Here is a 288,358-nt window from a genome sequence, read left to right as displayed (position 1 = left end):
GCCTGAGCAGTTCTTGTCATTCTTTATAATACCTAGACATTTTATGTAATTGCTAACTTTTCCAATCTGGGCACCTACACATTTTATGTAATGGCTAACTTTTCCAATCTGGGCATTATATCAGGCTTTGCCTGAGCAGTTCTTGTGATTCTTTATAATACCTAGGCATTTTATGTAATGCCTAGGAAAAGTATAGAACAACGCAGATATTTTATACCTTGCCTAAAAACGACAGGGATTGTATACATTGTCTAGGTATTCTATAGAATGCCGGGTTTTTATACATTGCCTGTAACATATACACTCTCCTCTTCCTCCTAGATGCTTCCAATCACAGATCAAAGCTGATCTAATAGTCTAGAATTCTGCCAAGCCGTAATTGAAAGAGGGGTAAAAGCGTATGCCCCCAGAGATGACTCTGATGAAGCACTCAGTTGGACTGCAAGCAGAGATTTCACATGTTAAAGCAATAAATGTGAATATCTCTGGAATAGATTGATGCAGTGCAAAATGGAAAAAAAAACAAACAGCAGAATCAGTGGGGAGCAGGGATTTAACTAATCTTTTTTTTTTCATAGTGAGTAACTGATCCTCATTAAAGCACAGTGGTCAAAAGATAAGAATAAATAGCTATATTCTGTTGGCTCCAAGTGCCACCATGATGGGTATTTTCATGGCTAGAATAGCTTTGCATTATAAAAAGCACTGTTTGAATATGTCATGACTTGCCATGGTCTATAAGTCATTGCAAGCCACAAAAATATGTAAATCCGTGGCACAATCTGAGCTCAATAGTCTGTTACATTGATCCTTTGGTTCCAGGCATCAATGATCAACTGACACCTCAAAAATTGTTTTGTTGAGATTTGTATAGTTCAAATGAGAAATTTAAGTGGAAAAAATGTTTACATACTGCACAATATACTGTATATTTACCTATTTCCTTTTTTTTCTCTTCACAGATTCTGATTTTCTCTCACATGTCTCACCATCCTCAACGGATTCAGCTTCTTGGGATTGCATTCTCTCTGGCTCAGAAAAATGTGATTTCACCATGACTCCAAGGCCCACTCTGAGTGATATAGACCCAACACTTCGTGGATTTTCCCCACTTCTTTCTTCTCCACCCATCTTCATTACACTGCATGCTGACTGGAATACATCAGTGGCTGACTGGGGTATTGCTTGGGAAGCCCTAGTATATGGCTCTGTTGGGCTATATGGATCAGTTGCTCTACTTGCTTTACTCTCCATTTTCTGCCTTGTCTTTAGATGCCCATCAGGTGGCTTTTATTTCTCACTTTTACACCTTCTGTTAATAGCTTTAGGTAGCAGCCGAGCCTTTTCCTTGTTTTATGATGCCTATGGCCACCAGGATCGTCTCCCAGCTTTTACTGCTTTACTTCTGCATGACTTAGCATTTCCCTGTATGACATCAAGCTTCAGTATTGCTTTCCTCTTGCTGTGTTCAAGATGTCGCCTTCAGCACTCATCTCCAAGTTTTCCACGGCTCTGCCTCTTAGCTACTGCAGCATTACTTCACTTTATCTCTGCAGCAGGAGCCGTTGTGGTTGTTGACCTTTTACAGCAATTTCCCTTCCTTCTTCTTATTTCTAGAGGATTTTATGTTTTATTCACTGTAATTCTGTCTTTCTCCTTCTTCATCTTTTGTTGCATTGCAAGAACTCAAAGCACCCAAATCTATGACCTGAAAAGTTCTGCCCCCCCTACAGAATATATTGGTGGATGTCCATTTGCAAATCTTAAAGACTGGTGCAGAGCAATCCATGTTGTTCTTTTGTCTGCCTGCTTTGGCATTTTGAATGCTGGCTTACAATTATATGCTGTACTGTATGCCATGGGCTATGGTGGGCCCATTATTTTTGGCCCTTGGCCATGGTGGGCTTTCCAATTAAGCTCAACTCTCTGTGAAGTTGGAATCTGTTTACCTCTTGCGCTCATAGGAGCCTACCCAATTTTTTGTGCCAATGAGATTGGAAGAAACAATTGCTGGACACAGATATTTCACTTATCACCTGGTCATGTTACCATGAAGGCACCTATTTTACAAACCAATCATCAATGGGCTTCTTCTCAACATGAAAAGCTGCTTGTCTGTGACACCATTGCTAGGAGTGACTCGGAATTCTTCCCACTCTACACTCTAGTGGAAAAACGCCAAAGTCATGGAGAGGACCTGAGCTTAATTTACCACAGCAACAAAAGCTTGGAGGTTCAAGGTTTAAGCCTTCCTCATGGTTCCAACACACCATCCTATATTAGCGTCCAAATAGACAGTGACTCAACTGTTGATTTTCGGCCTCCATCTCCAATCAACTTGAGACGAAGCATTGATGAGGCACTTTTCAGCGACTCTTTGATACCCAAGAGTCTCTTTCATGGTACCACCTTGTCCAGTAGCTTGTCCCTTACTATAAAAAGTTCTACACAAATGGAAGACTGTGTCTTTAAAGAAAAGGCCGCTGATAGGGGACTATATCGAACTTCATCGTGCATTGAGGTAGAAGCTGGACTACCTATCATACAGCCTTTGCCAACTACTAGGCATGACACTCCAACTTCCTCCTCTCCAGGGGTATGGAAGGGAGAGCAGAGCACTACTAGCTCTTTGTGTAAAATGTCATTGGATGGATCATCCTTGGTGCTTTGTTCCAGTGGTGAACATGTGACTCCCTCAACTTGCAACCATGAAGGCAAGCAGGAGCCAAGTTGCAAATCAAAAGCGGTATACCATACATTGACTCCAGCATCACAGGAGTCGTTGGATGCTACAGCTCAGCAAGGATGCAGCCTAAGAGATGACTTGATAAATGTTTTTGGACCAATTGATGCTTTGAGCGTTTGCAGTGATACCATTGACTTGTAAATTAAATTAGGAAATGCAGTATTGAAAGAGAAAAACACATAAAAGTACCCTGTTAATGCTAGCTGGAAAAAAAGTGTCAAGAAGACATCTCACATATGATGCACATTTATGGGGCAGATGTGGTTGTCATAAGTGGCATCTCATACAGGAGTGCTTTATAATTCTAGAGTATCAAGAAAAAGTGTATTTAGATTTCACTCTATGTATTTTATATATTTAATCATTAAATTGCCATCTTTAAAAGACTATATTTTGAAACAGTAAGAATAATAAATTATGCTTACTTTTGGATATACTTGCATATCTGTATTTAAAACATGTAGTGCTAAAAGCCACAGAGGGGAACATTTCTAAAAAAAAATAAAAAAATAATGTATATAGGAAAAGCATAGTTGATGCCATATTGATATAGTGTTTGAGATTTTTGCATACAATAGTCTCCGTTCTCGGGTGAGAACCAGTTTATTAAAGTCATAGTTATATATGCCCTCCTAATGTATACCTCCAACAGACACTGCAAAGCTCCGCAACGTATTAATGATAAAAAAGTGTTATTTTTACCACGAGAATGGCAAAATTGTGCCCCAAAATGTTAGTTTTAATATGCTAAAGATAAAATATATATTATGGCCTCATTCACACAGGTGTATTTAAGAGTGTATTTTAGAACCTAAAAAAAAAAATGGATATTTGCTTGACGAAAACCCAAGTGTGAGGGTGTTTTATATTGACAAACGGAATGTTTGAGGTTGCAAATAATAGAAAAAGTCCATACAACCTTGTTAAATTTGCATTTTTGTAATGTAAAGCCTGAAATCAAGATAAATGATGTAAAACCTTTTTCCATATTTTAATGTGATATTGTAATATAACCGCAAAAAAGTAAAATATACAGATATTTTTTAGGATATTTCTTTTATAAGTGACCTTGAAAACAGTTTGGTTTGGTTTATGTTTTCTAAAAATGTGCATTTTATGTGTCAAAGTCCATGAGAAAGAAACTGAAAATACCAGAGTAGTTCATTGCCTCTTCCACGTGCAGCTTCAAGGCTTATGGTTGCCGTATTTATCAGCCAGATCCAGGTCCACTTTGAATTACCCTGACCCTATCTACACTTTCCGTATGTTGACCACTGCAGAAGCAATGCTTTAGCTTGGAGGTGAATTTGACTATGACACAGTCACATGGCCAAAAAATGAATGCCACTGCTACATCACAGCCAGAGGCGTAACTAGAATTTGATGGGCCTCGGTGAAAAGTTTTGACCTGGACCAGCCGTACATCGACACTCGGGGTACAGGATAATTACGTTGACAGTCAGGGTACAGGATAGTGTCGTTGACACTTGGCTCTTTCCCTCAGCACTCAGGTTTCCCATGATCTGAAATCCCTCTTTCTATCAGCACCCAGCTTTCCTATGTTCTGATACCCATCTTGTCCTTAGCATGCACCTTCCCCATGCTCTGCTATACATAGTTCCCTCAGCACGCAGCTTCCCTATGCTCTGATATACATTGTACCCCCAGCACCCATCTTTCCCATGATATTAGAGCATGGGAAAGCTGGGTGCTGGGGGAAAGATGTATAGCAGTGCATGGGGAAGCTGTTTGCTGAGGAAAATAACCTCTTTCCCTCAACACAAAACTTTCCCATCCCATGCTTGTATCTTTATCCCCCCTCCTATATAGCTCTCCAAATCATATAATAGCCCACACATAGCCTTCCATATAGTATAATGTGTCCCACATAACCCTTTATATATTAGAATGCAACTCTATAGTCCTCCATGTATTATAATTCACCCCATAGTCCACCATATATAATACTGTACCCCACAATCCTCCATATATTATACAGCACGCCTATAGTCCTCCATATATTATAATGCATCCCACAGTCCTCCATGTATTATAATGCACTCCCATAGTCCATGTATAAGGTGTCCTTCATGTTGTATTAGCAGCACACATACTGTTTAATGCACACTCATAGGCCTCCATATAGTATAATGCAGCCCCATAGTCCTGCATGTATTATAATACACCACCATAGTCCTCCATATATTATAATACAGCCCAATAGTCCCCCATGTATTATAATGCACCCCCATAGCCCTTCATGTTTATAATGCACCTCATTGTCTATGTATAAGATGTCCTTCATATTGTATTATGCAATCCTGATATCGTTTAATGCACCTCCATAGGCCTCTGGCCACCGTATAATCACTGATTTTAAAAAAAAAAATCCTCACCTCTCCTCATTCCCTCGCTGCTCCGGTCAGAGCATCCTCGCTTCCTGCTCTTTGCATGTCTCAGCACAGTTATTGAGCAGTAGTGACCTCACAGCACTCTGCTGCACTGAGACGTTGAGCGCAAGTACAGGGGGAGAAGAGATGATGAAGGATGGAGTGGAGCACTCTGCTCCATCCTTCACCATCACTTTGTGTTATGACTGGCGAGGGCTAGTGGGCAAGGGGGACTCGGTGCTGCCGCTAGCACCAGGCCCCTGTGACTCACGGGCCCCATAGTGGCCACTGAACAGCACAGCTCCTCTCTCACAGAGTGGAGCCGGCTGCTTCTCTGCAGGGCAGGTGCGGCCCCCTAACCCTGTCGGGCCCGGTTGTGATCTCTGCGACCATGGTGGTTACACCCCTGATCACAATGTACTGCAAGCAACTGCCCTCACATTGCAACCTGAATGTAAAGTGACTGTCAAGAAAGTTGCAAAAAGGCAGAATCATTTTTGAGACTTGTTGCAACCCCATTCACTTGCCGTGGTATAGGATGGCTTTTATACTTGCAGACAGCAGTTGTACAATGACCACATAAAAGAATCAGTAATGGATTGCTTCTGTGCACATAGTGTCATTGCTCATCAGCACAAATCCTATTTACACAGAAAGATGTGCTGCCAAGAATGGTAATATTTAAAGCAAGCATTTTGTTCATCGGGTGATTGGCAACCTGTTTATACTGGATGATTTTCAGTAAACAAGCGTTCCTAGTATAACCGACCAAAGTAAATGAATCCACACAGTGATCTATGACCAGGCGACCTATGTTATGGCCAGAATCGCTGAATAGCTCCAACCTTAAAAGGAGTCTTGTCACTAATCCCATTCATAATGCAAAATGAGACACTTAAACATTTATATAGTGGACCCTATAGAAATCATTTCATTAATATACATTTTAGTGTTATGGCTGCAAATAAATTCACTTTAAATCAATATGGAGATGAGGATGTGATGCACCCTTGGTGTGGCTAATTGTTACGCCCTCTAATTTGTAGAAGCAGCACTGGCCCTGATCTTGATTGACAGTACTGGCTTTCTCACAGCAAGTGCTTCCTAAACTCAAATCCTTGTTAGCCTGGAGTCACACTTGCGAGTCTCGCATCGACATCACCCGGCACAGCCTGCAGTACTCTGGACAGGAGCATCTCAGCTGCATAGAAATACATGCAGCCAACCCGCCCCTGTCAGGAAAGTGTGCGGCCGTGCCGGGTGATTCCGATGTGAGTCTAGCGCGAGTCACTTGCAAGTTGTGATTTCGGCCTTACTAAAAGTGTTCACTAACACTGTTCCTCCCTAAAGCAGCTCACTACACCAAACAGCAGCAATATTGTCAGGAGATGATGATCAGAGGAGATGATGATCAGAGTCTGCTCGCACTCACAGTGACGGCATGCCTGTCCTGACTCAGAGGGCAATCAAACTTGTCTTGACAGAGGGTATGCCTATCCTGACACTGAGCACATGCCTGTGCTGACACTGAGCGCACGCCTGTCCTGACACTGAGCGCACGCCTGTCCTGACACTGAGGGCACGCCTGTCCTGACACTGAGGGCACGCCTGTCCTGATAATGAGCACTCTCCTGTCCTGACACTGAGCGCACGCCTGTCCTTACACTGAGCGCACGCCTGTCCTGACACTGAGCGCACGCCTGTCCTGACACTGAGGGCATGCCTTTCCTGACACTGAGCACACGCCTGTCCTGACACTGAGCGCACGCCTGTCCTGACACTGAGGGCACGCCTGTCCTGATAATGAGCACTCTCCTGTCCTGACACTGAGGGCACGCCTGTCCTGACACTGAGCGCACGCCTGTCCTGATAATGAGCACTCTCCTGTCCTGACACTGAGGGCACGCCTGTCCTGACACTGAGCACACGCCTGTCCTGACACTGAGCGCAGGCCTGTCCTGACACTGAGGGCACGCCTGTCCTGATAATGAGCACTCTCCTGTCCTGACACTGAGGGCACGCCTGTCCTGACACTGAGCCCCCCACGCCTGTCCTGACACTGAGCGCACACTTGTCCTGACACGGAGTGCTGATAAGCTCCCCAGGGTCAGTGCACACGCGAAGGGACACAGGTTTCAATTTGGGGAGCACTTGTAGTGAGAAAGTCAGGGCTGCCAATCATACCCAGAGCTGGATATGTAAATCAGAGGCTAACAACTCGCTGAACCATTCGGTATATGAAGAACTCTGATTTACGTTTGGGTGAAAAGTGAATTTATCTGCAACACTAAAATGTATATGGCTGGTATGATAATTAATGTTTAAGCAGCTTAATCCACATTTTGCAGATAACGGCCTGCCTTTCATTGCAGGAATCCTCAATCATACTGGCTTGAAAAATGTTGTTAGAATCTTCACAGCAAGTCTTGTGTTCAGCCGAAAAAGCTATGACGCATCAAAAATGACCAGAAACCCTGGCAGAAAACATAATGTAAATGCTAACAGAGGTCGAGACTAACGTCTGTACAGCGTTCTCCATGGTTTTTTAATGCAGCTTGGCTAGAGAACAATAAATGGTGTAAGAACATTATCTGTCAGTAGATGTGACTACTGTAGTGCCATCACTGATAGTACAAGTAGTAGTGGAAGTAGTGATATAGTTAATCAGAAGTCTATGTACAAGGCTCGGACAAATCCTGGTCCCTAGGTTACCCTGGCAACTGAGAAATGTGTGCTGGCAACCGGAGCATCGAGTCCCTTTACTGTTCCCCGCACTTTGGATACCAGCTGTGAAGAAAAGGCCAGGTTCCAGCGCATCTGCATCCATGTTACTGTATTAGTCCCGTCTCCCCGAGCTCAGCCATATGTGATTGCAGCCAGAGCAGAACGCCTTTATTTGTTACAACAGTAATTGCATGACACATAGTGGCCCATAAAGCCGCACATGCTCCATAAATCTACGAGATGGTCTTTACAAGGTCGATTATACATGAAGGGATTGAAGCACAACTCTATGTTAAAGGGTATAGTCATTTTCCACCATTATTTTAGATTATATCATTCCCTTTGTTGGTGTATATGTAAAGCGTACACTGAACTGAGTATACAATGAAGGTATCAGACTAATATTCCTTACCTATAAACTGTGTATTAAAAGGGGTATCCACTACTCAGACAAGCCCCTCTCAATCGAAGTGATGTCCCCATTAAAATAAAAACACCCATACTCACATCCGATGCTGTTCCAGTCATGACCGTACTCCCGGGGCTCACGTGACGTAGTTGTCGCGGGCGGAGGGGACGCCGCCGCTGCCGCGCTCGCTAACGCTCGGGTCCGGCACTACTGCGACTGCTGCTCGGTGGCTCGAGCGGTGGGCCGGATCCGGGGACTCGAGCAGCGCTCCTCGCCCGTGAGTGAAAAGGGTGGATGTTTTTGGGGGATTTAGTCCGTGACGCCACCCACGGGTTGTGGTGAAGATGGGCACCACCGCTGCTGGTGTCGGGGATCCCGGGAGCGATGGTAGGGAGCAGCTGGGATGTTGTTCCCTCCGTGGGTAGGGGTTGATGATCCCGGGGCCTGGGGGTGTAACAGGGAGGCTCCAAGTGAGGTGCAGGGTTGCAGGGACAGCGCGGCACGGTGACGGATGGCACGGGTGTACTCACTCAGTAAAAGATGCACAAAGTCCTCGGTAAACCAAACGGCTGGATGGACGGGTCCCGCAGCAGTGTCTCTCCCCGGACAGGTGATGGCGGCTGTCTTTCCCTGCACCTTTGTGTACTTGTTTGACTACGGTGGATCCCCAACGGTAGTCCGCTTCCCGGTGTATGGATGCCGGATGAGCCCGTTTGCCCGAAGGCGCTCGCCCTTGGGTCTCTAGCCTTAGGTGGTAGCTGTATACCCTCACGGTATGGGCGGTTGCCTTCTGACGGGTCTTTGGCTGTTAGGAAACCTCTGGGGTTCCCGTCACACTCGGATTTGACTGTTGACGGCGACTCCAGCCTAGTCGGGGTCCGATGGCCCTGCCTGTGTGTGCTGGCTTCACTTCGCTCCCTGGTCGGTAGTGGCGGGCCAACGCCCGACCCCGGTCCTACGGTTCCGCGTCGATTCACCACTCCTGCAGACGGCTACCACCGTCTGCCAACCTTGTTGTCAGTGCCTGGGTCCCAAACTCACACACTCTTCACTTCAACCTCCTCCACTGAACTCCTGAACTCAACTCCTAACTTTTCCCGCCTCCAGGCCTGTGAACTCCTGGGTGGGTGGGGCCAACCGCTTGGCTCCGCCCCACCTGGTGTGGACATCAGACCCTGGAGGGAGGCAACAAGGGTTTTATGTTTGGCTAATGTTACTCTCTAATGGGGGTGGGGGTGTTTGTGTGTTACCTGTGACGACCTGGCTAGTCCAGGGCGCCACATTGTTACATCATGAGAGTCCTGCACTTAACTAGCGCTGGCTTCCCTCTCCTGCCATCAGATGAATTGAACATCATGAAGTCAGTGCTGTGACTGACTGCTCACTTCCTATTGATATCAGATACATCCAGAGGTGGGGAGAGAATTCAGCATTGACTGGTCGCAGGGCTCGTATGACATAACTGTCACGTGAGCGCCAGGAGAGCAAGTGAACGACAGAGGTGAGTATAAGTGTTCATATTCTAACAGGGGGGCCACTCAGATTGAGAAGGGGTTGTCCGAGTAGTGAACACCCCCTTTAAAGGTAAAGGGGAATACGTGCAGTATCGGGGACTGGAAGTGACTGGACATGACTGCCCGGAGACAGAGGGCAGAGTAGAGACAGTAACAGTATCGCCCAGAGTTAGTAGGCCAGAGTGGCAATAGTGGGCATAAGACATGATCATGGAGATCTTTATAATAGAAGTGGATGTTCGTGGATAAAAACTCCAGGTAAGGGTGAGGTAGGGGTTGGTAAAGCCCCCCCCCCCTGCATAATTAAATTAATAATTAAGCAAGGACAGATTTTTGTCCCCTGCTGCACACCACTTCCCTCAGGTCTTACCCCAAGGGCCTTGCTTCTATTATAAAGTACTCTATCACCACGTGGTCTTAAGCCTACTATTACCACTCCCGTGAACTTAGAAATGAATGTTTTTTCCCATCACCCATGACAGCACCACGTGAGAGAGGGATCCTCCCAGCGAGGACTGGAAACCATTCTGAATAAAAGGGGAGGTGCCTCTCCCCTTCGTCAGTTGGTTTCCTGTCCTTGATGGGGGACCCTTGTTATGAAAACCGGCGGTAAAGAAGAAGACAAGTCGCCTACTTACCCAGCCCCGTCCGGTGTCTGGAAGAACAGGGTGAGTCCTGTAGCACCGTTCTTCAGGGCTGGAAGCGCCATCCACCTGCCCTTGGGGGTCCTGGTGTCCGTGCAGGGGCGGGCGGCAGGAGCCGTTCCTGGGATCCCGATCTGCCGCTCCTTCCTCCCCGCCCTGTGCTCCATGCTGCCTCAGACTTCCGGGTGCGCGGCTGCGCGGCAGGCACCCTGGGATATGGAGGCGGGCCTGCATGATGTCACTGGCTAAAGATGGCGGCACCCATGCAACGTTGCGGGGCATGCGGCCTGACGATCAAGGATACTGTCACTCCTGTCCGTGCACCGTGGGGCAACGGGGAGGAGCCTCTCTGGGGACCGGAAGGCGGAGGACTGCATATAACCAGGCACTTCTGGCTATGTCTGGTGCTTGTACCTGTGCTCTGCCATGGATACTGATGAGCAGCAGCACTCTCCGGTGCGTCGTCAAAGCCAAAAAAATGATGATCGCTCTAGTGACACTGGCCGGACGGGCCATGGCAGCCATGACAGCAGATCCTCTCACGGCTCTACAGCTCCTGTGAGACCTGTGGATGTTCCGAAGCAGCCTTCAAAACCGCTACCCTTGATTCCTATGGTGGTGAGTGATCTTCATGAATGTCACCTTACTCATAGTTCCCTTGTGGTTTTTTCCCCGCTTGTCTTGCCCTTTTTAGGCCCCTAAAAAGTCGACATCCAAGAAGAAGCATAAAGAGTTCCCCCTATGCAGAGAACCCCTCTCGGATGAGTGGCAAAAGAAACTGTGTCAGGCATGTATACGTCGCACAATTGTTGAGGAATCTCCGGGAATCTCAGCAGACCCCCATTCGGTTATCCGCTCGGAGGTACAAGATTCCATGAAGGCTTTCTTAAAGCGAACAAAATCAAAACCAGTTAACTCTGCCTCTTCCTCCTCATCTTCCTCTGGTACAACCTCAGGCTCAGACTCCTCGTCCTCAGATAGTGATATGGGAGGCAGGCCGTGCTTCTCCATTGATGATATAGGGACACTGGTCAAGTCGATCAGGGCAACTATGGGGTTGACAGAGGAGAAATCCTCTAGATCCCTGGAGGATGTTATGTTTGGAGGATTGGAAGAAAGGAAGAAACGTACCTTTCTGGTCAACAACAAGATTGAGGCACTTATTCAGAAGGAGTGGAAGCGTCCAGACAAAGCAGGTTCTCTCCCTCCTCCAAGCGAAAATATCCCTTTGATTAGGACAAGACAGCCATATGGGATAAGGCACCTCTGATCGATGCTGTCGTCTCGAAGTCCTCTCGACGAGGAGGCATCCCCTTAGAAGACTCGGGAACATTGAAAGATCCCCTGGATAAAAAAGCGGATGTCGTTCTTAAGCACTTATGGGAAACATCGGCGGGGATCTTGAAGCCGGCTATAGCAAATACCTGCACAGCCCGTTCCCTAATGGTCTGGCTCCAACAAGTTGCAGATCAATTGCGGGATAACACCTCCCGTGAAAAGATCCTATCTCGATTTCCACTTCTGCAAGGAGCAGCGGCTTTTTTGGCAGATTTCTCAGCGGATGTTATCAGACTAGGGGCTCGCTCAGCTGGACTGTCCAATCAAGCCAGACGTGCGTTGTGGTTGAAGGGCTGTCCGGGAGATCTGCAGTCCAAACACAAATTGTGTACGGTGCCCTGTGACGGTCAACTGCTTTTTGGGAAGCAGCTGGAGGACGCATTGGACAAAGCATCGGATAGCAAAAAGTCCTTCCCGAGGTTCCACTCTGGCTCGTCTCGTTCCTTTCGGAGCCAGAGGTTCTCCAAGGGCAAACCCCCGGATAATCGGCGGTGGGAGCGCAGACCCAAACGGGACTCAGGCTTCATGTTCGGGGGTGCCACAGCCTCCTCAAAGAAATCTTCCCAGTGACGCCAGGCTACCGGTCGGAGGACGCCTTTCTCACTTTCTGGAGCAGTGGGAAACCGTTTCCTCCAACGCCTACGTTCGATCCATTATCAGAGATGGTCTCCAGTTACAATTTCACCTTCAGCCACCACAGCATTTCGTCATCACTCCTCTTCGGAGGTCACAGTCAGAACGCCAAGTTCTGGAATCGGAGGTCCTGCTGTTGATAAAGAAGGAAGTCCTGTGCGTTGTACCCATTGTAGAAAGGGGAAGGGGGTTCTATTCCCCTCTCTTTCTCGTAGGAAAACCGGACGGTTCCTTCCGAACGATAATAAACCTGAGACATCTCAACCGGTTTTTACAGTATTTCCCGTTCAAGATGGAGTCTGTTCAGTCTGCAATAAAACTGCTGTTCCGCAACTGTTATATGGCGGTAATAGACTTGAAAGATGCCTATTACCATGTCCCTATACATCCACATTTTCAACAGTTTCTGCGAGTGGCCATTTCCATCAACAACCAGGTCATTTTCAGTTCCGAGCCCTCCCCTTCGGGCTGTCTGTCGCCCCCAGGATTTTTACAAAAATAGTGGCAGAAATGTCGGCTCATTTACGAATACAAAATGTTCTGCTGGTTCCTTACCTGGACGACTTCCTGGTGATTGGGAACTCCAAACACCAATGTACAGCACATCTTCGGTACCTTCAATTGACTCTGCAAAGCCTGGGTTGGATGGTGAATTACGAAAAGTCCCGGTTGGACCCAGTCACGATTCAATCATTCCTTGGTCTCACGCTCATCCCGGAGTGTCAGCGGTGCCTTTTACCAGCGGAAAAGATTCAGAGGGTTTCAGACTTGGCCCGGCAGGCGATCCACCATCCCAGGATGTCTCTGAGGAAAGCTATGTCCTTGTTGGGTACTCTGACATCTTGCTTCCCGGCGGTTCTGTGGAGTCAGGTCCACTCCAGGGCTCTCCAATGGCAGGTTCTGTATGCCCAGAAAACATTAAACAATTATTTGGAAGGGGTCGCCACCCTATCCTTGGCGGTCAGAAGTTCTCTCCTCTGGTGGATGTCCGTGGACAACTTGTCTGTAGGTGTTCCCTGGCTCCCTCAGGACCGGAGGGTGGTCACTACCGTTGCCAGCCAGTCCAGCTGGGGAGCTCACCTTCATGAGCACATTTCTCAGGGATGGTGGTTACCACAGGAAGCGGCACAACCCTCGAATCTCCGAGAACTGTTGGCAGTGGAGCGTGCCCTAAAATCTTTTCTTACTCACCTCCAAGGACGGCATGTCCTGGTCATGTCGGACAACCAGTCCACAGTCTCCTATGTCAACCACCAAGGGGGCACGAGATCCCCATCCCTCATGCAGGTGTCTTACAGATTGTTTCTCTGGGCAGAGCAACATCTTCTCTCCCTCTCAGCTCTCCACATCAAGGGTCATCTCAATGTCACGGCAGATTATCTCAGTCGCCATCAACTGTGGCAAGGAGAATGGTCCTTGAATCCTCAGATCTTTCGACGGATAGTGACTCTATGGGGCATTCCACAGATAGACCTCTTTGCCACCAACCTGAACAGGCAGGTAGTGCAGTTCTGTTCGTTAAGCCCATCGGACCAGCCCTTCGCCGTAGTCGCACTGCAGGTTCCATGGACCTTCAAACTGGCTTATGCGTTTCCTCTGATTATCATGCTGCCAACCGTTCTGCAAAAAATCAGGGAGGACCGGGCGAGGGTACTTCTTATCGCCCCCCCTTCTGGCCAAAAAGACCATGGTTCTCTCTCCTGAGGGCAATGTCAGTCACGGATCCCTGGGTTCTGCTGAAGGTTCCGGACCTGTTAGTACAGGGACCAGTATTACACGCACAAGCGAAAGGGTTTCATTTTACAGCTTGGAATTTGAAAGGTCACTGTTGAGGAGCAAAGGGTTTTCCCCTGACCTAATTTCTACTTTGTTGAAAAGTCATAAACCAGTTACCACCAGAATATATGGAAGAGTGTGGAAAAAATTCCTGCAGTTCTCTAATAGTCCCCTGGGTCCGGAGGCCCCTGTTGAGTGCATTTTGGAATTCCTACAAAAGGGGTTTGATCTAGGGTTGGCTGTGAACACTCTCAAGGTTCAGGTCTCTGCCTTAGGCGCCCTGTACAATTGTAACCTGGCGGCCAACAAGTGGATTAAAAGGTTTATTATGGCTAGTGGTAGAGCTAAACCTGTGGTCATACCAAAAGTTCCTCCCTGGGACCTGAACTTGGTCTTGGATGCCCTCACGGGGCCCCCCTTTGAGCCCGACGGAGCTTTCCCTGAAGTTGCTTACCCTAAAAACCATATTGCTAGTCGCATTAACCTCGGCACGGAGGATCAGTGATTTGCAGGCCCTGTCAGTTGTGCAGCCTTACACTCAGGTCCTTGAGGGTAGCGTCATCTTGCGGCCAGACCCAGCGTATCTCCCTAAAGTAGCATCCTATTTTCATAGAACACAAGAGATAGTCCTGCCCTCCTTCTGCAGCCATCCCACTAGTGAAGGGGAACATAGATTTCACACCCTAGATGTGTGCAGGGCCCTCCTTCAATATATTTCGGAGACACGGGCAGTGAGGAAAACACAATCATTATTCATCTCCTTTCAGGGTAGTACAAAGTGTCTGGGGGTGTAAAAGAGTACCATTGCTAGGTGGAATAGGGAGGCCATTACTTTAGCCTACTCCTCTAGTGGAGCACCCGTTCCAGAGAACATTCGGGCCCATTCCACCAGAGCAATATCTACCTCCTGGGCTGAACGTGCACAGGTATCTATTGAACAAATTTGTAGGGCCACTACCTGGTCCTCACAGTCTACTTTTTTCCGGCACGATCGGTTGGACCTATCCTCCTCGGCTGCTCTTTCGTTTGGTAGACAGGTGCTTGAGGCGGTGGTCCCTCCTTAAATAAGTGGTTTCTCTGGAAATCTCTCACGTGCTGTCATGGGTGAGGGGAAAACACCATGGTTACTTACCGGTAGCCGGTTTTTCAAGAACCCATGACAGCACCCATATAATCCCTCCCTTTCTCATCCTTGGTGTGCACTTCTGGGTGTGCTTGTGTGTTTAGTGGTGATTGAGTAAGTTCTAACGATTGTTGGAGGTCCTCTCATTTTCGATAATCAATTGACGAAATGGAGAGGTACTGCCCCTTTTATTCAGAATGGTTTCCTGTCCTCGCTGGGCGGATCCCTCTCTCAAATGGTGCTGTCATGGGTTCTGGAAAAACCGGCTACCGGTAAGTAACCGTGGTGTATTCCACTGTGCCACAAAAGGAAATGCCGGGTCAAGCCCACTCTATCTCGACTCCCACCCAGTTACTCCAGGCACTCCGCCCACTGTCTCCACTATCTCCAGATGTTCACGCCCAGTCAACGATACTGCAAGTATGCCAGTAAAGGTTTTGGTTGATCAGACACATGAAAAATGAAACAAGCCAAGCAATTGGTGTAACCAATTGTGTGAAGACAATAATATAATAAAATTTTAATAATCCCTAATTAAAAATATTTTTAACACACTACATAAACAGTTGTAAAACCAACCAATATAATACAGTACGAGAGGCTGACGTTATGCAGAAAAAAGACCTGTTGTCCAATAGGGAGGAAAGGGGGGGGGGGGGGCAAAACAACAGCCTCACAATACCCCTCAGTGGCATCAATCTGACCTTAGACGCACCTAGACCCCCCGATGCGTTTTATAAATAGCTTACTCATCAGGGGATAATGGCCAGGAAAGCAGAAGCTTCAGAATAATACGGACCTCCAAAATAGTATGTCCGGGCATAGCATAGTGCATGTTATGGGGTATTGTAAGGCTGTTGTTTTGCGCCCCCCCACCCCCCATTGGACAACACGTCTTTTTTTATTAATTTCACCTCAGTGTGTAATTATGACCATGCGTATATTTTGGTGACATTTCTCAACACTGTACGGTGCTTTATATTGTGATAATTCGCATTTCTGGCGTACACACTATTATGGACATCTGTTGGATACAATTGATGTTGCATTTGTGTAATTAACATCTGTGTACACAGTGAGAGATTTGTTTTGGGACCAGTTTCTCTTACTGTAATTGTCCTCATTTGTGTATACAGTGGGAGCTCTGCATAACGTCAGCTCCTTGTGCTGATTTTACAACCGTTTATGAAGTGTGTGTAAAATATCTTAATTAGGAATTATTAAAAGTTATATTTTATCATTGTCTTCACACAATTGGTTACATCACTTACTCGGCTTGTTTCATACGACTTTGTTGAGCAACAATACACAATTCTAATTATTGTTCATATGTCCAATAGACAAGGAAACATTTTGTCACCTTTACCTAATGGTGCATCGCACGTTGCACTAGCACAGACATAATGCACGTAACCATCAGTACAATGAGAAATGGTGACGTTCTCTTGCTGTGGCAAGGGTAACCCCAAGAAAAAGGGTTACTGTACATGCAAAATTAATGGAGGTCAGCCCTGTCGGTTACAACCTCTCTTCTAATCACAGATGTTGCATTCTAGTAGCATGACTAAAATCTGATGACAATCGGGGCTTCCACTCAAGCACTGGCTTCACCGCCTTCTCAGGGCAGCAGAAATGGCTAACAGCCCCTGTACTAACTTCTGCAGATTAGAGGTCATCTCTAGGGGCACCTGGAAGAAACCGGTAAATTCTATACCAAAGAGGTAATACATTATGAGACAGTTCCATCATGCTTTGGAAATTGTTTTAGGATCCATGAGGCGATACCACGTTTGTTTTTATTTTATTTTTTTACATTATGTCCAGGACTAGCATATTCATTACTTATTCTACCATTACAGCAGATCATCAATATCAACTCAGTTACCAGCTCTATGGATTGTAAGTGGCTGTTCCCAACTGCTGTAGATCAGGTCCCATTCACTTCAGTAGGAGCTGCAATACACAACAATGGCAACTAAGCAGCACATAGAGCTGTTCTGACTCTGTACATTGTTTTCACCAGCGGCCAGCAGAGAAAAGATATATTGGTGGAAGTGCCGGTTGCTGAATGATGACGGGTGACCTATACTGTGGGTAGGTCATTAATATGATAAGTAATTAAGTATAAGCCAAGACTGGTAAATCCTGGTAAGCCCGGCTAAAACTTCCGTTCCATTCTTATACTATAGGTTCATGTACACTATTATGCCCTGTGCCCTCACCGCAGATTTGCTGCAGAAAATGTAACATTGCTGCAGTCATTCCCCAGCAAATCCTATGGGTTTTAAAAAAAAAAAAATGCTATGCGCACACTGCGGTTTTTTGTTTTTTTTACCCGCTGATTTACCCGCAGATTTTCCGCTGCGGAATTAATGAGCATGTCACTTCTTTTCCGCAGCTACCTACGGTTTTTGCCATAGATAAATGGTAAAAATCCGCAGGGACCAACCTGCGGAAAATCTGCAGCAAAACCGCATGCGGATTTCGGCGCGGGTGCAGGATTCTTTAAGAGGGTCCGGATTTTCCTTAAGAAAAAGGCACTTTCTAGTGCGCCTGTAGCCTTTCACAGATATTCTCTACATTAGGAACTGCCTTTTTTGGCACAGAAAAATGTATGAATCTATTGGAATACGACTACCAATAAAATGGGGCCATAATACAGCCATGTATACTAGCAATAACTGACACGTTAGTAGTGTGGAAGCCTTCAGAAATATTTGTGTGAATGATCGTGTAGAATAATGCCATGTTCACAAACTGCAGAATCTGTATGTGTTACCAGCGAATCTTACCCTACTCCATTTACTAAACTTTGAATATGGTAAAAAGAGCAAGAAATTCTGCATAAACATGAGCAGATATGAAATCCGGACTATGCTTTTTTTACATTTTCGTGCAGCATTTTTTTCCCCGCAGGGTATGACTGTGGTTTTGAAAAACCTATTTACTTATATTGTAAATTGCTGCACTGCAAATCTTTGACATGTGAACTTGGCCTTAATGTATCCGCTTGTATATGGACATATAAGGGTGCCATCTTTGGATATCTAAAAAAAAAGGGGCAAAAAGGAAAAGTGGAACAGTAGCCAATAATAGGAAAGTACAAAGAAAATAATTTTATTTGAGAAAAAAAATAATTTTAGTGCAACATGTGAAATAATACAGGAAAGCACAGCATCAAGAATCTTCTTTCTCCTGTAAACTGTAAAGAAAAAACAAAAATAGTTAGACCAGGCTTTTCCAGGAGACTTCATTATTTGCACACGTGTGGCTGTACTATTGGCAAATGGGACTAGTGACCATGGAATTGGTAAGGAATTACTCATTTCTAATATGCAGACTGCAGAGCTTGCCTTGTGCTGTGAACACGCACTATTCATGTCATAGAATCACAGAATGGTAGAGTTGGAAGGGACCTCAAGGGCCATCGGGTCCAACCCCCTGCTAGTGCAGGCTTTCCTAAAGGCTGCTTTACACGCTGTGACATCGCTAGCATTGTCGCTAGCGATCGCACCCGCCCCCGTCGTTTGTGCGTCACAGGCAAATCGTTGCCTGTGGCGAACAATATCGGTAGTGCGCGTCGTACAGACTTACCCTCCTAACAACGTCGCTGTGGCCGGCCAACAACCTCTTAAGTGTGAGGTTCGTGCAGCGTCACAGCGACGTTACACAACGGGCGTCCAATAGAAGCGGAGAGCAGCCGCATAAACATCACTCCCACCTCGTTGCCGTAGGATGCAGGAACGCTGCTGTTCGTCGTTCCTGGAGTGTCACACGTAGCGATGTGTGCTGCCTCAGGAATGATGAACAACCTGAGTCCAGAACGAACTACGATACTTACAAAATGAACGACGTGTCAACAATCAACAATTTGGTGAGTATTTGGGATAGTTAGCGGTTGCTCGTACGTGTCACACGCAACGACGTCGATAACTAGGCCGGTTGTGCGTCACAAATTCCGTGACCCCAGCGACATCTCGTTAGCGTCGTCGTGTGTAACGGGGCCTTAACTTCCAGAATCTTTGCTTCTTGATTCAGTAGAGCATATAACTGCACCTCTTACAGAACGCCATCTCTGCGATGAGGTAGAATCAGGAGGCACTCCAAGGTACAAATTTGTATCATTCTCAATTATAGTTTGTAGTCACATTTACTAATCAATAACAATATATCTTCTTTCAAACTTTGCACAAAATATATACATTTGTGGTTTCTTTCATGATGTCCCTTGACCAAAGGAGTCTTGTACTTTCCATACTCTGTCACTGTAAATTTATGGCCCCACGTTGGGCGCCATTTGTTAAGGGGGCCATAAATTTACAGTGATGAAATCTAATTATGCATCTACCTTAACCCAGTCTGCAGCCATATCATGAGTCATTTGTTAGTAGCATGCATACTATTCTTCCATACAGCCCAGAGGAAAGTACACGGATCTGCATAGAAAATATGACTAGTTTAATTACAGACGTCCACATAGATTTAAAAGAAATCAGTTGGCTAGGAGCCAATAATACGTAACACGTCTCCTATTGGGCAACCCGTGAAATAGCTTATTCTGTGATATACAGTATACTTTAATGTACAATGCATTTCCTCATTTATATTAAGCTATGTCAGCATGATTCACTTGTCACATGAAAGTCCTGTCTGTCTGATGAGTCTTATGATGTCTGAATGCAAATATAGGTGTGGTACACAGTTCAAGCACTATCTTAAATCCTGGTTTTTGGATATCTTCATATAACTCTTAATGCTCATAATAGTTCATAATCTTGTCCATAACACTTAGATGCCTTGTTCACATAAAGGAACCCCCACAAGCAGTCACATCCCAGCTTTCATCTCTTAAACAGCTCTAGTAAAATGAAAGCGGAGCTCTGAATGGCTGTTAGGCTGGACTCACACGAACGTATGAAAAAAACTGTCCCATTCTAGTTTGCGAGAGTAGTCCGATTTTTTTCTTACTTGTCATCCGTGTGCTGTTAGTATGCAATCCGTTTTTTCCTCAGCAGCCGTTACTCATTTACAGTCCTGTACAGGACCATTTACAGTGTTCTCTGCTACATGATAGGATTGTATTTAGAAAAACGGATGTCACTAGGATGGTCCGTGTGCCCTCCGTGTGACATCAGTTTTATTCCTTTCCTCGCACCCAGTGACTTGTAATGGCAAGTCTTGGACGTATTCTGGATCAAATCGCAGCATGCTGCTGCTTTTCTCTCATCCAGAATCTGGATGAGAAAACCTGACCAACTGCTCTCCCTCATTGACTAGTATTGGTTAGAAAGCAATGCGAGAATTTCTCTCATTGCACTCGTCCGATTTCAACGCTCGTGTGAGCGTACCCTTAGACACAAAGTTTTTCCTTTAGCTTATTTCATTAAAACCTGCCTTATATCTTCTTCACATAAAACAAGCTAAGAAATAGCATAGAACTAACACTGTACAAAGCAGACAGAGGTACGCACCGGCATTGCACACATGTGTAAAATACTGTTTGCCCTTCATCTGCTGAGCGCATCTGCCTTGTGTGGTAAACCATCTTCTCACACCCACAGCGGCTGCAGCGCCGATCGATCTGAAAAAGAGAAGACTCAAACAATAACTGATTCCATTGTGATTGTTAATGGCAACACGTAAGACCATTTACAAGGGGTTGGAAAAACAATCACAAAGCTGTGCAGACACCACAAAGCATAATGGTATGGTTGTCATATGAGAGATCTCCACGGCTATGGGCAGTCATAGGAAGCCACCATTTGTGATACTTGTGATCTGTCCCAGCGACCTAGAAGAGCTGCGGTTGTGAAGTAGAAGAGTGTAATGGAAACAGTAGCAGCTCTAGACTCACAACAGGGAAGACGATGAGTGGTTCTGAAAAAATTGGGGTATTTTCAGGTTATTAAATTGCTTAAAGGGAACTTAGCCATTCCCCTATGCCCTCCAATCCAGCAGCATTCCCATCTGTATGACAACATTCCCTGCCTAACCAGCCCTGTATAATGTAATTCACTAAAATCAATGTTTAAAAAAAAAAAAAGGATTTATACCCCACTTTTCCTATGGTAATTAGGCCTGTGACTAGTTGTTGGGGAATTGTTTCCCAATTAGCCAGCCTGTGGGCATGATAACATAATTTACACAAGGTGGCTTCACCTCCAGCTCCTTGTATACTCACACATACATGCGGAGTGATAACATGGAACAAGGGCAAACTAATGATCCATCAACTAGTCACAGGCCTAATTAACATAGGAACGACAGATTATAAATCCTTGTTTGAAACATTGATTTTAATGAATAACAGACAGGGCTAGGTAGGCAGGGAATTTTGTCATACAGATATGAATGCTGCATAGGTGACAGCACGTAAATAAGCAAGTTTGCAATTGACTTGCTTTTTCTATCTGCTTTCATTCGCCTGCAATGAGAGCTTTTATCTTACATAGCGTGCAACTAGTTTCATGGAGTTTCCACGGAGCTTGGCCACCAGTCTGGCGCACTGATTACATTCCAAAACAGGAGATAAACCCTTACATACCAGGCATCTCTCTACAGCCTTTTGATTTCTATATAGCAGTTAGCTCCTCATCTTCCTTTCGGCTTCTGACAAAGATGCTGTTATCAGTCCTGTAGAATCACAATCCCTGCCCTCATTCCCCGTATTGGCAGCTTTAAGGCCATGTGCACACGTTGCGTGTTATCATGCTTTTACCGCAGCATAAAAGTATGCGTCCTGCGTCCCCAGCACAATCCATCAAGATTGTGCAAATTCCATCCGCACAATGCGTTTTAGAACGCAGCGTTTCGGCTGCTGCCAAGTCGCTGCATTCTAAAAAGCATGTCACTACTTTTGTGCAATTTGGTTGCAATGTCAGTTTCTCTGTCAGTCTGTCGGTGTCTCTGTCGGTCGGTCTCTCTCTGTCGGTCTATCCCTCTCCCCCGCCTCTCTCATACTCACCGATCACCGGCGCTGCACGGCGTGCACACTGCGGCGGCTTCTCCAGCTTTTGAAAATGCCGGCCACTAATTATTCCATCTGGTATTCACTGCTCCCCCACCCACTGGCGCCTATGATTGGTTACATTCAGACACGCCCCCATCCTGAGTGACAGCTGTCTCACTGCAACCAATCACAGCCACCGATGTGCAGGTCTATGTAGTGCAGTAAAATAAATAAATTAAAAAAAAAAAAAAAAACAACAACAACAGCGTGCGGTCTCCCCCAATTTTGATACCAGCCAAGGTAAAGCCACACGGCTGAAGGCTGGTATTCTCAGGATGGGGAGCCCCACGTTATGGGGAGCCCCCAGCCTAACAATATCAGCCAGCAGCCGCATCGATTAGATGCGACTGTCCCGGAACTCTATCCGGCTTATCCAGAATTGCCCTGGTGCGGTGGCAATCTGGGTAATAAGTAGTTAATGGCAGCAGCCCATAGCTGCCACTAAGTCCTATGTTAATCATTGTAGACGTCTACAAGACACCCCCAATGATTAACCTGTAAGTGAAAGTAAATAAACATACACCCAAAAAAAATCCTTTTTTGAAATAAGACAAAAACAAACAAACAAAAAAACACCCTCTTTCACCACTTCATTAAAATCCCCAAACACCCCTCCAGGCCCAGCGTAATCCTCACGAGGTCCCACGACGCATCCAGCTCTGCTACATGAAGCTGACAGGAGTAGCAGTAGAACACCGCCGCTCCTGTCAGCTCCCCGCAGAAACTGAAGTGAGTCGCACTGTCAGCGGAGAGGTCACTCAGCTTATCCGCGGCCACAGGTCTCGGGTGGAGGACTCAAGTAACCTGAGTGACGGCACCGGTGATCGCTCGGCTCACTTCAGTCACTCAGGAGATTTGCGGTCACCGGCGAGTTGTTCACCTGTGATCACAAATCAAGCCAAGGCACACGCACAGAGCCACGCGATCACAATGAAGTCGAGTGAAGTTCATCCGAGTTCATTCTGATCGCGCGGCTCTGTCTCGCAGCCAGCCATGCTCTTTTTGACAGTGCGGTCCCACTCGGCTCTGCTGCAAGCGATCAGGCCCCTGCTGTGAGATCGCTAGTCGTTGCAGAATGGTCCAGGCCATTTTCTTCAAAGACGATGTCCTGCTGGGCAGGACACATCACTGTGTTTGACACTGTGTGACAGGGTCACAGTGACTGCTGAGATCGTTATACAGGTCGCTACTGCGACCTGTATCGTTCCTGCATCGCTGGTAAGGTCTGACTGTGTGACATCTCACCAGCGACCTCCCAGCGACTTACCTGCGATCCCTATCAGGTCGCATTGTTTTCGGGATCGCTGGTAAGTCGGTGTATGACTGGGCCTTTAGCACAGTTCTAACCACTCCTCGTTGTGCTTGTTCAACTGCCCTGTTATCGCCATAAGTAAAGATAGTGATAATGTAGACTGAGAACACGCACAGGCAGGCTTATATGAATAGGTAAGCAGCAGTTACCACATATAATAAAAAGTAGTCTTTATTAGAATCTGTTAAATATACAGGCAGCGTGGGAGTTTGCATGCTGCCTGTATGTATTTGCAGATTCTAACAAAGACTCCTACTTTTTATCATACAAGGTGAATGCCGCTTTACCTTTCATATGAATTTACACTGCTAGTCTTTTTCCGTTCATTGGATATTGAGCACAGCACCACCATATAATTTTGGCTGTGTCAGAAGTGGTATTTAAAAGCAGCAGTATTAGGGTATGTGCGCACGTTGCTTTTTACCTGCTTTTTTGCTGCTTTTTCTTCTGCGCTGTTTAATGCCAAAATGGATGTGTTCTTCTATTGAAGCAAAGTCTATGGGAATTTGGGTTTCTTGTTCACACTATGTTGTTCAAAATGCTGCCTTTTTGTGGCAGAACTTTGGTCAAAAACTCAGCTTTGCAGTGCAAAACCCAAATGGCAAAAACAATTGACATGTTGCTTCTTTGAAAAGCTGAGTTTTTGACCAAAGTTCGGCCTCAAAAAGGCAGCATTTTGAACAACATAGTGTGAACAAGAAACCCAAATTCCCATAGACTTTGCTTGAATAGAAGAACACATCCATTTTGGCATTAAACAGCGCAGAAGAAAAAGCAGCAAAAAAGCAGGTAAAAAGCAGGTAAAAAGCAACGTGCGCACATACCCTCAGAAGTCTTGCACCATTTGGATTTTATTTCCCTGCACAGACCACTAATGTGGTCTGTGGTCATAAATCAGCTTAGAGGAGCGCAGAGATAAAAAAGAGACACTCCCATCGGACTACGAGAAGAGCTCACTGATGGAATCTCAACTCTCTCATTCTGCAGCTAGACACTGCAACACATAGGCTACTTAAGGCAAGAAGTGGTACATGTAAAATGAAACTCATATACAACTCATTTTAAGGCAAAAATATGAGGGGAAAAAGTATATATACCGTATTTTTCGCTTTTTAAGACGCACTTTTGTTCCCCCAAATTTTGGGGGAAAGTAGGGGGTGCGTCTTATAAACCGAATATATGGATTATATACTGCAGGGTCCAGGGGAGGTGGGGGCCGCTCTGGAGCGGTGCTGGGGGTTGCTGGGGGGGCTGGTGAAGCTGCGGGAGGGAGCCTTGATCTTCTGCTCTCGCTCATATAATATGCACAGCCGCTGGCCATCACTGTGGTGCTGAAACCGCACCGCGGCGATGGGCTGGGGAGCTGCGCATATTATATCTGCCTGTGCTCCCTTTGATCGCACATGCACCCCTATGTTAGCTATGGCCCCCATGCTGCTGCCCATAGTAAAATAAAAAAAAAAACTCTTTACTTACCCCCTCCAGCGTGTGTCTCCCCGGTCTCCCTCCTGGTGCTGTGATCATGCACGCAGAGATTTCACTCTGCTGTGCCGATCACATGACCGGGACAGTGAACCAGGAAATGCAGGCAGGAGCCCGGAGCTCAACCCCAAGGAGGGGGACACGAGGGAGCACAGTGCTGGAGAAGGTAAGGAAAGAGTTTTACTAAAAGCAGCAGCATGGGGGCGATATCTAACACAGGGTGATGTGTGCCAGCCACAGGGGGCCGTGTGTGCCAGCACAAGGGGGCTATATTCAATCTAAGGTGGCCATATCCAGATTAAGGGGACTAATTTTAGGATGGGGGGCTATGAGGGACATATACTCTATATGATTTGTTAGACGGACACTGGCATTATAAGACAGACCCCATTTATTAAAAAACAATTCTCTATTTCTTCACCAAATTTGGGGGTGCGTCTTATAATCCTGTGCATCTTATAAAGCGAAAAATACGGTATATATATCCATTTGGAGTACAACTTCTTAAACTTGCATTAACTCTTTATGGTAAGAAATATAAACGAGGCATTAATTCTACCACTTAAAATTTTACACTGCTTGCTGGGATGTTGATCAACACGAATATGGAAATACCACATTTATATCATTTTATATTCTATTATTTTTTACAATACAAACTTTAAAACAAGTTGTTTTTTTTTTTTTATATAAAGTGTTGCAATACAGGTCACAATTTTCCTTCAGCAAAGCTTTAGGAAAGCATATTTTTTGCTTGAAAAACTAGTTTTTCTGGTGCTAGCCACTCTTAGATCACTTATTACTCTGAGAGGCAAAATGAACAAAACAAAAAAACAAAAACACAACAGTCCCTTAATTCTGAATTTACGGCATCTTATTTTGAAACACTGTTCACCATTAGGTACGAGGGGCTGCTGTTAAGACTTTGGCTTTGTGATTTTTTTTGTTTCTATGGTAACGAATGTTACATCACATGAAATCCTTGTGTGTCTAATAAAAGGTTTTAAAATGTTTGTTGCTTATGGCAACAGTGTTCTACGCACGCGGGAAAACAAAATGGAAGAGTCTAATGCGATATTCACAGCAACAGAGGAGTGATAAAATTCTTGTTTCTGAAAGGAAAGTCCACAAAGAATATTCATGGTAATATGTTGCAGATATTGGGGGATCAATGCCCTTCATATTCCACAGTTAAGAACTGGGTTGCCAAATTTAAAAAGTGCCATTTCAGCGCCAATGATGAGAAACATCCTGGACGACCGAGAGTGGTTGTTGTTCCGAGATGATCGATGCTGTGCACAACCTCATACTGGAGAATCCACGAATTTCAGCTAAAGCAATAGCGGACATCATGGGGATTTCCCGTGAACGTATTTGTGTCATTATCTGTGAACATTTGGACATGAGGAAGCTATCTGCAAAGTGGGTCTTCAAATGTGTGATAACAGATCAGAGAAGCATGCGAGTGAAAACTTCCCGGTCCATTTGTCAGCGTTTCTGGACTGATAAGAACTTCCTGATCGACTGGTCACTATGGAGACCTGGATTTATTTGTATGACCCTGAAAACAAGGAGCAGTCAAAAGAGGGGAGGCACAGTGGTTCTCCTCATCCAAAGAAGTTCAAGGTGCAAAAATCAGCCAAGGTGATGGCATCTGTGTTCTGGGATAAGGAGGGCATGCTGCTAGTGCACTACCTCCAAAAGGGTTCCACCATCAATGCAAGGTATTACACTGAACTTTTGGACCAATTGAAGGCTCTGAAGGACAAAAGGCACAGCAAGCTGTCCAAAGGAATCTTATTCGTGCAAGACAATGCACAAGCGACCACGGCAAAACTGGCAGAGCTGGGTTTCCAGCTGGTCGACCACCCACCTTATTCACCAGATGTAGCTCCCTCCGACTATCATCTGTTTCCAATAAATGTAAAGTTTCATTATTCTATCCCACTTCTTTCTGGGTAAAGCTAAAGACTCAGCAGCCACTCGTATAATTGTCTCTCTTTATTTCGATGTGCAATATGATCACAGTACCAAATTTATATAGTGTATTTGCTATTTTAGCACAAGGGCTATAAAAAAAACCTTTAATTTCCATTTTTATGTTATGTGAGGGCTTGTTTTTTTTTTTTTTTTTTTTTTTTTTTTTAACATGCAACACGCTGTAGTTTTTACTTTTACCATTTTTTGGGGTACATATGACTTTGACCACTTCTTATTTATTTTATTTTCTGGTTAGGAGACATGACCTACAGCAATAAATCTTATTTTATTTTTATAGCAAACACCTTGCAGTATAAGTGACACGTTAACTTTATTCTGCGGGCTGACATGATGATATGACGGCAATAGCCAAGTTATAGTATAATCGTTTTGTACCCATAGAAAACGCATGCATCCAGGCGCACATCACATTTATAGGAGGCGAGAAACGCTGACAAAGCCGATCCCATCACTTGATAAACTAACATTTGCTACAGGATTTTTGTTCAATTCAGTGTGCACCCCGCAATCATGCCAGCGCGATTTAGTTTCCTTGCAAAATCACTTAATCTTGCAGGGAAACAATGATTGTAATGGCTGCATGTCTTTTCAGGTGACGGCTGTTTCCCTGTAAGGTAAAGTGATTTTTCAAGGATCAGTTAAAAGTCCAGAGTAGTACAGAACATTTATAGTTAGAAACAGCAGCATCACCAAAACAGGCATATTAAGAAGAATACGTCAGGAAATCTTTGCTACATAATCTGAGAGCACCATACTGTAGAATCTGAAACCCTGATTACAGTGATGTGTCACTTACTGAGTTGTGTTTTTCTGTTTCAATACAATCAGTGTTTTATCAGCAGAAGAATATCACTGAAAAACAACTAGGGTTATACCTACTAGAAAAACCACACCCCCAGCACTGATTAGCAGCTCTCTGTCACTATACAATGTACACAGAAAGCTGTGGTGTGGGCCAGGTGATACATAGCTCAACGACTGAGCTCTGCTAGCTCTACAGAAGAGGAAACTGTTACCTTCATAACTGCTCCATCAGGTAAACTAAGTGATATGGAATCAAGGTCTAGATCCCTACACCATGGTGCAGTCAGATTCCATAGCAAAAACCTGCTGAGATTCTTTAAATGTCTGCTATGATAAAAAAAAAAAAAATTGTGACTTTTGGCCACTTTTGCCAAGCTCTGACAAAATGGCTGGAGCTGGGGGAAGGACGCCACAGATCATCAACTTCCTTCAGGGCTCAGCTCATCATTTGCATGCAAGGTTTAATTGCGAGCTACGCCTGGTTCACTTTGTGCCCTCATATTATAGCGCCCCATACATTGCACCCAGCTTGTGCTTCTGGAGATACGTACATCATGTAAAATGTTAAGTGTCCTCTCCCCACTACAGTAATGCCACACACGTGGCCCCTTATGGCGGGTTAAACACAGACGTGCTCAGATGGAGGGAGGGGCATTTGGATTTGGGAGGGCAGACATCACTGGATTTTATCTGGAGGCTGGGAGCCGTCACTTTTCCATAGTCTTTGTTCTACCAGTAACTTAGGACCCCCCTATATTTCCAGTGACAGATGACGGACCTGAGTGGGGGCTGGGTTTGGGTAGGATCAGTCAGGGGTTTTATTGGTAACAGTTTGGGGTATAGAACATCACTTTCGGTAAAATGCTGAGACCATATTATTATAGTGCCATTTATTCCATGGCGCATTATATATGAAAAGGGCATACATAGACAAGTACAATAATTGTGAACAATACAAGGCACAGACTGATACAGGAGGAGAGAGGATCCTGCCCGCGAGGGCTCACAGGCTACATTCTTGTGTTCTGCGCTGAGCACTGTAAGTCAGGGTTTCTGTGTAAATCCCCCCAAAAACGTGGATTTAGACGAAATCCCGGATGGAAGTGCTCACTCTAAAGAGGCAGATGGAGACACTTTGGCATCTGTTCTGGTGGAATCCATCTTTTTTAGGCATGCACAGAGCTGTGCTCGTCCACATTTGTGCTCAAAAATGACTTCTAAAATGATGGGACATTGCCGGAACAGAGACCAGACAGAGTCCAAAATTACTCCATCTGCCTCATTGTAGTGAGTGGTTCTGTCAGGGGTATTGCCTGAATTGCAGTTTTGGGGATTTACACAGAAATCTGGAAGTAAGCGCTCAGTTGAGAGCGCAGGATAAATGTGAACCGAGCCTTATTCCAATTTTTGGGAGGTAAAATGATCAAATATACAGCAGTACAGGAAAAGTGTGTTTTTATTTTTGCACGGTTCACCATGCGGTATTAGAGAGATAGGAGGGATTTATTCTGCGGGTCGGTGCGATTACAGCCATACCAGATTTAGATAATTTTAATGAACGAAACAACAACATACATACATACATACATACATACATACATACATACAGTACAGACCAAAAGTTTGGACACACCTTCTCATCTCTAAAACAACTATTAACAGGACAATGACTCCAAACACACCTCCAGGCTATGTAAGGGCTATTTGACTAAGAAGGAGAGTGATTGGGTGCTATGCCAGATGACCTGGTCTCCACAGTCACCAGACCTGAACCCAATCGAGATGGTTTGGGGGTGAGCTGGACCGCAGAGTGAAGGCAAAAGGGCCAACAAGTGCTAAGCATCTCTGGGAACTCCTTCAAGACTGTTGGAAAACCATTTCCGGTGACTACCTCTTGAAGCTTATCAAGAGAATGCCAAGAGTGTGCAAAGCAGTAATCAAAGCAAAAAGTGGCTACTTTGAAGAACCTAGAATATAAGACATATTTTCAGCTGTTTCACACTTTAAGTATTTCATTCCACATGAATTAATTCATAGTTTTGATGCCTTCAATGTGAATCTACAATTTTTAGAGTCATGAAAATAAAGATAACTTTGAATGAGAAGGGATGTCCAAACTTTTGGTCTATATACACACACACACACACTAGTTTTTCTGTGGCAATGTCCTGATAGCTGTAACTCTTATTTTTTGGTGAGCAGGGCCGTATGAGGGGTTATTTTTGTGCGTAACGAGTTGCAGATATTTTGGGAACCTTACATTTTTGGATCGCTTTTTATTCAGATTTTTCAGACACGGAATAAATAACCAGCAATTCAGTTTTTTCGTTGTTCACTGTGCAGTAAAGGTGATAAGACCGATTCATTCTTCGAGTCAGTACAGTTACAGCGATATCAGATTTATCTTTATCGCCTTTTTCTGCTTGCTACTTTTACACACTAAAAACAATATTTTACAAAAAATTATTTTTGTATCACCATATTCGGAAAGCTGTTACTTATTTTTTCAACAAACGAGCCATGTTAGGGCTTGTTTTTTGAAGCATGGTTTACTGTTTTCGATTCTAACTTTTTTTTTAATTTTTTCCCACATACGACTTTTTGATAGCTTGTTATTGAATTTTTTGTTTGTCAGTTTGATGAAAAAGCGACATTTTTTAGAATGGTTTTTTATTCTATTCTTTTTATGGTGCTTGTTGTATAGACAATGTGTATGTGACAATATTAATGTTTAAAGAGAGCATCTTTCCAGACGCAGTGATATTAATTGTGTACTTTTTTTGTTTATTCTTATAACAAAGGACGAAACAGGTTTTCATGCTTTGTGTAGGTTTGTTTGTCCCCCCACTTAGGGATATGAATCGTTTTTCCTTTCAGCGCTGTGTCACGCATTGCTGTACTGGTCTACAGTAGCACATGAGCCCTGTCAGTGACTGACTGAGCCTGTTAGACCCCGCTTACCCTGGGGTCATCGGATAATCTCAGGGTACCATAGCATTGAGCATTACGATTGTTCAGGGCCTATCCTACCCAAAGGAGTCTTTTAATCCACCTTTTAGACTTAAGCTGGCTTTACAGGCAACAACATCACTAACGAGAGGTCGTTGGGGGGAGGTGTGACACACATCCGGCCTCGTTAGCGACGTCGTTGCGTGTGAAACGCACGAACGGCCGTTATCGATCAAAATACTCACCTTATCATTAATTGTTGACACGTCGTTCTAATCCAAATTAGCGTTGCAGTTGCAGGACGCAGATTGTTCGTCCTTCCTGCGGCAGCACACATCGCTATGTGTGACACCGCAGGAATGAGGAACATCACCGTTGACAGTGATATTTAAGGGGTTAATCGGCACTGGAATCGTTCCAAAACCGATTGTGGCAGATGCCTTTGATTTTGGTCATCAGGAGGGACGCTACAGACTTATTCCCAATGCAGTTTTAACACTGCAATGAGGGAAAAGGACCCCTTAAGAACAGCTGTATTATGTGTATCGGTGATCAAACGCATGAAATACAAGATCTGTACATGTCCATTTCTGCCAAACCCTGCACCTGAGAACTGGGCTCCATCAGACTCTGAACAGGAGCAGTGCCAGGTGTACATCCCTAGGACCAGGCGCCAACTTACCAGGGGTCCTTTCAAAGCCCCATCGTCATCGGCCTCATTTGACAGCGCTACAGTGCCCAGATTGTTAAATATTATGGTTCTGTGCACGTATTTCCCCAGGAATTCTGGAAGAGAAGGAAGGAAAGAAGAGAGGTGACGCAGGGCAGCGGACACAGAGAAGGGGGGGGGGGGAGCGGACACAGGAGGGGGGGGGGGGGGAGAGCGGACACAGGAGGGGGGGGGGGGGGAGAGCGGACACAGGAGGGGGGGGGGGGAGAGCGGACACAGGAGGGGGGGGGGGAGAGCGGACACAGGAGGGGGGGGGAGAGCGGACACAGGAGGGGGGGGGGAGAGCGGACACAGGAGGGGGGGGGGGGGAGAGCGGACACAGGAGGGGGGGGGAGAGCGGACACAGGAGGGGGGGAGAGCGGACACAGGAGGGGGGGGAGAGCGGACACAGGAGGGGGGGGGGAGAGCGGACAGGAGGGGGGGGGAGAGCGGACACAGGAGGGGGGGGGAGAGCGGACACAGGAGGGGGGGGGGGAGAGCGGACACAGGAGGGGGGGGGGGAGAGCGGACACAGGAGGGGGGGGGGGAGAGCGGACACAGGAGGGGGGGGGGGAGAGAGCGGACACAGGAGGGGGGGGGGGGGAGAGCGGACACAGGAGGGGGGGGGGGAGAGCGGACACAGGAGGGGGGGGGGGAGAGCGGACACAGGAGGGGGGGGGGGAGAGCGGACACAGGAGGGGGGGGGAGAGCGGACACAGGAGGGGGGGGAGAGCGGACACAGGAGGGGGGGGGGGAGAGCGGACACAGGAGGGGGGGGGGAGAGCGGACACAGGAGGGGGGGGGGGAGAGCGGACACAGGAGGGGGGGGGAGAGCGGACACAGGAGGGGGGGGAGAGCGGACACAGGAGGGGGGGGGGAGAGCGGACACAGGAGGGGGGGGGGGAGAGCGGACACAGGAGGGGGGGGGGGAGAGCGGACACAGGAGGGGGGGGGGGGAGAGCGGACACAGGAGGGGGGGGGGGAGAGCGGACACAGGAGGGGGGGGGGAGAGCGGACACAGGAGGGGGGGGGGGGAGAGCGGACACAGGAGGGGGGGGGGGAGAGCGGACACAGGAGGGGGGGGGGGGAGGCGGACACAGGAGGGGGGGGGGAGAGCGGACACAGGAGGGGGGGGGGGGAGAGCGGACACAGGAGGGGGGGGGGGGAGAGCGGACACAGGAGGGGGGGGGGGAGAGCGGACACAGGAGGGGGGGGGGGGAGAGCGGACACAGGAGGGGGGGGGGAGAGCGGACACAGGAGGGGGGGGGGAGAGCGGACACAGGAGGGGGGGGGGAGAGCGGACACAGGAGGGGGGGGGGGAGAGCGGACACAGGAGGGGGGGGGGAGAGCGGACACAGGAGGGGGGGGGGGAGAGCGGACACAGGAGGGGGGGGGGAGAGCGGACACAGGAGGGGGGGGGGAGAGCGGACCAGGAGGGGGGGGGAGAGCGGACACAGGAGGGGGGGGGAGGGCGGACACAGGAGGGGGGGGGGAGAGCGGACACAGGAGGGGGGGGGGGAGAGCGGACACAGGAGGGGGGGGGGAGAGCGGACACAGGAGGGGGGGGGGAGAGCGGACACAGGAGGGGGGGGGGGAGAGCGGACACAGGAGGGGGGGGGGAGAGCGGACACAGGAGGGGGGGGGGAGAGCGGACACAGGAGGGGGGGGGGGAGAGCGGACACAGGAGGGGGGGGGAGAGCGGACACAGGAGGGGGGGGGGAGAGGCGGACACAGGAGGGGGGGGGAGAGCGGACACAGGAGGGGGGGGGAGAGCGGACACAGGAGGGGGGGGGGAGAGCGGACACAGGAGGGGGGGGGGAGAGCGGACACAGGAGGGGGGGGAGAGCGGACACAGGAGGGGGGGGAGAGCGGACACAGGAGGGGGGGGGAGAGCGGACACAGGAGGGGGGGGGAGAGCGGACACAGGAGGGGGGGGGGAGAGCGGACACAGGAGGGGGGGGGGAGAGCGGACACAGGAGGGGGGGGGAGAGCGGACACAGGAGGGGGGGGGAGAGCGGACACAGGAGGGGGGGGGAGAGCGGACACAGGAGGGGGGGGGAGAGCGGACACAGGAGGGGGGGGGGAGAGCGGACACAGGAGGGGGGGGGAGAGCGGACACAGGAGGGGGGGGGAGAGCGGACACAGGAGGGGGGGGGAGAGCGGACACAGGAGGGGGGGGAGAGCGGACACAGGAGGGGGGGGAGAGCGGACACAGGAGGGGGGGGGAGAGCGGACACAGGAGGGGGGGGGAGAGCGACACAGAGGGGGGGGAGAGCGGACACAGGAGGGGGGGGGAGAGCGGACACAGGAGGGGGGGGGAGAGCGGACACAGGAGGGGGGGGGAGAGCGGACACAGGAGGGGGGGGGAGAGCGGACACAGGAGGGGGGGAGAGCGGACACAGGAGGGGGGGGGAGAGCGGACACAGGAGGGGGGGGGAGAGCGGACACAGGAGGGGGGGGGAGAGCGGACACAGGAGGGGGGGGGAGAGCGGACACAGGAGGGGGGGGGAGAGCGGACACAGGAGGGGGGGGGAGAGCGGACACAGGAGGGGGGGGGAGAGCGGACACAGGAGGGGGGGGGAGAGCGGACACAGGAGGGGGGGGGAGAGCGGACACAGGAGGGGGGGGGAGAGCGGACACAGGAGGGGGGGGGAGAGCGGACACAGGAGGGGGGGGGAGAGCGGACACAGGAGGGGGGGGGAGAGCGGACACAGGAGGGGGGGGGAGAGCGGACACAGGAGGGGGGGGGAGAGCGGACACAGGAGGGGGGGGGAGAGCGGACACAGGAGGGGGGGGAGAGCGGACACAGGAGGGGGGGGGAGAGCGGACACAGGAGGGGGGGGGGAGAGCGGACACAGGAGGGGGGGGGGAGAGCGGACACAGGAGGGGGGGGGAGAGCGGACACAGGAGGGGGGGGGGAGAGCGGACACAGGAGGGGGGGGGAGAGCGGACACAGGAGGGGGGGGGAGAGCGGACACAGGAGGGGGGGGAGAGCGGGACACAGGAGGGGGGGGGAGAGCGGACACAGGAGGGGGGGGGTGAGCGGACACAGGAGGGGGGGGGTGAGCGGACACAGGAGGGGGGGGTGAGCGGACACAGGAGGGGGGGGGTGAGCGGACACAGGAGGGGGGGGGGGGGTGAGCGGACACAGGAGGGGGGGGGGGTGAGCGGACACAGGAGGGGGGGGGGAGCGGACACAGGAGGGGGGGGGAGCGGACACAGGAGGGGGGGGGGAGCGGACACAGGAGGGGGGGGGGGAGCGGACACAGGAGGGGGGGGGGAGCGGACACAGGAGGGGGGGGGGAGCGGACACAGGAGGGGGGGGGGGGAGCGGACACAGGAGGGGGGGGGGGGAGCGGACACAGGAGGGGGGGGGGGGAGCGGACACAGGAGGGGGGGGGGAGCGGACACAGGAGGGGGGGGGAGCGGACACAGGAGGGGGGGGGGAGCGGACACAGGAGGGGGGGGGGGAGCGGACACAGGAGGGGGGGGGGGGCGGACACAGGAGGGGGGGGGGGGTTAGCGGACACAGGAGGGGGTGGGGGTGAGCGGACACAGGAGGGGGGGGGGGAGAGCGGACACAGGAGGGGGGGGGAGAGCGGACACAGGAGGGGGGGGGAGAGCGGACACAGGAGGGGGGGGAGAGCGGACACAGGAGGGGGGGGGGGAGAGCGGACACAGGAGGGGGGGGGGGAGAGCGGACACAGGAGGGGGGGGGGGGGGAGAGCGGACACAGGAGGGGGGGGGGGGAGAGCGGACACAGGAGGGGGGGGGGGGAGAGCGGACACAGGAGGGGGGGGGGGGAGAGCGGACACAGGAGGGGGGGGGGGGGAGAGCGGACACAGGAGGGGGGGGGGGGGGAGAGCGGACACAGGAGGGGGGGGGGGAGAGCGGACACAGGAGGGGGGGGGGGAGAGCGGACACAGGAGGGGGGGGGGGGAGAGCGGACACAGGAGGGGGGGGGGGGAGAGCGGACACAGGAGGGGGGGGGGGAGAGCGGACACAGGAGGGGGGGGGGGAGAGCGGACACAGGAGGGGGGGGGGGGAGAGCGGACACAGGAGGGGGGGGGGGGAGAGCGGACACAGGAGGGGGGGGGGGAGAGCGGACACAGGAGGGGGGGGGGGGGGAGAGCGGACACAGGAGGGGGGGGGGGAGAGCGGACACAGGAGGGGGGGGGGGAGAGCGGACACAGGAGGGGGGGGGGGGGGAGCGGACACAGGAGGGGGGGGGGGAGAGCGGACACAGGAGGGGGGGGGAGAGCGGACACAGGAGGGGGGGGGGAGAGCGGACACAGGAGGGGGGGGGGGAGAGCGGACACAGGAGGGGGGGGGGAGAGCGGACACAGGAGGGGGGGGAGAGCGGACACAGGAGGGGGGGGGGGGGGGAGAGCGGACACAGGAGGGGGGGGGGGGAGAGCGGACACAGGAGGGGGGGGGAGAGCAGACACAGGAGGGGGGGGGGAGAGCAGACACAGGAGGGGGCAGACACAGGAGGGGGGGGGGGGAGAGCAGACACAGGAGGGGGGGAGAGCAGACACAGAAGGGGGGGGGGGGGAGAGCGGACACAGAAGGGGGGGGGGGCGAGCGGACACAGAAGGGGGGGGGGGGGGCGAGCGGGACACAGGAGGGAGGGGGGGGGCGAGCGGACACAGGAGGGAGGGGGGGGGCGAGCGGACACAGGAGGGAGGGGGGGGGGCGAGCGGACACAGGAGGAGGGGGGGCGAGCGGACACAGGAGGGAGGGGGGGGCGAGCGGACACAGGAGGGAGGGGGGGGCGAGCGGACACAGGAGGGAGGGGGGGGCGAGCGGACACAGGAGGGAGGGGGGGGCGAGCGGACACAGGAGGGAGGGGGGGGCGAGCGGACACAGGAGGGAGGGGGGGGCGAGCGGACACAGGAGGGAGGGGGGGGCGAGCGGACACAGGAGGGAGGGGGGGGCGCGAGCGGACACAGGAGGGAGGGGGGGGCGAGCGGACACAGGAGGGAGGGGGGGGGCGAGCGGGACACAGGAGGGAGGGGGGGGCGAGCGGACACAGGAGGGAGGGGGGGGCGAGCGGACACAGGAGGGAGGGGGGGCGAGCGGACACAGGAGGGAGGGGGGGGGCGAGCGGACACAGGAGGGAGGGGGGGGAGAGAGCGGACACAGAGAAGGGGGGGGGAGAGAGCGGACACAGAGAAGGGGGGGGAGAGAGCGGACACAGAGAAGGGGGGGGGGAGAGCGGACACAGAGAAGGGGGGGGGGGGGGGGAGAGCGGACACAGAGAAGGGGGGGGGGGGAGCGGACAGAGAAGGGGGGGGGGGGAGAGCGGACAGAGAAGGGGGGGGAGAGAGCGGACACAGAGAAGTGGGGGGGGGGGAGAGCGGACACAGAGAAGGGGGGGGAGAGCAGACACAGAGAAGGGGGGGGGAGAGCAGACACAGAGAAGGGGGGGGGGGGGGGAGAGCGGACACAGAGAAGGGGGGGGGGAGAGCGGACACAGAGAAGGGGGGGGGGGGGGGGAGAGAGCGGACACAGAGAAGGGGGGGGGGCAGCGGACGCAGACACAGAGGATGCCGAAGTGGGCGGCACTGAAGCCAAATACTCCACCTGTCACCAGTGTGCTATGGCCGCAGCACAGGCAGCTGACAGTATCCTTCACGTCAGGAGGGGGCAGCACCGAGCCGCAGTCTGAGCAGTAATCAGACTCCGAACAGAAGCACGAGGGAGCAGCGTCCATCCTGCTGTGGAGACATTACACAGATATACGCATAGTTAGCAGCTCGCCGTGCACGTGTATAACACACCGATCACTGCCCGCTAACGCCAGGCTCCTCCGTACATGTACGATCTATATACAGCCGATCGCCGCCACAACTGGTCACGTCCCGCACTCACCCGGTGCCGCCGTCCTGCAGTATCAGTCACGTGCTGCTTCTGCCGCTAATCATAGAGTTGTAGAACGGCACAGACCTAGCGCCCCCTGCTGGACATGGGGAAGCCGCCACCTGCTGTGTCCGTATGAGCTCACGTATGCCGCTGCCATCGCACTAGTGGCTATATAGGAAGGCTCATGGCTATTATATAGGAAGGCTCATGGTTGTTATATAGGAAGGCTCATGGTTGTTATATAGGAAGGCTCATGGCTGCTGTATAGGAAGGCTCATGGCTATTATATAGGAAGGCTCATGGTTGTTATATAGGAAGGCTCATGGCTGCTGTATAGGAAGGCTCATGCTATTATATAGGAAGGCTCATGCTATTATATAGGAAGGCTCATGGCTATTATATAGGAAGGCTCATGGCTGTTATATAGGAAGCTCATGGCTGTTATATAGGAAGGCTCATGGTTGTTATATAGGAAGGCTCATGGCTGTTATATAGGAAGCTCATGGCTATTATATAGGAAGGCTCATGGTTGTTATATAGAAGGCTCATGGCTATTATATAGGAAGGCTCATGGTTGTTATATAGGAAGGCTCATGGTTGTTATATAGGAAGGCTCATGGTTGTTATATAGGAAGGCTCATGGTTGTTATATAGGAAGGCTCATGGCTATTATATAGGAAGGCTCATGGTTGTTATATAGGAAGGCTCATGGTTGTTATATAGGAAGGCTCATGGTTGTTATATAGGAAGGCTCATGGTTGTTATATAGGAAGGCTCATGGCTATTATATAGGAAGGCTCATGGCTATTATATAGGAAGGCTCATGGCTATTATATAGGAAGGCTCATGGCTATTATATAGGAAGGCTCATGGTTGTTATATAGGAAGGCTCATGGCTATTATATAGGAAGGCTCATGGCTATTATATAGGAAGGCTCATGGCTATTATATAGGAAGGCTCATGGCTATTATATAGGAAGGCTCATGGCTATTATATAGGAAGGCTCATGGCTATTATATAGGAAGGGCCACGCCCCCTAACCACACCCATTTCACAGTCACGCCCCATATCCACTCCCCATCCACACCCATTCAGCATGGACACGCAGGCAGCCGGCGGGCCTCCAGCATGGACACGCAGGCACCCGGCGGGCCTCCCAGCATGGACACGCAGGCAGCCGGCGGGCCTCCAGCATGGACACGCAGGCAGCCGGCGGGCCTCCAGCATGGACACGCAGGCAGCCGGCGGGCCTCCAGCATGGACACGCAGGCAGCCGGCGGGCCTCCAGCATGGACACGCAGGCAGCCGGCGGGCCTCCAGCATGGAAACACAGGGAGCCACAGTGAGGCGGCCGGTCGCCCACACAGTGAGGTGGCCGGTCGCCTTCACAGACAGGCGGCAGGGGGGCGCCCGCACAGACAGGCGGCAGGGGGGCGCCCGCACAGACAGGCGGCCAGGGGGCGCCCGCACAGACAGGCGGCCGGGGGGCGCCCGCACAGACAGGCGGCCGGGGGGCGCCCGCACAGACAGGCGGCCGGCCGACCCGCACAGACAGGCGGCCGGCCGACCGCACAGACAGGCGGCCGGTCCGACCGCACAGAGAGGCTCCGGCCGGGGGTGAGGGGGGGGGGAGGGAGGGAAATCAGCGCTGGGGAGATTTTACTGTACCAGCAGCAGCACAGGCAGCGCTCCTCTCTGTTATGCCACGTCTACTGGGATGGTAGGAGGGAAAAGCAGGGAGGCGGAGAGAGAGTGGGTGGGGGCGGAGCCCGGGAGCCGGCCGTCCCGATCATGGCAACGGGACAAACAACGTAAAGCGTGAAAGTCCCGCTGTATCCGGGACGGTTGGGAGGTATGGGGTAAGGGATAATGACACTGACACTCGGGGTACAGGATAATGACGCTGACACTTGGCTCTCACCCACAGCACCCTGAAATCCCTCTATCAGCACCCAGCTTTCCTATGTTCTGATATTTATCTTGTCCTCAGCACCCAGCTTTCCCATATCAGAGCATGAGAAAGCTGGGTGCTGAGAGATGTATATCAGAACATGGGAAAGCTGGGTGCTGAGAGATGTATATCAGAACATGGGAAAGCTGGGTGCTGAGAGATGTATAGCAGAGCATGGGAAAGTTGGCTGCTGAGGGAAAGAGCCTTTTTCCCTCAGCACAAAACATTTCCATCCCATACTTGTATCTTTGTCCCCCCTGTATAAAGTTCTCAAAATATTATAACAGCCCCCACATAGCCTTCCAAATAATTGTATAAAGGGTCTCACATAACCCTTCATATATTAGAATGCAGATACATAGCCCTCCATATATTATAATGCACCCCCATAATCCTCCATGTATAAAGTAGCCCTTCAATTATAATGCATTTCCCATAGTTCTCCATGTATTAAAATTCACCCCATAGTTCTCCATATATTATACTGCACCACACAGTCCTCCATGTTTTATAATGCACTTCCATAGTCCATGTATAAGGTAGCCTCCATAGTCCTCCATATATTATAATGCAGCCCCCATAGTCCTATATGTATTATAACACAACCCCATAAAACTTCAGATGGTATTATGCAGCCCCATACTCCTCCATGCATAATTCACCCCTATATTCCATGTATAAGGTGTCCCTTCATTTTGTATTATACAGCCCCCCCCGACCTCCATTTTAATGCAGCCCTATAGACCTCCAGTATAATGCAGCCTCATAGACCTCTATGTATATTACACCTCTATATTCAATGTATAAGGTGTCCTTCATGTTTATTATGCAGCCTCACCAGGCCTCCATATATAATAATGCAGCCAACCTCTCCAGGCCTCCATGTATAATATAGCAGCCAGCCTCCCAGGCCTCCATGTATAATATAGCAGCCAGCCTCCCCAGGCCTCCATGTATAATAATGCAGCCAGCCTCCCCAGGCCTCCATGTATAATAATGCAGCCAGCCTCCCCAGGCCTCCATGTATAATAATGCAGCCAGCCTCCCCAGGCCTCCATGTATAATAATGCAGCCAGCCTCCCCAGGCCTCCATGTATAATAATGCAGCCAGCCTCCCCAGACCTCCATGTATAATAATGCAGCCAGCCTCCCCAGGCCTCATGTATAATAATGCTGCCAGCCTCCCCAGGCCTCCATCTATAATAATGCTGCCAGCCTCCCCAGGCCTCCATGTACAGTATAATGCAGTCTCCCCAGGCCTCCATGTACAGTATCCTGCAGCCTCCCCACCCCAGGCCTCCATGTACAGTATCATGCAGCCTCCCCACCCCAGGCCTCCATGTACAGTATCATGCAGCCTCCCCACCCCAGGCCTCCATGTACAGTATCATGCAGCCTCCCCACCCCAGGCCTCCATGTACAGTATCATACAGCCTCCCCACCCCAGGCCTCCATGTACAGTATCATGCAGCCTCCCCACCCCAGGCCTCCATGTACAGTATCATGCAGCCTCCCCACCCCAGGCCTCCATGTACAGTATCATGCAGCCTCCCCACCCCAGGCCTCTGACCACCGTGTACTCACTTTATATATATAAAAAAAAAAAAAAACAAGTACTCACCGATCTTCTCCTTCCACTGCTGCTCTGTCCTGACGTCTCCTTGTTCCACTGCTGCTGTACTCCCTGCTCTCCTCCTTCCACTGCTGCTCGTCCTCCTCTCTCTCCCGGTGCTCCGGTCGGCGTCCTCCCTCCCTGCGCTCTGTGCACTCGGCACAGCAGTCGCACAGGAGTGACGTCACCGCGCAGGCACAGGGGGAGTATGATGATGCAGAGCGGCGCTGGCCGCTCTATGCTTCATTATTACTGTGCGCGGTGACGAGGGAGGGGGGCCCCGGTGCCGCCGCTGACATCGGGCAGGAGGGCCCGGTGTCGGGGGCGGCAGCGGGTCATATAGTGGGCGCGTGCACTGTGACAGATCAGCGCAGCTTCTCTCTCACTGAGAGGAGCTGGCTGCTGATCTGTCGGGTCCCCGCGGGCCCCAAACTGCCCGGGCCCGGTCGCGATGGCGACCGCTGCGACCGCGGTCGTTACGCCCCTGATAGGAAGGCTCATGGCTATTATATAGGAAGGCTCATGGTTGTTATATAGGAAGGCTCATGGCTATTATATAGGAAGGCTCATGGCTATTATATAGGAAGGCTCATGGCTATTATATAGGAAGGCTCATGGTTGTTATATAGGAAGGCTCATGCTATTATATAGGAAGGCTCATGGCTATTATATAGGAAGGCTCATGGCTATTATATAGGAAGGCTCATGGCTATTATATAGGAAGGCTCATGGTTATTATATAGGAAGGCTCATGGCTATTATATAGGAAGGCTCATGGCTATTATATAGGAAGGCTCATGGCTATTATATAGGAAGGCTCATGGCTATTATATAGGAAGGCTCATGGCTATTATATAGGAAGGCTCATGGCTATTATATAGGAAGGCTCATGCTATTATATAGGAAGGCTCATGCTATTATATAGGAAGGCTCATGGCTATTATATAGGAAGGCTCATGGCTATTATATAGGAAGGCTCATGGCTATTATATAGGAAGGCTCATGGTTGTTATATAGGAAGGCTCATGCTATTATATAGGAAGGCTCATGGTTGTTATATAGGAAGGCTCATGGCTATTATATAGGAAGGCTCATGGTTGTTATATAGGAAGGCTCATGGCTATTATATAGGAAGGCTCATGGTTGTTATATAGGAAGGCTCATGGCTATTATATAGGAAGGCCCATGGCTATTATATAGGAAGGCTCATGGCTATTATATAGGAAGGCTCATGGTTGTTATATAGGAAGGCTCATGGCTATTATATAGGAAGGCTCATGGCTATTATATAGGAAGGCTCATGCTATTATATAGGAAGGCTCATGGCTATTATATAGGAAGGCTCATGGCTATTATATAGGAAGGCTCATGGTTGTTATATAGGAAGGCTCATGGCTATTATATAGGAAGGCTCATGGCTATTATATAGGAAGGCTCATGGCTATTGTATAGGAAGGCCCATGGCTATTATATAGGAAGGCTCATGGCTATTATATAGGAAGGCTCATGGTTGTTATATAGGAAGGCTCATGGCTATTATATAGGAAGGCTCATGGTTGTTATATAGGAAGGCTCATGGCTATTATATAGGAAGGCTCATGGCTATTATATAGGAAGGCTCATGGCTATTATATAGGAAGGCTCATGGCTATTATATAGGAAGGCTCATGGCTATTATATAGGAAGGCTCATGGTTGTTATATAGGAAGGCTCATGGCTATTATATAGGAAGGCTCATGGCTATTATATAGGAAGGCTCATGGCTATTATATAGGAAGGCTCATGGTTGTTATATAGGAAGGCTCATGGCTATTATATAGGAAGGCTCATGGCTATTATATAGGAAGGCTCATGGCTATTATATAGGAAGGCTCATGGCTATTATATAGGAAGGCTCATGGCTATTATATAGGAAGGCTCATGGCTATTATATAGGAAGGCTCATGGTTGTTATATAGGATTGCGTGACATCACTATTTTTGTGATGATGTGAGATCAGTGTCCTAAAGTCATTTGTTCCCTGAAAAACACTAGTTACTTATTCAAATCTGTGAAAATTGGCTATTTTCCCACTTTGCTGCAATTTGTGATGCCCAGAACCCACTTGTGCCAACTGGAGTCACGTGAATTTTATGCGGGTCATCCCTATGTATGTAATAGTGGTGTGAGATCAGTGGCCCAAAGTCATTTAACCCTTTCAATAACACGCTTAGTGTCCACTTTGATGTCCATTATTGTGCCAGTTTTATATTTTTCTGTAGATGCTGTTAAGTATATTCACATAAGAAAACTTCGCTGCATTGTATTTTATCATTGTGATTTTTTATTTTTGTTGTTAAACCTGTAAATAAAACAGAAAAAAAAGCCAAATAAGAAACTGAATTAACAAGAAACAAACTTTATCATAGGCTCATGGCTACTATATATAGGAAGGCTTATGGCTACTTTATAGCAAGGCACATGGCTACTATACTGTGTAAGGCCTCTTTCACACGTCCGTGAAAACCACGCATGTTTTGCACGGATGTGTAAAAGGTGCGTATTGCCCTCCGTGTGCTGTGATTTTGACATGTGTGTTCTCGCACGTGTGCGCAAACCCATTGATGTCAATGGGTCTACGTGTGCCCGTGTCTCCGGTACGTGTGAAAACGGACGCCACACGTACTGGAGACACTGATCTGTGAAGGAGGCCTAAGGTGGTGAGTCTGGGACCTATTCACATACCTCCACCCAGTGGTGTGTCCAGCGTCAGACTGGCTACCGGAGGGATCTCCAGTAATACCAGGCCTGGCTGCGGTTACCTGTACTGAACTCCAGAGCTCTCACCTGAGCTCCGGAGTGCAGCCTGGACTGTCCTGCAGCAGGACTGAACCGCGAGCGCCGAGTGATTGATTCCCTAGCGATTGCGGTTCAGTTCATGACAGCTGCAGACAGGCCAAGCTGCTATCCGGAGCTCAGGTGACAGCTCCGGAGTGCAGCCCGGCCTGTCTGCAGCTGTCATGAACGGAACCAGAATCGCTGGGGAATCAATCACTCGGCACTTGCGATTCAGTCTAGGCTGCACTCCGGAGCTCAGGTGAGCGCTCCGGAGTTCAGTGCAGGTAACCGCGGTCAGGCCCGGTATTACTGGAGATTCCTCCGGTAGCCAGTCCGACGCTGGCTGTGTCCTATTTAGTTAAAATGGTGCTGTTTTGTTTGGCACATGGTCAGTGTGCAGAGGCTGGTATGCATGAGGATTCACTTGTCTTGACCAAGAATGGACGCCATACCACATTTGTGTTGCTTTGAAGCAGCCAAAAGGCTTATGTTATGTGACTGGAGTGTCAGTTTATGTGTATGCAATAAACTTGCTGGACTCTTAAAGTGAAGATATACCTTCAAGAACCGATCTCTGGTAAGTGACCCCCACAATTGACAGGGCCAAAAGTGTTGGCATCCTTGAAATTGTTTAAAAAAATTAAGTATTTTTCCCAAAAAATTATTGTAATTACACTTGTTTTGTGAGACACATGTTTATTTAATTTGTGCGTATTGGGATAATAAGAAATATAAGAAATATAATATATTAATAATAATATATAAGAAAAAATTTAAATAATTTTCACACAAACCCCCCAAAATATGCAGGACAAAATTGTTGGCATGTTTTAAAATTGCGGGTAAACTATTTTGTTGAAGCATATGGTGTTCATTGAAGCTCACCTGTGGCAAGTAACAATTGTGGGCAATATGAATATCACACCTTAAACCAGATAATGGGGAGAAGTTGACTCAATCTTTGCATTATGTGTCTGTATGTGCCCTTGTAAACATGGAGAACAGCAGGAGAAGAAGGGAACTGTCTGATGAATTGAGAACCAAAATTGTTGAAAAATATAAACAATCTCAAGGTTACAAGTCCATTTCCAGAGATCTTGATGTTCCTTTGTCCACAGTGCGCAATATTAAGAAGTTTATAACCCATGGCAGTGTAGCTAATCTCCCTGGACTTGGACAGCAGAGAAAAATTGATGAAAGGTTGCAAAGCAGGATAGTCTGGATGGTGGATTAGCAGCCCCAAATTCCAAAGATATTAAAGCTGTCCTGCAGTCACAGGGTGCATCAGTGTCAGCAGAAACTATCTGTTGACATTTGAATGACATGAAATGCTATGCTATGAAAGAAGACCCAGGAGGACCCCACTGCTGACACAGACATAAAAAATCAGAACTGCAGTTTGCCAAAATGAACGTGAGTAACTCAAAATCTTTCTGGGAAAGTGTCTAATGGACAGATAATACCAACATAGAGCTTTTTGGTAAAGCAATCATTCTACTATTTACTGAAAATGCAATAAGGCCTACAAAAAAAACAACACAGTTCCTACAGAAAAATATAGTGGAGGTTCAAAGATGTTTTGGAGTTGCTTTTTTGCCTCTGGCCCTGGGTGCCTTGACTGTGTACAAAGCATCATGAAATCTGAAGATTTCCAAAGGATTTTGGGTCATAACATAGTGCCCAGTGTCTGAAAGCCATGCGTCTTCCAGCAGGACAATGACCCTAAATTTACTTCAAAATCACCCAAAAATGAATGTGAAAAAAGCGCTGGAGAGTTCTGAAGCGGTCAACAATGAGTCCGGATCTAAATCCCATCAAACATTTGAGGTGAGATTTTAAAATTGTTGTTAGAAGAAGGAGCCCTTCAAATATGGGAGACCTGGTTTAGTTTGCGAAAGAAGAGTGGACCAAAATTCCAATTAAAAGATGTAAGAAGCTTGTTGATGGCTATAGGAAGCGATTGATTGCAGTTATTTATGCCAAAAAGGTGTACAACCAAATATTAAGTTGAGGGTGCCAACAATTTTGTACAACCCATTTTTCTGGTTGTCGGCTATGACTGTATAAGGGAAGCCTCATGGATACTATATATTGAAGGTTCATGGCTATTATATGTGGGAAGGCTCATGGTTACTACATAGGAAGGCTCATGGTTACTACAGTATATAGAAAGGTTCATGGCTACTACATAGGAAGGCTCATGGTTACTACAGTATATAGGAAGGCTCATGGCTGCCATATAGGAAGGCTCATGGTTACTACAGTATATAGGAAGGCTCATGGCTGCTACATAGGAAGGCTCATGGTTACTACAGTATATAGGAAGGCTCATGGCTGCTATATAGGAAGGCTCATGGTTACTATATAGGAAGGCTCATGGCTACTATATATAGGAAAGCTCATGGCTACTATATATAGAAAGGCTCATGGCTGCTTTATAGGAAGGCTCATGGGTATTATATATAGGGAGGCTCATAGCTACTATACTGTATATAGGAAGGCTCATGGCTAGGGTTTGCCTCATTGTTATGTCTTCCCCTCTCTGTGCGCTGCACCTTTGAGTAGAATAAAATCTTTAGGGTAATGGTAAATTAAATTCTATGTAGTATTTCTTTGACAAAATCACAATCTACATCCCATAAGGCTGAAGGTTACAACCACATTCAGTAATACTACTGTAATACTCAGCAATTTTTTTTAATATTCAAAACCTGTAATAAAATGCCGTCCTGTGCAGCTTAGCACCGCCATGCTATAGACACTGATAAGTCCAGCCGCTACAGTTTTCAAGGGGCCTTGTAAAAGACCTTTTTCCATAATTCAAATTGTCGGATATTTGTTCTTAACAATGGCTTAAATAAATAGCATTTCTATCACAGCCTAAGCAGAATCCATTGTGTCCCTATGACATCTGTGTTGAGGTCACTCCGATAGATGGTGGCAAGTAAAATAAAACATTAAAACATACATATTTTTTTTTTCAACAAAAAATGTTGAGTATCAAGCTTCAAATATGTTTTTCAGTGCTCCTGCAATGCGATCACATACAGAATGGGATGGATGGTGATAGAGTGATTAGGCCCTCCTGTCTCATTACTTAGATGCTGCTTTCACTCGTGACCACAGCATGTAAGAAGTTAAAGGGGCATTGACACTGCAATATATTTGTATATATTATTTTACAATCATCTTGCCATTTTCACATGGAGTTTTGCATAAACTTCGCCTACTGTCATGGCGGCGTTGGGAGCTGTTCAGATTGCAGATTCTGACACTCCGTTTGGTTTCTCTGGTGTCTGGAATTAACACAGGCAGACTTGGTCGTCGACCTGCTGTGTGCTGATTCGTAGGCAAGCCAGAAAGAGTTAATCTTTGCTGGTCTGCTTGCTTCTTTAGGTACATATTGTGGGGAGGCCTATCACATCTGCGCCCCTCCTATTTTTGCTAGTTGAAACCTTCCACCCATGCCAACTATAGTTTATTCTATGTTGGTCTGTGAGGTGTGATGTCCCAGACTTACTGGTGAAAGTTGTGCTCATTGCTTGGTGCAGTTGTGGCATTTACCCGTGTTTTGTACTTCCTTCCTGGGGTTGTTTTGCCTCCTGACCCTCCTATTGTCTTTACCTTTGTGTGTGCTTGCTGTGTGAGAGAGTTTTGGTTCTCCTGTCTGTCTTTTTCTGTGGGTTTCATCACACTCCTGTCCCATCTCTCCCTAGGGTAGAAGGGGGAATCAGATCAGGATTGGTCAGGAGCAGTGCCAGGAAGGAAACTTAGGCCTCTCCACCATCAGGAGTATCCCTGGAGTTAGGGATAGCATAAGGCCCCCTAGCTTGAGGGACAGCCTAGGAGCCCCGGTACCCAACTATCCCATAGTCATTGTAACAGCCATGTAAATAGGCTGCCAATCAACCAATGAGCAAGTGGTTTGCTTTTTTGAAATGATCTTTTGCTCAGCTTTAAAGATTACCTTTCTCAGCAGTGCATCACTTTGTGTAGACAATGGCTGCCTGAGCGCACTGATAGACTTAGTATAAATCAGACAGTGTGAATCGCTTTCTTTGGTCTGTCCGTGTAAACAGGCAGTCAAATGCCCTCCGATCTGGAAAAGTTTACAGATCAATGGTCAAATTTTGCCACCGGTCAGTCCGTGTGAACTACAGTAAAGTGAAAAGGCTGGACACTAAACAGTATATTATAAGTAAATATTGGTAAAGCATAACCGCTATAGGAATATTACAACAATGAAAAATACATTTGGCTAACTGGAAAAAATGGAAAACATGAAAAATGAAAATTGTATAACTGCTAAGGATATATGAAATAAAAGAGATATTTAGCAAATGTATTGATCAATGCAATTGTGCCTGAATACCGCGACAAGGTAATCTCTTATTATTCGGGAACCTAACCGTAAATGCCTCTCTATGTGCGACTAAAATTCTGCAGGTGTGGGCAGATAGGCTCCTAGCTATATAAAGTGGCTATGCTCTGTTCACCACTCTATATAGCCAGGAGTAACTGCAGATTTGGCTGAAGCCTATCTAAACTAATTTGGCGCCAAAAGCTAACAATGTGCGCACACTTCCCGCCAAGAATATCTGCGCGAGGGCCGAGCTTACAGTTCCATTGCTCTGGCTTAGGAATATCAGACCGAAGGGAGAATATAGGTAGATGCCAGTAGAGTATCTGTATCTTTGGTAGATTCAAATGGAGTATGTGTATCTTCAGTGGCCGACATCCATCTAGAAAAAGTCGCCACAGGAACGGGTTCAGCAAAAGGGTTTTGTGCCTCAACGCCGATGATGTCTTCGGAAATTCAGTTCCCAGTATGGCAGCAAATGCCCGCTTTCCCGATGTGGCATTAACATCTCTCACAGACAGTCTCTATCAGATGTAGCACTCTTGATAAATGGGGCGAGAGCAGTTCACCACACATCTGCACACTGCTGGCCTGGTACACACTGTCCCATATCAGACCACACAGAATATTTTGTCCAATCTGCGCAGAGGCCCCCTCCACCCCCCCCCCCCCAGTGGAGACGACACTGCAGGTGTTACCGCCACACTCTCACAGTCCGTGGATTTCGTCCGAATGTAATACGATTTTTTTCACAGATCCATAGACTTGTATTACTGATTTTGATCCAACACTTTGGTCGGTCTGCAAAAAATCATGCACATGTAAAAGGGCCCAAGGACTGCCACAGATATGAATACCATCCATGAAAACCACAGATATCACTCGTCAGCCCTGACTTTACTCAATATAGGTTCAGCAGAAGTTGACTTTATTTCTTTCCAGTAGTACTCATTATTTTGCCATACAAATAAAAGTAATGACCCACATAATCAAGGGTGCGCATACCAGCCATTTAAGATGAAATACAACACTGTCTACTACTGCTATGTCACATGACTGTCGTGTGACATCACAGCCTCATGACATTACCTGTTGACATCAGTTTTTCCAACCTTGCCCATTGTCACTTACATGCATCTATTGTGTTTTTCTAGGGGGGCATGTATGACATTTGCCTGTTCGGATTGTGTAGTGCACTGGTTCCCAGCAAACAATTCTATTTGCGTCTATCAGACATAAGTACAATTGAAGCCCTGATCAACAATACTTCCGGGTCAGGGTGACATCAGTAGTGTGATCAGGTCATCTGATAGTGCTGCTGACATCACTCGCCGATGCCACAGATCATTCGTTGGTGTGGTAAGTGTTTTAATGGAGCTGAAACACAAAGGAGTTATTGTAATAGAGACGGTGAATTTGAATAAACAGTATGGGGAGAAGACAGAGAGGAGAATTAGTGTGTACACATTATAGGGAGCAGGGGGGAAATGGATACAGACACAGTGTTGAGAGGGGGGATGTAAGAGGAAACAATTTGGGGAGCGATGGAGGGCATGGGTTCCAACATATTATGGGGGCAGGGGGGGAACAAGCGCATTAACAATATCAGGAGGGGGAACGTTAGAGGAGACCATAGTGAGCAAGGACGGGGGAATGAGTGCGAACACAGTGGGGGGGATGTATGAGGAAACAGTATGAGGAGCAAGTGGTGGGAACAGATGTGTTAACAGTATGGAGAGCAGGGGGGAATGAGTATGTTACAACCCCCTTTCCCCATACTGGTAAGTGGAGATAGTATGGGAGCGAGGGGGAAGGAATGTATAAGGAAAGAGTATGGGGAGCAGGGTGGAATGGACACAGCATGGGGCGGGAGGGGGGGAAGAGGTGCTGACACAATATGGGAAGTGAGGGTGGTGGGGAAGGATGGGTGCGGATACAGTATAGGGAGTGCGAGGGCATGTCTGAGGAAACAGTATGGAGAGTGAGGGGAGGAATGGCTGTGGACACAGTATGGAGGGGAGGTGAAGGAGTGTGGACATAAAATGGGGAGCATAGAGGAGATTTTATGAGGAAACAGTATGTATGGGGGAATGGGTGCAAACACAGTATGGAGAGTAATGGGGATGTATGATGTAACAGTATGGTGAACAAGAGGGGAAGAATGGGACATATTATGGGGACAAGGGGGAGGGAATATATGAGGAAACAGCATGGAAAGTAAACGGGAATGTGTGAGGAAACAGTATTTTGAGTGTGTGACATACACTGTGTGCAGACTTATTAGGCAAATGAGTATTTTGATCACATGATACTTTTTATACATATTGCCCTAGTCCAAGCTGTATAGGCTTAAGAGCCAACTACCAATTAAGTAAATCAGGTGATGTGCATCTCTGTAATGAGGAGTGGTGTGGTGTAATGACATCATTACCCTATATAAAGGGTGCATACTTATTAGGCAACTTCCTTTCCTTTGGCAAAATGGGTCAGAAGACAGATTTGATGGGCTCTGAAAAGTCCAAAATTGTGAGATGTCTTGCAGAGGGATGCAGCAGTCTTGAAATTGCCAAACTTTTGAAGCGTGATCACCGAACAATCAAGTGTTTCATAGCAAATAGCCAACAGGGTTGCAAGAAGCGTGTTGGGCAAAAAAGGCGCAAAATAACTGCCCATGAATTGAGGAAAATCAAGCGTGAAGCTGCCAAGATGGCATTTGCCACCAGTTTGGCCATATTTCAGAGCTGCAATGTTACTGGAGTATCAAAAAGCACAAGGTGTGCCATACTCAGGGACATGGCCAAGGTAAGGAAGGCTGAAAAACGACCACCTTTGAACAAGAAACATAAGATAAAATGTCAAGACTGGGCCAAGAAATATCTTAATACTAAATAGAATAACTGAAGTGAGCACTAATATATATTATGAGTGCAAGCCAAAAAAATACATAGTACATAAGGATAAGGCTGCACATCAAAGTTAGATAATAGTATAATGCTATAAGCATACCGAAAAACATTGACGCATACAATGAAAAATGCCACTTGCTAACTTGAAAGTGTGAATAATGAAATGCATACCTGCCATGAATATTAGGAAAAAGGAGATATTTAGCAATCGCATTGATCAATGTAACTGAGCCCCAAAACCTCGTCAAGGTATATCTCTATATTGGGGTCCCTAGCTCTGTGACCCCAACTGTGTGTCATCTCATTGCAATTAAAAACTGCTATGTTTGGAGAGGGGTGACTTGCACTCATAATATATATTAGTGCTCACTTCAGTTATCCTATTTAGTATTATGAAGTTTTTTTCTGAATGTGAACACAGCTCCGCCCCTTTCGGACATGTTTTTTCCATCTCCTATATAAGAAAGTCCTTGGTTACCCCTCTCCACACACAGCAGTTTTTAATTGCAATGAGATGACACACAGTTGGGGTCATAGAGCTAGGGACCCCAATATAGAAATATACCTTGATGAGGTTTTGGGGCTCAGTTACATTGATCAATGCGATTGCTAAATATCTCCTTTTTCCTAATATTCATGGCAGGTATGCATTTCATTATTCACAGTTTCAAGTTAGCAAGTGGCATTTTTCATTGTATGCTTCGATGTTTTTCGGTATGCTTATAGCATTATACTATTATCTAACTTTAATGACCCCAAACACACCTCCAGGCTGTGTAAGGGCTATTTGACTAAAAAGGAGAGTGATGGGGTGCAACGCCAGATGACCTGGCCTCCACAATCACCAGACCTGAACCCAATCGAGATGGTTTGCGGTGAGCTGGACCGCAGAGTGAAGGCAAAAGGGCCAACAAGTGCTAAGCAGCTCTGAGAACTCCTTCAAGACTGTTGAAAGACCATTTCCGGTGACTACCTCTTGAAGCTCATCAAGAGAATGCCAAGAGTGTGCAAAGCAGTAATTAAAGCAAAAGGTGGCTACTTTAAAGAACCTAGAATATAAGACCTATTTTCAGTTGTTTCACACTTTTTTTTAAGTATTTCATTCCACATGTGTTAATTCATAGTTTTGATGCCTTCAATGTGAATCTACAATTTTCAGAGTCATGAAAATAAAGAAAACTCTTTGATGGGAAGGTGTGTCCAAACTTTTGGTCTGTACTGTATATGCCCCAGCCCCTCCAGTGATATATGTGCCCCCAGTGTCTCCTGTGATGTATATACAGCAGTCCCAGTGTCTCCTATGTGATATATGTGCCTCCAGTGTCTCCTGTGATGTAGATGCAGCAGTCACAGTGTCTCCTATGTGATATATGTACCTCCAGCGTCTCCTGTGATGTATATACAGCATCTGTTATGTGATGTATATGATTTACCAATCTTATCACAAAGAGTTGACTGCGCTCCAGGCCCAGACAAAAATGAAAAAGCAGCTGTGAGAGGAAACATGATTAGTATCACCAAACATCACAGCCGCACCAAAGAGAAGCAGCTCCAGCCGCCACAGTAAGGGTGAGTTAATTAATTGTTTGACCAAATATAGCTGGGTCATTTTCACATTGATAATTTTGTGCGGCCCCTGAAGGTTGGTAGAAATTTCCAAATGGCCCCCGGCTGAAAAAAGGTTCCCCTCTCCTGCTTTAGGGGCATTCCCTGAGTGATACCCTACTCTTATTTCTTTGTATAGTCACATGCACCCTAACACTGGGATTTGTGGTGTGATTTTAACCTTTATAAATAAAAATTATTTTTATTGGGAATTATATGTCACACATGTTTAGCTCATTCCTATATGTATATAGAATTTTCCGGAAACAATAGGAAGAGCAAGTGGAAGTGGGTGATTATTATTATTATTATTATTTATTTATAGAGCACCATTGATTCCATAGTGCTGTACATGAGAAGGGGGTTACATACAGAACACATATACAAGTTACAATGGACAGACTAGTACAGAGGGAAGAGGGCCCTGCCCTTGCAGGCTTACATTCTAAAGGATTTTGGGGAGGAGACAGTAGGTGGGGTGGGGGGAGTCGGGCGGCAGCTCCGCACGGTGGTCGGGCGGCAGCTCCGCACGGTGGTCGGGCGGCAGCTCCGCACGGTGGTGAAGCAGTGAGGTCATTGAAGGTTATAGGCATTTCTGAACAGATGAGTCTTTAGGTTCCGTTTGAAGTTTGCAAGTGTAGTAGATAATCTGACATGTTGAGGCAGCGAGTTCCAGAAGACTGGGGATGTTCGGGAGAAGTCTTGGAGGCGTTTGCATGAGGAGCGAATGAGAGAGGAGGAGAGAAGGAGATCTTGGGAGGACCGGAGATTACGTATTGGAGTGTAGCGAGAGATTAGTTCAGAGATATATGGAGGAGACAATTTGTGGATGGCTTTGTAAGTCAGTATTAGTAGTTTGAATTGAATACGATGGAAGATTGGGAGCCAGTGAAGGGACATGCAGAGAGGAGAAGCAGGGTGGTAGTGTGGCGAGAGGTGGATCAGTCGGGCAGCAGAATTAAGGATGGACTGGAGAGGGGCGAGCGTGTTAGCAGGGAGACCACAGAGGAGGATGTTGCAGTAGTCGAGGCGGGAAATTATGAGGGCATGCACTAGCATTTTTGTAGATTGAGAATTGCGGAAGGGAATGATTCTGGAAATATTTTTGAGTTGAAGACGACAGGAGGTGGTGAGGGATTGAATGTGTGGTATGAAGGACAAGGCAGAGTCAAAGGTCACTCCAAGGCACCGAACTTTGGGTGCTGGGGAGAGCGTGATGTTATTTATTGTAATAGATAGATCAGGTAGAGAGTGTAGGTGAGATGGAGGAAAGATGATCAGTTCAGTTTTGGCCACATTGAGCTTTAGGAAGCGAGAGGAGAAGAAGGAAGATATAGCAGATAGGCACTCTGGGATTCTGGACAGCAGAGATGTGACATTTGGGCCAGAGAGGTAGATCTGAGTGTCATCGGCATATAGGTGGTACTGGAATCCATGGGACTTTATGAGTTGTCCCAGGCCAAATGTGTAGATAGAAAAAAGTAATGGTCCCAGGACAGAGCCTTGAGGGACACCAACAGAGAGAGGACGGGATGAAGAGGTTGTGTGGGAGACACTAAAAGTGCGGTTGGAGAGGTATGAAGAGATCCAAGAGAGGGCGAGGTCTCTGACACCAAGGGAAGAGAGGATCTGTAGTAGGAGGGAGTGGTCAACAGTGTCAAAAGCTGAGGACAGGTCTAGAAGTAGGAGTATAGAGAAGTGGTTGTTAGCTTTGGCAGTAAGTAAGTCATTTGTGATTTTAGTCAGGGCAGTTTCAGTGGAATGATGCGGACGGAAGCCGGACTGTAGGTTGTCAAAGTGAGAGTTAGAGGAGAGGTGGGAGGAAATTTCAGCATGGACGTGCTGTTCCAGGAGTTTTGAGGTGAATGGGAGTAGCGATATGGGGCGATAGCTGGCAGCAGAGGTTGGGTCGAGGGAAGGTTTCTTTAGGATGGGTGTGACTGTTGCATGTTTAAAGGCAGAAGGGAAGGTACTAGTTGTTAAAGATAGGTTGAAGAGATGGGTTAAGGCTGGAATAAGGATAGTGGTGAGGTTGGGGAGGAGGTGGGTTGGGATGGGATCAAGTGCGCAGGTGGTAAGGTGCGCTTTTGAGAGAAGATGTGCAAGCTCTTCTTCGGTGATAGTGGAGAGGAAGTTTATGGGGGAGGAGCAGTGGTCTGTTATATGAAGGGGTTGTGGTGGTTGAGCAGAAAAGACTTGTCTGGTTTGGTCGATCTTTTCTTTGAAATATGTGGCAAATTCTTCTGCGGAAATGAGGGAGGTTGGAGGGGGCAGTGGTGGGCGAAGGAGGGAGTTGAAAGTATTGAATAACTGTTTGGGGTTGTGTGTTAGAGAGGATATGAGGTTTCTGAAGTATTCCTGTTTAGCCAAGGTAAGGGCCAAGCGAAATGTGTGAATTGCATTTTTGAATGTGGTGAAGTCTTCCTGGGAGTGCGTTTTCTTCCAGCGCCGCTCTGCAGCCCTAGACACTTACCGCAGTTTTTTAGTGAGGCTGTTGTGCCAGGGTTGTCTATTGATTTGTCTCACTCTGCCATGCACAAGAGGAGCAACTGAATCAATAGCTGATGTGAGAGTGGCGTTTTTGAAAGTGGTGGCACTGTTTGTGTCGTGGACTGAAGATATGGAGGACAGTGGTAGGATACAGTCAGAAAGGGTGTGTATGTTGACGTGTGCGAGGTTTCTGCGAGGGTGTGATACGTGCTGGACAGGAGAGGCAGGTGAGGAGGACAGGGCTGAGAAGGTCAATAGATGGTGGTCAGATAAGGGGAGAGGGGAGGTAGTGAGGTTAGATAGAGAGCAGAGACGGGTGAAGATAAGGTCTAATGTGTGTCCATCTTTATGGGTGGCAGAGGTGGACCACTGAGATAGACCAAAAGACGAAGCAAGGGAGAGTAGTTTGGAGGCTGCTGACTGGCGGGTGTCAGTGGGGATGTTGAAGTCACCCATGATGATAGTGGGAATGTCAGCAGAGAGAAAGTGTAGAAGCCAGGCAGAGAACTGGTCAATAAAGGAAGTGGTAGGGCCTGGGGGTCTGTATATGATAGCCACTTGGAGGATGGAAGGAGAATAGATGCGGACAGAGTGCACTTCAAAGGAAGGGTGATGAGCAAGTGGGCGCGGATACAGTATGGGGAGTGAGGGGGGATGTGTGAGGAAACAGTATATAGAGCAGGGGGTTATGCGTGCATTAACAGTATGAGGAGGGGGAATGAATGAGGAGACAGTATGGAAAGTTAGGGGGGAATGTGTGAGGAAACAGTAAGATGAGCTAAGGAAGTGGGGAAGGTGTGAGGAGATAATATGGGCGAAGTGAGGAGGTGATGCATGAGGAAACAGTATGGAGAGTGAGGGGGGAAGAATGGGTGTGGACATATTCTGGGGGGGGCGAGAGGAAGTAATGGGTGAGCAAACAGCATTTGGAAGGGGAAGTAGGAGGAAAGAATATGGAAAGTGAGGGAGAATGTGTGAGGGAACAGTATGGTGAATAAGGGGTGGAAATGGGTGATGAAACAGCATGGTGAGTGGAGGAGAGGCTGAATGAGGAAAAGGTATGGAAAGCGAGGGGGGATGAGTATGGACACAGTATGGTGAGAGATGATAGGGAAATGTGTGAGGAAACAATATGTAGAGCGAGGGTGGGGGGAATGAGTGCAGAAACAGTATGGGGACCAGGAGGATGCTTGAGGAGACAGGATGAGGGTGGCCGAAATGTGTGAGGGGGATAATGTAAGGAGTCAGTATGGGGGGGAAGAAAAGTGTGAGGGGGCATGGAATAGAGACTGGGTAGTGCGGGAGGAAGGGGTATAGATGGTGAGTAGCATGGGTGACAGTTTGAGGGCACATGAAAGAGGGGACAGAATGCCAAGTAGCGGGAGTGTGATGACGGGCACAATATAGAGACTGGGCAGTATAGGGGGGGACACAGTTTGATAAGACAGTGTGAAGAGGGAACCCAGTATGAAAAGAAGAGGGCAGTGATGAAGCCATGTACTATAAGAGGGGCAGTGATGAAGCCATGTACTATAAGAGGGACAGTGAGTAGGTCATATTTTGTGCAGGAAACACAGTAAGGGGCAATTATTTATTCATAGGCACTGCACAAGGCAAATATTTTCATTCAGGAGGATTATAATGATACTCTGTTTTTAAGAGCATCGTATCAGGATATGGTGCAGAAGACTGGAGAAGATAGAAGTCTGCAAAGACGAGCTGTAGACGTGAAAATTCATCATGGCAGAAGAAAAGAAAGAGAACATCTCCAATCAGAGAAGAGGTCACCTATAAGGTACCTGGATGTAAATGTTCATTTATGATACTGACTAATTCTCATCACCACTGTGGTTCGTGTTTTGTCTGCAGTCTAATGATAACTGACAACTCCCATTATCTCCTTAGCATTGTTAAAGGGGTTTTCCCATGAGCAAAGTTAATTTTAAAGTTCATTTTAATCAATAGATCTTGGAATTATATTTTCCACAATTGGATGTGGCCAGGGGAGATCATTTTCTGGATTTGGTCCTGTCAAATAGACCAGATACAATTTCAGATGTACAGGTCCGGAAGCACTTGGGCAGCAGGGATTATAATATGGTACGTTTCAGTGTAATATTCAATAGAACATGAAAGGGGAAATGATAAAACCTGGAATTTTAGGAAAGCTGATTTCAACAAATTAAGGGAAGAGCTTAATCGTGTAGATTGGGACAATGTCATGGTACCTGGGAATACTGAATTTAAATGGGGCAAGTTTAAGAATATACTACTAGAGTCTTGTAAAAAAAAACTTATACCCTATGGTAATAAAATGTCCAGCAATAAGAAGAAGCCACTATGGATAAATAATCTATATGAAGTGAAAGCTGCACACCAAATTCAGAGAAATATGAACAAGCATAACTGCTTTAACATACATAAGGAATGAAAAATACAATTAGCTATATGAAAAATTGAAAAAATTGAAATGATGTGACATTGCATAACTGCTGAGGATTATTTGAAAAAAGAGATATTTAGCTAATGTATTGATCAATTTATTACTGCCCCATAAACACTTCACGGTAATCTCTTATTTATGGGGTCCCTAACCAAATTTTTTTTTATTAATATGGATAAATAAGACAGTACAAAGTATAATAAAACAAAAAAAAATAGGCATTCAAAATGTTGAAGTCTGAGAATGCAGAAATAGCATTTAAGGAGTATAAAATTCTCAATAGGAAATGTATGTAAAAAAAGAAATCAAGCTGGCAAAATTAGCTACTAAAAAAAATTGCTACAGATATTAAAATAAACTCCCAAATTTTTTATAGATACATCAATGCCAAAAGGAAAAAAAGGATGGTATGGGTCTCATATAAAAGATTATAACAAGAGAAGTATAGTGGATATAGAAAAAGCTGAGATATTAAACAGGCACTTTTCATCCATGTTCACCAAGGAACTGACTGTTCCAGGGATAATTAAATAAGTAAAAAATCAAATCCCCCCCCCCCCCCGCACAATATAACTAATTTAACACAAAAAGAAGTACACCTGCGTCTGAGTGAATTATACATTGACAAATCCTGCGGTCCAGATGGCATTCATCCACGGATATTGAGGGAATTGAGCTCAGTAATTGACAGACCGCTGTATTTAATCTTCTTAGACTCCCTTGTAACAGTGTTGGTACCTCAGGATTGGAGAATAGCTGATGTGGTATCGATAATTAAGAAAGATAAGAGGGTGGATCCAGGCAACTACCGTCCAGTAAGTCTGACATCAGTGGTTTGCAAGGTTTTTGAGGGCATTTTAAGAGATGACTTGCAACAATATATTAGAGAGAATTTTATAATAACTGATAACCAGCATGGATTCGTGAAAGATAAGTTGTGTCTAACCAACATGTTGGGTTTCTATGAGGAGGTAAGTGCAAATCTGGATATTGGTAATGCAGCTGATGTGATTTATTTGAACTTTGCAAAGGCATTTGATACTGTGTTACATAACAATCTTGTAAAAGATAGGAAATAAAGATTTGTCATAAATGGTACTTTCCAATTGGGCTTTAGTCAGCAGTGGGGTACTGCAGAGACCTGTGCTAAGACCTATTCTTTTTAATCTCTTAATTAATGACCTTGTGGATGGCATAATCCTATAGCTGCATATACATTAAATGGAAGTAAACTCAGGACTACAGAACAGAGAAGGACTTGGGGATTCTGGTTACAAGTAAGCTGAGCAGCAGCACTCAATGTCAGGCAGCAGCTGCAAAAGCAAACAACATTTTATTGTATATAAAAAGAGACATTAGATCCTGGGATCCCAACGTATTGTTACCCCTCTATAAATCACTTGTAAGGAAACATCTGGAATATGGGTCCAGCTTTGGCCTCCACATTTTAAAAAGGTAAAAAGGAAATTCAGAAGATAGTTCAAAGGTGAGCAACTAGATTATTGAAAGGAATGGAAGGCCTCCCATATGGTGAAAGGTTGAAAAAGTTGGATTTCTTTAGCTTACAAAAAAGACGTCTCAGAGGAGATCTCATTCACATGTATAAATACATGTGTGGTCAATATAAAGGACTGGCACAAGACTTATTCCTTCCAAAGACAAAACCGCGCAGCTGTTTAGCAGCATACAGAATGGGACACTTTACTGACACCGGGATCCCCAAGTGCTTCACGCCACTGGGGTCCGATACTTAGCGCATCAAAGGAGGAAGGGCCCATAGGCTGACACACACCGGAATTGACCTTTCACGGATCCGGGATTGGCTGGAGCCCATCGTGGCGGAGACCAATACTTTGGGGCAGCGCCTGAACTATCAGTGAGTAAAAGACCTGGAACCGCAGCCCCGGTCTCTGCCTCTCCTTTACTGGTGCCGTCGCCCAGCGCTGTGGCGTCATCAGGGACTACCGCCACCCTCGTCCGTCCTCTATCATCCTCCTCGGGGTAATCCCGCTCCGCCTGTGGGGAGCGACACCATCCCGACTGCGACCCTCACCATCAGGCCCGGAGAGCAGCACCCGCAGCGGCGGCCCATCCCTGGCCGCGTACAACAGGTGGCGTCATGATCATAAAAGACTTTCCTAACCGTCACTACCACCCCCATCCTCCATCCTGCCTCCCGTCCACCACCTTTCCTCTCCTCCTGTTCATCTCGTGGTCACAAAACCAGGCCAGCCCAGCCTGTGACGACGCAGAGGATCTGCACCCCCAGCCCGGTCAGGTGAAACCCCCCCGACCCTGGGGTGTTACATTATGCTAATAAGCGCAGGGACTAGTTGCAAGGGTGTTAGTTCCTGCGCTCTTTCCGCCCTCTTAGCATGTTAACGCACCCACAGGGAGGTGCTAACATGCTATTCAATGCAGCATCACCAGCGGTGATGCGTGTACCTGTGTCCGCTGTCACTGCTGATGAGAAGTCCCGGAACTTCCAGTCATGCGCACTAGACCTCTCTGAAGCGGAGATGCATACACCCAGCTTTATACTGCGCATGACTGGAAGTGCCCAGCATTCAGATCAGCGGTCACAGTGGACACAGGTACATGCGTCACCGCTGGTGATGCTGCATTGAATGCATGCTAACATGCTGAGAGGGTGGAATGAGCACAGGAACTAACACCCTTGTGACTAGTCCCCTCGCTCATAAGCATTTCATAAAAGATCTTTAGAAATACTTTTTTTCTAAAGATCTCTCTATCTATGCTACTAGATACAGGGATGGTTAGGCAGGAATTAGCAATATGCACCCAGAACTGCTCTGGGTGCATATTGCGCCTCACAGGTTCCCTTTAAACTTTTTGAGGTATGCAAAAACAATTATTTTTTCAAGCAGAAGCCGCTTCAAGAAATGCTTCATTTTTGTTTTTTTTCTTTACCTGAAGCGGTTTTGAAGAGTTTTTGCCCCTGAAGCATTTTTTTTTTTGCAACCTTTAGTTTGGGCAGTGCCTTGTGTCCTTCAGAATCCACTTTAGACATGTGACATGCACTTTCTTTTTCCCACAGTCGAGATTTTATTATATATATATATATATATATATATATTAGTAGTGAATGCGTGGAGAAGCCACCTGAAGAATGGTCAGATCAATGAATAAAATCAAGAAATAACGTCTGGAACACCATTCTGAGTCTGAACTGGGTGCAAAAACCTAAAAAATCAACACTATATGGAGAGACGGTATGCACACCAGTGACTATGCAAGGGGAATATATGAAAAGCAGAAACTGCTGTGTGAATACTGACATGAAAAACCCAATAGCTATATGTAAAAGTGAAAGTATGAAAAATGGAACCTGCATTACTGCCATGAACATATGAATAAAGAGAAATTTAGCAATTGAATTGATCAATGCAATAGAGCCCCAACACTATGCCAAAAACACTACTGCTTGTCATATATTCCCCTTACTTAAGCCCGCTACACACACTTCAATATATCTCACAATCCGTCGTTGGGGTCAAGTTGTAAGTGACGCACATCCGGCATCGTTTGTGAGGTATCTGCGTGTGACATCTACTTGCGATCATGATTGAACGCAAAACCGTTGATCGCAAACACATCGTATCATTCTCTAGAATTGAGCGTTTTGTTGCACGAACCTAGTCAATTGTAACGTGTGACATCCCTCATACGATTTTGGTGTCTGATGCTATGTGCGCAGGTGTGCGATCTGCACCGCAGCTTAAAAAAGGTCCGCTTCAGAGCGCAGCTGAAAAGCTGCGTTCTGAAGCGCCTCACAATGTCTGTCATGCACTAATCTCTGTCAGTCGGTCACTATCTCTGTCCCTCACTCTCTGTCCATGTCAGTCTATCCCCCTCTCTCATATACTCACCGATCCCCGATCCCCGGCGCTGCACGGCGTTCACACTGCTCCGGCGGCTTTTACTGTTTTGAAAAAGCCGGCCGCCCATTAAACAATCTCGTATTCCCTGCTTTCCCCGCCCACCGGCGCCTATGATTGGTTAGAGTGAGACACGCCCCCGCGCTGAGTGACAGGTGTCACACTGCACCCAATCACAGCAGCCGGTGGGCGTGTCTATACTGTGTAGTGAAATAAATAATTAAATAATTAAAAAAAACGGCGTGCGGTTCACCCCAATTTTAAAACCAGCCAGATAAAGCCATACGGCTGCAGGCTGGTATTCTCAGGATGGGGAGCTCCACGTTATGGGGAGCCCCCCAGCCTAACAATATCAGCCAACAGCCGCCCAGAATTGCCGCATACATTATATGCGACAGTTCTGGGACTGTACCCGGCTCTTCCCGATTTGCCCTGGTGCGTTGGCAAATCGGGGTAATAAGGAGTTATTGGCAGCCCATAGCTGCCAATAAGTCCTAGATTAATCATGTCAGGCGTCTATGAGACACCCTCCATGATTAATCTGTAAATTACAGTAAATAAACACGCACACCAGAAAAAATCCTTTATTAGAAATAAAAAACACAAACATATACCCTGGTTCACCACTTTAATCAGCCCCAAAAAGCCCTCCATGTCCGGCGTAATCCAGGATGCTCCAGCGTCGCTTCCAGCGCTGCTGCATGGAGGTGACCGGAGCTGCAGCAGACACCGCCGCTCCGGTCACCTCCACGCAGGTAATGAAGACAGCCGCGCGATCAGCTGCTGTCACTGAGGTTACCCGCTGTCACTGGATCCAGCGGTGGCCGCGGGTAACCTCAGTGACAGCTCAGCTGATCGCGCTACTCACCGCCGCTCCTATCACCTCCACGCAGCAACTGAGGTGAGTATCGCGATCAGCTGAGCTGTCACTGAGGTTACCCGTGGCCACCGCTGGATCCAGTGACAGCGGGTAACCTCAGTGACAGCAGCTGATCACACGGCTCTCTTCATTAGCTGCGTGGAGGTGACCGGAGCGGCGGTGTCTGCTGCAGCTCCGGTCACCTCCATGCAGCAGCGCTAGAAGCGACGCTGGAGCATCCTGGATTACGCCGGACATGGAGGGCTTTTTGGGACTGATTAAAGTGGTGAACCAGGGTATATGTTTGTGTTTTTTATTTCTAATAAAGGATTTTTTCGGGTGTGTGTGTTTATTTACTGTAATTTACAGATTAATCATGGAGGGTGTCTCATAGACGCCTGACATGATTAATCTAGGACTTATTGGCAGCTATGGGCTGCCAATAACTCCTTATTACCCCGATTTGCCAACGCACCAGGGCAAATCGGGAAGAGTCGGGTACAGTCCCAGAACTGTCGCATATAATGTATGCGGCAATTCTGGGCGGCTGTTGGCTGATATTGTTAGGCTGGGGGGCTCCCCATAACATGGAGCTCCCCATCCTGAGAATACCAGCCTGCAGCCGTATGGCTTTATCTGGCTGGTTTTAAAATTGGGGGGAACCGCACGCCGTTTTTTTTAATTATTTAATTATTTATTTCACTACACAGTATAGACACGCCCACCGGCTGCTGTGATTGGGTGCAGGGTGACACCTGTCACTCAGAGTGGGAGCGTGTCTCACTGTAACCAATCATAGGCGCCGGTGGGCGGGGAAAGCAGGGAATACGAAATTGTTTAATGGGCGGCCGGCTTTTTCAAAACAGTAAAAGCCGCCGGAGCAGTGTGAATGCCGTGCAGTGCCGGGGATCGGGGATTGGTGAGTATATGAGAGAGGGCTGCTAACTTCAGTCACTTAGGAGATTAGCGGTCACCGGTGAGTCCTTCACTGGTGACCGCTAATCAGGACGCGGCACAGACAGAGCCGCAGCATGACCGTGAAGTCGGGTGAAGTTCACCCGAGTTCATTCTGACAGTGCGGCTCTGTCTGTGTCTGCTGTCATCTGCCATTCAGCTCTGCTACATGGCTGTCTGTGTCTGCTGTTAGCGGCCATGTAGCAGAGCTGAATGGCAGATGACATAGTAAAAACGCATCCCTACACATTACACACGCTTGGCAAGTCAATAAATAAAAAAAAAAAAAGGTGCCCAATGCATACGTCACAGAACACATGATCTAAAGGATCGCACACAAAATTGACCAATTTAACATAGACTACTAATGCACGTGTGACGGCAAATGAACGACCTACGTGTGATCTCATAAGATCCCGCATGCAACCTGGGCGTGTCACATCGCAAATGCGATTGTACAACTAATTGCAACGTGTAAAGTGGGCTATAGTCACTGGTGTGCATACCTTCTCTCCATATAGTGTAGATTTTTTAGGTTTTTGCACCCAGTTCAGACTCACAATGGTGTTCCAGACGTTATTTCTTGATTGATTTGTAATCTTTTGTTTGTGAACCCGGCCCCACCACACCTATTGCCAGTCCACATTATACGCATATATAGCCTGGGTCTCAGCTTCCCATACACGGTAAGTTTTTTAACTGCATGAGAGGACACACACAAGCTAGGGACCCCAACGTAGAGAAATACTTTGGCGTAGTGTTGGGGCTCTGTTGCATTGATCAAATCAATAGCTAAATTTCTCTTTATTCATATGTTCATGGCAGTAATGCAGGTTCCATTTTTCCCATTTCATTCTTACATATAGCTATTGGATTTTTCATGTCAGTATTCACACAGCAGTTTCTGCTATTACCTGTATTCCCCTTGCATAGTCACTGGTGTGCATACCTTCTCTCCATATAGATCAACGATTAAAGACTGAACATACACAGAGCAAATCGCTTTGGCATATGAGTGCAAATGTTTGGGGGTTTTTTTTTTGCATTTTTAGGCATGTTTTGGAACAAGCCTGACATAAAAAAAATGGTTGTGTGCACATAACCTTAAAGGGAACCTGTCAGGTCCCTCATGCCAGCAGCATTTATACTGTATTTGCTTGTCCATTCCTAACCATCCCTGTATAACATCATTCTCTAAAAAAAAACTTTAAAAAAAGCATGTATTACCTCCCATTTTCTTTTTCAAATTTAGGCCTATGACTAATCGCAGAAGTGTTGCTTTCCCAGAATAGTGGGCCCTTTTTCTGTGTTATCACACCCCTGTAAGCATGCTAAAATGATTTCCAGGACTCGGTGTCATTGCCAGCTCCTGGAAATATTGTGCATGCGCGTGGCTCAATCCGGCAGCGTCAATGAGCTTCAGAAGCTGAGTGTTCTTAAGGCTTCAGAAGGTGCACTACATGCATACCTGTTACGGTTGCTGCGAGCACTGGAGACTAAGTCCAGAATTCTTACTACTGCACATGTGCGAGCGCTGGAGACTAAGTCCAAATTTCTTGCTACTGCACATGTGCGAGCGCTGGAGACTAAGTCCAGATTTCTTGCTACTGCACATGTGCGAGCGCCGGAGACTAAGTCCTATCTTGGAGCCATTGCACATGTGCGGGTGACATCATCGCTGACACGAGGTCACATGTCTCTGACACCTTCTATGCCGATTGGTCGCTGGTCATGTGCTTGTGATGCCTTGCTCGGTGATAGGCCAGCATGACGTCACTCCTGTCGTTCTGGCAGCGGATTGGCTCTGGTGTCCTCCATCTTGGATGAGGCACAGAGTCTATATAAGACCCTGACACACGCCGCATGGCGCTCAGTCCTCTTGGTTCATGCATAAGAGTAGACGCTCTGTGCGCATTCCTCTAGGCATTCCTCTGTCTATGCTAGGTGAGCGCTACCGGCAGGGTAGCGTTCTTATACCTTACAGCTTTGGCTGCTGTCCGTATCCTTACCTCTTAGGGGAGCGGACATAGGCAGGTGCCTGAGGCACATGGTCTGGCTGGGCCTTGTGGTTCGACTCGTAGGTGGACGTTGCCGCTAGGGTAACGTTCCTTATACTGCGTCTGGCAGTTGTTCGTATCCTCGCACACTAGGGGAGCGAACAGAGGTAGGAGCTTTGTGCGGCTTACGCTGCTGTTCGTCTCTTTTGCACCACTAGAAGAGCGGACCTAGGCAGGTGCCATATCTAGTGGTTCGTGTCCTCGCACACTAGTGGAGCGAACGCAGGTAGGAGCTTTGTGCGGCTTACGCTGCTGTTCGTCTCTTTTGCACCACTAGAAGAGCGGACCTAGGTAGGTGCCATTTCGCACACATTGCCTTTGTCTCTGTGATTATTAACAGAGATCATTCCACACACCCTCCAAGTAAGGGAGGAATTGCTTTACTTACTTATTATATCCTAATGTGAGTTAACAGAGGTATTGCACTCTGCCATAGTCTGCAGCAGAGTCTTTGCACGGTGGACCCTGACTGTTTGATACTCCTTTAGGTTATCAGACAGCCCCCCGTAACAATACCTCCCAACCATCCCGGATTCTGTGGGACTGCCCCGATTTTAGAGGTGTGTCTCGCAGTCCCGCGGCTCACAACTGATGTCCCGGCTCCTCCCCTCAGTGCAGTGAATAAATTAACTTAAATTATCACTGCTCTGATTTACCAGGATGGCCAGGACACAAACTCATTGTCCATAGGCAGCAGCTCTACCAATTGAGACACTGCCTGTAATGAAAAACATAGGAAGATTTGGTAATCTTGACCTCTGTATTGCAGTAGAGAAACCAGAAGCAGATTATTCAGCTACAAAGATGATAGATAGATAGAGGGATAGATAGATAGATAGAATGGATAGATAGATAGAATGGATAGATAGATAGATAGAGAGATAGAGTGATATATAGCTAGATAGTGATATATAGATAGAGGGATAGATAGATAGAGGGATAGAGTGATATATAGATAGAGGGATAGATAAATGGATAGATGGATGGATAGATAGATAGAGGCATATATAGATAGATAGAGGGATATATAGATGGCGGGATAGATAGATAGAGGGATATATATATATAGATATGTAGATAGATAGATAGATAGAGGTATGGATAGATTAATAGGGAATAGATAAATAGATAGAGGGATAGATAGATACATGATAGATTGAGGGATAGATAGATGCATAAATAAATAGATACATGATAGATAGATAGATGATACATGATAGATAGATATAAAATAGAGGGATAGATAGAAAGATGGATAGCTAGATAGATACATGATGGATATATAATAGACAAATAGACAGAGGGATAGATATATAATAGATAGATACTGTATCTCTTTGTATGTGAAGGAAAGAGTCAGAATCATTTGTACCCATAAAACTACTATAAAGAAATGAGAAAAAAAATACAAATATATTTATAAAAAATTGTTCTTTATTACACCACCTTGGATTCAATCCAGCAACTTTCAAAAGCTCCTAGCTTTTCTAGCTGCACTAGCTGTTGAGGCACTAGGATTGATGATGTCAGAGGGAGGATTTTATATAGATAAACCTACTGTACAAGCTCCATTGTGCAGAGCAGCATCTCTATGTCCTGTATTCTAGAGGGAGATGAAAAGAGGTTTTTTTTCTTCTACTAAAATTACTAAAAATAATAAAAAAAATAGAATGTAATTTTATTACACTTTTTTATAAAATAATAAACATCACAGATTAGCAAATAACATGGACATATTTGGTGTCCCTGAAATCGTAACGACCCAAACAACACAGCGATCAGATTATTTATGGGGATCGGTAAATGGCGTAAAAACATGTCACAATTTATAATTTTTCTTTGTTAAAACCCATAGAAAAATGTGATAAAAATGTATTTCTGAGGCCGTGCTCACACGTAGCGTAAATGCTGCGTTTTTTCTGCAACTGTTCGTACTACGAGCGCAATAATAATCTTCTCTGATTATTGCGTGTTTGCGGTATGTTTTTTTCAATGAACAGTCCTGGGCATCTGCTGAATGACCCTTACTGCCAAATGGGTGTGTCTAGGGGTGTGGCTAGAGGCGTGGTAAAAATGTGCAGCGGCACGCGCAGCGCACCGCATGCTTTGTCCCTCTTTCCTTTTTTCAAAAGTTGGGAGGTATGTAATCGGACCGAAAAAACAGTCTCAGCATGCTGCGGGTGCAATGCGAGTCTTTTTCTCTCGCACCCATTCTAGTCTATGGGGCGAGAGAAAAATCGCACTGCACTCGCAGTACACTGGTGTACTGCGAGTGCAGGGCGAGAATGGCAATAGTCGGCTACTGAGGAGAGAGGGAGATAAATCCCTCTCTCTCCTCCACAGCGCCGCCCCCCACAGCTGTGGTTCGATCGCATGATCGGACCTCAGTCGCAATGACACTCGCATGACACTCGGCTCCCGCTGTGCTGCCAGCACGAGCCGAGCGTCATGTGAGGATAGCAGTGGGCCCCAGCCTTACCTAGGTCCTTGGCCACTCTGAGACCGCAGGTAACCGGACTCCTATGTAACAAGCTGTATGATATAAAAATACTTATTTTTGAGAACTGAGAGAAGTTGTAATGGGTAAATTGCAAAGTTGCTTCTTTTCACAAACATTTTAGAACTGTACTCATTTAAAGGGAATCTGTCACCAGTTTTTTGCTACCTCATCTGAGAGTAGCATAATTTAAGAAAAGAGACTCTCATTCCTTCCATCTATCACTTAGTTTATTAGGCCGGTTTCACATTTGCGTTGTGAGGCATCCGTCACAGTGCGTTGTGTGACGCATGTGACGGATGCGTTGCAAATAGTGTGCTAATAAAGGTAACGGATACCTTTAGAAGAACGTTTTGCGTTTATTTTTTCTTTTTTTTTTTTAATGTTTGCCGGGAAAGGAGATTTGCAGTCGGGAGGAGTGAGAGAGAGGTGACCGCAAATCCCCTGAGTGACCACAGTGAGTCGCGCGATCAGCTGTGCCGTCACTGAGGTGACCCGCGGCCACAGCTCCAGGCCTCCACCCGAGAGCTGTGTTCGCGGGTCACCTGAATGAGGGCACAGCTGATCGTGCGGCTCACTTCAGTTGCTGCGTGGAGCTGATAGAGAGCGGTCGTGTTCTACTGCCGCTCCTGTCAGATTCATGTAGCAGAGCTGAAAGCGTCATGGGACATCTGTGGATTAAGCCGGACCTGGAGAGGTATTTGGGGATTAATAAAGTGGGGAAAGAGGGGTTTTTTTTGTCTTTTATTCCAAATAAAGGATTTTTTCGGGTGTTTGTGTTTATTTACTTTCACTTACAGGTTAATCATGGAAGGTATCTGGGGTAGACGCCTGCCATGATTAACCTAGGACTTAGTGGCAGCTATAAGCTGCCATTTAACTCCTTATTACCCCGATTGCCACTGCACCAGGGCAATTCGGGATGAGCCGGGTAGAGTCCCGGGACTGTCGCATTTAATGGACGCGGCAATTCTGGGCGGCTGCTGACTGATATTGTTAGGCTGGGGGGGCTCCCCATAATGTGGGGCTCCCCATCCTGAGAATACCAGCCTTCAGCCGTGGGGCTTTATCTTGGCTGGTATCAAAATTGGAGGGGACTGCACGCCGTTTTTTTTTAATTATTTATTTATTTTACTACACGATATAGACCCACCCACCGGCGGCTGTGATTGGTTGCAGTGAGACAGCTGTCACTCAGTGTGGGGGCGGGTCTGACTGCAACCAATCATTGGCGCCGGTGGGTGGGGAAAGCAGTGAATACGAGATGGATTAATGAGCGGTCGGCATTTTCAAAAGAGGAAAAGCCGCCGGAGCTTTGTGACAGCTGTGCAGCGCCGAGCCAGTGATCGGTGAGTATGAGAGAGGGGGGAGAGGGGGGAGAGAGACTAGGAGTGATTTTAAACGATTTAGATCGTTCTGCTGGACGTGCTGAGCATGCTCAGTAGAACGTGACGGGAACCGTCAGCGGATTCCTCCGCTTAGCGCATTGCGGCGGAATCCGCCGCCATAGATAATCATTACACACCTTGGCGGATACTAACGGAATCCGTCAAGGTGCGATATTTTAACGACACAAAAAACGCTACATGCAGCGTTCCTTCCACCCGACGCGTCAAAATGAAGACGCTGCATTGTGCAGCGGATGCAATGCAGACACTTGCGTTACAGTGCGTCATCCATACAAGTCTATGGAGAATAGCGCAGTGCGTTAACGGACTGTGCTATTCTCCATAGCGGCGGACTGCGCTGAATGCAGGTGTGAAACCGGCCTTAGGTGCAGTAGTTGTAACACAATTAGAGTTTTTAGAAATAGCAGAGCACAGAAAGCTAACCCCACCCACAGCAGGCTGTGCACATTGTCTATTGACAGTGAGCTGCTTATTAGATGTGGGGGAGTGGTTGAACCAGGGCTCACATGACCTGTAGTTTTGGCAGTGATAATCGCTGGTGATAATGCATTCATTGCATTGAAACAACAGCCCGCAGCCTAATAAATAACATCCCTGAAATCTGTCTCAGCTGTCAATGCTGTCCTCAGATTACATACCAAAAACCAGTTGACAGATTTCGCTTTAAAGGGACTCTATAAGCACAGGATGATTGTGCAAACGAAATACAGGTGCATGTGCATCATGGTGGGACTAATCATTTCAAAACATCTTATTACTTTTTGTTTTCCTTCAATCTTCACCCTACTCTGGCTCTATGAAGCCGGAGCTGTCAATCAAAATAGAGCGGAGGGTGGAGATAGAGGGGAAACAAGCAGGTAGAAAGGTGTATTTAATTCATTAGCCCCACCATGATCCACCGAGCGCCTGCACATGGTTTGCAGTCATCCTGTCCCGACAGAATCCTTTTAAGAATATGAGACCTTTTTAAAAAGTAGGTTTTGGCGGCATTTTTTAATGGTCTATCTGCTGACATCTAGTGGCCAAGGTTAAAACTGCAAGTACGTTTTTTCACTTTACTGTTCTCAATGTGAAAAACAATATCCACTTTAAGCAAAAACTGAAAAAAGGTAGAGATGTTTCAAGGAATCCTATTGTCAGTTTTGATATACCCTCTCCAAACTTGTAACTTTGCTAAATAGGTGTTCAAATATAATCATTTTTTCTACCATAATCCAAATTTATCTAAAATGAACCTATATACTCACATGTACCAAATGCAAAATTAATTACCAAGTGTTCGCTTGGGGGTCCTTTATGTGTGTATAGTACGCGAAGTTATCTGTGGTAAACCCTGTAACCCCCTCCTTTGCTCTACGCTGACTTCTAAGGACTATAGGTCGTAAGCAAGGGGACTTGAACTTCAATACTCATTTCAGTACTTTTTACACCTAATTGGCTCCCATATTGACCATGCATACCGGATGGTAAGGGGCATAGGAATTATGGAGTCAAGTAAGCCTCACCAAGAACTTGCACCACACACATTTATTCAATTCCTTACCACTGACCATACACAATCATTAGTATAAAACTGTACAACTACATCTCTACACACTGCAGTCTCATCTATTACTAGAGACCATCAGAATATTCTTCCATTAGTCAGCTTTTTGCCTAAAATGACGTTTACGAACCAGCTCCAATAAAGATCTTTGCAACTAAAGCATACAAGCCAACTTTCTACATCATCCAGAATAAAGAAAGAAGAAACGTCTGGACTCCTAGAATAGAAGGAATAGAAGAGAATCTGTACTTTTGGTGTAGGGTCTCATCTGAATAAATGGAAGGTCTGGCATATGGTCTGCATAAGGAGGGGGTCTTATCTGGGGTCTGTATAAGGCCTCATTCATACATCCCTGAGTCACGTTCATGTGTTGGGCTTTTCATGGAGAGATGTACCCACTGTAGTCTATGGAGCTGTTTTTTGTGTATTGCAAAAAAAAAAAAACACAGAAAAATGTCTGGTTTTGATCCAAATCACGGATGAAAATCACCCAAACAAGTCTATGGGTCCATGAAAATCTCTGACAGCCCATGGATGTGATCAGTGTACAATACATGTGCTGTCCACGATTAACTTTATAATGTAAAGGGGAAGCAGTGCGGTTTATTTTTCCCATATATGAAAATCACTGAATAAACATTGATGGTAAAAACGGGCCAAACACTGATGAAAATCGTATTCAAACCACTGATGAAGATCATATGTACCAAAGAAATCACAGACATCTCAATGAGCCTGAAAGAAAGATTGTGGTCTGGTGAACAAACGTTTGAGGGTATTTTTTAGAGTGTCTGGTTTGGGGTGCTTCTTAATTAAGGGTCTTGTATGAGGCCTATATATAAAGTGGAGTTTGCTTTAGGTTAAAGGGGTTGTTCAGGTTTGACAGGAACATCTGCATCATTGTATGTGACTGCAGACTTGTGAGTCCTCACATCGTACAGTCAGGATTCTCTGATGCAGAGTAGGGCGATCATGTGACTGCAAGTATGTGAGATGCTCACTTCTGGACCACACTCAAACTAGACCTGGCAGTCTCGCTCACTTCAATCGCATTGAGCAAAGCTGCTCATGTCTAATCAGAATGTGGCCAAAAACGTGCAGACACCTGAATCCTGACTGTACACTGTTAAGATATATCGTGTTTTTTGTGGACTGAGTGGCTTGCAAAAAAAAATCACAGAAACATGCATGTCGCATACTTGCAGTCACACGATCGCCTGCCCTCGGCATAAAAAAATCCTGACAGTAGGCTGTGAGAATTCAAACCTGAACAACCTCTTTAAGTGCATGGAAAAGTTTTTGTAGAGTATCTTTTTTTTTTAATTAAAAAAAGGGACTTCTGGAGCTCTTAATGAGGCATCTAATCAGAGCTTTATATTAAGGATTTGGCTATGGTCTGCATGAAAGGGAGATATACGGTATTTTATTTATGTATTTCACACTCTGCAACATTGAGATTACATCACCACGCTGAAGACCCTTGGGCACACAAATCATCAAGATCCACTGCTGACAAATCCCTTGAAATTGCCAACTTGTGACAACTTTGATGTGCTCAATGGGAGATGATTCGAAAAACGCTGTAGGCAATGGTAGTATGTTTAGGCCACAAAGGTTTCTTACAATAGCACATGTGGCCTGGCGTTGTGTTGAAAAATGGCTCTTGGGACTCTTTCATGTCCCTCGTGAAGGCCTCTTCATAACATTGTCTATGTGGTCTCCTTTATCAATATCTGGCTATCATTGTGTCTAAAATAAACGTTGGGGCTCATATCCAAAGAAAATAGACCTCCATTGCTGCCTTGTTTTGCGGAATTCAAAATAAATGTAAAGTCCAGCTCACCATAACATTCATTCCTTCTCGTAATGGAACTCAGGATCCATCCCATGCCAACACAATCCAGAAAAAGGAAGAATCTGGCCCTTTAACATTCGAGGTTCTGTTTATTTTCCAATATGGTGCACTCCTACAATATGCAGTGAGAACATGAGTGGCACGATTTCAATGCATTTGAAGTGCAATAGCATTCTTAATCATGAATTCACCTTGAATGTTAAAGAGCCGGATTGTTCCTTCTTCTGTCTTGCTTTGCACCATGATAAGCTTTGACAGCGTTGGCAAAAGCTCTATGGAACACCTGTATCTGGACTTATGCTTCATAGCCCAAAGTCATGTAAATGCCTACCGATGGCTTGTGTAGACACTACTTCACACGTTAGGCTTGGTATGTGATGTCCATTTTCACTTGCAGAACAAAATGGATCACTATGCACCATTCTTCGAATTGGACAAGGACAATACCATGAAGAGGACTTCACAAGATCTTAATATGTGTGAAGAACTGATGCAGAAAGTATATTGAAAAATTGTAGAGGTGAGAAAAAGTATTTGTGTGACTCCGCTCTATTGGTCACATTGGTAGTTCATGGCAGTCAATCCAGGGCACCGTGGACTGCCTACTACCTGCTGGCATTCTCGGAACATCTTCTGATTAGTAGACCCTTGGGATGTAGTCATAATGCCATACTAATCAGAAGTGCCCAGGTAGTAGCAATTTTCAAGGCTCCCACCGGGCTGCCTCGCTGTGTAGTGATGTGACCGATTATCCAAAGTCCTGAGAACTATTTGATCAACTCTAGAAAATCATAATATTTTATATTGTAAAGAATAATGTTCATTTGCTATAACAAGAATAAGACTTTTGGCTAAGTTCATAGTGCTAAGGAAAAAAAATCAAAATATTAATACTAAACTGTAATCAGGGTAGGCCTTATGACGCCTTATTAGTGTGACTGTAAAGGTACCGTCACACTAAGCAACATTGCTAGCAACATCGCTGCTGAGGCACAACTTGCTAGCGATGTTGCGGTGTGTGACATCCAGCAACAACCTGGCCCCTGCTGTGAGGTCGTTGGTTGTTGCTGAATGTCCTGGGCCATTTTTTAGTTGTTGCTCTCCCGCTGTGAAGCACACATCGCTGTGTGTGACAGCGACAGAGCAACAACTAAATGTGCAGGCAGCAGGAGCCGGCTTCTGCGGACGCTGGTAACCACGGTAAACAGCGGGTAACCAAGAAGCCCTTACCTTGGTTACCCGATATTTACCTTCGTTACCAGCATCCGCCACTCTCAGTGCCGGCTCCCTGCTCTCTGCACACGTAGCAGAGTACACATCGGGTAATTAACCCGATGTGTACTGTGGCTGTGTGCAGGGAACAGGGAGCTGGCACTGGCAGTGTGAGAGCAGCGGACGCTGGTAACGAAGGTAAATATCGGGTAACCAAGGGAAGGGCTTCTTGGTTACCCGATGTTTACCGTGGTTACCAGCGTCCGCAGAAGCCGGCTCCTGCTGCCTGCACACGTAGCAGAGTACACATTGGGTAATTAACCCGATGTGTACTGTGGCTAGGTGTGCAGGGAGCCAGCGCTAAGCGGTGTGCGCTGGTAACCAAGGTAAATATCGGGTTGGTTACCCGATATTTACCTTAGTTACAAAGCGCAGCATGCTTCCACGTGTAGTGACGCTCCAGCGATCCCTGCCAGGTCAGGTTGCTGGTGGGATCGCTGGAGCGTTGCTTAGTGTGACATCTCACCAGCGACCTCCTAGCAACTTACCAGCGATCCCTATCAGGTTGTATCGTTGTTGGGATCGCTGGTAAGTTGTTTAGTGTGACTGGGCATTTAAGCCTACCACTAGATTAATAGCAGCTGAGATGGGTGCATGCTGATCAACTGAACTATTGTTTGGCCGAAAGCCATTTAATTTATATGGTGGAGTTTAATCTATGTAATTGTGTCCATTGTTTGACCCTAGCATAGAGTTTACTCTGTGATAAAGCTGATACCACTAGAATGCTCTGACCTAGCTAAGTAGGTGACATAAGAGATCTGGAGCAGGAGTCTGAAGGCCCAGTCACACACAACGACTTACCAGCGAGCCTGACAAGAATACGACTTGATTGCTGGTAAGTCGCTGGGAGGTCGCTGGTGAGATGTCACACAGTCAGGCCTTACCAACGACGCAGTAACGATGAGCAACCTGTATAACGATCTCGGCGACGGTGGGACCCTGTGTTAGGTCGTTGGTAGGTCCTGCCCAGCAGGACATTGCTTTTGAAGAAAATGGTCCGGACCATTCGGCAACGACTAGCGATCTCACAGCAGGGGCCTAATCGCTGGTGTCACACAGAACGAGATCGCTGGCGAGATCGTTGCTACGTCACAGAAACTGTGACTCTCTCGTTGTGTGTGACGGGGCCTTAAAAGCCACATACACTGGAGATCAAAATTAGAGAACAATGTATGATCACTTGATTTTTTCAGAAATAAAGTAATCTTGTAATCTACTTTAATCAATATTTGAGGGGTTTTTTTTGTAAGGGGTACACCATGCTACTAGAACAGTGTTTTACAAAAGATCCAAAGTTTCTCAACATAAAACCTTTATTTTGCCTAAAACGTGATGATCATAATTAGAGGACAATGACTGTACCACAGAGTAAGATTATAAGTAAATTTTCTGAAGGTAACAACAGTCGCCAATCAGTAAGAAGTGTAGAGGTCTTTGCTTTGAATGACTTCAGCACATCTGCAGCCACAGGACATCACTAGCCTCTCACACTGCTCTGGTGTGATTTTGGTCCACTCTTCTTCCAGTCTCTTCCACAATTCTTTGACTGTTGTGGGTTTCTTGGCCATAACTTTGTCACCAAGGATTTTCCAGAGGTTTTCTATTGGGTTTAGATCAGGACTCTGGGCTGGCCATTTCATTCAGTGTTTTCTGTTTCAAGGAACTACTTTACCCATTTTGCTGTGTGACAGGGCACATTATCCTGTTGCTGGCTGATTGAGTGATGAATGCAAGTAAGAAACCATGTGTTGTTTTATAAGGTTCTGATACTCACTTGCATTCACTCTGGCATGTAGCTGTACGAGAGGCTCAACTCCTGCAGCAGAAAACATTCCCCAAACCATGACATTTCCTCCACCACCTTTCACTGACTTCTCAGCACACTTTGGGTTCAGTCTTTCCCCAGTTTGTTGACGAACATGTTTCCCATCAGACCCAAATAAATTAAACTTGCTTTCATTACTAAAATGAACTGTGAACCATTTCTCTTCTGTCCACACAACATGCTCCTCATCAAAGGTGGGTCTAGCCTTTTGATCCTTTCTGCTAATCAGAAGTTTGGTCACTGCAGAGTGGCCTTTCAGTCCAAATGCTCTTATACGTTGTGACACTATCACGAGATAGATCCTTACCCTGTTCAGTACTGAATTGGCGGGTAATTCCAGCTACAGTGTCGAACGATTACCCATGGAGATTCTCCATATTATCCTGTCCTCTCTTGCATTTGTCTTTCAAGGGCGACCAGGCTTCTTGGGGAACATGAGTTAGTGATGTTGTACAGATGCAATATTCTCGAAATCACAGACTTGGAACGAACAACTTCTCTTGCTATGGCTGATAGGGTCACCCCTTTGGCCTTCATCTGGACAACCTGCTGCCGGAGGGTTTCAGTCACTTTGGAACAGCACCTCATTTTTGCAAAGTCAGTGTAAACTGGAAAGTCAGGCTGCCAGTTAAATAGGGTTTGTCAGATAATTAAGGAAATTAGCACCAGGTGCCAGATGAACACCAATAACTTGCAGGTATCTGAAAGTCTCCTCTAATTTTGATCAGTGTTCTTTTACATTTATCTCATTTACATTTTTATTATGTGCTTTAGAATAAATTATATTTATGAAATAAGCTTAAAATACTGTTAGTTTACTCATGTTAGGATATAATCACATAGGACTACATAATGACCTTAACATTTAGGAAATTGACATTTTGATTTCCAGTGTAAAGAGACATGCCTAGCTTTCTTCGTACAGTACAGTAGGCTTGAGCTTCTTGATTTATAAACACATCAAAGTTCAGCTCAACTTTGACTTATTCTGTGGTCACAATGAGTTCACTGCCATTAACGAGCAGGGAAACAACGCGCCTGTAAACAATGCAACATTTTACTGAGACCCAATTTCAAAGATTATTTTTAGCCTACCGTAGAGTATTTAAAGGGATTATCCATTACTTGGACAACTCCTTTTTGAACGCTCGAGCTTCTTGAGTAAGGGGTGCTTCACATATAGCGAGATCGCTACCGAAATCGCTGCTACGTCACGGTTTTTGTGACGCAGCAGTGACCTCATTAGCGATCTCGCTGTGTGTGACACTGAGCAGCGATCTGGCCCCTGCTGTGAGATCGCTGCTCGTTACACACAGCCCTGGTTCTTTTTTTATTGTTGCTCTCCCGCGGTGACGCACAAATCGCTGTGTGTGACAGCGACAAAATGAAGCGAGCAGAGAGCAGAAGCTGGCATCTGGCAGCTGCGGTAAGCTGTAACCAGGGTAAACATCGGGTAACCAAGGTGGTTACCCGATATTTACCTTCGTTACCAGCCTCCGCCGCTCTCACGCTGCCAGTGCCGGCTCCTGCTCTCTGCACATGTAGCTGCAGTACACATCGGGTAATTAACCCGATGTGTACTGTAGCTAGGAGAGCAGGGAGCCAGCGCTAAGCAGTGTGCGCGGATCCCTGCTCTCTGCACATGTAGTGACGTTATGATCGCTGCTGCGTCTGCTGTGTTTGACAGCTAAGCAGCGATCATAACAGCGACATACAAGGTCGCTGCTACGTCACAGAAAATGGTGACGTAACAGCAACGTCGTTGTCGCTATGTGTGAACCCAGCCTAACATAAGAAAAGATTATACTCACCTGCCACACCTTATCTCCCAGCCATCACGTGAGCGCTGCAGCCAATCAGTAACAGCCGTCTTTATTATTTCCTTCAGAGCAGACATCATCTCTGATGGAGTAGTGAGGAGCAGCAGTCGATTAGCAAGCACTGATTGACTGCAGCAATAACCCGCCGGGAATAGGAGAGAAGTTAACAGTGCAACAGCGCCACTGCAGGGGGGGTGTATGGGACACCAAATGGATTAAGCAGGTGTTCAACAGTAGTGGACAACTTCTTTAAGTATAGCTGGGTTTACACACTGCAACATCTCAAACGACATCGCTGTAACGTCACCGGTTTTGTGACGCAATAGCGATGTTGTTTGCGATGTTGCAGTGTGTGAAACCTATCAGCGACCCGGCCCATGCTGTGAAGTTGTAATCGCTACAAATCGTTCAGGACCATTCCTAGGTCCTTTGTTTCCCGCTGTGCAGCATGCATCGCTGGAAAGTTTCAGCGTGTGAAAGACTTTGCAGCGACTTTGTTAGCAACTTCCCTTTCAAAAGGCTGCTTATCAACGTCCCCAACAACCAGCTAGGTCGCTCTGCAGGTCCGGATCGCTGTTGCGTTGTTGGCCAGGTTTGCCTGTTTGACAGCTCACCAGCGACTTAGCAGAGACTTAGGGAGGTCGCTGTTACGTCACAAAACCGGTGACGTTACAGCGATGTCCTTTGCGATGTTGAAGTGTGTAAACCCAGCTTAAAAAAAAAAAAGTCCCTTAAGGTATCTTTACGTTGAGCCTAAAATGAGCCAACATTTCAATAAATAAATCACCATGAATACTAAGCCTTTTCTTACAAAACCTTATATTAACGCGCTTCTGCTTTATCCTATGTGGCCTGCATCTTCCATGTTGCTTGTGTACATGGTTATGCTTTTATACTGGTGTAGTTTACCTGACCAAGAAGACAGTCCCTCCCTGAAACGCGTTGTATAAGAGTACCATTAAGAAAGACAAAAAATGCTATTTCCCAACGATTTTTTTTTTTTTCTACAGGAAATGCGCCGACCAACAGGAAACTCCGATTTCTATAGTTGCCTACTGAATTTATCACCGACCTCACGGACAGAGGACGTACAGACTTCAGGGGGTATCGTGCCTCTTGGTATAGAAGGCGTGCCAATGAAACGTTTGTTTGGTTCGGACACAAGTTCCTCTGTGAAGGGACTTTCTTAAGAAGATCTTGTCTACTCTCCTTATTATCGCATGCGGACTTCACAGGAGGGTCCAAGCCTCTTCTCTATTGTCTACTTCGCACGGGGGGCTTAGTCCATTACTGCCATAAATGATAAGCCATTCATTCTATTGCATAAGGCCCCCTTCACACATCCACGTCTCCAGTACGTGTGACATCCATTTTCACACGTACCGGAGCCACGGACACACGTAAACCCATTAAAATCAATGGGCTTGCACGTGTGCATATTTTTCCATGGACAGTGTTGAGCATACGTGTGTCCATGTGCTCCACATGGCGACATTTCAGTTTTTCTCTGGCAGCACGGGTGTCACATGAACCACACACTGATGTGACCTCAGTGTGACACATACCGGAGAAAAAACTGTGTCTGTGAAATAAAATCCTTTTCTATACTCACCTGTCTCCACCGCTGATGTCTCCAGCACTGCTGTCACTTGTTTCCGACCCCCGCTCATTATGCTCATTGCATATGCACTGCACTTCGGACAGAAAGCAGCAGCACCAGACACAGCAGCACCATGGACAGGTAAGTATAGAATTTCATGCTGTCCATGTGCTATGTAGATATCATAAGAATAGCACACTGACAGCACACGTCAAACACACATAGAGACGCGCGCACACATACGCATCTACACCACAGACCGTGCAAAACGCATGTGTTTTGCACGGACGTGTGAAAGGGGCCTAAGAAAATGGAGCTGAATTTGTAATTAACATACCATTAAGAGTCCATTCCAAGTAACGTACCATCTTATGTCTGATATTAAGAACGTATCTGTCAGGGTGGGCAGTGTACACATCTATAGAGTGGTTTTAGACGTGAAAATAAAAAAAACTTTGTAAGCTATTGGAATCTGCTTCTTTCTCAATTCACAGGTAAAGTCTGTCATCAGTTAATACAGATTGTTACATTACTGAGATGGGAAATGATAGTTGGTGCTCATAAGGCTCTATGGAGAATTGTAACTGTGGTTTCAGGAGACTGTGTCTGCCTCTAGCTCCTCCCCCCATAGAAGTTTAAAAGCACCAACCATAATCTATCTCAGTAAGGGGAAAATCTGTCATTACTGGATACAGATTTAATGAAATTGAGAGGGAAAGATCAGTTCAGGAGAAAGAAGCAGATTCCACTGATAAGATTTATCACAAAGATGACATAATTATAATATATTTATTCACTTATATAGCGCCATTAATTTCACTAGGCAGCATGGTGGCTCAGTGGGTAGCACTGCAGTCTTGCAGCACTGGGGTCCTGGGTTCAAATCCCACCAAGGACACCATCTGTAAGGAGTTTGTACGTTCTGCCCGTGTTTGCGTGGGTTTCCTCCGGGTACTCCGGTTTCCTTCCAAAGTCATTCAGATAGGGAATTTAGATTGTGAGTCGAAATGGGGACAGTGTTCCTGATGTATGTAAAGTGCTGCGGCATATGTTAGCGCTATATAAAAATAAAGATTGTTATTTTTTTGACACTTTACATACATCAGCAACACTGTCCCAATCTAAACTCCCTGTCCGTAGGTCTTCGGAGGTGGGATAAAACCCATAACGACGATCGATGACACTTTAAATTCATGTAATCAATGCAGATCACTGAGATGCACTCAGAATGGGATGGCTGGAGCAGTTGTCTATCACCTGCCTCCTTGGAAGGGTTCTCCCCCAACACGGTGACGCACAGAGGGGCACATGGAGAAGTGAACAGAGCACCTGGAGCACGGGAAAGAGCTCATGGAGGAACGCAGGAAACGCATGGAAAAGCGCACGGAAGAGAGCACGGAATAGAACACGGAATGCACGGAAGAGAACACGGAATGCACGGAAGAGAACACGGAATGCACGGAAGAGCGCACGGAAGAGCGCACGGAATGCACGGAAGAGCGCACGGAATGCACGGAAGAGAGCACGGAAGAGAGCACGGAAGAGAGCACGGAAGAGCGCACCGAATGCATAGAAGAGCGCATGGAATGCATGGAAGAGCGCACGGAAGAGAGCACGGAATGCACGGAAGAGAGCACGGAATGCATGGTAGAGCACACGGAAGAGAGCACGGAATGCATGGAAGAGCACACGGAAGAGAGCACGGAATGCATGGAAGAGCACACGGAAGAGAGCACGGAATGCATGGAAGAGCACACGGAAGAGAGCACGGAATGCATGGAAGAGCACACGGAAGAGAGCACGGAATGCATGGAAGAGCGCACGGAAGAGAGCACGGAATGCATGGAAGAGAGCACGGAATGCATGGAAGAGCGCACGGAAGAGAGCACGGAATGCATGGAAGAGCGCACGGCAGAGAGCACGGAATGCATGGAAGAGCGCATGGAAGAGAGCACGGAATGCATGGAAGAGCGCACGGAAGAGAGCACGGAATGCATGGAAGAGCGCACGGAAGAGAGCACGGAATGCATGGAAGAGCACAGAATACATGGAAGAGAGCACGGAATGCATGGAAGAGCGCACTGAAGAGCACGGAATGCATGGAAGAGCGCACGGAAGAGAGCACGGAATGCATGGAAGAGCGCACGGAAGAGAGCACGGAATGCATGGAAGAGCGCACGGAAGAGAGCACGGAATGCATGGAAGAGCACAGAATACATGGAAGAGAGCACGGAATGCATGGAAGAGCGCACTGAAGAGCACGGAATGCATGGAAGAGCACAGAATGCATGGAAGAGCACAGAATACATGGAAGAGAGCACGGAATGCATGGAAGAGCGCACTGAAGAGCACGGAATGCATGGAAGAGCGCACTGAAGAGCACGGAATGCATGGAAGAGCGCACTGAAGAGCACGGAATGCATGGAAGAGCGCGCGGAAGAGAGCACGGAATGCATGGAAGAGAGCACGGAATGCATGGTAGAGCACACGGAAGAGAGCACGGAATGCATGGAAGCGTGCACGGAAGAGAATACGGAATGCATGGAAGAGTGCACGGAAGAGAGCACGGAATGCATGGAAGAGAGCACGGAAGAGAGCACGGAATGTATGGAAGAGCGCACTGAAGAGAGCACGGAATGTATGGAAGAGCGCACTGAAGAGAGCACGGAATCCATGGAAGAGCGCTCGGAAGAGAGCACGGAATGCACACGGAAGAGCACAGAATACATGGAAGAGAGCACGGAAGAGAGCACGGAATGCATGGAAAAGAGCACGGTGCACACGGAAGAACACATGGAGCCCCGGCTGGTGCATAGACCGTCCGCTCAATACTGCGCCTATGGGGACCTCCACCATCCGCGCTGCGGATATGAGATGCGCAGAGAGATTAGGGCTCGGCTCTAACGTCTCCCCTGTACAATGGGTAACACTTGCTTCCGCTTTCTTAGTTCCGTACAACTGGGGGGCGTAGTTGAGCGGCGGACTAACAGGAAGTGGCTGCTGACGTACGTCCTGCCCGGGAAGCAGCCGCCTTCCTGAGGTGCTGGAGAGGTGGGGAGGCTGCGTGTGACGGGTGAGAACACCCCGCTGCCGCTGTATACGACCCTGTTTGGCTCCCGTTCATTGCAATCTCCGGGGAGAGCAGGCGGAACGTCGCCGCGCTGAGGACGAGTTGCCGGTCGGACACGTTGCTGGTGCACAATCACAGTTCCGGCCGAGGAAGAGGATGAGTCGTGGGGAGCGGCGGCTGTAAGACACTACGAGACCTAGCGTGCACGCTGAGCCATGGAGAAGCCGGCCCTGCAGACCGTTTACCAGGCCGTGCAGGCGCTCTACCACGACCCGGACCCCAGCGGAAAGGAGAGGGCATCGCTGTGGCTAGGAGAGCTGCAGAGATCGGTGAGAGGCCTCATGGACGATTCCTGGGGGACAGGGCATCACACGTACAGCATGGAGCAGCCGGATGGAGCAGTCTGCCCTGGCACAGAGGGCACTGGGGACAGCTGGCATGCAGGCACCAACCATATCAGACACCCCCCGGACTGGGCGCACGCCTGTCCCCCCGGACTGGGCGCACGCCTGTCCCCCCGGACTGGGCGCACGCCTGTCCCCCCGGACTGGGCGCACGCCTGTCCCCCCGGACTGGGCGCACGCCTGTCCCCCCGGACTGGGCGCACGCCTGTCCCCCCGGACTGGGCGCACGCCTGTCCCCCCGGACTGGGCGCACGCCTGTCCCCCCGGACTGGGCGCACGCCTGTCCCCCCGGACTGGGCGCACGCCTGTCCCCCCGGACTGGGCGCACGCCTGTCCCCCCGGACTGGGCGCACGCCTGTCCCCCCGGACTGGGCGCACGCCTGTCCCCCCGGACTGGGCGCACGCCTGTCCCCCCGGACTGGGCGCACGCCTGTCCCCCCGGACTGGGCGCACGCCTGTCCCCCCGGACTGGGCGCACGCCTGTCCCCCCGGACTGGGCGCACGCCTGTCCCCCCGGACTGGGCGCACGCCTGTCCCCCCGGACTGGGCGCACGCCTGTCCCCCCGGACTGGGCGCACGCCTGTCCCCCCCGGACTGGGCGCACGCCTGTCCCCCCGGACTGGGCGCACGCCTGTCCCCCCGGACTGGGCGCACGCCTGTCCCCCCGGACTGGGCGCACGCCTGTCCCCCCGGACTGGGCGCACGCCTGTCCCCCCGGACTGGGCGCACGCCTGTCCCCCCGGACTGGGCGCACGCCTGTCCCCCCGGACTGGGCGCACGCCTGTCCCCCCGGACTGGGCGCACGCCTGTCCCCCCGGACTGGGCGCACGCCTGTCCCCCCGGACTGGGCGCACGCCTGTCCCCCCGGACTGGGCGCACGCCTGTCCCCCCGGACTGGGCGCACGCCTGTCCCCCCGGACTGGGCGCACGCCTGTCCCCCACTCGCCCATCATACAGACATGTAAACTGTGATCCTACAGCAGCTATTGAGCCATCACCTTTCTCCTGTAGGTGTCTACAGTCTGCCCATTTGATCCTAGCAGTCTTCTTCCGTTGGCATGCATCACCCATAGGGTGCCACTCGTGTATTTTAATGCCTTCCTCCTCGATGTCTGATCTCTGTCGGCGCTCTATGGACCTGTTGATTCATCTTACACCTGGCTTATATGCCAAAACTGTGAATGATGGTTTTTCCGTCCACACAGACCTCCATGCCAAAGCGGTACAGGATTGGGACGAGGAGATGTAGTGGTGCAGCCTCAGGATATGGGCGGTGCACAGAATATATTATACACTATTTTGATGTTGCTCATGTGCCCTCTATAGTCTTATAGATTCTTCCAGTTTGGATTTATTCTGTTTTTCTTTATTTTCAGCCCAGTCTGCTGAATGGCTCTGGACGTCTACTGCTGATATGCAGGGAACGTTGCCTGATTTTCTTTGCTGTCTCGTTCATAGGTGTATGCTTGGGAGATCTCGGACCAGTTGCTGCAGATTCACCAGGATGTGGAGTCTTGCTACTTTGCAGCACAAACCATGAAAATGAAGATTCAGACCTCTTTTTATGAACTGCCCGCAGACTCCCACGCTTCCCTGCGGGACTCCTTGCTGTCTCATATACAGAACTTGAAGGACATGTCACCGGTCATTGTAACTCAGGTACAGTTGTATGCACTTTACTTCTGTTGACTTCCGGCCAATCTTTTCTACACTTTTTGCACAATATTTTGTCAAACATGATAAAATTCCTATAATCTGTATTGGATCAAACGCCTTCCTTTTTTTAGGTTGTGTTTCCTTTACATCCACTTTGAAAGAACCAAAAATGGCACAGGTATTTGGAAATACTGATTTTTATCTGCCTCCCAGGAATTTTTCTTTTTTACTTACATAGCTCATGGACTCACAGGTCTCCTAGCCCAAATTTACAGCCTCATAGATGGGTCAAAAGACCCACATTCAGTCCCTGCTTTACAGACCATGACCTGAGGCAGTCTGATTGGGGCCTTTTAAAGGGAACCTGTCAGCAGATTTGGGGCCTATAAGATGCGGCCACCACCAGTGGTCTCTTATATACAGCATTCTAACATGCTGTATATAAGAGCCCAGGCTGCTGTTTAGAACGTAAAAATCACTTTATAAGGGCTCTTTTCCATTTGCGTACCGCTTCAAATGTGGGAGCATTGGAGCGATATGCTATGACCCTCTGCTGCGGGTGTCAGCCGAGGGTCATGCGACTGATGCATCACAGGAGCGAAGAAGAGGGAGGAAGCGCTTTATCCCCATCTCCTCCGTTCTATGTCTCTGCGTTCACCACACTGAAGGTCGCATAACATGCGAGTGCTGTGCGATTTTACACACATGTGAACCGAGACTGCAAAACGCAGCATGCTGCGATTGTACTGAGAGCCCAATTCGTTTGTAGAGAAAAAACGGGACAGAGGAAAGTGCTTCATTGATTAACACTGGTGCGAGTGCAATCCAATTTTTTTTATCAGATTGCACTCACACATGAAAATCGCAGGTGGAAAAGAGCCCTACTACTCACCTAAGGGGCGGTGTGGTGCAAACCAGTCGGATGGGTGTCTGTTCTCCGGTCCGGCACCTCCTCTTTCGGACATCTTTGTCCTCCTTTTTCTGAAGCCTGGGTTCATGACGCGTCCTACGTCATGCACATGAGCCGACATTGAGGTCCTGCGCAGGCGCACTACAATACTTTGATCTGCCCTGCTCAGAGCAGATCAAAGTGCGCCTGTACAAGACCTCAATGCTGGCTAGTGTGGATGACGTAGGACGCGTCATGCACCCAGGCTTCATTAGAAGGAGGACAAACATGGCCGAAAGAGGAGGCGTTGATACCGGAGAACGGAGACACCCATCCGACCAGTCTGCACCACACCCACCGTTAGGTAAGTATTATAAAGTGATATGTGTTCTGTACAGCGTCCTGGACTCTTCTATACAGCATGTTAGAATGCTGTATATAAGAGCCCACTGGTGGTGCCGCAGCTTATAGGCCCCAAATCTGGTGACAGGTTCCCTTTAATGTTTATTTCTAATTTTGTATGAACACTTGTTGATTGATTCTGGAAGCTGTAACATCTCATATCAAGTTCTTGGAATCCAAGGCTGAAAGGGTTAATTCATTGTGTAATGAAGCATTCATCACCTTTCTAGGATACTTTGGGTTTCATATCCACCACATTTTAAAGATCTCCTCTTGCTTTAATGTGTCTTGTAAATATTGAGACCTAAAGCTTTTGTGCACATGGTCATACACGAGAACTTGTCATTGAGTGTCAGGTTTACATAGAGACTTGTAAATCTTGGGATTTCTGGATTGCGCCATGATATTGCAGAGATTTTCCTATACAGTACTTCATGAGGTATTATATGCTGCTTATGGGTCCATAAAAGTCTCTCCATGTGGTGGGGTATGATATAGGCATGTAGAAGAGTGCTTACAGTCTCACAGGCTAGGATCTTACGGGTTGGTCACCTTCCAACAGAAATGTGCAAAAATCCATGTAATCAAGTTACTTGGCTGCGGATAGAGGGACCAGACTTGTTCGTCATACACCTATGTAGTCACACTGTGCACAGCACTACTCATCTGCTGGTTACTAGTGCCGTGCACAGTGCGCTTGCCTGCCACTGATGTACATTTTCCTCCTTAGTGGCCATATTTTGGACCAGTGCCATCCTGTGTGGAAACAGCACAAGTGGTGAGCGAGCCCTACCATGTTCAATACTCATAAAGAGCAATTGGTGTTCGGATGGGCACAACTCCAGTGAAATGGAAGTCAATGGAGAATTTGAGTATTTTTCCAGATTTCCCAGAAGAATGCTCGAGTTCCCCATTGACTTCCATTATACTCAGGTAGTCAAGTTGCGCCCATCCGAGTTACGAGTACCAAGCACCCGAGCGTGGTAGTGTTCACTCATCACTAGGCAGCACTTGTGGTACGGGGCCGTTGGAGCTCCAGTGACAATTAGGAAATTCTAGTAACATGGATGTTTGCTACTCAGAAATGTTTTCTATCTCCCAGAGGATTGCTTCCGCCGGATACTGCACAGTATTACACGCAGTATTAGATGTAAGCTTTCATGCACTGTGCAATCAGGAGAGAATGGTGAAGAATGTCCTGATAATATATGGAAACATCTGAGGACGCGCCCTTCTAGATTATTTTTCATGACCAGTAGTGTGAGGACTCCCTTGTAATGGTAGGTTCTGCTGTTTCAGCCACACCCATGACCTTCCGTGTGGTAAAGGATGTAGGAGCTTTGTGCTGGCGCTGCCCCAGGTCACTGCCAGTGCTGCTGTGTGTAGGAATGTTCACAATGGGGCCATCATGGCTTTCATTATCAAATCCCATCCTGAAGCCTCATTACAGGAGCTGTCATCCATTGATTATAGTGCTAGAATCAACTGGAGTAAGAGGAAGACTTATCGGGGTGGTTTTATCAAAGCAATTACCTCACAATTCTGAGGTAAATTGCTTTGAACGGTCAGAAGAATGTGGTGTGACTGAATTGGGCAGCAATTTGGAATTTTCACTCAGTTTCTCTCAGCTCCACCAAACTAGGAAAAGTTAGGATGGGACAACACAGCTTGTCTAATACATACTGCAGAAATCTCACTCCAGTCAGGGACTAGGGTCAGATTTGTGGTGCGGCACACGCCACTCGTCAGACGCTCACGACTCATTAAGAACTGTCACCTAATGAATCAGGAGCATATCTCTTACATGTCTCTCATGAAGACCAGTGAGAAATTCACCCATCTTGATGAATTGGGGCCCGTGTGTATGTACAGGAGTCTTTTTTTGCCATGAAGTGTTATAACAATGGTGCAAAAGATGGCTCCTGTATTGTATTTGTAGTGGAAAAGTAAAGCCGTTCTCCTTGGCAGCCAATTAGTTTTCGTTTTTATGTTTAATGGCCTCTTAAATCGCACGAGCTGTGGGCAGATTTTCCATTTCTGCTTTTGATGCTCATGCAGACATCTGTGCCAATCGGTCATGGCATGGTCGTGGGTCTTGACTGGAGTGTGGCGGCTTCATTTATTTTCATAAAGCTGTCGCTCTCTGGTTGGGAGTGCCGCGGCCAGTCCATGCATTGTGGTCTGAGATCGGACTGAAATCTATGAGTGCCTACATGAGCTCTAAGAAGTTCTGTAAAATCCCTACCATTCGTGATGGAGCTGTGTGGCACATGCCAGGCGACCACATTTACCTGTAAGAGAAGGGAATATATTGGTCTGGGCCATTGCTGCTTTGTTAAGGATATGTTCTGTAACTCTGGTGAAGAAAAGTGCTCTTTACTGTAGCACAGCATCTCTTAAGGGCTGTATACCCAAACAGGCCATGGTTCAGGATTTTCTTGGTACTGGAGAGGTGTAACGATTAGTGTCCTCCATAGCATATCCTGAAATCAGGACCTGTTGGGGGTTCTGGAGATGGGAAATGCCGCTGTACCACAGTAAGTGTTTTTTGAGGCAGGACAATGCCCTATGTGCCAAGCAGGGCACCCAAAAATCTAGTCCTATGTTCTTGAATGAAGCTCATGCCATTGTGATATGAGAACGGAGGGTGATCTGCTCCGAGGAGTAGAGACTGTTCTGACCACCTTTCGGGAGCAATTCCATATTAATACAAATGGTTTTGGAATGAAAAGTACCCCCAGTACACAGACACCTACTGGTTCCCAACACTTTTGCCTGTCTTTATAATTTCTCGATAACGCTCCACATTGCATTTTTGATTGTTAATAAATGAAGCAATGTTTGCTTTTGTCGTTTAGCTGGCTTTAGCAATAGCAGATCTGGCCCTGCAGATGGCTTCTTGGAAAGGCTGTGTGCAGACACTTGTAGAAACGTAAGTACTTTCCTCCGGCTGCCCTTTGTGAACGTATCTGTCCTCCATAATGATGTCCTGTTCCTCACTGAGCCGATGTTTTCTCCAGGTATAGTAATGATGCCTCGTCATTACCCTTCCTCTTGGAGATCCTTACTGTGCTGCCTGAGGAGGTGCATAGCCGATCCCTGCGAATCGGTGCTAATCGTCGCTCTGAGATCATTGAGGACCTGGCATTTTACTCCAGCACTGTGGTTTCTCTTCTGGTATGGAAACTTAGTTCTTTACTATGTTGATGTAGGCGGTGCCCTGTGGGATGCTGATACTAGGTTGAAAAGCACTTCAGATAACCTTTTGCAATTTTCATTTTTTACTAATGTTAATCCCCAAAAACAAATTGTATAACAGACATATTAGGCCGGTTTCACACATCCGGCTTTTCGCCGGTTTGCCGGATTCGGCGCATGCCAGTACAGTGTATACATTATAATGGCAGCGCCGCAACTTCCGGGTCACATGCTCCAGTGACATGACAGCACGTGACTGGCGCTTGTCGTGCTGCCATTGTACTGTATACACTGTACTGGAGTGCGCCGAATCCGGCAAATCGGCGAAAAGCCGGATGTGTGAAACTAGCATTACTTGAAGCTGAATTTGGATCACTTTACTGTGACTGCTTCTATTGTGGGTGAAGCTTTTAAAATACAAGTCTGTCATACGGATTAATCCCATCCTACAAAGTTGTTGTATACCGCTAGCATATGCCTTCCCATAAATCAATGTGGCTCCAAGTAGTGTATCCCCCATACTGATCATAAAGTGATGGCAGCTTTTAGCAATGTGCTGTCAGTTTAGTAGATAGGAATACTCCATTTTTTTTTTCCATGCATTGGAGTGGTGCTTTAAGAATAAGTCCCCTGTCGTATACTCTCCTGCTGGTGGCTTCACCTTTTGCCAAAGCCACTCTAGTGCCATCTTGTTCCCCTTAACTTCTGACTGGCCTGAAGACAGAAGTTATATCACAAGCTCCCAATGCATCTCTGAGAGCCAAAACAAGGCTCTCATAGACTTCTGTTGCGTTGTGGTCTCTGGCGCTCTCCATGAAACACTGGATCTGCCTGCACAAATCGCTGAGCCCTACCAGAGCAGCGGCGATAGATGAAGCCTCCAGAAGATAAGTATATGACCAGGAACAGGGAGCTTAGATTGAAAGCACCACTCCAGCTGTGCTGTGTTTGGCCCTAACTTTCTTATGTGGGGGGGCCTAGACTGTAGTCGTCACTAATGGTTAGCTGCCCATTGCTTTCCTGCTGTTGGGAAACGCCTAGCATTCAGGGCAGAGGATCACAGCAGCTTATATGCAGCAAGACCAACTTGATTATGTAAGAATTCGTCCAGCTGGGATATACGCTTCTAAGCGGAGACTGTTCTTTGCGTGTAGAGTAGGATTGTTCCCCACTAAAATAATTAAGTACCCCTCTGTTTATATCAATGTTGTGTGAAACTTAATTTTATATTGGGTCATTCCGTGTCAAGTGGACCAGTGGTCCCCACTCGACGTTCTCCGATTTTGCTGAAAATTTATAAGGATGTACATGTATGTTTGAAAAGAGGTTCTGTAAATTTTTAGGGCCAGATCTCAAATATATTGGGCACTGTTGACCTTTCACTGGAGGCCCCCCCCAAGCCTGCGGCTTCAGCTAAGAGGATTTTGCAAACTTTGGCACATAGCCATTAGAGTTCTATACTGGCTATGATACTGAAATTTGGCATACTAGCTCAACTTTTGCTGCTAAACGCGATAAAATTATTACCGGCTATGACAAAACAATATTTCGGCCGCAATTTTGTGTCAAAGTAGCTTGCAAAACGCCTCGCATAAAATTTATGCCAAACTTTGCCCATATATAACTCAAGACCAAAAACCAATAGGAACTGGTGCTTTACCCTGTACAACAAACATCTTCATGACTTTGCATTGCTGCAATATCACGGTCAAAGCATATGTATTTGTGGAAATATTCACACCCACATATGATGAAAAACTTAAAAAAAACGAATTTTACCTATTTTTAGGTCAAATTTCCCAAAAAGGGTACCCCTAAAATATATTAATTCTGTTATTTGAAAGAGCACATTTTTCTCTATAAGGATCATTGGGGTTTTTTTTTGGAGTCTCTCCATTTAAGAAAAGAAAAATGCCACTGAACATGGTGTTATTTATTAATACGCAATGAATGCTAACTGCACTATTCAAACCCTTGCGTTGGTCCATGGTGGTTATACCACAACCAATTCACTAAGAATTGGTATTATAATCCTATTAAGAATTGTAATAATGCTGTCTTTCGAGAATTGGCAGCCCCATCGCCTAGGAGCCATGGCCGATAGCCGTGCAAGGCCAGCCGCGGGTGGTCTCTTTATCGCAGGTTCCAAAGCCTGAGGGTGGGTGTCTTTGCCTAGGATCCCAAGCCTAATATTGGGTATCTTTTGTTGGTTCCCAAGCCATAATGTTCAGTCTAAGTAAGTGGTCTGGAATTGTTGCTGAATTTGCAATGAAAGATGAAGGGTCATTTGACACCCTTGTTGCAGTCCACACTTTCTTAACAGTAATTGTGGAGTATCTCAAGACTCTCATCAATGGGATTCATCATATCCACTACTTCAGTGATGGATCTGCAGCCCAGTACAAAAATTTCAAAAATTTTCTCAACTGGTGCCATCACAATGCTGATTTCAATATCAGCGCTGAATGGAATTTTTTTGGTACCAGTCATGGAAAGTCGCCCTGTGATGGGATTGGAGGGACAGCAAAGAGGTTGGCAGCTCGTGCCAGTCTTCAACGCCCAACTGAAAACCAAATACTGACCCCGGTGGATTTATTCAACTTTTGCAACGAGCAACTGCATGGAATCAAGTTTTTTTTTTTGTTCCAAAAGAAAAAATTGACGAAATACGGGTAGTTCAAGAGGAAAGGTTCAAAGATGGACATACAATTGCTGGAACAAGAGAAAATCACCAGTTTGTGCCAATTGAAGACAAAAAGATTCGTATTTCAAGGGTGTTAAATGACCCATCATCTTTCATTGCCCATGTAGATGGATCTGTCAGATCAGAAATGCCTTTTGTGCCAATTGCAAACCTCCAGCCAGGGCAATACATTGCCTGCATTTACGATAGGAACTGGTGGATTGGAAATATTTCTGAAATTTCAGTCGACGACCATGATGCATTAATACATTTTATGCATCCTCATTGACCAGCTAGCTTCTTTCACTGGCCTGTGAGAAATGATACATGCTGGATTCCCGAGCAGTCAATCATTGCAATAATTCCAGCACCAGCAATGGGCCGACAATACAGCTTCTCTGAACCCATTATGTTGCAAATTCAGCAACAATTCCAGACCACTTACTTAGACTGAACATTATGGCTTGGGAACCAACACAAGATACCCAATATTAGGCTTGGGATCCTAGGCAAAGACACCCACCCTCAGGCTTCGGAACCTGCGATAAAGAGACCACCCGCGACTTGCCTTGCACGGCTATCGGCCATGGCTCCTAGGCGATGGGGCTGCCAATTCTCGAAAGACAGCATTATTACAATTCTTAATAGGATTATAATACCAATTCTTAGGGAATTGGTTGTGGTATAACCACCATGGACCAACGCAAGGGTTTGAATAGTGCAGTTACCATTCATTGCGTATTAATAAATAACACCATGTTCAGTGGCATTTTTCTTTTCTTAAATGGAGAGACTCCAAAAAAAACCCCAATGATCCTTGTAGAGAAAAATGTGCTCTTTCAAATGATAACAGAATTAATATATTTTAGGGGTACCCTTTTTGGGAAATTTGACCTAAAAATAGGTAAAATTCGGTGTTTTTAAGTTTTTCATCATATGTGGGTGTGAATATTTCCACAAATACATATGCTTTGACCGTGATATTGCAGCAATGCAAAGTCATGAAGATGTTTGTTGTACAGGGCAAAGCACCAGTTCCTATTGGTTTTTGGTCTTGAGTTATATATGGGCAAAGTTTGGCATAAATTTTATGCGAGGCGTTTTGCAAGCTACTTTGACACAAAATTGCGGCCGAAATATTGTTTTGTCATAGCCTGTAATAATTTTATCGCGTTTAGCAGCAAAAGTTGAGCTAGTATGCCAAATTTCAGCATCATAGCCAGTATAGAACTCTAATGGCTATGTGCCAAAGTTTGCAAAATCCTCTTAGCTGAAGCCGCAGGCTTGGGGGGGGGCCTCCAGTGAAAGGTCAACAGTGCCCAATGTATTTGAGATCTGGCCCTAAAATTTACAGAACCTCTTTTCAAACATACATGTACATCCTTATAAATTTTCAGCAAAATCGGAGAACGTCGAGTGGGGACGATTTTTAAAACTGGTCCACTTGACACGGAATGACCCTATTTCTTTCTTGTCTTTACCAGTAACTATTACTTGGGCTCAATACACACTATTGAGCACAGCTTATTAGATATTTGGTGCTGCTTCTATTGGGATCGGTGCATGATGACTGTTTCCTTTTCCTTTTTCTCCTCTTTAGATGAACTGCGTAGAAAAGTCTGCTGGCAATGAAAAAATGCTGATAAAAACCTTCAAATGTTTGGGCAGCTGGTTTAATTTGGGGGTCCTAGACAGCAATTTCATGGCAAACAATCGGCTCTTGCTGCTCCTCTTCCAGGTCCTGGTAAGCCATGGTGCAGGCCATTGATTGCATGGGGTTGTCGAGTTTTGTGTGAAGACCCTCCTCACTTTTGTTTTGAGCTTCCGCTTGATGTCTGCCAGGAAAGCTCCTGACATGCACTATCGATGGAAGGCTGGCCTATGTCTTTACAGTGAGTTACGGTGCCCTTAGGCTTCCATTGTAAGCAGTGCACAGTGCTGAATACATAATGTGCAACTCTCCTTTCCAGATTAGCGGCATGGAGTCTAATTAAGTTCTCAAAGCAAAATTGAAAAGCATTGTACCTGCAAATACCCATAGTAAAGCTGTTCCTCCTCTTCAGAATCAGTGGGGAGCAGAGGTGGTGGGGTGAGACCTCCCTGCTGTCTGCCCTCACTTTTTGTCTGGCAGTGCTGCTTGTTCGGGAGTGCGTGTTGGCTGCAGTCCAATCCTGAGATAGTATAACTAGACCTGAGGTGTCACAGCCCTAAGAGCTCAAAAAGAGGAGTGGGAACGCACAGCCAAACAAAGTAATAATAATGAAAACGTGAGGGTGCACTGTCTGCTGCAAAGCAAGGCACAAGAGAAAGGAAGCAGGCAACGGCACTCACAAATAATGCATAGCATGTAGAAAATACCAATATTTTATTGAAAAAACACTTATTAAAACCACTTAAAAAGTACATCACAAGACACCAATGTAATACCATTAGATATGGAAATAGCCCCAGCCTGAAAATCATCCAACAAGGCCTGTGGCCTTCAGGACATATTAGGCAATATCCATCACTTTCTAAACAATTAGAGGCTGGAAAGGAATGATAAAGGACAAGCCTACCATCAGACAATATCATTTACCATGGTATACACAAAACCGACAGGTGTCCGGTAGACCCCCCCCCCCCCCCCCCCAACAATGCTTTAAGGGTATGTATATATACCCTATCATTGTTGGATGATTTTCAGGCTGGGGCTATTTCCATATCTAATGGTATTACATTGGTGTCCTGTGATGTACTTTTTAAGTGGTTTTAATAAGTGTTTTTTCAATAAAATATTGGTATTTTCTACCTTATATGCTATGCATTATTTGTGAGTTGAGTGCCGTTGTCTGCTTCCTAAGAGCCACTGCTTGAGTACACTAGAGCGCGGCTGCACCAAGGATCAGAGACTGCGCCAAGGAGCACCACACGCTGCTCCGGCCGAGCACGAGCCTGTACTGAGACGCAGGGTATGCTGGGAGCGAGGCCTTGCTCTCATCAATCTCCGTATTCTGCCAGAACACAGCGGAATATAAAATCCACACACAACCGTGGTACAAATGGGGAACGGGGTAGAGGTGGTAGTTCAGAAAATAGTAAAACATATAAAATTGTTGAAGCTATTTGATGCAATAAAATCCTAAATTACTTTTTCACTGACCCCATTTGGCCTCTGTTGGACAAATGGAGTCTTAGGGATATGTGTGGTGTATACGTCGGGTGCTTTTCCCAGCATATGGAGGAAGTGTATGGCTAGGACATGATGAGAGCTTGCTATGTTACTATTTACTGGCTGCTGATTTTGTTTCACAGCATGTTATGTTGACCCTTGTGTCGTACTGACAAGTTGTGTACTTCACAGCTCTTATTGTGATGGCCGTGACCCGACAATATGAAGTTTCATGTTTTACTGTAGCTTGTACTCTTGACCACATTGAGGTGTCTTGTCTTTGCAGCAACAGGACCAGACCCCTTCCAATCTTCATGAAGCTGCTTCTGATTGTGTCTGTTCTGCTCTCTACGCTATTGAAAATGTTGAGATCCACCTGAACCTGGGAAGGCAGCTCTTCCAGGGAGTGCTCACACTTGAACCAGCATATCACATGGCGGTGGCCCGAGAGGACATGGACAAGTAAGATACAGAATACAGTAACAGGCTGGGTGTTGACTTGGTGAAGGAGTAATGTAAAGGTGACTTATATATAAAATAACAATCCGTGTACATTACAAATGTGATAACCCACCATTTTCTGAGCTCACTTCTAGCCTGGCATCTGTGCACGTCTGGCCGCTCCGCACAGGGACGTTTACTGCCCGTGTTGTGTCGCTCCTATGCCTTTCCATGAGAAGTTGCCATTTCTCCTTTTCAGAGAGATTATTGCTTCTCAGAGGAAAATGACAGTCGTGACATGATTGCTGGCATATCCAAGTCTAGCTGCTATGGACAACGCTTCCCAATATCACAGTTTGGACCAGTAGTGTGCTGTAATGAACACTAAAAGATGGAAAAGAATTTTATCATGGTTGTCACCTATGAGTTGGTACCTCAGAATCCAAAAGTAATTGTCACTTTGCCAGTGCTCAGTCACATTAGATGAATTTGCTACAGTCTAAATGTGAGACACAGAATCGCAGCCTTTCCTTATTGTAAGAATGCCCACATCAGTAAGGGTGTGTTCACACTGTCACCTGTGTGTCTTCAGTTACCTGCACACAGCAGGACACTGTGAAGGAGCCCTAATAAGAGTTTTTGCACTGAAAGGGAATCTGTTCGCAGGATTTCACCCCCAGAATATTCATGTGCACATGAAGCTCTATCAAAGACAAGTCCAGTAATACCTTTACATGACCAGTCCATTCCTCCATTACTGAGAAATCAGTGTTTGAATTGCTATGCAAATGGTTACGGTACATCAATGCAGCGTCAGTCACTCCAGCTCTATAGCCCTCCCAGTGCTGCCTCTTCCTCCTTGACAGATGGCTCCTTTGCCTAAATTCGCATAGTATATAGGCAATCTGGAGGCAATGCTGGGCGGGGAATAGAGCTGGACTGACAGATGCTTCAGGTCTACAGCCACATTTGCATATCCCGTCAAACGCTGAATCTCAGTAACAGGACTTAACATATAAGGGTATGTGCCCATGAGCATGGTTTGCAGCGTTTTGGATGTAGTGTGTTTTCGCTGCGTCCAGAACGCTGCATTGTACAGTACAAGCACAGTGGATGAGATATCTAGAAATTCCGTACCCACTGTGCTTGTTTTTTCGCCAGCAAACACTTACCTGCGGTGAGTCTTTCCAGACCGCAGCATGTCAATTGTTTGCTGTGGATTCGCATGCGTCCTCCGTAGGGAGAACAGAAGCAAGAGACCGCATTGCACGGAACCCTGATCATGGGTATGAGCAGCAGTGTTCTCCTGCGGAGGAGACTCACAGCCCTGCAGGTCAGGACCCTCTGCGTCCAGGATGCAGGGTTCAGGAGAATTTGTGGAGATAATCTATCCAGCTCACAAGTGTGGTATATCAGGATACTGATTAGACAGAATGATTATTGCTCAGCTGTGCCTTAGGCTGGCCACAATAAGAGGCCACTCTAAAATGTGCAGTTTTACAGTATTGGGAGGGCCTGGGGGTGGTCCGATAACCAGTCAGTATCTGATGTCCCCACCATTTGCCTCATGCAGTGCAACACATCCTTCACACACACAGAGTTGATAAGGGTGTTGATTGTGGCCTGTGGGAGGTTGGTCCACTCCTCTTCAATGGCTGCTATGTTTCTGTATATTGGCAGGAACTTGAACAAGCTGTCGTATACACCGATTCAGCACCTCCCATATATGCATAATGAGTGACATGTCCAGTGAGTATACGGCCCATGTAAAAATTGGGATGTTTTTAGCTTCCAGGAATTGTGCACAGATCCTTGCAACATGGACACATGCATTCACATGCTGCAACATGGTGATTGATGTGGATGAATGGCATAACAATGGGCATCAGGATTTTGTCACGGTATCTTCGCGCATTCAAAGCGGCATTAATAAAATGCACTTGCCCATACCATAACCCCACCACCACCACCATGGGCCACTTAATTCACAACGTTGCCATCAGAAAACCACTCACCCACACAACACCACACACACAGTCGGCCATCTGCCCTGTACACTGTACACCGAGATTCATCTGTGAAGAGAAAACCTCTCCAACGAGCCAGATGCCATGCAATGTGAGCATTTATCCACACAAGTCAGTTACGACAACGAACTGCAGTAAGGTGGAGACCCCGATGAGGACGGTGCGCATGCAGATGACCTTCCCTGAGTCGGTTTCTCACAGTTTGTGCAGAAATTATTTGGTTAACCAAACTGATTGTTGTACAGTAGCAGCTGTTTGGGTGGCTGGTCTCCTGACAATCTTGGAAGTGAAGATGCTGGATATTGACGTCCTGGGATGGTGTGGTTACACGTGGTCTGTTGTTGTGAGGCCGGTTGGATGTACTACTTAATTCTGTGAAATGCCTTTGGAGGCAGCTTATGATAAAGAAATTTACATTCAATTTATGGGTAGCAGTTCTGGTGGACAACTGCACGCTCCCTCAAAACGTTTGACATTTGTGGCATTGAGGGCCTTTTATTGTGGCCAGCCAAAGGCACACCTGTGCAATAATCGTGCTGTCTGATCAGCATCTTGATATGCCATACTTGGGAGGTGGGTGAATTATCTCAGCAAAGGAGAAGTGCTCACAGATTTCGACAAATTTGTGAACAAAATTTTAGAGAAAAAGGCCTTTCTTTGTCGCTCCATTGGGAGACCCAGACAATTGGGTGTATAGCTTCTGCCTCTGGAGGCCACACAAAGTATTACACTTTAAAAAGTGTAACCCCTCCCCTCTGCCTATACACCCTCCCGTGGACCACGGGCTCCTCAGTTTTATGCTTTGTGTGGAAGGAGGCACACATCCACTCATGAATTCTCAGACTTATTTATGTCGGTTGGAAGAAAAGAGGACCCCCACGGGGTCCCCGGCATGTTCCCTTCTCACCCCACTATGTCGGCGGTGTTGTTAAGGTTGAGGTACCCATTGCGGGTACAGAGGCTGGAGCCACATGCCGTCTCCTTCACCATCCCTTAGCGGCTCTGGGAGAAGTGGGATCCTGAGCGGTCTTCCATTTGCTGGGACCGTGCTCCATCCGCAGCCCCTGAGGGAACCTGCCGGACCGGAGCCTCTTCAACCCTAGGGACCGGGCCCTGCAACTTAAAGGTACTCTGTATCCCTGTCGGGGATCGTACAGAGAGCGCACCTTCTTCACGGGAGCCGCGGTAGTTTTAAAACTGAGGAGGCTGGTGGACTTCCGCGCCGACCGTGCCTGCTTGTCGGGCGCGGCCTCAAATTTAGTCCCCGGCTTCACCGCGGCCTAGTCGCAAAAATCCCGCCCCCGGGCCTGCCTGTCAGGGGTAAGGGCGGGTTCTCCGGCATGACGTCGGATGTGAGGGCTGGAGCATCCTGCATGTCTTCCTCCCCCCTCACTGACCACTGTGGGGACCCCAGATTCCCGCTCTTGGCTGGCGCCGCCCTCGGCTCCACTCCTCCCCTGAGAGCTCCGGCGGCCATTTTCTGGCATTCTGCCGGTGGATGCTTCTCAGTGAACAGCTCATCTTTTGCTGAGAAACTCTCTCAGTCCCTTTCTCAATCCATGGCACAATCTTTGGACAAATGGTCTTCTAGGCTCCTGGAGGCATTGCAATCCAGACCGGACCCTTCACAGGCCCCGGTTCCTGTTAGCTTGTCTCCTCCAGGCCCCTCTCGGTCCGCGCCGCAGCGCGCTCCCAGGTTGGCCCCTAGGTCTCAGGCGGAGGACTCCTGCCCGGACCGCAGTCCCAGACCGGCAAAGCGGTCTCGCTGGGACTCTTCCCCGTCTTCCTCACGCTGCTCGGAGGACTCTCAGGAAGACGAGGCGGATGTGGGATCTCAGGGCTCTGACCCTGACTTCGCCCTTAACCTTGATACACCTGAGGGGGATGCCTTAGTAAATGATCTTATCTCATCCATCAACCAGGTGTTGGATCTCTCTCCCCCGCCTCCTCATGTGGAGGAGTCGGCTTCTCAGCAGGAGAAACACCAGTTTCGGTTCCCCAAGCGTACGCGAAATACGTTTTTTGATCACTCTAACTTCAGGGATGCTGTCCAGAAGCCCAGGGCGGTCCCGGACAAGCGCTTTGCTATACGGCATGCTGACACACGTTATCCCTTTCCATCTGAAGTTGTTAAGGGCTGGTCTCACTCTCCCAAGGTGGATCCGCCAGTCTCCAAATTGGCTGCTAGATCCGTTGTGTCTGTCGCAGATGGCTCATCCCTGAAGGATGCCACTGACAGACAGACAGAGCTCTTGGTGAAGTCCATCTATGAGGCCACGGGCGCGTCTTTCGCCCCGGCCTTTGCCGCTGTGTGGGCTCTCCAAGCGATCTCTGCTTGTCTGGCTGAGATTAATGCTGTCACACGGAATTCTGCTCCGCATGTTTCGTCTTTGACTTCCCAGGCATCTGCCTTTTCGTCCTACGCCATGAACGCCGTCCTGGACTCCGCTAGCCGAACGGCTGTAGCATCCGCTAACTCCGTGGCAGTCCGCAGGGCCATGTGGCTGCGCGAATGGAAAGCAGACTCGGCTTCCAAAAGGTTCTTAACTGGTCTGCCTTTTTCTGGCGACCGTTTATTTGGCGAACGATTGGATGAGATTATTAAGGAATCCAAGGGAAAGGAATCCTCCTTACCCCAGTCCAGACCTAAGAAGCCTCCGCAACGAAAAATACAATCAAGGTTTCGGTCCTTTCGTCCCTCCGCCAAGCCACAATCCTCCTCGTCCAACAGGCCGGAGAAAGGCCAGAGGAACTCCTATGCGTGGCGGTCCAAGTCACGCCCCCAAAAGGCCGCAGGAGGCACTGCCTCCAAGACGGCCTCCTCATGACTCTCAGCCTCTCCTAGCCGCATCCTCGGTCGGTGGCAGGCTCTCCCGCTTTGGAGACGCCTGGTGGCCACATGTTCAAGACCGATGGGTGAGAGACATTCTGTCTCAGGGTTACAGGATAGAGTTCAGCTCACGTCCTGCGGCTCGTTTCTTCAGAACCTCCCCGCCCCCCGCTCAGGCCGATGCACTTTTTCAGGCAGTGGACGCTCTGAAGTCAGAAGGTGTTGTGATCCCCGTTCCCTTTCAGGAACGTGGTCGCGGCTTTTACTCCAACTTGTTTGTAGTGCCCAAAAAGGACGGGTCATTCCGTCCCGTTCTGGACCTCAAGCTACTCAACAGACATGTGAGAACCAGACGGTTTCGGATGGAATCTCTCCGCTCAGCCATCGCCTCGTTGTCACAAGGAGACTTCCTGGCATCGATCGACATCAAGGATGCTTATCTCCATGTGCCGATCGCACCCGAACATCAACGTTTCCTGCGTTTCGCCATCGGGGACGAACACCTCCAGTTCGTCGCATTGCCCTTCGGCCTGGCGACAGCCCCACGGGTTTTCACCAAAGTCATGGCATCTGTCGTGGCGGTCCTACACTCTCAGGGCCACTCGGTGATCCCCTACTTGGACGATCTCCTAGTCAGGGCCCCTTCTCGGGTGGCGTGTCAACAAAGCCTTACCGTCGCTCTGGCGACTCTCCAGCAGTTCGGGTGGATCATCAACTTCCCGAAATCCAAGTTGACACCAACCCAATCACTGACTTACCTTGGGATGGAGTTTCACACACAGCCAGCGTTAGTCAAGCTACCGCGGGACAAACAGCTTTCTCTGCAGGCGGGGGTGCAATCACTTCTTCGGAGTCAATCACACCCCTTAAGGCGCCTCATGCACTTCCTGGGGAAGATGGTGGCAGCTATGGAGGCAGTGCCGTTTGCACAATTTCATCTACGGCCACTCCAATGGGATATTCTCCACAAATGGGACAAGAGTGCGGCTTCCCTCGACAAGAACGTCTCTCTTTCCCTCGCGACCAAAACATCACTTCAGTGGTGGCTCCTACCCACATCTCTGTCGGGAGGAAGATCATTCCTACCCCCAACCTGGGCTGTGGTCACCACGGACGCGAGCCTGTCAGGTTGGGGAGCGGTTTTTCTCCACCACAGGGCTCAAGGAACCTGGACTCCGATAGAATCGTCCCTTCAGATCAATATTCTGGAGATAAGGGCAGTATATCTAGCCCTATTGGCTTTCCATCGGTGGCTGGAGGGCAGGCAGATCCGAATCCAGTCGGACAACGCCACTGCCGTCGCCTACATCAATCACCAAGGCGGCACTCGCAGTCGTCTGGCCTTCCAGGAAGTCCGGCGGATTCTGCAGTGGGTGGAAGACACAGGCTCCACCATCTCCGCAGTTCACATCCCGGGCGTAGAAAATTGGGAAGCAGATTTTCTCAGTCGTCAGGGCATGGACGCGGGGGAATGGTCTCTTCACCCAAACGTGTTTCGGGAGATCTGTCGCCGCTGGGGAACGCCGGACGTCGATCTCATGGCGTCACGGCACAACAACAAGGTCCCGGCCTTCATGGCATGGTCTCAGGATCACAGAGCTCTGGCGGCGGACACGTTAGTGCAGGATTGGTCGCAGTTCCGATTGCCGTATGTGTTTCCCCCTCTGGCAATGCTGCCCAGAGTACTACGCAAGATCAGGTCCGACTGCCGTCGCGCCATTCTCGTCGCTCCAGACTGGCCGAGGCGGTCGTGGTATCCGGATCTGTGGCATCTCACGGTGGGTCAACTGTGGGCACTTCCAGACCGCCCAGACTTGCTGTCACAAGGTCCGTTTTTCCATCTGAATTCTGTGGCCCTCAACCTGACTGTGTGGCCATTGAGTCCTGGCTCCTAGCGTCTTCAGGGTTATCTCAGGATGTCATTGCCACCATGAGACAGGCCAGGAAGCCAACGTCCGCCAAGATCTATTATAGGTCTTGGCAAATCTTCCTGTCCTGGTGCACTGCTAACGGTTTTTCTCCATGGCCGTTTGCCTTACCCACATTCCTTTCATTCCTTCAATCTGGAGTGGACAAGGGTTTGTCCCTCGGCTCTATCAAGGGCCAAGTGTCGGCGCTCTCCGTGTTTTTTCAAAAGCGTCTAGCCAGGCTTCCGCAGGTCCGCACGTTCCTGCAGGGGGTCTGCCACATAGTCCCACCTTACAAACATCCGTTGGAACCTTGGGACCTTAACAGGGTCCTGACGGCTCTTCAAAAGCCGCCTTTTGAGCCACTGCGGGATGTCTCTCTCTCCCGTCTTTCGCAGAAGGTGGCCTTCCTAGTGGCAGTCACGTCTCTTCGGAGAGTGTCTGAGCTTGCAGCGCTGTCATGCAAAGCTCCCTTCCTGGTTTTTCACCAGGATAAGGTGGTTCTCCGTCCGTTCCCGGAATTTCTCCCTAAGGTGGTGTCCCCTTTTCATCTCAATCAGGATATCTCCTTGCCTTCCTTTTGCCCTAATCCAATTCACCAGTGTGAAAAGGATTTGCACTCTTTGGATCTAGTGAGAGCACTCCGGTTCTACGTGTCTCGCACGGCGCCCCTGCGCCGTTCAGATGCGCTCTTTGTCCTTGTCGCTGGCCAGCGTAAGGGCTCTCAGGCCTCCAAGTCAACCTTGGCTCGGTGGATCAAGGAACCGATTCTCGAGGCCTACCGTTCTTCTGGGCTTCCACTTCCTTCAGGGTTGAAAGCCCATTCTACCAGAGCTGTAGGTGCGTCCTGGGCTTTTGCGGCACCGGGCGACGGCTCAGCAGGTGTGTCAGGCAGCTACGTGGTCTAGTCTGCACACTTTCACGAAGCACTATCAAGTGCATACCAATGCGTCGGCTGACGCCAGTCTAGGTAGGCGAGTCCTTCAGGCGGCGGTTGCCCACCTGTAAGAGGGGGCCGTTTTTCGGCTCTTTCGATTGAGGTATTCTTTTACCCACCCAGGGACTGCTCTTGGACGTCCCAATTGTCTGGGTCTCCCAATGGAGCGACAAAGAAAAAGGGAATTTTGTTTACTTACCGTAAATTCCTTTTCTTCTAGCTCCTATTGGGAGACCCAGCACCCACCCCTGTGCCCTTCGGGCTGGTTGTTCTTTTGTGTACACATGTTGTTCATGTTGAATTGTTCTTATGGTTCATGGTCTTCAGTTCTCCGAACATCCTTCGGATTGAATTTACCCTAGACCAATTTATAAGCTTTCTCCTTCCTGCTTTTGCACCAAAACTGAGGAGTCCGTGGTCCACGGGAGGGTGTATAGGCAGAGGGGAGGGGTTACACTTTTTAAAGTGTAATACTTTGTGTGGCCTCCAGAGGCAGAAGCTATACACCCAATTGTCTGGGTCTCTCAATAGGAGCTAGAAGAAAAGGAATTTACGGTAAGTAAACAAAATTCCCTTTTTCGTATACGTAGAAAAAGTCTAAGATCTTTTGAGGTCAGCTCATGAAAAATAGGAGCAAAAACAAAATTGTTGCATTTATATTTTTGTTCAGTGTGTATGTACAGTTCAAACCAGAAGTTTATATTTGCCAAACACCAGGATAAGGAGAGCGAGAGAATGTTTTAAGGCATTTTTATTACTTTCTGGAAAGTCAAAAGTTTACATACACTAAGAGTACTTTGCTTTTAAACAATATGGGACAGCCCATATGATGATGTCATGTCTTTGGAAGCTTCTGATAGGTTTATAGGCAACATCTGATTTAATTAGACACCTGTGGATGTATTTTAATGCACATCTGAAACACACTGCTTTTTTTGAGTTTCGCATGATGAGAAAGTCGCATGAAATCGGCCGAGATCTCAGGAAGAGAATTGTGGACTTGCATAAGTCTGGTTCATCCTTGGGTGCAATTTCGAGATACCTGAAGGTACCTCGTTCATCTGTACAAATAATTATGCGCAAGTACAAACAAGCTGGAAATGTCCAGCCATCATATTGCCCAGGAAGGAGACTGGTTTTGTGTACCAGAGATGAACATGCACCAGAGAAGAACGTGCTATGGTTAGGCATGTGCATATCAACCCAAGAACAAAAGCAAAAGACCTTGTGAAGATGCTGGTGGAAGCTGGTAAGATTGTGTCATTATCCACAGTGAAAGGAGTACTATATCAACATGAGCTGAGAGGCCACTCTGCCAGGAAGAAGCCATTACTACAAAAGAAACATAAAAAAGCCAGATTATTGTATGCGAGTTCTCACTGGAACAAAGAACTTAATTTTTGAAGACATGTCCTGTGGTCTGATGAAAGTAAAATACTTTTTGACCATAATGACCATTTACGTTTGGGGAAAAAAGGGGGAAGCTTTGAAGCCTAAGAACACCATCCCAACTATAAAACACGGGGGCGGCAGCATCCTGTTGTGGGGTTGTTTTGCTGCAGGAGGCTGTTTTGCACTTCACAAAATAGATGGCAACATGAGGAAAGAAGACTGTGGCTATATTAAAGAAACATCTCAAGACATCAGCCAGGAACTTAAAGCTTGGGTGTAAATGGGTCTTCCAAATGGACAATGACCCGAAGCATACTGCCAAACTGGTGACAAAGTGGCTTAAGGATAACAAACTCCGTGTTTTGGAGTGGCCATCGCAAAGCCCCGATCTCAATCCTATTGAACATTTAAGCTGAAAGGGCAGGTGCGAGCAAGGCAGCCTACAAACATGGCTCAGTTACACCAGTTCTGTCAGGAAGAATGGACCCAAATTTCGTCCAGCTATTGTGAGAAGCTTGTGGAAGGATATCCAAAATGTTTGACCCAAGTCGTACATTAAGGGTAATGATACCAAATACTAATGAAATGTATGTAAACTTTTGACTTTGCAGAAAGTAATAAAACTCCTTAAGGCTATGTGCGCACTGGGAAATGGAATTTTCTTGAGAAAATTCCGCATGCTCTCAAAGATTACCGCACCCGCGGTAAAAAACCGCGGCAAATCGCACCCGAAAACCACATGCGGTTTGCTGCGGTTTTACCGCGGTATTGTTCGCGGTATTGCCGCAGTTTTGCCGCGTGCGGGTTGGTACATGTGCTTATTGCATTCAATGCAATAAAGCACATTGAAAAAAAATAAAAAAAATAAATCATTTCCTTCTTAGATAGTAATAGATAGATAAAGAGACAGAAGAATAGATTGAGAGAGGGATAGATAGATAGAGGGATAGATAGATAGAGGACAGATCGCTGCATTTCCCACGGTCGGCAGTGAGTTCACATTACCGGCTGTGGGAAATGACCGGTAATTACCTCTGCTGTCTCGCTGAGAGGCTGCATTCAGCAGTGTCTGTGTCAGTCGCGGCTGGATACAAGCCTCGCAGGACGTCGGAGCTGTGGATTACGCCGGAGCTTTGTTTCGGGAGGGGTTAATAAAAGGGTGAACAAGGCTTGTTTGTGTTTTATTTAAAATAAAGGATTTTTCGGTGTGTGTTTTATTCACTTTACTTACGGGTTGATCATGTCAGCTGTCACATAGACGCTGCCATGATCAAGCCTGGAGTTAATGGCGGTGATCCACCACCATTAACCCCTTGTGTTACCTTGCCTGCCACTGCTACACGGCGGCAGGAAGAGCCGGGGACACGCCGGTTCTGCCGCATAATGCATGCGACAGTGCCGGGGCAGCTGCGGCTGATATTCTCGGCTGCCGGAGGGGGAGTGAGGCGGGGGACATTAACCCTGCCCATCTCCCTCCCCAGCCTGAGAATACCGGGCCGCCGCTGTGTGCTTACCTCGGCTGGACGGTAAATATACAGCGGAGCCCACATGTTTTGTTTTCTATATTTCCGTTTGCTTTCTATGTGTGTTCTATGTGTCTGTGTCTGTGTTCTATGTCTGTGATGTGTTCTGTGTCTGTGATCTGTGTGTGTTTACTCTCTGCACGGCTTCCTCTTCCTGTAATGACATCACTTCCCTGCAAAACCGCAAGCAAGTGATGTACATTACCGCAGGTAAACCGCGAAATACCGCAGGGAATAACGCAGCAAAACGCAGTGAATCGCACAGAATTTGCTGCCTGCGTTATTCCCTGCGGGATTTCACGATTATATTGGAGTCAATGGAGTGAAATCCCGCAGCGACGTGCGGAAAAGAATTGACATGCAATTGTTTTTGCTGCGGGAATCCTGCAGCAAAACATGCAGCTGTCAAAATCCGCCTAGTGCGCACAGGATTTTTTTTTCCCATAGGTTTTGCTTGTGATTCACTGCAGAGATGTTATGAACATTTTCTGCAGCAAAACATGCAGCAAAACCGCGAAAAATCCGCGGCAAATTCCGGTAAGTGCGCACATAGCCTTAAAACATTCTCATTATTCTGGCATTTGGCAAATATTAATAATTTTGGTTCCTATTTGACCTAAAATGGGAAACGTTTATTCTGATTTCATGTCACAGTGAGAAAACCTGCAGGTGTGTCTTTTTAGATAGTGGATGGAAACTATGTATATTTGTATGTGTGAGTGTATAATATATAATACACACACACACACTTGCTAGCGCAGCCTTTCCTGCAGACTGCACAGCCCTCCTGTTCATAAATTGGCTTGTGATACAGGAGCCTGTGAGCAGATCTGTCCATCACCAAAATGAAAAGAAAGTCAGCTCACTGTGGGAAAAAAAAGCCCTCACTCAGCCCCATCAACAAAAAAATTAAAAATTTTACAGGACTGTGAAAATTGTGACACAAACTTTTTTTTTTTTTTAAACAATTTTCTTAAAAAATAAGTCTGCATTAAGGCTATGTGCGCACTAAAAAAGTGATTTTTCTCAAGAAAATTTCTTGACAAACTTCTGGGAGTTGAAGATTACCGCACCTGCGGTAAAAAAACGCACCAAGACCGCGGGAAAAACGCATGCGTTTTTGCCACGGTTTTTCCGCAGGTTGGTCCCTGCGGTTTTTTATGCTGAACTGCAATAAATAATATAGATAATAGCTAGATAATCGATATATAGACAGATAATGGATAGAAGGAAAGATGGATAGATGAATAGATAGATGAGAAAGACATATATTATGTCCCACCTCCCTGCATATTCTAAGCTGGCACCCTTCAGTGACTTTCATGTGGCACTAAAGGGTGCCTAGCCTTGTATTTAGCCAAAAAATAAATAATTAAAAAAAAAAAAACGACGTGAGGTCCCCCCATCTTTTGTAGCCAGCTAGGGTAAAGCAGACGGCTGCAGCCTGCAAACCACAGCTGGCACCATGGCTTGTAATCCAAAATAGAGGACACCCCACGCTGTTATTTTACATTAAATAAATAATTTAAAACAAAAACGTGGGGTCCCCCCCAAATTGGATCACCAGCCAAGGTAAAGCGGACAGCTGGGGTCTGATATTCTCAGACTAGGGAGGTCCACTGTTATTGGACACTCCCCAGCCTAAAAATAGCAGGCCGCAGCTGCCCCAGAAGTGGCGCATCCATTAGACGTGCCAATCCTGGCGCTTCGGCCCAACTCATCCCGTTGCCCTGGTGCGGTGGCAAACTGGGTAATATATGGGGTTGATGCCAGATGTGTAATGTCACCTGGCATCAGGCCCTGGGGTTAGTGATGTCACGCGTCTATCAGATACCCAACATCACCAACCCAGTCAGTAGTAATAAATAAAAAATGGACAACAAAAAAAAGTTTTATTTGAAAAAACGCTCCCCACATTCCCTCTTTCACCAATTTTTTGACAAGAACAATCAAATCCGGGTCCGGCGTAATCCATACCATAGTCACTGTCCCAGTCAATGAAGAACAAAATCTTCCCCATTGGCTGGGAGAGTAATGCAGTGACCTGAGCTAACATCAATAGGTTAGCCCAGGTCACTGCAGGGGATGACGATCGCTGACTTCAGGAGGTTAGATGAGATCATTACCTGCAGTGACGATCTCCTGCACTACTGACGTCAGCGCTGTCACTGCCTTCTATGCCTGCCGCGTTCTCAGCAGTATCGGGAGAGCCCGTGACGTCACCGCTAGTAACAGTCTCGGGCCGCGGGCATAGACGGCAGTGACAGCGCTGACGTCAGGAGGCAGGAGATCGTTACCGCAGGTAATGATCTCATCTCACCTCCTGACAGCAGCGCTCGGCCTCCCTGCGGCTGCACGCGCTGCAGGGTGACAAGCTGCTGATACTGCGGGTAGACACTGACACTGCTGTGCAGGCAGCGGCGAGGATGCAGCAGAACACAGACTGCATGGGCACAACATGTCAGAAGAACGTTCTGGTGAAGGTCCAAAGTTTGAGGCTTGGCTCTTGGAAGCTTTATTTGGAAACCACATCCATCGTAGTCTGTTTTGATTATGTCTCTTGATAGGAAAGTCAAGTCTGCAAATTTTTCTTCTCATTTAGAGTTCACTCACCCTGGCGTATAACATGGCTGAGTGCTATCCGATGTGTTATCCAGTAGCCCTTGGCGCATTGTTATACTATACGCTTTTTTTTTTTCTTGTAAAGTTGCATGCTGCGAGTGGCAGAGTATCACGGATGGCGCGCACCCATTCAAGTCTATGCGGGCATGGCAAGTATCGGAGTGTAGTCTGATTTACGCCTACACAGACGAGGGAGAAGATGGAGAAATTAACTTCATCTTCTCCGCAGCTGTGCTCCGATTCTCGCATTTGAGACAATTGGAGCACAGTGAATGCACTTGGCTCATTCTGATCAGTTTGAGCTGGGTGTCATTTGCTTAATGCATCCGATTCTGTAGCTGGAGAGAATCATCACCAGTGTGAACGTGCCCTTAGAAATATGTATGTAGGTACAATATCTTCTTTTACTGGTTTTGCTTTTTGTTTTGTTTTTTCTCTGATCTCCGTCTTTAATCCAAAATAACCAAAGCAATGTCATTCTAAATACATTTCTATGTATTTTTTTTTTTTTAATTAGTAACTCACAATAGTTTTCTTTAGGGAGGTGATCACTATAGAATACAACTGCTGCCATCATGTTACACTGACAGAAAATTGTCCTAAAATGTTGAGACATGTCTTTAAGCATGTGCAGGAGGAAGATCCGGTGCAGTGACCTGGAGATAACAACATATTTTGTATTGATATTCAGAAAGACTGGGCAGACAGCAGTGTAAGCAGCCTCCTCTTGCCTAATCTAACCTAACCTATCTCCAGAATTAGTACATAAATACTAGGTGGACAACCGTGTGAGCAGCTTCTTCTTACCTCAGCATCCCTGGCATCTACAGTATGAAATTAGATAAGCAGGGTGCACAGCAGTGTGAGCAGCCTCTTATCTTAACATCCCTGGTAGTTACAATATGAGATTAGATGGGCAGGGTGCACAGCAGTATGAGCAGCCTCTTATCTTAACATCCCTGGTAGTTACAATATGAGAGATGGGTAGGGTGGACAGCAGTGTGAGCAGCCTCTTCTTACTTCAGCATCTCTGGCAGCTACAGTATGAGATTAGTCAGGGTGGACAGCAGTGTGAGCAGCCTCTTATCTTAACATCCCTGGTAGTTACAATATGAGAGATGGGTAGGGTGGACAGCAGTGTGATCAGCCTCTTATCTTAACATCCCTGGTAGTTACAATATGAGATTAGATGGGCAGGGTGCACAGCAGTATGAGCAGCCTCTTATCTTAACATCCCTGGTAGTTACAATATGAGAGATGGGTAGGGTGGACAGCAGTGTGATCAGCCTCTTATCTTAACATCCCTGGTAGTTACAATATGAGATTAGATGGGCAGGGTGCACAGCAGTATGAGCAGCCTCTTTTAACATCCCTGGTAGTTACAATATGAGAGATGGGTAGGGTGGACAGCAGTGTGAGCAGCCTCTTATCTTAACATCCCTGGTAGTTACAATATGAGAGATGGGTAGGGTGGACAGCAGTGTGATCAGCCTCTTATCTTAACATCCCTGGTAGTTACAATATGAGATTAGATGGGCAGGGTGCACAGCAGTATGAGCAGCCTCTTATCTTAACATCCCTGGTAGTTACAATATGAGAGATGGGTAGGGTGGACAGCAGTGTGATCAGCCTCTTATCTTAACATCCCTGGTAGTTACAATATGAGATTAGATGGGCAGGGTGCACAGCAGTATGAGCAGCCTCTTTTAACATCCCTGGTAGTTACAATATGAGAGATGGGTAGGGTGGACAGCAGTGTGAGCAGCCTCTTATCTTAACATCCCTGGTAGTTACAATATGAGATTAGATGGGCAGGGTGCACAGCAGTATGAGCAGCCTCTTATCTTAACATCCCTGGTAGTTACAATATGAGAGATGGGTAGGGTGGACAGCAGTGTGAGCAGCCTCTTCTTACTTCAGCATCTCTGGCAGCTACAGTATGAGATTAGTCAGGGTGGACAGCAGTGTGAGCAGCCTCTTATCTTATCTCCCCTGTTATTTTCAGTATTCATTCTAGGTCAGGGTTTCTGTCAGTATAAAATTGGAGAAGATTTTAATTATATAGTGATTACCTCCCTAGACAAATGTGATTTGCTAAATAAAGGTATTTATGAAGGTATTTATAATGATATTTCCTTTAGTTATTTAGTTTCTCCTAATCCCTGAGTGCCCCATTAGAAGTTGACAGAATTTTGTAAACCATATTAGTCATCAGTCTTATGTGTACTGTATTTTGACCCGTGAAGAAGGATCAATAAATACAAGCTAGTGTGCCCGGTCAAGGTCTTACAGGAGATAAGCTGCCGTTATGCTTGGTGTCTTATTCCCGGTTGAAATCACAAGTTGCTGTTTGAGGAAGTCTGGAGAAATATCTTGTGCCAGCCTTCAATCTTGTCAGTCATTGACTACAACCCTCCAATCTTTCTAGCAAGAGTAATCTAAAGGCCCAGTCACACACGACTTACCAGCGATTCCGAAAACGATGCAACCTGATAGGGATCGCTGGTAAGTCGCGGGGAGGTCGCAGGTGAGATGTCACACAGTCAGATCTTACCAGCGATGCAGGAACAATACAGGTCGCAGTAGCGACCTGTATAACGATCTCAGCAGTCACTGTGACCCTGTCACACAGTGTCAAACACAGCGATGTGTCCTGCCCAGCAGGGCATAGTCTTTGAAGAAAATGGCCTGGACCATTCTGCAACGACTAGCGATCTCACAGCAGGGGCCTGATCGCTGGTAGGTGTCACACATAACAAGATCGCTAACAGGATCACTACTACGGAAACCGTGACTCAGCTGCGATCTCGCTAGCGATCTCGTTATGTGTGACGGTACCTTAACATACATGTTTACTGACAGAGAAAAAAGCTAGTAGCATGCACCATATGGAGCCGATCTTTTGAGTCAATGGAGGACTGGACATTATAGTATCCGAAGTCCCCGAGACCCGCTCACCGGACAATTGCCCACATTGGATATCACTGGCCTTACACTGAGTGCATCTGATCATTGGAGTACAGTTTGAGCTTTTTTTTTTCCAGTCTGATGATGGTGGTGTAGTAACATAATCTAAAAGTGTTGCAGATATTTAGTCTTTTAGTTTCATTTAGTCCTTTATGTAAACTAATGCATCAAAATGATAACCCAAAATGTAGCCGATAGTCTGGTGGTTGTCTGCCAGCTGACTCAGGGTTTTCTTAAGCCCCATTCATTTGTCTAGTTCCATATTATCCTGGCTGTGACATTGGGCCTTAGTCATCCAATTTGAGAATGTGAATGAGAAAAGTCCTCTTCTAATCTTCTGTAGTAATCAGCAATTTCATGGAGTGAGAAAACAGGAACAAGGGGACGCCTTAGTCTGTGTAAAAGGGACGTAACTTTCATAATTCAGCAGGGGCGATCCTTGTGCAACTCTTTTTTTTTTTTTTTTTTTTTTTTTTTCTCCCTCTCTGTAATAAACCTAGTTTCATATGACATCCTGTATGGAAGACACCTCCATGGTATGTGCTGGCAGCATACATGACATTTACAGCATAATCTGAGCCGTGCAATGCTCACATGGTTGGTTTCACGTTTCTCTATTGAAAGCCAAATGCTGTAACCCAGTTACAGGCTTAAAGAGATGGTCCCCTTTCAGAAAAAAAACTACTTCCCTTACTCTCCTATGGTCCACTGCTGCAGCAGTGACATCAAGTCTCAAGCGCTGCAGCCAATTGGTGTGCTAAGCAGCTCGCGCCATCTACATGGACAAAGCAGTGTCGACATGGTCACCCCTGCAGCCAAAGAACAGAAAATGGGACAGTGGCGGAGGATAATTACATCACAGATTTGTTGGGTGTTTTTGGGGGGGTTTAACTGTACCTTACAGAAATTTTTTTTCTGGTAGGAAGCAACCCATTAAGACTAAGTTCACACAGGGCATCTTTTGCTGCGTTTTTGAGGTCATAAAGATGCACCTCATGCATGCCCTTCTCCCAGCAACGTCTAAGATTTCTGTTTTGCTGTCCACATTGGGCATCTTTTGTTGGCTGTGTCTTGGCTGCGTTTTTGAGGATGCAGCATGTCAATTATTTTTCAGTTTTTCCAGCGTTTTTGAGCCCTTCCAGTCAATAGATTTCACTTTTAAAACGCATTGGGAAAGACGCGGTAAAAACGCGTCAAAACACATTGCGTATTTTGGGACAAAAACGCGGCATCTTTCTGGTAAACAAAAGATGCCGCTTGTGAACATACCCTTGAAGGTTTAACTTTTGCTCGATTTATTAAGTGGATTTTACCATTTGGAATCGGGTCCTGTTACCCATCATATTGTCTCGTACATTGTTACTATTATACTTTAAGTTGTGGGGTTTATTATTCATATCATCTCACACCACAAACTTCAGATTACTGGGTAAAGTGTCCATGTACGCAAGTACAAAGTTTGCAAATCCAGCCAATTTCGGTTATACTTGCCAACTGTCTTCTGTGTAAGGCTTGAATCACACTTGCAAGAGACTCGCGCTGCATCACCCGGCACGTCCACACACTCTCCTGACAGGAACAGGATGGCTGCATGTATTTCTATGCAGCTGAGATGCTCCAGTCCTGAGAGCTGCAGGCCGTGCCAGGTGATGCGATGCGAGACTCACGAGGGACTCTCACAAGTGTGACTCCGGCCTAAGAGGGTGTGCTGTATCGGCAAGCTGAGACCGGTGTATAGTTGATTGCTTGCTCATATGAGAATATCCCTTTAAGTCTTATTGAGGAAAATAGCAGCAGAAAATCCAGCAAGCGAACCAACGAATCCTTAAAGGGGATCTGTCACCGGGATATTGCAATGTAAGCTGAGGACAGCATGCTGCGATGGTTAAAGTAAAAACATCTGTGTTTCTCTTTTCTGTGTGCAATCTATTGTTTATGCTGCTTTCACACCCCCGGTTTCTGCAATGCGGCACTTTGCAGGAAAAACGGAACCGTTTTTTTTGCTGCCAGTTGCGTTTTTCCTGCATAGACTTTAATTAGTGCCGCATGGGCTCGCGTTCCGTCCGGTTTTTGCCGCATGAGGCAGATTTAGCCGATGCGACGGCCGGATGGAACGTTCCCTGGCACGTTTTTTGCTCCAGCAAAAAAAAAAAAACGCATCGCGCCGCATCCAGCCAACGCGGCGCTTTTTCCAATGCATCCCTATGGATGCCGGATGCGGCGCGATGCGGCAAAAACCGCATCCGGCCGCTGCATGCGGTTATTGCCACTGCGCATGCTCAGTAGCATGCCGCAAGCGGCAAAAACCGGACCGGCCGCATGCAAAAAACTTATGCAAAGGATGCGGTGTTTTCACCGCATCCGTTGCATAGGCTTCACAGCCGGATTGAGCCGCACGGCTCAAACCGATGTGTGAAAGCAGCCTTACTCATGCTAAAGGGTTTATTCCTCTGTGATTAACCTTGGTGTGACTCCTCTGCAGAGCACACCAGCACACCCCCCTGCTATGATTGACACCTCAGTCAGTGCACAATCTCTAGCTCCCAACTCTGCTACACTAAATTCTGAGATAAAGTCAGAACAGCTGCACACAGTGATCTAAGATAAACCTGGTTACTTTCGGAATCTCCTTCCCTACATTATACTGCTTTCAGATGAATTAGCAAAAATCTGGTGACAGACTCCCTTTAAAAAGTAACTTGTATTCCATCTTTAAAATCGTGAGACAAAGTAACACTGAGTGGCAATATTGTAATGCAGTAATGGGCAGACTACGCGTTTCAGCTTTACAGCCTTCCTCATGGTCTTTGCAAATAAACTCACTCTCCACTGATATAGTAAGACAATGAAAACCTGACAGAAGGGAGTTCCTCTAATTGATCGCAGAAAAAGCCTATCTAGAGGAAACTCCAGTAATAGGACAACACAACTGCATAATAATGATTGCTATTGTAAATGGTTTCAAGTCATGACCAATATAATATTTAGAACAATAAACATATATGGAGGTAATAATTAAATAACAGGGGAATAAGTTAGATATATTAAAAATTCCCATTGGTTTACATTAATCAGCTATAAAGAGATGTTTCCTCTAAATTGACATCTAGAAAGATGCAGATTTCATTTAGCCCTGATTAAAAGCAGCTTCTTCTGACCATGCCCTTGCACAGTCTGTCGCTTGTCAAAGTGCAAGTTACCCACTTTCGCCACCACCTTCCTTGCCCTTTTGTGGCAAAACTTGCACTGTCTTGAGTGTCTGCTATTCAGAAGGAACCTTAGATGTGCCCAGCACAGGCGGCATCGGCCACATGATCCTTGCAGAGCGCATGCAGCACATCAATCATTCAGGAATGCGGCTTCTGTTCAGACTAGCTTATATTACTGGAACCAGCGTTGGAAGGACAACTTATGTTTGAGTTCACATCTGTATGATGTAATCGTGAGGCAGCATGGCTGCAGCTCAGATATGTGAAATCTCTGTGGTCATTGCTTTAGGAAGCTTTGCTTCTTCTTTTACGTGACACTTAACTTATGTTCATTTCCACAGGTTAATTCTCTTTCTTTTTTTTTTGTACATTTCAGGGTGTTAAACTATTGCAGGATGTTTACAGAACTGTGCGAAACCTTTCTAGAGAAGATCGTTTCTACTCCAGGTCACGAGCTGGGAGACCTCCGAACGCTGGACCTTCTCTTGATATGTGCTGGTCACCCACAATATGAGGTAGTGTGAGTGCATGGTTACTAGGTCTTTTGGTTTCAGATGTCCCTAGAAATGTATGTAAAAATAACTTGTAGAGTTCAAAATAAAACGCTAAGGCTGTGTTCACATGGTGTTGGTTGTCTGCATTCAGCACATAGGCTCCCAATGCATGCAGTGAACATATTCTGTCGTGGTGGACACTAGAATATTGTCCCACTGATATATGCCATGCAGCACCGTGTTGGCATAACTTTCTTTTGTTGTTGTATAGAATTGTGATATCCTACACAGCGTGCGGCTAATGGCTACTTAGGCCTACACAGTTATCTCGGTGATGTTGCAATTTGTTTATTTATAGCAATCCCAAAAACACAATTGTACTTTTCAATCACTTCTTCCTCAGACAATCGGATTTCCACAAAATCTGTTTATTGAGGTAGGTAGAGCTGATGAAAAGAGGGAGTATAAGACATTAACGCCAACGGCATACCTTGTTATCCTCAGCACTACCTAATTCTTCCATATATGAGTTTCTGTGATAATCTTATTGTGTGTCGAAGGTGCAGTTGGAACGCAACATTACAACAATTGTGTTTTTGGGATTGCTACATATATCAAATATACTAAAAGCAGAAGCATGACAAGTGTCAAGTTCTGTTTTATAATTGTCTGTATGGAGTAGGTGCCTACCTAGGCACATCCTTCATGGAAGTTTAGGCCTAGACGTGTTGAATACTTCAGCTGTAGGGAATAAAGCTCCGCTTGAACCTAGCTTAATGCTAAGCCTACTTTCACACATCAGTTTTTTTCCATCAGTCACAATCCGTTTTGTGACTGATGCGACGGATCCCTGTGGAACAAAATGGATCCGTCGTACCAGCTTTGGAGCCTTGCAATGTGATTGTGTACATACTGGGCATACTCAGTAGAACATGATGGAATCCAACACTGGATTTCCTTGTGTGACGGATTACGGCGGAATCTTGCACCATAGACAGCCATTATACTTCTTGACAGATTGTGACTGAATCCTGCGCAGTGCATAGTTTCGATGCTCCAAAAAAACGTTACATTGTGTGTAACTGCTGTATCTGCCGACTGTCAGTCATTCCATGACTGATCCGTTAACCGACGGATGCAACGCAAGACCATCAGTCGCAATCCGTCGTTAATACAAGTCTATGGGAAGAACGGAATCCTGCTAATTATTTTGCAGGATTCAGTTTTTTCTCAAAGCGACGGATTGCGACTGATGGAAAATGACGGAAATGTGAAAGTAGCCTTACAGTTATGTAGTTCTGTGACGGACTAAAATAAATTCACAAAATTCCTATAACTGTTACCAATGGGGAAGCAATATTTATTTTTAGAGCACCAATGATTCCATGGCGCTGTACATGTGAAAAGAGGTTTACATACAAAAGACAAGTATAAATTACAAAGAATAAACTAAAAATGACAGACTGGTACAGACAGAAAAGGCCCTGCCGTTGCAGACTTAGTCTGCAGTATAATAAGGAAAGAGACAGTAGGTTCAAGGTTGCAGTTCCTCTGGTGGTGGTGAGGTGATAGCGGGGTCATTGCAGGCTGTAAGCTGCAGAGATGGGTTTTCAGAATTCCAGAGCATGGGGGATACTCGGAAGAAGTCTTGGAGGTAATTGAGTGAGAAATGTACAAGTGTGGAGGAGAGAAGGAGGTGTTGAGAGGAACAGAGATTACGTGTGGAAAGATATCAGGAGATTAGTTTGGATATGTATGGAGGAGAGGTGGCTTAGCCATGCAGGAAAGATAAGGACTGACTGGAGAGGTGCAAGACTATTAGCAGGATGGCCAGAGGAGGATATTGCAGTAGTCGAGGCGGGAGATGTTGAGGGCATGCACTAGCATTTCAGTAGATTCATTTTTGAAAGGATAGATTCTGGAAATATTTATGAGTTTGAGGAATCAGAAGGTGGTAAGAGTTTGGATGGCGCAGTTTGAAGGACAAGGCAGAGTGAGGGTTACTCAAAGGCAGCGGACTTCTGAAACACAGGAGAACGTAATATCTTTTGTCATGTATAGATCAGCAAGGGGAGGTAAATGGGATGTAGGAAAGATGATGAGTTCAGTTTTGTCCACACTGAGCTTTAGAATGTGTGATGTGAAAGAGGATATGGCTGATACACACTCTGTGATTCTGGACAGCAGAAATTTGATGTCAGGACCAGATGGGTAGATCGGAGTGTCATCAGCATATAGATGGTACTAGAAGCCATGTGACTTTGAGGTGTTTCAGGCCAAAAATATAGGTGAGGAAGAGTAGCACCCCCAAGGCAGAGCCTTGTGGAACAACAACATATATACAAAGGGGATGAGGAGGTAGTATGTGACTAGGAGACTCTAAGACCAGTTTCAGACGTCCATGTTTAATCAGGTACCAGTCACCCATGTTTGCATACGTGTGACAGGTTTCATAGAAAATACGGGTCTTTGAAATTAAAAATTTTCCATAGTCACCTTCTGTCTCAGGCTCTGCTGCCTCCCGCTCCTGACCCCCGCTCATTATATTCATCGATTATTCACCGCACTCAGGAGCTGGAAGCCGGAGCAGCGCAGAGACAGCACTGCCGAGGACAGCACCGTGGGGACACACACACACACACACACACACACACACACACACACACACACACACACACACACACACACACACACACACTCTGCTGTATACTCACCCAGCGACGAGGTCCCTGGCACTGAAGTCCCCACCGCTGTCCCTGCTTCCAGCTCCACGGGGCACTGAATATTCAGTGTTTATAATGAGCGGGGGTCAAGAACGGGAGGCAGCAGAGCCGGAGACAGCATCGCTGCAGGTAAATATAGAAAATCTTTTTAATAAAAAGGTCTCTGTTTTCTCCGATACATGTCACACTGATGTCACACGGATCACATCAATGCGCGATCCGTGTGACACCCGCGCTACCGGAAAAAAACGGACATGCCTACGTGTGTGCGTGCAGAGTCATGAGAGCTCACACGGTCCGTGTGAAACCACGGACGTGTGAGTAACAGCAAATAATAACATGGGTATATGTGGCATCCGTGTTAAAAACAGAGGTCACACGTACCTGAATGTCTGAAACCAGCCTAAGTGTGTAGTTAAAAGAGTAGGTCCATTTAGAGGAGATCCATGAAAGGGCAAGTCTTTGACACCAAGGGAAGGGAGGATCTGTAATATGACGTAGGGGTTAACTGTGTTGAAAACAGAGGACAGGTCTATAAGTAGGAGTTTAAAATATTGTATTCGCTTTGTCGTTAAGTAAGTCATTAGTATTTTTGGTTAGGGCAGTTTCTGTGGTTGGAATGGAAGCCCGATTGTAGGTTGTTGCAGATGAGTTAGGAGAAGTGGTAAGAAAGTTCAGTGTGTCATGCTGTTTGAGAAGTTTGGAGGTGAACGGGAGCAGTGATATGGGACGATAGCTGAATTTTCAGGTTGGGTCAAAGAATGGATTCTCCAGGATGGGTGTGATTGTGGCATATTTGAAAACAGAAGGGAAGGTACCAGAAGTTGTTGAAGAGTTGGGCTAGGGCCAGGTTAAGCGTGATAGTGAGTTTGGGAAGGAGGGGAGATAGGATGTGGTCAAGTGCACAAGTGGTAATCTGTGATTTGGAAAGAAGATGAGTAAGATCTAATTCAGTGATGGTGGGAAGAAGGGAATTTTGTTTACTTACCGTAAATTCCTTTTCTTCTAGCTCCAATTGGGAGACCCAGACAATTGGGTGTATAGCTATTGCCTCTGGAGGCCACACAAAGTATTACACTTAAAAGTGTAAGGCCCCTCCCCTTCTGGCTATACACCCCCAGTGGGATCACTGGCTCACCAGTTTTAGTGCCAAAGCAAGAAGGAGGAAAGCCAATAACTGGTTTAAAGACCAATTCAATCCGAGGAAACATCGGAGAACTGAACCATACCACATGAACAACATGTGTACCCGAAAAAACAGAAAAACCCAGAGAAAACAGGGCGGGTGCTGGGTCTCCCAATTGGAGCTAGAAGAAAAGGAATTTACGGTAAGTAAACAAAATTCCCTTCTTCTTTGTCGCTCCATTGGGAGACCCAGACAATTGGGATGTCCAAAAGCAATCCCTGGGTGGGTAAAAGAATACCTCATGATAGGGCCGTCAAACGGCCCTCTCCTACAGGTGGCCAACCGCCGCCTGAATGACTTATCTACCTAGGCTGGCGTCTGCCGAAGCGTAGGTATGCATCTGATAATGCTTGGTAAAAGTAAGTAGACTCGACCAGGTGGGTGCCTGACACACCTGCTGAGCCGTAGCCTGGTGCCGTAATGCCCAGGATGCACCCACGGCTCTGGTAGAATGGGCCTTCGGCCTTGAGAGAACCAGAAGCCCAGTAGAACTGTAGGTTTCAAGAATTGGTTCCTCGATCCCCCGAGCAAGGGTGGATTTGGAAGCTTGCGACTGTTTACGCCGACCAGCGACAAGGACAAAGAGTGCATCCGGGTGGCGCAGGAGCGCCATGCGGGAAGTAGAACCTGAGTGCTCTCACCAGAACCAACAGATGCAAATCTTTCTGAAATTGATGGACTGGACGAGGACACAAAGAAGGTGAGGTGATATCCTGATTGATATGAAAATGGGATACCACCTTAGGGAGAAATTCCGGAACCGGACGCAGAACTACCCTGTCCTGGTGAAGGACCAGGAAGGGAGTTTGTATGAGAGCGTTGCTAGCTCGGAAACTCTCCTAAGAGACGAGACCGTTACTAGAAGGCCACTTCCCGTGAAAAACGGGAAGGGAGACATCCTTCAAAGGCTCGAAAGGCGGCATCTGGAGAGCAATTAGAACCTTGTTCAGATCTCAGGGCTCTAACGGCCGCTTGTACGGAGTGCTGAGAAGACAAACTCCCCGTAGGAACGTGCGTACCTGAGGAAGTCGTCGTTTCTGAAAAAATACAGATAGCGCTGAGACTTGTCCCTAAAGGGAACTGAGCGACAACCCATTTTCCTACCTAGATTGCAGGAAGGAAGGAAACATAGACGATGCAACCGGCCAGGGAGAAACACCCTGCGCCGAGCACCGAGATAAGAACATCTTCCACGTCCTGTGGTCAATCTTGGCGGACGTTGGTATGCTAGCCTGTCTCATGGTGGCAACCACGTCCTGAGGTAATCCTGACGACACTAGGTTCCAGGACTCAATGCCACACCATCCGGTTGAGGGCCGTAGAATTCAAATGGAAGAATGGCCCTTGAGACAGCCAGTCTGATTGGTCTGGTAGTGCCCCCGGTTAGCCTACCGTGAGGCACCACAGAACCGAGTACCACAACATCCTCGGCCAATTTGTAGCGACGAGGATGGCGCGGCCGCAGTCGGTCTTGATCTAGCGCAGTACTCTGGGCAACAATGCCAGAGGTGGCACCTAAGGTAGCTGGAACTGCGACCAATGCTGAACTAAGGCGTTTGCCGCCAGAGCTCGATGATTGTGAAACCGTGCCATGAAGCTGGCACATTGTTGTTGTGCCGTGACGCCATTAGATCGACGTCCGGCCTCTGTCAGCGGCGCCAGATCTCCTGAAACCCGTCCGGGTGAGGAGACCATACTCTTTCGGCCACACCTCAGCGACTTAGGAAGTCAGCTTCCTAGTTTCCACACTTGGGATGTGAATTGTGGATATGGTGGATGCCGTGTCTTCCACCCACATCAGAACCTGCCGGACTTCCTGGAAGGCTTGCCGGTTGCGCGTTCTTCCTTGGTGGTTGATGTATGCCACCGCTGTGGAGCTGTCCGACTGAAGTCGGATATGCTTGCTTTCCAGCCGCTGTTGGAAGGTTTGTAGGGCAAGATACACTGCTCTGTGTTCAAGAACATTGATCTGAAGGGTGGACTCTTGCTGAGTCCACGTACCCTGAGCGCTGTAGTGGAGAAAAACTGCTCCCCACCCTGATAGACTCGCGTCTGTCGTAACTATCGCCCAGGATGGGGATAGGAGGGACCTTCTTTTTGACCAAGAGGTGGGAAGAAGCCACCACCGTAGAGATTCCTTGGCCGCCTGAGAAAGAACGACGACTCTGTTGAGGGACGTCGACTCCTCGTCCCATTGGCGGAGAATGTCCCATTGTAGTGGACGCAGTAAAACTGCGCGAAAGGAACTGCCTCCATTGCTACCATCTTACGTAGGAAGTGCATGAGGCGTCTCAATGTGTGCGACTGGTTCTTAAAGAAGAGCTTGCAGCCCGTAGTGAATGCTGTTTGTCTAGCGGAAGCTTCACTATCGCTGAGAGAGTAAGAAACTCTATGCCTAGATATGTTATCGATAGGGTCGGGGTCGGATCTGACTTTAAAAAGTTGATGATCCACCCAAAACTCTAGAGAGTCTCCAGCGCAACGTTCGGGCAGTGTTGGCATGTTTCCTAAGAGAGTGCCTTGACAAGTAGATCGTCTAAATACGGGACCACAGAGTGACCCTGAGAGTGCAGGACTGTGACTACTGCTGCCCTGACCTTGGCGAAGACCAGTTGGACTGTCGCTAGCCGGAAGGTAGAGCTACGAACAGAAGGTGTTCGTCTCCTATAACGAAGCGTAGAAACGCTAGTGCTCTGGATCAATCGGCACGTGTGGCTAAGCATCCTTGATGCCTAATGATCCTTGGGACCTTGAGGCGATGACATGGCGGAGGGATTCCATCCGGAACCGCCTGGTGTCCACGAGCTTGCTGAGCATTTTTAGATCCAGAACGGGACGGAACGGCCCGTTGTTATAGGTACCGCAAAGAATTTGGGGTAAAAACCGTGACCTTGTTCCTGAAGAGGAACGGGGGTCATCACTCTTTCTGCCTATAGAGTGCACCCTGTTTGCAGAAGAGCAGCGGCCCGGCCGGGAGGTGGAGAAATTCTGAAGAATCGAGTTGGAGGACGAGAAGTGAGCTCTATCCTGTACCCGTGAGACAGAATGTCTCACACTCAATGGTCATTGACCTATGGCAGCTAAATATCGCCAAGGCGGGAGAGCCTGCTACCGACCGAGGCCGCAAGTCATGAGGAAGCCGCCTTGGAAGCGGGTTTTCAGACTGTCGCTTTTTTGGGCGAGACTGAGCCCGCTAAGAATCTTAGCTCCTCTGATCCTTTTGAGTCCACATTGGACGAGGAAAAATGGGACCTGCCCGAGCCTCGAAAAGGCCGAAAACCCCGACTGCCTCTTGCTCTGTTGGGGTTTGTTGTGTCCGGGCTGAGGAAAGGATGAATCCTTACCCCTGGACTGTTTAATGGATACATTCAACGCTCACCAAACAGTCGGTCAGCAGAAAAAGGCAACTGGTTAGGCAACCTTTTTTGGAAGCAGAATCTGCCTTCCATTCACTTAACGAGCAGACCAGGCTCTGCTTAAAAACACGGAGTAGCGGAGGCTACCGCCGCACGGTTCGCAGAGTCCAGGACAACCTGAACCGCGTAAGAAACAAATGTAGACATTTGAGAGGTTAAGGATGCCACCTGCGGCACAGATGTACGTGTAACCGTGTCAATCTGTGTAAGACAAGCTGAAATAGCTTGGAGTGCCCCAAGGGAGAGAATGCCGGAGCCAACGGTGCGCCGACAGCCTCATAGATGGCTTTCGACCAGAGATCCATCTGTCTGTCAGTGGCATCTTTGAGTTTGCAGTTCCATCTCCCACTGCAACTATGGATCTAGCTACAAGCCTGGAGATTGGAGGATGCCGCTCGGGACATTGGGTCCAGTCCTTGACCAAGTCAGGGGACAGGGATAACGTGTATCCTAAGCCGTTTGGAGAAGCGCATATCTGGATAAGCGTGGTGTTCCTGGACTGCCTCTCCGAAGGCAGAGTGGTCCAGAAAAATACGTGAAGCTGACTCCTCCACTGGAGGAGCTGTGAGAAATAACCCACATTCTATAGATGGACGCTATAAGATTATTTACTATGGCGTCACGATCAGGTGTATCCAGATTGAGAGCGGTCTCAGGATCAGAATCCTGAGCCGCTACTTCCGCCTCATTACACAGCGAGTCCTTCTGTTAGGACCCTGATGAAACCGAGGCCGCTCATAGTGAGCCCGCTTAGGCTGTCTGGGACTGACGTCCGTGCAGAGCCGTGACTCTGGGATGCGTGTGACATTCCCGGAGCTGTTAGTTATTCACACTGAGGGGGGCCATGGATCAATGATTCAACAGTGCCCATATTGTGAGAGACATGTCCGGACTGCTAGGCTTCTAGTATCATAGCCATAGTCTCAGAAAAACTGTCAGTAAATACTGCAGACACCGTCCTCATCCCCTGGCCATTAGTGCATACAATGGGAGTCTATGTAACCTGCCGGCCGTATAGCCGTACATGCTGTACCAGCTGTATAGAAAAACATGTGGTTCTGCACCTTTGTTTTACACAGAGAATATGCTGATAACTCCTCCGCATAATCCAGGAGGGTATATACAACGTGCGACCAAACAGTGCAATGTATATAGTACAAGCATATCTATAAGTGCACTTCTGCACTAGTGGGGTTAGCACCACAGGTGCTGCTTAACGCCTGTTGCAGCGATTGTGTGACTATCAGAATGCCAGGGTCTTCCACACTTGTCTCTGTATCGTACAGAAACTGACACTAATGGCTGCCGGCGTCCTTGTAGAGAAGGAAGCCGTGGGCGTGCCTGAGAAAGTGCGGGAATCCGGATTCACAGTGCACACAGTGAGAGGGGTGGAGTATGCAAAACATACTCCAGCTCTCAGCGCTGCTCTATGCAGCGTCACGCCCCTACCCTGACTGTCAGGGCTGTGGGCGGAGACGAAGGGAGACTAGGCCCAGAAGCCGGGGACTCGAGTTAACAGCGCGGCCGCCGTAAAAGCGCGGGCCGCGCTGAAGTCCCCGGCGCACCACAAGTGCCAGCCGCGCCGCAGTCCCAGCGGCCGGCGCGACCGATTCATAGAAGTGGCCAGCGTCCCGCCCCTCTCCTGACTGGCAGGTCTGGGGGCGGGAACGAACGGAAGCAGGCCGCAAAAGCCGGGGACTCTAGTTATCAGCGCGGCCGCCGTAAAAGCGCGGGCCGCGCTGAAGTCCCCGGCGCACCACAAGTGCCAGCCGCGCCGCTGCCAGCGGCCGGCGCGACCGATTCCTGGAAGCCAGCGTCCCGCCCCTCTCCTGACTGGCAGGTCTGGGGGCGGGAACGAACGGAAGCAGGCCGCAAAAGCCGGGGACTCTAGTTATCAGCGCGGCCGCCGTAAAAGCGCAGGCCGCGCTGAAGTCCCCGGCGCACTACAAGTGCCAGCCGCGCCGCAGTCCCAGCGGCCGGCGCGACCAATTCCCATAAGTGAGCCTGCTTCAGCGAAGCTGAATGAGGCCATGGCACAGGCGCCGCAGCGCTGATGTCCCCCGGCGCACTACAACACCCAGCATGCTGCGGTGTGAGCGCCAAATGCACGGGGACACAGAGTACCTTGAGGAAGCAGGGCCATGTCCCTGATGTACTCCGCTCCATCCAGCATCTTCTCCAGGGGCTGTAGATGGAGCACGGTCTCAGTGCCTGGAGACCGGTAAATCCCACTTCACCCAGAGCCCTGTAAAAAGGGATGGGGAAGGAATCAGCATGTGGGCTCCTGCCGCCGTACCCGCAATGGGTACCTCAACCTTACAAACACCTCCGACATACAGTGGGGTGAGAAGGGAGCATGCTGGGAGCCCTTAGTATGGGCCCTCTTTTCTTCCATCCGACATAGTCAGCAGCTGCTGCTGACTAAAAAGTGGAGCTATGCGTGGATGTGTTGCCTCCTTCGCACAAAGCACAAAACTGGTGAGCCAGTGATCCCACTGGGGGTGTATAGCCAGAAGGGGAGGGGCCTTACACTTTTAAGTGTAATACTTTGTGTGGCCTCCAGAGGCAATAGCTATACACCCAATTGTCTGGGTCTCCCAATGGAGCGACAAAGAAAGAAGGTTATAAGGGAAGGGCAATGGTCTATTATACATAGGGGGGTTGTAGTTGTTGATTAATGTAGACTTGCCTGATTTGGTCATTCTTGTTTTTGAATTGTTTCAGCAAAGTCTTCTGCAGAGATGAGGGTGGTTGGTTGGGCTAATAGTCGGTTGAGGAGGGAGTTTAAGTGCACCAATGACCAGTATTTTGTTATATAACCTAAGCCCAGTGCTGTACTGGTGCTATCATGCTGATTCTATACATACCTTTACTGGTCAGCTGGGATCTATAGGTTTTGAAACAGAAGCAAGTAAAGTTTGTAAAATCAACAGCTTGTTGAGTGACACCAGCTGCACCAGCTGATAACTGGCGTGGATATTCATGGTTATCCCTTATGCTAATTCTGTTATACAATCGTTTTACTATTTGACTAAAAGGACCTGTGCTGATGTCATACCCATGTGACTAGAAGGGGCAGGGCCTCAGCCAATATAGCTGATACCAGGAAGCAACATTTATCTGTTGGCTGAGGCACCCGCCCCTTCTGGTCACATGGGTATGACATCAGCACAAGTCCATAAAGGTATGTATAGAATCGGCCTGATAGTGCCAGTATAGCACTGCATTTAGGTTATATAGGAAAATCCTGGTGATTGGTGCACTTTACGTGTTGAATAACCGTTAGAGGTTGTGGGATAAAGAAGATATGAGGGTTGTGAAGTGGTCCTGTTTAGCTGAGAGGAGGACCGATTTGAATGTAAAAGTTGCTTTTTTTTTTGACTGGTGAATTTTTCCTGAAAGTTCCTTTTCCTTCTGCACCAGTCCACAACTTTGGACCCTTGCTGAAGCTGTTTAGTTAGGTTGGTGTGGCAGGGTTGTCTATTGATTCGTCGCACTCTGCCATGCATAAGCAGGGCGAACGGTTGTAGCTCTTACCTTCTGGTAAATTTCTGTTATATTTCTAACATGCACTTAAAGCACTCCAGTGTTTTGTTTTGTTTTTTTGTTTGTTTTTTTTCCCATTTTTTCACCATTCGAGTGGTGCTTTAAAACCAAGTCCCCTACCCCTGGTCTTATACTCATCTGCTGAGGTCTTCAACTACTTTCAGTGTCGCTTCGGTATCACGGCGCCAACTTGTGACTGCAATTTTTGACTGGCTGGAAATCAGATGTTACATCAAAAGCTTTCAATACAAGTCTGTGAGTGACAAAATGAGACTCTCATAGAAGTGTACTGACTTGTGACCTGTGGTGCACTCCAGGAAACACTGGTGCAGCCAGCAGGTCATAAAAACTGCAGAAGACCAACTGGTGCGGCACCGATAACAGATGAAGACTCCTTACGGTGAATATAAGACATGGGGCAGGGAATATTTGGGTTTTTTTCTCCCCTATCGCTGGAGTGGATCATTATTAGCTGCAATCGATTGAGCTGCATGCATAAACAGTCAGCATAGATCTAGCCTTCCAAAGTTACACACCTATAATAACTATTAATAGATTACATGCTTGTTATTATGAGTGTGTATACTATATTGTGCTATATTGAAATATATATACCGTAGCTTGTATATAGATGTGCATATATTTGTATGTGTATGAAAATACACTGGGCATCAAAATTAGAGAACACACAATTTCCTAAATGTTAAGGTCATTGTGTAGTCCTATGTGATTATATCCTAACATGAGTAAACTCGCAGTATTTTAAGCTTATTTCCTAAATGGAATTTATTCTAAAGCACATAATAAAAATGTAAATGAGATAAATGTAGAAGAACACTGATCAAAATTAGAGGACACTTTCAGGTACCTGCAAGTTATTGGTGTTAATCTGGAACCCCAAATATCAATAGAACAAACGTCAACATTCAGCACACCCTTGTGTGGACTTGAATCAGAATTCCATGCAGCTCGGACTTTCAGGTGTGGTCACCCAGATAACCATGAACAAAGAAAAACTTGTGTCCAGCGCAATGAAACAGGTCCAGCTCATAAAACTTCCAGGTTTATTTTGACACAAAGCGGCTTCGTTAAAATAGACAATTACATACATGTAAAGGTCAGGCAAAATCTCCGATGGAGGAAAAAATATAGACAACGGTGACGCATTTCAACTACGTAAATGTCAAGTCTTTGTCAAGCACAATGATAATAATCTTGGAACCTGGTGCTAATTTCCTTAAGTATCTGACAAACCCTGTTTAACTGACAGCCTAATTTTCCAGTTTGCACTGACTTTCCAAAAATGATGTGCCATTCCAAAGAGACTGAAACCCTCCAGCAGTAGGTTGTCCAGATGAAGGCTAAAGAGGTGATCCTCCTATCAGCCATAGGAAGAGAAGTTGGTCCTTCCAAGTCTGATTTTGAGAATATTGTATCTTTACAAAATCACAAACTTTTTCAAGTCCCCCGAGAAGGCTAGTCGCCCTCGAAAGACAAATGCAGGACAGGACAGGATATGGTAGAGACATTGTAGATATTGCAGCTGTAATTGCTCGGCAGTTCAGCACTGAAAAGGGTAAGGATCTGTCTCATCATACAATGTCACAACGTTTAAGCGCATTTGGACTGAATGCCCACTCTGCAGTGACCAAACCTCTCATTAGCAGAAAGAATCAAAAGACTTGACTTACCTTTGGTGAGGAGCATGTTGTGTGGATAGAGAAGTAGTCACAGTTGATTTTAGTGATGAATGAAAGTTTAATTTATTTGGTTTGATGGGAAACGTTATGTTTGTCGACAAACTGGTGAAAGACTGAGCCCAAAGTGTGTTAAAGGGAACCAATCACCAGGATTTTCTTATATAACCTAAAGCCAGTGCTATACTCGCACTATCAGGCTGATTCTATACATACTTGCAGTGGTCGGCTCGGATGTTTAGGTTTTAAAATCCAAGAAAATGAAGTTTGTAAAATGAGCAGCCTCTTGAGTGACAGTTGCACTGGAGCAGATCATATATTCATAGTTATCCCCTCCCTCTGTGAGAAGTAGCATTATACAAACGACTCATTTTGTCTAGCAGGACCTGTGATGAGGTCATACCCATGTGACCAGAAGGGGCGGGGCCTCAGCCACCAAAGCTGGATACCAGGTCACATGGGTATGACCTCACCACAGGTCCTGCAAGAGACAAAGGGAATCGTTTGTGTAATACTTATGCTAATTCTAACAGGGGGAGGGGATAACTATGAATACATTATCTGCTCCAGTGCAACTGTCACTCAAGAAGCTGCTCATTTTACAAACTTCACTTTCTTGGATTTCAAAACCTAAACATCTGAGCTGACCACTACAGGTATGTGTAGAATCAGCCTGATAGTGCCAGTATAGCACTGGCTTTAGGTTATATATGTAGATCCTTGTGATTGGTTCCCTTTAAGAAGTCAGTGAAAGGTGGTGGAGGAAGTGTCATGGTTTGGGGAATGTTTTCTGCAGCAGGAGTTGGACCTCTCATACAGCCACATGGCAGAGTGAATGCAAGTGTGTATCTGAACCTTCTTCAACAACACGTGGTTCCTTACTTATATTCATCACTTAATCAGCCAGCAATTTTCATGCAGGACAATGTCTCCTGTCACACAGCAAAATGGGTCAAGCAGTTCCTTGAAACCTAAAACATTGAAACCATAAAATGGATATGACAGAGTCGTAAAGTACAGCCAATAGAAAGCCTCGGGAAAATCCTTGGTGACAAATTTATGGCCAAGAAACTCACAATTATGGCTGAGCGGGCCCGGGCTGTAAAAGTCCGGATCCGCGCGGTTTCAGCACTATTCCCGGGCCCGATTCGGGCCCGGGATTCCGGCTGCACGATCCGGAATCTGCAATTAATAAAAATGTTAAAAATCAATAAATAAATAGCGTTTCATACTCACCAGACTCTGTCATGGCGGCACACTTGCTTCCGGGTCGCGCTTTCACTTCCTGTGCTGTGCACGCAGTCTCAGCTTTCCGTGTTTTCCCCGCCCACCGGCCATCCTCTCAACTGTGATTGGTTCTTGGCTGACGCGCCCCCCAGCCTGTGACAGTCTCTGCCGCGGTCATCGCTTATCGCGGCTCAGTAATAGCCTGCACTCAGAGCGGGCGGTCGTGCTCTATGGCTGCTCGTTCTGAGATGTAGCAGAGCCGGATGTGTTGCCGCGGGACTTCTCCTGTGGATTACGTCGGAGCTGCAGGATGTTTGGGGTTAATAAAGTGGTGAAGGAGGAGTGTTTTGTATTTTATTTCAAATAAAGGATTTTTCTGTGTGTCTGTGTTTATTTACTGTCACTTACAGGTTTGTGTGATGCAGGTATCTGATAGACGCCTGTGCCATCACACAAACCTAGGGTTTAGCAGCAGCTATGTGCCCCTGCTAACCCCTGCTATTACCCTGACTGGCACCGCATCACACCAGCGGGAAGAGCCGGTATCGCACACCGGTATGTCGCATCTAACAGATGCGACATACCGGACGGCTGCGGGCTGAGGATATACCAGCCCCCGGCCGGCGTTATCTTGGCTGGATGTGAAGATTAGGGGGACCGCACGTCGTGTTTTTTTTTTTTTTTTTTTTTACTTTCACTGGAATCACAAGTGCGAGGGGCTCTGGCAGCACCCGGCAGCCTCACACGTGTGACTCTGGGCACTGGATAAACAGCACAGATAATGCGCGACGGCTGGGGCTGCAGCCGAGCGCTATAACTGTGCTGCCGAGTGTGTTTACCACCAGTGCACTGCTTTCCCCGCCCACCGGCCGTCCTGGCGCCTGTGATTGGTTGCAGTTAGCTGACACGCTGACACTCAGGATGGGGGCGTGTCTAGCTGCAACCAACACACGCTGGTGGGCAGGGAAAAGCATGAATATTGAATTGTCAGCTCCAGAAGGTAACAGCATGACTTGGAAGGAGTGTGCCACCATGACAGCTCCTCGGTGAGTATGCCGCGCTCGCTACTAGCCCCCTAGCCCCTCCACAAACTTTTTAACCCTCCGGATTCCGGTCCCCATTGACTTATATGGGCACCGGATTCTGGAGCGGATCGGACTTATTTTTAAGTCTGTTAACGACCCGCCGGCCCCGGATTTTTGCCATCCCGCTCAACTCTACTCACAATAGTCAAAGAACTGTGGAAGAGACTAGGAGTGGACCAAAATCACACCAGAGCAGTGTGAGAGACTAGTGATGTCCTGTGGCCGCAGATGTGCTGAAGTCATTGGTGACTATTGTTACCTTCAGAAAATTTACCGTATTTTTCGGATTATAAGATGCTCCGGACCATAAGACGCACCCTGGTTTTAGAGGAGGAAAATAAAATTTTAAGCAAAAAATGTAGTCATGATGACACACTGTTATGGGGCGAGGATCTGCTGCTGACACTATTATGTCTTATAGTCCCAAACATACGGTAGTTATAATCTTTCTCTCTGCTACAGTCGTTGTTCTCTAATTATGATAATCACGTTTTGGGCAAAATAAAGGTTTAATGTTGATAAACTTTGGATCTTTTGTAAAACCCTGTTCTAGTAGTATATTGTACCTCATACAATAAACCTTCAAATGTTCATCAATGTAGATTACATTACATTATTTCTGAAAAAAGCAAGTGATCATACCTTGTTCTCTAATTTTGATCTTCAATGTGTGTGTGTGTGTGTGTGTGTGTGTGTGTGTGTATATATATATGTATGTATGTGTATATATATATATATATATATATATATATATATATATATATATATGTATGTGTATATATATGTATGTGTATGTATATATATATATATATATATATATATATATATATATATATATATATATATATATATATATATATATATATATATATATATATATATATATATATACACATATATATATATATACATATATATATATACATATATATATATATATATATATATACATATATATATATATATATATATATATATATATATATATATATATATATATATATACACACATACATATATATATATATACACACACACATATATATATATATATATATATATATATACACACATACATATATATATATATATATATATATATATATAATGTATATGTATGTGTGTATATATATATATATATATATATATATATATATATATATAATTTATTATTATTATTATTATTATTATTATTATTAATTTATTATTATAGCGCCATTTATTCCATGGCGCTTTACAAGTGAAAGGGTATACGTACAACAATCATTAACAGTACATAACAGACTGGTACAGGAGGAGAGAGGACCCTGCCCGCGAGGGCTTACAGTCTACAGGGAATGGGTGATGGTACAATAGGTGAGGACAGAGCTGGTTGCGCAGTGGTCTACTGGACTGAGGGCTGTTGTAGGTTGTAGGCTTGTTGGAAGAGGTGGGTCTTGAGGTTCCTCTTGAAGCTTTCCACGGTAGGGGAGAGTCTGATGTGCTGAGGTAGTGCGTTCCAGAGTATGGGGGATGCACGGGAGAAATCTTGTACGCGATTGTGGGAAGAGGAGATAAGGGAGGAGCAGAGAAGGAGATCTTGTGAGGATCTGAGGTTGCGTGCAGGTAGGTACCGGGAGACTAGGTCACAGATGTAGGGAGGAGACAGGTTGTGCATGGCTTTGTATGTCATGGTTAGTGTTTTGAACTGGAGTCGTTGGGTGATGGGAAGCCAGTGAAGGGATTGGCAGAGTGGCGAGGCTGGGGAGTAGCGAGGGGAGAGGTGGATTAAGCGGACCGCAGAGTTTAGGATAGATTGGAGGGGTGCAAGAGTGTTGGAAGGGAGGCCAGAGAGCAGGAGGTTGCAGTAGTCGAGGCGGGAGATGATGAGGGCATGCACTAATGTTTTTGCTGATTCTTGGTTAAGGAAAGCACGGATCCGGGAGATGTTTTTGAGTTGTAATCGGCATGAGGTGAAGAGGGCTTGGATGTGTGGCTTGAAGGATAGAGCAGAGTCGAGGGTCACTCCAAGGCAACGAGCTTGTGAGACTGGGGAGAGTGAGCAACCATCAAGTTTGATGGAAAGGCTTGTTGGAGGAGATGAGTGAGGAGGAGGAAAGACAATGAATTCTGTTTTGTCCATGTTAAGTTTTAGGAATCGCACAGAGAAGAAGGATGAAATAGCAGACAGACATTGTGGGATTCTGGTTAGTAGAGAGGTAATGTCAGGTCCAGAGAGGTAGATCTGTGTGTCATCGGCATAGAGATGATACTGGAAGCCGTAGGACTCAATGAGCTGTCCCAGGCCGAAGGTGTAGATGGAGAACAGCAGGGGTCCAAGAACTGAGCCTTGGGGAACACCGACAGATAGGGGGCAAGATGAGGAAGTTGTGTGAGAATGGGAGACGCTGAAAGTTCGGTCGGTTAGGTATGAGGATATCCAAGATAGGGCCAAGTCTGTGATGCCCAGAGATGAGAGAATCTGTAGTAGGAGGGAATGGTCTACTGTGTCGAATGCAGAGGACAGGTCCAGGAGGAGGAGGACAGAGTAGTGTCGCTTGGCTTTGGCGGTTAGTAGGTCGTTAGTGACTTTAGTTAGGGCAGTTTCAGTGGAATGATGCGGTCGGAAGCCAGATTGTAGCTGGTCAAAGAGGGAGCAGGAGGAGAGGTATGAGGACAGTTCAAGATGGACATGCTGTTCCAGTAGTTTTGAGGCATAGGGGAGAAGGGATATGGGGCGATAGTTTGACACAGTGGATGGGTCAAGGGAGGGCTTTTTGAGGATGGGTGTAATAGAGGCATGTTTAAAGCATGAAGGGAATACACCAGTTGTTAGTGATAGGTTGAAGAGATGGGTTAGGGCTGGGATGAGGACTGCGGTGATGTTGGGGATGAGATGTGATGGGAGCGGGTCAAGTGCACAGGTGGTTAGATGTGATCTTGAGAGTAGAGTGGAGAGATTGTTTTCTGTCATGGTGGAGAAGCTGGATTTGGAGGAAGAAGGCTGAGTAGCTATGATGAGGGGCTGTGGTGATTGTGGGCCAAAGCTTGCTCTGATGTTGTCAACCTTCTGCTTGAAGAAAGAGGCAAAGTCTTCAGCTGAGAGGAGAGGAGAGGGAGGTGGTGCTGGAGGACGGAGGAGAGAATTAAAAGTGTTGAATAGCTGTTTAGGGTTGTGAGAGAGAGAGAGGATATGAGGGATGAGAAGTAGGTTTGTTTTGCAGCAGTGAGTGTGGACTTGAAAGTGGTGAGGGACTCTTTATATGCAATGAAGTGCTCAGTGGAATGAGACCTCTTCCATCTGCGCTCAGCAATTCTGGAAGCCCGTCTCAGTTCTTTAGTCTGACTGGTGTGCCAGGGTTGCCTGTTGATTGTGCGGGTTTTGGTGTGTGTGAGGGGGGCGGCTGATTCGAGAGCTGCAGAGATTGTAGTGTTGTATAAAGTTGCAGCAGCATCTGCATCGTGTAGAAATGCAATGTCTGTGAGAGGGAGAAGGGACTGAGAAAGGGCTTGTAAATCAATGTGTTTTATATTTCTGCGAGGGTGTGAAAGTTTGTGGAGGGGGGGTTGCGTAGTTGGAGAAGAGAGGGAAGAGAATGTGAGTAGGTTGTGGTCAGACAGGGGGAGAGGTGAGTTAGAGAGGTTAGATAGGGAACAGAGGCGAGTGAAGATGAGGTCCAGCGTGTGGCCATCTTTGTGAGTGGCTGCAGAAGACCATTGGGTGAGGCCGAAGGAGGCAGCGAGTGTTAGAAGTTTGGAGACAGATGGGTGGGAAGTGTCAATGGGGATATTGAAATCACCCATGATGATGGTGGGGATGTCGTTGGAAAGGAAGTGTAGTAGCAAGGTGGTGAAATGATCAAAAAAGGCAGTGGCTGGCCCTGGAGGGCGGTAAATGACAGCCAGCTGAAGGTTGGAGGGGGCGTAGATGTGTATGGACTGCACCTCAAAAGATGGGAGCGTGACAGAGGGTGGTAGTGGAATTGGTGTAAGGAGCATTGGTCGGACAGGAGCAAACCAACTCCTCCACCATGCTTATTACTGGGGCGGGGTGTGTGAGAGAGTTGGAAACCGCCATAAGAAAGTGCAGCAGGAGAGGCAGTGTCAGAGGGGGTGAGCCAGGTTTCAGTGATGGCGAGGAAAGAGAGTTTATTAGTGATGAAAAGATCATGAATGTAGGATAGTTTGTTGCAGACAGAGCGAGCGTTCCATAGAGCTCCTGTTAGTGGGACTGGGGGAGCGGGGGTCAGGTGAATGTGTATGTGTATATATAATATATATTATATATATATATATATATATATATATATATATATATATATATATATATATATATATATATATATATATATATATATATATATATATATATATATATATATATATATATATATATATATATATATATATATATATATATATATATATATATAATATATATATATAGATATATATATAGATATATATATGACAGACTGTGACTGGTGAGGAGGGCCGAACCAATAGGCTCAAATGAGTTCTACTCAGTTTTAATTATAATTATTTTATAGTAATTGCACCACTTAATATATAAGCCCACAAACAGCCCCCCTATATACAGCATAAGTCTCACATACTCTCTATATACAGTATGAGCCCCCCACGCAGCCTCCTAAATACAGCATGAGCCCCCCTCCGCGCAGCCTCCTAAATACAGCATGAGCACCCCGCGCAGCCTCCTAAATACAGCACGAGCCCCCCCGCGCAGCCTCTTAAATGCAGCATTAGCCCCCACAAAGCCCCTATATACAGTTTGAGCCCTGATATTGCCTCCTATATGACCCCCACATACAGTATGAGTCTATATCCATATGAAACCCACCACCACATCATACTCGCCTCAGCGCTCTGCTGCACTGACCCTCCGTACAGCATATATGCTTATGTGATGCCATCATGTCAGCTGTCTCACACTGATTGGTGGAAGAAGGTATCAGTGGCCCCTCCTCCACCAGTGTATTCACCGCTGTCCACATCCTGAGGTTGCAGGTAGCGGTGACATTGGGCAGCAGTGGCAGACAAGCGACACTTTTTTTCCCAGCCCTAATATAGATCTATACATAAAATGTCTTATCCATGATAATTAAATACCTCAGATGAACAACAACAGATTACATTACACTGTCATTATTTCTTAAAAAAAAAACTAGGTCGCATAGCAGACAATGGGTGTGAAAATTAAGTACACCGTCACTGCTTCTATAGGAATGTAGGTAAGTAGCAGGCAGGTGCTGCTTAATGACTATTTGTTCATCAGCAATTATGGTCACCTCTATAAAATCATAAGTTGTGGCACATTCAGACGTGTTTACTGAATGCTAAGAAAGAGAAGAAAACATCAGTATGATCTTAGAGAAGCAATCGTTGCTGCCCATCAATCATAACTAAAAAGATAATGCACAGGTGAAAAACATTCACAGCCAGCTGACAATCTTCACACGAGTGGAAGTCCCTGCAAAGTGGCCCCCGGGAAAAAGCCAGTATCCACAGCTCAGCCTCTAAAGGCCTCCGCATGTTAAAGATCAAGTTCATCTAAGTACAATTAGAAAGACTGAACAAGTATGGCTTGCTTGGATGGCTTGCCAGAAGAGAGCCTTTTCTCTCTAACAATATCATGACAGTACAGCGAAGGGCTGTAAAGTTCTACCTGAAGAAACTAAAAGGTTCCTACTGTGGCTTTGATTTATTAGGGTATGTGCCCACGATCAGGATCAGCGGGCCACAGGTCTCCTCCACAGGAGACCCCGCAGCTGCCCGTGCCCATGATCGGGGTTCGGGGAGCTGCGGTCTCTCTCTTCTGTTTTCCCTATGGAGAATGCTTGCGATTCCGCAGCAAAGAATTAACATGCTTGTGGCTCGGAAAACCGCACCATAGGTCCATTTTAGTTTAGCCGTACGTACACTAGCATTAGATTTCTATAAATCCCATCTAAGGCTATGTGCGCACTGGGAAATGGAATTTTCTTGAGAAAATTCCGCATGCTTTCAAAGATTACCACACCCGCGGTAAAAAACCGCGGGAAACCGCACCCGAAAACCGCATGCGGTTTGCCGCGGTTTGCTGCGGTTTTACCGCGGTATTAGTCGCGGTATTGCCGCGGTTTTGCCGCGTGCGGGTTGGGATGTGCTTTATTGCATTCAATGCAATAAAGCACATTGAAAAAAAAAAACATTTAATTCTGAGATAGTAGATAGACAGAAGAATAGATAGAGGGATAGATAGACAGACAGAGGGATAGATAGATAGATGACAGATCGCTGCGTTTCCCACGGTCGGCAGTGAGTTCACATTACCGGCCGTGGGAAATGACCGGTAATTACCTCTGCTGTCTGCTGCTTTCATTCAGCGCTGTGTCTGTGACAGTCGCGGCTGGATGTAAGCAGCGCAGGACCTGTGGATTACGCCGGAGCGGTGGATTACGCCGGAGCTTTGGTGCGGGAGGGGTTAATAAAATGGTGAACGAGGCTTGTTTGTTTTATTTAAAATAAAGGATTTTTCGGTGTCTGTGTTTTATTCACTTTACTTACGGGTGGTTGATCATGTCAGCTGTCACATAGACGCTCCCATGATCAAGCCTGGAGTTAATGGCGGTGGTCCCCCACCATCATTAACCCCTTGTATTACCTTGCTGCCACTGCTACACGGCGGCAAGAAGAGCCGGGGACACGCCGGTATTGCCGCATAATGCATGCGACAGTGCCGGGGCAGCTGCGGCTGATATTCTCGGCTGCGGGAGGGGGAGTGAGGCGGGGGACATTAGCCCTGCCCCTCTCCCTCCCCAGCCTGAGAATACCTGGCCGCCGCTGTGTGCTTACCTCGGCTGGAAGGTAAAAATACAGCGGAGCCCACGTTCTTTTTTTTCTATATTTCCGTTTTCTTTCTATGTGTGTTCTATGTGTCTGTGTCTGTGATGTCTGTGTGTGTGTGATCTGTGTGTGTTTACTCTCTGCTCCGCTTCCTCTTCCTGTAATGACATCACTTCCCTGCAAAACCGCAGACAAGCGATGTACATTACCGGAGGTAAACCGCGAAATACCGCAGGGAATAACGCAGGAAAACGCAGTGAACCGCACAGAATTTGCTGTTTGCGTTATTCCCTGCGGGATTTCATGATTAACATTGGAGTCAATGGAGTGAAATCCCGCAGCGATGTGCGGAAAAGAAGTGACATGCACTTGTTTTTGCTGCGGGATTCCCGCAGCAAAACATGCAGCTGTCAAATTCCGCCCAGTGCGCACAGGATTTTTTTTCTCTATAGGATTTGCTGGTGATTCACTGCAGAGATCTTATGAACATTTTCTGCAGCGAAACATGCAGCAAATCCGCGGAAAATCCGCGGCAAAATCCGGTAAGTGCGCACATGGCCTAAGGCTATGTGCGCACACTGCAGATTTGTTTGTATAGAGAAAAATGCACCCTCTGGCAGAAAAACGCACCTCCCTGTGGAAAAAGCGCACCAAAAACGCATGTATTTTTACCGCATATTGGTGCGGTTTTGACTACATTTTTTTTCCCCTGCGTTTTTTTTTTTTTTTTTACGCAGGGAAAAACGCAGATAAGTGGTGACATGCTGCTTCTTTTTCCTGCAGAAAATCTGCAGCAAAACCTGTAAGGAAAAGAGAAGCAACGTGTGCACAGCATTTCGGATTTCTCATAGACTTTGCTGGGAAAGGACTGCATGAAGCTTATGAACAAAAACTGCACCAACTCTGCACCCAAAACAGCAACAAAGCCGTGGCAAAAAACGCAGGGCCTAAAACACGCTGTATCCAAGACGCTGTGGACACTCAGCCCTAAGACTGACGTTGCTTCATACTGGTGTGAATACGCCAAAAGTCGCAAAACGTTTGTGCAAACTCCAGGTTACGCAAAAAGAATTTGCATTTTTTTTTTAATGTGTTTTTACATCTGTTTTCAAGCGAAAAATCTTTGAATCACCTCCTGTGTCTTTTGGACAGAGAAGACTAAAATGGAGATCTGTGCTGCGCAATATTTGGCAATACCCAAATACACTATATTAGCACAAAGATCATCTGTATCGTGGATGCGGGGATGAATTGAGATCATTTTGTAGACAAAGAAGCTTGGTACCTGGCAGTCTGAGTCGACCATGAACTCCTCAGTGTACCAAAATATTCTAGATGTGAGGCCACCTATCCAAAAGCTAAACTTGGCCGAAACTGGATCAGGCAACAGGACAATGATCCCACACAACAGCAAATCTGTATTAGTATGGCTGAAAAAGAAAAGAATCGAGCTGTTGCAGAGGCCCAGTCTCAGTCCAGACCTCACTTCATATGCTATGCATAAATGAAGGCCCACAAATGAGTGTAAAGGAAGATTTCCCCGGTGGATTGGTATGTTGTTAAACAACAAGCTATAATCACCTCCAGGCACTTCCCAGGATCCAGTGCAGGCCGCGCCATTGTCTGTGCTAATACTGTCAGGAAGGAAGTCGTGACTATTCAAATCAGCAGCAGGGACCTGGACTGACTGCATTGTGCATCATCGGTGTCATCACTAATGACATGCTGTGAAAGTCACCTCACCTCCTTAGCCGATCACCGGTCCCGTTGACCACTTCCTGCCAGTGTAAACAGACCACATAGCGTCCAGGTAAATGCTGGGAAGTGCGTGACAAGAATAGTGGGCCAAAATTCCTCTAGAAAGATCTGATAGTCATACAGAAAATGATAACTTCAGTCATTGCTGCTAAAGGTGGTTCTTCCGGCTATTGATTCATGGGTTGTACTTAGTTTTTTGCACTTTGGCCTGGCACCTGTTGACAGATTACACCGTGTCATTATTTTAGTGTTGTTTTTAATCTGCGCTTGTATTTACCTGATTTTAACACTTTTTAAGGACCAGATGATGTTCTGCTATTTCCTGATACATAAAACTATAGAATTCAAAGAGGGTGTACTTAGTTTTTCTCATGACCATAAATATACATGGTAAGGCTAGTTTCACACTTGCGTTGAACGGTATCCGTTGCATTGTGTTGTGTGACGGATGCAACGGATGCGTTGCATATAATGGCACAACAGATGCAACGGATCGTACAAAACAACGGAATTTTTTTTTATTTGTTTTTTTTTTATTTTTTTCTTCTTTACATTTTCTTTATCGTTCCTATGGGAGACCCAGACATTGGGTGTATAGCTTCTGCCTCCGGAGGACACACAAAGTACTACACTAAAAAGTGTAGCTCCTCCCTCTGAGCATATACACCCCCTGGATAACCAAATATAGCCAGTTCAATGCTTTGTGTTCAGGAGGCACACATCCACACATGCATTCTCATCTGATTCTGATTTTTGGAAAGAGTTTGAAGAAAAGCGGGTCCAAGCCTGGACTCCCGGCATGTCCCTTCTCACCCCAATGTGTCGGCGGTGTTGTTAAGGTTGATTTCAGGGCTGGAGCCTTACATGCCGCGCTCCTTCACCATCCCTCGGGCTCTGGCTTGAAGTGGGAGCCAGCACGGTTCTCCCTGCCTTGCAGGAGACCGGTCTCCATCCGCAGCCCTTCAGGATCCTGCCGGACGGAGCACTCATCCCCAGGGACTTGAAACCCTGCGTCTCACAAGCTAAGTATCTGAGACGTTATTTTCGGGGGGTCCCTTGTACTTTATTGTTGGGGAGAGTGGGCTGTGTATCTATTCTGCCATTTCCGGCCGGTTCTCTGGTTTTCACCTGAGAACCGCGCCGATGGTGCCTGCGCGCCGGCCGCATAGTTAAATTTAGGCCCCGGCTTCGCCTGAGGCCTAGTTTCGATTTCACTGCCCTTGCATGTCAATCATGCAGAGGGACAGTGCGGCTCCGCCCAGCGGCCGTTCGGCACAGGGGAGGGACACTCCTCTCTGAGGAAATATTCCCTCCCCTGTAAATCTCCTTGGCCCTCCGGATCCCGCTCTTAGAGTAGGCCCCGCCCCCTCTCCTCGCTCCGGCGCCATTTTATCAGCGTTCTTATGCCATGTCTGCACAGCGATCGGCGCTGGCTGCAGCATATCTCTGGGGGTCCGGGCTGTGGGATCTGGAGGGCACAGAGACGTCCCAATGTCAAACGGTCTGGTAAGCCACAACCTCCGGTTGTGGACCTGCTTGTATACTCTTTGGGGGTCATTCTGGCTCAGAGCCCCCACTTCAGCAGCATGTCTCACACGAGGAGCAAGGCTGTACTCAATATGCACTGCATGTAGGCTCGTACTGCCTGTACCGAGCACATATCCACATTGTGATGCCTGCTCTCACATGGTGGTGCCTCAGCCTGGAGTCTCATCCCCAGTGGTCCCTCCGGCTGCGCCGGCTCCGGTGGCTGAACCCCCGGCTTGGGTAGAATCCTTCTCTAGGTCAATCTCCCAGTCTTTTGCCGACTCCATGGGACAGCTGTCCCGGACTCTGCTGAGCATGCATCAGCCCCCTTCTCAGGGTGCCTCTGCTGCTACGGCTCGCTCAGCAGAGCTCACAGAGGATTCTTCATCTGGTCTCAGACCCCGTCCTCCTAAAAGGAGACGCAGGGTCCCCTCTCCTTCCTCGTCCCGTGGCTCTGATTCACGAGCTGACTCGCAGGACGAGGAGGATGCCTTTACTGGGGGCTCGGACGCTACCTCCTGCCCCATTGATCTGTCCGAAAGTGACGCAGATGTTAGAGCTTTGATTGCGTCCATTAATTCTGTACTGGACCTCAATCCGCCTGTATCAGAGGAGCAACCCTCTCTGGCAGAAAAGCACCAGTTTACCTTGCCTAAGGGAACAAGCAGTGTGTTCTTTAACCACTCCAGTTTTCAGGCCACTGTGACCAAGCCTAGGGCCTGTCCTGACAGACGCTTCCCAAAGCGTGGTTCTGATGACCGTTTTCCGTTTTCACCAGAGGTGGTCAAGGAGTGGGCTCATTCACCAAAGGTAGACCCTCCGGTGTCTAGACTCTCAGCCCGGACAGTTGTATCTGTGGCTGATGGCACCTCACTTAAGGATTCCACTGACCGCCAGGTTGACCTTCTGGCCAAATCTGTATATGAGGCGGCAGGGGCCTCGTTCTCCCTCACCAGGGACTCTATGCCCGAAATGGTTGCCTTAACTTCCAGGCTTCAGCCTTTTCATCCTTGCCATGTCTGCCATGCTGGAGGCTTCTCACCGCACTGCGGTGGCTTCGGCTGATTCTCTCGCTTTCCGCAGGATCTTTTGGCTTCGAGAGTGGAAGGCAGATGCTTCTTCTTCAAAGAAGTACCTTGCTGGACTCCCATTTGCTGGGTCCAGGCTGTTCGGTGAACAACTGGATGAAATTATTAAGGAAGCTACTGGCGGGAAGAGTACTTCCATGCCACAAACTAAAACCAGGAAACCTGTCCAGGGCAGGAACCAGTCGAGGTTTCGTTCTTTTCGTTCCTCCAACTGGTCGTCCTCTAAGCCCTCGGCCTCGTCCACTAACTCAGCCAAGGACCAAAAACCCAACTGGCGCACGAAGCCGCGTCCTCAGAAGACCGCAGGAGCCGCTGCCACTAAGGCAGCCTCCTCTTGACTATCTGGCCGCGCCAGCAACGTCCTTGGTCGGTGGCAGGCTTCCCCACTTTGGCGACGTGTGGTTTCAACACGTCTCCGATCAGTGGGTGCGGGATATCATATCCCACGGCTACAGGATAGAATTCTCTTCCAGCCCGCCAAACAGATTTTTTCTGTCAACTCCCCCCTGCTCCAAGGCCGCTGCCTTCTCTCAGGCCGTGGCATCCTTGCAGGCCAACGGAGTAATTGTACCGGTTCCCGCCCGGGAACGGTTCAGAGGTTTCTACTCAAATCTCTTCCTAGTCCCCAAAAAGGACGGTTCCTTCCGGCCCATCCTGGATCTCAAGCTTCTTAACAAGCATGTTCAGGTGCGGCTTTTTCGCATGGAGTCTCTGCGATCAGTCATTGCCTCAATGACCCAAGGAGATTTCCTAGCATCCATCGACATCAGAGATGCCTATCTGCATGTGCCAATTGCAGTTTCACACCAGCGTTGGCTACGTTTTGCAATCGGAAAGGAACATTTCCAATTCGTGGCTCTCCTCTTCGGGTTAGCCACGGCCCCTCGAGTATTCACCAAGGTCATGGCAGCAGTGGTTGCGGTTCTGCACCTCCAGGGGTTTGCAGATCCCTTTGCCTGGACGACATTCTAGTTAAGGCTTCATCCAGTGCAGACTGTCAGCGGAGTGTCTAGCTCACTCTCTCCACTCTAGTCCAATTCGGGCGGCTTGTCATTCTGTTTAAGTCCATTCTGACTCCGACCCAGAAGCTCACGTCCCTAGGGATGCAATTCGAGACTCTGCCGGCACTTGTGAAGCTGCCCTTAGTCAAACAGCAGTCCCTCCGCTGGCGGTGCGCTCTTTGCTGAGGCCCCGCCGTCATTCCATCAGGCACCTAATGCAGGTGCTGGGTCAGTCAGATGGTGGCGTCAATGGAAGCGGTTCCCTTTGTCCAGTTCCATCTGCGTCCTCTGCAGCTGGACATTCTCCGCTGTTGGGACAAGCGGACTTCCTCCTTGCACAGGTTAGTGGCTCTGTCGCCACAGACCAAGGGCTCCCTTCAGTGGTGGCTTCGGCCCCTCTCTCTGTCTCAGGGACGCTCCTTCCTGGCCCCGTTTTGGGTGATCCTCACCACGGATGCCAGTCTATCCGGCTGGGGAGCAGTATATCTCCACCACAGAGCGCAGGGCACTTGGACTCCGTCCGAATCAGCCCTCTCGATCAATGTGCTGGAAATCGGAGCTGTGCTTCTAGCTCTCTTAGCCTTTCACCACCTGTTGGCGGGCAAGCACATTCGAGTCTAGTCAGACAACGCGACAGCGGTTGCCTACATCAACCACCAGGGCGGGACACGCAGCCGCCTGGCAATGTTGGAGGTTCAACGCATCCTTCAGTGCACGGAGGACTCAGTCCACCATATCCGCAGTCCACATCCCAGGCGTGGAAAACTGGGAGGCAGATTATCTCAGCCGTCAAACCGTGGACAGCGGCGAGTGGGCTCTGCATCGGGCAGTGTTTCGGTCAATCTGCCGCAAGTTGGGCACTCCGGAAGTGGAGCTTCGCTCCCACGATCCTCAGGCCTTTGAAGCGGACGCGCTGGTCCAAGATTGGTCCCAGTTTCGTCTGTCTTACGTGTTTCCCCCTCTAGCTCTCTTGCCCAGAATCCTGCTGCGCAAGATCAGAATGGAGGGCCGTCGGTTCATCCTCATTGCTCCAGACTGGCCCAGGCGAGCTTGGTACCCAGACCTGCTCCATCTGTCCGTAGAGGTGCAGATCCAGACCTTCTCTCACAAGGTCCATTTTTCCGCCAGAATTCTGCGGCTCTCAGATTGACGGCGTGGCTCTTGAGTCCTGGATCTTGACTACTTCTGGTATTCCTCCTGATATCATCTCCACTATGACTCGGGCTCGAAGTATTCCTTGGCCAAAATCTATCACAGGACCTGGAGAATTTTCCTGTCCTGGTGTCGCTCTTCCGGCCATGCTCCTTGGCCTTTTTCCTTGCCGACCTTCCTGTCCTTTCTACAGTCCGGTCTGCAGCTAGGACTATCCCTCAATTCCCTCAAGGGACAGGTCTCGGCTCTGTCAGTGTTGTTCCAGCGGTGTATCGGCCGGCTGGCTCAGGTACGCACCTTCATGCAGGGCGCATCTCACATCAGTCCGCCTTACCGGCGGCCTTTGGATCCCTGGGACCTTAATCTGGTCCTCACGGCTTCGCAGAAACTCCCCTTTGAGCCTCTTAGGGAGGTTTCTTGGTCTCGTCTTTCACAGAAAGTGGTCTTTCTAGTGGCCATAACTTCCCTCAGGAGAGTCTCTGATTTGGCTGCGCTCTCTTCGGAGTCACCTTTTTTTGGTTTTTCATCAAGACAAGGTGGTTCTCCGTCTGACTCCGGACTTTCTTCCTAAGGTGGTTTCTCCTTTCCACCTTAACCAGGACATTTCCCTGCCTTCCTTTTGTCCGGCTCCTGTTCATCGCTTTGAAAAAGCGTTGCATACTCTGGATCTGGTGCGGGCGCTCCGGATCTATGTGTCTCGCACCGCTGTTCTTAGGTGGTGCACCTCTCTTTTTGTGCTGACCACAGGTCGGCGTAAGGGCCTCTCGGCTTCTAAGCCGACCTTAGCTCGTTGGATTAGGTCGGTCATTTCCGATGCCTACCAGTGTACTCTAGTGCCTCCCCCGCCGGGGATCAAGGCACACTCAAGTGCATGCTCATGCTTCGGCAGATGCGAGCTTGGGCGGACGCATCCTTCAGGCGGCTGCCGCCCATTTGTGAAGTTAGGTTTCGCCTACTTCTCAGTTTTCTGTTTATTCCCACCCATGGACTGCTTTGAGACGTCCCAATGTCTGGGTCTCCCATAGGAACGATAAAGAAAAAGAGAATTTTGTTTACCGTAAATTCTTTTTCTTATAGTTCCGTATTGGGAGACCCAGCACCCTCCCTGTTGCCTATTGGCAGTTTCTCGTTCCGCGTGTTATCACCGGCTGTTGTTGTAGACAGAGGCTCCGGTTGTTCCGGTTCTTGCTCTATCTCTACTTGTGGGTGGCTATTCTCCTTCAGCTTTTGCACTAAACTGGCTATATTTGGTTATCCAGGGGGTGTATATGCTCAGAGGGAGGAGCTACACTTTTTAGTGTAGTACTTTGTGTGTCCTCCGGAGGCAGAAGCTATACACCCAATGTCTGGGTCTCCCAATACGGAACTATAAGAAAAAGAATTTACGGTAAGTAAACAAAATTCTCTTTTTTACCGGCAGCAGACTATTGTGAATGATAAGCTGATCACCCGGTGGCCGGGCGCTCAGCTGATCACTCTCAAAAGCCGCAAAAAAGAGCATGCGCAGTGAAATCCTACGGATTGCGCTGCTCAAAAAAAGTTACATGCTGCGTTCCTTCCGCCCAACGCAGCGTCAAAATAACAACGCTGCGTCGTCCAACGGATGCAACGCTGACACTTGCGTTACAGTGCGTCGTCCATACAAGTCTATGGAGAATAGCGCAGTGCGTTAACGGACTGCGCTATTCTCTATAGTGACGGACTGCGCTATTCTCTATAGTGACGGACTGCGCTATTCTCTATAGTGACGGACTGCGCTATTCTCTATAGTGACGGACTGCGCTATTCTCTATAGTGACGGACTGCGCTATTCTCCATAGTGACGGACTGCGCTATTCTCCATAGTGACGGACTGCGCTATTCTCCATAGTGACGGACTGCGCTATTCTCCATAGTGACGGACTGCGCTATTCTCCATAGTGACGGACTGCGCTATTCTCCATAGTGACGGACTGCGCTATTCTCCATAGTGACGGACTGCGCTATTCTCCATAGTGACGGACTGCGCTATTCTCCATAGTGACGGACTGCGCTATTCTCCATAGTGACGGACTGCGCTATTCTCCATAGTGACGGACTGCGCTATTCTCCATAGTGACGGACTGCGCTGAACGCAAGTGTGAAAGTACCCTAATCGAGGTTTTTGTTTTCTTTCAATCCATTTATTAGTAGCTTTGTTTTTTTACATTGCTGTTTTTTCTCCTGCAGGTAGTTGAAATCTCCTTTAACTTTTGGTATAGACTTGGAGAACATCTTTACAAAATAAATGACGCTGTGCTGCACAGTATCTTCAAGCCTTACATCCAGAGGCTCCTGCATGCTTTAGCCCGGCACTGTCAGCTTGATCCAGATCATGTAAGTACCCTTGCTAAGTAATGAAATTATCAGATGATGATTTTCTATTGTGAAAGGCATCAAATGCCTGTATCCCTATGGTCATCCTTGATTTCAGGAATTATGGCCCCTCTCTGCCCTATAGTTGGCTCAGTACACAGCTCTCCTCCCTGTCTATACGCCTTACCAGGTGGGCACTAAAGGAGAAATGTGCGGCACCTTGTGCTTACAAAGTATTTGTATTAAGGAAATTCTTGTTGTCACTGTTCTAAATCGAGATGAGCGAGCGTGCTCGCCACTGCTAGTTACTCGATCGAGCATTGGGGTTTTTGGCCGCAATTCGAGTACCAAGTATAATTGAAGTCAATGGGAAACTCAAGCATTTTTAAACTTCAATGCTTAAGACTTGATCAAGTAACGAGCTGTGGCGAGCACGCTCGCTCATCACTAGGCCTAAAGAATACTGTAAAAATATATTGTATTTGGTAACGAGTTGAGTTTTGTAGTCTCGGAGGCACATGTAATAGAGTGACTTCTAAGGCAATTGTTAGATTTCAGCCTGTTACTTTGTTTGACATGCCTTATTTCTTTTTTTTTTTTTTTGCATTTCCAGGAGGGAGTGCCGGAGGAAACAGATGATTTTGGAGAATTTCGTATGAGAGTGTCTGACCTAGTGAAGGATCTGATCTTTTTGGTGGGCTCTGTGGAGTGTTTTGCTCAGGTGTGTTTATATACACTTCACCCAATTATATCATTTACCGTATGTACCTGCATAAGCAAAATGTCTTCCTCTGTGTTAGTGTTGGCTACAGCTGAAGCCAAAATTGTTCAACCCCCAAATTATGTTTATTAGGAAAATTCAAAGTCAATCAAATAGAAATGCAAATAACACGGAAAAATATAATGGGGTTTGACCAAATTCTTCACAAGCTGCCACTTTTACTGACTCCCAGTCCATTTACAGACCTGTGTTCTCATGACCCGAAATTAAAGCTTCATCAATACCTATGAGGTTATAAGTTCAAGTTTGGAGACCTGAGGTCATTCAGTGCTTTGCAATCTAGAAGTGAACCATGAAATACAGCCATCTGATCCTGGCTGTAAAGAGGACCAACCACCAGGAATTTCATGTATAAATTAAAGCCAGTGCTATCTGATTCTCTACATACCTTTTAGTTGTGAGATTGGATGTATAGTTTCTGAAATATAGGCAAATAAGGTTTGTAAAATGCGCTGTTATTTGATGATAGGTGCAACAGAATATCTAATAGGTGGGTCGGGTTTTGCCAGTTATTCCCGCCCCTGTCTGCCTGCCTGTCCTTCCTTCCTCCTTTCTCCCTCTATAATAACAGAGACAGGGGGAGGAAGGACAGGCAGGCAGACAGGGGCGGGAATAACTGGCAAAACCCGAGCCACCTATTAGACATTCCGTTGCACCTATCATCAAATAACAGCGCATTTCACAAATGTCCAACCTGGTCTACTTGAGTAAAGAGCACTCGAGCATTTCAGTGCTCGCTCATCACTAGTGATGGGCGGACCCGCAGATACCTGGGATCAGCGGGTCCAACCAGGTTTAACAAAAAAAAAAAAAAAAATCCCGGTTCGTGCCCGGAATTGATCCTGTATATCTGACCATACGTCAGTCCCCATATATGTCCATGGGGACCTGAATTAGGTGCTTTAAAATGGTGGTAGAAGGAATAGGGGGATTGGAGCAAGCGCTTCGTTCTCAGAAATGGGGAGGGTCTATGAGACAGTAGCAGCAGGACCTGAATTGTTACCCAGAGTTCCCCGAGTGCCCTCTTTTGAACACCCGCAGATTCAGACTTTTACAGTACGGGTCCGCCCATCACTACCCATCACTAGTGATTTGTCGCCATAAATTACTATTTGTCCACACAGCAGGACTGATAGCCAATTGATTGACTTTTGGAGTGCGGGGGGGGGGGTGTTAGGGGTGTGTGTGTGGGGGGTGTGTGTGTGTGTGTGTGTGTGTGTGTGTGTGTGTGTGTGTGTGTGTTTTGGAAGTGACGTAGATCTCTGTGGAAGAGCCCATCAACCATTGGCACTTTGCCAGCTGCAGTTGTTCGGGGTCTGGTGAGTGCGATTATTTTTATATATATATATATATATATATATATATATATATATATATATATATTTATTTTTTTTTTTGAGGAGACTGTCTGCTTTCTTTTAGGGGTGTCTTTTCTCTTTTGACGGTCTCTGCTTTCCTTAATGAAGTATCCTGCTGTATTCTTTAACTTTCTAGCTGCTTGGACTCGTTGGACTCTTCTGTATTGAACCACGACTAGGGCTCATTTTTGTAGTAGGGCTTATATTTTAAGTATACACCAAAAATGCCTCCTAGGACTTATTTTCAGGGTAGGTCTTATTTTCGTGGAAACACGGTATTCCCGTTTTTTCTTGCTCCGTTAATTATCTTTTCTTTTTCGCTCCTAATTGGGAGACCCAGACAATTGGGTGTATAGCTACTGCCTCCGGAGGCCGCACAAAGTACTACACTTAAAAGTGTAAGGCCCCTCCCCTTCTGGCTATACACCCCCCCGTGGGAGCACGGGTCCCTCAGTTTTTTGCTTTGTGCGAAGGAGGTCAGACACGCACGCATAGCTCCACTGTTTAGTCAGCAGCAGCTGCTGACTATGTCGGATGGAAGAAAAGAGGACCCATACTAGGGTCCCCAGCATGCTCCCTTCTCACCCCACTTTCTGTCGGTGGTGCTTGTTAAGGTTGAGGTACCCATTGCGGGTACGGAGGCTGGAGCCCACATGCTGATTCCTTCCCCATCCCCATTAGGGCTCTGGGCGAAGTGGGATTTTACCTGTCTCCAGGCACTGAGACCGTGCTCCATCCGCAGCCCCTGGAGAAGCCGCTGGATATGGAGCTGAGTATCGTCAGGGACATGGCCCTGCTCCGTCAAGGTACTCTGTGTCCCCGTGCATACGCGCGCACACCGCAGCATTGCTGGGTGTGTTAGTGCGCCGGGGACAACAGCGCTGCTGCGCTTGTGCCATTTCCTCACTTCAGCTTAGCTGAGTGGGTAGACTCAGGGAGAACGGTCGCGCCGGCCGCTGGGACTGCGACGCGGCTGGGACTTGTGGTGCGCCGGGGACTTCCGCGCTGGCCGTGCATATATCACGGCCGCGCTTATTACTACAGTCCCCGGCTTTTGCGGCCTAGTTCGTTCGTTCCCGCCTCCGCACCTGCCAGTCAGGAGGAGGGCGGGACGCTGTACAGAGCATCAGCGCTGAGGGCTGGAGTCGTTTTTACATACTCCAGCCCTCACACCAGGCACAGTAGGACGCAGTTTCCCGCTCTTTGTTTGTGGCACGCCCACGGTCCGCTCCTCTTCACAGAACGCCGGCAGCCATTCCTGCCTGCACGCTGAGCTGCAGAGGGGAGACGGGGAGACCCAGACACGGGATTCTACGGCCTCATACCCGCTGTTCAGCGGGCGGTAAGCAGCCTCAAGGGCTCACCCCCACTTGTGCCGTTTGTATACTGAGTATTTTGTGTTTGCAAATACTTTGTACTGTACGGTCGCTGGTGATTCTCGGCTATACCCCCTCCTAGATTACAAGGAGGCAACAGCATGTCGTCCGCAAAACGCAAGGGTGCCAAGGCACAGACATTATATGCTGCCTGTACCGCATGTGGGGCTGCTCTACCGGCAGGTTCCACTGACCCCCATTGTGTGCAGTGCTCGGCTCCTGTGCAACTTGCACAGCCGGGGCCTCTGCTGGACGTGACCCAGGGTGTACCACCTGTGAATGCTGTCCAGGTGACAGGAACAGAGTTTGCAGCTTTTGCTGACAGATTGTCTATGACCATGTCAAAGATTCTTGAAACATTGCAGTCTAGACCAGTAACTCAGACCATGGACACTGTGGCACATGCACCCCAGGGTGACGATTCTGACTCGGACGACAGTCCCAGACAACCTAAGCGGGCTCGTTATGAGGGGCCCTCAACTTCGTCTCACTGGTCAGGATATGGGTGATGAGGCGGATGTAACTGATCAAGATTCTGATCCTGGGTCCGCTCTCAATCTGGATACACCGGATGGTGACGCCATAGTGAATGATCTTATAGCGTCCATCAATAGGATGTTAGATATTTCTCCGCCAGCTCCTACTGAGGAGGAGGCAGCTTCACAGCAGGAGAAATTCCATTTCAGATATCCCAAGCGTAAATTAAGCACTTTTCTGGACCACTCTGACTTTAGAGATGCAATCCAGAAACACCACGCTTATCCTGAGAAGCGGTTTTCTAAACGGCTTAAAGATACACGCTATCCTTTTCCCCCTGACGTGGTCAAGGGTTGGACCCAGTGTCCCAAGGTGGACCCTCCAATCTCCAGGCTTGCAGCTAGATCCTTAGTTGCAGTAGAAGATGGAGCGGCACTTAAAGATGCCACTGACAGGCAGATGGAGCTCTGGCTGAAATCCATCTATGAAGCTATTGGAGCGTCGTTGGCGCCAGCTTTCGCAGCCGTATGGGCACTCCAAGCTATTTCAGCTGGGCTTATACAAGTCGACTCTGTCACACGTACTTCTGCCCCGCAGGTGGCACCATTGACCTCTCAAATGTCTGCATTCGCGTCTTACGCGATTAATGCTGTCCTGGACTCTACGAGCCGTACGGCGGTGGCGTCAGCCAACTCCGTGGTTTTGCGCAGAGCCCTGTGGTTGAGAGAATGGAAAGCAGATTCTGCTTCCAAGAAGTGCTTAACCAGTTTGCCTTTTTCTCGTGACCGATTGTTTGGGGAGCGTTTGGATGAAATCATTAAACACTCCAAGGGTAAGGACTCATCCTTACCTCAACACAGACAAAACAAGCCCCAACAAAGGAGGGGTCAGTCTGGTTTTCGGTCCTTTCGAGGCTCAGGCAGGTCCCAATTCTCCTCGTCCAAAAGGACTCAAAAGGATCAGAGAGGCTCAGATTCTTGGCGGACTCAGTCACGCCCAAAAAAGACAGCAGGAAGAACCGTTACCAAGACGGCTTCCTCATGACTTTCAGCCTCCTCTCTCCGCATCCTCGGTCGGTGGCAGGCTCTCCCGCTTTGGCGGCATTTGGCTGTCACAGGTCAAAGACCGTTGGGTGAGGGACATTCTGTCTCACGGGTACAGGATAGAGTTCAGCTCTCGTCCTCCAACTCGTTTCTTCAGAACTTCCCCACCGCCCGACCGAGCCGATGCTCTGCTGCAGGCGGTGGCCGCTCTAAAGGCGGAAGGAGTGGTGACTTCCGTTCCTCTTCAGGAACAAGGTCACGGTTTTTACTCCAATCTGTTTGTGGTGCCAAAGGACGGGTCCTTTCGGCCCGTCCTGGATCTAAAGTTGCTCAACAAACACGTAAAAACCAGGAGGTTCCGGATGGAATCTCTACGCTCCGTCATAGCCTCAATGTCTCAAGGAGATTTCTTAGCATCAATAGACATCAAAGATGCTTATCTTCACGTGCCGATTGCGCCAGAGCATCAGCGTTTTCTACGCTTCGTTATAGAAAGCGAACACCTGCAGTTCGTAGCGTTACCTTTCGGGCTGGCAACAGCCCCTCGGGTCTTCACCAAGGTCATGGCAGCAGTAGTAGCTGTCCTGCACTCGCAGGGTCACTCCGTGATCCCGTATTTGGACGATCTACTTATAAAGGCACCCTCTCAAGAGGCATGCCAACACAGTCTGAACGTGGCACTGAAGACTCTCCAGAGTTTCGGGTGGATTATCAACTTTTCAAAGTCAAATCTAACCCCGACCCAATCACTAACATATCTTGGCATGGAGTTTCATACTCTCTCAGCGATAGTGAAGCTTCCACTGGACAAGCAGTGCTCTCTGCAGACAGGGGTGCAATCTCTCCTGCAGAACCAGTCCCACTCCTTGAGGCGCCTCATGCATTTCCTAGGGAAGATGGTGGCAGCAATGGAAGCAGTCCCTTTCGCGCAGTTTCATCTGCGCCCTCTACAATGGGACATTCTCCGCCAATGGGACGGGAAGTCGACGTCCCTCGACAGGGATGTCTCCCTCTCTCAGGCAACCAAGGACTCTCTCCGATGGTGGCTTCTTCCCACCTCATTGTCAAAAGGAAAGTCGTTCCTACCCCCATCCTGGGCGGTGGTCACGACAGATGCGAGCCTATCAGGGTGGGGAGCAGTGTTTCTTCACCACAGGGCTCAGGGTACGTGGACTCAGAGAGAGTCCACCCTTCAGATCAATGTTCTGGAAATCAGAGCAGTCTATCTTGCTCTGCGAGCCTTCCAACAGTGGCTGGAGGGCAAGCAGATCCGGATTCAGTCGGACAATTCCACAGCGGTGGCGTACATCAACCACCAAGGGGGAACACGCAGTCGACAAGCCTTTCAAGAAGTCCGGCGGATTCTGACGTGGGTGGAAAACACAGCATCCACCATATCCGCAGTTCACATCCCAGGCGTGGAAAACTGGGAAGCAGACTTTCTCAGTCGCCAGGGCATGGACGCAGGGGAATGGTCCCTTCACCCGGACGTGTTTCAGGAGATCTGTCGCCGCTGGGGGATGCCGGACGTCGACCTGATGGCGTCACGGCACAACAACAAGGTCCCGGTTTTCGTGGCACGGTCTCACGATCACCGAGCTCTGGCGGCAGACGCCTTAGTTCAGGATTGGTCGCAGTTCCGACTACCTTATGTGTTCCCACCTCTGGCATTGTTGCCCAGAGTGCTCCGCAAAATCAGGTCCGACTGCCGTTGCGCCATTCTCGTCGCTCCAGACTGGCCAAGGAGGTCGTGGTACCCGGATCTGTGGCATCTCACGGTAGGACAACCGTGGGCGCTACCAGGCCGTCCAGACTTGCTGTCTCAAGGGCCGTTTTTCCATCTGAATTCTGCGGCCCTGAACCGGACTGTGTGGCCATTGAGTCCTGGATCCTAGGGACCTCAGGTTTATCTCATGATGTTGTTGCCACCATGAGACAGGCTAGGAAACCATCCTCCGCCAAGATCTACCACAGAACGTGGAAGATATTCTTATCTTGGTGCTCTGCTCAGGGAGTTTCTCCCTGGCCATTTGCATTGCCTATTTTTCTTTCCTTCCTGCAGTCTGGGTTGGAAAAAGGTTTGTCGCTTAGCTCCCTTAAAGGACAAGTCTCTGCGCTATCCGTATTCTTTCAGAAGCGCCTGGCGCGACTTCCTAAGGTACGCACGTTCCTGCAAGGGGTTTGTCATATCGTTCCCCCTTACAAGCGGCCATTGGAACCCTGGGATCTGAACAAGGTTCTAATTGCTCTCCAGAAGCCACCTTTCGAGCCTACGAAGGAGATTTCCTTTTCTCGGCTTTCACAGAAAGTGGCTTTTCTGGTGGCGGTCACGTCTCTTCGGAGAGTGTCAGAGCTGGCGGCGTTATCTTGCAAATCTCCCTTCCTGGTGTTTCACCAAGACAAGGTAGTACTGCGTCCAATTCCAGAGTTTCTTCCCAAGGTGGTATCTTCCTTTCATCTCAATCAGGATATCACTTTACCATCTTTGCGTCCGCATCCAGTTCACCAATTTGAAAAGGGTTTGCATCTGTTGGACCTGGTGAGAGCACTCAGGATCTACATTTCCCGCACGGCGCCTCTGCGCCGTTCGGATGCACTCTTTATCCTGGTCGCTGGTCAGCATAAAGGGTCGCAAGCTTCCAAATCCACCCTTGCGCGGTGGATCAAGGAACCAATTCTTCACGCCTACCGTTCTGCTGGGCTTCCGACTCCTTCTGGACTGAAGGCCCATTCTACCAGAGCCGTGGGTGCGTCCTGGGCATTACGGCATCAGGCTACGGCTCAGCAGGTGTGCCAGGCGGCTACCTGGTCGAGTCTGCACACTTTCACCAAGCATTATCAGGTGCATACCTACGCTTCGGCGGATGCCAGCCTAGGTAGACAAGTCCTGCAGGCGGCGGTGGCCCACCTGTAAGAAAGGGCTGCCTGACAGCCCGATCGCGAGGTATTCTTTTACCCACCCAGGGACTGCTTTTGGACGTCCCAATTGTCTGGGTCTCCCAATTAGGAGCGAAAAAGAAGAAGGGAATTTTGTTTACTTACCGTAAATTCCTTTTCTTCTAGCTCCAATTGGGAGACCCAGCACCCGCCCTGTTTTTTCTGAGGGTATTTGTTTTTCGGGTGCACATGTTGTTCATGTTGATAAGTTACGTTCTCCGATATTGTTTATCGGATTGAATTGTTTTTGAAACAGTTATTGGCTTTCCTCCTTCTTGCTTTTGCACTAAAACTGAGGGACCCGTGCTCCCACGGGGGGGTGTATAGCCAGAAGGGGAGGGGCCTTACACTTTTAAGTGTAGTACTTTGTGCGGCCTCCGGAGGCAGTAGCTATACACCCAATTGTCTGGGTCTCCCAATTGGAGCTAGAAGAAAAGGAATTTACGGTAAGTAAACAAAATTCCCTTCTTTACTTTGAGAGGACGGTTAAGTGCCTCAGGAATAAGTTACCAAGGTGTTTTGTCCTCCCTACATGGACCCTGGGGTGTGTATAGATTAACAGACAGATAAACCTTTATCCACTAAGCCCAATGAAGAGACTGTTGCTTGAAGGAAGTCTGCAGATGTTTTGGATCGTTGAAACTAAAACCACAAGATGCGTACAATCAGCATGTATATAATATAATAGGATACATTCATACAGAAATGTGATAATATACATACAAAATGTACAAACAGCTTAATTCTAGCTTGATGCAGCTAATTAAACATAGTGAAAGTCCTGAGCTTCAGATGACAACAAACGTAGATCTCCTTACCAGCGATGCTTTCACAAGGGAGATAAAAATGGAGATTGCCTTCAGCTTGTGAACCAACAGGAAATGAGGCTTCCTACCCAGAAAGCACCACAAGGAGGAGGAAAAGGGAAACCTCAAATACAAGGCTGGTGCTACTAAAGTTTTGGTCACAAGAGGGAGCCAAGCTACAACCCTGTCAGCCGAGGTACAACCCTGTCAGCCGAGCTACAACCCTGTCAGCCGAGGTACAACCCTGTCAGCCGAGGTACAACCCTGGCAGCCAAGGTACAACCCTAAAAGGAAACACATTAGATGCCGAAGGCAGAACACAAGGCATTTGTTACCTGTGAGGAACTAGGGATATATTCTGAGCTATTAAGCCATATTCCTATAGCCGCCATTTTGTCAAGGTACATAAGGCCTAAGTAGGCTTCAATCAGTATGCTAATTAACTTGAGGAAATTGTCTGTTAGCAGTGGTGTGACACAAGGCAAACTCCTATGATCTGGAAATTAGATGAGCTGGTTAGTCCTTGAGAACAGTAAAGGCCACGTCTCACTAAGCGACATCTCTGCTGAGTCACGGTTTTCGTGACGCAGCAGCGATCTTGTTAGCGATGTCGCTGTGTGTGACATCCAGCAACAACCTAGCCCCTGCTGTGAGGTCGCCGGTCGTTGCTGAATGTCCTGGATCATTTTCTTCAAAGGCGATGTCCTGCTGGGAGAGACGCATCGCTATGTTTGACACTGTGTGACAGGGTCCCAATGTCAGCAGAGATCGTTATACAGGTCGCTACTGTGACCTGATCGTTACTGAGTCGTTGGTAAGGTCTGACTGTATGACATCTCACCAGCGACTTACCAGCGATCCTTATCAGGGCGCATCGTTTTCGGGATCGCTTGTAAGTCGTTAAATGTGACGGGGGCTTAAAGGGAAGGAAGACCCCCCCCTCTGTGACGCTGCAGAAGAAGTGACAAACTAATTAGAGGCATCCTGTACACCTGAGACAGACAGGCACCAGGAATAAATGTTTAATTTCTTCGGCGCTCCATTGGGAGACCCAGACGATTGGGTGTATAGCTACTGCCTCCGGAGGCCACACAAAGCATTACACTAAAAAGTGTAAGGCCCCTCCCCTTCTGGCTATACACCCCCCGTGGGATCACGGGCTGCTCAGTTTTCAAGCTTTGTGCGAAGGAGGTCAGACATCCACGCATAGCTCCACTGTTTAGTCAGCAGTAGCTGCTGACTATATCGGATGGAAGAAAAGAGGGCCCATGCTAAAGGGCCCCCAGCATGCTCCCTTCTCACCCCACTCTTGTTGGCGGTGTTTAAGGTTGAGGTACCCATTGCGGGTACGGAGGCTGGAGCCCACATGCTGCTTTCCTTCCCCATCCCCCTGAGGGCTCTGGTGAAGTGGGATCTTACCGGCCTCCAGGCTCTGAGGCCGGGCTCCATCCACAGACCCGGAGATCCTGCTGGATACGGAGCTGGGTACCGTCAGGGACAAGGAGCATCTTCAGGATTATCTCAAGGGGTCGTGGCCACCATGAGACAGGCTAGGAAGCCCACGTCTGCTAAGATCTACCACAGAACGTGGAAGATTTTCTTATCCTGGTGCTCGGCACAGGGAGTGTCCCCCTGGCCATTTGCATTGCCTACTTTTCTTTCCTTCCTGCAATCTGGTTTGGAAAAAGGCTTATCGCTCGGCTCCCTTAAAGGGCAAGTCTCAGCGCTATCGGTATTTTTTCAAAAGCGTCTAGCACGACTTCCTCAGGTACGCACGTTCCTGCAGGGGGTTTGTCACATCGTCCCTCCGTACAAACGGCCGTTAGATCCATGGGATCTGAACAGGGTACTAGTTGCTCTCCAGAAGCCGCCCTTCGAGCCTCTGAAGGATGTTTCACTTTCTAGACTCTCACAGAAAGTGGCCTTTCTGGTAGCAGTCACGTCTCTTCGGAGGGTATCCGAGCTGGCAGCGCTGTCATCCAAAGCTCCCTTCCTGGTTTTTCACCAGGACAAGGTAGTGCTGCGCCCGATTCAGGAGTTTCTCCCTAAGGTGGTATCCTCTTTTCATCTCAATCAGGATATCTCCTTACCTTCCTTTTGTCCTCATCCAGTTCATCGGTATGAAAAGGATTTGCATTTGTTGGATCTGGTGAGAGCACTCAGAATCTACATTTCCCGCACGGCGCCCCTGCGCCGCTCGGATGCACTCTTTGTCCTTGTCGCTGGTAAGCGCAAAGGATCGCAGGCTTCCAAATCCACCCTGGCTCGATGGATCAAGGAACCAATTCTTGAAGCCTACCGTTCTGCTGGGCTTCCGGTTCCATCAGGGCTGAAGGCCCATTCTACCAGAGCCGTGGGTGCGTCCTGGGCATTACGACACCAGGCTACGGCTCAACAGGTGTGCCAGGCAGCTACCTGGTCGAGTCTGCACACTTTCACCAAACATTATCAGGTGCATACCTACGCTTCGGCGGACGCCAGCCTAGGTAGAAGAGTCCTGCAGGCGGCGGTTTCCTCCTCGTAGGGGAGGGCTGTTTTGCAGCTCTAACTTGAGGTATTAATTTACCCACCCAGGGACTGCTTTTGGACGTCCCAATCGTCTGGGTCTCCCAATGGAGCGCCGAAGAAGAAGGGAATTTTGTTACTTACCGTAAATTCCTTTTCTTCTAGCTCCAATTGGGAGACCCAGCACCCGCCCTGTTTCCTTCGGGATTTTTGTTTTTTTCGGGTACACATGTTGTTCATGTTGAACGGTTTCAGTTCTCCGATGTTACTTCGGATTGAATTTGTTTAAACCAGTTATTGGCTTTCCTCCTTCTTGCTTTAGCACTAAAACTGAGCAGCCCGTGATCCCACGGGGGGTGTATAGCCAGAAGGGGAGGGGCCTTACACTTTTTAGTGTAATGCTTTGTGTGGCCTCCGGAGGCAGTAGCTATACACCCAATCGTCTGGGTCTCCCAATTGGAGCTAGAAGAAAAGGAATTTACGGTAAGTAACAAAATTCCCTTCATCTCATGAGCCGTGCTTCCTATAAACATTTCAAGCAGAAATATCGCATCCAGACATCCTGACGATTCTAGCACATATTTTTTATAGGTGTGGGACCTCTGTAGGTATCCCAAACTTGATATTGGCCAGTGGAGTACCAGCAGACTAATCATGTGTCCTATCATCGTGAAGATAAAATCATAACTGTAAATATGAAAGCATTGTCGTCCGCCTACGACATTCCCAGGGAAAGTTATGGCCAATAATCACTTTGGGATATTGTTTCAGACCCAGTACCGGGGTGGGGCAGTACTCCCCTGTGAGGTCACTAGGTAGGAGGGGACATGGATTGTATCCAGTTTGATAAACACAGTACGGACACTTTTGGGTGTTCTTCTTCTGGTGGTCTCGTGTGTGGCACGTGGGGGAAGATCCAGAATATATATATATATATTATATTCTGTAAATTCCATATTGTAGTTTCTAGTGTGCCTTAGGCCAATTTAAAATATATAATTTAATCTTGGGCTGTTCTGTTATCTCGATCCTGAATTCCATGTCTGTGTGCTCGGCGTAATAGTTATCGTAAACGATTGGTGGTAGCGAGTTTATGCCAAGGATCATTGTGGGGCAACCAGTGAGATCTGGGGGAGGTTTAGATATATATTCCCCCGACCTCTGTGGACGGCATATACCTTACTCTCACCGGGCAACCCTTCAATCATCGGCATAGTAGAATAGCGGCCTCCTTGCTTATTCTCGGGCAATTCCATAATTGGCCTGACTATAAGAGGGGCGCTAGAGAGCACGTCACGTGCTCGGTCTGTCGGGTGGTGGAAAGGGGGGCTGTAACTTCCACTTCCTACCCCCCGGCTGTTCGTGACATTACCCATATGGCACCTCTTCATGAACATGAGTTGTAGGAGACCGGTGAGATTGTGCTTTCTGGGTGAGCACACTGGTAATATAGTGATTGAAATAGTTTTCCTTCTCTTTCTTTAGCTGTATTCTACCTTGAAAGACAGTAATCCGCCATGGGAAGTCACAGAGGCCGTGTTGTTCATCATGGCTTCCATTGCCAAAAGTATAGACCCGTAAGTATTCCAAGACATTTGCCCAAAAATAGAAAGAGAAACAAGCTGGCTAATGTCCAATATTACCGTGTGGTGCAGGATGAAAATCACAAGCACCCATAGCGGGGGTCATGGATGTATCATCTTGCCATGCTGGCTATTTAAAAAAAAAAAAATAAAATAAAAAAATCTAGCATTTGCATTTTTCCCGTGAGATCTCCTATGTGTCGGCTTACTTTATGCCTCACCATTTAATTTCATTATTGTTATTTTAGGGAGAAAAATCCCACTTTAATGGAGGTGTTAGAAGGAGTGGTCCGGCTCCCTGAGTCTGTGCATGTTGCTGTGCGGTATACAAGCATTGAGCTGGTAGGGGAAATGAGCGAAGTAGTGGACAGAAACCCTCAGTTTCTTGGTGAGCATTTCGACCCCTTTTACTTTGTTTTTCAATTGTTTTAGCAGTGTTTGTATAATAGCATATGATCTGTATACGAGTCGATGCATATACATTGGAACAGTTTTGGGGGATTTGATATGCACCTGCACACCCTATATTACATATCCATGTCTATTACTTGACTTCTTCTACAGGTTTTATTGTTGCATCATTTTTCAACAAGCTAATTGTTCCCATGTCTGAAACCTTTTCCTTCATAGATCCTGTGTTAACTTACCTAATGAAAGGCTTATGTCAGCCTACCTTGGCTTCCCCCTCTGCCAAAGCCATCCAGAATATTTGCTCTGTGTGTAGAGACCACATGGCACAGCACTTTAGTGGACTTCTAGGGATTGCAAAATCATTGGACTCCTTTACTCTACCACCTGAGGCATCTGTGGGACTCCTAAAAGGTGAGCTGACAAATGTGCACGAGCGTATTAATAATCACCCATGTTTCATCAATATTGCCATGTGTATTTCAGTCATATGTTATTTTATATATCAATAATTCAAAATATAATATAATTATTGTACGGATAAGTTATCAATATGTGATCTGTATGATTTCCCTTCTAGTAAGCCCCCTAAAAAGCTGATCGATTTCTTAATGGAACATTGCATAATGTATAGCAGGACATAATAGTATTTCCATTATCACACCCATGTCTATCTCACTACCCCTTTGTAGGCACAGCATTGGTCCTGACACGTCTGCCTCTGGATAAGATCTCGGAGTGCCTGAGTGAGCTGTGTTCTGTCCAGGTTGAATCTCTTAAAAAGGTGAGAAAGTAATTCTATGTTCTCTATTTTTTATAATTGGCTTTCATCCTCATGTGTATATTCAGATGAAATGATTGACAGGTTCATATTTAACTAGCAAAGCTGTCAAAATATTGGTAGTTATATGTGCAGGTCAAAAGTGATATCAAGGGAATGAAAGTAATTTTCATAGTCATTGAGATTGCGTGTAATTCAGATGTTTTTGTGCGTGCGTGCAGCCATCTGTGTGTGTGCACTTGAGCGAGCGTGCGCCTGTGTGCTTGCGTTCGTGCGCATGTGTTTTAGCCTGTGTGTGTGCGTGTTTGAGCGTCTGTGTGCATGCTTGAGCCTGTGTGCGCCCGTGCATGCTTGAGCCTGTGCATGCTTTACCTGTGTGCGCCCGTGCATGCTTGAGCCTGTGCATGCTTGAGCCTGTGTGTGCACGTGCATGCTTGAGCCTGTGTGCGCACGTGCATGCTTGAGCCTGTGTGCGCACGTGCATGCGTGAACCTGTGTGCGCACGTGCATGCTTGAACCTGTGTGCGCACGTGCATGCTTGAACCTGTGCGTGCATGCGTGTGTGTGTATGCTTGAGCGTGCATGCTTAAACCTGTGTGTGCGTGCATGCTTGAACCTGTGTGCGCGTGCATGCTTGAGCCTGTGTGCGTGCGTGTGTGCTTGAGCCTGTGTGCGTGCGTGCTTGCTTGAACCCGTGTGCGTGCGTGCTTGAGCCTGTGTGCGTGCTTGAGCCCGTGTGCGTGCTTGAGCCCGTGTGCGTGCTTGAGCCCGTGTGCGTGCTTGAGCCTGGGTGCGTGCTTGAGCCTGGGTGCGTGCTTGAGCCTGGGTGCGTGCTTGAGCCTGGGTGCGTGCTTGAGCCTGGGTGCGTGCTTGAGCCTGGGTGCGTGGATGCTTGAGCCTGGGTGCGTGCGTGGATGCTTGAGCCTGGGTGCGTGCGTGGATGCTTGAGCCTGGGTGCGTGCGTGGATGCTTGAGCCTGTGTGTGCGTGGATGCTTGAGCCTGTGTGTGCGTGGATGCTTGAGCCTGTGTGTGCGTGGATGCTTGAGCCTGTGTGTGCGTGGATGCTTGAGCCTGTGTGTGCGTGGATGCTTGAGCCTGTGTGTGTGGATGCTTGAGCCTGGGTTCGTGTGTGCGTAGATACTTGAGCCTGTGTGTGTGTGTGTGTGCGCGCATGCTGGAGCCTGTGTGTGTGTGTGCGCGCATGCTTGAGCCTGTGTGTGTGTGTGCGTGCGCGCATGCTTGAACCTGTGCGTGCATGCTTGAACCTGTGCGTGCATGCTTGAACCTGTGCGTGCATGCTTGAACCTGTGCGTGCATGCTTGAACCTGTGTGTGTGTGTGTGTGTGTGCGTGCGTGCATGCTTAAATCTGTGTGTGTGCGCGTGCATGCTTGAGCGTGCGTGCTTGCTTGCTTGAGCCTGTGTGCGTGCGTGCTTGAGGGTGCGTGCGTGCTTGAGCGTGTGCGAGCCTGTGTGTGTGCGTGGATGCTTGAGCCTGTGTATGCGTGGATGCTTGAGCCTGTGTGTGCGTGGATGCTTGAGCCTGGGTGCGTGGATGCGTAGATGCTTGAGCCTGGGTGCATGCATGCTTGAGCCTGTGTGTGTGTGCGCGTGCATGCTTGAACCTGTGCGTGCAAGCTTGAACCTGTGCGTGCATGCTTGAACCTGTGTGTGTGTGCGTGCATGCTTGAATCTGTGTGTGCGCGCGTGCATGCTTGAGCCTGTGTGCGTGCATGCTTGAGCCTGTGTGCGTGCATGCTTGAGCCTGCGTGCGTGCGTGCGTGCTTAAGCCTGCGTGCGTGCGTGCGTGCTTGAGGGTGCGTGCGTGTGCGCGCGCGCGCACTTGAGCCTGTGTGTGCACGCGTGGATGCTTGAGCCTGTGTGCGTGGGTGTGTGGATGCTTGAGCCTGGGTGCGTGCATGCTTGAACCTGTGTGTGCGTACATGCTTGAGCCTGTGTGTGTGTGTGCGTGCGTGCATGCTTGAACCTGTGTGTGCGTGCATGCTTGAACCTGTGTGTGTGCGTGCATGCTTGAACCTGTGTGTGTGTGTGCGTGCATGCTTGAACCTGTGTGTGTGCGTGCATGCTTGAACCTGTGCGTGCATGCATGCTTGAACGTGTGTGTGTGCGTGCTTGAGCCTGTGTGCGTGTTTGCGTGGATGCTTGAGCCTGTGTGCGTGCATGCTTGAACCTGTGTGCGTGCATGCTTGAACCTGTGTGCGTGCATGCTTGAACCTGTGCGTGCATGCTTGAGCCTGTGTATGCGTGCATGCTTGAGCCTGTGTGTGTGCGTGCATGCTTGATCCTGTGTGCGTGCATGCATGCTTGAACCTGTGTGTGTGTGTGTGTGTGTGTGTGTGTGTGTGCGCATGCATGCTTGAGCCTGTGTGTGTGCTTGAGCCTGTGTGCGTGTTTGCGTGCATGCTTGAGCCTGTGCGTGCATGCTTGAGCCTGTGCGTGCATGCTTGAGCCTGTGCGTGCGTTGGTGCTTGAGCCTGGGTGCGTGCATGCTTGAGCCTGGGTGCGTGCATGCTTGAGCCTGGGTGCGTGGGTAAGTGGATGCTTGAGCCTGTGTGCGTGGGTACGTGGATGCTTGAGCCTGTGTGCGTGTTTGCATGCTTGAGCCTGTGTGCTTGTGTGCGTGGATGCTTGAGCCTGTGTGCGTGCATGCTTGAGCCTGGGTGCGTGGGTAAGTGGATGCTTGAGCCTGTGTGCTTGTGTGCGTGGATGCTTGAGCTTGTGTGCGTGCATGCTTGAGCCTGGGTGCGTGTGTGCGTGGATGCTTGAGCCTGTGTGCGTGGATGCTTGAGCCTGTGTGCGTGGATGCTTGTGCCTGTGTGCGTGCATGCTTGAGCCTGTGTGTTTGTGTGTGGATGCTTGAGCCTGTGTGCCTGTGTGCGTGGATGCTTGAGCCTGTGTGTGTGGGTACGTGGATGCTTGAGCCTGTGTGCATGCTTGAAGCTGTGTGCGTGCTTGCATACTTGAGCCTGTGTGCTTGTGTGCGTGGATGCTTGAGCCTGTGTGTTTGTGTGTGGATGCTTTAGCCTGTGTGCGTGGATGCTTGAGCCTGTGTGCCTGGGTGCGTGGATGCTTGAGCCTGGGTGCGTGGATGCTTGAGCCTGGGTGCGTGGATGCTTGAGCCTGGGTACGTGGATGCTTGAGCCTGTGTGCGTGGATGCTTGAGCCTGTGTGCGTGGATGCTTGAGCCTGTGTGCGTGGATGCTTGAGCCTGTGTGCGTGGATGCTTGAGCCTGTGTGCGTGGATGCTTGAGCCTGGGTGCGTGTGTGCGTGCATGCTTGAGCCTGAATGTGAGTGCGTGTGTATAGTGTGCATTTTCTGATTTTCTGCTCATTTTACTCAGCTTATCTCACAGGATCCTAACAATGGTATATCCTCTGACCCGACCCTGTTTCTGGATAGACTGGCCGTCATCTTTAGGTAGGTTTCTCATAAACATTTACTTCTCATTCATTTAATTGGTTGTTTAATTTCACAAGCTCATATTTTGATGTGTAACATAGAGGTTAAAAATAAAGAAGAAAAAGTTTTTTATATTGAAATTAATGCTAAAACATTAACTTTTTTTTTTTTTTTTTAAAGGCATACTGCTCCCACAGTGGAAAATGGGCAGACACATCCATGTCAAAAAGTGATCCAGGAAGTAAGTACCAAAAGGAGACCTGGTATTTTCTGCATAGACCTGTTGTCAACTCATCCAGGCTAGTCTTCTGGTGCCGCAGAGTATTTACATCCTAAGTAGGACACAGTGATGTGTAAAAAGGCACAAGCCATATTATACAAAAAATATATACTAAGATACCATAAATATATCATCAAGATACCATAAAATACACTTGAATCCATAGCCAGAAACCTATAAATGGCATATACACCAAGCTATAGAGCACACATAATTATCCATAGATCACAGAAAGATGCAGAATAAAGTAATACGCAATATAAAGATGACCAAACGAGTGAGATGTATACAATAGCAATAAAGATCATGGAACCCATCTATGGTGTTACCCAGAAAAATGAGCCGAGGATTGGCACGAGAGGGAGAGGAGCGTAATCCATGCGTATTACACCAATTAATAAAGAGATCATCTAATTTTTTTGTACATTTTGCCTACTTGACATGTCATAATGGGGCTGGCACCATTTTTACACATTGCATTTTGGGTGTGCGGCATTGCACCTATATTCGAGTCGGGCCTACCCTATGTATTAGGTGCCTTCTGTGTTTACTACATAGTTATTTTATTTCCAGATATGGCCGGTGATGTCAGAAACGTTGAACAAGCATCGGGCGGACAATCGCATTGTGGAGCGGTGTTGCCGATGTCTACGTTTTGCTGTTCGATGTGTCGGGAAAGGATCGGCTGCTCTCTTGCAGCCTCTTGTAACTCAGGTATTGTTCAATATACAGCAGCCATATTAGAATACTGGAGTATATCCACTGAGCTATATGCTAGAGTAGACCCCCACCGGTGTGAACGATGACAGGCCTCTGGTACTTTTGTTTTGTGCTTTTTTTTATGTAGCTCACAGATCACTAGGTAAACACTGGGACTGGGCAATTAAAGTCCTTTTTATTCCTATACCTATTTTGCCAGCAATGTATGAGATCTCTGAGCTACAAGCTGACAGCGTTCACAAGAGGATACGGGGGTTTCTTGCCTTTAGAGAATACTGGGGGGTCTAAACTAATGATCCTCTACTGATTCTGTCCTTATGACATAAAAAATAATTTTTTAACCAGAAAGATAACAGCGCTGATCACCAGTGCACACGTTTGCTATTACTTATTGTATTTTTCTTACAAATAATGAATTATGGTGTTGAACCTATGTTTGTACATTTTGTTATCTATATATATATAATTGCCTTATTCTGTCTGTCTGTCTGTCATGCTTCAAAATTGTGTCCTTCCGGTGACATTGTGTCCTTACGGTGACACAAAGCTGATTGGCTGCTGGACTCGCCATGGCCCCGCCCCCCCACACCGATTGGCCGCTCGCCCAGGCTGCGCCCCCACACGGATTGGCCAGCCGCTCGCCCAGGCTCTGCCCCCCCCCACAGATTGGCCTCTCGCCCCGGCACCCTGCAGGCATTGGCAACTCGGCCACGCCCCGCCCCCCTCACACAATGGACGTTAGCTCTGTCCACCCCCCCCCCCCCCACCCGCATTCCCCGAACTGACACGGTCACGGCCGCCAACACTTACCCTCGCATTGCTGGCCTTGCTGGTGTGGGCTCCCGTGCGAGTGGGGGACGGGATGTGCTGGTAACCATGGTAGCATAGTTACCAGCACATCAAGGTCCTGCAGCAGCAGAAGATCCACACGCACACACATAACAGCACCCACACACACATACACACACATCAGATCACACTCACTCTCACACACACATCGCATCCACACACTCACAGCATCCGGCGATATCGCTTGCTTCTCGGCCTCGATACTGTGCTGCTGTGACCTTCCAGGACCTGACGGAGGATCACATGGCCAGAAGCATGTGGTATCTCCGGATGTTGTGAGTATCAGCGCGTATGTGCGATTTCGTCAGTGTCTGTGTGTGTGAGTGTATGCGATCGGGTGTGTGTGAGTGTATGCGATCGGGTGTGTGTGAGTGTATGCGATCGGTTGTGTGTGTGAGTGTATGCGATCGGTTGTGTGTGTGAGTGTATGCGATCGGGTGTGTGTGAGTGTTGGCAGAGGAGCACGGCGTGCTGGAGGAGGCTGGGAGCAGAGAGGCTGATCTTGGGGAAGGCTGGGAGTGGGAGGCTGATGCTGGGGGAGACTGGGAGGGGGAGACTGGGAGGGGAAGGCTGATGCTGAGGGAGGCTGGAAGGAGAGAGGCTGATGCTGGGGGAGGCTGGAAGGAGAGAGGCTGAGGCTGGGAGGAGAGAGACTGATGCTGGGGAAGGCTGATGCTGAGGGAGGCTGGGAGAGGAAAGCTGATGCTGGGGAAGGCTGGGAGGACGGAGGCTGGGAGGAGAGAGGCTGATCCTGGGGAAGGCTGGGAGAGGGAGGCTGATGCTGGGGGAGGCTGGAAGGAGAGAGGGTGATGCTGGGGGAGGCTGGGAGGACGGAGGCTGGGAGGAGAGAGGCTGATCCTGGGGAAGGCTGGGAGAGGGAGGCTGATGCTGGGGGAGGCTGGAAGGAGAGAGGCTGATGCTGGGGGAGGCTGGAAGGAGAGAGGCTGATGCTGGGGGAGGCTGGGAGGAGAGAGGCTGATGCTGGGGACAGAGAGGAGAGGCTGATGCTGGGATGAGAGAGGCTGATCCTGGGGAAGGCTGGGAGGGGGAGGCTGAGAGAAGAGAGGCTGATGCTGAGGGAGGCTGAGGCTGGGGTAGGCTGGGAGGAGAGAGGCTGATGCTAGGGACAGAAAAGGCTGATGCTGGGAGGAGAGAGGCTGATGCTGGGAGGAGAGAGGCTGATGCTGCGGGCAGAGAGGCTGATGCTGCGGGCAGAGAGGCTGATGCTGCGGGCAGAGAGGCTGATGCTGCGGGCAGAGAGGCTGATGCTGCGGGCAGAGAGGCTGATGCTGCGGGCAGAGAGGCTGATGCTGCGGGCAGAGAGGCTGATGCTGCGGGCAGAGAGGCTGATGCTGCGGGCAGAGAGGCTGATGCTGCGGGCAGAGAGGCTGATGCTGCGGGCAGAGAGGCTGATGCTGCGGGCAGAGAGGCTGATGCTGCGGGCAGAGAGGCTGATGCTGCGGGCAGAGAGGCTGATGCTGCGGGCAGAGAGGCTGATGCTGCGGGCAGAGAGGCTGATGCTGCGGGCAGAGAGGCTGATGCTGCGGGCAGAGAGGCTGATGCTGCGGGCAGAGAGGCTGATGCTGCGGGCAGAGAGGCTGATGCTGCGGGCAGAGAGGCTGATGCTGCGGGCAGAGAGGCTGATGCTGCGGGCAGAGAGGCTGATGCTGCGGGCAGAGAGGCTGATGCTGCGGGCAGAGAGGCTGATGCTGCGGGCAGAGAGGCTGATGCTGCGGGCAGAGAGGCTGATGCTGCGGGCAGAGAGGCTGATGCTGGTGCAGCATGGGGGATGGAGCACGATGGGGAGTGCGCAGCATGGCGGGTGGAGCACGTTTGGGAGTGCGCAGCATGGCGGATGGAGCACGATGGGGGGTGCGCAGCATGGCGGATGGAGCACGATGGGGGGTGCGCAGCATGGCGGATGGAGCACGATGGGGGGTGCGCAGCATGGAGGATGGCGCACGATTGGGAGTGCGCAGCATGGCGGATGGACCACGTTTGTGAGTGCGCAGCATGGCGGATGGAGCACGATGGGGAGTGCGCAGCATGGCGGATGGAGCACGTTTGGGAGTGCGCAGCATGGCGGATGGAGCACGTTTGGGAGTGCGCAGCATGGCGGATGGAGCACGTTTGGGAGTGCGCAGCATGGCGGATGGAGCACGTTTGGGAGTGCGCAGCATGGCGGATGGAGCACGTTTGGGAGTGCGCAGCATGGGGGATGCAGCACGATGGGGAGTGCGCAGCATGGGGGATGCAGCACGATGGGGGGTGCGCTGCATGGGGGATGGAGCACGATGGGGGGTGCGCAGCATGGGGGATGGAGCACGATGGGAGGTGCACACCTCCCCCCAACACACACACACACACACGCGCACTGCACAACACACACACACACACACACTGGGAACCACAAACAACGCCCTACACAGACACCCACACACACAGACAGCGCTGCACACACAAATATACGCACATACCGCACAACACACACATTGCTCAAAACATACCTCCCCCCAAAACACACCACACACACACAAACCGCACAACACACACACACACAACGCTACAGACACACAGCGCTCCATAAACAACGCAACACACGCAACACACATATAACACCGCTCTCACCCCCGCCACACCCAGAACATGTACAGCGCCCTACACATACACTTGGTAACTACACACAACAACATCTATATATATATATATATATATATATATATCAAAAATCATACATGAACTGCACAATACGTAAATTCTAGAATACCCGATGCGTAGAATCGGGCCACCTTCTAGTTGTCTATAATTGCCTTCATCCCTTCATATAAAACATTTGTATGCATCTTAAAGCTGCACTACATTACCTCTGTGCTTCCTCACTAGATGGTAGATGTGTACCAGATGCACCAACACTCATGCTTCCTGTACCTGGGCAGCATTCTGGTGGATGAGTATGGCATGGAGGAAGGCTGTCAGCAAGGCCTTCTCGATATGCTGCAGGTAAGTCTCTTCTCAGAGAATATAAAGAGCTGCTCTTCTGCACAACCTACTTCCATGTAACAATTTTCCTTATTTTTAATACCAGGCCCTATGTGTTCCCACCTTTCAACTACTTGAGCATCCAAATGGGCTCCGTAATCACCCAGATACAGTAGATGACATGTTCCGCCTCTTAACAAGGTAATGTATGTAGGACTAGTTGAGGGCATATTTCTTTGCCACATACGGTTCAATAATTTTTGACATTTTACCACATTCCATCCTATTTTGCCAAAGTTACCATTTGCTTCCTATCTGATTGCAAATGAATGTATTATGTGCATCACTCCGGGGATTGGGCTTTCTTAATTTTTGTGTGTGCAGTATCCACTTTCCAGTTGTTTGCATTCATCATGTCATCTTGTGTTTGCGCTCCCTTAGGTTCATCCAGCGGTGTCCTGTTGTCCTGCTGCGTAGTCAGGTGCTGGTGCATGTTTTGCAGTGGGCCATCGCCGCCACAACACTAGACCATCGAGATGCCAATTGTAGTGTCATGAAGTTTCTCCGTGATCTTATCCACACTGGGGTGTCCAATGATGTAAGTCTACTACTATGTGCTGGATGCTTTCTGTAAGCAGAGATGCCTGAGAGTTGATTAGTGTTAAAGACCTAGTGCTTAGCACTAAAATGGCTAGGTGGTGGCATATTTAGTTTTAACTGCTTTAACCCCTTCAGCCCCCGGGTACTTTCCGTTTTTGCGTTTTTGTTTTTTGCTCCCCTTCTTCCGAGAGCCGTAACTTTTTTATTTTTCCATCAATCTTGCCATATGAGGGCTTGTTTTTTGCGGGACAAGTTGTACTTTTAAATGAAACCATACGTTTTACCATATGGTGTACTGGAAAACAGCAAAAAAATTCCAAATGTGGTAAAATTGCAAAAAAGTGTGATGGCACAATAGTTTTTGGGATGTTTTATTCACGGTGTTCACTATATGGTAAAACTGATGTGTGGGTATGATGCCTGAGGTCAGTGCGAGTTTGTAGACACCAAACATGTATAGGTTTACTTTGTATCTAAGGGGTTAAAAAAAATTCACAAGTTTGTCCAATAAAAGTGGCGCACGTTTTGTGCCATTTTCCGAAACACGTAGCATTCTTATTTTCTTTGTCGCTCTATTGGGAGACCCAGACAATTGGGTGTATAGGCTATGCCTCCGGAGGCCGCACAAAGTATTACACTTAAAAGTGTTAAGCCCCTCCCCTTCTGCCTATACACCCCCCGTGCTCCCACGGGCTCCTCAGTTTTTTGCTTTGTGCGAAGGAGGTCAGACATGCACGCACAGCTCCACAGATTGGTCAGCAGCAGCTGCTGACTATGTCGGATGGAAGAAAAGTGGGCCCATATAGGGCCCACAGCATGCTCCCTTGTCACCCCACTCTTGTCGGCGGTGTTGTAAGGTTGAGGTATCCATTGCGGGTACGGAGGCTGGAGCCCACATGCTGTTTTCCTTCCCCATCCCCCTCAGGGCTCTGGTGGAAGTGGGATCCTATCGGTCTCCAGGCACTGAGACCGGGCTTCATCCACAACTCCTGGGAGCCTGATGGATAGGAGCCGGGTATCGTTCAGGGACATGGCCCTGCTACTTGGAGGTACTCTGTGTCCCCGTGGGGACCGAGCACAGCAACACTCCAGCATTGCTGGGTGTGCTAGTGCACCGGGGACCGCGGCGCTGACCGGGTTAATGTGCCATTACACACTCAGCATCGCTGAGTGTGTTTATGTAGGGAGACTACCGCGCTGACCGCCGCCGCCATGTTTAACACTGAGGCGCGGCTGGGACTTGTAGTGCGCCAGGGACTTCCACGCGGCCGCGCTTTTACGGCGGCCGCATTTATTACTCGAGTCCCCGGCTTTTTGCGGCCTAGTCTTTCTTCCTCCCGCCCACAGCCCTGACAAGCAGGGGAAGGGCGGGACGCTGCACAGGACGAGCAGCACTGAGGGCTGGAGCATGCTTTGCATACTCCACTCCCCTCACTGTGCACAGTGCAGGCACCAGCTCCCGCACTTCCTGGGTCACGCCCACGGCTCCCTCCTCTCCTCAGGACATTCCTGTCAGCTCCTTGAACGCTGCAGAGGGGGACAAATTCTGACAGACCCAGGCAGGGACCCTGGTGGCCTCACAACCGCTTTAAGCGGGGGGCATGCAGCATCTGTGGTGCTAGCCACATTTCTGCAGGAGTGTAATTTTAAATTATATGTTTATAAGATATACTTTACACTTTATGGTGCACAGTTGATTCTGGATATATATATTGTGTTGCTCAGGGAAGACAACAGCATGGCGCCCATAAAAGGCAGGAGTGCCAAACACAGGCTTACTATGCTGCCTGCGCCGCATGTACGACCCCGCTACCGGCAGGATCCACTGAGCAATCCAGACCGGTATCTCAGCACAGGGGCACTGTTGAATCATTGCTCCCTGGCCCCCCTCAGTTGGACCAGCAAGGTCCCCCCGGGGTGTCTCATAGATCCCAGAGTGAGGTCTCTGATACAGACCCCAGCCCCTGACCGACTAAGCGAGCTCGCTGGGAAATCCCCTCGACATCTTCATATTGGTCAGGGTCTCAGCGGTGGAACCTCTGGTTGATGAAGCGGAGACAGTTGATCAGGATTCTGATCCTGAGGCCGCTCTCAATCTTGATACGCCTGACGGGGACGCCATATTGAACGATCTTATTGCGTCCATCAATCAAATGCTGGATATTTCTCCCTCAGTTCCTCCAGTGGAGGAGTCAGCTTCTCAGCAGGAGAAATTCCGTTTCAGGTTTCCCAAGCGTACACAGAGCATGTTTCTGGACCACTCTGATTTCAGAGAGGCAGTCCAGAATCACCGTGCCTGTCCTGATAAGCGTTTTTTTTTTCCTAAGCGCCTTAAGGATACACGTTATCCTGTTCCCCTGACGTGGTCAAAGGTTGGACTCAGTGTCCCAAGGTGGATCCTAGCCTGGCGGCTAGATCCATACTTGCAGTGGAAGATGGGGCTTCACTCAAAGATGCCACTCACAGGCAGATGGAGCTCTGGTTGAAATCCAGCTATGAAGCTATCGGCGCTTCTTTTGCCCCAGCATTTGCAGCCGTATGGGTGCTACAAGCTATCAGCAGGTCAAGCGCAAATTGACGCAGCCACACAGACGTCGGCATTTGCGTCTTACGCTATTAATGCTGTCCTGGTCTCTGCGAGCCGTACGGCGGTTGCATCCGCCAATTCGGTGGTACTCCACAGGGCCTTGTGGCTACGGAAATGGAAGGCAGATTCTGCTTCCAAAAAAGCGCTTAACCAGTTTGCCAATTTCTGGCGACCGATTGTTTGGCGAACGTTTGGATGAAATCGTCAAACAATCCAAGGGAAAGGATACATCCTTACCCCAGCCCAAACCGAACATACCCCAACAGAGGAAGGGGCAGTCGAGGTTTCGGTCCTTTCGGGGCGCGGGCAGGTCCCAATTCTCGTCCAAAAGGCCTCAGAAAGATCAAGGGCACTCCGATTCATGGCGGTCTAAGTCACGTCCTGAAAGACCACCGGAGGTGCCGCTACCAAAGCGGCTTCTTCATGGCTTTCGGTCTCCTCAATCCGCATCCTCGGTCGGTGGCAGGCTCTCCCGCTTTTGCGACACCTGGCTGCCAAGGGTAAAAGACCGTTGGGCGAGAGACATTCTGTCTCACGGTTACAAGTTAGAGCTCGCCTCTCGTCCCCCGACTCGATTCTTCAGGTCATCCCCGCCTCCCGAGCGAGCCAAGGCTCTTCTGCAGGCGCTGGGCACTCTGAGGGCAGAAGGAGTGGTGGTCCCTGTTCCTCTTCAGCAACAGGGTCAAGGTTTTTTCCACCAACCTGTTTGTGGTTACAAAGAAGGACGGGTCTTTCCGTCCTGTCCTGGACCCGTAACTGCTCAACAAACACGTAAAGACCAGGTGGTTCCGGATGGAATCCCTCCGCTCCGTCATCGCCTCAATGTCCCCAGGAGATTTCCTTGCATCGATTGATATCGAAGATGCTTATCTCCACGTACCGGTTGCTCCAGAGCACCAACGCTTCTTGCGCTTCACCATAGGAGACGAACACCTGCAGTCCGTGGCACTGCAGTTCGGCCTGGCTACAGCCCCACGGGTTTTCACCAAGGTTAGGGCTCCCGTAGTAGCGGTCCTCCACTCTCAGGGTCACTCGGTGATCCCTTACTTGGACGATCTGCTGATCAAGGCACCCTCTCAAGAGGCATGCCAACACAGCCCCGACGCTTCTCTGGAGGCTCTCCAGAGTTTCGGGTGGATCATCAATTTTCCAAAGTCAAATCTGACACCAGCCCAATCGCTGACATATCTTGGCATGGAGTTTCATACCCTATCAGCGATAGTGAAGCTTCCGCTGATCAAGCAGCGTTCACTACAGAAAGGGGTGCAATCTCTCCTTCAAGGTCAGGCACACACCTTGAGGGGCCTCATGCACTTCCTGGGGAAGATGGTGGCAGCAATGGATGCAGTCCCTTTCGCGCAGTTTCACCTGCGTCCTCTTCATTGGGACATCCTAACCAAAGCTTCCATTCGGGGGTGGCTTTCTTCTCACTTCTTTATCGCATGGGAAATCCTTCCTACCCCCATCCTGGGAGGTGGTCACGACGGACGCGAGTCTGTCAGGGTGGGGAGCAGTCTTTCTCCGCCACAGGGCTCAGGGTACGTGGACTCAGCAAGAGTCCTCGCTTCAGATCAATGTTCTGGAGATCAGGGCAGTGTATCTTGCCCTAAACGTGTTCCAGCAGTGGCTGGAAGGCAAGCAGATCCGAATTCAGTCGGACAACTCCACAGTGGTGGCTTACATCAACCACCAAGGCGGAACACGCAGTCGGCAAGCCTTCCAGGAAGTCCGGCGGATTTTGATGTGGGTGGAAGCCACGGCCTCCACCATCTCCGCAGTTCACATCCCGGGCGTCGAAAACTGGGAAGCAGACTTTCTCAGTCGCCAGGGCATGGACGCAGGGGAATGGTCCCTTCACCCGGACGTGTTTCAGGAGATCTGTTGCCGCTGGGGGAGGCCGGAAGTCGACCTAATGGCGTCCCGGCACAACAACAAGGTCACGGCATTCATGGCACGATCTCACGATCACAGAGCTCTGGCGGCAGACGCCTTAGTTCGGGATTGGTCGCAGTTTCAACTATCTTATGTGTTTCCTCCGCTGGCACTGTTGCCCAGAGTGTTACGCACGATCAGGGCCGACTGCCGCCGCGCCATCCTCGTCACTCCAGACTGGCCGAGGAGGTCGTGGTACCCGGATCTGTGGCATCTCACGGTCGGCCAAACGTGGGCACTACCAGACCGACCAGACTTGCTGTCTCAAGGGCCGTTTTTCCATTTGAATTCTGCGGCCCTCAACCTGACACTGTGGCCATTGAGTCCTGGATCTTAGCGTCTTCAGGATTATCTCAAGAGGTCATTGCCACTATGAGACAGGTTAGGAAACCAACGTCTGCCAAGATCTACCACAGGACGTGGAAAATTTTCCTGTCATGATGCTCTGCTGGGGGTTTTTCTCCCTGGCCTTTGGCCTTGCCCACTTTTCTGTCCTTCCTTCAATCTGGACTGGAAAAGGGTTTGTCGCTCGGCTCCCTTAAGGGACAAGTCTCAGCGCTCTCTGTGTTGTTTCCAGAAGCGCCTAGCCAGACTTCCACAGGTACGCACGTTCCTGCAGGGGGTTCGTCACATCGTTCCTCCTTACAAGCGGCCGTTAGAACCCTGGGATCTGAACAGGGTGCTGATGGTTCTTCAGAAACCACCATTCGAGCCAATGAGGGATATTTCTCTCTCACGCCTTTCGCAGAAAGTGGTTTTTCTAGTAGCAGTCACTTCACTTCGCAGAGTGTCTGAGCTAGCTGCACTGTCATGCAAAGCTCCCTTCCTGGTGTTTCACCAGGACAAGGTGGTTCTGCGTCCGGTTCCGGAATTTCTCCCTAAGGTGGTATCCCCCTTTCATCTCAATCAGGATATCTCCTTACCTTCTTTTTGTCCTCATCCAGTTCACCAATGTGAAAAGGATTTGCACTTGTTAGATCTGGTGAGAGCACTCAGACTCTACATTTCTCGTACGGCGCCCCTGCGCCGCTCGGATGCACTCTTTGTCCTTGTCGCTGGCCAGCGTAAAGGGTCACAGGCTTCCAAATCAACCCTGGCTCGGTGGATCAAGGAGCCAATTATCGAAGCTTACCGTTCGGCTGGGCTTCCGGTTCCCTCAGGGCTGAAGGCCCATTCTACCAGAGCCGTGGGCGCGTCCTGGGCTTTGAGGCACCAGGCTACGGCTCAGCAGGTGTGTCAGGCGGCTACCTGGTCGAGCCTGCACACTTTCACGAAGCACTATCAGGTGCATACCTATGCTTCGGCGGATGCCAGCCTAGGTAGACGAGTCCTTCAGGCGGCGGTTGCCCACCTGTAGGAAGAGGCCGTTTTTACGGCTCTCTTACGAGGTATTATTTTACCCACCCAGGGACTGCTTTTGGACGTCCCAATTGTCTGGGTCTCCCAATAGAGTGACAAAGAAGAAGGGAATTTTGTTTACTTACCGTAAATTCCTTTTCTTCTAGCTCTAATTGGGAGACCCAGCACCCGCCCCTGTTTTTTTGTGTACACATGTTGTTCATGTTGAATGGTTTCAGTTCTCCGATATTCCTTCGGATTGAAGTTACTTTAAACCAGTTTATAATTTTTTCCTCCTTCTTGCTTTTGCACCAAAACTGAGGAGCCCGTGGGAGCACGGGGGGTGTATAGGCAGAAGGGGAGGGGCTTAACACTTTTAAGTGTAATACTTTGTGCGGCCTCCGGAGGCATAGCCTATACACCCAATTGTCTGGGTCTCCCAATTAGAGCTAGAAGAAAAGGAATTTACGGTAAGTAAACAAAATTCCCTTCTTTCAGGATCTATGGCTCAGTGACTGCTTATTTTTTGCGTCTCGAACTGTCATTTTTAATAGTACCATTTTTGCGCAGATGCTACGTTTTGATCGCCTGTTATTGCATTTTGCGTAAAACTTGCGGCGACCAAAAAACGTAATTTTGGCGTTTGGAATTTTTTTGCCACTACGCCGTTTACCAATCAGATTAATTTATTTTATATTTTGATAGATCGGGCATTTCTGAACGCAGCGATACCAAATATGTGTATATTTATTTAGTTTTTAACCCTTTAATTTTCATTGGGGGGAAATGGGGGTGATTTGAACTTTTAGGTTTTGCTTTATTTTTTAAAACTTTTTTTTTTACTTTTTTTCTTTATCGTTCCTATGGGAGACCCAGACATTGGGTTTATAGCTTCTGCCTCCGGAGGACACACAAAGTACTACACTAAAAAGTGTAGCTCCTCCCTCTGAGCATATACACCCCCTGGATAACCAGATCTAGCTCGTTCATTGCTTTGTGTTCAGGAGGCATACATCCACACATGCATTCTCATCTGATTTTTCATTTTTGGAAAGTTTTTGAAGAAAAGCGGGTCCAAGCCTGGACTCCCGGCATGTCCCTTCTCACCCCACTGTGTCGGCGGTGTTGTTAAGGTTGATTCCAAGGCTGGAGCCTTTCATGCCGCGCTCCTTCACTATCCCTCGGGCTCTGGCTTGAAGTGGGAGCCAGCACGGTTCTCTTTGCTTTGCAGGAGACCGGTCTCCATCCGCAGCCCTTCAGGATCCTGCTGGACGGAGCACTCATCCTCAGGGACTTGGAACCCTGCGTCTCAGCAAGCTAAGTACCTGAGACGTTTATATTCGGGGGGTCCCGGTACTTTATTATGGTGGGAGAGTGTGCTGTGTAACTTTTCTGACATTTCCGGCCGGTTCTCTGGTTGTCGCCTGAGAACCGCGCCGATAGTGCCTGCGCGCCGGCCGCATCGCTTAAATTTAGTCCCCGCCTTCGCTGGAGACCTACTTTCGATTTCACTGCCCTCGCATGTCAATCATGCAGAGGGACAGTGCGGCTCCGCCCAGCGGCCGTTCGGCACAGGGGAGGGACACTCCTCTCTGAGTACATGTCCCCTCCCCTGTAAATCTCCTTGGCCCTCCAGATCCCGCTCTCAGAGCAGGTCCCGCCCCCTCTCCTCGCTTCGGCGCCATTTTCTCAGCGTTTTTTCTCTGGATCAGCGCTGGCTGCAGCATCCCTGCTAAGCTGCTTGGGGGTCCGGGCTGTGGGATCTGGAGGGCACACAAACGGTCTGGTAAGCCACAACCTCCGGTTGTGGACCTTCTTATATACTCTCTGGGGGTCATTCTGGCTCAGAGCCCCCACTTCAGCAGCATGTCTCACACGAGGAGCAAGGCTGTACTCAATATGCACTGCATGTAAGCTCGTGCTGCCTGAACCGAGCACATATCCACATTGTGATGCCTGCTCTAACCTGACAATGCCTCAGCCTGGAATCGCACCCACAGTGGTCCCTCCGGCTGCTCCGGCTCCGGTGGCTGAACCCCTGGCTTGGGTAGAATCCTTCTCTAGGTCAATCTCCCAGTCTTTTGCCGACTCCATGGGACAGCTGTCCCGGACTTTGCTGAACATGCATCAGCCCCCTTCTCAGGGCGCCTCTGCTGCTAGGGCTCTCTCAGCGGAGCTCACAGAGGATTCTTCATCTGGTCCCAGACCCCGTCCTCCTAAAAGGAGACGCAGGGCCCCCTCTCCTTCCTCGTCCCGCGGCTCTGATTCAAGAGCTGACTCGCAGGACGAGGAGGATGCCTTTACTGGGGGCTCGGAGGCTACCTCCATGTGCCCCATTGATCTGTCCGAAAGTGACTCAGATGTTAGTGATTTGAGTGCGTCCATTAATTCTGTACTGGACCTCAATCCGCCAGTATCAGAGGAGCAACCCTCTCTGGCAGAAAAGCACCAGTTTACCTTGCCTAAGAGGACAAGGAGTGTGTTCTTTAACCACTCCAGTTTTCAGGCCACTGTGACCAAGCCTAGGGCCTGTCCTGACAAACGCTTCCCAAAGCGTGGTTCTGATGACCGTTTTCCCTTTCCACCTGAGGTGGTCAAGGAGTAGGCTCATTCACCAAAGGTAGACCCCCCGATGTCTAGACTCTCAGCCCGGACCGTTGTATCAGTGGCTGATGGCACCTCTCTTAAGGATTCCACTGACCGCCAGGTTGACCTTCTGGCCAAATCTGTATATGAGGCGGCAGGGGCCTCGTTCTCCCCATCTTTTGCAGCAGTGTGGGCTCTCAAAGCCATCTCTGCTTCTCTAGAGGAGATGCATTCCCTCACCAAGGAATCTATGGCCGAAATGGTTGCCTTAACATCCCAAGCTTCAGCTTTTTCATCCTATGCCATGTCTGCCATGCTGGAGGCTTCTCACCGCACTGCGGTGGCTTCGGCTAATTCCCTCGCTATCCGCAGGATCTTGTGGCTTCGAGAGTGGAAGGCAGATGCTTCTTCAAAGAAGTACCTTGCTGGGCTCCCTTTTGCTGGATCCAGGCTATTCGGTGAACAACTGGATGAAATTATTAAGGAAGCTACTGGCGGGAAGAGTACTTCCATGCCACAAACTAAAACCAGGAAACCTGCCCAGGGTAGGAACCAGTCGAGGTTTCGTTCCTTTCGTTCCTCCAACTGGTCATCCTCTAAGCCCTCGGCCTCGTCCACTAACCAAGCCAAGGACCAAAAACCCAACTGGCGCAGAAAGGCGCGTCCACAAAAGATCGCAGGAGCTGCTGCCACTAAGGCAGCCTCCTCTTGACTATCTGGCCGCGCCAGCAACGTCCTTAGTCGGTGGCAGGCTCTCCCACTTTGGCGACGTGTGGTTTCAACACGTCTCCGATCAGTGGGTGCGGGATATCATCTCCCACGGCTACAGGATAGAATTCTCTTCCAGCCCGCCAAACAGATTTTTTCTGTCAACTCCCCCCTGCTCCAAGGCCGCCGCCTTCTCTCAGGCCGTGGCATCCTTGCAGGCCAACGGAGTAATTGTACCGGTTCCCGCCCAGGAACGGTTCAGAGGTTTCTACTCAAATCTCTTCCTAGTCCCCAAAAAGGACGGTTCCTTCCGGCCCATCCTGGATCTCAAGCTTCTCAACAAGCATGTTCAGGTGCGGCATTTTCGCATGGAGTCTCTGCGATCAGTCATTGCCTCAATGACCCAAGGAGATTTCCTGGCATCCATCGACATCAGAGATGCCTATTTGCATGTGCCAATTGCAGTTTCACACCAGCGTTGGCTACGTTTTGCAATCGGAGAGGAACATTTCCAATTTGTGGCTCTCCCCTTCGGGTTAGCCACGGCCCCTCGAGTATTCACCAAGGTCATGGCAGCAGTGGTTGCGGTTCTGCACCTTCAGGGGTTGGCAGTGATTCCTTACCTGGACGACCTTCTAGTCAAGGCTTCATCCAGTGCAGACTGTCAGCGGAGTGTCTCGCTCACTCTCGCCACTCTAGCCCAATTCGGGTGGCTTGTCAATCTGCCCAAATCCACTCTGACTCCGACCCAGAGGCTCACGTACCTAGGGATGCAGTTCGAGACTCTGCCGGCACTTGTGAAGCTGCCCTTAGTCAAACAGCAGTCCCTCCATCTGGCGGTGCGCTCTCTGCTGAGGCCCCGCCGTCATTCCATCAGGCACCTAATGCAGGTGCTGGGTCAGATGGTGGCGTCAATGGAGGCTGTTCCCTTTGCCCAGTTCCATCTGCGTCCTCTGCAGCTGGACATTCTCCGCTGTTGGGACAAGCGGACTTCCTCCTTGCACAGGCTAGTGGCTCTGTCGCCACAGACCAGGGGCTCCCTTCAGTGGTGGCTTCGGCCTCTCTCTCTGTCTCAGGGACGCTCCTTCCTGGCCCCGTCCTGGGTGATCCTCACCACGGATGCCAGTCTATCCGGCTGGGGAGCGGTATGCCTCCACCACCGAGCACAGGGCACTTGGACTCCGTCCGAATCAGCCCTCTCGATCAATGTGCTGGAAACCAGAGCTGTGCTTCTAGCTCTCCTAGCCTTTCACCACCTGTTGGCGGGCAAGCACATCCGAGTCCAGTCAGACAACGCGACAGCGGTTGCCTACATCAATCACCAAGGCGGGACACGCAGCCGCCTGGCAATGTTGGAGGTTCAACGCATCCTTCAATGGACGGAGGACTCCAAGTCCACCATATCCGCAGTCCACATCCCAGGCGTGGAAAACTGGGAGGCAGATTATCTCAGCCGTCAAAGCGTGGACAGTGGCGAGTGGTCCCTGCATCCGGCAGTGTTTCAGTCAATCTGCCGCAAGTGGGGCACTCCAGAAGTGGATCTAATGGCATCCCGGCACAACAACAAGGTTCCGGTTTATGTGGCTCACTCCCACGACCCTCAGGCCTTTGCAGCGGACGCTCTGGTTCAAGATTGGTCCCAGTTTCGTCTGTCCTACGTGTTTCCCCCTCTAGCTCTCTTGCCCAGAGTTCTGCGCAAGATCAGAATGGAGGGCCGTCGGGTCATCCTCATTGCTCCGGACTGGCCCAGGCGAGCTTGGTACCCAGACCTGCTCCATCTGTCCGTAGAGGTGGCGTGGCATCTTCCGGACCGTCCAGACCTTCTCTCACAAGGTCCGTTTTTCCGCCAGAATTCTACGGCTCTCAGATTGACGGCGTGGCTCTTGAGTCCTGGATCTTGACGGCTTCTGGTATTCCTCCTGAAGTCATCTCCACTATGACTCGGGCTCGGAAGTCTTCCTCGGCCAAAATCTATCACAGGACCTGGAGAATTTTCCTGTCCTGGTGTCGCTCTTCCGGCCATGCTCCTTGGCCTTTTTCCTTGCCGACCCTTCTGTCCTTTCTACAGTCCGGTCTGCAGCTAGGACTATCCCTCAATTCCCTCAAGGGACAAGTCTCTGCTCGGTCAGTGTTGTTCCAGCGGCGTATCGGCCGGCTGGCTCAGGTGCGCTCCTTCATGCAGGGCGCGTCTCACATCATTCCGCCTTACCAGCGGCCCTTGGATCCCTGGGACCTCAATCTGGTCCTCACGGCCTTGCAGAAACCCCCCTTTGAGCCTCTTAGGGAGGTTTCTTTGTCTCGTCTTTCACAGAAGGTGGTCTTTCTAGTGGCCATAACTTCCCTCAGGAGAGTCTCTGATTTGGCTGCGCTCTCTTCGGAGTCACCTTTTTTGGTTTTTCATCAAGACAAGGTGGTTCTCCGTCCGACTCCGGATTTTCTCCCTAAGGTGGTTTCTCCTTTCCACCTTAACCAGGACATTTCCCTGCCTTCCTTTTGTCCGGCTCCTGTTCATCGCTTTGAAAAAGCGTTGCATACTCTGGATCTGGTGCGGGCGCTCCGGATCTATGTGTCTCGCACCGCTGTTCTTAGGCGGTGCACCTTTTTTTTTGTGCTAACCACAGGTCGGCGTAAGGGCCTCTCGGCTTCTAAGCCGACCTTAGCTCTTTGGATTAGGTCGGCCATTTCCGATGCCTACCAGTGTACTCAGGTGCCTCCCCCGCCGGGGATCAAGGCACACTCGACCAGAGCTGTCGGTGCCTCTTGGGCTTTCAGGCACCAGGCTACGGCTCAGCAGGTCTGTCAGGCTGCCACTTGGACTAGTCTGCATACCTTTTCAAAGCACTACCAAGTGCATGCTCATGCTTCGGCAGATGCGAGCTTGGGCAGACGCATCCTTCAGGCGGCTGTCACCCATTATTCCCACCCATGGACTGCTTTGAGACGTCCCAATGTCTGGGTCTCCCATAGGAACGATAAAGAAAAAGAGAATTTTGTTTACTTACCGTAAATTCTTTTTCTTATAGTTCCGTATTGGGAGACGCAGCACCCTCCCTGTTGCCTGTTGGCAGTTTCTTGTTCCGCGTGTTATCACCGGCTGTTGTCGTAGACAGAGGCTCCGGTTGTTCCGGTTCTTGCTCTGTCTTTACTTGTGGGTGGCTATTCTCCTTCAGCTTTTGCACTAAACTGGCTAGATCTGGTTATCCAGGGGGTGTATATGCTCAGAGGGAGGAGCTACACTTTTTAGTGTAGTACTTTGTGTGTCCTCCGGAGGCAGAAGCTATACACCCAATGTCTGGGTCTCCCAATACGGAACTATAAGAAAAAGAATTTACGGTAAGTAAACAAAATTCTCTCTTTTTTTTTTTTTTTTTTAACTAGTCCCCCTAGGGGGCTTTAGCGATCAGCAATCCGATCACTCTTATCTATCTGCTGATCACAGCTATACAGCTGTAAACAGCAGATTCAGTCACTTTCTATTTCTCTCTGCTGTCGTCCAAGGGAAAACGAAAGTGAAACTTCATAGCTGCAGGCGTCATCACATGACCCTGTGCTACGATAGCAACCACCGATTGTCACGTGATCATGCACGTGACTTCCGGTGGGGGCGGCGGTAAGTAAAAAACATGGCCGCGCGCATTTAGATCTTGCTGCCAGACTTTGGCAGCAAGATTGAAGGGGTTAATGGCCGCGGGTGGAACCGATTCCACCCGCGGCTAGCAGGCACACACGTCAGCTGTTGAAAACAGCTGATATGTGTGCCGACCAACGCCGCCTGCTCGCGGCAGGGGGCGGGGCTTAACGGGACACGCTCCATGACGGATATATCAGTCCATGGTCGTGAAGAGGTTAACCCTTTTATGGCCTTGAATGTACTTTTACGTCCAAGGTTGTGTCCCCGCATCTTTCCCTGCACATGTCGGCTGATCTAATCAACCTCTAACTGACACGGGTAGATTGGAGATCTGCCCACAGCTGTTAACCAGTTAACACGTGTCGGCGAGGAGCGTGCCATTCCGCACTACCATCGGCAGCCACGAGAAGTGATTGAGGGGTGCTGATGGGTCGTCATTGCAGACGGGAGTTAGCTGATGACCTCTGTCTGTCATGACGATCTTTCTGTGAACATTGGCTGTGAGCTGGTGTTCATAGGCGATCATGATTTCTGCTATACAAGCGATCATAAGTTTGCAGCTGCAAGTTCTCTAAGGGAAGTAATAAATACAATTAAAAAAAAGTTGTTTTGTTTTGTTTTGTTTTTTTTTTTATAAACCCACTCATGCTCAAATCGGGGGTGATTTGAGCATGAGTGGGTTTATAAAAAAAAATAATAAATAAATGTTGCCACATTGAAAATACCACATGTATTTTTACTTTTTAACGCGGGTGTTCAGAAATGTCTGATCTATCAAAATACAAAATAAATAAATCTGATCGGTAAACAGCATAATGTAAAAACAAATTATAACATCAGAATTATGTTTTTTTGGGCCCCCACAATATTACAATAAAATGCAATAAGAGGCGATCAAAACCTCACATCTTCCCAAAAATGGTATCTGGAAAAACGTCAGCTTAGGGCACAAAAAATAAGTCATCACACAGCCCCAGATCCCGAAAAATTAAAATATGTGCCTTGGAAAATGGCGACAAAAGAAAATATTTTATTTTTACAAACTTCTAATTTTTTTTCACAGCAATTAACCCCTTCAGCCCCGGGGCACTTTCCGTTTTTGCGTTTTTTGCTCCCCTTCTTTCGAGAGCTCACATCAATGGTATTTTGCTGCAAAACCGGATCCGTCATAAATGTTTCATTTCCATTCATTTACAATGGAATTGCGGCAAGATGCGGTGATATGTGATTGCGTGCGGCACACACAAACCGCATGTGACCGCATCTTGTCGCGATTCCATTGTAAATTAATGGAACTGAAATGTATTTATGACGGATCAGGTTTTGCGGCAAATACCGCTGATGTGAGCGCGCGGCCTTATATGGCTATATTGACTGAAAAATAATAGTTATGGCTCTTTGAAGAAGAAGAAAAAAACTAAAATGGAAAATCGAGTGGTGAAGGGGTTAAATAATTGTGGATTAAAAGTGTAGCCGGTAAATGTAGATAGTAATGTAGTACACGAGATAATATAAATTTAATGTAATTCACATCTAAGTCCAGGGGTCTTCTGACCTGAGCTCATCCGCTTCCATTGGCTTGTATGAGGCTGTAAGGGGTTCTCAGAGAATGTGATGAAAATGTCCACCATCACATATATCAAACTGCAGTCATGTCAGGTTGTAGCCAGAAATACTGCTCAAGACTTGACTTGGCCAGCAGATAAGCATCATCGAGAACAAGCTTGACTGACCAAGCTTGGAGTGCCTTGTTGCAGGGCTGTGATAGGGGGGGAAAAGCTTCTCATTGGATGACATGACTGAGCACACAGGTTTTTTTTCACCAGCTTCATCCTGCTCCATGCTTATTTATAAACTTGTTCTGCTGAGCCAGTTTGACATCTTTACAGCAGGGCATGGAGACTGACTGAGCATGGAGCAGGATGAAGCTGGAGAAAAATAAAGCCCCTTGTAGGCAGCCAAGGAGAAGTTTTGTTTTGACTTTCTCCTGTCACAGCCCTGCTCCACCACTGAGTGAGGAGATCATGTATGTTTGTTCAAAGGAAGATGGCTTAAACCAGAATTTACTGAAATTCTATACATACTTCTGCGTGTCACTGCTCTATTCATGGTCTGTGTGATAGTGCACAGCTCTATTCAGCTGGCTCCTGTAGTCCCTTAGAGTGAATAATATGGAGCTGCGCCTGTGTGGGTACTGCTGTAGTCCAGCGTGGCACCAAAAAGCCCTGTTTAGCATCAGTGGGTGTTCCAGATGGTCACCGATCACACATTATCATCTTCTGGATAGTTTACATTTTGGGAGGATTGTAAATACTACTTTTCCCCATTATACAATGACATGAGATGGGAAATTTGAAATATAGATTATTGTACATCCAGCTCTGAGTATGTGATATTTTGGAATAAAGAACTAGACTGGATGCTATCAGAGAACTCAACCCTTGTCTCAATTCCAGCATGAAGAAAACTTTGAGGTACGGAAGGACCTGATCCAACAGGTGCTGGGCCAGTTTGGGCAACAACTGATTAGTCAGCTTCTACATTCGTGCTGTTTCTGCCTCCCACCTTACACCTTGCCCGATGTGGCTGAAGTCATCTGGGAGATCATGATCTTCGACAGGCCGGTAAGGAAAATGCTTTCTGTGGATCTCATTGGCTGGTAGCCCTGGAATAAATGGCTTTGGCTAGTTCAGTAATTCAGTGTATCATTTTGATGGGCTTCCGTCTAATATTAATGTTTAGTAACTGAGCAAGTTTCTGCTTTAAAATTCTTGGCTTGTAATTTGCATGTTCTGACCCGAGCTTATACGAGTGAACCCATTGTTTGATTTCTCCTTTCAGACATTTTGTAGGTGGCTGGAAACATCGTTGAAGAGTTTACCAAAGGAGATGTCAGGGGGTGCTATTACAGTGACTCATAAACAGTTAACAGACTTCCATAAGCAAGTCACAAGGTGAGACAAGCCTTACTGGTTGACCATGAGTGGGACAAGATGTGACTTCTATGTGTTTCGCAGTTCTAGCACAGACAAGGACACTGGATTAATGTAAATCTGGTCAAAACCTAGAAATAAGACAACCTAATAAAAGTCAAGAAGCCTCTGTGTGAGATGTGTGTACAATGTCATGTTCTTTCCACATCACACTTATGGAGTCTTCTACCTTTCTTCAAAGTTGTCAGATGTGTTTTTGGGTGATTCTGTGACACACACCCTTGTGCCTGGTAACTACTGATTTTCCTTTGTTTGTGTTACAGTGCTGAGGAATGTAAACAGGTGTGTTGGGCTCTGAGAGATTTCACCAGGTTATTCCGATAGCTGTGCTCCTACGTCACCAGCCTGTCTGTCACGGTGAGTCCTTTTGCTTTGGATCCCAGGTTGTGTTTTCAACCAGATAGAGTAACGTGCGGCGTTTTACTGTTGGTGAGAACATTGACAGGCGGTTCATATCTGGTACAAACGCCTGCTGGAAACAAACTAAAGTTTGACGTATGTTTAATAGATACTCCGTATGAAGCTACACTGTACATGGATTTGTTCTAGAAATACAAATTGCAATAATTATGTAGAGCGTATCACAGGAGCTTCCCCTGAGAACAGATCTGGAATGGTGGCACCACGACAAGTGTGCTGTTTATTATGCACAAATTGAGGGGCAAATATGAGTTCACAGTCAGTGAGAGCTCCAGCCTAAAAACCAAAAGCACTGGACTGCTTCTGTCTCTTAAAGGGAACCTGTCATGTTGAAGATGGTATCTGATCTGCGGCAGGATGTTATGGAGCCGGAGTTGATAAGATATACTTTTTTATGGGAAATGTTTCAGTAAAACATATACTGTATCCATTGAAATCTCTGGTGTGTGTACAGTTTTGTGTACATCTGAGACAGATTCCCTTTAAAAAGGTTCTCAGTGAATAATAATTAAATACATATTTATATATTAATTTTCTTTGTCGCTCCATTGGGAGACCCAGACAATTGGGTGTATAGCTATTGCCTCTGGAGGCCACACAAAGTATTACACTTAAAAGTGTAGGGCCCCTCCCCTTCTGGCTATACACCCCCAGTGGGATCACTGGCTCACCAGTTTTGTGCTTTGTGCGAAGGAGGCAACACATCCACGCATAGCTCCACTTTTTAGTCAGCAGCAGCTGCTGACTATGTCGGATGGAAGAAAAGAGGACACATATAGTGTCCCCAGCATGCTCCCTTCTCACCCCACTGTATGTCGGAGGTGTTTGTAAGGTTGAGGTACCCATTGCGGGTACGGCGGCAGGAGCCCACATGCTGATTCCTTCCCCATCCCTTTTTACAGGGCTCTGGGTGAAGTGGGATTTACCGGTCTCCAGGCACTGAGACCGTGCTCCATCTACAGCCCCTGGAGAAGATGCTGGATGGAGCGGAGTACATCAGGGACATGGCCCTGCTTCCTCAAGGTACTCTGTGTCCCCGTGCATTTGGCGCTCACACCGCAGCATGCTGGGTGTTGTAGTGCGCCGGGGGACATCAGCGCTGCGGCGCCTGTGCCATGGCCTCATTCAGCTTTGCTGAAGCAGGCTCTCTTATGGGAATTGGTCGCGCCGGCCGCTGGGACTGCGGCGCGGCTGGCACTTGTAGTGCGCCGGGGACTTCAGCGCGGCCTGCGCTTTTACGGCGGCCGCGCTGATAACTAGAGTCCCCGGCTTTTGCGGCCTGCTTCCGTTCGTTCCCGCCCCCAGACCTGCCAGTCAGGAGAGGGGCGGGACGCTGGCCACTTCCAGGAATCGGTCGCGCCGGCCGCTGGCAGCGGCGCAGCTGGCACTTGTGGTGCGCCGGGGACTTCAGCGCGGCCCGCGCTTTTACGGCGGCCGCGCTGATAACTAGAGTCCCCGGCTTTTGCGGCCTGCTTCCGTTCGTTCCCGCCCCCAGACCTGCCAGTCAGGAGAGGGGCGGGACGCTGGCCACTTCTATGAATCGGTCGCGCCGGCCGCTGGGACTGCGGCGCGGCTGGCACTTGTGGTGCGCCGGGGACTTCAGCGCGGCCCGCGCTTTTACGGCGGCCGCGCTGTTAACTCGAGTCCCCGGCTTCTGGGCCTAGTCTCCCTTCGTTACCGCCCACAGCCCTGACAGTCGGGGTAGGGGCGTGACGCTGCATAGAGCAGAGCTGAGAGCTGGAGTATGTTTTGCATACTCCACCCCTCTCACTGTGTGCACTGTGAAACCGGATTCCCGCACTTTCTCAGGCACGCCCACGGCTTCCTTCTCTACAAGGACACCGGCAGCCATTAGTGTCAGTTTCTGTACGATACAGAGACAAGATGGCCCCCCTCAGTGTGAATAACTAACAGCTCCGGGAATGTCACACGCATCCCAGAGTCACGGCTCTGCACGGACGTCAGTCCCAGACAGCCTAAGTGGGCTCGCTATGAGCGGCCTCGGTTTCATCAGGGTCCTAACAGAAGGACTCGCTGTGTAATGAGGCGGAAGTAGCGGCTCAGGATTCTGATCCTGAGACCGCTCTCAATCTGGATACACCTGATTGTGACGCCATAGTAAATAATCTTATAGCGTCCATCTATAGAATGTGGGTTATTTCTCACAGCTCCTCCAGTGGAGGAGTCAGCTTCACGTATTTTTCTGGACCACTCTGCCTTCAGAGAGGCAGTCCAGGAACACCACGCTTATCCAGATATGCGCTTCTCCAAACGGCTTAGGATACACGTTATCCCTGTCCCCTGACTTGGTCAAGGACTGGACCCAATGTCCCGAGCGGCATCCTCCAATCTCCAGGCTTGTAGCTAGATCCATAGTTGCAGTGGGAGATGGAACTGCAAACTCAAAGATGCCACTGACAGACAGATGGATCTCTGGTCGAAAGCCATCTATGAGGCTGTCGGCGCACCGTTGGCTCCGGCATTCTCTCCCTTGGGGCACTCCAAGCTATTTCAGCTTGTCTTACACAGATTGACACGGTTACACGTACATCTGTGCCGCAGGTGGCATCCTTAACCTCTCAAATGTCTGCATTTGTTTCTTACGCGATTCAGGTTGTCCTGGACTCTGCGAACCGTGCGGCGGTAGCCCCCGCTACTCCGTGTTTTTAAGCAGAGCCTGGTCTGCTCGTTAAGTGAATGGAAGGCAGATTCTGCTTCCAAAAAAGGTTGCCTAACCAGTTGCCTTTTTCTGCTGACCGACTGTTTGGTGAGCGTTGGATGTAACCATCAAACAGTCCAGGGGTAAGGATTCATCCTTTCCTCAGCCCGGACACAACAAACCCCAACAGAGCAAGAGGCAGTCGGGGTTTTCGGCCTTTTCGAGGCTCGGGCAGGTCCCATTTTTCCTCGTCCAATGTGGACTCAAAAGGATCAGAGGAGCTAAGATTCTTAGCGGGCTCAGTCTCGCCCAAAAAAGCGACAGTCTGAAAACCCGCTTCCAAGGCGGCTTCCTCATGACTTGCGGCCTCGGTCGGTAGCAGGCTCTCCCGCCTTGGCGATATTTAGCTGCCATAGGTCAATGACCATTGAGTGTGAGACATTCTGTCTCACGGGTACAGGATAGAGCTCACTTCTCGTCCTCCAACTCGATTCTTCAGAATTTCTCCACCTCCCGGCCGGGCCGCTGCTCTTCTGCAAACAGGGTGCACTCTATAGGCAGAATGAGTGATGACCCCCGTTCCTCTTCAGGAACAAGGTCACGGTTTTTACCCCAAATTCTTTGCGGTACCTATAACAACGGGCCGTTCCGTCCCGTTCTGGATCTAAAAATGCTCAGCAAGCTCGTGGACACCAGGCGATTCCGGATGGAATCCCTCCGCCATGTCATCGCCTCAAGGTCCCAAGGATATTTCCTAGCATCATTAGGCATCAAGGATGCTTATCCACACGTGCCGATTGATCCAGAGCACTAGCGTTTCTACGCTTCGTTATAGGAGACGAACACCCTCTGTTCGTAGCTCTACCTTCCGGCTAGCGACAGTCCAACTGGTCTTCGCCAAGGTCAGGGCAGCAGTAGTCACAGTCCTGCACTCTCAGGGTCACTCTGTGGTCCCGTATTTAGACGATCTACTTGTCAAGGCACTCTCTTAGGAAACATGCCAACACTGCCCGAACGTTGCGCTGGAGACTCTCTAGAGTTTTGGGTGGATCATCAACTTTTTAAAGTCAGATCCGACCCCGACCCTATTGATAACATATCTAGGCATAGAGTTTCTTACTCTCTCAGCGATAGTGAAGCTGCCGCTAGACAAACAGCATTCACTACGGGCTGCAAGCTCTTCTTTAAGAACCAGTCGCACACATTGAGACGCCTCATGCACTTCCTACGTAAGATGGTAGCAATGGAGGCAGTTCCTTTCGCGCAGTTTTACTGCGTCCACTACAATGGGACATTCTCCGCCAATGGGACGAGGAGTCGACGTCCCTCAACAGAGTCGTCGTTCTTTCTCAGGCGGCCAAGGAATCTCTACGGTGGTGGCTTCTTCTCACCTCTTGGTCAAAAAGAAGGTCCTTCCTATCCCCGTCCTGGGCGATAGTTACGACAGACGCGAGTCTATCAGGGTGGGGAGCAGTTTTTCTCCACTACAGCGCTCAGGGTACGTGGACTCAGCAAGAGTCCACTCTTCAGATCAATGTTCTTGAACACAGAGCAGTGTATCTTGCCCTACAATCCTTCCAACAGCGGCTGGAAAGCAAGCATATCCGACTTCAGTCGGACAGCTCCACAGCGGTGGCATACATCAACCACCAAGGAAGAACGCGCAACCGGCAAGCCTTCCAGGAAGTCCGGCAGGTTCTGATGTGGGTGGAAGACACGGCATCCACCATATCCACAATTCACATCCCAAGTGTGGAAACTAGGAAGCTGACTTCCTAAGTCGCTGAAGTGTGGCCGAAAGAGTATGGTCTCCTCACCCGGACGGGTTTCAGGAGATCTGGCGCCGCTGACAGAGGCCGGACGTCGATCTAATGGCGTCACGGCACAACAACAATGTGCCAGCTTCATGGCACGGTTTCACAATCATCGAGCTCTGGCGGCAAACGCCTTAGTTCAGCATTGGTCGCAGTTCCAGCTACCTTAGGTGCCACCTCTGGCATTGTTGCCCAGAGTACTGCGCTAGATCAAGACCGACTGCGGCCGCGCCATCCTCGTCGCTACAAATTGGCCGAGGATGTTGTGGTACTCGGTTCTGTGGTGCCTCACGGTAGGCTAACCGGGGGCACTACCAGACCAATCAGACTGGCTGTCTCAAGGGCCATTCTTCCATTTGAATTCTACGGCCCTCAACCGGATGGTGTGGCATTGAGTCCTGGAACCTAGTGTCGTCAGGATTACCTCAGGACGTGGTTGCCACCATGAGACAGGCTAGCATACCAACGTCCGCCAAGATTGGCCACAGGACGTGGAAGATGTTCTTATCTCGGTGCTCGGCGCAGGGTGTTTCTCCCTGGCCGGTTGCATCGTCTATGTTTCCTTCCTTCCTGCAATCTAGGTAGGAAAATGGGTTGTCGCTCAGTTCCCTTTAGGGACAAATCTCAGCGCTATCTGTATTTTTTCAGAAACGACGACTTCCTCAGGTACGCACGTTCCTACGGGGAGTTTGTCTTCTCAGCACTCCGTACAAGCGGCCGTTAGAGCCCTGAGATCTGAACAAGGTTCTAATTGCTCTCCAGATGCCGCCTTTCGAGCCTTTGAAGGATGTCTCCCTTCCCGTTTTTCACGGGAAGTGGCCTTCTAGTAACGGTCTCGTCTCTTAGGAGAGTTTCCGAGCTAGCAACGCTCTCATACAAACTCCCTTCCTGGTCCTTCACCAGGACAGGGTAGTTCTGCGTCCGGTTCCGGAATTTCTCCCTAAGGTGGTATCCCATTTTCATATCAATCAGGATATCACCTCACCTTCTTTGTGTCCTCGTCCAGTCCATCAATTTCAGAAAGATTTGCATCTGTTGGTTCTGGTGAGAGCACTCAGGTTCTACTTCCCGCATGGCGCTCCTGCGCCACCCGGATGCACTCTTTGTCCTTGTCGCTGGTCGGCGTAAACAGTCGCAAGCTTCCAGATCCACCCTTGCTCGGGGGCTCGAGGAACCAATTCTTGAAACCTACAGTTCTACTGGGCTTCTGGTTCTCTCAAGGCCGAAGGCCCATTCTACCAGAGCCGTGGGTGCATCCTGGGCATTACGGCACCAGGCTACGGCTCAGCAGGTGTGTCAGGCACCCACCTGGTCGAGTCTACTTATTTTTACCAAGCATTATCAGATGCATACCTACGCTTCGGCAGACGCCAGCCTAGGTAGATAAGTCATTCAGGCGGCGGTTGGCCACCTGTAGGAGAGGGCCGTTTGACGGCCCTATCATGAGGTATCTTTTACCCACCCAGGGATTGCTTTTGGACATCCCAATTGTCTGGGTCTCCCAATGGAGCGACAAAGAAGAAGGGAATTTTGTTTACTTACCGTAAATTCCTTTTCTTCTAGCTCCAATTGGGAGACCCAGCACCCGCCCTGTTTTCTCGGGGTTTTTCTGTTTTTTCGGGTACACATGTTGTTCATGTGGTATGGTTCAGTTCTCCGATGTTTCCTCGGATTGAATTGGTCTTTAAACCAGTTATTGGCTTTCCTCCTTCTTGCTTTGGCACTAAAACTGGTGAGCCAGTGATCCCACTGGGGGTGTATAGCCAGAAGGGGAGGGGCCTTACACTTTTAAGTGTAATACTTTGTGTGGCCTCCAGAGGCAATAGCTATACACCCAATTGTCTGGGTCTCCCAATTGGAGCTAGAAGAAAAGGAATTTACGGTAAGTAAACAAAATTCCCTTCTTTTTTATAGATACCTTTATTTAGCAAGATGTTATGCTCTTTGTAGTGCACTCTGTCAGGACTTTAAAGATGGCAACTGCCATAAATCAGTGCAGAGCCCTTAGAATTCAGAGGATACACAGTAGGACGTGCTATGTAAAGAACATGTGCTCTGTAAGGCATGCTGAGGTTGCATTCCTCTGTTCAGTCCACCTGACAGGACACTGAACAGAGTGGATAAGGCCCGTTTCACACATCCGGCATTTCGCCGGATGCGGTGCACTCCAGTACAGTGTAATACTGTACAATGGCATCGCGGCAACCTCCGGTCACATGCTGTCATGTGATCGGAGCTTGCCGTGATGCCATTGTACAGTATTAACACTGTACTGGAGTGTGTCGAATCCGGCGACATGCCGGATGTCTGAAACAGGCCTTAAAGGAGTAAATAAGCCCCTTTCTTTAGCTTACTGAGAATGAATCAATCAACTGTGTCAGCCTGACAGTTTTAGTGCAGTGCAGCGAGCATGTCAGTGTTACAGAGGTTGTTCACGCAGCCATCCCAGGACGGCCGCACCCTGCTAGATGGAAGTTGCCATCTTTACAGACAAAATGTACTACAAAAAGCATACCTTTTTGCTAAATAAAGGTATTTTGAAAAATGTTTAATATGTAAAAGTATTTTATATTATCACATTTCTCCGAGAACCCCTAAAGGAGTATTCCAGCCTCAAGGATTGATCACTTATCCACTCGACCCCTTTCAAACCATCCACACCGCTGTAGCAAAAAAGTGATTTCAAGGAAGACATGGTTAATCAAGTGTACTGCTGTTTATCACTTCCATGGTGTGTTTTTGAAAACTATATACTTGGCTGCAATTGTGCAGCCAGGCTGATTTCATAGCACCCGTGGTTTGGGCAGCATAAATCGTGTGACAGACAGAACGTGTTTCCAAGCCTAATGGCTGAAGCTTCAGATAGGACTTAATCATGTTCACTATTGCTCAGCAGCAAATGTCAGGGTGGATGTGAACTACTACATTTAGTATTCTAAGAGGGCGGTCAGAGTAGAATCGGTATGGACTTCATGAACCGACATTTTTTATTAAATTCAGGAGGAATTTCTAGGTTTACACCAAAGCAATTCCTTACGGTTTTTCTTTTATTCTAGAATGATAAACCAAAAAATAGAAGAAAAACAGAAAAGCAATTATGTCAGTGATGGTGCTCAACTAACATGCCGTTAGTCTGTATGTTAAAAGCGTTCTGACGCCATGCAGAGAGCTCCGCTGCCGGGAGGAAATGACATTGTTCAATTTTCATGATTTTTTTTTTTTTTTTTTTTTTTTTTATTATAATAACAGTTGACAAAAAAAATTCTCATCCCTCCATGCCTGTAAGCTGTCGAAAAGCGGCTCCTATTTAATTTTCTAGAAAATGCAAAATTATGATGTTATTAATTTGTATAGTCTTTTTATGCATAATGATGTGCTTTTCTTTTCCTCTCAGTGAAGTCAGGTTACCCAGGCCACTAAGACGGCACCTTCCGAACAGAGAACCATTGTGGATTGGCTTCTATACCCCATAGTGTGTGATGCCAAATGGGGGACGCAAAGCAAGGGCAAACACAGACCAGAAAGCTTTGTGGATGGCGTCCCTATGTAACGTGTGCTGAAGATAATGTAAAGAACTGGGAAAAATCATAACCCCTTCACTTCTGGTCAGAGGAAAATGTTCCCTGTAGAGCTGTGGTTTCCACAGTAGTAAGAACCTCGGTGAGCAAACCGTGCCAGAAGTGTACTGATATCCCAATCCCCCACAGTGCCACATTGTCCTAAGATTTGGGGGTGAAGGGGTTCTCCAGGCAATGCTGTGTGCCCAAGTGCAACATATGCATTATGGGAGGGATTGGGGAGGGGAGAAGACGGTGGGGTTAGGAGGGTGTAGAGCTTTCCTTGATGGACTTGTTTTAAAATAAAATAAAATACAAGAAAATACTTAAAAAAAATTGTAATGGATAAGAAAAAAAACAAAAAAAAAAAGCAAGCCGTCAGATGAGATCATCAGTTGGCGGAAATACAAATTTGCGTGAATGCAAAAAAAATATGCAGCTAAACTTTCTGTGAAAAGAAAAAGTGCAAATAAAACTTACAAAAATGAATTTTACTTTGTGTGGCAATTTATGAGCTTTATTGGTTTTCTCCACGTTTACAGCTTGGTGTTTTGTGAATGGTTTCTCATATGTACATAATGGTGCGGCTGTATATAGAGGACACATCTTTACCACAATGGTGGGCTGAGTGAATTGAGGCTGAGTAGACACACATTTTGTTCAATGAGATTGGAGCAGTAAAGTAAAGGCAGGCCCATGTTACTCAATTACATTTAGCTGTGATTTGTGTACAGTCAATCTGTGCCTGTATCCTCTCATCAGTTATTTGGTTAACTAGGCTAAATACAGTAGCCCCCATACAGAATAATAGCCACAGGTGGTGGGCACAATACAGCGCAAACCATACTATCCTGTCACATTTAGTACTCTGATTCATTTTGCATGGCAGTGTTCTCACTTTAAGTGATGCCTGTTTCCCGTATTGAATTTTAAATGGAATCGGTCACCAGGTTTTTGCTATGTAAAAACACCATCATTTAGGAGCGAAGATCCTGATTACAACCATGTGTCACGAACTAGGCTGTGTTTTGTTTTTGGTTTCAATACAGTTTTGTAAGCAAGAGATCACTACAGGACAACTGGCCTCATCCTTCCTAGTCCAACCAGGCCCCCAGCACTGTTACTATATAATGTATACAAAACGCTGTGATGTGGGAGGGGTTACACACAGCTCTACAAGATCTCTAGCAGAGAAAAGTGTGACTGTCATAACTAGAGCTGCTCGGACTTGCAAAAAAACGGGACTGGCGGATCATTGCTCAATTATAAAAAAAATCCTGATCCGCTCCGGTATCCGGTGCCCATATAAGTCAATGGGGACCAGAATCCGGAGTTTAAAAACGTTGGTGGAAGGGATAGGGGGGTAGGTGCGCGCATGGTATACTCACCCAGGCTGTGTCATGGCGGCAAACTCTTTCCGGGTCACGGATTTCCCTTTTGGAGCAGACAATTCAATATTCACTGTTTTGTCCACCCACCGACGCGTGTAATTGGTTGCAGTTAGCTGACACGCTGCCACTCAGGGTGGAGGCGCATCTAACTGCAACCAATCACAGGCGCCAGTATGGCCGGTGTACGGGGAAAGCATTGCAAGTGTCTGCGGGCCAGTATGGTGAGCATGGATGTAGAAAGAAACACATGCATGCTCCTGTCAGAAGAGTGTGTGGCTGTTCTGCTGATGCGATGTCAGATTGGTACAAGACTGGTGTGACATCACCCGACACGGCCTGCCGCTCTCTGAACATGAGCGTGTATGTACCTAGAAACACATGCACACTCCTGTCAGAGTGTGCAGCTGTGGCAGTGATGCAATGTCAGACTTGTGCGAGTCCATTGAAAGTGTGACTCCCGTCTAAGGAAAAACCGCATGCAGCTTTTTTTTTTTCTTTATTATTTAAAGAAATAAACGTTTGGCGGTGGCAATCGGTATAATAATGGGTTAATAGCGCACAGCTGCTACTGAGCCCAGCGTCTGAGATACCTCCATCACTAACCTGTACATAACAGTAAATAAGCACAAACACAGAAAAAAAAATCCTTTATTTGGAATAAAGTACAAAACACACCCTCCTTCCCTACTTTATTAAACCCAAACACCCTACAGGTCCGGTGTAATCCACACGAGGTCCCACGCCGCTTCAGCTCTGCTACATCCCACAGCTAGTAGCCACAGAGAACGACTGCCAGCTGTGACTGTAGACAATGACTGAGCAGATTCACAGGCTAGGGGCGCGTCTGCCTGCGACCAATCACAGACAACAGAACGGCCGTTGGGCGGGGAAAACACGGAAAGCTGTGTGTATGCGCAGTACAGGAAGGGATTGTGCGACCCGGAAGTAGTTTGACGCCATGACACAGAGTCTTGGTAAGTATGAAACTCTCGCTTATGTCTTGTTTTGTTTATTTTCCCTTGAATTCCCGAATCCGGATCATGCACCCGGAATCCCGTGCTCGGGTCAGACACCCAGTCATCTTTGAAACCGTCCGGAGCCGCTCAGCCCTAGTCGTAACTGCAGCAGATACATCACTGGAATTAGCATCTCTGTCCCCATTTCATGCTGCTATCAGATTATATAGGAAAGTTAGCTAACCAATTTCCTTTAAAGGGAATATGTCAGGAGGTTTTTGCTATGCCAGCTGAAGCCAGCATGCTGCAAGAGTTAACCCAGAACACGCCGGCGCCATTTTATCAAAAAATTTAACTATAACATGGGCATAGCACTGTGCACGTGCCGCCCAAATGGTTCGAGTCTGGCTTGGAACAGAAGGACACTTTCAGCTTTATACACTAGAGATCAAAATTAGAGAACACACAATTTTCTACATGTTAAGGTCATTGTGTAGTCCGATGTGATTATATCCTAACATGAGTAAACTAACAGTATTTTAAGTTTATTTCATATAGTTAATTTATTGTAAAGCACATAATAAAAGTAAATGGGAAATGTTAAAGAACACTGATCAAAATTAGAGAACACTTTGTTACCTTCAAGTTATTGGTGTTAATCTGGCACCTGGTGCTAATTATTTAAATGGCAGCCTAACTTTCCATTTTGCACTGACTTTTCAAAACTGGTGTGCTGTTCCAAAGCGTCTGAAACCCTCCAGCAGCAGATTGTCCAGATCTGTGATTTCAAGAATATTGCATCTTTACAACATCAAAAACTCTTTCAAGTCCCCCAAGAAGGCTGGTCACCTTCGAAAGACAAATGTAAGAGAGAACAGGATAATGCGGAGACTCTCAATGGGTAATCGTTTCAACACTGCAGCTGGAATTGCTCGGCAGTTCAGCAATGAACAAGGTAAAGGATCTGTCTAGTTATACAGTGTCATGATGATTAAGAGCATTTGGACTGAAAGCCCACTCTGCAGTGACTAATCCTCTTATTAGCAGAAAGAATCAAAAGGCTAGATTCACCTTTGGTGAGGAGCATGTTGGGTGGACAGAGAAGTAGTCCACAGTTCATTTGCATGATGAAAGCAAGTTTAACCTCATAACGACGGCCGTACGACTTAAAGCGGCGGCAAAACAGGGTATTTATTCTGTTCCGCCGCTTTAAAGCGGCGGCCCGAAAAAACCCTGTAGCGCCCCCCAGCGACCGAAAATCTCGGGGGTTTCAGCTACCGGGGGTAGCTGAGACCCCCCAGATTATGAATCGGGGTGTTTTTTTGGACCCCGATCATGTGATCGGCGGTATACACCGTATACCGACGAACACATGAAAAAAAATAAATGGCCGGTAAAACTGATTTCTTTTTCATCTGACATGATCAAACATGTCAGATGAGAAAGAAATATAAACCCCTAGTGCCCCCAAAGCCCCCGGTACCGGAGAGTCCCCCCACCCCTACCCCCCCTCCGGAGCAGTCAAAATGGCGCCGAAGCGCACAGAAAACTGCCGCCGGCGCCGGCTCTGCATTCATTTCCCTCCGATCTGAGGGAAATGCCCTCCCCCTGACCCCTTCTTCGGTCCACCGGAGCCCCCTTCGGTTCTCCAGAGCCGCCCCCCTTCCCCTCTCCGGAGCATGCAAGATTGCGGCGCGCGGCCGCATTCATTCTGCTCTTTCTGCCGCATGTGACACGTCACATGCGGCAGAAAAGTCGTCCCCCGGTCAGCCCTCGGTCAGCCCCCGGTCAGCCCCGTTACCTAGCTGCTGCTCCGTCCCCGCGATCACTCCGTCTCCTAGAAAGCTGGCGACTCATGCGCAGACAGCGGCTGTCAGCTGGATCCTTGCAAGCAGGGACGCTGACCTCGCTGCTGCGCTGTAGACCGGGGAGAGTGAGTGCAGTAATCTGCAGCCACACTCCTCACATGGAGAGCCTGCTGTTCTAGAAAATGGGGGGTACGTTCTGTGAGCGTGCCCCTCATATTCTGGAATGAGGTTACTGCAGGTCACTCTGCCCTAGGTTGGACCGGGGCAGTGTGAGTGCAGTATTCTCAGATTACTGCACCCACACTGCTCATGGAAAGCTTGCTCTTCCAGAAAATGGGGGATACGTTCCCTGAACGTGCCCCCCATATTCTAGAAGGTCCAGACTCGTCGAGGGACCTCCAAAATGGATTACAGCGACTGAAATTTATTTTCAATAAATTGGTGAAAAAGGAATGTTTCGGGGAGTTTGGTTTTTTTTCAAATAAATTTTTTTTTTCTTTGTCGCTCTATTGGGAGACCCAGACAATTGGGTGTATAGCTACTGCCTCCGGAGGCCACACAAAGTATTACACTTAAAAGTGTAAGGCCCCTCCCCTTCTGGCTATACACCCCCCGTGGGATCACGGGCTCCTCAGTTTTTAAGCTTTGTGCGAAGGAGGCACACATGCAAGCATAGCTCCACAACTTAGTCAGCAGCAGCTGCTGACTATTTCGGATGGAAGAAACGTGGGCCCATATAGGGCCCCCAGCATGCTCCCTTCTCACCCCACTCTGGTCGGGTGTTGTTAAGGTTGAGGTACCCATTGCGGGTACGGAGGCTGGAGCCCACATGCTGTTTTCCTTCCCCATCCCTGCAGGGCTCTGGGTGAAGTGGGATCCATAATCGGTCTCTAGACACTGGGACCGTGCTCCCTCCGCAGCCCCTGGGAATCTGCTGGACAGGAGCTGAGTATCGTCAGGGACATGGCCCTGCTACTGCGAGGTACTCTGTATCCCCTTGGGGACGGCGCATGGCGCGCTTGTGTCGTACACGCTGCAGCACTGCTGGGCGTGTTAGTGCGCCGGGACCGCGCTTGTGGCTGGCTGCGCTTACACTCTAGTCTCCGGCTTCTGCCTAGTAACGCATATTCCAGGTGCTCTGTGTCCCCGTTGGGACGGCGCATAAAGCACCTTGGGCACAGACGCTGCAGCGACTGCGGCGTGCGTGTGGGTCCGGGACTACCGCGCCGACCGTGCACTGCCGGTCGGCCGCGATTTCAACTTTAATCACCGGCTTTTTGCGGCCTAGTATGGGATTCTCCCGCCCTCAGACCTGCCAGTCAGGAAAAAGGGCGGGACGGTCGGTGTGACGCCGACAGTGAGGGCTGTAGTACATTGAGCTGTCCTCCGCCCCCCTCACTACCCACGCTGAGGCACCAGATTCCCGCACTTTTGTGTGAACACGCCCATGCCTCCCTCCTCCTCAGAGAACGCCGTCAGCCATGTTTTTTCAACACCTTCTGGCTGCAGCTGAGGGAGATCCGGGTCAGAGAATCTGAGGGCTACAAGCCACATCCGCAGCCCCTGCCGGAGACGGAGTATCGTCAGGGACACACTGCAGCTACAGGTACTCTGTGTCCCCGTTGGCACGGTGCCTGAAGCACCTTAGCCTCAGACGCAGCTGCGATTGCGGTGGGCATTCTTTGTCCGGGACTACCGCGCCGACCATGCATGTTTGCCGGCCGCGTTTTTACTTGAATCCCCGGCTTTTGCGGCCTAGTGGGTTAACACTCCCGCCCCTGAGCCTCCCAGTCAGGGAGAGGGGCGGGAGGGTCGGTGGGTTGCCGACAGTGAGGGCTGGAGCACACCTCGCTGTCCTCCGGCCCCCCGCACTGATCCCTATAGACCACCGGATTCCTGCAGACACCTGCATCATAACGTAGGGAGGGCTGGAGCATACGTTGCTATCCTCCTTCCCCCTCACTGAGCACTGGGCAGTTTTTCAAAGGTGGTCTTCCTAGGGTGTTGTCACCCCCTGGGTGCCGCAGTGTATAATATATATATGTGTCTATCTATATGATTTCACTGTTTCGACAGCATTATTGTTTTTGGCTGTATACCCTCACTGATTACTCTGCGGACGACAGGCTGTTGTCTGCTCTTAAAGAGTAAGGGTGCCAAAACGTCTTGTGCGCCTATATTACAGGCACTGCACAGATAACAGCTTCGCCGGCATTCCCGGTCCAAGCGACAGGGACAGAGTTACAGCTTGCTAAGAAACTCTCTGGGTCATTTTCCCTATCCATTTGGGTCTCAGGCTATGGACAAGTGGTCGGCTAAGAGACTAGGAGTTTGCAGTCCAGACCGGTCCCTTAAACAGGCCCCGGGCACTGCGAGATCGCCCCAGGCCTCTGTCGGTCTGCGACGAAGCGTGTTCCTGGGGTGGCCTCTAGTTATGACGTGGGGTACTCCGGCACAAACCGCAGTCCCAGTCCGGCTAAGCAGCCTTGCTTGGAATCTTCCCCGACTTCTTCAAGGGTTGAGGACCCTCTAGAGGATGGGGCGGAGGTCGCAACCCACGACTCTGTCCGGACGTGGCTCTAAACGTCTTATAACAGTGGCTGACGGGTCCACGCTCAAAAATGCCACGGACAGACAGACAGAACTCCTAATGAGATCCATCTATGACGCTATCGGCGCGTCCTTTGCGCCGGCATTCGCAGCCGTATGGGCACTCCGAGCTATCTCAGCGGGTCAGGCGCAAATTGACGCACTCACACGTACGTCGGCGCAGCAGGTGGCGTCCATAACCTCTCAAACATCGGCATTTGCGTCCTACGCTATTAATGCTGTCCTAGACTCTGCGAGCCGTACGGCGGTTGCAGCCAACAATTCGGTGGCAATACGCAGGGCCTTGTGGCTACGGGAATGGAAGGCAGATTCGGCTTCCAAAAAGTGCTTAACTGGTTTGCCATTTTCTGGCGACCGCTTGTTTGGTGAGAGATTGGATGAAATCATCAAACAATCCAAGGGAAAGGAAACATCCTTACCCCAGGCCAAACCAAAAACACCCCAACAGAGGAGGAGTCAGTCGAGGTTTCGGTCCTTTCGGGGTACGGGCAGGTCCCAATTCTCCTCGTCCAAAAGGCCTCAGAAGGATCAGAGGAACTCCGACGCATGGCGGTCTAAATCACGCCCTAAAAAGACCGCCGGAGGTGCCGCTACCAAGGCGGCTTCCTCATGACTTACGGCCTCCTCACACCGCATCCTCGGTCGGTGGCAGGCTCTCCCGCTTTTGCGACACCTGGCTGCCACAAGTAAAAGACCGTTGGGTGAGAGACATTTTGTCTCACGGTTACAGGATAGAGTTCAGCTCTCGTCCTCCGACTCGATTCTTCAGAACATCTCCGCCTCCCGAGCGAGCCGAGGCTCTTCTGCAGGCGGTGGGCATTCTGAAAGCAGAAGGAGTGGTGGTCCCGGTTCCTCTTCAGCAACAGGGTCACGGTTTCTACTCCAACCTGTTTGGGGTTCCAAAGAAGGACGGGTCCTTCCGTCCTGTTTTGGACCTAAAACTGCTCAACAAACACGTAAGGACCAGGCGGTTCCGGATGGACTCCCTCCGCTCCGTCATCGCCTCAATGTCCCAAGGAGATTTCCTAGCATCGATAGATATCAAGGATGCTTATCGCCACGTACCAATTGCTCCAGAGCATCAGCGCTTCTTGCGCTTCGCCATAAAAGACGAACACCTTCAGTTCGCGGCACTGCCGTTTGGCCTGGCGACAGCCCCAAGAGTTTTCACCAAGGTCATGGCTACAGTAGTTGCGGTCCTCCACTATCAGGGTCACTCAGTGATACCTTACTTAGACGATCTGCTGGTCAAGGCACCCTCTCTGGAGGCATGCCAACACAGCCTCAACGTTACTCTGGAGATTCTCCAGAGTTTCGGGTGGATCATCAATTTTCCAAAGTCAAATCTGACACCGGTCCAATCGCTGACATATCTTGGCATGGAGTTTCATACTCTTCCAGCAATAGTGAAGCTTCCGCTGGACAAACAGCGTTCACTACAGACAGGGGTACAATCACTCCTTCAAGGTCGGTCACAACCCTTGAGGCGCCTCATGCACTTCCTGGGGAAGATGGTGGCAGCAATGGAAGCAGTCCCTTTCGCGCAGTTTCACCTGCGCCCTCTTCAATGGGACATCCTACGCAAGTGGGACAGGATGCCGACGTCACTAGACAGGAACGTCTCCCTCTCTCAAGCAACCAAAGCTTCCCTTCGGTGGTGGCTTCTTCCCACCTCATTATCGAAAGGGAAATCTTGCCTAACCCCATCCTGGGCGGTGGTCACGACGGACGCGAGTCTGTCAAAGTGGGGAGCGATTTTTCTCCACCACAGGGCTCAGGGTACGTGGACTCAGCAAGAGTCCTCACTTCAGATCAATGTTCTGGAGATCAGGGCAGTGTATCTTGCCCTAAAAGCGTTCCAACAGTGGCTGGAAGGCAGGCAGATCCGAATTCAGTCGGACAACTCCACAGCGGTGGCTTACATCAACCACCAAGGTGTGACACGCAGTCGGCAAGCCTTCCAGGAAGTCCGGCGGATTCTGCTGTGGGTGGAAGCCACAGCACCCACCATATCCGCAGTTCACATCCCGAGCGTAGAAAACTGGGAAGCAGACTTTCTCAGTCGCCAGGGCATGGATGCAGGGGAATGGTTCCTTCACCCGGACGTGTTTCAGGAGATCTGTTGCCGCTGGGGGATGCCGGACGTCGACCTAATGGCGTCTCAGTACAACAACAAAGTCCCGGCATTCATGGCGCGGTCTCACTATCACAGAGCTCTGGCGGCAGACGCCTTCGTTCAGGATTGGTCGCAGTTTCAACTCCCTTATGCGCTCCCACCTCTGGCACTGTTGCCCAGAGTGTTTCGCAAGATCAGGTCCGACTGCCGCCGCGCCATCCTCGTCGCTCCAAAATGGCCAACGAGGTCGTGGTACCCGGATCTGTGGCATCTCACGGTAGACCAACCGGGGGAACTATCAGACCGACCAGACTTGCTGTCTCAAGGGTCGTTTTTTCCTTCTGAATTCTGCGACCCTCAACCTGATGGAGTGGCCATTGAGTCCTGGATCCTAGCATCTGCAGGGTTATCTCAAGGGGTCGTTACCACTATGAGACAGGCCAGAAAACACACATCTGCCAAGATCTACCACAGAACGTGGAAGATATTCTTATCTTGGTCCTCTGCTCAGGGAGTTTCTCCCTGGCCAATTGCCTTGCCTACTTTCTTTCCTTCCTGCAATTCGGTTGGAAAAAGGTTTGTCGCTCGGTTCCCTTAAGGGACAAATCTCAGCGCTCTCTGTATTTTTTCAGAAGCGCCTAGCAAGACTACCTCAGGTACGCACATTCCTGCAGGGGGTTTGCCGCTTAGTCCTTCCTTACAAACGACTGTTAGAACCCTGTGATTTGAACAGGGTGCTGATGGTTCTGCAGAAACCACCATTCGAGCCTATGAGGGATTTTTCTCTCTCTCACGCCTTTCGCAGAAAGTGGTTTTCCTAGGGGCAGTCACTTCACTTCGGAGAGTGTCTGTCGGGGCAGCATTGTCGTGCAAAGTCCCCTTCCCGGTGTCTCACCAGGTCAAGGGGTTTTGCGTCCGGTTCCGGAATTTCTCCCTAAGGTGGAATCCCCCCTTTCATCTCAATCAGGGTATCCGTACCCTCTGTTTGTCTTCTTCCAGTTCACCAATGTGAAAAGGATTTGCACTTGATTAGATCTGGTGAGAGCACTCAGACTCTTCATCGATCGTACGGCGTCCCTGCGCCGCTCGGAAGCACTCTTGTCCTTGTCGCTAGCCAGCGTAAAGGGTTGCAGGCTTCCAAATCAAGACTGGCTCGGTGGTTCAAGGAACCAATTCTCTAGCTTATCGTTCTGCTGGGCTTACGGTTCCCTCAGGGCTGAAGGTCCATTCTACCAGAGCGGTGGATGCGTCCTGGGCTTGAGGCACCAGGCTACGGCTCAGCTTGTGTGTCGGGCGGCTACCTGGTCCAGCCTCCACACTTTCACGAAACTCTGTCAGGTGCATACCTATGCTTCGGCGGATGCCAGCATAGGCAGACGAGTCCTTCAGGCGGCGGTTGCCCACCTGTAGAAAGGGGGCCGTTTTACGGCTCTATTACGAGGTATTATTTTACCCACCCAGGGATTGCTTTTGGACATCCCAATTGTCTGGGTCTCCCAATAGAGCGACAAAGAAGAAGGGAATTTTGTTTACTTACCGTAAATTCCTTTTCTTCTAGCTCTAATTGGGAGACCCAGCACCCGCCCCTGTTTTTGTGTATACACATGTTGTTCATGTTGAATGGTTTCAGTTCTCCGATATTCCTTCGGATTGAATTTGCTTAAACCAGTTTATTGGCTTTCCTCCTTCTTGCTTTTGCACTAAAACTGAGGAGCCCGTGATCCCACGGGGGGTGTATAGCCAGAAGGGGAGGGGCCTTACACTTTTAAGTGTAATACTTTGTGTGGCCTCCGGAGGCAGTAGCTATACACCCAATTGTCTGGGTCTCCCAATTAGAGCTAGAAGAAAAGGAATTTACGGTAAGTAAACAAAATTCCCTTCTTTTCTTTATTTTTTTCTATTACTGACTGGGTTAGTGATGTCGGGTATCTGTTTAGATGCCGTGACATCACTAACCCCAGGGCTTGATGCCAGGTGACATTACAGCTGGTATCAACCCCGTATATTACCCCGTTTGCCACCGCACCAGGGCGCGGGATGAGCTGGAGCGAAGCGCCAGGATTGGCGCATCCAATGGATGCGCCACTTCTGGGGCGGCTGCGGCCTGCTATTTTTAGGCTGGGAAGAGTCCAATAACCATGGCTCTTCCCACCCTGAGAATACCAGACCCCAGCTGTCCGCTTCACCTTGGCTGGTGATCTAATTTGGGGGGGACCCCACGTTTTTTTTTTTTTGTTTGTTTTTTTTAAAAAACGCCTTGGAACCTCCGGATCCGGTCCTGGCTGAGGTGGTGGTGTAGAAGAGAAGCTCCTGCTACCCCCTGGAGAAAACGTCAGATAGAAGCCCCCCCAAACGAGTGACCATGGTGAAAGTGAGGAAGCAGGGAACCGGAAGAGAGCGGCAATGGAACGGTACCTGCTGCGCAGTGCTGGAGGTGGAGCGGCGACGCTGCGGGCCGGAGTGGAGTGGAGGAAAACAGCATGGTGCCGGAGAGCATGATGGAGGAGGAGCCAGAAACACAGGCAGGAGATGCAGCTAAGAGGTGCCGGAGACAGGGAGAGGAGGAGGAGGTAGTGAGTGGGGAAACAGAGGAAAGTGAAACTGGAGAGAAGTGTCAGCAGGGGACAGAAGAGGACGGTCAGCAATGGGAGGAGGAGGGGGACATGGAGGAAGAAGAAAGAAGGGAGGAGGAGAGCAGCAATGAAGGGGTGCATGAAGGAACAGGAGGGCTGGGAGAGAATATGGAGCCGCAGCACAGGGGAAATGGATCTGGACAATCTCAACAAAAGATAAATACTGGTTTTATTACCCCTAATAAACGCTGAAAGAAGCACCCAGGCACAGTAGTGTCACAAAATTACAAGCAGCTAGAAGGAGGTAGAGGATCAGTGCAGGTGAGGAGAACTAGAAAGACAGCCCCACCTACAGGACAACACAAGCAACCACAAGAATTTAATGTAGATTATTAAAAACTGGCAGATGAAGTGCCATCCCATCTGTCCACAGAAATCAAAACAGCCATTGAAACCGCTATACAGACATCATTAGCGGCTATGCAAAAGGAAATAAATGATCAGGCAACCAGATTGATAGAAACAGAGCAGAGAATATCTGAGTCAGAGGAAGCAATACTGACCATGAAAGAGCAAATAGCAACCTTAATGAAGTCCAATGACTACCTGAGGGACAAGGCGGAAGATCTAGAAAACAGATCGAGACGCAACAACTTACGCATAGTGGGGCTGCCAGAATCGGTATCAATGGGGCAGTTGGACAACATCTGTGAGCTGGAGATACCACAGGCCCTAGGCATAAAGGCGAAATTTAGGGTGGAAAGGGCCCACAGAGTGGGTCCACTGAGGCAAAAGGAGGCAAATAAAGCTGAAGGACAAAATTCAAATAAATTTTCACCAAGAGCCAGACAGGTGATAGTCAAGTACCTCGATTATAAACACAAAGAGGAAATTCTGAAGGCTTTCAGAGATCGGAAGCGACCACTACACTACCAAGGCAATAGACTGCTAATCTTTGGGGACTATTCTGCAGATGTCTCCAAAAGGAGAAAGGAGTTCAGTAAAATCTGTACATTTTTGTACAACAAAAAGATAAAATGCCAGTTGCTGTACCCAGCTATATTGAAAGTTAGAAATCCCAATGGCTCGTTTGCATATTATAAAGACTATAAGGAAGCTGAAAACATCCTCATGTCAGAACAAGATAAGAGTCGGATGGAAAGACAAGAGAGAGGACCTAGTGGAGGAGACACCGGTGGAAGAGGATCCCCTACAGGCCTGGGGAGAGATGCAGGACAATCCAAGGGGCGAACATCAGAGGAGGCCAGAGGTGACAGGTGTCGGAGTCCAGTTCAGCGGCACAGCCCCAGGACAGGCCACGGGGACTAGCACTCTGAGAGGACAGAAGGCTTTTGACTTTTGAGCCGATCTGTTTTGGTGTTCCTGGTGTGGTTTTTTTTTTTTTTTTTTGTTTTTGTTTTTATTTTTTTTTTTTTATTTTTATACATAATTTTTTTTTTTTTCTCTACTTCTCTTCCTTGTTTTCTCCCAGGAATAACCGTCGGATACAGGCCCAGCGGATCTGATTTACTCGGAGTGAGGGTCCCTCAATATCAGGACTAAATCGGATGCTTGGCTATTAGTAAGGTTCTAGCATATCTAAAGTTTGTGACATATTGTACTAAGTCTGGTATAATGCTCAAGGATGTTTCATATTCTTCGGGGAACAGATTAGAATATATACTGTATGGGGGGGGGACCAGGGAGCTCAATGTTTTGGCTAGGAAAAGGGGAAGTCACCAACATGGCGGTAAGCGCAGGAAAGTCTTTGACAGGGAAGACATGTTCTATTGTTATATGTTTTTTGTTTTTGCTATGCTGTTCTATGTTACATTCACAAAAGGGAGGAAAGGAATGTCATTCTAATGGAATTATGCGTGAACGTAGGATAGGTCGTCTCGTTTTCCCCAATGGTGGGGCTCTAAGGGGTGGACATGGCAAGACCAGGTCATTTAGGCAATCATGGTACAATTAATAACATGGAACGTTAAAGGCTTGAGATCACCCAACAAAAGGGCGATGATACTAAGACACCTGAAGCGGTTAAAAACAGATATTGCCCTACTGCAAGAAACACACTTGGGGAGGGAGGACTTTTTCCGCATGAAGAAACACTGGGTGGGCTCAGTCTATGGGGCAGCAGCGCAAGGCAGGAAAGCGGGCACCATGATTTTAATAAATAAGCAACTAAGTCATGAAGTAGTGACACATGAGGAGGATGATCAGGGGAGGTGGCAGCACTTAACAATTATTAGCCCAGCTGGCAGACTCAGTATCTATAATGTATATGGACCGAACTCGCAACAGATCGCGTTCCATGATAATATAAAGACCATCATATTATCTGATGAGGAGCCAAACATCATAGTGGCGGGAGACTTCAACACAGTTCCAGACTCGGCTGAAGACAGAGGGAGGAAGGAGGGGGAGACTAGTGCAGGGGACAGGAGTTCAGTCAACAGGGACGTAACATTGGAGGATGTAGGTCTGAAAGATATATGGAGACTAACTCATCCGCACGACAGAGAGTTCACACACTTCTCCCATCCGCATGATAGCTGGTCACGCATAGATCAGATATGGATGTCTCGGGATCTTGTGAATGGAGTACAAAAGTGTATGATTGAAAACATGGTGATCTCTGACCATAGCCCGGTGAGAGTGGACATCAGAGAAAAGTTTAGGAGAGGGTCAGACATTATCCGGCGATTCCCGTCATTCCTCCTCAGACAAGATAATTTTCATAAGATACTAAAAGAGTGGTGGGAGGAATTCTCAGAGGATAACAAGGAACACAGGGTGACCCCAGTGCTATACTGGGAAACGGCAAAAGCGGTCCTGCGGGGACGCTTGGTGGGGTATGCGGCAATGATTAAAAGGAAGACCAACGAGAATTACAACTATCACAGCGAGGTAGTGCGGATAGCGTATTCAAAGTACTTGGCAGATGGGTCTAGCACGCTAAAAGACAAATGGTTGGAGGCAAAGAGAGGCTTTGATGAGTGGGCCAAAAAAAAGGAACAATTATACTGGTCACACAAGGAAGCCGATCTTCATAGATTCGGTAATAAGGCGGGAAGGATGCTGGCAAATCTGGCAAGAGGTAGTAGAAAAGTAACGGTGATCTCTAAACTGAAAACAAAGGAGCGAGAGGTAACCACAGACCCTAAGGTTATCAACAAGTTGCTGGGGGACTACTATAGAAAGTTATACGGGACAGGAAATAATCACACACCTAATGAGGAAGAATGGTTAAGACAAGCCCAAATGCCTAGCTTGACAGAGGAAGACAGGGGAGCCTTAAATGAAGACATAACAGTGGAGGAGGTGACAAGAGCAATCAGGAAGCTCAACGTCAATAAGGCACCAGGACCCGATGGTTTTAATAGCGAATTTTATAAGGTATTGAAGGAGCAGATCTCACCGGATCTAACTGTAGTTTTTAACGCAATCCTGGGAGGAGCAGAAATTCCTAGAAATGCCAACATAGCGTATATCAAATTACTCCCTAAGGGAACCAAAGATCTGGATGACCCCTCCAGTTACAGACCCATATCGCTCATCAATCAAGATCTGAAACTAATGTCTAAAATCATGGCTGACAGACTGGCCATTATTTTACCCAGGATAATATCAGACCAACAGGTAGGGTTTATCAAAGGGAGAAATGCAGTAACTAACATTAGATAGACGATCCTAGTGGTAGACGCGGTTAGATTGGGGCGCACGGAGGGAGGGGCAAGACCTGCTCTAGTCACACTCGATGCTGAGAAAGCATTCGACAATGTCAATTGGAGATGGCTGGACAAGGTGATGGAGGCCACAGGGATTGAAGGCAGAATGAGACTCTACATCAGGGGCTTATACGCCAATTCGGGAGCTAGGGTCCATACCCCAGGCTTCCTGTCGGATGTGTTCCCCCTGATGAGGGGGACGAGACAGGGTTGCCCGTTATCACCCCTGTTATTTAATTTGGCAATCGAGCCACTATCAAGAGTACTACAAGGACAAAACAGTTTCAAAGGGATTAGGATAAGAGGAACAGAAATAAAAACAGCACTTTTTGCTGATGATGTGATATTATATATGGGGGATCCTAACGCGGATTTGCCACAGACTCTTGCCATGATTGAAAAATTTGGTTCACTTTCAGGCTTTAAGTTAAACAAAAAAAAGTGTGAGATCTTGTTTTTAAGGGAATCTCAAGGGATAACAGGTAGAAGCTTGAGAGATGGTTGTCTATGTGGGATACCTATAGCACAGACATCAATCAAGTGCTTGGGAGTGCATATAGGAAGATCGGTGGAAGCAATTTATAAATTGAACTATGACCCGCTGATTAAAAAAATCATAACCCAACTAAGGGGGTGGAGGGGTCTGCCCTTACCACTTCTGGCAAGATGCCACCTAGTAAAAATGATGAGCTTTCCTAGGTTGTTGTATCCCTTCCAAACGCTTCCGCTATTGTTGAAACTAAAAGAAGTCAACAGACTCAACTCCGCGTATGCAGATTTTGTATGGAGGGGGAAGAAACCTAGAATAAAGCTACATACGCTGATGAAGTCAGTGGAGGAGGGAGGACTCAGTTTCCCAGATGTTAGGGGTTACAACCTCGTGTGCATTATGAGACATGTGATTGATTGGCTAAGAGGAACAAGTAGACACTCAGATTATGGTTTGGAAAATAAATACGCAGCACCATGGGATCTGACGTCTATTCTCCACTCCTCATTGTCTGGGGTTGAAGGCCATATAAAAAATTCAATGATATTTCGGGATACCATGTTGACCTGGAAACTGGTAAGAAGGAAGTTGGGACTTGCGTGGAAGGTGTCTAAATATTTAAATCCCTGGGCAGCCCCAAGCTTCCCCCAGGGGCGAGATAACAAGCTATTTATTAGTTGGAAAGAGAAGGGTATCCAGAGAATGAAGGATGTTATGAATGTGGAAGAGAGAAGGTGGATGACAGGTCGAAAAGTACTCGACAAATACGACCTCAATAACTTTCATATCATTCAGTACGAGCAATTAAAGCATGGAGTGATTGGGGATCTTGGAGAGGTTGGAAGAGAATTGAACAAAAGCCTGATTGATGAGCTCCTGTAATGTGATGCAACAAATGTAAATGTCTCCCAAATTTATCGAACATTTAGGGGAGTGCTCATATCTCGGGAGGATAGTCGCACCCTTACAGCGTGGGGAAAACAACTGAAAGGACAAGAAGTGACAGGAAGCATATTGAAAGGATGGGTTCAAATGCGAAAGCACGTCATCAACGAGGGATGGAGAGATACTCAGTTCAGGATATTACATAGGGCCATTGTGGCCCATAACATTCCGGGAAGAGAGGCGCGGTGTCCCAAATGTCAAAAAGAGAAAACAGACATGTTACATGGGTTATGGGAATGTAAGGTAATTCAAAAGTTCTGGAATCAAGTCAGAATTTTGGCCCAATCAACATGGGGAATATTTTGTAAATTAGAGGTAATGGTGTGGATTTTCCATATCTTTGAAGGAGGAGTTAGAGGGGGGCCAAATATCCAGGACAAAAGGACATTTGCAATCATTCATGACCTAGCCATGATAGCTAAACGGTGCATCTTAAGACATTGGATACGCAGGGAGGCTCCATCTACAAAGGAGGTTATCGACGACTTACACAACCTTCTGAGATTGGAGAAACTAGAGGCGGAAAGGGATAAGGACAAGAAGACAGACAATTTTTTTGGGAGGTGGACAAACTTTATAGAAATCCATTTCACGCGGGGAGAAATAAATACTTTGGTGACACCTTTCATGCAAACCGAGTGGTACCTTCTGAATGAAATCCAGGATAGTTTGGGGATATTGAGGTTCACCTAGTGGAGACCCAGGAGGGAGGGGGAGATGAGACGTTAAGGAAGACTTAAGATACGACATTGGCACTCAAAATACTAAAGAATGACAAAGGGTTTTAAGGTTTTGTGTTACAAGTGTTTTAGGTAGAATCTTTTGCTCTAATTTGCTATGCATCATTTTCAACTGAAGAACTTTAGGGACTCCCAAGCTGGAATATTACTCTTTTCTATGTCATAACTTGTCAGTTGAATGAACCCATTTTGTAATCATAATTATTTTGTAACGGTTTTATATAATTGAAAATCAATAAAAAAGGTTTGGAAAAAAAAAAAAACATGCCTGGGGAGCCCTCCAAATTGATCACCAGCCAAGGTGAAGCTGTCAGCTGTGGCTTGCAGGCTACAGCTGTCTGCTTTACCCTAGCTGGCTATCAAAAATAGGGGGGACCCCACGTCATTTATTTTAATTATTAATTTTTTGGGGGGCTAAATACAAGGCTAGGCACCCTTTAGTGCCACATGAAAGGCACTAAAGGGCGCCAGCTTAGAATATGCAGGGGGGTGGGACGTTATATATGTTTGACATCTATCCATTCATCCATTGTAGCATTTTAGGCTATGTCCCCACAATCAGGATTTGCAGCGTTTTGGGCGCAGAGTGTTTTCCCTGCATCCATAGCGCTGCATTGTGCAGTAGAAACACAGTGGAAGGATTTTTAGAAATTCTATGCCCAATGTGCTTCTTTTCTCCGCAGCATAAACCGACCTGTGGTGCAGCTTCCCGAGCCTCAGCATGTCAATTTATGCTGCGGAGACAAGAGTGTTCTCTGCAGGTAGCATAGAGCTCCACAGCAGCCTGAACCCAAATCGTGGGCATGGGCAGCTGCGTTCTCCCGTGGACAACACTCACATCTCTGCAGGAAGGCTGGCACTGTGTACTAGACGCCGTGTCGCTGGATCATGGCCACATAGCCTAAAAGTGAGAAATTTGTTGCTACAGCAACATTTTTGTGAAGTACCTGTGGAATCAAAATGCTTACTATACTCCTGAATAAAATCCAGTTTCCAAAATGGGGTCACGTGTGGGGGGTTTCTGCTGTATAGGTACCCAAGGGGCCCTGCTAATGTGACATGGTGCCCGCAATTTATTTAAACTTTTCCAGAATTCAAATGGTGCTCCTTCCATTCCAAGCCCTCCCATTTATCCAAACAGAGGTTTTTGGCCACATGTGGGGTATCCCTGTGCTCATAAGACATTGGATGACAACCTGTGGGGTCCACAGTTTGTTGTTGCCTCTTGAAAAAGTAAGAAATATGATGCTAAAGCAACATTTTTGTGAAAAAAATGAAAATTTTCAATATGGCAACCTAAGCTTTTCAAATTCTGTGAAGTATTCTTGGATTCAAACTGCTCAATATACACCTAGATAAAAGCCTTGAGGTGTCTTGTTTCCAGAATGGGGTCACTTGTGGGAAACCTTCACTGTTTAGGCACCTTAGGGGCTTTCCAAATGCAACATAGCGTCCGCTAATGATTCCAGCCAATTGTGCAGTCAAATGGCGCTCCTTCCCTTCCGAGCCCTGCTGTGCACCCAAACAGTTGATTTTTACCACACATAAGGTATCAGTATACTCAGGAGAAATTGCACAATAAATTTTATGCTGAATTTTTTCCTTTTACACTTGTGAAAAAAAAGCTACCTGGTTGAAATAACAATTTTGTGGTAAAATTTTATTTTTTTATTTTCATGGCTCAATATTATAAAATTCTGTGAATCACCTGGGGGTTCAGGGTACTCACCAAACATCTAGATAAATGCCTTGAGGGGCCTAGTTTCCAAAATGGGGTCACTTGTGCGGGGTTTCTGCTGTTTAGGTAAAAAAAAAAGCTACCTGGTTGAAGTAACAATTTTGTGGTAAAAATGTATTTTTTTATTTTCATGGCTCAACATTATAAACTTCTGTGAAGCACCTGAGGGTTCAGGGTACTCACCAAACATCTAGATAAATTCCTTCAGGGGTCTATTTTCCAAAATGGGGCCACATGTTTGGGAGCTTCACTGTATAGACACCTCAGGGGCTCTCCTAATGCAACATAGCGTCCGCTATTGATTCCAGCCAATTTTGCAGTCAAATGGCGCTCCTTCCCTTCCGAGCCCTGTCATGCGCCCAAACAGTTGATTTCCACCACATATAAGGTATCGCCAAACTCAGGAGAAATTGCACAATAAATTTCATGGTGATTTTTTTCCTGTTACCCTTGTGAAAAAAAAGCTACCTGGTTGAAATAACAATTTTGTGGTAAAATTTTATTTTTTTATTTTCATGGCTCAACGTTATAAAATTCTGTGAATCACCTGGGGGTTCAGGGTACTCACCAAACATCTAGATAAATTCCTTGAGGGGCCTAGTTTCCAAAATGGGGTCACTTGTGCGGGGTTTCTGCTGTTTAGGTACCTTAAGGGACCTCCAAATGCAACATGGTGCCCGCAATCTTTTTCATCCAAATTTCCTTTCCAAAATTCAAATATTGCTCCTTTCGTTCCAAGCCCTCCCATTTGTCCAAACAAAGGTTTCAGACCACATGTGAGGTATCACCGCGCTCATAAAAAAGTGGTTAATAAACCTTGAGGTCAAATTTTTGGAATTACCTCTTGAAAAAGTGAGAAAATTGATGCTAAAGCAACATTTTTGATAAAATTATTAAAATTTTCAATATGACAACGTAACGTTAACAAAATCTGTGAAGTACCTGTGGATCTAAAATGCTCACTATACCCCTAGATAGAAGCCTTGAGGGGTCTAGTTTCCAAAATGGCGTCACTTGTGAGGGGTTTCTTCTGTTTAGGTACCTTAGCGGACCTGTAAATACAACATGGTTCCCGCAATCTATTTCAGCCAAATTTGCTTTCCAAAATTCAAATATTGCTCCTTCTGTTCCGAGCCCTCCCATTTGTCCAAACAGAGGTTTCTGACCACATGTGGGGTATCGGCGCGCTCATAAGAAAGTGGGGAACAAGTTTTGGGGTCCATTTTGTTGTGTTATTTCTTCTAAAAGTGAATAAATTTGGGTTAGAGCAACATGTTTAGGTAAGATTTAATTTTTGCTTTTTTTCATTCCACATTGCTTTTGTTCATGTGAAGCACCTGAAGGGTTAATAAACTTCTTGAATGCGGTTTTGAGTACTTTGGGGGGTGCAGTTTTTAGAATGGTGTCACTTTTGGGTATTTTCTGTCATCTAGGCCTCTCAAAGTCACTTCAAATGTGATGTGGTCCCTAAAAAAATGGTTTTGTAAATTTTGATGTAAAAATGAGAAATCGCTGATAAAATTTGAACCCCTCTAACTTCCTAACAAAAAAAAATTTTGTTTCCAAAATTGTGCTGATGTAAAGTAGATATGTGGGAAATGTTATTTATTAACTATTTTGTGTCACAGAAATCTCTAGTTTAACGGTATAAATATCAATTTGTTTCCATAAATAAACGCAAAAAATATTGTCCTAAATTTGGTACTAACATGAAGTCCAATATGTGACGAAAAAACAATCTCAAAATCACCAGGATCCGTTGAAGCGTTCCAGAGTTATAACCTCATGAAGTGACACTGGTCAGAAGTGCAAAATTTGGTCTGGTCATTAAGGTGAAAATTAGCTCCGTCACTAAGGGGTTAATTTATTTGGGTCTGATGGAAACATTACATTTGGCGAGACACTAGGAAAAGACTGAACCCAAAATGTGTTAAGAAGTCAGTGAAAGGTGGTGAAGGAAGTGTCATGGTTTGGGGTATGTTTTCTCCAGCAGGAGTTGGACCTCACATACAGCTACATGAGAGTGAATGCAATTGTGTATCGGAACTGTCTTCAACAACACGTGGTTCTTTACGTTCATCACTCAATCAGCCAGCAATTTTCAAGCAAGTGATTGCCCCCTGTCACACAGCAAAATGGGAAAAAGCAGTTCCGTGAAACAATGAAATGACCGACCCAGAGTCCAAAAGAATTCTTGGTGACAAAGTTATGGCCAAAGAACCCACAACAGTCAAATAACTGTGGAAGAGGAGTGGACCAAAAACACACCAGAGCAATGTGAGACTGATGATGTGCTGTGGCCGCAGATGTGCTGAAGTCATTCATAGTAAAGGCCTGTACATTTCCTACTGATTGGTGACTGTTGTTATCTTCAGGAAATTTAGTTATGATCTTTCTCTGTGCTACAGTCACTGTTCTCGAATTATGATCACGTTTTGGGCAAAATAAAGGTTTTAGGTTGATAAACTTTGGATTTTTTGTAAAACACTTGGCATGGTGTACCCCTTACAAAAATCTTCAAATGTTGATCAATGTAGATTGCATTACTTCTGAAAAAAGCAAGTGATGATATACTGTTCTCTAATTTTGATTTTCAGTGTATAGTGAATGAATATATCCATATTGGCAGATAAGAGAGCTGCAGCACGCACCCTTGTGGTCTGCTCAGTGACCTCGCACTGCTGTACCTGATTCAGCAGATCCTCGGCGTCCTACTCTGACACACCACTGCCGGCCTCTATAAACACACAGCACCGTGGAGACCACACAGTCCTTGATGCAGAAGCCAAACCTCTACATCTTGCAACCCTGGCCTGCACCACAGCGTGCCAATCAGCAGCCTCCACACAGGCACAGTCATCTTTAGGTCATGTGATGTCCGCACGCTGCTGACTTTTTTCATCATGATGTGGGCGAGCGGGCAATTCCTCGCCTCTTCCCTTCCTCACCATGGCACTAGGGTCGGTGGAGTTGACGGCTGGCGTGTGCGCAGTGCTATGTCGATGTGAACATAAAAGCCAGGCCAACGCAAGCGAAGACCTGACAGAACGATGTTCAGTGTTGTACAATGAATAGAAGATTATTGGTTATGCTTGATAAGGGGCTAGTTGTTCATAGCAACAAATAAGAGCTCAGCTTTCCCTTTACCTCAGCAGCTTCAATGCTGAACACATTTTTTATATATATGTGTGCATGTCATAAAATTAACTTTTTGAGGATATTCTATTTCAGTAATGCAATACAAAAGGGAAACGCATATTATATAGTCATTACAAGCAGTGTGATCCATTTCAAGTGTTTATTTATGTTAATGATCGGTGTTTTTTTTTACAGCCAATGAAAACCCAAAAGTCGTTAATTACATAAATCCAACTGAAAAAAATGATTTTAAACCTAGAAATGTTGGCCTAATGAAAAAGTCTGTACAGTAAATGCTTCAATACTTGGTCGGGGCTCCTTTTGCATGAATTACTGCATCAATGCAGCGTGGCATGGAGACGATCAGCCTGTGGCACTGCTGAGGTGTTATGGAACCCTAGGTTGCTTTGATAGCAGCCTTCAGCTCATCTGCTTTGTTGGGTCTGGTGTCTCATCTTCCTCTTGACAATACCGCATAGAGAATCTATGGGGTTTAGGTCAGGCAAGTTTGCTGGCAAATCAAGCACAGTGATACTGTGGTTATTAAACCATGTATTGGTACTTTTGGCAGTGTGGACGGGTGCCACGTCCTGCTGGAAAATAAAATTTCCAACTCCAAAAAGTTAGTCGGCAGAAGAAAGCATGCAGTGCTCTAAAATTTCCTGGTAGACTGCTGTGCTGACTTTGGTCGTGATAAAACACAGTGGACCTACACCAGCAGATGACATGGCTCTCCAAACCATCACCGATTGTGGAAACCACACTAGACCTCAAGCAGCTTGGATTGTGGACTCTCCACTCTTCCTTCAGACTCTGGGACCTTGATTCCCAAATGAAATGCAAAATTTACTTTCATCTGAAACCACCTTGGACCACTGAGCAACAGTCCAGTTCTTTTTCTCCTTGGCACAGGTAAGACGCTTCTGGCGTTGTCTATTGGTCATGAGTGGCTTGACACAGGGAGTGCGACAATGTAGCCCATGTACTGGATATGTCTGTGTGTGGTGGCTCTTGAAGCACTGACTCCAGCAGCAGTCCACTGCTTGTGAATCTCCCCCAAATTTTTGAATGGCCTTTTCTTAATCCTATCAAGGCTGTGGTTATCACGGTTGCTTGTGCACCTTTTTCTACCACATTTTTTCCTTCCACTCAACTTTCCATTATTATGCTTTGATACAGCACTCTGAACATCCAGCTTCTGGACAGCTGTCAAGTTAGCAATCTTCCCCATGATTGTGCAGCCTACTGAACCAGACTAAAAGAAACTATTTTAAATGCTTAGGAAGCCTTGGCAGGTGTTTTGTGGTAATTATTCTAATTATCTGAGTGACTTTTGTGTTTTCCTTGGGTATAAGCCCTAAACATTAACAAATAAACACTTGAAATTGATCACTCTGTAATGACTAATATGTGTTTCCCTTTTTGTATTGAATTACTGAAATAGAATATCAAAATATTTAATTTGAGATGCATATACAGTCAGGGCCAGAAATATTTGGACAGTGACACAAGTTTTGTTATTTTAGCCGTTTACAAAAACATGTTCAGAAATACAATTATATATATAATATGGGCTGAAAGTGCACACTCCCAGCTGCAATATGAGAGTTTTCACATCCAAATCGGAGAAAAAGGTTTAGGAATTATAGCTCTGTAATGCATAGCCTCCTCTTTTTCAAGGGACCAAAAGTAATTGGACAAGGGACTATAAGGGCTGCAATTAACTCTGAAGGTGTCTCCCTCGTTAACCTGTAATCAATGAAGTAGTTAAAAGGTCTGGGGTTGATTACAGGTGTGTGGTTTTGCATTTGGAAGCTGTTGCTGTGACCAGACAACATGAGGTCTAAGGAACTCTCAATTGAGGTGAAGCAGAACATCCTGAGGCTGAAAAAAAAAAGAAAAAATCCATCAGAGAGATAGCAGACATGCTTGGAGTAGCAAAATCAACAGTCGGGTACATTCTGAGAAAAAAGGAATTGACTGGTGAGCTTGGGAACTCAAAAGGCCTGGGCGTTCACGGATGACAACAGTGGTGGATGATCGCCGCATACTTTCTTTGGTGAAGAAGAACCTGTTCACAACATCAACTGAAATCCAGAACACTCTCAGTGAAGTAGGTGTATCTGTCTCCAAGTCAACAGTAAAGAGAAGACTCCATGAAAGTAAATACAAAGGGTTCACATCTAGATGCAAACCATTCATCAATTCCAAAAATAGACAGGCCAGAGTTAAATTTGCTGAAAACCACCTCATGAAGCCAGCTCAGTTCTGCAAAAGTATTCTATGGACAGATGAGACAAAGATCAACCTATACCAGAATGATGGGAAGAAAAAAGTTTGGAGAAGAAAGGGAACGGCACATGATCCAAGGCACACCACATCCTCTGTAAAACATGGTGGCGGCAACGTGATGGCATGGGCATGCATGGCTTTCAATGGCACTGGGTCACTTGTGTTTATTGATGACATAACAGAAGACAAGAGTAGCCGGATGAATTCTGAAGTGTACCGGGATATACTTTCAGCCCAGATTCAGCCAAATGCCGCAAAGTTGATCGGACGGCGCTTCATAGTACAGGTGGACAATGACCCCAAGCATACAGCCAAAGCTACCGAGGAGTTCATGAGTGCAAAAAAAGTGGAACATTCTGCAATGGCCAAGTCAATCACCAGATCTTAACCCAATTGAGCATGCATTTCACTTGCTCAAATCCAGACTTAAGACGGAAAGACCCACAAACAAGCAAGACCTGAAGGCTGCGGCTGTAAAGGCCTGGCAAAGCATTAAGAAGGAGGAAACCCAGCGTTTGGTGATGTCCATGGGTTCCAGACTTAAGGCAGTGATTGCCTCCAAAGGATTTGCGACAAAAGATTGAAAATAATATTTTTTTTGGGTTTGGTTTATTTGTCCAATTACTTTTGACCTCCTAAAAGAAATGTGTACAATTCCTACAATTTCTATCAGATATTTTTGTTCAAACCTTCAAATTAAACGTTACAATCTGCACTTGAATTCTGTTGTAGAGGTTTCATTTCAAATCCAATGTGGTGGCATGCAGAGCCCAACTCGCGAAAATTGTGTCACTGTCCAAATATTTCTGGACCTAACTGTATCTATATTATACAGTTGAAACCAGAACTTTACATACACTAGGTAAAAAGACATCTGCAGGTTTTTCTCACTATCTGACAAGAAATCAGAATAAAACACTCCCGTTTTAGGTCAATTAGGAACCAAAATGATTTATATTTGCCAAATGCGAAAACGAGAGAGATAAGGTTCTAAGGCATTTTTATTACCTTTTGCAAAGTCAAAAGTTTACATACATGGAGTGCTATGCCTTTAAACAATATGTGACAGCCCATATGATGATATCATGTCTTTGGAAGCTTCTGATAGGTTTATTGGCAACATCTGCGTTAGAGACACCTGTGGATGTAATTTAATACACACCTGAGACAGACTGCTTCTTTGTGTAGCATCATGGGAAAGTCAAAAGAAATCAGCCAAGATCTCAGGAAGAGAATTGTGGACTTGCACAAGTCTTCTTCATGTATCTGGAAACTGCACCCAAGAATGAACAAGCCTCATTCATCTGTACAATCAAGATGTGGCTGGATATTCCCCCATTCCACTCAGACAGGAGACTGGTTCTGTGTAGCAGAGATTAACGTGCTTTAGGCAGACACGTGCATATCAACCCAAGAACAAAAAAGATGCTGGCAGAAGCTGGTAAGATTGTGTCATACACAGTAAAACGAGTACTGTATCAACATGGGGTGAAATGCCACTCTACCAGGGAGAAGCAATTACTCCAAAAGAAACATACAAAAGCCTGATGGTTTGCAAATGCACACAGAAACAAAGACCTTAATTTTTGGAGACATGTTGTGTAATCTGACAGAATGAAAATGTAACTGTTTGGCCATAATTACCATCTTTACGTTTGAAAGAACAAAGGGAGGAGATTTGAAACCTAAGAACACCATCCCAACTGTGAAACACGGGGGTAGCAGCATCAGGTTGTGGATTGTTTTGCTGCAGGAGGGGCTAATGCACTTCACAAAATAGATGGCATCATGAAGAAAGAATATGTGTCAATACTAAAACAACATCTCAAGATATCAGCCAGGAACTTAAAGCTTAGATGGAAATGGGTCTTCCAAATGGACAATGACCTTAAGCATATTGCCAAACTGCTTACAAAGTGGTTTAAGGATTACAAAGTCAATGTTTTGGAGTGGCCATCACAAAGCCCTGATCTCAAGCCTATTAAAAATTTATGGGCAAAGCTGAAAAGGCCGGTGCGAGCAAACATGGTTCAGTTACACCAGTTCTGTCAGGAGGAATGGGCCCAAATTCCTACAAACTATTGTGAGAAGCATGTGAAAAGATATCCTAAACATTTGAACCAAGTCATACAGTTTAAAGGTCAATAGAACAAAGTACTAATGAAATGTATGTAAACTTTTGACTTTGCAGAAAGTAATAAAAATGCCTTACAACATTCCTCTCATTCTGGCATTTGGCAAATTTTGTTAATCCTAATTGACCTAAAATGGGAAATATGTATTCTGATTTCAAGTGTATATATACAGTACAGACCACATGTTTGGACACACCTTCTCATTCAAACAGTTTTCTTTATTTTCAGGACTCAGAAAATTGTAGATTCACTTTGAAGGCATCAAAACTATGAATTAACACATGTGGAATGAAATACTTAAAAATGTGTGAAACAACTGAAAATTGGTCTTGTATTCTAGGTTCTTCAAAGTAGCCACCTTTTGCTTTGATTACTGCTTTGCACACTCTTTATGAGCTTCAAGAGGTAGTCACTGGAAATGGTCTTCCAACAGTCTTGAAGGAGTTCCCAGAGATGCTTAGTACTTGTTGGCCCTTTTGCCTTCACTCTGCGGTCCAGCTCACCCCAAACCATCTTGATTGGGTTCAGGTCTGGTGACTGGAGACCAGGTCATCTGGCATTGCACCCCATCACTCGCCTTCTTAGTCAAATAGCCCTTACACAGCCTGGAGGTGTGTTTGGGGTCATTGTCCTGTTGAAAAATAAATGATGGTCCAACTAAACACAAACTGGATGGAATAGCATGCCGCTGCAAGATGCTGTGGTAGGTATGCTGGTTCTGTATGCCTTCAATTTTGAATAAATCACCAACAGTGTCACCAGCAAAGCACCATCACACCTCCTCCTTCATGCTTCACGGTGGGATCCAGCCATGTAGAGTCCATCCATTCACCTTTTCTACAAAGACACGGAGGTTGGATCCAAAGATCTCAAATTTGGACTCAGACCAAAAGCACAGATTTCCACTGGTCTAATGTCCATTCCTTGTGTTCTTTAGCCCAAATAAGTCTCTTCTGCTTGTTGTCTATCCTTAGCAGTGGTTTCCTAGCAGCTTTTTTACCATGAAGGTCTGCTGCACAAAGTCTCCTCTTAACAGTTGTTCTAGAGATGAGAAGGTGTGTCCAAACTTTTGGTCTGTACTGTACATACACATTTCTGGAAGAAAGTAAGCCAAGTCATGGTGGAAACGTAGGATAAGCTTTTCCTAAAATACACCAGATTTATCAGATAGATGGATTATAGTGGACAATGCTATCGCTTTTGAAGACTGTCTAGTCAGTCCGTATCGTCTAAGAAGTGGAAACTATTGGTAGATCTGCCACACTTAAAAACAATCATTTATTTCCTTCACCAGTGTCTGTTCCCTTTTATATTTTGGGCAGATAAGCCATCTCCTTTGACTGTTCCTTCACCAAATCTACACGGGTAAATGGACATCTGCGTATAAGCCACTCAGGAGATGCAGTGATTCTCCATACAGCCTGATTTCATGGTTACTTGGATAACAAAGTGTGAATGTTCTTGTGTGCAATTTTTCAAAATATAAATAAGACCATAGTGGAACAAAAAGAAATGTATACCACACATAGATTAGATAGTAAGTGAAAATTTTTATATACAACAGTTCATCTGAAAGTCCATTTCATAGTGATAAGAACCCCCCCACTATACAGAAGTGCTAGACCTTTTCTAGTCCATATGCATTATATAAAATATATTCTTCCAAAGACTTTGCTTTATATTGAGCTTAAGTGAATGAGCTATTACCAAACACACCCCATTAATTTAGCCCTACAGACTACTGCTCTTTATAAAGACTTATTCCACCTTAAAGAGAAATATGCAGTATTTCACCACCAAACGTTTACTATATACATATAGCTTTTTCAAAGACCAGTCCGTATTGACATGAAAATGAGGTTACAGAATAAGAAATATTCATCTTCATTTGCAATAATTAAAAAACAAAAAACATTTGGTGCATGTGAAATCCTGCTGACCAATTCTCTATAGCAGAGGTCTCCAACCTAGGGGTTGGGAGCTTCATGTGGCTCACAGGCCTGTGATATGTGGCTGCTAGCTTGGTGCATTAGGTCTACTAAACAGCTATGAAGAGCAGCGCTGCATATGGTGACTTGTGAGCAGCCCCACACAGAAGAGCAGTCTGGATGGTGGGTAAGGTAGGAACCCCTATATCTTGGTATACTGCCTCGGTGTGATTTCTGACAGTTTTGGCTGTCATACTGGTAATGGGGGCTCTGGGCGTCACTATTGTAAGGGGAGAGAGCTTGCGACCCTCTCTGAGCTGGATGTGGCTCAAAATCAAGTGTGGGGGACCACTGCACTATAGAATGAACATAGAATCTAAAAAAAACCAAACCTCTTAGTTCCTCTTCACTGATGTAACATATTTCCTTTATATGTAGAAAACATCCTCTGCAGAAGCCAACAATAAAGAACTGGAACTTGCATCCAAATGTATTGTTCCCCTATTTTTTACATGTGTATTTACTTGTATGATCAGCTAAATATATACTACCTACAAAAATACAGGATTTCATCTTTAGGGGGAGCATAGATCAATGCCATATAAACATCTTGGAGCATTGATATCCTTGTTTAGGTAATAGTCAAGTGTTTGCATTTGTCTCTCCCCTACAGAAGAGTTTGAGACCTTATTCCTGAGATTTCTTACAGTGGAAGCAATCAAGTATTGTTCTGAGCAAAGGTTTCTTGACACATAAACCTCCTTTTTTCTGGTAGATGAAGAAAACTTTATTCTGTGGTTTGATATTCTCCATGGTCAAGTCAATTCTGTTTTCATGAGCCTCATTCTTGTACATGCAGCAGCCTTGTTACTGCATGCTTCCTGTATGCATAGGCCATGGGCCAGAGTCTATATTTACTGCCGCATTTGCTCCTCCATCTGGGACCATAGCTTGGGCCTGCTGGCTTTGCCACAGTTGATGAAGTTCCTTAAATTGCTCCACCATCTTGTCCTTTAGGTCTGGATGTGAGATTTGAAGCTTTATACTATCTGCAGACCAGGAGATTTCTCCTGTGAAGATTTCAGATAGTAAGCGGGCAGCAACCGGAATAACCTACAAGATCAAATCGTGAAAAGGTTATTAAATTGAGTAAAATAAGCAGTCACTAATCTAGATTTATTTCAAAAAGTAATTGACCCACCAGGAAAACCAGATATGTGCTCTTAAGGCAAAAGATATCCTCCTCCCCCATTCCTTATAAGCCAGATCTTGTCTCACTCGGTTGGGCTGTCAATATATTGTACGCAACAATGAGCGCTCGCCACTACTCGATGTAGCGTCGAGGTGCTCAGTACTCGGCTGAATAGTGCGTGTGCTCCGATGTGTCGTTCGCGAACAAGCTGACACAAAAGAGCCGGCTCCCTTCAGTGACTGATTGTGAGCAGGCACCCCAGTGACAGCCACTGACAGTCTCTTAATGGCTCTGACTGGGCTGGTGGGGGGAGTCAAAACAATGTGTTCAGATAAAATAAACCCGGCCACCCACCCCCAGAAATGCTCTATATGGCTGGCTGTATGTGGGCGGAACTGCTAATTTACTTCCACTAAACTCAACTTCAGAGAAAATGTTTAATTAGCCAAGTGTCAAAATCAGGCACCATGGTGGCGCTTATTTTAAAAGACTGAGAAGGGACAACCCTTTTAATTATCACCATGAAGTGAGGCAATACACAGATTTTCATTTGCTGCAAAGTATCATCTAAGGCTGGTTTCACACTACGTCTTTTTAACATGCGTCCTGAACGTTTTTTTGCTGCAAAAGCGGATCCTGCTTTTACAGCAAAAAACGCATGCAAACGCATCTGTTACTTTGCAGGATCCTGTCACTGGATGTTTAGGGGCGGGCATTGGAGTCATGTGATCGGGAGTGAGGGGAACTGAACGTGAAAGACTGGGAGCCGGCATCTGACAGCTGCGAGGCTCGTAACCAAGGTAAACATCGGGTATACTTGCTTGGATACCCGATATTACTTTGGTTACAAGCGTCTGCAGCTGCTAGGAGCCGGCTGCCTGCACACGTTACCAACGTAAACATCGGGTAACTAAGAGAAGTGGTTACCCGATATTTACCTTGGTTACGAGTGTCCGCAGCTCTCAGGTGGGAGAGAGGGAGGGGGAGAGACAGAGAGGAGAGAGACAGAGAGGGAGGAGAGAGAGACTGATCACCCGAGGCTGGTTCTGGGCATGCTCAGTAGAGCAAGCAGGATCCTGCCTATCAGCACGCCAGCGTTCACCTGCGTTTGCGTGCTGTTTAGTCAGGATCCAGCAATTTGCAGAAGTTGGACGCAGCTCAAAAACGCTACAAGTAGCGTTTTTGAAAGATGTTAAAAAACTGCAAGTCGCTGGATCCTCACTATAACGCACGCAAAGGCAGGTGAACGCATGTTAACGCGAGTCCATTGCAAATGCATTGAAATGAAAACGCATTTGCACTGGATCCGTTTCTGCGTTAAAAAAACGTTCAGGACGCATGTTAAAAAGACGTAGTGTGAAAGCAGCCTAACATGTCCAGTACCTGCACAGTGATTAGCTTTTTCTCTTTGGGTTTTCGATCTGGCCATTCCTCCCCAAAACAGAAAAATATCTCATATGGAGGCAGTATATTGGTCTGTCCTTTCTGGCACGCAATAAGCTCTGTGGACAAAAAGACAAAACACAAATCAGTAAACAGCTATATGTATTCTTCTAGGCCAGGAAATAGCTTTCCTACAGGAATGAAAGAAAAGCTTCGTCATTAGAGTCTGGCTTCTGAAACCATGAGCAGCATGAATCTGACTGCAGGTATATTTTCTCTAACATGCAGCCTTGTGGTAGTTGATTGACAGGTATATCTCCCGTGTGTGTGGAACTCCATCAGAGTATTCACGTCTCTCCCTATTGGACTCGGACGGCTTTTCAAACTTTTCTATGAAACGCCACAGTGACATTGATTCATGCTACCTGCTGTTTAGTAATGAAGCTATTGACATGATCCCAAGAACAGTCTATGAGATACTCCATCAGAATGGAGCGGTAGCTGTGCATGATCACTTATTCTAGGCTTGGTTCAGCTGGATCAGGGAGTTCCTTGTCTGCCAATCAAAATGTGGACTCAAACAAAGCTGCCATATTTCAGTTGTATGATACCAATAGTTATATACTGCACTGGGCATAAAAACAAAAAGGGAAACAGAAAAAAAAATATTTTATAAAATATAAGCTAGCAATCTGCATAAACAAAACATTCAAATTGACAAAAAAAAAATAAAAAAAATTACGCAGCAGAAAGTTTTGGGAGAACGTCGTGTTTTGGTTCCACATTTCAAAGTTTAGAATTTAAACCCCAAATTTATATGCACATGTAACTCTTTCAAAGAAGACAATTCCTGCAATACTTTTATCTGGCCAGTGTTCCTCTGTTAATGAGAAATCAGCATTCTAATTGATATATATGAGGTTGTAGATCTGGAGCCTCAGTCTCGCCAGCGCCGAATCCTGCTTGACTGATGGTTCCTTTGTCTGAAGTTCCACAGCATAGAAGCAGTCAATCAAGCAGACTGGAATAGAGCTTGAGTGACAGAGGCTTCAGATCTTCAGCCTCAGAATACGGTTCCACTTGCGTTTTGCACTGACGAGTGCAATCTGATAAAACATCGAATTGCTCTTACTCTACTGCAAAACTATGGGGCAGTGTCCATCTGCGATTGATCTCATGCCAGAGCGGCATGCGAAATGAATCGCAGCATGCTGTGTTTTGCAGCGAGTCTCGGCTCACGCACCCCAATACAAGTCTATGGGAGTGTGTGAAATATCGCACTGCACTCGAATGTAATCCGAATGCAGGGCGATATACGCAGAGACAGGCAGCGGAGGAGATGGGGAGAAAGTGCTCCCTCCCTCTTCTCTGCACCTCTGATGCGATTGAAAGATCGCATGACCCTTGGCTGCCACTCACAGCAGAGGGTCATTAGCATATCGCTTACGATGCTTTCGCAAGTGGAACCGTACCCTCATCTGCAGATCAACTCATGTGCAGATTTCTCAGTAATGCAGGAACGGACTGGCCATGTAAAAGGTATTGTGGGACTTGTCTTTAAAAGAGCTACAAGCTTATAAAAATATAGTTTCGGGATGAAAACCTGCTTACAGATTTCCTGCAAGTACATAGCTCAGTACAGTATTCTTCATATTAGCGTATTAACCTCTAAAAAGAATGTGCATACATATTTACTGAGATATTTCTCTTGATCATTAGAGAATCCAGTGTATATTAAAAAAAAAAAAAAAAAAAAAAAATATCAGATGAGGATACTAAGGTTGACTTAGTTCGGCCGGCACTGGAGCTCACATCAGCCGACTCCAGTGCCGGCCGAACTCAGCTGACCTCAAAGCCCGCACACACTGCGATGGATGCAGCGGGACACAGAACAAGTAATCGGCCGACTGGAGTCTGCTGATCTGATTACTTGTTCTGCTGGCTGTGTGGTCAGGAGTAGGGATAAGTGAGCAGTAAAATGCTCGATGGGCAAAGCCCATGTCTATTTTTTTTTTTTCTTTCATTCGTTAAAAAAAAAAAAAAAAAAAAAATGGGCTCCCGCTGTATTTTCTATTCCTAAGGGTAACCCAAGCAGCTACTGGCTTGGTGTTACCTTCACTGGCAATGGAAAAAATCCAGGGAAGCCCTTTTTTTTTGCCCAAAAACTAAAAAACAAAAAAAAAAACGTGGGCTTTGCCATATTTTTTGTGTGGTAGCCACGTACAGCAGGCAGATACGGGCTGCCCCCAACCCCAGCATCCTAGTTGTACCCGGTTAGGAACCAAAAATATAGTGAAGCCCTTTTAAAATTTCATGGAAAAAAAAAAAAAAATTTTTTGGCCAATTTTTGTGTCCAGCCAGGTACAACTAGGCAGCTGGGGATTGGAATCCACAGCACAGGGTAGCCCAAGCTTTCTGCCCCCCCCCCACTGCGAATTGCAGTCCGCAGCCACCCCAGAAAATGGCGCTTTCATAGAAGCGCTATCTTCTGGCGCTGTGTACCAACTCCTCCAGCAGCCCTGGTAATAAGTGGTTATAACAGCTTTGTTTTACCAGCTGATATAAAGCCCGAGATTCTTAATGTCAGGCCAAGTTTGACCCAGCCATTAAAAATCTCCAATAAAGGGTTAAAAAAAAAAAAAAAAAAAAAATCATACAGAGAAAAAATATTTTATTAGAAATAAATACACAGGCACACTTAGAGACTCCATCTTTATTACTCCCTTTCACCCCTCCACGTTCCTGGTCTTCTTTCTTCTGTCTTCGACTGATGGAGCTGCACTAGAAAGCATGGGGGAGGAACTGCTTTCTGGGCATGCTCAGTTCTGAAAACAGGATTCTGCCTACCAGAATACGGTGACTTCCGGTAGAGCAGGATCCGACTCATTCAAAAGCAAAAAAACAACCCAAAACACAATTCTAGGGTTGGGGGTAAAAAAAACCCAAAAACACAAAAACGCGTGGGCTCCCGCTGCATTTTGTATTGCTAAAGGTAACCCAAGTAGCTACCCACTGCTAACCCTGTTACCTTCACTGGCAATGGAAAATCCAGGGAAGCCCTTTTTAGTTTTTTGCCCAAAAAACAAAACACATCTGCTTCGCCATATTTTTGTATGCTAGCCAGGTACAGAAGGCAGGTACGGGCTGCCCCCATTATTTCATGAAATAAAAAAAAAAAACCCGACGTGGGCTTTGCTTAATTTTTTTGTCCAGCCAGGTACAACTAGGCAGCTGGGGATTGGAATCTGCAGTGCAGGGTGGCCAAAGCTTTCTGCCCCCCCCCCCCCCCTCGCTGCAAATTGCAGTCCGCAGCCGCCCCAGAAAACGGCGCTTTCATAGAAGCACTAACTTCTGGCGCTGTATCCAACTCCTCCAGCAGCCCTGGTGCTAGGTGGCACGCTGGGAAAAATGGGGTTAATAACAGCTTTGTTTTACCAGCTGATATAAAGCCCGAGATTCTTAATGGCAGGCCAAGTTTGACCCGGCCATTAAGAATCTCCAATAAAGTGTTAAAAAAAATAAAAAAAATAAAAAAAACCATCACACAGAGAAAAAAATATACTTTATTAGATATAAATACACAGACCTACTTAGGGACTCCATCTTTATTACTCCCTTTCACCCCTGGTCTTCTTTCTTCTGTCTTCTTTCTTCAACTGATGCAGCTGCACTAGAAAGCATGGGGGAGGAACTGCTTTCTGGGCATGCTCAGTTCTGAAAACAGGATTCTGCCTACCAGAATGCAGTGACTTCCGGTAGAGCAGGATCCGACTCATTCAAAAGCATTGCAGGTACCTCCGCAATATGAAGTATCCGGTGAGATGCAGTATTTTGTCAGAGGTCAAAAACGCTACAAGTAGCGTTTTTGAAAAAAGATAAAATACTGCATCTCACCGGATCCAGTGTGTGCCGCACACAACCGCAAGTGAACGCAAATTGCTGCAATTCCATTGCAAATGCATTTTAATGACAACGCATTTGTAAAGGATACGATCATATGCGTTTTTTTGCCGACCGTCAAAACGCTGATGTGAAAGTAGCCTTATCTGCTGCAGAGCTACCAGTTCTCTGAATGCTGCACAATGTACAGAGTAAGCTGAGCATTAGTGGTGGACACGTGGTTAGAGTACATGATAGCGCATCAAACAGTCTTCTAATGAAAATATCCTGCTGATAGAACAAGAATTGTATCAAAACTACACTACGCAGCCCAGTAAGTGACACATTGCTGGAATCAGATTCTCTGTTTCTACATCATACTGCTCTCAGGTTAGGTCACATAAACCTGCTGACAGTTTCTCCTTTAAAAAAAAAGGTTTGTCCACTACAGGACAATCCCTGGTTAATGCGCCTGGGGAGAGGAGATGCACTTAGTTCAATTGTGCTGTCAGGTCGCAAACAAAACAAACAAGAAAAACAGGAGAAGACAGAGTGTCATCAGAAAATAACCTTGTTTAAATATGATTTTTATGGAGAAAGAAAAATATACAAAGTTTTGATAATATTTTCTCAATTTTCCATATCTATATAAGATAAAAAAAGCTTTGCAAAATGTCAAACTAGACACTCTGATCATTGGCATGTACCCTTAGGAAGTGTTAAAAGGGTTTTAGATGGGTCCAAAAAGCTGTGTTGTACAGTACAAGCACAGTGGATGAATTTATAAAAATCCCATGCCCACTGCTTCTTTTTAAAGCTCCGTAAAGTGACCTGAGGAGCAGCATGTCAATTTATTCTTGCGGAGACGCTAGTGTTCTGAGAGGTAGAACAAAATATGCTGTGCCCAGAACCCTGATTGTTGAGACAGATGCAGAGTTCTCCCGTACAGGACACTATTATCTCTGGAAGAGAAAACACACTGCGTACACAATGTGTGGAAGCCTGATCATGAGCACGTGCTCCAATTACACTCATTTCTGTTATTTACAGAACACTTTTCAGAGATCTCACTATATTCTCAGAAAGGATCATAATAAAAAAGGTAAACCATGTAACAAAGGGAACCTGTTGGGTAAGAAAACGCTGTTAGGCTATGTGCGCACGTTGCGTAAATACATGCAGTTACGCTGCGCTTTGTAGCGCAGCGTAACTGCATGCGTCCCCTGCACAGTCTATGGAGATTGTGCAGGGGCCGTGCGCACGTGGCGTTTAAGAGCGCAGCGCTTTGGCTACTGCCGAAGCGCTGCGTAAAAAGAAGTGACATGTCACTTCTTTCCTGCGCTTTGCCGGCAGCTCCTGCTCTGTCTATGGCAGGAGCTGCAGGCAGAGCGCATGGAATCGGCTTTCACTACGGACATTTCTGCAGCGATTTAAAGCGCACGTGTGCTCTTCAGATCGCTGCAGAAATTTCTGCAGTGAACTGTACGCAACGTGCGCACATAGCCTTAACCTGCATTCGATGGCTGTCAGTCAGTGTCAGGAGGGAGGTTACAGCCACTGCTCAATATGCAAAGAGCAGTGACTGAAATTGCACCGGTGCCATCACTTTCAGAGACTGCCAGGAGGAATAAAGATCATTTCCTCCAAGCAGCGTGGCCCTCGGTGCGGCAGCCGCACAGCATCAGAATGCTATTAAACTGCCAATTAACCCCATAGCTGCAGGTTAATAGATTTCCATTAAAGCTTGTCACCCCCAAAGCAAGTCCTCAAAAGGTCCCCAACTATCATGGGACTTTAACCCCTTCATGACTGGGCTAGTTTCTTGGGGTTGTTTTCATTTCCCCCCCCTTCTTCAAAATGCCATAACCGTATGAGGCCTGGTGAACCGTAACACTGTCAATTTAGTAATGTTTTTACCGATAGCATTTTTTTTTTTCTCGTTACATTTAACAATTGGATTAATTTATAGATCAGACTTTTATGGAAGTATCAGAATGACCGGCATGGGGTTCTTCAGCAGACCTTAGACTGTCATGGCAACCCATCACTGCCCAACGATCACATCACAGCCGCAACGATGGGCACGTGCAATGACACGTCCCCCTACTAGCACCTGTATCAGAGATTGACAGCGGCATTTACCAGGTTAACAGCTGAAGGTTTCAAGCCCCACTCCACCCACGTCTGTGGGATTTCGCAAGCACCGGTGGGGAGCACCTCATTTCCCGCTCCCATCGGCAGCCCCGTGATGTGGTTATGGGGCACCAATGGGTTGTCACGATAGGCAGAGGTCAGCTGATTAGCCTGGTGTCTGTCATGACAGTCCCTGTGATGCTGGCTGAGAGCCGCATTTAGAAGAAAACAGCCTTTGTGCTGCACAGGCGATCGGAGTATTGCAGCTTCAAGTAGTCCTCCTAAGAGGAGTAGTAAACACAACAATAAGTTTTAACAGTATGAAAAAAAAAAAAAAGCTCAAATCACCTTTGCCTCATTAAAAATAAAACAGTTAAAGTAATATATATATACACATATATACATATATATATACACATACATACACACACACACACACACACACACACACACACACACACACACACATATATATATATATATATATATATATATAAAACATTAGGCATCGCTGTGAACAGAAATTCCCAAAACCACCACATTTACACCAACATAGTATGATTATAACAGTCATCACAGGACAAAAAAAAAAAAAAAGCCAGATCCCCAAAAACGAAAGTGTTCCAAGTCTTAAAAAATAACAGTAAAGAAGGGAATTTTGTTACTTACCGTAAATTCCTTTTCTTCTAGCTCCTATTGGGAGACCCAGACGATTGGGTGTATAGCACTGCCTCCGGAGGCCACACAAAGCAATTACACCAAAAAGTGTAAGGCCCCTCCCCTTCTGGCTATACACCCCCAGTGGGATCACTGGCTCACCAGTTTTAGTGCAAAAGCAAGAAGGAGGAAAGCCAATAACTGGTTTAAACAAATTCACTCCGAAGTAACGTCGGAGAACTGAAAACCGTTCAACATGAACAACATGTGTACCCGAAAAACAACCAAAAATCCCGAAGGACAACAGGGCGGGTGCTGGGTCTCCCAATAGGAGCTAGAAGAAAAGGAATTTACGGTAAGTAACAAAATTCCCTTCTTCTTCGGCGCTCCATTGGGAGACCCAGACGATTGGGACGTCCAAAAGCTGTCCCTGGGTGGGTAAAGAATACCTCATGTTAGAGCTGCAAGACAGCCCTCCCCTATAGGGAGGCAACTGCCGCCTGCAGGACTCTTCTACCTAGGCTGGCGTCCGCCGAAGCATAGGTATGCACCTGATAATGTTTGGTGAAAGTGTGCAGACTCGACCAGGTAGCTGCCTGGCACACCTGTTGAGCCGTAGCCTGGTGTCGCAATGCCCAGGACGCACCCACGGCTCTGGTAGAATGGGCCTTCAGCCCTGATGGAACCGGAAGCCCAGCAGAACGGTAGGCTTCAAGAATTGGTTCTTTGATCCATCGAGCCAGGGTGGCCTTAGAAGCCTGCGACCCTTTGCGCTTACCAGCGACAAGGACAAAGAGTGCATCCGAACGGCGCAAGGGCGCCGTGCGGGAAATGTAGATTCTGAGTGCTCTCACCAGATCCAACAAATGTAAATCCTTCTCATACCGATGAACTGCATGAGGACAAAACGAAGGCAAAGAGATATCCTGATTAAGATGAAAAGAGGATACCACCTTCGGGAGAAACTCCTGAATGGGGCGCAGCACTACCTTGTCCTGGTGGAAGACCAGGAAGGGAGCCTTGGATGATAGCGCTGCCAGCTCAGACACTCTCCGAAGAGATGTGATCGCTACCAGAAAAGCCACTTTCTGTGATAGTCTAGAAAGTGAAACCTCCCTCAGAGGCTCGAAGGGCGGCTTCTGGAGGGCAACTAGTACCCTGTTCAGATCCCATGGATCTAACGGCCGCTTGTACGGGGGTACGATATGGCAAACCCCCTGTAGGAACGTGCGCACCCTAGGAAGGCGTGCCAAACGCCTCTGAAAAAAGACGGATAGCGCCGAGACCTGACCTTTAAGGGAGCCGAGCGACAAACCTTTTTCTAACCCAGATTGCAGGAAAGAAAGAAAGGTAGGCAATGCAAATGGCCAGGGGGACACTCCCTGAGCAGAGCACCAGGATAAGAATATCCTCCACGTTCTGTGGTAGATCTTAGCGGACGTGGGCTTCCTAGCCTGTCTCATGGTGGCAACGACCCCTTGGGATAATCCTGAAGACGCTAGGATCCAGGACTCAATGGCCACACAGTCAGGTTCAGGGCCGCAGAATTCCGATGGAAAAACGGCCCTTGGGACAGTAAGTCTGGTCAGTCTGGTAGTGCCCACGGTTGGCCGACCGTGAGCTGCCACAGATCCGGATACCACGCCCTCCTCGGCCAGTCTGGGGCGACGAGTATGACGCGGCTGCAATCGGATCTGATCTTGCGTAGCACTCTGGGCAAGAGTGCCAGAGGTGGAAACACATAAGGGAGCCGGAACTGCGACCAATCTTGCACTAGGGCGTCTGCCGCCAGCGCTCTTTGATCGCGAGACCGTGCCATGAAGGTTGGGACCTTGTTGTTGTGCCGGGACGCCATGAGGTCGACGTCCGGCCTTCCCCATCGGTGACAGATTTCCTGAAACACGTCTGGGTGAAGGGACCATTCCCCTGCGTCCATGCCCTGGCGACTGAGGAAGTCTGCTTCCCAGTTTTCTACGCCGGGGATGTGAACTGCGGATATGGTGGAGGCCGTGGCTTCCACCCACATCAGAATCCGCCGGACTTCCTGGAAGGCTTGCCGACTGCGTGTCCCCCCTTGGTGGTTGATGTATGCCACCGCTGTGGAGTTGTCCGACTGAATTCGGATCTGCCTTCCTTCCAGCCACTGCTGGAAGGCTAGTAGGGCAAGATACACTGCTCTGATTTCCAGAACATTGATCTGAAGGGTGGACTCCTGCTGAGTCCACGTACCCTGAGCCCTGTGGTGGAGAAAAACTGCTCCCCACCCTGACAGACTCGCGTCTGTCGTGACCACCGCCCAAGACGGTGGTAGGAAGGATCTTCCCTGTGATAATGAGGTGGGAAGAAGCCACCAATGCAGAGAGTCCTTGGCCGTCTGGGAAAGGGAGACTTTCCTGTCCAGGGATTTTGACTTCCCGTCCCATTGGCGGAGAATGTCCCATTGAAGTGGGCGCAGATGAAACTGCGCAAACGGAACCGCCTCCATTGCCGCCACCATCTTCCCGAGGAAGTGCATGAGGCGTCTTAAGGAGTGCGACTGACTTTGAAGGAGAGCCTGCACCCCAGTCTGTAGAGACCGCTGCTTGTCCAGCGGAAGCTTCACTATCGCTGAGAGAGTATGAAACTCCATGCCAAGATACGTTAGTGATTGGGTCGGTGACAGATTTGACTATGAGAAGTTGATGATCCACCCGAACGTCTGGAGAGTCTCCAGTGCAACAGTCAAGCTGAGTTGGCATGCCTCTTGAGAGGGTGCCTTGACCAGTAGGTCGTCCAAGTAAGGGATCACAGAGTGTCCCTGAGAGTGCAAGACTGCTACCACTGCCGCCATGATCTTGGTGAACACCCGTGGGGCTGTCGCCAGACCAAATGGCAGAGCTACGAACTGAAGATGGTCGTCTCCTATCACGAAGCGTAGAAAGCGTTGGTGCTCTGTAGCAATCGGCACGTGGAGATAAGCATCCTTGATGTCTATTGATGCTAGGAAATCTCCTTGAGACATTGAGGCAATGACTGAGCGGAGGGATTCCATCCGGAACCGCCTGGCGTTCACATGCTTGTTGAGCAGTTTTAGGTCCAGAACAGGACGGAATGAGCCGTCCTTTTTTGGCACCACAAAGAAATTGGAGTAAAAACCTTGACCTCGTTCCTGAAGAGGAACAGGGACCACCACTCCTTCTGCTCTTAGAGAATTCACCGCCTGCAGAAGGGCATCTGCTCGGTCGGGATGTGGGGAAGTTCTGAAGAACCGAGGCGGAGGACGAGAACTGAACTCTATCCTGTACCCGTGAGACAAAATGTCTGTTACCCACCGGTCTTTGACCTGTGGCAGCCAAATGTCGCAAAAGCGGGAGAGCCTGCCACCGACCGAGGATGCGGAGGGAGGCGGCCGAAAGTCATGAGGCAGCCGCCTTGGAAGCGGTACCTCCGGTTGCTTTCTTGGGGCGTGAGTGAGCCCGCCAGGAATCAGAGCTCCTTTGCTCCTTCTGAGTCCCTTTGGACGAGGAGAATTGGGGCTTGCCCGAGCCTCGAAAGGACCGAAACTTTGACTGCCACTTCCTCTGTGGAGGTTTGCTTGATCTGGGCTGGGGTAAGGAGGAGTCCTTACCTTTGGACTGTTTAATGATTTCCGCCAATTGCTCACCAAACAGTCTGTCTCCCGATAATGGCAAGCTGGTTAAACATTTTTTAGAAGCAGAATCTGCTTTCCATTCCTTTAACCACAAGGCTCTGCGCAAAACTACAGAGTTGGCGGATGCCATTGAGGTACGGCTCGTAGAGTCCAGTACCGCATTGATAGCGTAGGTCGCAAACGCAGACATTTGCGTAGTTAGGGACGCCACTTGCGGCACTGCTGGACGTATGAGAGAGTCCACCTGTGCCAGACCAGCTGAAATAGCTTGGAGCGCCCACACGGCCGCGAATGCTGGAGCAAACGACGCGCCAAAAGCTTCATAGACAGATTTCAACCAAAGGTCCATCTGTCTGTCATTGGCATCTTTAAGTGAAGCCCCATCCTCCACTGCAACTATGGATCTAGCTGCAAGCCTGGATATTGGAGGGTCCACTTTTGGACACTGGGTCCAGCGTTTGACCACGTCAGGGGGAAAAGGATAACGTGTATCCTTAAGGCGTTTAGAAAAACGCTTGTCCGGATAAGTATTGTGTTTCTGGATGGATTCTCTGAAGTCAGAGTGGTCCAGAAAAGTACTCAATTTACGCTTGGGATACAGGAAATGGAATTTCTCCTGCTGTGCAGCTGCCTCCTCTGCAGAAGGGGCTGGGGGAGAAATATCCAACAGCCTATTGATGGCCGCTATAAGGTCATTTACCATGGCGTCACCATCTGGCGTATCCAAATTGAGTGCGGCGTCAGGACAAGACTCCTGATCACCCACCTCTGAGCCATCATATAGAGACCCTTCTCGCTGAGACCCTGATCCGCGTGATGACGTGGAGGGTCTCTCCCAGCGAGCTCGCTTAGGCGGACTGGGACTGTCATCGGAGTCAGAGCCCTCAGCCTGTGATGCCTGGGACCCCCTTGAATTACGGATTAATTCCAGCTGAGGGGGGCCGGGGAACATAGACACAGCGGTGTCCATGGTCTGAGCAACTGGCCTGGACTGCAAGGTCTCCAGGATTTTTGTCATAGTCACAGACATTTTATCAGCAAAGACTGCAAATTCTGTCCCCGTCACCGGGGTAGGGTTCACAGGCGTCTCTGCCTGGGCTACCACCACAATAGGCTCTGGCTGACGAAGTGCCACTGGGACTGAACATTGCACACAATGAGAGTCGTTGGAGCCTGCTGGTAGATTAGCCCCACATGCTGCACAAGCAGTGTATACAGCCCGTGCCTTGGCACCCTTGCGTTTTGCGGATGACATGCTGTTGTCTCCTCAAAGCAATATAGGGTGTACAGCCAAGAAGCGACCTTACAGTGCAGCACACAAATATAACACTGTGGCACTAGTGGGGCCGCACGTATGTGCTGCTTACCGCCCGCTTAGCGCGGGTGTGTGGTCGCCAGAAACCCCTAGCCTGGGTCCCTCAGAGCCTGCGTCCGTTCTCCAGCCAGACTGCATGTGTATAATGGCTGCCGGCGTCCTGGGGAGCTGCAAGCCTGGGGGCGGGCCTAGGGCGTGCACAGAGAAAAAGCGCGAAGCCTGTGTCCTACTGTGCTCAGTGAGAGGGCTGGAGCATGTAAATCGTGCTCCAGCCCTCGGCGCTGCCGATTGAACAACGTCTCTCCCCTACCCTGATTGACAGGGTGGGGGGCGTTAACGAAGCGGAGCTAGGCCGCAGAAAACCGGGGACTAAAGTTAGAAGCGCCGCCGCCGTAAAAGCGCGGTCGGCGCGTCCCCGGCGCACTACAAGTCGCAGCTGCGCCGCCGCTCCAGGGGCGGTCGGCGCGGCGATCCACACACAAAGTCCCCCAGTAATCTGCGGGGACTATAAGCCCAGCGCACCGCGCTACAGTCCCCGGCGCACTAGCACACCCAGCAAGCCTGGGGTGTGCGTGGCCTGCCATACGGGGACACAGAGTACCTGAAAGTTGCAGGGCCTTGTCCCTGAACGGCACTCCCGCTCCACATCCAGCAGGTTCAATGGGTCTGTGGATGGAGCCCGGCCTCAGGGCTTGGTGGCCGGTAAGATCCCACTTCCTTAGAGCCCCTCAGGGGGATGGGGAAGGAAAACAGCATGTGGGCTCCAGCCTCCGTACCCGCAATGGGTACCTCAACCTTACAAACCACAAGTGGGGTAAGAAGGGAGCATGCTGGGGGCCCCATATGGGCCCTCTTTTCTTCCATCCGATATAGTCAGCAGCTACTGCTGACTAAACAGTGGAGCTATGCGTGGATGTCTGACCTCCTTCGCACAAAGCAGAAAACTGGTGAGCCAGTGATCCCACTGGGGGTGTATAGCCAGAAGGGGAGGGGCCTTACACTTTTTGGTGTAATTGCTTTGTGTGGCCTCCGGAGGCAGTGCTATACACCCAATCGTCTGGGTCTCCCAATGGAGCGCCGAAGAAAGCACATTTTTTTTCAATACAAAAACTTTAGAATTTGTTTTCACCGTTTAAATTAACAAAAGAAAAACAAACAAAAACACAACTCCCCCAAAACTCTACATCATACTGCCAGGTTAGTTTTGAAATATAGTGAAGACTGTAAATACAGAACCTAAGATACCATTGTGGAATTGCATTGGTTTTGTAATTTCACAGCACTTGGAATTTTCTACCTGTTTTCCAGAACAATAAGTGGCAGGTGGTCATTCAAAAGTACAATTTGACCCGGAAAAAGAAGCCGACCTTATGGCTTTATTGACAGAAAAGTAAGAAAAAAGTTATGCATCTAGAAAGAAAGGGAGAAAAACAAAACAATCCCGAAAAATGGCCGTGTGAAGGGTTTAAATATATAACAAGTAATAACTTTATTCTTCTTGCTCTATAAACCCCATCCCTGAAGCCTTGTGAGGCTAAATGTTACCAGTACCATTGTCTTTGTTATTGTTGAGCTTGCCAGTGACCGTACTGAGGAGATAGAGATATATCTCTCTCTATCTATTATATAATATATATGTCATGAACAGTACTCTGCGGCCTTCAATTGTCAGAACAATATGCAATTGACTGAAGAACAATGGATGCGGCGATGGCTGCTTTTGGTACTGTGCCAATTATTGGACGCTTTTCATCGTGAACATATAGTATTCCATGCTTTGGAATCTGTTGTGTATATACTATACGTTGACTGTGAAAGCGCCCAACAAGTGGCACAGTAGCAAAAGCAGCCATCGCCTCATCCATCAATGGTCAGTCAATTGCATAGTGTTCTGACAATTGAAGGCTACGGAGTGCCGTTTGTGACATTTGGTAGGATATTTTCATGATCTCTCGGGCTGTCTAATTGACAAAGACCTTCACCCAGGTCAGAGCATGAGAAAATACTTTTGTACAATTAATTAGGATCAGAGCCTATTTATTGTAGCAAATGTCCATGTGGCTGCTGAAAACAGGATGTATGGGTCTAATACTAGGCTTAGTGGCCATTATGAAAACAAGGTTTTAACGCCATTAAATCAGTAGGTAATTTTCTAATCAAGCATTCATTTTAAGAGCACAGACCGCACTGCTTCTTGTTGATGATTTTCAGTTTGTGACTGCAGTTTTCTGCGAATACGATCAACTATTTCTAAACTAAAGCTTAACTCTCACCATTTAAAAAGGTCTCCAGGCTGAATATTTTGATTCTCTTCTCTCTCTCTATGGGGTTGGGTCCAGCTAGATTGTTTGCACATGGTCCGGACCAGAAAACTTTGCACTGGCACAAACGGATGGCATAAATATCCTGCCCTTGCAGGGTAAGAATAAGTCCTCGGTCCATAACATCCAATAGATGGTTAGTGTAAAACTTCTGTTTCTCATTACTGATGTCATTAGTTCCGGGAAAGCGAACCTGCTCCAAAGTCGTAGGACCAAACAATTCTACTTGCTCTGGTGTTGGCTCAAGATTACTGTAAAACAGGCGGCAGCCATGAGGGTTACTGACAATCATTGCTCCTGCTTGCTTCCCTCTATATAGGAATTTTATTTCCAAGTCAGTCACTGCAAAAAGAAAGTAAAGGTTCAGTAAAAAGGGGGCTTCACCCAATATTGTCAGGCTCAGAAACTGCAATGCAGAGGGACATTTGTCATTTCATCATAAATCAATTCTCAAAAACAACACTTCTCAACCTGCAATGTGTGTACCCCAGGGGTCGTGCCGCACAGCTGAAAATCACCCACCATGCCAGGTATGGGCAGTGCACAAAAATCCAGCCATACCAATGGGCAAGGAAGAAATGCAGCAAAGGCTGGTTTCCGGGCTCATTATGGAGAGTCTGGTCTGGGTGCGTTATACAGGTCTATATCTATATTTAGGAGGTCTGTATGCATTGTCATGCAGATGCACTTTTTTCTAATTCAAATAAGTTACAGAGTGGAAGCTGTCATAAGAAAATTGCTGAATAAACCCAGTGTGAACCTTTAGTCACTAAACCACATGAGCACAATGTATCCACCATGTTTTCTTTGAGGTGTCACACTGCTTTTCCATTAAGACCCTGTCTCCAAATTGTACAACCATTATCTCTATAGTGTAAGATCACCTAGCTTACCGTATTTTTCGGACTATAAGACGCACCCTGGTTTTAGAGAAGGAAAATAAAATTTTAAGCAAAAAATGTGGTCATCATGACACACTTATGGGGCAAGGATCTGCTGCTGACACTATTATGGGGGTAATGTCCCCAAATTCTCTACTACGGTATCCCATCCAGGTAATGATCCTCCTGCCCTGTATATATATATATATGTCCCTCATCCTGGTATAGCCCCCATCCTGCTATATACTGCCATCCTGGTATGTGCTCCCATCCTGCTATATAACTCATCCTGGCATATGGCCGCATCCTGCTATATACCCCCATCCTGGCATATGGCCGCATCCTGCTATATACCCCCATCCTGCTATATGCCCCCAGCCATCCTGCTATATGTCCTGCATCCTGTGGCACACAAAAAAAGAAGGGAATTTTGTTACTTACCGTAAATTCCTTTTCTTCTAGTTCCTATTGGGAGACCCAGACGATTGGGTGTATAGCACTGCCTCCGGAGGCCACACAAAGCATTACACTAAAAAGTGTAAGGCCCCTCCCCTTCTGGCTATACACCCCCAGTGGGATCACTGGCTCACCAGTTTTAGTGCAAAAGCAAGAAGGAGGAAAGCCAAGAACTGGTTTAAACAAATTCACTCCGAAGTAACATCGGAGAACTGAAAACCATTCAACATGAACAACATGTGTACCCGAAAAACAACCAAAAATCCCGAAGGACAACAGGGCGGGTGCTGGGTCTCCCAATAGGAGCTAGAAGAAAAGGAATTTACGGTAAGTAACAAAATTCCCTTCTTCGGCGCTCCATTGGGAGACCCAGACGATTGGGACGTCCAAAAGCTGTCCCTGGGTGGGTAAAGAAATACCTCATGTTAGAGCTGCAAAGACAGCCCTCCCCTACGGGGAGGCAACTGCCGCCTGCAGGACTCTTCTACCTAGGCTGGCGTCCGCCGAAGCATAGGTATGCACCTGATAATGTTTGGTGAAAGTGTGCAGACTCGACCAGGTAGCTGCCTGGCACACCTGTTGAGCCGTAGCCTGGTGTCGTAATGCCCAGGACGCACCCACGGCTCTGGTAGAATGGGCCTTCAGCCCTGATGGAACCGGAAGCCCAGCAGAACGGTAGGCTTCAAGAATTGGTTCTTTGATCCATCGAGCCAGGGTGGCTTTGGAAGCCTGCGACCCTTTGCGCTTACCAGCGACAAGGACAAAGAGTGCATCCGAGCGGCGCAGGGGCGCCGTGCGGGAAATGTAGATTCTGAGTGCTCTCACCAGATCCAACAAATGTAAATCCTTTTCATACCGATGAACTGCATGCGGATAAAAGGAAGGCAAGGAGATATCCTGATTAAGATGAAAAGAGGATACCACCTTAGGGAGAAACTCCTGAATGGGGCGCAGCACTACCTTGTCCTGGTGGAACACCAGGAAAGGAGCTTTGGATGACAGCGCTGCTAGTTCAGACACTCTCCGAAGAGACGTGACCGCTACCAGAAAGGCCACTTTCTGTGAGAGTCGAGAAAGTGACACATCCCTCAGAGGCTCGAAGGGCGGCTTCTGGAGAGTAACAAGGACCTTGTTTAGATCCCACGGATCTAACGGCCGCCTGTACGGAGGTACGATATGACAAACCCCCTGCAGGAACGTGCGCACCTGAGAAAGTCGTGCTAGACGCTTCTGAAAAAACACGGATAGTGCCGAGACTTGCCCTTTAAGGGAGCCGAGCGACAAGCCCTTTTCCAACCCAGATTGCAGGAAGGAAAGAAAGACAGGTAACGCGAATGGCCAGGGAGATACTCCTTGTGCAGAGCACCAGGATAAGAAAATCTTCCACGTTCTGTGGTAGATCTTAGCAGAAGTGGACTTCCTAGCCTGTCTCATGGTGGCAACGACCCCTTGGGATAATCCTGAAGACGCTAGGATCCAGGACTCAATGGCCACACAGTCAGGTTCAGGGCCGCAGAATTCCGATGGAAAAACGGCCCTTGGGACAGTAAGTCTGGTCAGTCTGGTAGTGCCCACGGTTGGCCGACCGTGAGATGCCACAGATCCGGGTACCACGACCTCCTCGGCCAGTCTGGGGCGACGAGTATGACGCGGCCGCAATCGGATCTGATCTTGCGTAACACTCTGGGCAAGAGTGCCAGAGGTGGAAACACATAAGGGAGCCGGAACTGCGACCAATCTTGCACTAAGGCGTCTGCCGCCAGAGCTCTTTGATCGCGAGACCGCGCTATGAAGGTCGGGACCTTGTTGTTGTGCCGAGACGCCATTAGGTCGACGTCCGGCACCCCCCAGCGGCGGCAGATTTCCTGAAACACGTCCGGGTGAAGGGACCATTCCCCTGCGTCCATGCCCTGGCGACTGAGGAAGTCTGCTTCCCAGTTTTCTACGCCCGGGATGTGAACTGCTGATATGGTGGAAGCTCTTTCCTCTACCCACATCAGAATCCGCCCGACTTCCTGGAAGGCTTGCCGACTGCGTGTCCCTCCTTGGTGGTTGATGTATGCCACCGCTGTGGAGTTGTCCGACTGAATTCGGATCTGCTTTCCTTCCAGCCACTGCTGGAAGGCTAATAGGGCAAGATACACTGCCCTGATTTCCAGAACATTGATCTGAAGGGTGGACTCCTGCTGAGTCCACGTCCCTTGAGCCCTGTGGTGGAGAAAAACTGCTCCCCACCCTGACAGACTCGCGTCTGTCGTGACCACTGCCCAGGATGGGGGCAGGAATGATCTTCCCTGCGTTAATGAGGTGGGAAGGAGCCACCATAGCAGAGAATCCTTGGCCGTCTGAGAAAGGGAGACTTTCCTGTCTAGGGAAGTTGTCTTCCCGTCCCACTGGCGGAGAATGTCCCATTGAAGTGGACGCAGATGAAACTGCGCGAACGGGACTGCCTCCATTGCTGCCACCATCTTCCCTAGGAAGTGCATGAGGCGCCTTAAGGGGTGCGACTGACCCTGAAGGAGAGACTGCACCCCTGTCCGTAGAGACCGCTGCTTGTCCAGCGGAAGCTTCACTATCGCTGAGAGAGTATGAAACTCCATGCCAAGATACGTTAGTGATTGAGTCGGTGCCAGGTTTGACTTTGAAAAGTTGATGATCCACCCGAAAGTCTGGAGAGTCTCCAGCGCAACATTCAGGCTGTGTTGGCATGCCTCTTGAGAGGGTGCTTTGACAAGTAGATCGTCTAAGTAAGGGATCACCGAATGTCCCTGAGAATGCAAGACTGCTACCACTGCCGCCATGACCTTGGTGAAAACCCGTGGGGCTGTCGCCAGACCAAATGGCAGAGCTACGAACTGGAGATGGTCGTCTCCTATCACGAAACGTAGAAAACGTTGGTGCTCTGTAGCAATCGGCACGTGGAGATAAGCATCTTTGATGTCTATTGATGCAAGGAAATCTCCTTGAGACATTGAGGCAATGACAGAGCGGAGGGATTCCATCCGGAACCGCCTGGCGTTCACATGCTTGTTGAGCAGCTTTAGGTCCAGAACAGGACGGAACGAGCCGTCCTTTTTTGGAACCACGAAGAGATTGGAGTAAAAACCTTGCCCTTGTTCCTGCAGAGGAACAGGGATCACCACTCCTTCTGCTTTTAGTGAGCACACCGCCTGCAGAAGGGCATCTGCTCGGTCGGGATGTGGGGAGGTTCTGAAGAACCGAGGCGGAGGACGAGAACTGAATTCTATCCTGTACCCGTGAGACAAAATGTCTGCTACCCACCGGTCTTTGACCTGTGGCAGCCAAATGTCGCAAAAGCGGGAGAGCCTGCCACCGACCGAGGATGCGGAGGGCTGAGGCCGAAAGTCATGAGGCAGCCGCCTTGGAAGCGGTTCCTCCGGTTGCTTTCTTGGGGCGTGACTGAGCCCGCCAGGAATCTGAGCTCCTTTGCTCCTTCTGAGTCCCTTTGGACGAGGAGAATTGGGTCTTGCTGGAGCCTCGAAAGGACCGAAACCTCGACTGCCACTTCCTCTGTTGAGGTTTGCTTGATCTGGGCTGGGGTAAGGAGGAGTCCTTACCCTTGGATTGCTTAATGATTTCAGCCAATTGTTCACCAAACAGTCTATCTACAGATAGCGGCAAGCTGGTTAAACATTTTTTGGAAGCAGAATCCGCTTTCCATTCCTTTAACCACAAGGCTCTGCGCAAGACAACAGAGTTGGCAGACGCAATTGAGGTACGGCTTGTAGAGTCCAGGACAGCGTTGATAGCGTAAGTCGCAAACGCAGACATTTGCGAGGTTAGGGACGCTACTCGCGGCACTGCTGGACATATGATAGAGTCCACCTGTGCCAGGCCAGCTGAAATAGCTTGGAGTGCCCACACGGCCGCGAATGCTGGAGCAAACGACGCGCCGATAGCTTCATAGACAGACTTTAACCAAAGGTCCATCTGTCTGTCATTGGCATCTTTAAGTGAAGCCCCATCTTCCACTGCAACTATGGATCTAGCTGCAAGCCTGGAGATTGGGGGATCCACCTTTGGACACTGGGTCCAGCGTTTGACCACGTCAGGGGGAAAGGGATAACGTGTATCCTTAAGACGTTTGGAGAAACGCTTATCTGGGTAGGCATGGTGTTTCTGGACTGATTCTCTGAAGTCAGCGTGGTCCAGAAAAGTACTCAGTTTAGGCTTGGGATACCTGAAATGGAACTTCTCCTGCAGTGCAGCTGCCTCCTCTGCAGAAGGGGCAGGGGGAGAAATTTCCAATAGACTATTGATGGCCCCTATAAAGGTCATTTACCATGGCGTCACCATCAGGAGTATCCAGATTGAGAGCGGTTTCAGGATTAGACTCCTGATCCCCCTCCTCTGTCTCATCATGTAGAGACTCTTCTCGTTGAGACCCTGATCCGCGTGATGACGTGGAGGGTCTCTCCCAGCGAGCACGCTTAGGCTGCCTGGGACTGTCATCTGAATCAGAGCCGTCAGGCTGAGATGCCTGGGACCCCCTTGAAGCACGGATTAACTCCAACTGAGGGGGACCGGGGAACATTGCCGCAGCAGTGTCCATGGACTGAGTAACTGGCCTGGCCTGCAAGGTCTCTAGGATTTTTGTCATAGTGACAGACATCCTGTCAGCAAAAACAGCAAACTCTGTCCCCGTCACCGGGACAGGGTTCACCGGCGACTCTGCCTGGGCCACTACCACCATAGGCTCCGGCTGACGAAGTGGCACAGGGACCGAACATTGCACACAATGGGGGTCATTGTAACCTGCCGGTAGATCAGCCCCACAAGCGGCACAAGCAGCGTTCACAGCCTGTGTCTTGGCACCCTTGCGTTTTGCAGATGACATGTTGTCGTCTCCTCAGAGCAATAGGGGTATACAGCCAAGAAGCGACCTTACAGTGCAAAATATATATATATATATATATGGTACAGAGAAAAAAGTACACAAATATCACACTGTGGCACTAGTGGGGCCAGCACTTAAGTGCTGCTTACCGCCCGCTAAACGCGGGTGTGTGGTCGCCAGAAATCCCTTGTCTGGGTCTCCCAGAGCCTGTGTCCGTTCTCCAGCCAGACTGCATGTAGGAATGGCTGCCGGCGTCCTGTGGAGAGGGGCGGGCCCTGGGCGTGTGCAGACAAAGAGCAGGAAACCTGCGTCCCACTGTGCTCAGTGAGAGGGCTGGAGCATGTAAATAAGGCTCCAGCCCTCGGCGCTGAATAAACGTACAGCGTCTCTCCCTTGCCCTGATTGACAGGGTGGGGGCGGGAACGAAGCGGAGCTAGGCCGCAAAAGCCGGGGACTAGATTTATAAGCGCCGCCGTCGTAAAAGCACGGTCGGCGCTAAGTCCCCGGCGCACTACAAGTCGCAGCCGCGCCGCCGCTCCAGGAGCGGCCGGCGCGGCAGTCCCCAACACAAAGTCACTCAGACAAACTGTAGTGACTGTAACCCCAGCGCGCAGCGCTACTGTCCCCGGCGCACTAGCACACCCAGCAAGTCTGGAGTGTGCGCGGCCTGTACAAACGGGGACACAGAGTACCTTAATGTCGCAGGGCCTTGTCCCTGAACGGTACCCAGCTCCGTATCCAGCAGGTTCCATGGGTCTGTGGATGGAGCCCGGCCTCAGGGCTTGGGGGCCGGTAAGATCCCACTTCCTCAGAGCCCCTCAGGGGGATGGGGAAGGAAAACAGCATGTGGGCTCCAGCCTCCGTACCCGCAATGGGTACCTCAACCTTAACAAACACCGCCGACATAAAGTGGGGTGAGAAGGGAGCATGCTGGGGACCCTAGTATGGGCCCTCTTTTCTTCCATCCGACATAGTCAGCAGCTGCTGCTGACTAAACAGTGGAGCTATGCGTGGATGTCTGACCTCCTTCGCACAAAGCAGAAAACTGGTGAGCCAGTGATCCCACTGGGGGTGTATAGCCAGAAGGGGAGGGGCCTTACACTTTTTAGTGTAATGCTTTGTGTGGCCTCCGGAGGCAGTGCTATACACCCAATCGTCTGGGTCTCCCAATGGAGCGCCGAAGAAAAAAATGTTTATACTCACCTTTCCTCACTCCACGCATCGCTCCTCCCCATGTCTGTGCCGGCAACGGCGCCGCTGGAGTGTGGAGCCGGCCACGATCCCTGCAGCACCGCGATCTCCTCCTGTCTGTGCCGGTCGCACACGTGCGCACAGCGATGACGTCATCGCTGTAAGCACCGCTAGTCTCTACACAGCTGCGGCCGGCATAGACAGGAGGAGATCGCGGTGCTGCAGGGGAACGGTGAGTGTACTGATTCACTGCCCCCTGCGCTGCTGATGATGCACGGGGGACAGTGAATACAGCCGCACATGATCACTCCAGGCTGTAGTTGCCAGGGGTGATCATGCGGGTTGGCTGTTTAGCATGCGCGCATCCCCGCCCATCTGTCAGCGCCGTCTTCAGCGCTCAGAGATGGGCGGGAGGAAGGACGTGCATATGTAATGAGCGGGCCCACGTGGTCACGGCAGGCGCTGCTGCAGCGCGGACATAAGTGCGTCTTATAGTCCGAAAAATACGGTACTTAAGGTTTAAGATTTCAGTAGGGGACTTCTACAGTCCTCACTGAACAATAATTGGCACACATCTTCTATAGCAAAGTGTGCCTATCAACATGGCCCAAGTCCATATGGAAAGGAAAATCTTATAAAATCATAATCATGCCTGAAAACATTGTGTGAATGAAGGGTACATGTTTCTACTCACATGGCAGCATCTGGGGACTAATAAGCAACTCTGGTATTCCTTGTTCAATGGGGGCAGACATCGCTCCTTGTATAGGAAGTGCTGGATCTTGAGATGGCTCCATATTCCCTGCAGGTACTAGTTCTGACAGCGGATGGACTACAGGCTGGGATACCATGCCTTGTGGAGATAATTCCACACCAGGGTACCCTCCAGAGACCGTTGGTTTTACAACAGCATCTGTTGGAGGCATGTTATGCTGTAATAGGTTTGCGCAGGAGTCAAAATTGGGCTCTGACTTAGGCCAAATGTAAGGCGGCAACGGATCTTAAAGAAAAAAAAAAGTGGCAGCACCAAAGAACTATTTGCATTACATATGACAGGTGTCTTGCACATTCATATGGAGAATACACATTCATATACAAGCAAATCAGTTTATGACAGAATAGGTTCACATAACTTTTCTATCCATCCCGGAAAAGGGTCCACTTATGCTAATCAGACTGATTAAAGTCTTGTCAGAGTGGGATCACTTTTTCTGGAGGTGCAGAGGGTAAATAAGTTTTTCCACCATCTCCATTAAGTCAATCAGTGAAAATTAGACCGTACCCAGATGTAAAGTACGATCTATAAGCTTTAATGAGAAAGAGTCATCCGATTCTCAGAGGAAAATTGTATATGTTGAGGGGTTTTATTCACATGCCGAACGGCTAGCACTTGGAATGAAAATACAGTTGTGTGCATCAGAGATCATCGTGATACAATCACTCTCTAAGTATGCGCCATGCTTGTATTGTTTTACTAATCTCCCATTATCACTGCACTTACCACTGATGTCCAGCATTGGGAAGATGTGGTCAATCTGAAAGATGAGAAATGATACATGTGAGTAAAGTATACAGCTACAATAATACATAGTGAAAATGAGGGCAGAATAGGTTGCACAGCTTGGAGTAACACATTAGCGCTCTGAAGTCCTTTCTTCATGGCCAAACCTGAAACAAATACCATTCACAAATTGATTCTACTAATGCACAAACATTTAACCCCTTAATGACATAATATGCCTTTTTACTGAGCTGAAATCGTACTGCATAGATCATGATTGGTGTTAACGCTGAGCGTGACCATTTAACCCCAAGATGCTGCTATCAATACTGACAACGGCATCTAGATAGTTAAGGCTGCTTTCACACTAAGTCTTTTTAACATGCGTCCTGAACGTTTTTTTGCTGCAAAAGCGGATCCTGCTTTTACAGCAAAAAATGCATGCAAACGCATGTGTTACTTTGCAGGATCCTGTCACTGGATGTTTAGGGGCGGGCATTGGAGTCATGTGATCGGGAGTGATGGGAACTAAACGTGCCAGACTGGGAGCCGGCATCTGACAGCTGCGAGGCTCGTAACCAAGGTAAACATCGGGTATACTTGCTTGGATACCCGATATTTACTTTGGTTACAAGCGTCTGCAGCTGCTAGGAGCCGGGCTCCCTGCACACGTTACCAACGTAAACATCGGGTAACTAAGATAAGTGGTTACCCGATATTTACCTTGGTTACGAGTGTCCGCAGCTCTCAGGTGGGAGAAAGAGACAGGAGAGGGAGGGGGAGAGACAGAGGGAGGAGAGAGAGAGAGACTGATCATGGAGGCTGGCTTCTGGGCATGCTCAGTAGAGCAAGCAGGATCCTGCCTATCAGCACGCCAGCGTTCACATGCGTTTGTGTGCTGTTAGTCAGGATCCAGCAATTTGCAGAAGTTGGACGCAGCTCAAAAACGCTACAAGTAGCGTTTTTGAAAGATGTTAAAAAACTGCAACTCGCTGGATCCTCACTATAACGCACACAAATGCAGGTGAACGCATGTTAACGCGAGTCCATTGCAAATGCATTGAAATGAAAACGCATTTGCACTGGATCCGTTTCTGCGTTAAAAAAACCGTTCAGGACGCATGTTAAAAAGACGTAGTGTGAAAGCAGCCTAACAGAGGGAGGCGGCTCCCACTATAACCCCCATTAGCACCCCTCCATTGCAGCAGTTTAGCCCCAATGATTGCCAAGTCAACCTGAGGTCATGTAATGGCCTCGATGTGTGCCACCTAAGCCAAAATTTCCATTTTGTGTCAATTCCTATGAAGCACCTGAGGGGCTACATTTCCTAACCGCAATTTTGAATGCTTTTGACATGCCCGCTCTGGGGCCTGGGGTTACTCATTACCGGGCCGCGATTCTGTTTCTGGGATGCTGCAGTGGCAAGGCCCAGTTCCATGACCCCATCTGTGTTTAATAAAGATGGTGGTGGGGATAATAGTTTGTAACGCCACCTGTGGTACTCGGCCAGAGATAGCCAATGCTGCGGAATGGGACCTCTAGGGCAGATGGTGACGCAGCTTGGTTGGTATAATTCTCCACAGGTAGAGCTGGGCCCCAGGGTGGATGGGTGTGGTAGTCTGTATTGGCGGGGGAGCAGGGACAGAGGCGCAGGAGAAGAATGGAACGACACAGGGATGCAGTTTACTCACTTTAGTAGGTTCCAAGGTAACTCGACTAGTCAGTGACCGCCTTTGGAGTACTGGGTTCCACTGTGATGGGCTCCAGTCGATCCTGGGTAGTTCAGAGGTCAAGACCGGTGCACCCTTCTTATATTCCTTCCCTGGTCGTCTTCCTGCGCTGACCTCTCGCCCGCCTGTCTGGTGCCTACGCACACAGTGCCCTGAGCCAGTGTCCGTGGATCCGGTCAGGTGGCTTGAAGCTCTATCCCTCAGCCCTATGTGGTCACCTTCCAGCGGATGTGTGTGCAGAGTTGGCTTCGGTACTAGCTGTATCCTTAGCCTCCGGTTTTACTAGATGAGATCGTTGGTTCTTCTCCTCTAGTCTAGGGACCGGATCCCCGTATGAGGCCAAGTCCCTCCACTCTAATATGTACTATGTGGAATGAGGCCAATGGAGTATGTCACACTTATCGTGGGCTCTAGGACCCCTTCTCACTTGTGCCTGGGCCAAGCAGCACCAGCTCCAGACCACAGGTCCTCGCTCCTCTACTGCTCCTTCCGACTGTAACTTCCTACCATCTGCTCCCACTGACTAGACTTTACCCCCCAGCCTGGCCTCGGACTGTCACTAGGCCCTTACTATAGTCCGATGAGGTGTTTCTGAGTGAGTGTCTGTTTTGTGTGCATACCGGTGGATGACCTCTTCCTTACCCAGGATAGGGTACCACACCTCTGGCTGAGATGCAGTACCTCTGTGGCAACTGTAGCCTCAGGAGCGCCACACTTTGAGGGAGCTGTCCTGTAAATTTTATCAATTTTGGGTGACCTTCAAGGACACAAAAAAAAAAAAAAAAACCACTAAAAACAAACACCCTGAAATTCAGTTTAGCTTCTTTGAAAGAAAGACTGCTCTAAACTTTTAACCCTTGCACCACCCTAGCAAAATAAGGGCACTTCTGAAAAATGATGCTGACAAACTAAACAGGAGAAATATTATTGATTAACCTTTCTGCATAGTGTCATCCTATCTAGTTTAAGGGGATAATCTATAGTTTGAAAATAGTAACTGTAAAATGTTTTACAAAAATATATATAAAAAACACAAAACAATACAACAAGTATTAGGATATGTTGAAACCTTCCAGAGTTATTACCAGAAAATTAGAAATGGAGCTGGTCACTAGTGGGTTAACAATAGCATAATAGTAACAAAAAGTGGAAAGTGATCCGCACACCGAGCCTCTATGTCAGGGGTGGGGAACCTCCGGCCCGCGGGCCGTATGCAGCCCGTGGCAACTTTTTATGCGGCCCCCGGGCACATTCCCGGGGACCGCTGTGCTCTGGCGGCAGCCGCGCTTTTCCCTGCTGCTGGCCCTTTAAATCCCACTGCCTGATGACCTGAGGGTAGATGCTAGAATGTATGGGCTCTATCCAGATCCTGACTTCCAGGACCTGACTGCAGCCCATACATTCTAGGTTTAACCCCGGCCTGTGCTAGTGTGCTCTGGTGGGCGGGGTAAGCAGCACGCTGCGATAAAGTCACAGAATAGCTGCAGCAGATTACCGGCCTCCCGGACCTGTGCTGTGCGTGTGACTCCTCCCCCACCCCCACCCCAGTACTGTGAGTATTCAACCCATCGCTGCCCCCCCTCCGCTCAGTGCTGTGTACCCCCTTGTGCAGTGTGCTGCCACCCAGTGCTCTGTCCGTGCTGCCACCTAGTGTTGTACTTGTCCCCAGTCATGTCTGTGCCACCGCCAGGACTGTCCATGCCCCTCCTGCGACGTATACGCCCCAGCCCCTCCTGCGACGTATACGCCCCAGCCCCTCCTGCGACGTATACGCCCCAGCCCCTCCTGCGACGTATACGCCCCAGCCCCTCCTGCGACGTATACGCCCCAGCCCCTCCTGCGACGTATACGCCCCAGCCCCTCCTGCGACGTATACGCCCCAGCCTCCTCCCGTAATTTATGCGCCCCAGCGTCTCCTGTGATGTATATACCCCAGCATCTCCATACCGAGACAAACCTAGAAAAGCAGCTGTGAGAACCAAGATGATCAATATCACTGAACATCACAGCCGCACCAAAGAGAAGCAGCTCCTGCCACCACAGTAGGGGTGAGTTAATTAATCGTTTGACCAAATATAACAGGGTAGTTTTCAAGTTGATAATTTTGTGCGGCCCCCAAAGGTTAGTAGGAAATTCCAAATGGCCCCCTGCAGTAAAAAGGTTCCCCACCCCTGCTCTATGTGACCATCAGTTTCAGATCCTTTAGGGAGCTGCTCGCTGTGTCCCTAACCTATTTGGTGGTGTAGACCATTCATTCTTCATCACTTGCTCTGCTGTTGCGGATCAGGCTCAGGTTTCCTTCCGATTCTCTGCTATAGCAGCAGTGTTTCATGTAGACAAACGCTGACTATTCCCTGTATTAGGGATAGTGGCAACAGCTTATGCGAGGTAGCAGGAACCATGATTCGTGAGAGGGGACCAGACTACATTTTCTCTCCCTAGCGGAGCCATTTTTCACTATTCATTTTTAATTTCTTTCTACCAAGAGCCATATCTTTTTTTTATTAAATTATTTAATATTTTGCATATGGGACTTACAGATTCAGAGATGCCATAAAGGTTTATTTTTGGTTTGTGAAAAGGGGTATTGTATGTTTTTTTTATCTCCTACATATTGAAAAAAATAAAAAAAACTACAAATTTTTTTTCATTCCTTCTTGGGTAAATGAACTTGCAATCCTTTGATCACCTGTACAATATGCTGCAATAGTGTACCATTTCGGCAAGGCGGGGTAGGAGGCTCAGTGGCTTATTAGTCCATAGTCACTATGTACCCAAAACTGGTCTACTATTTTATACGGGTCGCTCCAAATGGGGTTGTTTCCCTTGCGGCTCCTGCCTAGCCTGCCGGAATATTATTCGTACCACAACTTTTTGATCAGCAAATTCTGATATAATGTTGCATTTCAAAAATCCTATTACATGTAGCACAGGTGGAGTCATTTACCATGCGACCTGCAGCTGTGGTCTCATTTATGTTGGACTGACCTCTCGCGAATTGCAGAGGACACAAGAACACGTCCGTGATATTATGGCGGCAGCAGAGGTCGAGTCTATCGAGACTCTTAAGACTCTCCCACGTCACTTTAAACTCCAACATGACTGTGACCCTTCCAGCCTAGTGGTCTGTGGTATCGATAGGGTCCACCTATGACCTCAAAAAGGCACTGGCACAACGTGAGTGGATTTTCCGTCTGGGCACTATGTCCCCGGGTGGACCCCATGAAAGACTCTCTTATGCCTCATTTCTTAATTAGACTTCCAACTGACCATTCTGCATTTGATTTTAATGTTTATTCTCCCTCTTCTCCTATGGATGCCTCATTGCCATGTGTATAAATGCTTCTGCATACTTGTACAGATTTCTTCCACCCATATACAGATTGTCTTTTTTGAGTCATTTTCTATGACTCACGCTGCTGTAATTGCAATACCAGCCTTTGTTTTTTAACTTAGTTTTTAGCAGTTGTCCTTATTTTTCTTCATTTTTATAGTTCAATCTCTCTACCTTTCCTACCTGGATATAGGTATCGTCAGAGGGATCTTTCTTCTGTCAGGATGAGCACGGATATGGATATGGCAATATTTTGAATAAACCTCGAATGCTGCGAGCATCTTACGTCATTTACATTATAATGATTTTGTCTGTAACATGTTTGTAATGCACCTATTGTTATATATTGCCCCTCTGTAGTCTTATCTTACATACTGTGGCCCTATATCTGTGCCCCTGATCTTTTTCTTTGTTTGCCCTCTTTTGTGCCAGTAACCAATATGGCCGCGGCTGAGCAACGCTGTCATGGGAATCTGGTGAATGTGCACTGTGGAGCGGCTTCTGTATGATGCCTCCTGGGTAACGTGACGTCATCGGGAGGTTTACTCTCATACTCGGAAGGCATTGTGAGTGCTGCTATCTCAGTGAGAGCAGGCACAGCTAATCCGGTTCACCTACATTGACGCTACATATATCCAACTTCTACTGCTGGCTCACATGGTCTTCTGAAGCAGCCCTGCGAAACACGTGTCAGGACCTGTCCCATGCTCCAGTATGGTGTTCCCTGGTATTTGACAGTAGGTATGGTCTCTAGGTGCTTATTCACTATTAGTGTATGTGCGCAAGTTGCGTCGTGTCCTTGCAGAAATTTCTGCAGCGATTTGACAGTACAAATGTGCGCGTCAAATCGCTGCAGAAACACTGCGTAATGCATGCAGTGAAATAGCAGATTTCATGCGCTCTGGATGCAGCCCCCACCATAGACAGAGCGGGAGTTGCATCCAAAGCGCACGGAATAAGTGACATGTTGCTTTTTAGAACGCAGCGTTTTGGCAGCATGCAAATCGCTGCATTCTAAAATGCAACGTGCGCATGGATTATGCACATTCATAGATTGTGCTAGGGACGCATGACGCATGCAGTTACGCTGCAGTGCAATACGCAGCACGCAAACACGCAACGTGGGCACATAGCCTTAATGTTTTTCTATACATGCTTTTTGTATCTGATATTCACTTACAAAGAGTGGCCTTGAAGTGACCTCGTCTGTCTACTATTGTTAATATATGAGGGTTTGACGGTGATCCTTACTATTTTGTATTTATAACCCTATATGTTATACTAGATACCATTGTCAATATATAAGGCTCTCCTATTTATAAGGACTATGTTCCTTACTACTTTGTATATGTGACCCTTTATGCTGTATATGTGGGTATACCTCTCCTGTATGGGATTCTGTTTCCCCCTAACCTCCTTTTCTGTTTTTTGTAGATTTTTTCAGTTTTATGGATTTTTAATCCACTAGCCATCTTTATCTGGCTGTATTTATGTGCACTTTATAATAAAAGCAGCTTAAAGGGGACCTGTCAGCAGAAATTTCGTCCAAAACCTAAAAAAGATTCCCCTAAAAACCTAAAAGGTTTGCGCGCTCACGAGATTATGGGCGGGTACTTGCTGATAACAATCACAGCCCCGCCCATAATCACTTGCCTGCGCACACGTCACCAGCGGTCACACTGCTCAGTCCCGTGAGACTGGCACTGGGCATGCGCGGGGATGGCTGGAGCAGTGGGCGGTGCATCAGCTATGGAAAGGAGCGATGGGGGGGCGGCATACAGGACCAGGGGGCAGAATAACGGACGTTAGAGAGCCCGCCCCCGTGTCACATTTACAGTATCTGAATACAAAAAAGGTACCACTTTATAAAGTCTTTATTTTGGTCTCACATGGGGCACAATAATAACAGGGACCTTTCTAGAATGCAGCCCAGGAGCTGCAGAGGGGGAATCTTTTAGGTTTTGGGCGAAATTTCTGCTGACAGGTTCCCTTTTAGGCTATGTGTCCACGTTGCTTTTTACCTGCTTTTTTGCTGCTTTTTCAACTGCAGCGTTTAATGCCAAAATGGATGTGTTCTGCTTTTCAAGCAAAGTCTATGGGAATTTGGGTTTCTTGTGCGCACTATGCAGTTCAAACTGCAGCCTTTTTCAGGCAGAAATTTGGGCAAAAACTCTGCTTTGCAGTTCAAAACGCAAATGGCAAAAACAATTGACATGTCAATTGTTTTTGCCATTTGGGTTTTGCACTGCAAAGCTGAGTTTTTGTCCAAAGTTCTGCCACAAAAAGGCTGCAGTTTGAACTGCATAGTGCGGACAAGAAACCCAAATTCCCATAGACTTTGCTTGAAAAGCAGAACACATCCATTTTGGCATTAAACGCTGCAGTTGAAAAAGCAGCAAAAAAGCAGGTAAAAAGCAACGTGAACACATAGCCTAAAAGACTACATGACATGCTATGTGTTATTACTTTCTTCATTTATGCCATCAGGCTCCCCATTTCTTCACTTTTTATAAATATTGTACCATTGAAGTATAGGTCGATATTAATAATCTCCTCTGAAGCCAGAAGGTGGGGGCGTTGGTTGCCCGACTGGACACCCACACAGTAGAAAGATGTTTAAATCGAGGTTGACCGTGGCATATAAGTGGGTAAATAGTGTTTACCGGCTGTGTAATACTACTGGCACCAGATCATATATAATAACTCTTACCTCTTCCTCTTCCTCACATTCATTACTATCCACAAAGGGTTCTGCAAAAACAATAGTATGTGAGTAGTTCCAGAGCAGTACATAGTATGACCAGTGAAATTGGAAAGCAGTTGGAATAAGTAATACAATTTAGAAGGAAGACTGGCACCTTCGTTTTGTCCTGGGAGATCACAGAGCTGGTAGATCTTGAATGGTTGCATGGGAGTTTCTTTGGTGCCATCGTACAGAAGCTTGAACTCTCTGCTTTTGTTCAGAGCACAGCGAAGGTTTGCTTTCCATTTTGCAGGGTCAGGCTCATCTTTTCCCTCTTGATATTTCCCAGTTTCCATGGCCCAAGCCTTAAAATAGGACAAACAGATGGGAACATAAGTCTAGAAGTCTGCATGGAAAAGCTTCTGTATTCCCTTACTGAAGAGCTCTAGGTATAAATGTCCAATGTACAAAAGAAAGGAAAAAAAAAAAAGTGGCATTCGCCATCCCATGAATTAGATATATTGTTGCATAAAACTCAACAAAAAGAGAGGGAAGGAGACAAAAAGGACGGCCATTTTGCTTGAGGTGGGTCGTTCTTTTTGTCTCCTGCACTCTCCTTTGTTGCATTTTATACCACAAATCTAATTCATAGGATGGGGAGTGCCACTATTTTTTATTTTGTATGTTGGAATTAAGATTTTACTTCACCGTTAGGCTGCTTTCACATCAGCGTTTTTTTGTGTGTAGGTAAAATACCGCAAAGTGCATTTGACCGGATCCTGTGCATTCAAAGTGCACTGCATGCAACCTCAAGTCACCAGACGATATATTACAGGATCCTTCTACTTTTACTTTTTATGGCTGCTGCGATGGATGCAGCGGGACACAGAATTTAATCGGCTGGCACTAGAGTCAGCTGAACTCCTGACCTCACAGCCACCACACGCTGTGATGGATGCAGGTTAAAAGCAGTCACTGCCTGCTGCCGATCACGTGTGACCGTGTGCGGGCTGTGTTTTCAGGAGTTCAGCTGAGTTCAGATGAGCTGACTCCAGTGTCAGCTGATTACTTGTTCTGTGTCCCCCTGCATCCATCGCAGCGTGTGCGGGCTGTGGGATTCAGCTAAGTTCGTCCGGCACTGGAGTCAGCTGATCTGAACTCAGCTGAACTCCTGACCTCATAGCCAGCAGAACAAGTAATCAGATCAGCTGACTCCAGTGTCGGCCGATCACTTATTCTGTGTCCCGCTGCATCCATCGCAGAGTGTGCGGGCTGGAGTTCAGATCAGTGGACTCCAGTGCCGGCTGAACTCAGCTGACCTCACAGCCAGCACACACTGCGATGGATGCAGGGGTACACAGAACAAGTAATCGGCTGACACTGGAGTCAGCTAATCTGATTACTTCTTCTGCTGGATGTGTGCTCAGAAGTAGGGATGAGTGAGCAGTAAAATGCTCGGGTGCTCAATGGGTTAAGCCCATGGTTTTTTTTTTTTTGTTTTTTTAAATTTATTAAAAAAACAAAAACAAAAAACAAAACAGAATTCTAGGGTTAGGGGGTAAAAAACAAAACAAAACAAAAAAAAACCAAAAACAAAAACGCGTGGGCTCCCGCTGCATTTTGTATTGCTAAAGGTAACCCAAGTAGCTACCCACTGCTAACCCCCACTGCCTGGTGTTACCTTCACTGGCAATGGAAAATCCAGGGAAGCCCTTTTTAGTTTTTTGCCCAAAAAACAAAAAAACAAAAAAAAAAAACCCAACACGACATCTGCTTTGCCATATTTTTGTATGCTAGCGAGGTACAGAAGGCAGGTACGGGCTGCCCCAACCCCCAGCTGCCTATTTGTACCCAGCTGGGAACCAACAATTTAGGGAAGCCCTTTATTTTATTTCATGAAATAAAAAAAAAACCCCGACGTGGGCTTTGCTTAATTTTTTTGTCCAGCCAGGTACCACTAGGCAGCTGGGGATTGGAATCTGCAGTGCAGGGTGGCCCAAGCTCCCCCACCCCCCCCACCCCGCGCTGCCAATTGCAGTCCGCAGCCGCCCCAGAAAATAGCGCTTTCATAGAAGCACCAACTTCTGGCGCTGTAGCCAACTCCTCCAGCAGGGTAAAATGGGGTTAATACCAGCTTAGTTTTACCAGCTGGTATAAAGTCCGAGATTCTTAATGGCAGGCCAAGTTTGACCCGGCCATTAAGAATCTCCAATAAAGTGTTAACACCCCCCCACCCCCCAAAAAATAAAAAAACATCACACAGAGAAAAAATACTTTATTAGATATAAATACACAGACCTACTTAGGGACTCCATCTTTATTACTCCCTCTCACCCCTCCACGATCCTGGTCTTCTTTCTTCTGTCTTCTTCAACTGATGCAGCTCTACTATATATCAGAAAGCATGGGTGAGGAATAACTACTTTCTGGGCATCCTCAGTAAAGACAACAGGATCCTGCCTATCAGAATGCGGTGACTTCTGGTAGAGCAGGATCCGGCGCTCATTTGCATTGCTGGTACCGCCGAAATATCACGGCTCCAGTGAGATGTGGTATTTTGTCCGGAGGTCAAAAATGCTACAAGTAGCATTTTTGAAAAAAGATAAAATACCGCAAAACACCGGATCCAGTGTGTGCCACACACAACCGATTACATTGCAAATGCATTGAAATGACATTTGTACAGGATCCGGTTTTGAGACAAAAAAATCCATTCTGGTCACAGTTAAATGATGATGTGAAAGCAGCCTTATCCTTTTGGTCTGAGTGTGGATATATGTCAATCACGGGTCTTAAGGTGGGTCAAAATTTTTTTCCCTTTAATCTATTCTACGTTATAAGGTTATTGGCTCAGTTTTCATCAATAGTCACGTGTTCCTATTCCTATGTCCCATGAGAAAAACATTCTGCTTCATTTTTCACTGTCAAGAAATATTGTATAACAGTATATAGTATATTGGGTGACGTCACGTCAAGTTCCTGACACCGCGGCCGGCTGCAGTGTCCCTGAGTGATGGGCTTTGGGCGGTGTTTAACGCTCGTCACAGCCCATCAGCTCCCTTCTCCCTCACAGCAAAACTCTGCAAGCAGGAGACACCCTGAGCTGTGACATACAATGAAACACCGCCCACAGCTCAGTGAGTCAGGAAGACTGGGGCTGGCCGCAGGGATGTGACGTGTCCGGAACTTTGTGTGACGTCACCGGATCCCTGAGGTCACGGAGCCCAGGGGTCACGGAGCAGGGAACACCAGTCTGCAATAGCGCCTCTCACAGGCACTATTGCCAACATAAGGTATTTGAGAGAAACATGGTTTCTCAATATAATATCGATCTAAACAAAAAATATGGGTGAACCACCCCTTTAATACAATATACTAGCACATGTAAAAGATGGCTCCTACATCCTGGAAAACACCCAAGATGATGAGTACAAGGAAAAATTCTCAACATATGGGCTGACCAATCGAGCAGAGACTATGCAAATTGCTATATGTCCTGAGTCCAGCCTGCGATACTTGATTGGACAATATTTTGTCGACACCCTTTACTCCTCTAGAACTATAAGGCTATGTGCGCACTGGAAACTGGAATTTTCTCAAGAAAATTCCGAAGGCATTGAAAGATTACCGCACCCGCGGTAAAAAAAGGGCAGCAAACCGCACCCGAAAACCGCATGCGGTTTGCCGCGGTTTTACCATGTGCGAGTTGGTACATGTGCTTTATTGCATTCAATGCAATAAAGCACATTGAAGAAAAAAAAACCAAAAAAACAACATTTCCTTCTGAGATCGATAGATAAATAGACAGATAGATAGGAGGAGGACAGATTGCTGCATTTCTCACGGTCGGCAGTGTGTTCATATTACCGGCCGTGGGAAATGCCCTGTGGTTACCTCTGCTGTCTCGCTGCGAGGCTGCATTCAGCGCTGTGTGTCAGTCGCGGCTGGATGCCAGCATCGCAGGAAGTGGATTACGTCGGAGCTTTGTTTCGGGAGGTGTTAATAAAAGGGTGAACGAGGCTTAATTGTGTTTTATTTAAAATAAAGGATTTCTCTGCGTGTGTTTTTTCACTTTACTTACGGGTTGATCATGTCAGCTGTCACAGATGCTGCCATGATCAAGCCTGGACTTAGTGGCGGGAGGTGGGAGGGAGGCGGGAGACATTAACCCTGCCCCTCGCCCTTCCCAGCCTGAGAATACCGGACCGCCGCTGTGCGCTTACCTCGGCTGGACGGTAAATATACAGCGGAGCCCACGTGTTTTTTTTTTTCTATATTTCCGTTTGCTTTCTATGTTTGTTCTATATGTCTATGTCTGTGTTCTATGTCTGATGTCTGTGTGATGTGTGTGTGTTTATGCTCTGCTCCGCTTCCTCTTCCTGTCATAATGACATCACTTCCCTGCAAAACCGCAGGCAAGCGATGTACATTACCGCAAGTAAACCGCAGGGAATAACACAGGAAAACGCAGTGAACCGCACAGAATTTGCTGCCTGCGTTATTCCCTGCGGGATTTCACGATTACATTGGAAACAATGGAGTGAAATCCCGCAGCGATGTGTGGAAAAGAAGTGACATGCACTTGTTTTTGCTGCGGGAATCCCGCAGCAAAAACATGCAGCTGTCAAATTCCGCCTAGTGCACACAGGATTTTTTTTTCCCATAGGTTTTGCTGGTGAATCACTGCAGAGATGTTATGAACATTTTCTGCAGCGAAACATGCAGCAAATCCGCAGGAAATCCGCGGCAAAAAACGGTAAGTGCGCACAGGGCCTTAAGGTTTTGTGAAAAATAAACGGGCAGAATTCCTTTGGCGTCTGTCATGGAAGAAATCTTATAACCGATCTAAAAATCGGTTATCCTTTCTCATATGCACACATGATATTATAATCTGAACACGGCAGTCAGATCTTATGAGATCCTTTGTAGTCTCACTTCAACACCTCTATAACAAAAAAAAAAATATATATATCTTTATACCCCATGAAGGAGGACAAGGAGCACAAAAACTTCATTTTGTAAAGAATGTATATTTCTACACAAAGTCATTGACATGTACAGATATATTTGGTGTTTGCTCATTTTCCACGGCCTCACTCACCTTAAATATAGTGTTTTCATCATCCTGTGCTGGTATGTGACGAGTAGCGTGGCGCCAAGGGATCCTAAACAGCTTGTGGTTCTTCTCTTCCCAATGTAAACCTGGGTATTTTCCACTATCCACTTGTGCCACCAACCATGGCTTAAGACGAATTCTTCGAGGGTGCGGGTTCATGTCCATGTGCCACAATGGGTTGTTATAGTATCAGGATAGAAATGGTATAGGAAAGCCACATCATATTGTGTCCTGAAAGCAGCAGAATACAAACTGAGCATCCAGTCTGTCACACCAATCCTTTCTAGAAAAAGGTCCAACGGTCCATACACTTCAATAGTCAGTTCAGTCACTCATTCCCCTACTCCCCTATACATATACACTCTTGGCTTGTCTAGGTCATCTATGACAGACAAGGGGGCTGTTTTAGCTACTTAGTTAATTAGTGCCCTTCACACACTGCTCTGATCTGGGGACGAAACAAGAAGTGTTGTCTGGATGTGAAGCAGCCAGGTCATTTTTCAATGAGAAAAAAAATAAAATAATAATAATAATAATATTTTTTTATTATTATTAATTATTATTATTTTTTATTATTTTTATTATTATTATTATTATTATTATTATTATTATTATTAATAATATATGAACTGGGCAGCCTGCACTACTGGTCTGTTTTATGGACCAGACTAAGGCCCTGTGCACACGTTTTTACCTGCGTTTTTTTTCCAGCAGAAGTTTGAGAAAATGGTTGTAACCTTTCTGCAGACATTCCCCAGCAAAACCTATGCAAAATAAAAAAAAAAAAAGCTGTGCGCACACTGCATGTTTTTTTTCAAGAAAATTCTTTCTGCAGAATTTCTTGAGAAAAAGAATGAACATGTCACTTTTCTGCAGGTAGCTGCGTTTTTTGCCATAGATAATGGTAAAAAAACCGCAGGGACCAACCTGCGGAAAAAACGCATCAAAAACGCATATGTTTTTTGGTTTGTTATTGGTGCTTTTTTTAATGCAAGTGCGCTAATCTTTCAGACTCAAGAAATTTCTTGAGAAAAATCTTTTTTCTAGTGCGCACAGGGTCTTATGCAGGCAACTCGTGCACCCATCTGTTATCCAGACGAACACATGAAGACGGAACCGTTCAGGTTGTGGATGTGACTGCCATTTTTTTTATCCTATATGGGTGTCTGTACTCAGCCTTTACAATCTTTAACAGAGAAACCGTTTCAGTGAAGCATAGTTTACCGTCCTCAGGGGAAAAGCTACTTTCATAAGGCATTAGCGAAAGAAAACTTATGAGGATCAGTTTCATCATGATCTCTCTGGGGATTCGTATTGGGCCGTCCAACAGGAATCAAACACAAAAATTGTACTGTTCGTATTACTCTATTGTAAGCTTCAAAAACCTGAGAGGAGCATAGAATATTTTCTTCTGGTTGCTAGATTCGAGAACATGTGTGACTTCTGTGTCTCCAGAATGTAGTATTGCAGTATTCCAGTATAAACAGGACATGTAAAGAGTCTGTCCACGTCTTAACCCTTCTAGAATAGTGGGCCTTGGGTGGGACCACCACCAGTAGTGATATGCTGCACTGGTCATGCAAGGCCCCCACCATACGTTGGTGCCAGGTGCCTGGAGGAGGAGATACTGCAGAGAATGGGGGGGTGGGGGGGGAAGGTGTTTGGCCAATGGTCCTGAAGATTAATATCAACTTCATTTTCCACCACCCTTGGGCCATTCTAACAGAGTTGTTAAGAAGTGGAGAGACTCTTTAGTACTGATTTGTAATGGATAAATCATAATGAACAATTACCCACAAGCACCATTGGGGGGGGGGGGTGTTTCCACCAATTACAATTATCATCCAGCCAAACGACAGGAAATATGAGTGATCACCCGAGAACCTGTAAAATGGTTATTTAGTTCCTCCATTTATCACCATTCGTATATATTTGCAATAAAAACTACACCAAAATTCGCGACTCCCCATTTTTAGGAAGGCTCATAGGGATTTCCATATAGAATGTAAAGTGTCCCACTATGAGACCCCTCTAAAACAAAGAGTTCAGTTATCAATGATTGGAGGTGAGCTGCCAACCTCAGTTTTCCACTTGAGATTTCAGTGCCAAATGCAGGTCGCAACCTCCAGTTCAGTGGGTCATATACTGGGCACTGCATGTACAGTGTTATTCTGAGATATATAGTGATGCCAACACCACACCCATCATGAGTCAGACATCACGAGTTAGGCATCCTGTTAGTTTTGGTGTCTGCGGAAATTCAGCCACATATTCCTTTATAAAGCTTAATCAGTAATACTAATTAGTGATGAGCGAGCACTGCCATGCTTAGTACTCTTAACAAGCGATTGGATGCTCACACAGGCTCCACGCAAGTATAATTGAAGTCTGTGGAGAACTTGAGTATTTTTCCAGGAAATCTTCCGAAAAAATGCTAGAGTCCCCATCAACTTCCATTATCCTCCGTACACGAGTCGCAGCCATCCGAGCACCAACTGCTCATTACGAGTACAGAGCATGGTAGTGCTCACTTATCACTAATACTAATGCATGCTTTATAGGTGGACTGACAACTTCGCTCCTCTTCTAACAAAGACCTGCTAAAGGTAGCTAGAAGCCTACAGATCCTGCAGTCATGAGACAACATGAACACACTATACAGTAAAGGTACCTTCACACTAAGCGACGCTCCAGCGATCCCACCAGCAACCTGACCTGGCAGGGATCGCTGGAGCGTCGCTACACGGGTTGCTGGTGAGCTGTCACACAGGCAGATCTCACCAGCAACCGGTGACCAGCCCCCAGCGAGGCGTGGAAGCATGCTGCGCTTGGTAACTAAGGTAAATATCTGGTAACCAACCCGATATTTACCTTGGTTACCAGCGCACACCGCTTAGCGCTGGCTCCCTGCACTCCTAGCCTGAGTACACATCGGGTTAATTACCGTGCAGGGAGCCGGCACTGACAGCATGAGAGCGGCGGACGCAGGTAACGAAGGTAAATATCGGGTAACCAAGGTAAGGGCTTCTTGGTTACCCGATATTTACATTGGTTACCAGCCTCCGCAGAAGCTGGCTCCCTGCTCACTGCACATTGAGTTGTTGCTGTCTCGCTGTCATACACAGCGATGTGTGCTTCACAGCAGGAAAGCAACAACTAAAAAATGGCCCAGGACATTCAGCAACAACCAGCGACCTCACAGCAGGGGCCAGGTTGTTGCTGGATGTCACACACAGCAACATCACTAGCAACATTGCTGCTACGTCACAAAAGTCGTGCCTCAGCAGCGATGTTGCTAGCGATGTTGCTTAGTGAGACATGGCCTTAAGGAGGACCTGAGCTTTAAAAAAAAAAAAAAAAAAAAAAAAAAAAAAAGGGACTTTACCACTATATTTATAAAAATGGGCTGAAGGAAATGAAACTGAACATCCTTTATTAGAAACCACAACACCCAGCAGTCCCAGCAAGTGTCAGGTGCATAAGGTTACCATACTGTGCAGGCAAGATAAACCCTCTGCTGTAACGAGAATGACACAATTAGGCTATGTTCACACACTGCATCTTTTCTTAACCACAAAAAAAAAAAACCCACCTGTGGCAAAATCATATAAAAAACGCATATGTTTGACGCTTTACCGAATTTTGCCCAATGAGTGGGGTTTTTTTTTTTTTTGTTTTTTTTTTTTAAGTTAAATCTATTGACTGAAAGGGCTCAAAAGTGCAAAAATTATTGACATGCTGCACCGCATGACACTTTACCACGTTTCTACATTTATGTGTTTTTGGTGCGTTTTTTCACCATTATCTATGGCAAAAAACGCAGGTACCTGCAGAAAAGAAGTGACATGCACATTTTTTTCTCAAGAAATTCTGCAGGAAGAATGTTCTTGAGAAAAGAACGCAGTGTTCGCACAGCTAATTTTTTCCATAGGTTTTGCTAGGGAATGTCTGCAGAAAGGTTTTCTCAAGAAATTTCTGCAGCAAAAACGCAAAAAAACGAGGGTATAAACACAGTGTGTTAACACGGCCTAAGGCTATGTGCCCACGTAGCGTATTTTCATGCAGTTACGCTGCGTTCTGCACCGCAGAATAACTGCATGCGTCCTGCGTCCCCAGCACAATCTATGAAAATTGTGTCTAATCCATGCCCACATGGCGTATTAGAACACAGCGCTTCGGTACTGCCGAAGCGCTGCATTCTAAAAAGCAACATGTCACTTCTTTCCTGCGCTTTGCCTGCATCCCCCGCTCTGTCTATGGGAGAGGCTGCATCCAGAGCGCATAGAATCGGCTTTTCATTACGGACTGTTTCTGCAGCGATTTGAAGCGCACGTGTGCTGTTCAAAATCGCTGCAGAAATTTCTGCAGAGACAGAACGCAACGTGGGCACATAGCCTAAGAGATTTATTTAACAATGTAGCAGGTTTGTTTTATGACATTTGATACATCCACTTTATAAAAAAAAATATAAATAAAAATTGGTTCCCAAACAAAATCCTGGAGTATGTGAACAAGACTTTTTTTTTTTTTTTTTTTTTTTTAATTCAGGCGGGCACCAGCCAAGCTTTTCAAGAGTAAAATGTTTCGGGAAAGGACGGTGTTTTTCTCTTTTCCTAAAAGAAGGGAATTTTGTTACTTACCGTAAATTCCTTTTCTTCTAGCTCCTATTGGGAGACCCAGACGATTGGGTGTATAGCTACTGCCTCCGGAGGCCACACAAAGCATTACACTAAAAAGTGTAAGGCCCCTCCCCTTCTGGCTATACACCCCCAGTGGGATCACTGGCTCACCAGTTTTAGTGCAAAAGCAAGAAGGAGGAAAGCCAATAACTTGGTTAAACAAATTCACTCCGAGTAACATCGGAGAACTGAAAAACCGTTCAACATGAACAACATGTGTACCCGAAAAAACCCAAAAATCCCGAAGGACAACAGGGCGGGTGCTGGGTCTCCCAATAGGAGCTAGAAGAAAAGGAATTTACGGTAAGTAACAAAATTCCCTTCTTCTTCGGCGCTCCATTGGGAGACCCAGACGATTGGGACGTCCAAAAGCTGTCCCTGGGTGGGTAAAGAAATACCTTATGTTAGAGCTGCGAAGACAGCCCTCCCCTACGGGGAGGCAACTGCCGCCTGCAAGACTCTTCTACCTAGGCTGGCGTCCGCCGAAGCATAGGTATGCACCTGATAATGTTTGGTGAAAGTGTGCAGACTCGACCAGGTAGCTGCCTGGCACACCTGTTGAGCCGTAGCCTGGTGTCGCAATGCCCAGGACGCACCCACGGCTCTGGTAGAATGGGCCTTCAGCCCTGATGGAACCGGAAGCCCAGCAGAACGGTAGGCTTCAAGAATTGGTTCTTTGATCCATCGAGCCAGGGTGGCTTTGGAAGCCTGCGACCCTTTGCGCTTACCAGCGACAAGGACAAAGAGTGCATCGGAGCGGCGCAGGGGCGCCGTGCGGGAAATGTAGATTCTGAGTGCTCTCACCAGATCTAACAAATGTAAATTCTTCTCATACCGATGAACTGCATGAGGACAAAAAGAAGGCAAAGAGATATCCTGATTAAGATGAAAAGAGGATACCACCTTCGGGAGAAACTCCTGAATGGGGCGCAGCACTACCTTGTCCTGGTGGAAGACCAGGAAAGGAGCCTTGGATGACAGCGCTGCTAGCTCAGACACTCTCCGAAGAGATGTGATCGCTACCAGAAAAGCCACTTTCTGTGAGAGTCTAGAAAGTGAAACCTCCCTCAGAGGCCCGAAGGGCGGCTTCTGGAGAGCAACTAGTACCCTGTTCAGATCCCATGGATCTAACGGCCGCTTGTACGGGGGTACAATATGACAACCCCCTGCCGGAACGTGCGCACCTTAGGAAGTCGTGCTAGACGCTTTTGAAAAAAGACGGATAGCGCCGAGACTTGCCCTTTAAGGGAGCCGAGCGACAAACCTTTTTCTAACCCAGATTGCAGGAAAGAAAGAAAGGTAGGCAATGCAAAAGGCCAGGGAGACATTCCCTGAGCAGAGCACCAGGATAAGAATATGCTCCACGTTCTGTGGTAGATCTTAGCGGACGTGGGCTTCCTAGCCTGTCTCATGGTGGCAACGACCCCTTGGGATAATCCTGAAGACCCTAGGATCCAGGACTCAATGGCCACACAGTCAGGTTCAAGGCCGCAGAATTCCGATGGAAAAACGGCCCTTGGGACAGTAAGTCTGGTCGGTCTGGTAGTGCCGACGGTTGGCCGACCGTGAGATGCCACAGATCCGGATACCACGCCCTTCTTGGCCAGTCTGGGGCGACGAGTATGACGCGGCTGCAGTCGGATCTGATCTTGCGTAGCACTCTGGGCAAGAGTGCCAGAGGTGGAAACACATAAGGGAGCCGGAACTGCGACCAATCTTGCACTAAGGCGTCTGCCGCCAGAGCTCTGTGATCGCGAGACCGTGCTATGAAGGTTGGGACCTTGTTGTTGTGCCTGGACGCCATTAGGTCGACGTCCGGCCTTCCCCAGCGGCTACAGATTTCCTGAAACACGTCCGGGTGAAGGGACCATTCCCCTGCGTCCATGCCCTGGCGGCTGAGGAAGTCTGCTTCCCAGTTTTCTACGCCGGGGATGTGAACTGCGGATACGGTGGAGGCCGTGGCTTCCACCCACATCAGAATCCGCCGGACTTCCTGGAAGGCTTGCCGACTGCGTGTCCCTCCTTGGAGATTGATGTATGCCACCGCTGTGGAGTTGTCCGACTGAAGTCGGATCTGCTTTCCTTCCAGCCACCGCTGGAAGGCTAGTAGGGCAAGATACACTGCTCTGATTTCCAGAACATGGATCTGAAGGGTGGACTCCTGCTGAGTCCACGTACCCTGAGCCCTGTGGTGGAGAAAAACTGCTCCCCACCCTGACAGACTCGCGTCTGTCGTGACTACCGCCCAAGACGGTGGTAGGAAGGATCTTCCCTGTGATAATGAGGTGGGAAGAAGCCACCATTGCAGAGAGTCCTTCTGTGAAAAGGATACTTTCCTGTTCAGGGATGTTGACTTCCCGTCCCATTGGCGGAGAATGTCCCAATAAGAGGACGCAGATGAAGCTGCGCAAACGGAACCGCCTCCATTGCCGCCACCAACTTCCCGAGGAAGTGCATGAGGCGTCTTAAGGAGTGCGACTGACCTTGACGGAGAGTCTGCACCCCAGTCTGTAGTGACCGCTGCTTGTCCAGCGGAAGCTTCACTAGCGCTGAGAGGGTATGAAACACCATGCCAAGATACGTTAGTGATTGGGTCGGTGACAGGTTTGACTTTGAGAAGTCGATGATCCACCCGAACGTCTGGAGAGTCTGCAGCGCAACATTCAGGCTGAGTTGGCATGCCTCTTGAGAGGGTGCCTTGACAAGTAGATCGTCCAAGTAAGGGATCACTCCCTGTGAGAGCAAGACTGCTACCACTGCCGCCATGACCTTGGTGAACACCCGTGGGGCTGTCGCCAGACCGAATGGCAGAGCTACGAACTGAAGATGGTCGTCTCCCATCACGAAACGTAGAAAACATTGGTGCTCTGTAGCAATCGGCACGTGGAGATAAGCATCTTTGATGTCTATTGATGCTAGGAAATATCCTTGAGACATTGAGGCAATGACGGAGCGGAGGGTTTCATCCGGAACCGCCTGGCCTCCACGTGCTTGTTGAGCAGTTTTAGGTCCAGAACGGAACGGAAAGAGCCATCCTTTTTTGGCACCACAACCAGATTGGAGGAAAACCGTGTCTTGTTCCTGAAGAGGAACAGGGATTACCACTCCTTCTGCCTGCAGAAGAGCATCGGCTCGGTGGGGACGTTCTGAAGAATCGAGTCGGAGGACGAGAACAGAACCCTGTCCTGTGCACGTGGGCACAATGTCCCTCACCCACCGGTCTGTGACCTGTGGCAGCTAAATGTCGCAAGGCGAGCGAGTCTGCCATCAACCGCGGATGCGGAGAGATGAGAGAGCTGAGAGTCATGAGGAGACCGCCTTGGTAGCGGTTCCTCCGGCTGCCTTCCTTGGGCGTGATTGAGCCCCCGGAAACTGAGCCCCTCTGAGGCTTTTCAGCTCCTTTGGACGAGGACAATTGGGACCTGCCCGAGCTTGGGAAGGACCGAAACCTCGACTGTCCTTCCAGGACAGCATTAATAGGGTAAGTCGCAATGCAGACATTGCGAGGTTACGGACGCCCCTGCGGCACAAATGTACATATGCTCAAGACCAGCTGTGCAAGAACAGCTGAAAAGCTTAGGGTGCCCATACGGCTGTAAATGCCGGAGCAACCGACACGCCGATAGCCTCATAGACAGATTTCAACCAGAGTCCATCTGTCTGGCATCTTTAAGTGAAGTCCCATCACCACTGCAACTATAGCTCTAGCCGCAAGCCTGGAGATTGGAGAATCCACCTTTGGACCCTGGGTCCCACGCTTGACCACGTCAGGGGAAAAGGATAACGTGTATCCTTAATACGTTTGGAGAAAACGCTTATCTGGTAAGCGTGGTGTTCCTGGCTGCTTCTCTGAAGTCAGCGTGGCCAGAAAAATACTCAATCTACGTTTGAGCTACTGAAATGGGACTTCTCCTGCTGTGAAGCTGACTCCTCCGCTGGGGGAGCTGAGGGAGAAAGATCCAACATTCCATTGATGGACGCTATAGGATCATTCCTTATGGCGTCACCATCCGGTGTATCCGGATTGAGAGCGTTGTCAGGATCAAAGTCCTGAACAGCTACGTCTGCCTTATCATACAGAGAGCCTCCTGGGACCCCCCCCCGGAGCACCGATTTTATTCCCAATGAGGGTGGCCAGGGAGCAATGATCCAGATTGCCCATGGCCTGTCCGGACTGCAAGTCTCTATCCCATTGCAACTCCATCCCTGTCCTTGGACAGGGTTGACAGGTGGTTCCTTTGGCCACGTCTAGTAGAGACCCCGGCTGACCAAGTGCTCCAGGGGAGCATTGCACACAATGGGGTTCAGTGCCGTGGAACAGTATCACATGCAGTAAAAACAGCATCGAAAGCCCGAGTTGCTTATATGCTGCTGCCGACTATCCATCTAGGACATAGCCAAGAATGGCGACCGTACAATGCAATGTATAGCGTACAAGCATAAAGTACAATGAACACTGCAGCACATGCAATACAAGCAGCATAGAAAGCCTGTGCCTTGGCACCCCTGCTTTTCTGCTGCTGTAGACTAGCCATCTAGGGGAATATAGCCCAGAATATCGACCATACAGTGCAATGTATAGCATACAAGCATAAGTACAAATGAACACTGCAACCCCTGCAATACAAGCAGCATAGAAAAAACCTGTGCCTCAGCACCCCTGCTTTTCTGCTGCTGTAGTCTAGTCATTCTAGGCGAAAATAGCCCAGACTAGCGACTGTACAGTGCAGTGTATAGCATACAAGCATAAATACACATGAACACTTCAGTACATGCCATACAAGCAGCATAGAAAGCCTGTGCCTTAGCACCCCTGCTTTCCTGCTGCTGATGTGTCGCCATCTAAGAGGGCATATAGCCAAAAATAGCGACCTATGCAGTGTAAGCATAAAAATACAAATGGACAACTGCGGTATTTAGTGGGGTCAGCACTTCAGGTGCCGCTTACCGCCCGCCTATAAGCGGGTGTGTGGTCGCGCTAGTCCTGTGCCTGGTCGCCCAGAGTCCGATCTCTCAGCTCGGGCTGCAGGAATGGCTGCCGGCGTCCTTCTCCCGCTCGTGTGAGTAGGGGCGGGCCGTGGGCGTGCCCCCAAGTCAGAGCGGGAAACCGGCGTCCCACAGTGTCCAGTGAGAGGGCTGGAGCATGTAAATAAGGCTCCAGCCCTCGGCGCTGCTGATTGTACAGCGTCTCTCCCCTACCCTGATTGACAGGGTGGGGGCGGGAACGAAGCGGAGCTAGGCCGCAAAAGCCGGGGACTGGATTTATAAGCGCCGCCGCCGTAAAAGCGCGGTCGGCGCTAAGTCCCCGGCGCACTACAAGTCCCAGCCGCGCCGCCGCTCCCGGAGCGTCCGGCGCGGTAGTTCCCCATACATAAAGTCACTCAGCTAGGCTGTAGTGACTGTAACCCTTTACTGTCCCCGGCGCACTAGCACACCCAGCAAGTCTGGAGTGTGCTGTGCCTGTGTGTACGGGGACACAGAGTACCTGAATGGTGCAGGGCCATGTCCCTGAACGGTACCCAGCTCCGTATCCAGCAGGTTCAATGGGTCTGTGGATGGAGCCCGGCCTCAGGGCTTTGGGGCCGGTAAGATCCCACTTCCTCAGAGCCCCTCAGGGGGATGTGGAAGGAAAACAGCATGTGGGCTCCAGCCGCCGTACCAGCAATAGGTACCTCAACCTTACAAACCACAAGTGGGGTGAGAAGGGAGCATGCTGGGGGCCCTAGTATGGGCCCTCTTTTCTTCCATCCGATATAGTCAGCAGCTACTGCTGACTAAACAGTGGAGCTATGCGTGGATGTCTGACCTCCTTCGCACAAAGCAGAAAACTGGTGAGCCAGTGATCCCACTGGGGGTGTATAGCCAGAAGGGGAGGGGCCTTACACTTTTTAGTGTAATGCTTTGTGTGGCCTCCGGAGGCAGTAGCTATACACCCAATCGTCTGGGTCTCCCAATGGAGCGCCGAAGAAAGATTATTTTTTTCTTTGAGGGTAAAAATATTTTGGGTTTTTTTTACTTACTTTTCAAAACAGCACTGGCAAAATGCTCAAAAAGCTGCCCAGAGTCTTCTGGGCCTCGCCACTGACTTCTATCTAGAAAGCCTTCCAAGCAGAAAAGTGCCTCAATAAAGGTCAGCTCACTTCTTTTAACCGCTTGGCATCTTTGTAAACCTGAAGCAGTTAGGGCTCGTGCGCACACTGCATCCTGACCAGTGCAAAAAAAAAAAAAAAAAAAAAAAAGCGCATCCGCTGGCAGACTTGATACTGCGTTTTGACAAAAAGAATGCATCCAAAACACATGTATTTTAGATGCGTTTTGGATGCATTTTTGTCAGTACGGTCCTCCGGCAATTCAGCTCTGCTACATGGCCACTGACAGCAGACAGACAGATTCGGGCGATGAGAATGAACTTCACACAACCTCATTGTCATCCCGCGGCTGTGTGTGTGTGTCGCGTCCTGATTAGCGGGTCACCTGTGAAGGACTCAACGGTGACCGCAAATCCCCTGAGTAACTGAAGTGAGCTGTGCCGTTACTTAGGTTACCCGCGGCCACAGCTGCAGTCCTCCACCTGAGAGCAGTGGCCACGGGTAACCTGAGTCATTGCTGATCGCGCGGCTCACTTCAGTTGTTGCGTGGAGCTGACAGAGCGGTCGTGGTATGTGGCCGCTCGCTGTCAGCTACATGTAGCAGAGCTAAATGCGTCGTGGGACCTCATGTGGATTACGTCGAACCTGGAGGGGTATTTGGGGATTAATAGAGTGGTGAAAGAGGGTGGTTTTTGTCTTTTATTCCAAATAAAGAAAATAAACACACACATCCAAAAATCCTTTAACTTACAGGTTAATCATGGAAGTTATCTCGGTAGACGCCTGCCATGATTAACCTAGGACTTCGTGGCAGCTATGGGCTGCTGCCATTAACTCCTTATTACCCCGATTGCCACCGCACCAGAGCAATTCAGGATGAGCTGGGTAGAGTTCCGGGACTGTCGCATCTAATGTATGCTGAAATTCCGGGCGGCTGCTGGTTGATAGTTAGGCTGGGGGGCTCCCCATAACATGGAGCTCCCCATCCTGAGAATACCAGCCCTTCAGCCGTGTGGCTTTACACTGGCTGGTATCAAAATTGGGGGGGGGACCTCACGATTTTTTTTTTTTTTTTTTTTTTAAATTATTTAATTTTACTGCTCGATATAGACCCGCCTACCGGCGGCTGTGTTTGGTTGCAGTGAGACAGCTGTCACTCAGCGTGGGGGCGTGTCTGACTGCAACCAATCATAGGCGCTGGTGGGCGGGGGAAGCAGGGAATACGAGATGGAATAATGAGCGGCCAGCATTTTCAAAAGAGGAGAAGCCGTCGGAGCAGTATGACAGGCAGCCGTGGAGCGCAGCGCCGGTGATCGTGGATCGGTGAGTATGAGAGAGGGGATGGGAGGGAGAGATTGACAGAGACCGACAAACCTGCGTTTGTTACGTCAAATAAACATGCGAATAGCAACAAAAAAATGCAGTGCAAACGCACTGCTTAGCATTTTGGTAGCGTTTTTCAACAACTCATTGATTTCAATGGGTGTAGAACACTGCCAAAACGCTCAAAAGAAGTGACATGCTGCATTTTTAAAAACGCAGAGATTTTGTAAAATTTTGACTTTCAAAACGCTGCATTCAAAAAAGCAACGTGCGCACGGATTTCTCATGATTCTCAGACTTTGCTAGGGAAGCACAACGCATCCATCTTGACAATGTGACGCTGCAGCTTAAAACGCTGCGGAAACGCAAAAAAAAAAAAAAAAGCAACGTGCGCATGAGCCCTTAAAGAGGTTTTCCCTTGCACAAAGTATATTTTAAATCAACAGATCCTGAAATAAATAAAGTTGATTTTAATCAATAGATCTTGGAATAGTAAGTTCCACAATTGGATGTGATTAAAATAAAATGTTCTTGTGCGGAAATAATCTTATATGTCACTGCTATGTACTGTGTAATGGCCGTGTCTGAATGTACAGGGACATGGTCTGATCAGATCACATCTCCTGGGCACGGGAGAACGCAAAAGAGAGTATATAGAAAGAATCAGCTATGATCTCGTGCTGTGCTTTCTGTGAGGTAAGCTTTTCCCTGCCTGTTTTAAGCAATGTTTTACCTCAAAGAAAGAATTATTTTCTCTCCCCTGCTGTAATTTCTGTACACTCCCTTTTGTGTTCCTTATGAAGGAGATGTAACATGTTTTTGTACGGTTAGACATGACCATTACACAGTATATAGCAGGAACACATACAACTCTCAGCACAGGAATCTATATATATAATTGCCTTATTCTGTCTGTCTGTCTGTCTGTCTGTCATGCTCCAAAATTGTGTCCTTACGGTGACACTAAGTGTCCTTACGGTGACACAAAGCTGATTGGCCGCTGGGCTCGCCATGGCCCCACCCCCCCGCACGGATTGGCCGCTCACCTCGCCTCTGCTCCTCCCCCGCACGGATTGGCCGCCACTCAGACTCAGACTCAGACTCAGACTCAGACTCAGACTCAGACTCAGACTCAGACTCAGACTCAGACTCAGACTCAGACTCAGACTCAGACTCAGACTCAGACTCAGACTCAGACTCAGACTCAGACTCAGACTCAGACTCAGACTCAGACTCAGACTCACTCGCACACTCAACTCAGCAGACACACAACACCCAACACACAAACACCGCGGCACACACAAATATACGCACAACACACACATTGCACAAAACATACCTCCCCCCAAAACACACACACACACCCACACAAACCGCGCAACACACATACACAACGATACAGACACACAGCGCTCCACAAACAACGACACACAACGCAACACACAAACAACACCGCTCTCACCCCCCGCTACACCCAGACAACACCCAGAACATGTACAGCCCCTACACAAACACTTGGTAACTACACACAACAACATATATATATATATATATATATAACAAAAATCATACATGAACTACACAATACGTAAATTCTAGAATACCCGATGCGTAGAATCGGGCCACCTTCTAGTATTTTATAATTAACATCCAAATGTGGAAATTATTATTCCAAGATCAACTCTGTTAATGGGAAAACCACTAAAAAAAAAAAACAAAAAACAAAAAACAAAAAACAAAAAACAAAAAAAAAACCCCGCACACAACAAACACCGACTATAGGGAACAGCGTTTTTACATAGAAATGCACATATTAATTGTTTTGAGCGTTTCGTTGGCATTTTTTCAATTAGTTTTAAGAGTACAATCCACTGGGGGGGGGGGGGGGGGACAAGTCATGTTGCATATCCCCTTAAAGACCACTCACTCGTAGGGAAATGGAAGGTTTTCTTTTTAGGAGGATTTGGAAAATCTGTTTGTATAAATGGCCACCTCAGACCAATTTTGTCAAGACTGCCCAGAGACTGGAATTTGTAAATCCAATTGAACCTTGTCCCCATATTGGATCACTCAAAATGTGCATGTTCTGCTATATTTGTGGTAAGTAATGCACTGTCCCATATCAAAGACCTATCCTCTTCAAGCAGCGAAACACCATTTGTGATCTGTATTACACATGAAGACCTCATTCACAAATATGTTTAAGAAAAAACAAAAGCGCCAATTTTGCATTTTTCCCCCTATAAAGGAACATACCCCTAATTGATTGAGTTGCCAATTTGCATGTCGGTTTTGTACACTTCAATACAGGCTTTACTACAGATTTATTCTGATTTCATGTCAAATAGAGAGAAAAACATGCAGATGTGTCTTTTTTAGATAGTGGGTGGAAACTTCTGGTTTCAACTGTATGAGAGAGTTGTTCAGTCAACAGTTGGGAGTCAAAATCAGTGAAATTGAGCTTTTTACAGACTCCACAGCCCAGGCCTGCATTATGGTAACCATATCAGCGAAGAAGGAATCAGAATACCCGACAACGCGGACAAAGCACATTAACTAAAGACAGCATAAACAAGCCGCTATAGCGTTGTTTTTAATAGCTTATACATCATTACATAGTCCAAAAAATACATTAACCAATGCTTTAAAACCTTCCGTTGGGAGCCAGATAGCGCTTTTGTGCTCAGGTTGAAGCCCCATGTTTTAAATCTGGCATGTCACTATGTGGTAGTAACCCAGAAATGTTTCAACATATCCGATCATTTGGAGACCCTTAAATGGGAACCTGTCAGATAAATTGTGTTCTAACCTAGTAGCAGCGTGATGTGTGGCCTAGTAACCCCTTCCTACCCATCCCTGTGTTGTAATAGTGTGTAATGTGCATGTATAAAAAGATGCTTTATTACTTATGTGTACCCTATGTAACTGAGCAGGGGCTCTAGCCCCATGGGCATCGCATCGCCCGGTGGGGGTTTGCATGTTTTCTGTGGTATCACGCCCCTGTGGGTGCGATACCATGGATTTACATTAGCAATGTACCGTTGCTCCTTGAGATACCGCACGTGCTGCCTTGTTATCCGGGTGCTTGCTTCTCATCTTCAGACGCGCACTGCGCATGCTCAGAAGACTTTTGCGGTTCCGGTCATGTGCGTCTGAAGACGAGAAGCAAGCAACGGATGACAAACAAGGCTGCGGGAATGGTAAGTGCACACGCGTGGGATCTCCAGGAGCTGACTGACGTCGCTCAAGTAAATCCATGGTATTGTGTCGCCCTGGCAAAACCAGGTAGTCACAAATAGGCCCCTGCATAACACCGTTCCCTCATTAGGAAACACACAGCCAACCATTAAACCCTAGTCACCCCCTTAGGGACAGATAGACACACCAGTGGGCGTGGCCAGGCAGTTGGTGCACGCCCACCCAGGGATTCAGACAGCCCAGGGCGGGAAACAGTCAGTCTAAGACAGTTCAGTTTCAGAGTTCAAGGAGAGTGGAGGTCAGGACCGTGTGTCCGGCCTAAAGTAAACTGACAGGTACCAAGGTAGGAGCCCTGTTGCCTTGGCTAGGAGGCAGACTGTGGTCTCCGTCAGCAGGAGACGGGAAGACGGCTCGGTGGAACCAAGGTGGACCAGGACAGGGTTGTAGCCCGCCAGTACCGACACAGAGAACCGACCCGGAAACCATAGCACAAAGGGGGGGTACTTGGACCCTGAAGCCAGAATCGACTGGAGCTGGTTAATTAACCAATTGAGGCCAGGACTAGAGGTTCTGTCCCACCCAAAGTCCCTCACAGAGGACAACAGCTCACCGATAAGGAAAAAAAAGGTCACCGCCAGGGCCCATAGATCCTATGGGCCAGCGTCTGCGGGCATGGCTCATTAGGCCACATCCAGCCGGGAGCGGACTCCTACGTTTCACACTAGGAAGTCATTTCTACTTAAAAAGGTGCAGGAAAAGGCTAGAGACCACCAGCCGGGTGGGGGACCAGAATGCAACCAGCCGCGGCACCGGCCGCCACCATCTTGGTTTACCAGAGACTTGTGTGTGTTTCTATCAGTGAGTACACCAGCACCCCATGTGGTTGCCATCCCCTGCACTCACCCAACTGGGTCCCGGGGCCACCATCCCTGCCCACGGAGGGGTTAACAACTTGCTGCACAATATCTCCCCCGGGTGCCCCGTCACAGCAGCGGTGGTGTCCTACCTCACCACACACCGTGGATGGCGTCACAAACTCAATTACACCCAGTCCGTACATATACGACCCCCCATTTATTCGTCGTGTCCGGAGACCCTCGAGCCACCACCCCTGAAGGCCCGGACGCCGGCTGCTGGCACGGGGGCGGCACACCCCGAAAATTGGCGTCACAAACATGATACTTACCCATCCACTTACCTTGTGGAAGTGTGCCTTGTATTGGACAGTCAGCGGTGATCCGTTGCAAAAATTTCAGAAGTCGCCATTTTGTCGCGAAAAACTACAGCCCAGCGTCGTCTTCCCCGCAAAAAGGGCGAGAAAGCCGAAGCCCCGCCCCCTGGGAACGTGGCCGGAAAGAGAGGCCGGAAGTCGCAAAATGAAATTTACAGGCCTGAAAGAGGAGTGCCAGCAAAAGACCAAGGGGGGGCGGGGTGTGAAGATTCTGCAAACTCAATACGGCCCAGTCCGTACATATACGACCCCCCATTTATTGAGTGTGTTCGCGAGACCCCCGGGTCCGGAGACCCTCGAGCCACCACCCCTGAAGGCCTGGACCCGAGCAGTGCCGGCTGCTGGCACAGGGGCGTCACACCGCCCACAGGGGCGTGATACCACAGAAAACATGCTACACCCATGGGGTTAGAGCCCCTGCTCTTTAACATAGGGTACACGTAAGTAATAACATTTTTATGCATGCACATTACACAAAATTACAACACAGGGATGGGTAGGAAGGGGTTACTAGGCCACACATCACCCTGCTACTAGGTTAGAACACAAATTACATGACAGGTTCCCTTTAACATATGAGCTATGGATTATTCAGAAAAAGGAGGAGCTGATGTAGGCATCTATGGTAGGTAGCTATGAACAGAGACATGGATGACTGTTCTGTCCCACTCTTCAGTGATAATAATTGTCAGACTTTATGGGATGGGTGTAGTTTATGGCATAGAGCAATTATACCTTGAAAACATCCACTAGGTGCAATTTTGTGCATGTTACTATTTATCATATTACCCGTCATACCTTCTTGGGTATATGGCAATGTATTCTCTGCTGTCACGCATCAGATAAAGAAATGTGCTCAGTGCTAATGCTTTTATATACCAGGGGAAAAAAAAAAATTCAATAGGAAACTTCATCATCAACAGTGCCAATGTTTTAAAACCAAGGAAATGTTTATAGAAAACCAATCCCCCCCCCCAAATGTTTCCTATAGATCAATATTTATATCAGATCGGACACTATAGGTCCAATATATGTATAATGGCCCTTTTGCCATGCCTGGATTTATTGTATACAACATTTGGAAGTCATTTTTCCCTCTGACAATATTTTTGCATGTGTGACATCTGCAACCAAATACTGAGCTGTTGTAGAACCCAGAAGGGGATTTCATGAGGGGCAACGTGTAGAAACATTCCTACCACATTACCACTTTTATAAATATATGTCATGTGCTCAATTTTTATTTTGTCTGGGGTCATATATTTTTCTATTTTATAGCTATGAAGACATATGTGAGCTAATTGGTACCTGCAGAGCAGTCATACTACTCCATAAAACAATGCTATTTGCACAATACTATAGTTCAGTTACATGGTTTACATGATTCATTTTACAGGGTTTCATGATAAAAATCTATGACAAAGCGCCTGAGTATTTACAATACAAGTTCAGTTTCTGCTGCAAACATTGTAAATATGAGCGCTGGTATTCTTTACTGTAACAGCAGGAGCAAGAGCCAACCGGCTTCACATGCTCAAGCAGAAGAGAACAGGGTGTGAAGTTATACTCTGCTGCCACAATATCTACTTCTGTGTAGGACCCTCATGTTTGGACATTCGGAGAGATTCTGCTCAGTTTGTGCTCATAGCCCAAGAATGCAAATACAAGGAGCAATTAGGCCTTGTGCGCACTAGGCGTTTTTAACCGCGATTTTGTACTGAAAACGCAGTGACATTGCTTCCCCAGCAATGTCTATGGGTTTTCAGAAGTCCTGTCCGCACACAGCGTTTTTTTGTAGCTGCGTTTTTGTGGTGACCACAAAAATGCAGCATGTCAATTATTTCTGCGTTTTTCACTGCGTTTTTCACCCATTGAGTTCAATGAATGTTCAACAACGCAATGAAAAACGCATATAGCCGCGTTTCTATGACTAAGGCTATGTGCGCACACTGCGTTTTTTTGACGCTGCGTTTTTGGCCGCTAAAAACGCACAAAAACGCACCTGCGTCGAAAAAACGCGGCAAAAAACGCACGCGTTTTTTGCTGCGTTTTGCTGCGTTTTTGCTCACTGCGTCCTTATGCGTTTTTTATCAGTGAACAAAAAAAAAAAAAAAAAAAAAAAAGGTCTGATGTCATTTCCTTCTTCAGTGTGTTCTTCATTCTCCACTAGTGTATGCAGAAGAGCAGACAGCTGCAGAACTACAAGGCTCAGCATACTCCATCCAATAGTGTATGCAGGAGAGCAGACAGCAGCTGCAGAACTACAAGGCTCAGCATGCTCCATCCAGGACTGTATGCCTGAGGGAGAGTCAGGGGGAGCAGACCTACAAGGCTCAGCATCCTCCATCCAATAGTGTATGCAGGAGAGCAGACAACAGCTGTCGAACTACAAGGCTCAGCATGCATCCTCCTTCCAGGACTGTATGCAGGATTTCTTTGCCCCCCCAAACAAAAAAAAATGACGTGGGCTTCGCCATATTTTTGTATGCTAGCCGGGTACAGCAGGCAGGTACGGGCTGCCCCCAACCCCCAGCTGCCTATTGGTACCCGGCTGGGAACCAAAAATATAGGGAAGCCCTTTTTTTTTTAAAATTATTTCATGAATTTCATGAAATAATTTTAAAAAAAAAATGACGTGAGCTTCGCCCAATTTTTGAGTCCAGCCGGGTACAACTAGGCAGCTGGGGATTGGAATCCACAGTGCCAGGTGCCCATGCTTTCTGGGCACCCCCGCTGTGAATTGCAGTCCCGCAGCCACCCCAGAAAATGGCGCTTTCATAAAAATGCAGCGTGAAAAAAACGCCTAGTGCGCACATACCCTAACTGTGTTATAAAAAAGAACCATGAGGCCGTGTGCACAAATTGCAATTTTATGGAGTTTGTTGCTGTGTTTTTGAGTGAAGATGTCACACAACCTGAAGGAAATCCTGATGCCAGCAAAGTCAATGACAATCTTAAAGTGCTGTGCACACGATGCTTATTTTCTCCTTGCAGATTTGGTGCAGAAAATAATCCACAGCATGTCAATTCTTTCAGTGTTTTTGCAGCATTTCTTCACCCATTAACTTCAATTAAGTCAGACAAAAACACTATAAAAAAGCAGGTCTAAAATGGATTGCGGATTTGCATGAACTTTTAGGCTATGTGCGCACGTTGCGTACTGGCCCTGCAGAAAATTCTGCAGCGATTTGAAAAGCACACATGCGCTTCAAATCGCTGCAGAAACAAAAGCCGATTTCATGCGCTCTGAGTGCAGCCCCTCCCATAGACAGAGCGGGGGGATGCATGCAGAGCGCACGAAAGAAGTGACATGTCACTTCTTAGAACGCAGCGCTTCGGCAGCAGCTGAAGCGCTGCGCTCTAATACGCCACGTGCGCACATCTCCTGCACAATCTCCATAGATTATGCTGGGGACGCAGGACGCATGCAGTTACGCAACGTGCGCACATAGCCTTAGACAGTAGTGAATGCTATAGAGATAGGTTTTATTATCTATTTGGCCTTAGTATCAATAAGACCATGTTCGCACAGTCAGTATTTGACATCAGTATTTGTAGCCAAAACCAGGAGTGGAACAGTCAGAGGAAAAGTATAATAGAGACAAGTCACCACTTCTGTATTTTTCACCCACTACTGATCTTGGCTTACAAATACTCATGTGAAATACTGACCGAATACTGAATGTGTGACCGTAGGCTAAAGGGGACTTTACACACAGCGATATCGCTAGCGATGTCGCTCGTGAAAGCACCCGCCCCTGTCGTTTGTGCGTCACAGGCAAATCGCTAATCGTGGGCTAATATCAGGCTGGTAAGGTTCATGGTTATTGTACCCTTCCCAGCCTAAAAATACCAATCAACAGCTGCCCCAGAAGTGGTGGAAGACATAAGATATGCCATTTCTGGTCATTCACTTCGGCTCTTCCCGATTGACTTGGTGCAGTGGAAATCGGGGTAATGGTAGTTGGGGTTGAAGTCAGATGTAAAATACACAAACATACTTTGAGAAGAAAAAAAAAAAAAAAAACCCACAACCACACAACACTTCCCGTGACTCTCCATTTTATAAAAAAAAACCAAAAAAAAAAAACCAAACCTCTCTCATTCTCAGCTCCAACGTATTCCAGCGGTTCCCACGGCGGTCCTCGATTTCCTGAAATCAAAGAGTATGGTGCGCCAGAACAAAGCTAAATAGGCTTTGAGGAGCAGCCACTCCTGGCGCACCACGAGACTCAGGACAAGGATGGGCGGTGACGTCAGGAATGTCACTGCTCATCAAAGTCGCTGGGTATCAGAGTGATGAGCGGTGGCGAATGGTGTAAGAACCACTTGACTACGTCTGAGTTGGGAACTTGGATTTCTGAAAAATTGGTAAACGAGGGACAGCATCTTGTTTTATTTCTCTTGTTAGGCATTTCAGGTTTTCATTTGTGGACTACATCGGCTGCCACAAACTACGACGGAACTGCTTGGGGTTTTTTGCTTTGTTTTAAATAAAATGTTGAACAAGGCAAAGTCTGGGGGGTGTTTGTTTTTTTTTGTTTTTTAAATAAAGTGTGTTTGTTTTTCTTTTGACTTACTAGGTTAATAATGGGGGTGTCTGATTGTCACCTTTCCATTTCTAACCCGTGGGCTTGATGCCAGCTGTCACGACATTGCCGACATAAACCGCAATTACAATTAGCTTGATTACTAGCGCAGAAGGGCAAATTGAGAAGAGCTGAGGTGACGCGCCAGAATTGGTGTATCTAATGTGATGCTCCACTTCTGGAGTGGCTACCGGCTCGTAATTGTAAACTGGGAAGGTCCAAATAACTATGGAACTTACCTGACTGAATATCTGCTCACAGCTATCTGCTGAACCTTTGCTGGTTATCAAAAATAAGAGAACCCCACGCAGTTATTTTTTCATTTACTCAGAAAAAGCTGTCCAATAAGCTGCACATGGTGCAATTTTATTATGTCGGAGGGTTGTGCAATTATATGTCACTTTGTCTATGTACAATATCTATCTCTATATCATTCATTGGTCTCCAAAAACTGCATAAAAAGGCATTGAAATTACAGCCAAGGCTGGTTTTACACAACCGGCATTTCGCCGCTTTGCCGGATCCGTCACACTCCAGTACAGTACAGTACAATGGCATCGCAGCAAGCGCCGGTCACTTGCTGTCATGTGACCGGAGCATGTGACCGGAACTTGCTGCGATGCCATTGCACTGTACTGTAGTATGACGGATCCGTCAAAGCGGCAAAATGCCGAATGTGTGAAACCAGCCTAATCCGCGTTTTTGCTGCCAAGAGATGCAGAAATGGGGCCGAAATGTCTGCATCCAAAAACTGAACGTGCGCACTTACCATTAAATGAATCCGTCAACAAGGAAAAGTAATCCATGTTATAGAGCAGGGGGAGCTGAGTAGACTGATGTACAGTTCTGTTGGAAAAGCCTTTATTTTACTGAATCCTCTGCTCTTTCTAGGTGGTCCTATCAGTGACTGACAGATTTGCTTGTATACGTGCATATAGAGATAAGCAAATAGCCTCTTTAGGGGTTAATAGGACTTGCACTCTAGCTTAGAGGTAGCAATTAGGAATGATCAAATACTTCAATTATTCGATTCGCGAATATTTTCCGAATACCTCGCCGCTATTCGATTATTCGTGAATATTCGATGCGCAATGTAAGTCTATGGGAAACCCGAACAACAACTATTGGGAACTATTCGGTCTTCCCATAGACTTACATTGCACATCGAATAGTGGCGAGGTATTCGGAAAATATTCGCGAAGCCGAATAATCGAAGTATTCAATCATCCCTAGTAGCAATCTTAGGAGTCAATAGCTGTCAATCACTAATAGAGTAGCCAACTGGACTGATAATCCCAGAAATAGCAGAGGTTTAAATGCATGAATCACAGGTTATTGTCAATCTTTTCTCTGAAAACTCAGCTCCCCTGCTCAATAACAGGATGCCTGCATTTTACTGGTGACAGGTTCCCGTTAAGAACATTCCTTCCTGAAATCAAAACATATTATCCAAAGGGCTCCTTCACTGATATGGGTTTTTTTTTTCCATAAGATTTAGACTATTTCAGTTGTTTTTTTTTAATAAGCCCTGTTGGTTACATTTGTCAATTTTCTATTGTTGAGCGAGCCAATGAAAAAAAAAAAAAAAAACACACACAACACCCACAAAAAATGTCCCGTGTGCCCTCTGTTCACATTTTGCTTAATAAAATTCAACTTACATGTTATTATGGCTATGCCCATAACGCAATGAGTTGCAATACACCATCCTAACTTATGTGTCACACAGAACTGAATTCCGGTTTCCAGAAATGGCTAAAATCACTTGCATGACTGGCATCATCCCATCTGCTCCCCTGTAAGCTCATACAGGCGCCCTATAAATCCACAGCACACTGCTTTACTTTGCCAGAACAAAACACCCAAGGACTATTCATATCCGGTATGGCTATTGTGCCACAAATACATCATGAATCAAATGTTAGAAAAGGGAACTGGCAAGAAGGACGTACACCTTCAACCACTGTAAAAACCTTGTGGTTTGATATGTTACCAGGTCTTCCATGGTAGAGGTCTATACCTGCACAGAACATACAGTAAGGCCCAGTGCCAACGCTGTGTAGTTTTGATGAGTATTTTCAGAAATCTGCATCAAAATCTGCATGTCCATTGTGAAGCCAGCAAAGTCTATGAGAATTCAAAAGTGCTGTGTCCACGTTGCTTATTTTTCCCTTGCGTATTTGGTGCAGAAAAAAAAAAAAAATCTGCACCAAGTATGCAAGGGAAAAAAAAACTACACTATGCAACCCAGTAAGTGACATATCGCTGCACTCAGGATCTCAGCCCCTCTCAGATTAGGTGTCATAAACCTGATGACAGATTCCCTTTAATGTTTAGGCTATGTGCCCACGGGAGTTTGTAGCTGCTGATGTATCCGCAGGTACGGCCGCATGTTTCCCGCAGCTGCCCGCCGGCATCCGCAGCTATTTTTAGCTGCGGGATTCCAGCGATATAGTTGCGGTAAACCTGCGGACTTTCATGCGAATTACCTGCGGACGTCCTGGCCTCTATCTCCATAGCGGAGGGCCGGGATTTCCGCAGGAATAATTGACATGCAATTACGTGCAGCTTCTGGACATCTGCACCATGTTCCGCAGCCGCACTTTCCGCAGCGTGGACACAGACACTCCCCACGTCCCATAGGACAACATGGGGAGTGTCTGTACATGCTTAACCTGCGGATTTATATGGAAAAAAAAAAAAAATGAAAAAAATCCGCAGGTTTTCCGCGGCAAAATCCGCAGAAACAAGCTCCCGTGGGCACATAGCTTTACACTCGGCACATAAGTTAGGATGGCAAGTTTTACCATTGCCCCAATAGACTGCGCCTTTTCTATTTCATAATAAGGTTTTATGATGCCATTACACACATCCAACCCCTGCCCCATATAACGCCTTCTCACTTTGGCCCATGGATAGGTTTTGTGAAATGTTTTTTCTTTTTTAAAAATAAAATTAAAAACAGACCAAGAGTTTCTAATGGTTGAAAGTTACAAGCTCAGTAGTACTCGCCTTACAGATTCCACACCGGTTTCTGTACTATGGGGTCCAAGGAGGACGTGACTGGTACAGCCATTACATGGGAGTGGCAGGAGATTGGTAAAATGCTTTTTCTTCAATTTACACCATTCTAAGCTTTGGAAAAATGTTTTCAATGAGCTGGAAAACCCCTCTAATAAACAGGATACCCTCCATTGCTGTGTAATGTCATGTTACACTTTCAGAAAGGTTTCAGTTCTTCACCACAGAGAAATATTTATAGATCGGTGGAAACACCTGAGCCCAGCACTGAGCAGCACCCCTGGTGGAGCACTGATCTCTGCATTTCAGTGTTCCCATTCACTGACAGCAAACATCTCCTAGAAACACCAAGCATATCACAAAGTGGCAGAACTGCGCATTGTACAATTTGCTTTACAGGCTCCAAACCCTTTCAGCATCTATTCTCCCTCAAAAATCACTGGACCCCCCAACAGTCACATTAAAACCTGGAACTACAGTCACAGACAGATCACCACAAATGGAGAGATCACATTGTGCCTTAAGCCCCCATCACATTTAATGACTTTCCAGCGATCCCGAAAACGATACGACCTAGTAGGGATCGCTGGTAAGATGTCAAACAGTCTAATCTTCCCAACGACGCAGCAACGATACAGCGACTGTAGCGCCCTGTATAACAGTCTCGGTGGTACGTGTCTGAGCTCTGAGTTGTCAATGAGGTCATTGGTAAGGCTACTTTCACACATCAGTTTTTTCCCCATCAGGTACAATCCGGAAAAAAACGGGTAAACCGGATGCGGTATCGCATCCGGTTTATCCCCATAGACTTGCATTGTAACCGGATTGTACCTGATGGCTTTGCGGTGCATCCGTTTTTTTCCGGATGCGGCAAAATAAATAAATGCGGCGGCCGGATAGAACGTTCCCTGCAACGTTTTTTGCTCCGGCAAAAAAAAAACCGCATCACGCCGCATCCGGCCGCTGCGGCGCATTTTCAATGCATGCCTATGGATGCCGGATGCGGCAAAAACCGCATCCTGCCGCCGCATGCGGTTTTTTCCACTGCGCATGCTCAGTAGCGTGCCGCAACCGGAAAAAACCGGACCGGCCGCATGTAACAACTTATGCAAAGGATGCGGTGTTTTCACCGCATCCGTTGCATAGGTTTCACAGCCGGATTGAGGCTGTCACACCGATGCAGCAGGACCTCGACGATCAAAAAAATGGTCCAGGCCATTCCGACAAGACCTGCGATCTCACAGCAGGGGCCTGGTCGCTGCTATGTGTCAAACGTAGCGAGATCGTGGACGAGGTCGTTGTGTCACAGAATCGGTGACTCAGCCGCGATCTCACTATGTGTGATGGTACCTTTAGCTCATTATTTGGCAACACAAGGATAAAACAGAAGGCAGACAGACAAGTAGTCACATGGCCAGAACCTACAAGATAGTATATAGACACTTTTGTGTTACTTTGGTAACCAAGTACCAGATCTAGCAATAGTCCAAATACACATCAAATCACATCCGCTCCCAGCGGTGCCGACCGGTATTTCTCGTGGAATGCAGAGACAGATTCGCCACTCAGGAGTCTTAGAAAGTTAGGTGAGGTCACCACAAGAAGATGAAATGAGGAACGGCGGGGTAGAAATCTTACAAACCTTTATTAATGGTGCATTTTACATTTAGGAACACTGAAAAATATAAATTAAAGGGAAGGGGTCGTCAAAAAAAAAAAATTGCATTCAATAACTGAAAAAAATGTAAAGTATTAATGTTATGTTTAAATAATATATTTGTTTATAATTGAGAAAAATATTAAAAAAAATTAAGTTTGATATTTTCCACTCAAACACTAGGGGGCAGCAGCTGAAATCCTGCTGTAGAGCTACTGTAGATCTAGCTCACATTACAGCTGCAGTAAAAGTGGGCAGAATCTGCTCTCCTGTGTGTGATGTCACAGCTCCACTCCCAATCTGGGGGTTTCCAAAAGGATAACAGAGAATGAAGTTTAGGATCACAGTGCGGAGCCATTTTGTTGGTGACAGCAGAGTGATCCTAATAGGTCTAAAGTGTCACTAATGCCAGCTGCATAGTGCTTCGCTGTTTTCCCATGCCCCGCTGGCTGTTTCCCCATGCCATGATGTATCCCGCACCCCCATATATTGTGCTGTCGGCAGGGATTGGAGGTCTGAGGTGACATATGGCGAGGAGGGGTGATCTGCAGCCTGAGCAGCACTGCACTACAGATGTCATGCCGCGATCACTGCATACGCTGTGTGCTCCACAAAGATGGCGCATCCATTTCACAGCAGACACTATCTCTGTATTAAGTCTAGGGGTCGGAGTCCGACTGTCAGAGTGAATGCCCTGGGCGCTGCCATAAAGGAGGTAACTGTCGTTATTCACAGCAAATCCAAGATGGCAGCGCCCAGTGTGTCAGTAAAACTATAAATTAAATTAAAAGTAAATAAACAGTGAATTTAATTTTCAAATAAAAATACTTGATTCCATAATCACTATTATCAATACAAAAATAAAAAAGCGACACCTTCCCTTTAAATTCTATTTGTAATAAAAAAATTAAAAAAAAATTATATTCTACAAAGTTTTTTAATTACCTCAGACATCGTGCAGTCCCCCTCACCATATACCTCAGGTTTAACCCCTTCACGACCATGGACGGATATTTCCGTCATGGAGAGTGTCCCGTTAAGCCCCGCCCCCTGCCACGGGCAGGCGGCGTGGATCGGCACACATATCAGCTGTTTTCAACAGCTGACATGTGTGCCTGCATGTTACGAGTGGAATCGCATTCCACCCGGAACATTAACCCCTTAGATCTTGCTGCCAAAGTCTGGCAGCGAGATCTAAATGTGCACGGCCATGTTTTTACTTACCGCTGCCCCCACCGGAAGTCACGTGAGTGATCACGTGACGTTCGATGGTTGCCATCGTAGCACAGGGTCATGTGATGACGCCTGCAGCTACGAAGTTTCACTTTCGTTTTTCCTCGGCCAGGAGCAGAGGAAAAAAGAAAGTGACTATTTCTGCTGTTTACAGCGGTATAGCTGTGATCAGCAGATAGCGATCGGATTGCTGATCGCTATAGCCCCCTAGGGGGACTAGTAAAATAAAAGTAAAAAAAAAAAATTTAAAAAAAACAAAACAAAACACACTAAAAAAGTTCAAATCACCCCCCTTTCCCCCCATTGAAGTTTAAAAGGGTAAAAAAATAAACACACACATTTGGTATCGCTGCGTTCAGAAATGCCCAGTCAAAATATAAAATCAATTAATCTGATTGGTAAACGGCGTAGTGGCAAAAAAATTCCAAACGCCAAAATTACGTTTTTTGGTCGCCGCAAGTTTTACGCAAAATGCAATAACAGGTGATCAAAATGTAGCATCTGCGCAAAAATTCTACTATTAGAAACATCAGCTCGAGACGCAAAAAATAAGCAGTCATTGCGCCATAAAACCCAAAAAATGAGAACGCTATGGGTTTCGGAAAATGGCGCAAAACGTACGCCACTTTTATTGGACAAGCTTGTGAATTTTTTTTAACCCCTTAGATACAGTAAACCTATACATGTTTGGTGTCTACAAACTCGCACCGACCTCAGGCATCATACCCACACATCAGTTTTACCATATAGTGAACACCGTGAATAAAACATCCCAAAAACTATTGTGCCATCACACTTTTTTTTGCAATTTTTCCACACTTGGAATTTTTTTGCCGTTTTCCAGTACACCATATGGTAAAACTTATGGTTTCATTTAAAAGTACAACTTGTCCCGCAAAAAACAAGCCCTCATATGGCAAGATTGACGGAAAAATAAAAAAAAGTTACGGCTCTCGGAAGAAGGGGAGCAAAAAACAAAAACGGAAAGTGCCCCGGGGCTGAAGGGGTTAACCAGAACATCCTTCCCCACACATACAGCCCCCCCGTAGATGTGCACCCACAGTCCCCATTCACCCCAGTAGAGAACGCAGTTACCCCCCAGTATAGACACCCCACAGTTGTTGCCCTCCTTCCCCCGTACAAACTCCCCACAGTCATTCCACCCCCCCCCCCCCATACACCCCGTTCACACCCCCCGTCCACGCACATAGGACACTGTACAGGAGGCCAGGTAACAAGTGGCTGGTTACCCCCCTCCCCCCGTGCCCCCGGTATCCCGCGGCCCACAGTGGGCTCCTACCTGTGCAGGTGACTCCACTATCGGCAGGAGCGGCAGTGCCTCAGCTGAGCCTCCGGTTCCTCATGCTGCAGGAGGGCGCTGCACACAATGGAGGGGACGTGACTCAAACATTCACTGAACACAGCAAACAAACAAAAAAGCAGAAGCTACATGTGAAAGCAGAAGGAGGGGGAGTCACTTCCTGGTCCAAGCTTCTTGTCAGGGAGAAGTGGAGGAGGGCGCAGCCTGGCTACAGGTGAGACACCCCTCCCCGCCCTTCCGGAAATGGTGGCGCCCGAAAATAAGCTGTGCAGTGACTGGTGCATATTCATGTATGCAACGTTTGTAGGGACCAGTGTACTTGTGTGTGCAGATTGTGTGGTGATCAGTGTGGACTATGCAGTCACTGGAGTACATTTATGGAAGCAACATGTGTGGTGACTGGAGTACAATTAGGTATGCAGCTTATGTAGTGATCAATGTATAGGAATGCGTGCAGC

The 288,358-nt window shown here is 47.8% G+C and overlaps 4 protein-coding genes across 10 annotated transcripts in view; 2 read left to right on the top strand and 2 right to left on the bottom strand.

Moving 5' to 3' along the window:
• The window catches only part of PRRT4 (proline rich transmembrane protein 4), a 92,573-nt gene extending 88,786 nt beyond the window's left edge, over nucleotides 1–3,787 (top strand). For both annotated transcript variants that reach the window (XM_075342624.1, XM_075342625.1), the window contains exon 3: nucleotides 963–3,787. In XM_075342624.1, the coding sequence (XP_075198739.1) occupies nucleotides 963–2,887 (1,925 nt within the window). In that variant the 3' untranslated portion in view covers nucleotides 2,888–3,787. The remainder of the gene's footprint in view (nucleotides 1–962) is intronic.
• A 14,600-nt stretch (nucleotides 3,788–18,387) lies between these two features.
• Nucleotides 18,388–37,546, bottom strand: POLR1H (RNA polymerase I subunit H). 4 transcript variants are annotated; one of them, XM_075342623.1, is made up of 5 exons: nucleotides 37,438–37,546; nucleotides 37,150–37,280; nucleotides 31,537–31,640; nucleotides 20,769–20,878; nucleotides 18,388–18,499 (listed from the first exon to the last, which is right to left on the bottom strand). In XM_075342623.1, exons 2-5 carry the CDS (start codon nucleotides 37,277–37,279, stop codon nucleotides 18,475–18,477), a joined length of 369 nt encoding a protein of 122 aa, XP_075198738.1. In that variant the 5' UTR covers nucleotide 37,280; nucleotides 37,438–37,546; the 3' UTR covers nucleotides 18,388–18,474. The 4 variants fall into 4 exon arrangements, with proteins under 4 accessions (XP_075198738.1, XP_075198736.1, XP_075198737.1 ...); XM_075342621.1 differs by having other exon boundaries at nucleotides 37,150–37,283; nucleotides 37,438–37,545; XM_075342622.1 differs by lacking the exon at nucleotides 37,438–37,546 and adding an exon at nucleotides 37,382–37,431 and having other exon boundaries at nucleotides 37,150–37,283.
• Nucleotides 37,547–82,215: 44,669 nt separating this feature from the next.
• TNPO3 (transportin 3) lies at nucleotides 82,216–193,179 on the top strand. 2 transcript variants are annotated; one of them, XM_075345392.1, is made up of 23 exons: nucleotides 82,216–82,608; nucleotides 84,142–84,342; nucleotides 88,489–88,562; nucleotides 88,651–88,807; nucleotides 93,112–93,255; nucleotides 94,949–95,124; nucleotides 114,894–115,032; nucleotides 145,451–145,597; nucleotides 146,190–146,297; nucleotides 158,345–158,436; nucleotides 158,691–158,830; nucleotides 159,073–159,264; nucleotides 159,543–159,634; nucleotides 163,005–163,069; nucleotides 163,232–163,292; nucleotides 163,905–164,045; nucleotides 167,784–167,900; nucleotides 167,986–168,080; nucleotides 168,321–168,477; nucleotides 183,718–183,885; nucleotides 184,103–184,215; nucleotides 184,518–184,611; nucleotides 192,542–193,179. In XM_075345392.1, the coding sequence occupies exons 1-22, from the start codon at nucleotides 82,495–82,497 to the stop codon at nucleotides 184,576–184,578; spliced, it is 2,754 nt and encodes a 917-aa protein (XP_075201507.1). In that variant the 5' UTR covers nucleotides 82,216–82,494; the 3' UTR covers nucleotides 184,579–184,611; nucleotides 192,542–193,179. The 2 variants fall into 2 exon arrangements, with proteins under 2 accessions (XP_075201507.1, XP_075201506.1); XM_075345391.1 differs by having other exon boundaries at nucleotides 162,993–163,069.
• A 27,714-nt stretch (nucleotides 193,180–220,893) lies between these two features.
• On the bottom strand, nucleotides 220,894–288,091 carry IRF5 (interferon regulatory factor 5). 2 transcript variants are annotated; one of them, XM_075345389.1, is made up of 9 exons: nucleotides 287,880–288,091; nucleotides 259,545–259,790; nucleotides 254,619–254,808; nucleotides 254,471–254,511; nucleotides 246,697–246,730; nucleotides 245,890–246,195; nucleotides 237,762–238,151; nucleotides 223,874–223,992; nucleotides 220,894–222,411 (listed from the first exon to the last, which is right to left on the bottom strand). In XM_075345389.1, exons 2-9 carry the CDS (start codon nucleotides 259,722–259,724, stop codon nucleotides 222,166–222,168), a joined length of 1,506 nt encoding a protein of 501 aa, XP_075201504.1. In that variant the 5' UTR covers nucleotides 259,725–259,790; nucleotides 287,880–288,091; the 3' UTR covers nucleotides 220,894–222,165. The 2 variants fall into 2 exon arrangements, with proteins under 2 accessions (XP_075201504.1, XP_075201505.1); XM_075345390.1 differs by having other exon boundaries at nucleotides 245,890–246,108.
• Nucleotides 288,092–288,358: the final 267 nt, after the last annotated feature.

The sequence above is a fragment of the Anomaloglossus baeobatrachus genome, chromosome 4 (assembly GCF_048569485.1).
Source record: "Anomaloglossus baeobatrachus isolate aAnoBae1 chromosome 4, aAnoBae1.hap1, whole genome shotgun sequence".
Lineage (NCBI taxonomy): Eukaryota > Metazoa > Chordata > Amphibia > Anura > Aromobatidae > Anomaloglossus > Anomaloglossus baeobatrachus.
This window is presented reverse-complemented; position numbering and strand designations above follow the sequence as displayed.

What these genes read in the sequence shown, in the direction of transcription:
- POLR1H (XM_075342620.1), bottom strand. An exon ending in CCATAGCACACTGGTGACAG is followed by an intron (nt 31,641 to 37,149) that starts GTGGAGTATTTG and finishes CTTCTCTTCCAG; the next exon opens with AATTCCTGGGGAAATACGTG. An exon ending in GGGCTTTGAAAGGACCCCTG is followed by an intron (nt 20,879 to 31,536) that starts GTAAGTTGGCGC and finishes TCTCTTTTTCAG; the next exon opens with ATCGATCGGCGCTGCAGCCG.
- TNPO3 (XM_075345391.1), top strand. Translation starts at nt 82,495, where the DNA reads ATGGAGAAGCCGGCCCTGCAGACCGTTTACCAGGCCGTGCAGGCGCTC. An exon ending in TGCTCCTCTTCCAGGTCCTG is followed by an intron (nt 93,256 to 94,948) that starts GTAAGCCATGGT and finishes TTGTCTTTGCAG; the next exon opens with CAACAGGACCAGACCCCTTC. An exon ending in ATCTGTGGGACTCCTAAAAG is followed by an intron (nt 159,265 to 159,542) that starts GTGAGCTGACAA and finishes ACCCCTTTGTAG; the next exon opens with GCACAGCATTGGTCCTGACA.
- IRF5 (XM_075345389.1), bottom strand. Translation starts at nt 259,724, where the DNA reads ATGGACATGAACCCGCACCCTCGAAGAATTCGTCTTAAGCCATGGTTG. An exon ending in TCTCCCAGGACAAAACGAAG is followed by an intron (nt 254,512 to 254,618) that starts GTGCCAGTCTTC and finishes TTGTTTTTGCAG; the next exon opens with AACCCTTTGTGGATAGTAAT. An exon ending in AATGTGAGGAAGAGGAAGAG is followed by an intron (nt 246,731 to 254,470) that starts GTAAGAGTTATT and finishes CTCATCTTTCAG; the next exon opens with ATTGACCACATCTTCCCAAT.